Source organism: Dromiciops gliroides, chromosome 3 (genome assembly GCF_019393635.1).
Source record: "Dromiciops gliroides isolate mDroGli1 chromosome 3, mDroGli1.pri, whole genome shotgun sequence".
Lineage (NCBI taxonomy): Eukaryota > Metazoa > Chordata > Mammalia > Microbiotheria > Microbiotheriidae > Dromiciops > Dromiciops gliroides.
In genome coordinates this window covers 133,567,475-133,855,832 of record NC_057863.1, presented here as the reverse complement: position 1 = coordinate 133,855,832, position 288,358 = coordinate 133,567,475, and the positions used below count along the sequence as shown (strand labels likewise).

Sequence of the window (288,358 nt, the reverse complement as noted above, 5' to 3'; positions counted from 1 at the left end):
CACCCTGCAGGAAAGTAGGAGGGGGAGGGCATAAGGGGAGGGGTGATAAAAGGGAGGGCAGATTGGGGGAGGGGGCAGTCAGAAGCAAAACTATTTTGAGGAAGGACAGAGTGAAAGAAGACAGAAAATAGAATAGATGTTATAGGGAAGTAATAAGATGAAGGGAAATACAGTTAGCAACAGTAACTATGAAAAAAAAATTGAAGCAAATTTGTCTGACAGGCCTCATTTCTCAAACAGAAGGAGAACTGAGTCAAAATTGTTAAAATAACAGCCATTCCCCAATTGATAGATGATCAAAAGATAGGAAGTGTTCAGATGAAATAATTAAAGCTACATATAGCCATATGAACAAATGTTCTATCTCACTTGGAGAAATGCAGGTCAAAACAATTCTGGGTTACTACTTCATACTATTGGATTGGATAATAGGACAGCAGAGGAAAATGACAAATGTAGGGGATATGGGGGAAATGAGACATTAATGAACTCTTGGTGAAGTTGTAAAATGATTCCAACATTCTGTAGAGCAATGTGGAACTATCATCAAAGGGCTATAAATCTATTCGTACTCTTTGAGGTAGTAACTCCACTACTAGGTCACTATCCAAAAAGAGGAAAAAATCCCAAAATGTTGAATTTGAAACTGAGAGGATGCCTATCAACTGGGGAAGGGCTGAACTATGGTATATGATTATGATGCAACACTAGTACACTATAAAAAATGATGAACAGGATGCTCTCAGAAAAAAAAAAAACATTAAAAGGCTCATTTGAGCTGATGCAAAGTGAAATTACTGCATTCAAAGTAATAACAATATTGTAAGTTGCTCAGTTGTGAATGATTTGGCTATTCTCTACTACACTATGATCCAAGAAAACTCTGAGGGACTTATGAAAAATGCAATCCATCTCCAGAAAAAGAGTTAATGGTGTCTGAATACAGATTGAAGCACAATTTTAGTTCCTTTTTCTCAAGTTTTTCTTTGGCTGTTTTTTTTCATAGCCTGACTAATGTGGAAATATTTTGATGACAACCCATATATATGGAGTGTATATTGAATGGTTGAGTTCTTGGGGGTTGTGGGCAGGGAGGGAAGAAGAGAATTTGGAACACAAAGCTGTAAAAATTGATGTTAAAAATTGCTTTTACATGTAATTTGGGAAAAAGTAAAATTCTTTTAAAAAGGGAGGAAAAATATATACTTCAGTCTGCACTCAGTATTCACTAGTTCTTTCTCTGGAGGTATATAACATTTTTCATTCTCTCTCTCTCTTTCCCTCTCTTTCTCTCTCTCTCTCTCTCTCTCTCTCTCTCTCTCTCTCTCTCTCTCTCTCTCTCCATATATACAAATAGGTTATTTTAATTTTTCTTTTTGGATATTGGGAAACAAACCTAATATCAGTATTGTCAGGTCGCATAGAATGAAGTTTTGTAGGGGGTTTTTTGTTTTGTTTTGTTTGTTGGTGTGTGTGTGTGTGTGTGTGTGTATTTCCAAATTGTTCACCAAAATGATTAGGGCAGTTCACAGCTGTGCCAAAAGTACATTTCTTACCCTGTACCAGATGTTTTTCATGATTATCACTTTTTTTTATAAACTTTGAAACCTGGAACTTCTAGCCTATCAGCCTTTACATTTTCCCCACATTAATTCCCTTGATATTCTTGATCTTTTCTTCTTCCAAATTGATATTGTCATCTTCCTGGTTTTATTTATTAGTTCAACTTTTTTTAACTTTCAAATTAGTTACTCTATCCTTTAATTTTAGGTTGTAAATTTTGTGTTTAGCTGGGAATTTTTAGTTTGCCCTATGTTTTATTTTTTTAAGTTGCATGCACAATTCGTTTTCATTTTCACTTTGTTCTTTTTAAAAATAATAAACATTATTACATAAAATTTTGAGTTCCAAATTATATACCTCCTTAAATTCCTCTACTCCCTCCTTCCCAAGAGAATAAGCAATAAAAAATAGGTTACACAAGTTCAATTATTTAAAACATTGTCATATTAGTTATTTTCTATAAGAAAATGAATAATTTTGCTTTAGTCTGTATTGAATTGATATCTCTTCTTTCTTTGGAGGTGGAGAGTTTGATTTATAATTAGTCCTTTGGAATTGCCTTGGATCATTGTATTGCTAAGCCTAGTTAAGTTTTCACATTTCTTCATCAAACAATATTGTTGTGACTGTGTACAAAGTTCTCCTGGTTGTGCTCACATATATATATATATATATATATATATATATATATATATATATATATATCAGTTCATATGTCTTTGCTGGCTTTTTGAAATCATCTTGTTTGTCAGTTCTTATAATATAATAATATTGCATTATAATCATATATGACAAGTTGCTTAGCCATTTCCCATTTGATGAATATTCCTTTGATTCCAAATCTTAGCCACCAGAAAAAGAGCTTCTATAAATAATTTTGTATAAAGAGTTCTTTTTCTCTTTTTTTTTGGTATATCTTTGGGATATAAACTTAGCAGTGATATTACTGGATTAAAGTGTATGTAGAGTGTAATATTTGAGCATAATTGGAAATTGCACTACAGAATGGTTGGACCAGTTAACAACTCTACCTACAGTGGATTAGCAGCCCAATTATCCCACATCCCTACCAACATACAATATTTTCCTTTTTAGTTATATTTCCCACTCTGATATGTGTGAGGTGTATAACCCCAGAGTTGTTTTAATTTGTGTTTCTCTGACCAATAGCAATTTAGAGCAGTTCATGACTATAACTAACTTTAATTTTCCTTATCTCAAAACTGCTTGTTCATACCCTTTGACAATTTTTTAGTTGGGGAATGATGTAGTTTTATTAATTTGACTCCATTCTCTCCATGTTTGAGAAATGAAGCCTTTATATTTGCTTTCAAAATTCTTTCCCAGTTTTCTGCTTCCCTTATAATTTTGGTTGCATTAGTTTTGTTTGTGCAAAACCTTTTAATGTTATATAATCGAAATTATCTATTTTATATTTTGTATGGCTCTCTATCAGTTTTTGTCCTAAATTCTTCATTTTCCCCATAAATTTGACAGAAAAATTATTCCATCTTCTTAATTTGCTTATGGTATCACCATTTATGTATAAATTATTTACCCATTTTGACATTAGTTTAGTGTACAGTATGAGATATTGCCATACAGTTTTCTAGTTTTCAAGGTAGTTTTTTTTTTTATCAAATAATGTTCTTTTTCATCCAAAATCTTGCATTTTTGGTTTTCTCATATACTGGATTACCATAGGCCTTTACTATAGTGTAGTTTGTACCTATTCTATTCCACTAATCCACCTCCCTATTTATTAGCCAATACCCTAGCTGCACCCTGGTGCTATATTTTGTAAAAGACATAATACATCTTTTGAGATAATCAAATGATTTTTATTGGTTTTGTTATTGATATGGTCTTTTATGCTTATAGTTTTTCTAATATTCAACTAGCCCCACATTCCTGGTAGAAAACCCAACTGGTCATAATATATGACCTTTGTGATATATTGATATATTCTCTTTGTTGTATGTTACTTAAAATTTTGCATCAATATTCATTAGGGAAATTGGTCTTTATTTTTTCCTCTGTTTTGGCTCTTCCTCATTTGGTCATCAGCACCATATTGGTCTCATAAAAGGTCTTCAGTAGGACTCCTTCTTCACTTATTTTCCCAAATAGCTCCTGTAGTATTGGGATTAACCTTTTAAGTTTGACAAAATTCATATATGATGACATCTGCTCTTGGGGATTGTTTCTTAAGAATTTCATTGATAGCTTGATCAATTTTCCTTTTCTAAAATTGGTTTAAATATTTTATTTCTTCTATTAATCTGGAAAATTTAAATTTTTGTAAATATTCATTCTTTTCATTTATACTATCAAATTTATGGGCATATAATTGGGCAAAATAGTTCCTAATCATTTTTATAATTTCCTCTTCAAGGGTGTTGAGTTCACCTCTTTCATTTTTGATACTAGTAATTTTTTTTATTATCTTCTTTTTTTTTAATCAAGTTAACCAGTGCATTATCCATTTTATTGTATTTTTTTCATAAAACCAGCTTCTAGTTTTACTTATTAGGTCAATGATTTTCTTACTTTAAATTTTATTAATCTCTTCATTGATATTCAGGATTTTAAATTGTGTTTAATTTGGGATTTTTACTTAGCTCATTTTTTAATTTTTTTGATTTTTTTAGTTGCATGCCTACTTAATTGATCTGTTTTTGCTCTGTTTTATTGATGTCAGCAATTAGGGATATAAATTTTCTGCTAAGTACCATTTTGACTACATCTAATAAATTTGGATGTGTTGTTTCATCATTGTCCTTTTCTTCAGTGAAATCACCAATTGTTTCTATGATTTGTTCTTTGACCCACATTGTTTTTTGGGATCAGATTGTATAATTTACAATTAATTTTAATTACTCTTTCAATTGTCCATTATTCAATATAATTTTTATTTTATTATGATCTCAAAAGGTTGTGTTGCAAGTTTTGCTTTTCTGCATTTGGTTGTGAAGTTTTGATGTTTTAATATTTGGTAAATTTTTTTTGTAGGTCCCATTTACTGCTGAGAAGAAGATATATTCCTTTCTATACCCATTCAATTTTCTCAAGAGATCTGTCATATCTAACTTTAACATATTTTTTTTCATTTTCTTACCTTATTTCTTGTTTATTTTTTAGTTACATTTATCTGATTTTTTTAATTAATAAAGTATTTTATTTTATTTATATTTATTTTTCTTTTTTTCCTTTTTTTCCCGTTACATGTAAAGATAGTTCTCAACTTTTTTTTATACAAGCTTTACAATTTCAGATTTTTCTCCCTCCCTCCCCTCCCCTAGACAGCAGGTAATCTGATATAGGTTATATATATATATATATATATATATATATATATATATATATATATATATATATATATATATATATATATATATATAATAACATTAAACATATTTCTGCATTAGTCATGTTATAAGAGAAAAAATCAGAGCAATGATGAAAAACCTCAAAATAGAAAAAAAACAACAGCATCAAAAACAAAAGAAATAGTATGGTTCATTCAGCATCTATACTCCGCAGTTCTTTTTTTTTTTTTCTTGGATTTGGAGATCCTCTTCCATCACAAGTTCTCTGGAACTCTTCTGTGCCATTGCATTGGTGAGAAGAATATATTCCATCACAGTAAATCAACACTCAATGTTGATGATACTGTGTACAATATTCTTCTGGTTCTGCTCATCTCACTCATCATCAGCCCACACAAGACCCTCCAGGTTTCTCTGAACTCCTCCTGCTCATCATTTCTTACAGCACAATAGTATTCCATTGTATTCATATACCACAACTTGTCCAGCCATTCCCCAATTGATGGGCACCCCCTTAACTTCCAATTCCTTGCCAACACATAAAGAGCAGCTATAAATATTTTTGTACATGTGGGTCCCTCTCCCCTTTCCATGATCTCTTTGGGAAAAAGACCCAAAAGTGGTATTGCTGGGTCAAAGGGTATGCACAGCTTTATCGCACTTTGGGCATAATTTCAAAGTGCTCTCCAGAATGGTTGGATCAATTTACAGCTCCACCAACAATGCATTAGTATTCCAATTTTCCCACAGCTTCTCCAACATTTATTATTTTCCTTTTTTGTCACTTTAGCCAATCTGATAGGTGTCAGGTGGTACCTCAGAGTTGTTTTAATTTGCATCTCTCTAATCATTAGAGATTTAGAGCATTTTTTCATATGGGAATAGATAGCTTTGGTGTCTTCATCAGAAAACTGCCTGTTCATATCCTTTGACTATTTCTCAATTGGGGAATGACTTGGGTTCTTATAAATTTGATTTAGTTCCCTATATATTTTAGAGATGAGGCCTTTATCAGAAGTACTGGCCTCAACATTTATCTGCTTTTGAAAGGGAAACAATAAGGACCCCCACTAGCATAGTTTTATTATCTATTTCCTCCTTGAACTCACTCAACTTCTTACAAATTTAGATGATATAACATTTGGTGCATATGTGTTAAATATTAATATGACTTCCATGTCTATTGTTCCCCTGTTATGAGTGTGTATGCTCTTCCCTCTTTAAGCCAACTTTGATGAGAGTTAGGTTTAAGTTTTGCCTACCACCCCCGATTCTCCCCTCCATTATAAGAGTTCTTTCATGCCTCTTATTTGTGAGACAATTTAACTGATTCAATATACCCCTCCTTTTTCACCCATGCAATTCCTTTCTTGCCCCTTTATTTTGTTTTGTTTTGTTTTTTAGGGGAAGGGTATTGTCCCATCAATGTCACCTTATAACCACACCCTCTGCCCACATCTGCAACTTCTAATTGTTCTTAAAAGTAATAAGGATGTTACAAGTTACAAATCTTATCTTGCATATAGAAGTACAAACAGTTTAATTTTATTTAATTTCTTACATTTTTTTCTTGTTTCTATTTTACCTTTTAATCTTTACCCTGAGTCTTATATTTGGGTTCCCCTATTTTTTTATTCAGCTCTGGCCTTTTAATCAGAAATAATTGAATATCCTCAATTTTGCCTTCTTGTGTATCATGTAATGATTGGAATGATGCCACCTGCTGGAGACTTATTGTAGGAAAGTTCCACCATGAGGAGAAGGCCTCTGAGGGCAAGATCATACAGCTTTTCTTTGGCATTGGGAAATGACATTTGCTAGTGGGAGGAAGAGGGGCGAGGCTGGCTCTCTCGCTCTCTTTCCTCATGACTCGGGTAGAGAAGGAAGCTAGAAATGCATTCTCCCTTTAATAGATAGATGAATCTAGGCCTTTCTCTCTCTCTTTACCAATTTCTTATTCTCCTTAATAAATGCTTAAAAGTCTAAACTCTTGCTAAATCTTATAATTTATTGGCAACTACTCATTAGATATTTTAGACAGACTAGCTAGAATTTTTTTTTTTTTTTTTTGCAGGGCAATGACGGTTCAGTGACTTGCCCAGGGTCACACAATTTGTTAAGTGTCAAGTGTCTGAGGCTGGATTTGAACTCAGGTCCTCCTGAATCCAAGGCCAGTGCTTAATCCACTGTGCCACCTAGCTGCCCCCTGACTAGCTAGAATTTTAGCTCCTTACAATCATATTCCAAGCCCTTCAGTTCTTCAATGTGTGGAAGCTGCCAAATCCATGTAATTCTGACTGTAGTTCAATGATATTTGAATTGTTTCATTTTGCCTACTTGCAATGCTTTCTTATTATTTGAAGTGATTTGTCTCCATTTTATTATTTTATTTTAAATTTCTTTTTCCAAATACATGTAACGATTTTTTTGAGTTTCAATTTTTTTTTCTTCCTCTTCCATTCCCTCCTCACTCCTGAGGCCAGCAAGCAATCTGATATAGGTTATACCATAGAATCATCTTAAATATATTTCCACATTAATCATTTTTTAGAGAAAGATCAGAACAACAACAACAACAAACAACATAAGAAAGAATAAACAAGAACAATAACAAAAAAGCAACAACAAAAGTGAAAATAGTATGCTTTAAGCTGGATTCAGATCCCACAGTTCTTTTTCTGGATGTGGAGGAAATTTTTCATCTATGTCTTTTGGTATTATCTTGGATTGTGGTATTGCTGAGAAGAGTTAAGTCCATAATAGTTGAATCATCACACTATGTTGTTGAAACTGTTTACAATATTCTCTTGGTTCTACTCATTTCACTCAGCATCGATTCATGTAAATCTTACCAGGTGTTTCTGAAATCCATTCGCTTATCATTTTTATACCACAATAGTATTTCATTAGATTCATATAACAAAACTTATTTAGCCATTCATGGGCATCCCCTTGATGTTCATTTCATTGCCACCAGAAAAAGAACCACTAAAAATATTTTTTGTAATTGTGGGTCCTTTTCCTTTTTTATGATCTCTTTGGAATATACACCTACTAGTGGCATTGTTGGGTCAAAGGGTACAGTTTTAAAGCCTTTTGGGCATGGTTCCAAATTGCTCTCCTGAATGGTTTTATCAGTTCACAGCTCCAACAACTGTACCTCAGTGTTACAATTTTCCCAAATCTTCTCCAACATTTATCATTTTCCTTTTTTTGTCATATTAGCCAATTGGATAGGTTTGAAGTGATACCTCAGAGTAGTTATAATTTGCATTTCTCTAGCCATTAGTGATTGAGAACATTTTTTCATATGGTTGTAGAAAGGTTTAATTTCATCATACCTACATTTTCTGTCTGTGTGTACTCCTCCTATTTGCATTAATAAAGTGACATTTCTCAAGATTTACAAGTGTCATCTTCGACATAAGCATGCAAACATTTTAATCTTATTGAGTAACATTTTTTCCTTTTTCCCCCTTTTCATGAATCTCCTGGGTCTTGCATTTGTAGATTGAATTTTCTGTTCAGTTCTTGGCTTTTCATTCAGAAACTTTCAATGTCTCCTATTTCATTGAATGCCTATCTTTTCCCCCAAAAGATTACGATTAATTTTGCTGGGTAGTATATTCCTGGTTGTAATCCCTGTTCTATTGCCCTCTAGAATATCATATTCCAAGCCCTCTGATCCTTTAATTTTGAAGCTATCAAGACCTAAGTAGTTCCCATATTTGCTCCTTGATGTTTAAATTGTTTATTTTTGGCTTCTTGCAGTATTTTTTCCTTAACCTGATAATTTTATAATTTATCTATGATATTCTTTGGAGTTTTCCTTTTGGGGTCTCTTTCAGGAAGTGATAGGTATATTCTTTCAATGACTATTTTTTTTTCTTGTTATAAGACCTTGGGGGCACTTCTCCTTGATTATGTCCTGAAATATGCTGTCTAGGCTTTTTTTTTTTTCAGGGCAATGAGGGTTAAGTGACTTGCCTAGGGTCACAGAGCTAGTAAGTGTCAAGTGTCCAATTCTGGATTTGAACTCAGGACCTCCTGAATGCAGGGCTGGTGCTTTATCAACTGTTCCACCTAGCTGCGCCCTAGGCTCTTTCCTTGATCTTGGTCCCAGGTAGTCCAGTTATAAGTAAGTTGTCCTTCCTGGAACTGTTTTCCAGGTATGTTGTTTTTTTGAAGAGATATATTTTCTTGTCTTCTATTTATTGTGTTTTATTTCATCCTGTGGTCTCATTGAGTCATTAGTTTCCATCTGCCAAATTCTGCGTCTTATGGAATTATTTTCCCCAGTCAGCTTTTACATACCCTTTTCCATTTTTCCAATTGTATTTTTGAGGCATTATTTTATTTTTCCAAGTTATTGACTTCCTCTTGCATAACTCTCATTTTCTTTCCCTATTTTTCTTCTACCTCTCTTATTTGGTTTATAAAATCCTTTTTGAGCTTTTTGTCTCAAGACCAATTCTTCTTTCCCTCTAAAGCTTCACAGGTAGGCAATTTATCATCGTTGTCCTCCTCTGAGTTTGATTTGATCCTCCCTTTCATCAGATTAATTGTCAATGGTGAGGGTTCTTTTTTGATTTTTATTCTTTTTTTAGTTCATTTTGTGTCTTCTAAGGTTGAGCTCTGCTTCTGGTATACAGCATGCATTGTCCCAAGCTTCTTTTGCTGGAGGCCAGGGGGTGGTTCACCAGCTTTCTGCTCTGAGGCATCTGAAGCTTTTAACTTGCTCACTGCACTGGAGCGGCCCAGGTTAGTTGGGTCTGTTTGGTAGCTGATATCCCAGGTAGCAGATTGGCTACTGTGTTGGCACTAGAAGCCTCACAAGTGGCCTACTGTGCCACTAGCTTGCTGAGCTAGGACCTCTGGTTCTCAGCTGCTTATCTGCTGTGATTAAGAGCCTTTTGCTGGCTTGCTCAGACACTTAATTCACTGAGCTGTGCTCCCCTTTTACCAAGATAAAATAGACCTTTCCTGAAGATCTTTTAGGTTATCTTAAGTTGGAAGGTTGTTTCACTCTGTTTTGTTTGTTGTTGTTGTTGTTGTTGTTACAGGTTTAGCAGCTCCAGAATCTGTTGAGAGGCTTAATTTAATGTTATTTTTTAAGGAAATTTGGGAGAGCTCAGGCAGCTTCCTGGTTTCACTCCACCATCTTGGCTATGCCTCCAGAACTCCTACTTGTAAAACTTTCTCCTTGATCTATGAACTTTGATATTTGACTATGATATTCCTTGGAGTTATTGTTTTGGTATCTCTTTCAGTCAGTGATCAGCGGATTCTTTCAATTTCTATTTTGCCCTCTTCTTCTAATATATCAGGGCATATTTCTTTGATAATTTTTTGAAATACATTTTACAGGATTTTTTTGAAGATTGTTTTAAGGTCTTCTAATAATTCTTATACTATCTTTCCTGGATGTATTTTCTAGATTATTTGTTTTTCCAATTAGAAATTTCATATTTTCTTCTACTTATTATTTTTACTTTTTGGATTTTGTTTTATAGTATCTTGATATCTCATACAGTCATTGATTTCCATTTGTTCAATTCTAATTTTTAAGGAATTATTTTCTTTATTTACCTTTTGTACTTCCTTTTACATTTGGTTAATTCTGTTTTCAGGAAGTTATTTTCCTCAGGAAATTTCTGTATATCTTTCTTTATGCTATTGACTCTTTTTTCATGATTCTCTTGTATTACTCTAAGTTCTTATTTCTTTTACAAAATTTTCTTCTACTTCTCTAATTTGCTTTTTTTAAAAATGCATTTGGGGGTTAAATGACTTGCCGAGGGTCACACAGCTAGTAAGTCAAGTGCCTGAGGCTGAATTTGAACTCAGGTCCTTCTGACTCCAGGGCCAGTGCTCTATCTATTACACCACCTAGCTGCCCCTATCCACTGCACCACCTAGCTGTCCCTCTAATTTGCTTTTTAAAGTCCTTTTAATCTCTTCCAGGAATTCTTTTTGGTACTGAGACTAAACTATCTTTTTCTTTGAAGCTTCACCTGTAACAATTTTGTTGCTATTATCCTCTTTTAAGTTTATGCCTTGATCTTTTCTATCACCAAAGTAAGTTTTTATACTTGACTTATTTTTGTTCTTTTTCGCTTCTTTTTTGGTCTTTTTATGAGAAAGTTGAGCTCCATTACTGAACTGTACCAAATTTTCATGCTAAGGCTCTGGGTCTTACTGGTATCTTTCACTGAGCTGCAAGTCTCAGTTGCCATTGTAGGGGTCAGTCCCCTGTATTGTAAATTCAATAAAGATAAATTGAGGTATTTACTCCAAGCAAAATCAATTTATTAACAATTTATTAAAAATATTACACTTATTGTCCCCTTGGAAGGGACAAAATACCTCTTATTTGCATAAGGATAGGCAAAGGTAGACAACATATCTCTTGTGGGATGGCACCAGGTACACCAATAGATGGGCAGACAAATGGATAGGTAGAGAGATAGATAGATAGATAGATAGATAGATAGATAGATAGATAGATGGATGGATAGATAGATATGCACATATGTGTATATGTATATGTGTCTATACACACGCACACATATATATACATATATATGTATGTATAAAATACATGCATAGCTATGTATATAACACACATACAGTCCTCAACAAATAGGATATAATCTCCCTTTCATCCTGACACTATACACTGGGTAGAAAAAGGGGATTAGGTTCATAGTTTAGCTAAAATCCTATATATAATATCATTTTCAGTTCCACAGTCAAACCTCCATTTGGGTTCCCTGCAGTCTCCCTAGACATGCTGGATTATCAGATCTTTGCTACTGTGGTGTCTGAGGTGTTCACAGAGGACTAATACCTTTAAAGGGAGGAATTGCTGAATTATTTTCAGGGGTACTCACCCACCTTTAGTGTCTATTTATCACTTAATTCTCACCTGTTCCTGTAAGAAGTTGTAGCATAAACAGCAGCCACATGATGGTAAAACTAACTTAGCAGATGGGACATATCAGGCTAAAGGTAGCTAATGGGCCTTAAAGCCCTAGGTGAGCTGGCAGGGGGTGGTGCCTGCACAAGCATGTGACAACTTCTCCCAGTGGAATGGAATGATGGCAGCAACTTTGCTGCTATGTCCATGAAGGCAGTGAAGCAGGTGCAGTGCAGTGCTTGGAGCTTGCTCAGACAGAGAAGACACCAAGGTTATCCACTGTGAGATTTAAAATTGTATACTAGAGCATTAACCTCCCCTTTTTAACCTTTCCCTTATTTATCTCCCAGACTAGTAAATGGAAGAAGCCTCTGGTCTATAGTTAGAGCTTTTATTGTTTGGAAATTACAAGGTGATGTTCATTAGAGAGACAGGAAAGTAGAAATACAAAACAAATAGTCTTAAGTCTAATTTTAGTCTATATTCTGTATAAAACTCACCAAAAACCCAAGGCCACCTTTGAGGGGGAGAGCCGAGTCAAGCACATGCTGTTATGGTGAGCTGGGCCGAGTCCAACCTTCGTCAGCGTCTCTGTGTGCAGCGCCAGTCATCAGACAAGGAGAGCTGACCAAAGACCTCACTTCCGTTCTCTCCTTGCCTTTTAAGCTCGCACCCCGGAAGTGGAGTGCCTAATAGACGGAGGTGGAGTGCATACCATTTGTCATGTTCTCCTCCCAGAAAGAGTGGTCCTTCAAAAACCGGCGTACTTTTTACCACATCACTACATTCTGTGCCAATCTCCAGTCTTGCCACTGGATACTTATGACTCTGGGAGAGAGAATAAGGCTGATGACTGCAACTCTGCTTCACTTAAATAAAATTAATACATCATCCATTATTCACTATTTTAATCATCTTGAAGTCCTAGTTGAATGTCAAAGCAGCAAGTGCAGATATACTGGGGCCTGTAGCCCCATCTTTGTACATATGTGGCCCAGCACATTGGGTTGTATTCTCTTTGGATTGCAGAAGCAGTGGGATTTGGCAGCCCCCTGGGTATTAAGGATTACACTACTCAAATCTTGGTAATGTAAGGGGCTATAAAATGTAAAAAGAAAAGTCTGCTTTAACCAACCTTGGATGGCTTATCATGGCAGGTTTGTATACCACTCTGCAATCAAGACACATACACATACACATAAAATTGCAAATGTGATTTCACTCATCAATGGTGATGTGTGTATACTTATGTACAATGTGAAATCTAGTATACCTGAAGGATGAACAGCTCTTATTAAAAAAACTTAGCAGAGAGCAATATCCAAGTAATATCCCTGAGTAGGGAGAAAAAAGGCTAAAAAATAAATTCAGCTCACTGATGTTGGTGCTGTATACATGTTTTCTGGACTGTCTCCCAGGAATAAGAGCCATGAAGCTAGTGTGGGTTTCATTATCTTATCAAATATAGTGAGCAAAATTACATGCCTCCAAAAAGGAGTTAATGTTAGACTCATGATAAGGCATCTGACACTTATAGAAAAGCACTGCACTCCCATCAATAGTGAGTATGCCCCACATAATGAACTCTAATGGAGTTAAAGCAAAATTCCTTGAATTGCTTGGAGACCCTCATAATTAATGTGCCAAAAGACAACATGATTATAATTGAGAGTTGGAAGATATATCAACAACCATCTCATTCAGCTTACACTTGAAGATATACAAAAAAGGGGGCCCTACCACTTCTGAAGATTCCAGATTTTGAGAAATATAATCCCTATGAAGCTTTTCCTGTTAACATTTTTCTTTAAAATTTCTACTTATTGCTCCTATTCTTTTACTCTTGTTGGGTTCTAATACAGCAGGTCTAATGACTCTTCCACCTAATATCCTTTCAAATATTTTCTCAACCTATCACATTTTATCTAAATCTCTCTGCCAGTTTAAACATTGTAACTTACTTTATTGATCCTTATATGATCTGTATTTAAGGTCTGTCACTATGTTACCATTCTTAAGGCATACTTTATGTATCAAAGTGCTAAGTAGACTGTGGTGCCTACAAGTGAAGACAATATTGTATATGAGGTCAATCAGAGAGCATCAATCATTGGGCCAACCACATCCTTATTCATTAAAGCTATGTTCCTTTTAATTTAGTACAAATTGATATAAGATTCTTTTTTTTTTAGTTTTCAGGGGAAAACAATGACTTCTCAAATTGGACTTATGATCCATTAAAACACACACACACACACTTTATATTTCAGTATAGATCTCCTCTCACCTAACTTATTTGTCCAGGAATACTATAAACATAATTAAATAAAATGAGGTCAATTTGGCAGGCCCTCTTCTTTATGAAACTATATTGTATGTTTGTAATCACCAGTTTTCTTCCTATGTGTTTATCAGCCAAAGATATTTACTCTCCCAAGAATTGAAAATAAGTTCAGGGATTTAAAATTATCAAGCTGTCATTTTTCTTGAAAATTAGTCTAACATTTGTTCTCCAATCTTGTGATATCACCTCTTGTTTTCCCTATGATTTTGAAATCTTATTTTTTTATGAATTCTTTCAGTACATGAGAATGTAATTCTGGGCCAGATGCCTGTAATACAAGAACAGCTATGTGCTTTCTTCCTACCTTCTTACTTGACTTGGACATAAGCTCCTTTTTTGACATTTTTGTCAGAGCATTTGCAATGCTAAATTCATTCTTATAGGCAGAGAAAAAAGAAAGAAGAGTTAAGCAGCTTCATCTTTTGTTCTCTTGTCAAATAACCAAAGTAACCATCCAAAGCATTTGTTCCTTCATTATTTTCAAAAACAGGGTTTTTCCCCCTTAACTTCTTTTGAAAGTCACAGCTCATTATGAGCTTTAGCTTTCCTATTACTATTTTTCTTAAGGGGACCATAGCATGTTCTTCTATCTTTCCTCTGATATCTTGCCTTATTTTCAGCTTTTGTCTCTTTTTCACATCTAAGTTTGTTAGTCAGTTTCTTGGGCATTTGTTTGCCCATGTAAATATAAATTTCCCTTCTCATTTGAATACTTTTTTCTTTTGCTTTCAGAATTTATTGTTAAATATCCCCTATACCTCACATGCTGACTTCCATTAAAATATTTCTATTCATGGGATTCAACTTATCTTCCCATCTAATCCTTTCTAATCAACTTTCTAAAAATCTAGATTGCAAATCTGATTACGCAAGGATTAACCTCCTATAGCACATAGGATAAAATTCTAGAATTGGGGTCAAAACAAGAGAGTTAGCATCCCAGATCTTTCACTTAAAAGTTATGAGATTAAGATTGTTGACCCATGGGAGAACTGTTTCCTATATAAATATAGATAACAATGCTTAAACTATCTACCCCACATGATTGTTGTAAAAATAAAATTATATAATATACTATAAATTTAAGCCTTAATTACCTCTCCTCAGAATTATTTCAATATGTTTCTTGCCTCTGTTACCTGTCTTTTGCTTTTTTCATTAATTATACAAATTTGAGTTTTTTAGCTACAAAGATTGGAAAAGCCTAAGGGAAATCTGGCCTATTCTAAACACCAAGCTCAGTAACCCAGTATGGATTGACTCCTCAAAAAGACACCAGGTGTTAGAATGGTTTCCCTATTTTCAATTGTCCTTAGGATCACACAGTGTTGAATAACTAAACAAGTAGATGCTACTTAATATTAGCTAAAAAGCTTGAATCTTTACCATATACTAGATTACTATAGTAATTTACTAAAGTGTTGTTTCTATCTATGCTATTCCAGTGATTTACCTCTCTCTTTTTTAGCCAGTACTGGATTGTTTCAATAATTACCCATTTATAGTACTGTTTGAGATCTGCTACTGCAAGACCACCTTCTTTTGTACTTTTTTAAAAATACATTGATTCCCATGATATCCTTGAATGTTTTTTTCAGATAAACTTTGTTATTATTTTTCTGGCTCTATAAAATTGGTTTTGATAGTTTAATTTGTATGGCACTAAATAAATTAACAGCTAGGATTATCATTTTTATTATATTGACTATACCTACCCATGAGCAATTAATATGTTTCCAATTATTTAGATGTGATTTTATTTTTAGGCAAAGTGTTTTGTAGTTCTGGTCATATACTTGCTATGTTTGTCTTGGGAGATAGACTCCAAAGTATTTATATTTATTTATGTGCCATAGTTTTTTTAAACCGACTTTCTCTTTCTATATGTTGTTGCTGGACTTTATTAGTAATATATAGAAATAGTGATGATTTATGTGGATACATTCATTTATTTGTTTGTTTATCCATTCATTCATACATTCATTCATTTTTTGTTTGTTTTTGTTTTGTTGTGTTTTTAATTAATAAAGTATTTTTTTTCCGTTACATGTAAAGATAGTTCTCATCTTTTGTTTATACAAGCTTTACAATTTCAGATTTTTCTCCCTCCCTCCCCCCTCCACTAGACAGCGGTAATCTAATATAGGTTATATATATATATATATATATATATATATATATAACCTATATATATATATATATATATACACACACACACACACATAATAACATTAATCCTGTTTCTTATTCATGTTATAAGAGAAAAAAATCACAGCACTGATGAAAAGCCTCAAAATAGAAAAAAAACAACAGCACCAAAAACAAAAGAAATAGTATGGTTCATTCAGCATCTATACTCCGCAGTTCTTTTTTTTTTCCTTGGATTTGGAGATCCTCTTCCATCACAAGTTCCCTGGAACTCTTCTGTACCATTGCATTGGTGAGAAGAATATAGTCCATCACAGTAGATCAACACTCAATGTTGATGATACTGTGTACAATGTTCTTCTGGTTCCATTGTATTCATATACCACAACTTGTTCAGCCATTCCCCAATTGATGGGCACCCCCTCAACTTCCAATTCCTTGCCAACACATAAAGAGCAGCTATAAATATTTTTGTACATGTGGGTTCCTTTCCCCCTTCCATGATTTCTTTGGGAAAAAGACCCAAAAGTGGTATTGCTGGGTCAAGGGGTATGCACAGCTTTATCGCCCTTTGGGCATAATTCCAAATTGCTCTCCAGAATGGTTGGATCAGTTCACAGCTCCACCAACAATGGATTAGTGTTCCAATTTTCCCACAGCTTCTCCAACATTTATTATTTTCCTTTTTTTTTTTTGTCATTTTAGCCAATCTGAGAGGTGTACCTTAGAGTTGTTTTAATTTGCATCTCTCTAATCATTAGAGATTTAGAACATTTTTTCATATGGGAATAGATAGCTTTGGTTTCTTCATCAGAAAACTGCCTGTTCATATCCTTTGACCATTTCTCAATTGGGGAATGACTTGGATTCTTATAAATTTGATTTAGTTCCCTATATATTTTAGAGATGAGGCCTTTATCAGAAGTACTGGCCACAAAAATTGTTTCCCAACTTTCTGGCTCCCTTCTAATGTTGGATGCATTGCTTCTGTTTGTACAAACATTTTTTTAATTTAATGTGATCAAAATCATCCATTTTACATTTTTTAATATACTCTATCTCTTGTTTGGTCATAAACTTTTTTCCTTTCCAAAGATCTGATAGGTAGACTTTTCCTTTCTCTCCTAATTTACCTATGGTATCACCTCTTATGTCTAAAACGTGTATCCATTTTGATCTTATTTTAGTATAAGGTGTAAGATGTTGGCCTATGCCTAATTTCTGCCATACTATCTTCCAGTTTTCCCAGTAGGTTTTGTCAAATACTGATTTCCTATCCCAGAAGCTGGAGTATTTGGGTTTATCAAACACTACATTACTAGTGTCATTTACTACTGCATTTCCTGAGCCTAGCCTATTCCATTGATCTACCACTCTATTTTTTAGGCAGTACCAAATAGTTTTGATAACTGCCGCTTTATAGTAAAGCTCCAGGTTTGTTACCGCTAACCCACTTTCCTGTGAATTTTTTTTTTCATTATTTTCCTGGATATTCTTGATTTTTTGTTTTTCCAGATGAATTTTGTTATTATTTTTTCTAGCTGTATAAAATAATTTTTAGGTAGTCTGATTGGTATGGCACTGAATAAGTAAATTAATTTAGGCAGTATTGTCATTTTTACTATATTAGTTCTGCTTATACATGAGCAATTGATATCTTTCAAATTATTTAGATCTGATTTGATTTGTGTGAAGAGTGTTTGGTAGTTGTGTTCATAGAGTTCCTGGGTCTGTCTTGGCAAGTAGACTCCCAAGTATTTTATATTATCTACCGTTACTTTACATGGAATTTCTCTTTCTATCTCTTGCTGCTGGACTTTGTTGGTCATGTATAGAAATGCTGATGATTTATGTGAATTTATTTTATATCCTGCTACTTTGCTAAAGTTGTTAATTGTTTCAAGTAATTTTTGACTTGATTCTCCAGGATTCCTTAAGTATACCATCATATCATCTGCAAAGAGTGATAGTTGTTTCCTCCTGGCCTATTCTAATTCCTTTAATTCCTTTCTCTTCACTGATTGCTAAAGCTAACATTTCTAGGACGATATTAAATAATAGGGGTGATAATGGGCATCCCTGTTTCACCCCTGATCTTATTGGGAAGGCCTCTAATTTATCTCCATTGCATATAATACTTGCTGATGGCTTTAGGTAGATACTGTTTATTATTCTAAGGAAAGCTCCACCTATTCCTAAACTCTCTAGTGTTTTTATTAGGAATGGGTGTTGTACTTTGTCAAAAGCTTTCTCTGCATCTATTGAGATAATCATATGATTTTGGTTGGTTTTCTTATTGATGTGGTTGATTATGTTAATAGTTTTTGTAACCAGCCCAGCATTCCTGGTATAAATCCCACCTGGTCATAGTGTATTATCCTGGTGATCACTTGCTGTAATCTCCTTGCTAATATCTTATTTAAGATTTTAGCATCAATATTCATTAGGGAAATTGGTCTATAATTTTCTTTCTCTGTTTTTGCTTTGCCTGGTTTTGGTATCACCACCATATTTGTGTCATACAACAAATTTGATAGAACTACTCCTTCACCTATTTTTCCAAATAATTTGTATAATATTGGAATTAATTGTTCTTTAAATGTTTGGTAAAATTCACCCGTAAACCCATCTGGCCCTGGGGATTTTTTCTTAGGGAGTTCATTAATGGCTTGTTCAGTTTCTTTTTCTAATATGGGTTTATTTAAGGATGTTATTTCTTCTTCAGTTAACCTGGGCAGTTTGTATTTTTGTAAATATTCATCCATTTCATTTAGACTGTCCAATTTATTGGCATGAAGTTGGGCAAAATAATTCCTAATTATAGATTTAATTTCCACTTGATTGGTGGTAACATCACCTTTTTCATTTTTGATACAGGTTATTTGGTTTTCTTCTTTCTTTTTTTTAATCAAATTAACCAATATTTCATCTATTTTATTGTTTTTTTATAAAGCCAGCTCTTACTTTTATTGATTAATTCTATAGTTTTTTTTGCTTTCAATCTTATTAATTTCTCCTTTGATTTTCAGGATCTCTAATTCAGTATCTAATTGGGGATTTCTAATTTGTTCTTCTTCTAGCTTTTTAAGTTGCATGCCCAATTCATTAATCTCCTCTTTCTCTTTTTTATTCATATAAGCATTTAGAGCTATAAATTTTCCCCTAAGCACTGCTTTGGCTGCATCCCATAGATTTTGGTATGTTGTCTCATTATTGTCATTCTCTTGGATATAGTTATTGAGTGTTTCTATGATTTCTTATTTGGCCCATTCATTCTTTAGAATGAAATTATTTAGTTTCCAATTGATTTTCATTCTACTTTTCCCTGGCTCTTTCTTACATGTAATTTTTATTGCATCATGATCTGAAAAGGATGCATTTACTATTTCTGCCTTTCTACATTTAACTCTGATGTTTTTGTGCCCTAATACATGGTCAATTTTTGAAAATGTGCCATGTACGGCTGAGAAAAAGGTATATTCCTTCCTATCCCCATTCAATTTTCTCCAGACATCTATCATGTCTAACTTTTCTAGTAATCTATTCACCTCTTTCACTTCTTTCTTATTTATTTTTCGGCTAGATTTATTTAATTCTGAGAGGGGGAGATTCAAATCCCCCACTAGTATAGTATTAGTTTAATTCCTCTTGTAACTCATTTAACTTCTCCTCTAAGAACTTGGATGCTATACCACTTGGAGCATACATATTTAATATTAATATTACTTCATTATCTATAGTACCTTTAAGCAAGATATAATTTACTTCCTTATCTCTTTTAATGAGATCTATTTTTGCCTGCATTTTGTCTGAGATAAAGATTGCTACCCCTGCTTTTTTTACTTTAGCTGAGGCATAATATACTCTGCTCCAGCCTTTTACCTTTACTGTGTGTATCTCTCTGCTTCAAATGTGTTTCTTGTAAACAGCATATTGTAGGATTCTGGTTTTTAATCCACTCTTCAATTTGCTTCCGTTTTATAGCAGAGTTCATCCCATTCACATTCACAGTTATTATTACTGTCTGTCTATTCCCTTCCATTCTATTTACCCCCTTTGTACTTTTCCCCCTTTCTTTCACCCTATTCCTCCTCACCGATGTTTTACTTCTTACCCCTGCCTCCCCCAATCCGCCCTCCCTTTTTATCACCCCCCTCTCTTCTCTTTACCCTTTTCTCCCTTGCTTTTGTCCTCCCTTCTATCAGTCCCCCCTTTCCCTTCCCCTTTTGCTTCCTTAAAGAATGAGTTAAGTTTCTTTATCCCAATGAACGTATAAGTTATTCCCTCTTTGAATCAAATCTAATGAGAATAGGGTTGAAACAATGTTCCCCCCTCCTTTCTTTCCCTCTATTGTAATAGGTTTTCTTTTCACCTCTTCATATGATATAATTCATCCCATTCCACCTCCCCTTTCCTCTCCTCCCCATAGAGTCCCTTTTTAACCCCTTAATTCTTTTTTGTATCATCACGTAAAAGACAATTTATATTTATACCCTCTATGTAAAGTCCTTCTCTCTGCCCAAATATATTTACAGTTCTTAAGAGTTATGAGTATTATCTTCCTGTGTAGAGATATAAACAGTTTAACCCAATAGGGTAACCTGTTTTTTGTTCCCCCTCTGTTTACCTTTTTAAAATTCTCTTGAGTCTTGTATGTTAAGATCGAATTTTCTATTCAGTTCTGGTCTTTTCACCAGGAAAGATTGAAAGTCCCCAATGTCATTAAATGTCCATCTTTTCCCCTGAAAGAAAATGCACATTTTGGCTGGGTAATAGATTTTTGGCTGCAATCCAAGCTCCTTTGCCTTCCGGAATATCGTATTCCAAGCCTTGCGGTCCTTTAATGTTGAAGCTGCCAGGTCCTCAGCAATCCTGACTGTGGCTCCATGATATTTAAATTGCTTCTTTCTGGCTGCTTGGAGTATTTTCTCCTTCACCTGATAATTCTGGAATTTGGTTATAATATTCCTTGGAGTTTTCCTTTTGGGGTCTCTTTCAGGAGGTGATCGGTGGATTCTTTCAATGATGATTTTATCCTCTGATTCTATGATATCAGGGCAGTTCTCCTTAATAATTTCCTGGAATATGGTGTCTAGATTCTTTTTCTGATCATGGCTTTCAGGCAATCCAATGATTCTCAGATTATCTTTCCTCAATCTGTTTTCCAGATCAGTTGTCTTTCCAATGAAGTATTTCACATTTTCTTCTATTTTTTCATTTTTTTGATTCTGCTTGACTGATTCCCAGTGTCTCATGGATTCCTTATCTTCCAATTGTCCCATTTTAATTTTTAAGGCATTGTTTTCTTCAGTGAGATTATGCACCTTTTTCTCCATTTGGCCAAATGAATTTTTTAAGGCTTTGTTTTCTTCAATGAGATTATGTGCTTCCTTTTCCAAGGTGCTGATTCCTTTTTCATAGTTTTCTTGTTCTGCTTTCATTTCTCTCCCCATTTTTTCTTCTACCTCTTGCAATTGATTTTTAAAATCCTTTTTGAGCTCTTCCAGGAAGGCTTTTTGTTCTTGAGTCCAATTCACCTTCCCTCGTGAGGCTTCAGATGTAGGCAATTTGAGACTATTGTCCTCATCTGGGTTTGTTTTGGCTTCTCCCCTATTGATACAGAAGCTCTCAATGGAGAGGGCACTTTTTTGCTTCTTACTCATTATTGCAGCTTTTTTATTTATTTTTTAAGTTGAGGTCTGCTCTGGGGGCACCAGGGTCCCTGTTTTGGACTTCTTGTGCAGGGGTATAGGTGCTGTGTGACCGGCTTTTTACTCTGAGGCCTTTATGGTGTGTGGAGATCCCCCACCCTGCACTTCCTGTCTGATTGCTCTTGGCCAGCCAGGCTCCCTATCTCTGCGTCTGATCCGGCCTGACCCATTCGTGGCCCTCTCGGGTGGTGCAGGTAGGTTTTTCCACTGTCCTTCTTGGCCACCAGATTTTTGAACCAGGTTCCAGGGGCCTCAGTTGTTCGGCTGTGGCCCACAGCTCCTGCTGACTTGCCCTGACCCCTCAGCGCTGGGTTGCTGCCCTGTGCTGGGCCTCCCTTTTGCCTGAGTCAGACCGACCTTTTCCTGAAATCTTCTAAATTATCTCTGGTTGGAGGACTGTGTCTCTATGTCTCTATGTCTCTTTGTAGATTCTGTATTTTCAGAATCTGTCCAGAGGCTTGATTTAATGTTCTTTTTGAGGGAACCAAAGGAGAGCTCAGGCAGCTTGCTGCTTCCTCTCCGCCATCTTGGCTCCGCCTCTGGCTGTGGGGGGTTTTTCTTAGGGAGTTCATTAATGGCTTGTTCAATTTCTTTTTATAATATGGGTTTATTTAAGGATTTTATTTCCTCTTCAGTTAACCTGGGCAGTTTGTATTTTTGTAAATATTCATCCATTTCATTTAGACTGTCAAATTTATTGGCATACAGTTGGGCAAAATAATTCCTAATTATTGATTTAATTTCCACTTCATTGGTGGTAAGATCACCTTTTTCATTTTTGATACTGGTAACTTGGTTTTCTTCTTTCTTTTTTTTAATCAAATTAACCAATATTTTATCTATTTTATTGTTTATTTAATAAAGCTAGCTCTTAGTTTTATTGATTAATTCTATAGTTTTTTTGCTTTCAATCTTATTAATTTCTCCTTTGATTTTCAGGATCTCTAATTTAGTATCTAATTGGGGATTTCTAATTTGGTCTTGTACTAGCTTTTTAAGTTACATGCCCGATTCATTAATCTCCTCTTTCTCTTTTTTATTCATGTAATCATTTAGAGCTGTAAATTTTCTCCTAAGCACTGCTTTGGCTGCATCCCATAGATTTTGGTATGTTGTCTCATTATTGTCATTCTCTTGGATATAGTTATTGAGTGTTTCTATGATTTGTTGTTTGGCCCATTCATTCTTTAGAATGAAATTATTTAGTTTCCAATTGATTTTCATTCTACTTTTCCCTGGCTCTTTCTTACATGTAATTTTTATTGCATCATGATCTGAAAAGGAATTCATTCATTTGTAATTTTGTATTCTGTAACTCTGCAAAAGTTGCTAATAATTTCAGTTAGCTTTTTAGTTGATTCTCTAGAAATCTCTCAGTATAACATCATATCATCTGCAAAGAGTGATAATTTTGTTTACTCATTACCTATTCTAATTCCTTTCATTTATTTTTCTTCTCATTGCTATAGCAAACATTTCTAATACAATAATAAATAGAGATGATAATGGGCATTTTTTTTCAACCCTTTACTGTAAAGGCTTTTTAGGTTATCCCCATTATAGATAATGGTTGCTGATGGTCTTACATAAATATTACTTATCATTTTAAGGTAAGCCACTTTTATTCATATGGTCTCTATTGCTTTTCAAATACTTTTCTGCATCTATTGAGATAATCATATGATTTCTGTTGCTTTTGTTATGAGTATGCTAAATTATGCTAATAGTTTTGTTTTTTTTCCTAATACTGTCCTAGCCCTGCATTCCTGGTATAAATCCCACCTGGTCATGGTCTATGATCTTTGCAATATATGTCTGTAATCTATTTGCCAGTATGTAATTCAAAATCATTGCTTAAATATTCATTAGTAAAATTGGTCTATAATTTTCTTTCTCTGTTTTGGTTTTTCCTGGTTTGGGTATTAGCACCATATATGTCTCATAAAAGGAGTTTGGTAGGACTCCTTCACTTGCATTTTCAAATAGTTTATATAGTATTGGGATTAACTGTTCTTTAAATATTTGGTATTTAATTGGGTTATTTAAATATTTTATTTCTTCTGTTAGTCTGAGTAATTTATATTTTTGTAGATATTAAACCCTTTCATTTAGATTGTTAAATTAATTGACATATAATTGGGAAAATAATTCCTTATAATTGTCAATTTCCTTTTCATTGGTGGTAATTTCACTCTTTCATTTTTGATAAGAGTAATTAGGTTTCCGTCCTTTCTTTTATTGATCTAACTAATTTATCAATGTTTTATTTGATTTATCAATTTTATTATTTTTTTCATAAAACAAGCTTTTAGTTTTATTTATTAATTCAATTGTTATTTACTTTAAATTTTATTAATGCCCTTTGATTTTCAGGATTTCCCATTTGGTGTGTCTGTTTTTGTTTTTGTTTTTTGGCTCATTTGTTTATAAGTATTTTTTTTTTTTTACAGTTACATATAAGGATAGTTTTCATCATTTTTTTTCACAAGATTTTTAGGTCAAATTTTTTCTCCCACCCTACCTTCCTTCCCTCCTCCCCAACATGGAAAGTAGTCTAATGTAGGTTATATAAGCAAAATCACATTAAACATATTTCTGCATTGGTCATATTGTCAAAGAAGAATCAGAGCACAAGGGGATAACCTCACAAAAGAAGGAAAAAAAAACAGTCCAAAAGAAGACACAGTATGGTTCAATCTGCATTAATAATCCATTTATTTTTTCTGGATGTCAAGACCATTTTATATCATGAGTTCTTTGAAACAGTTTTGGAACATTGCACTGCTTTGAGGAGCCAAGTCTATCCCCATTGTTCATCACACAGCATTGCTGTTATTGTGTAGAATATTCTCCTGGTTTTGTTTCTCTCAGTCAGCATCAGTTCATGTAAGTCCTTTCAGATTTCATTGAAATCCTCCTGCTCGTCGTTTCTTACTACAAGGTAGTATTCCATTACATTCATACACCACAATTTGCTTAGCTATTCCCTTATTGATGGCCATTCTCTTTATTTCAAATTCTTTGCTACCACAAAGAGAGCTGCTATAAAAATTTTGTACATGTAGGTTCTTTTCCCTTCTCTGTGATCTCTTTGGGAAACAGATCTAGCAGTGGGACCACTGGGTCAAAGAGTATGAACAGTCCCTTAGCCCTTTGGGCATAGTTCCAAATTGCTCTCCAGAAAGGTTGGATTAGTTCACAGCTCCACCAACAATGTATTAGTGTTCCAATTTTTGCACAGCTTCAGCAACATTTATTATTTTCCTTTTTTTGTCATATTAGCCAATCTAATAGGTGTGAGGAGGTACATGTGTGACATGTACTGCTGAGAAGGTATATTCCTTTCTATCCTCATTCAGTTTTCTCCAGATGTTTCTCATATCTATCTTTTCTAACATTATATACACCTCTTTCAATTCTTTCTTATTTATTTTGCAGTTAGATTTATCTAATTCTGAGAGGGGAGGATTCAGATCCCCCACTAGTATAGTTTTGCTGTCTATTTCCTCTTGAAATTCATTTAACTTCTCCTCTAAGAATTTGGATGCTATACCACATGGTGCATACATGTTTAGTATTGATATTACTTCATTATCTATAGTACCTTTTAGCAAGATGTAGTTTCCTACTTTATCTCTTTTAATTAGATATATTTTTGCTTTTGCTTTGTCTGAGATAAGAATTGCTACCCCTGGTTTTTTTACCTCAGCTGAAGCATAATTTATTTTGCTCCAACCCTTTACCTTTATTCTGCGTGTATCTCTCCTCCAAATGTGTTTCTTGTAAACAACATATGGTAGGATTCTTAATTTTAATCCACTCTATTATTTGCTTCCCTTTTCTGGGAGAGTTCATCCCATTCCCATTCACAATTAAAATTAACTATTTATTTCCATCCATCTTCTTTTACCTATTGTTTGTACTCTTTTTCCCCCTTTTTCACCCAATTCCACTTGTTCAGTGTTTTGCTTCTGACCACTGCCTCCCTCAATGTGCCATCCCTTTGATGAGCTGCCCTTCCTTTTCTTGCACCTTTCTCCCCCTGCTTCTTACCTCCCTCTTATCAATACCACCCTTTTCCTCTTCCCTTTTTGTTTCTTTAAAGTATAACCTGAGTTTCTTTATAGAAATGGGAGTGTAATTTATTCCCTCCCTGAACCAAATCTTATGAGAATAAGATTGCAACAATATCCACACCTCCCTTCTTTCCCTCTATTATAATAGGTTTTTTTGTGTTTCTTTATATGATGTAATTAACCCCATTCCACCTGCCCCTTCCTCTCCTCCCCCTATTCTTCTTTTATTCTGCCCCTTTAGTTTCTTTTTATCATCACATCAAAGTTGATTAATAACAATATCTTAACAGAGCTACAGATCTCAAGAGTTGAAAGTATTATCCTCCCTCATAGGGAAGCAACAGTTTAACACCATTGAACAACATCCTGCCTCCTCCGCCCCCATATAACTATTTATATTTCTCTAGAGCCTTTTATTTGGAGATCAAATTTTCTGTTCAGTTCTGGTCTTTTCCTTGGGAAGCCTTGGAAGTCCCCATATTCTTTGAATGTCCATATTTTCCTTTGAAAGAGAATGATTAGTTTTGTTGGTAGTTGATCATGGGTTGTAAGGTCCTTTCATTTCCTGAATATCATATTCCAATCTCTGTGACCCTTTAATGTTGAAGCTGCCAGGTCCTGTGCAATCCTGACTGGTTCCATAATATTTAAATGGTTTCTTTCTGGCTGCTTGGAGTATTTTCTACTTCACCTGAAAATTCTGGAGTTTGGCTACAATATTCCTTGAAGTGTTCCTTTTGGGGTCTCTTTCAGGAGGGGATTGGTGGATTCTTTCGATAATGATTTTGTCCTTTGATTCTACAATTTCAGGGCAGTTCTCCTTAATAATTTCCTGGAATATGGTGTCTAGACTCTTTTCTAGATCATGTCTTTCAGGTAGTCCAATAATTCTCAGATTATCTCTCCTGTATCTATTTTCCAGGTCAGTTGTTTTTCTAATGAGGTATTTCACATTTTCTTCTATTTTTTTTATTCCACTCGACAAATTCTTGGTGTCTCATGGAGTTATCAGCTTCCATGTGCTCAATTTTAATTTTTAAGGCCTTATTTTCCTCAGTAAGCTTTTGCACTACTTTTTTTCCCCATTTGGCCATTTTTTTCTCCCATTTGGTCATTTTTTTCTTTCATTTGGCCAATCGTATTTTTTAAGGAATTGTTTTCCTCAGTAAATTTGTGTGCTTCTTTTTGCAGTGCAACTCTCATTTCTTTTTCCATTTTTTTCTTCTACCACTCCCATTTGGTTTTTAAAAGACTTTTTGAGCCCTTTAAAGAAGGCTTTTTGGTCTTGAGATAAGATCATCTTCCTACTTGAGTTTTAACTTTTAGGCATTTTGATGAACTCATCTGAGTTTGAGTTTTGGTTTTCCCTTTCACCATAGAAGTTGTCAATGGTAAGGGTCCTTTTTTGTTTCTTGCTCAAGTTGTGGGCTGTTTCTAAACATATAAAGTTGTAATGTGCTCCTAGGGCACCGAGTTCACTGTTGCAAACTTCTTATTGCTCTCAGCTACCCTGCTCTCAGCTGCCCAACTCTCATCTACCCCCCTCTCAGCTGTGTAGAGTTGTAGCAGTGTCCAACTGCCTGCTGAGCTGAAATGCTAGCTGGGATGAGTAGTGTTGAGCCACCCTCCCATTTCACCCCGGTAAGACAGACCTTTCCTGAACTCTTTTGAATAATCTCAAATAGCAGGATTTTGTCTTTTTATAGGTTCTGTAGTTCCAGAATCTGTTTAGATGCTTGATTTAATGTTGTTTTTGAGGGAAATATGGGAAAGCACAGGCAAATTCCTCGCTTTTCTCCACCATCTTGGCTCCACCCCTATGACCAAAACTAATTAAGAACAAATAATATATAACTAGGCATTTTTGTCTTAAGAATAGTTTACAGCAATTGTTCAAGTCAGAAATATATTTGCATATGTCAATACTAAAATTAATAACAATAAATCAAATTTACATAGTAATTAAAGATTTACTAAACATTCCTCTCACAATCTTTCTGAAGCAAGTAGTATAATCCTCATTATCCCTATTTCATAGTTGAAGAAGCTGATGCACACAAAATTTAAGTGATTTGTTCAGGATGATTTGTAGCCAGAATTCAGAATTTCTGATAGCAAGATAAGTGTTCTTTCTATGGTAGCAAACTGCCTGACACCAAAGATATATTGGTACAAATTAAGCATATTCTTATTTCATTGGAAGAGGGCAGGGTATCCTATTAAAAGAAAAAAAAAAACGATTGAGGGAATCTAGGTGATGCAGTGGATAAAGCAATGGCCCTGGATTCAGGAGGACCTGAGTTCAAATCCGACCTCAGACACTTGACACTTACTAGCTGTGTGATCATGGGCAAGTCACTCAACCCTCACTGCCCTGCAAATAAATAGATAAATAAATATTTGAAATTTAAAAATTCACAAAAAATTTAAAAACCTATCAATCATTTAATATGTCTCAGAGAAATATATTTTTAAAGTACATTAATATTAAAGAGAAACTGATTTATATTCTAGTAGGGAAAAATAGAAATATGATTTTTCCCTCAAGAGATGCTGACTTAAAGTGACTGACTCCATCATAGTGATATATATATATTTTTTAATTGGATTATTATTAAAATTTAAATAAAAGAGATGCAGAGAACATTCTCTTTTTAAACTCTATGAAATAAGAAATCCAATTATTAAACTATATTCTTTCATTTTCTTAAAATAATTCTTCTTAGGACCTTTACTCATATTTCAAAAATCATGAAATTCTTCAAAATATCAAATAATATGAAGAAGTTTTGATAATGATACACATACACACAAACACACACACACACACACACACATATATATATATATACATATATATATATTTATATTTAAGAGTTAGACTGATTTCCCCCTAGAATACACATTCATCAATTCATCTTCTAACTTTGAGAATCAGGGGTTAGTTTAGCTTAGCATGGCTTGTTTAACTTGACTATATAAATGACTAATTTTAATTTTATATGATTGCTCTTTCTAGAAGTGTTTTAGGTCAGATTTAAAATCTCCTCTACCATATTGGTTCGGAGGATTATAATAATTAAATCTATTAAAATTAATAGCCATTTAATAAAAGTACAATCTAAAAACATTAGATTCACTCCCTTATAAAATTATTCCAGTATTTTATTCAATTGGCAATTCCTTTTGATTTTGTCTATGAAAATTTTAAGGCATTAATTTGGCTATAAAATAGCAAGAGTTTTGAAAGGAATCAAAAGAAAAATGATATGAAAATGGACCATAAAACAAATGAATAGATTAAGAATTTTCATGAAAAGGGAGAGAGTTGAACTGAAGATGCCCATGTGAAGCTTTTATCTCCTTTTATGACAGTCAATCCTATCCCACTGTAAACTCAGTAAAATTATCTATTCTTTTCATATTCTGGCTTTTCAAAAAGAAAGAACAAGTAAATTTAAAGATAGAGAGTTGATAAAATTTGATCTCATAATTCCCTTCTTTCTTATTTATAATGTTTTCTGAGGGGCAATACAATGATCCAAGACAATTTCAAATGGTTAAGAGGATTTTCCATCATGAGTCCTTTGAAATTGTCTTGGATCATTGTATTGCTGAGAAGAGCTAAGTTGGTGTTACTATGTACAATGTTCTCCTGGTTCTGCTCACTCACTCAGCGTCAGTCCACTTAAGTCTTGGAATAATTTTCATGGGGTAATTTATGCTGTTCTCTTTTATTACTAAGGTCTCAACAAATCCCATTATGTACACCTATCCCATATATACATAGTGGTGAAAAAAAATCACACTGACTTTCTAGGACCTATCATAATGTAGAGAGTACATACTTTAGAATCTTCTTTTCTTATATGGATTTATGGGATGATCTATTTTTCAGTAATTATGTCTAATGGGGAATGGGCAAATCTAGGCATTAGAGGATATGCAATAGTCTCTGTCTGTTTTTGTTGTCAATCTATACAGTGACTATAAGAACCTACATCTAGAAGTCCCTGCTAGGGTTGAGGGATACTTGCCTCACTTATACAGAGTATGTAAATACTAACTTCATTGACCATTTTCTGTTCATTTACAGAGTCACATACATTTTAAATAGTGGTTGAGGTGGAAATGAGTGAGAATAAAAAGGTATTGAATTAAAAAATAAATAAAATTTATAGTTTCCTTGGTTGATTTTGAGTATGAAGATAAAAAAAAAAATGTGCTGCTAAGTCTTTGGATTAGAGGGGAGGTACCCTAAGGCAAAATAGTGGTCTGCTGCTGTCAATTACATATTCTCTTTACATGGTATTCAAGTGACTATGAATGCATAGGGCTATCTTTGTTACTATTTTCAGTTGTATTTAATTTTCCTGAATTTAGGTGAATGAGTATGAGACATACAATCCACTATGACCTTGTAAGCTTAAAAGAATCATCAGAGTTGAACAACTGAAGTCCATATAAGAGTCTTTTGATAGCCATACTAGCTGAGACTGGAAAAGAGGAAATCCTGAAGAGACAGACACTTGCCTGAGCTAATATAGGAGTGATTCAACCCAGTATTCAGCCATCCCTAACATAAATCCAATTCAGTGCAAGTCAGCACAACCCTGATGCTATAGTTATCTTTGAGAATGAAGGACAAACAACAGGAGAACAACAACAACCCAAGCACCAGGTCATTCAAAAAAAGGAACCATACCTAGGAGTGAAGCTAGAGGGGGGTGATAGGTAACAGATAGGTAGTCTAATCCTTCTGTTGTAATCCAATGTCCCTAGAGATTAATTTAGTGAATAAGAACGTGTTTCAGATTTCACAAGTTTTGTATTTATTGCATATAAATAGGAAGTGACTCAACATTTCATAGTTCTTTTTCCTTTTCAGTTGAAAGCCACATAAGTCTATACTGAGTTGATTCTGAGTTTTGTGGGTGAAGAATGTAAGCACTGTTTGCCACCCTGAAATGTCAGCTTGAAGTATATTGCTACCCTTGACACATCATGCTTTTGTTTTCTTGTTACTTTGTCAACATTCACAATGAAAATACTAAGGTGAGTTCAAGAAATACAGAGATGACCCCTTCCTTTTCTTCTACTGATGCTAAACCCTGGAGCAAATTTCATCAGCACTCCAGAAAGAAAGAAAATAAAAACACTCCCCTCAAAAAGGAAAACCTCCAAGGATGGAGTTAGGAGATATCATCCATTTGCTAAAGGTGCACTCTATACATACCTCACTTCCATTATAAATTAACTGAGTGCCCACTCTCCTCCCCATGAACCCAAAATGTTTTGGTGTTATGTTCAGACACTGAAGTGAATATTTTGCAAGAAATGTTTTTATTATAGATTCTCAGTATGTCTTTTCCTAAAACTTATTTTTTTTAAATTAAAAGTCATCCACTGTTGGCAAACTGGTCAGGGTTTAGTAGTGTACTACTACTATTACCCAAAGATATGCTGTTATATGTTTAATAACCAGCCCTCTGAAAGTGCATGAATCACTTTTAAGTTGAAGTGTGTTATTAAAAATTTTCTACCAGCTCCTTAAATATACATAAAATATTTAATCAAATATTGATTTAAAGTATTTGCCTGTTTTTATCGTGTAAATGACCATGCCAAAAATTTAACAGTCGACTTTTATGAGCCAGTATGAGCTGGTTCCAGCACTTCTTTGTTAGAATTCAAGTTTCTTGTGGCCAATTCCAAGACCCAGAGGTAATAAATTGCTACCATCTAGAAACCCTGTACTATGTATATATGTGAAGGCCAGATAGCAGAGTTGTAATGGAAGGGAGCTACAGAAATATTTTAAATATAATTTCTGCTAATTTCACCCATGTATATTTTCAAGTTGATGTGGCTTAGTTTAGTTACATGGTATGCTTATTTTTAATAGTTTTTTTTATGAATATCTTATTTTTATGTCACAAATATTTACTGATATAGCCCTTCCTTCTCCTCCTCTTATAAATATATCCCTTATGTTAAAGAAAACCAATGAAAAAGAAGAATAAAGTTAGCAAAAAAATTGGTATATCAAAAAAGTTTGATGTCATAAATAGTGTCTAAAGTCCACATGTCCTGCATCTGCATAGGGGAGTAGGTGGATTCTCATATATACATACATATATATATATATATATATATATATATATATATATATATATATATATATATATATATATATATATATATATATATATATATATATATTACATCAAACATAGTTTTGCATTAGTCATGTTATAAAGGAAGAATAAGAACAAAATGGAAAAAGCTCAAAAAACAAAAAGAGAAAAACAAAAAAGTAGGAACACTATGGTTCAAACAGTATCTAGATTCCACAGTTTTTTTTTTTTTTCTGGATGTAGGGAGCATTTTTCATCATAAGTCTTTTGGAATTATGTTGGATCATTGTATTGCTGAGAAGAGTTAAGTCTATCACAGTTGATCAGCACACAATGTTTTTGATGCTGTGCACAATTTTCTTTTGGTTCTGCTTATTTCACTTAGCATCAGTTTATGTAAGTCTTTCTGGGTTTTTCTGAAATCCATCTGCTTATCGTTTCTTATAGCACAATAGTATTCCATTATATTTATATACCACTGCTTGTTTAGCCATACCCCAATTGATGGGCATCCCTTCAGTTTCCAACTCTCTACCACCACAAAAAGAACAGCTATAAATATTTTTGTACATGTGGGTCCTTTCCCCTTTTTTATGATCTCTTTAGGATAAAGACCTAATAATGATATTGTTGGGCCAAGGGTATGCACAGTTTTATGGCACTTTGGGAATAATTACAAATTGTACTCCAGAATGGTTGGATTAGTTCACAGCTCCACCAACAATGCATTAGTGTTTCAATTTTTCTACAGATTCTCCAGCATTTATTATGTTCCTTTTTTGTCATATTAGCCAATCTAATAGGTGTGAGGTGCCACCTCAGAGTTGTTCTAATTTGCATTTCTTTAAACAGTAGTGATTTAGAGCATTTTTTCATATGAGAATAGATAGCTTTGATTTCTTCTTCTGAAAACTGCCTGTTCATATTCTTTGACCATTTCTCAATTGGGGAATGACTTACATTTTTATAAATAATGATTTAGTTCCCTATATATTTTAGAGATGAGGCCTTTATCAGAAATACTGGATGTAAAAATTATTTTCTAGCTTTCTGTGTCATCTCTAAAAACCTTTTGAATTTAATGTAATCAAAATCATTCATTTTGTTTTTCATAATATTCTCCATCTCTTGTTTAGTCATAAATTTTTCTCCTTTCAATAGATCTTATAGATAAACTATTCCTTCCTCTCCTAATTTCCCATGATATCACCCTTTATCTCTAAATCATGTACCCTTTTTGACCTCATTTTGGTATATGGTGTAAGATGTTGGTCTGTGCCTAGTTTCTGCCATAATATCTTCTAGTTTTCCCAGCAGATTTTGCAAATAGTGAATTTTTAGTCCAGAAGCTGGAGTCTTTGACTTTATCATATGTTTATTATTAGATGCAATGCTTGATGATTACAATTGCAGAGCACTTAGTTCCTATTGTTTTGCTTTATTGTTTCTATTTTCATTGTTGTAGTTATTGCATATATTGTTTGTCTGGTTCTGTTTACATTAATTTTATCAATTCTTTTAAGACTTTCCTTCCTTCTCTGAATTCTTCTTGCATCATTAACTATATCATAGTAATATTGCACTGCCTTCACCTGCTAGAACTTCTTCAGTCATTACTCAATTGACAGGCATCTAATTTATTTTCAATTCTTTGCTTGTTTAATCCATCTCTACCAATTAAAATGCTTATTGCTATTGTTCACTGACCTCCGAGTCATTTCTCTGTAAGTTCAGTACCTTTTTACAAGTTTTCTCTTCTTCTAACCTGCTGCCCTCTTACTAATTTACTTCAGCATACATTTAAACTTCCTTGAAATACCATAACCACTCAGTTACTCAATGGATTTATTTTCTATGATTTACTCCTCTACCCTACATCAACAACATACAAAGATGATCATATCCTTCATCTTTCCAGTACTCAAAAATGGACCATGCTCATGTTCAAGAATTCAGAGATCTTCTTATTATACCATAATATACTGGATTTCTATCCATTCCTCTGCCTTCTCATAACAAACATTACTCTTCAAACTGTGTTCTCAAATACCTCAAATCCTGAAATTTCTCACATATAATTAACTCTGTAATAGTCACTATCTTATATTCTATATCTTGGTCCTTTGATAAACCAGTTCAATTCTATACCATCCACTTGAGTGCCTGGCAATGTTATCATATTGTTGATTACAATTTGGCCAAATCTCACCTTTGGATCACTCCCACATCTGCTACCTTCACTCCTATACCCATGCTACTCAATAAATTTGGAGAAAATCATGCAATCATTCAGACTGGGTCTACTGAAAATTTACTGCTACTAAAATCTTTCTATACATTCCTAATACATGTCCTTATCACTCTTCCAAACCATTTTACCCTTCTTAAACCTCCTATGGCTCTCCTACTCCCATTCTCTCAGCTGAGACACCTCATATTTCACAGAAAAGAAAGAGGCAATTAATCATGAACTCCTTCTTCAACCCTTTTCCCTCATCTCAAAATTCTTGGATGGCTTCTGACATCATTGCTTCTTTCACTCCTATCTCCACACACAAAAAAGCCTCCACTTTCCCTCCTTTCATTCTTTTTCTCAATTCCTTACAATTCACATTCTGACCAGATCTTCACACCCAAACTACTCTTTCCAAATATACCAGTTATTATTATTATTATTTTAATTTGGTAAATCCAGTGCTCTTTTCTCAATTCTCACTCTTCTTTCATTTTAGTCCTTGATAATGTTGATAACTCTGTTCTCCTTTTGATCCTATTCTATTATTTTATTTTCTGGATATTTTCTTCTGGTTATCCCCATACTTATAAAACTCCTCAGACCCCTATATTTGTTCTTTTTATTTTTTTATTGAGGCAATTGGGGTTAAATGACTTCCCCAGGGTCACACAGCTAGTAAGTGTTAAGTGTCTGAGGCCAGATTTGAACTCAGGTACTGCTGACTCCAGGGCATGTGCTCTATCCAGTGCACCACCTAGCTGCCCAACTTTATTTGTTCTTTATCCAGATAATGATTTCTAACTTTTGGTGTCCCACAGAGCTGTCTACTGGTATCTTTTTTCTTCTTACTCCTTACCATTTTGTGATCTTATCAGTTTTCATGAATTTAGTTATCATTTTTAAAGTTATTTCAATGTCATTTTAAAACTTCTTTCATATAATTTAATTTGTGTAGGGAGCTCATCCATAACTACTTCTAAAAGTGGAGATATTTGCTTGCTCTATAAATTATAGTGTTGGGAAATTGCCTGGGGCATTTAGAGTTTCATGTCTTGTCTAGGTTCACATAGATATCATGTGTAAAAGGTGAACATTAAACGTGGTTTGTCCTGAATCTGAAACAACCTTTCTCCCTCTCTCTCTCTCTCTCTCTGAACTAGGCTATACTGATAGATAATATGAACTTCTCATATTTACTTCCAAAAATCTCTTTGTGACATACATATATAATCTACTATTAAAAAGGTACTATAAGACTGTGAGAAATGATGTGTTTTTTACATTCATAATCAAACAATAACACATCTTTCATATCTAATGTTCAAGCATTTTAATCAACTCTATATTCTATTTTTGATTTCACTTTGAATTTTTTTCAAATTTAAGACATTGCTAATAAATTATCTTAAAACAATAATACAATTTTTGGAATTCTTTTCTTTTCATATACGTTAGTTTTTCTTTTATAAATTTGGATGTTATGCTTCATAAAGTTTCTTAAATATTTCTTTTTAAAGGCTACTTGCTCCCAACATGTAAGGTGTACTTTCACATTGTGTATTGGGTAAGTACATAGAATATTTAGTACTTTCAGTCATATTTGGGAGTAAATTAATTTTGATATTTTCCCTTCCTTCAAGTTAATTTTATTAATTACTCACTCTATGCCCTCATAATTATATCACTTCAAGAATGCATCTCATTTTTGTATTCTTGGCCCATTCATCTGTTTTTCCCTTCTTTGATCTATTTAGTGGCATTTTTAACTTTTTCCATATGTATCTCGTAGAATAGGATGGAGCGGTCCAACTCTAGTTGCCCTGATCTTTTGATGGAGAAAAGAGTTTTTTTTTAAATTTTGGAAAACTTTTCCTTTTTTTGTCTGTAGTCATTTTTAAAAATACCTTTGGGATGGCTTTCCTTGGTTAAATATGTTGGCAACTTTTAAAAATATTATTTGTTTTATTGCATTTTTATTTTGTTAAATACTTCTAATTACATTTTTAAATAAAAGTATTTTATTATTTTCCAGTTACATGTAGAGATAGCTTTCAGCATTTGTTTGTTTTGTTTTTGTTTTTTGTTTTGGCATGGTAATGAGGGTTAAGTGACTTGCCCAGGGTCACACAGCTAGTAAGTTCAAGTATCTGAGGCTGGATTTGAACTTGGGTACTTCTGAATCCAGGGCCAGTGCTTTATTTACTGCTCCATCTACCTGCCCTCAGCATTTGTTTATAAGATTTCTAATTTCAAAGTTTTCTCCCCTCCCTTCCCTACCTCACCTGCCATAGGCAGCAGGAAATCCCATATAGTTTATATATATATATATATATATATACATATATATATATATATATATATATACATATATATATATATATATATACACATACATACATACACACATAACAAGATTAAACATATTTCTGCACCAGTCATGCTATAAGAAAAGAATCAGAACAATAAGGAAAAACCTCAAAAAAGAAAAACAACAGCACCAAAAACAAAAGAAATAGTATGGTTCTATCAGCATCCATATTCCACAGTTCTTTTTTGTTTTCTGAATTTGGAGAGCCTTTTCTACATTGAGTCCCCTGGACCTCTCTTGTACCATTTACTGGTGAGAAGAATGCAGTATATTACAGTTGATCAACACATAAGGTTGATGATACTGTGTATAATGTTCTTCTGGTTCAGCTCATCTCACTCATCATCAGTTCATGCAAGTCCTTCCAGGTTTCCAGCACAATAGAATTCCATTAAATTCATGTACCACAACTTGTTCAGCCATTCCCCAACTGATGGGCAACCCCTCAATTTCCAATTCCTTCTCACCACAAAAGGAGCAGCTATAAATAATTTTGAACATGTGGGTCCTTTTCCCTTTTCTATTATCTCCTTGGGAAAAAGACACAAAAGTGCAATTATAGCCCTTTGAGCATAATTCCAAATTGTTCTCCAGAATGGTTGGATCAGTTCAAAGCTCCACCAACAATGCATTAGTGTTGCAATTTTTCCACAGTTTCTCCAATATTTACTATTTTCCTTTTTTTGTCATATTAGCCAATCTGATTGGTGTCAGGTGGTACCTCAGAGTTCCTTTAATTTGTATCTCTCTAATCAATAGTGATTTAGAGCATTTTTTCATATGGAAATAGATAGCTTTGATTTCTTCATCAGAAAATTGCCTGTTCTTATCCTTTGACCATTTTTCAATTGGAGAATGACTTGGATTCATATAAATTTGATTTAGTCCCCTATATATTTTAGAAATGAAGCCTTTATCAGAAGTAATGCCCATAAAAATTGTTTCCCAGTTTTCTGGCTCCCTTTTAATTTTGGATGCATTGCTTCTTTTTTTACAAAAACTTTTTAATTCAATATAATCACAATCATCCATTTTGCATTTCATAATATTCTCTATCTCTTGTTTCGTCATAAACTGTTCTCCTTTTCAAAGATCTGAAAGGTAGACTATTCCTTCTTCTACTAATTAACCTATGGTATATCTTCTTTTGTCTAAATCATGTAACCATTTTGACCTTATTTAAGTATAAGGTCTAAGATGTTGGTCGATGCCTAATTTCTACTATACTATCTTCCAGTTTTCCCAGCAGTTTTTACCAAATAATGAGTTCCTATCCCAGAAGCTGGAATCTTTGGGTTTATTAAACACTACATTGCAAATGTTATTTACTACTGTCTCTCCTCTGCCTAGCCATTTCCATCAATCCTCCACTCTATTACTTAGCCAGTACCAGATAGTTTTGATGACTGCTGCTTTATATTAAAGCTCCAGATTTGGTACAGCTAACCCACCTTCCTGTGCATTTTTTTTCATTATTTCCCTTGATATTCTTGACTTCTTCTTTTTCCAGATGAATTTTGTTATTATTTTTTCTAGCTCTATAAAATAATTTTTAGGTAGATTGATTGGTATGGCACTGAATAAGTAAATTAATTTAGGTAGAATTGCCATTCTTACTATACTAGCTCTGCCTATCCATGAGCAATTGGTATCTTTCCAATTATTTAGATGTGATTTGATTTGTGTGAAAAGTGTTTGGTAATTGTGTTCATAGAGTTCATGGGTTTGTTTTGGCAAGTAGACTCCCAAGTATGTTATATTAACTACCATTATTTAAATGAAATTTCTCTTTCTATTTCATGCTGCTGAACTTAGTTGGTCATATATAGAAATGCTGATTATTTATGTGGATTTATTTTATATCCTGCTACTTTGCTAAAGTAGTTAGTTGTTTCAAGTATTTTTTGAGTTGATTCTCTAGGATTCTCTAAGTATACCATCATATCACCTGCAAAGAGTGATAGTTTTGTTTCCTCCTTGCCTATTTTAATAACTTTAATTCCTTTTTCTTCTCTGATTGCTAATGCTAACATTTCTAGTACAATATTAAATAAGAAATATGATAATGGACATCCCTGTTTCACCCCTGATCTTGTTAGGAAGGCCTCTAACTTATCTCCATTACATACAATGCTTGCTGATGGTTTTAGGTAGATACTGCTTATTATTTAAGGAAAGCTCCACCTATTCCTAAGCTCTCTAGGGTTTTTATTAGGAATAGATGCTGTATTTTGTCAAAAGATTTATCTGCATCTATTAAGATAATCATATTATTTTGGTTATTTTTTTTTATTGATGTGGTTGTGTTAATAGTTTTCCTAATGTTGAACCAGCCCTGCATTCCTGGTATAAATCCCACTTGTTCATAGTGTATTATCCTGGTGATCACTTACTGTAATCTCCTTACTGATATCTTAAATAAGACTTTAGCATCAATATTCCCTCTATTGTAATAAATTTCCCCCTCTTCATATGATGTAATCCACCCCATTCCATCTCTCCATATAAACTCCCTTTTTAACCCCTTAATTTCCTTTATATCATCACATCAAAGACTTTTTATATTTGTACCCTCTGTGTATAAGCCTTCTGTCTACCCAAATACATATAGAATTTTCAACAGTTATAAGTATTATATTCCTGTGTAAGGAATAAACAGTTTAACCTAATTAAGTAAAATTTTCCCCCTGTTTACCTTTTTAAACTTCTCTTGAGTCTTGCATATTAAGATTGAATTTTCTATTCTATTCTGCTGTTTTCATCAGGAAACCTAGAAAGTCCACAATGTCATTGAATGTACATCTTTTCCCCTGAAAGAAAAATGCACATTTTTGCTGGGTATTAGATTCTTGGCTGCAATCCAAGCTTCTTTGCCTTGCACAATATCATATTCCAAGCCTTGTGATCCTTTAATGTTGAAGCTGCTAGGTCCTGAGCAATCCTGACTGTGGCTCCATGATATTTAAATTGCTTCTTTCTGGCTGCTTGGAGTATTTTCTCATTTACCTGATAATTCTGGAATCTGGCTACAATATGCCTTGGAATTTTCATTTTGGGGTCTCTTTCAGGAGGTGATTGGTGGATTCTTTCAATGATAATTTTATCCTCTCATTGTGTAATATCAGGGTAGTTCTCCTTAATAATTTCCTGGAATATGGTGTCTAGATTCTTTTTCTGATCATGGCTTTCAGGCAGTCCAATGATTCTTAAATTCTCCGTCCTGGATCTGTTTTCCAGATTAGTTGAGCTATTTCACATTTTCTTCCATTTTTTTGCCACCATGGCGAGGTCAGGGACCAAAAGAGCCAGAACCTCTCCACCTGCATATGCTTCCTACTTCATGTCCTCCTCCCAGAAATGGGAGGCTCCTCAAATTGATTGGCTGGTAGCCTTGATAGACAGTACCCATGAGCAAACATCACTTCCTGACACCAAGGACCTTGAGCACATGGCTTGCCCTCAGAGGCCTTCTTCTCATGGCAGAGCTTTTTTACAGTAAGTCCCCAGCAGGTGGCATCATTCCCATCATTACAGTCCCCCCTTTGTTTCTTCAAGAAACATGGGGTGTTTCCTTGATGAAACAGTCAAAAATAACAGAATATGATAACCTAAGCTAAATAACAATATATTAATAACAATATAGAAAAGGGAGAGAGGAAAGTTTTGTCCAGATGGGCAGTCCCTCGTGAATGTGGCCCTTTGACACTGGCCTGCAGAGTGAGGGCCTCTGCAGAGATTACATGTTACAAATGGTGTATATAATAACAGAAGGGAAAAAGAAAAACAACAAAACCAAACTCTTCATTTAAAGTCTTTGAAAGTCTTTTCTCAGATGATTCTTGGGACGTTCTTGGTGTAGTCATGGAATGGAAGTCTTTTCAGTGGTTGATGTGTGGATGCTGGTAATCAGACAGGAAAATTTCCTGTAAAATTGAGCCTAACACAACTTTAAAATAGTTTTGTCAATAATCAAATTAAAACATTCCATTATATTCCCCTCCTTTATATAATATAGGGTTGAGGCAATTGTGCAATCTATAACACTTTTTACCACCATGTGTCTGGATCAAAGCCAAATTTAGTAATGTGTTCATGACACCTGAAATGTTATAGAAAGGTTATCATACCATATCTCATGGTTTTTGAGACAGCCAGTAATTGTGCTAGGTCACAGGTGGATGGATTCTGACCATGCCATCAGACTGAGTGAAAGAAAAAGAAAACAAGTTAAGTTAAACTAGGTTATTTTAAGAGGGAGAGAAGATGAAACTAGACTGTGTCTAGCAATTGTGCTCTACATAGTCACCATCCTAAGCAAACCATGGACTTACATGTACCCATCTCTCCTCTTGTTGCACATATATTCTCTGTAGGGCCTGTATCAAGCTTTCTGTAAGAGTCAGTTACGTCTCTGAAATGATAAGTTTCCATAATTCATAAATCTCATATTAATTTCACCAAAGACAGTATGATGGTAAAAATGCATGTTATGCTGCATAACTGAGAATATACTAGTAATATATACAATTCCAAACCATACCCAGAGTATCATGACATAAATGATAAATGAATGTAAATAGCTGATTATATTATGCATAATCTTCTTTTAGCAAGTAAGCCACATCATCTTGTACATGAATTCTCTATCTAGTATGACAATAACAGATACTTAAAGTGATAATCAATTTATCAAAAAGAAATGATACTATCTAAAATCTAATGAGTGGTCACCAGTAAATTATAAGCTTTAGCAAGAGTATTTAAGTGTTTATTTATTAAAGAGCATTAGGATCAGAGAGAAAGGTAAAATTCTATTTCTAAGAGACCCCATCATCCAACCCACCATGGAGAGGTCAGGAACCAAAAGAGAAAGAACCCCTATACCAGCGTCCACTTCCTACTTTGTGTCCTCCCCCAGAAATGGGAGTCTCCTCAAGTTGATGGGCTGGTAGCCTTGATAGACAGTACCCACGAGTAAACGTCACTTCCTGACACCAAGTACCTTTACTGCATGGCTTGCCCTCAGAGGTCTTCTCCTCATGGCAGAGCTTTTCTACAGTAAGTCTCCAGCACATGGCATCATTCCAATCATTACACCCCTTTGTACTCCTCCCCCTTCTTCCATGCTATTCCTCCTCATCAACATTTTGCTTCTTACCCCTGCCTCCCCCAATCTGCCCTCCCTTTGTATCACCCCCATCCCTTTTCTTTGCCCTTTTCTCCCTTGCTTTTGCCCTTAGTTGTATGTTGGCAACGTTTTAAGATTACTTTTATGCTCCACTCCTCCCCTATGCTTTATAAAATACTACTGCTCATGATTTCTGACCCTTCATTGCAAAATATTTCAGATGAGTATACTCTTGCCCAGTGATGTCCTTGGTTGCTACCTCTATTCCTTTGATATGAACAATTTTTTTTTAAATTTTTCAGGGCATTGAGGGTTAAGTAATTTACGCAGGGTCACATAGCTAGTGTCAAGTGTCTGAGACTGGATTTGAACTCAGGTCCTCCTGAATCCAGGGCCAGTGCTTTATACAATGCACCACTTAGCTGCCCCATATCTCTATTCCTTTGGCAATTAAGTCAAGCATTTGGTGACTAAAGCATTCTTAGGATTATTTTGGACAATCTAATATAGAATTATTGTCATAATTTTAAGAACAGAAAATGACATTATTTTAATTTCTGGATGAAAGTGTTATATTTGCACATAATGTCATTATCTTGTTTCCCATTTTTAAGATTTTGAAAATATATTACTATTGATTTTTGTGTCTTTTGTATTACTTCAATTTTCATCAGAAAGAAATAGAATCCTTCTTTTCCCAGAACTCTGACAATATTGAGGGTTTAAAAATAATCTTTGATGATTTCATAGCATGATTGCTTTAGATATTGAAGGCATTTTTAGAAGTGATTGAATATCATTCTCTCATTTTATATATGGGAAAACTGAAATTCATACAGATACTGAACTTGCTCAAGACAAAACATATTAAGTGTCTATATAAGTATTATATAGACTTCTCAGCATTTAAGCCCACTGCTATACTTGCTTCATCATATTGCCATGTGCAAGCTTTAAGCTGATACTGCAGAATTTTTTTAAATTGTATTTATCTGATCTTTAGTGATCCAATGATATTTTAAGTATTTGTTATAGCATATAATTTTTGCTGAGAAACACAATTGATACCCATTCACAACTAATGGAAAAGGATTTTGACTCATTTTCATATACATGTCATGGTTGCTTATATGTTGTCAATGATATGTATTAATGTATGATGCTTAAAGCAATATATATGTATGCACATATATATATATATATATACATATATTAATATATACATGCATTGCTTGTACATATGCATATGTGTACATATGTGTACATGTATCTAAACGCATATTTCTTTCACAGCCCATATCTCTTATTCTGGATACATTGCTTATTTGTGTAAAAGTTTTTTATTTGTAAATAATCAAAATAATTTATATTTGCCTCATATTTTCAGTCAATTTTTTCCTTTTTTCCCAAATATCAAAAACATAATGTTATACACTATTCTGTTTAAGTGGTATTTTAAAATATTTAGATAATTTATAAATTTAAAATTTAAGATGGTATACAATATAAAATATATGAAATAGTGGATAAAGAGAGAGCATTAGTAAGAATTGTTCATTTCAAGTCTCATCACATATGACTCAGATTCTCCCTGTGACTGTGGACAAGTCATTTAGTCTCACAATTACCCCTAAACAACTCCATAAAGCTAAGCCTTAGACAATAATTGCCGATCTTTATTGGTAGAGGATTTTATTTTGAGCATTTTACTAAATTAACAATTTTTAAAATCACAGTTCCTAACAAATAATAATAAATTGTATAAAATACCAGTCTAAACTATAGAATTTCCAATATTTTACTAATTAATTTTGGCCCACTTATGACATTTTCATAGTTACAGTATTGTTTTTAATCTTGAGATCTAGAGATTTCAATCTCCCTTCTTTCTAAGTTATTTTTTTCAAAATCCATTGACATTATTGATCATGTCTTCTTTTATTTGAATTCTGTAAACAAGTTTAAGTTGCTCATGTAATTTCATTTCTGTGCCAGCACAGAAGTAAATCAAAAGATTAACTTGGGCAACATTGTAGAAATAGTCACCGACTATTAAGAGCACAGACTATGTATGAACATTAACTACCTGTAGAATTAGATATTTCTTCTCATAATTAAAATATCCATAAAATATGTCATTATTAATTTTATTTCATATAACTATATTATGATATATTTATATTTTAAAAAATTATCTGTGTCTTAGAAGGTTTTAAAAAAGTTTTAAATTTATTTGTTTTTAATGGAAATGATATTTATCTTTCTAACCATAGTCAAGGTTTCATCAGTAAATAAAAATATATATGTATATATTATATACATTATATAAATATTACACACAGATATATATATACATATATATATATACATATATATATATATATATATATATATATATATATATATATATATATATATATATATATACAGATACACACATATATATAATTACTGATCTGAGGATATTATATATATCAGATCAATAATAATCAGTAAAATACATGTGTGTATGCATAATGCCTATGGTTTTATGGATTTATGAATCCAGGACTGTAATATGTAACCATCAAATTTATAAAGTTACAAATTCCAAAGTCTTATGTCATTATTTCCCTTACTGAGAGATCTTATGATTTTTAAACTAGAGTTTTTGATAAGATATTTTATTCTTTCTAGAACGTTATTATTTTCCCTTTTTTTCTAATTGTCTAGAGTTTGACTGCTACCTATCCAAGTATGCTAAATATGAATTTCCTCTGTGATGGTATCCTATGAATTTTATTTTCCTGTATTTTTTCAACTTCTACCAAATATTTAGTCTATTGATTTTACTATTTAGTTTTCAGATTTGTTCAGTTTTTTCTTCTAGGAAGATACTTCTCTTTCTCTTTCTCTTTCTCTCTCTCTCTCTCTCTCTCTCTCTCTCTCTCTCTCTCTCTCCCTCTCTCTTTCACAGAACACCATCCTCCAGGTTGTTTACCATACTTTATAGGGATCTCAAAGATCAATAGAATTTAGTCATTAAAAATACTTTCTAATTTGTTCTGTAACCTCTGAATTTTTGTTTTCAATTTGAGCAATTATGTTCCTCAGAAAATTTATGTAGATATAGATATATAGATATTTTGCACTGACTTTTCAAGCTAAGAAATTAATTTTCTGTTTATTCCCCATTGATTGTGTCTGTATATTCATATGTGCATGTCTATGTTTATGTATGTATATAAGTACACATATGCATACATTCATATATACATGAATACACGTGCACATATATATGTGTGTATATACATGTATACACACATATGAATATACATGTAGTTTGGGGAATTTGGGAACAGTGTTGTATTATTTTTTTTTCAACTTCCTACAGGTTGGCTCATCAGGTCATTAATTCTGACTTGGAAATGACATTATATTTTATCTCTTCTAACTCCATAAGGGATAGTTGTAAATATTTCACCTTGGAAAAGATCCACAATTTTCTTCATTATAAAGTTATCTGGGAGAACAGATATTTTAAGCTTTATGAATATCTAATATTTTCTGATGGAAGGTAACATAAAAGGAATAATTGATCTATAGTAAATTCTGCAGGGTCAATTTACAAACAATTCTGTAATGTGTCTCTTTTAGAGCCCTTTATGCAGTGGGAAACCAAGGAATAATAGCAACAATTCACAAAATATTTAGTTTTGGGTATGCCTAAAGTTGTTAACAGATTTTTCATTTTGTCTTTGTGTACCCAGAATCTTTATGTACCCAGTGTGGTGCTTTACAAATATCAGCTACATAATACATCTCTCTTGTTAGGGGTTGCAAAGTTATAATTAGAGCTTTCATCAAATATCAAGTCTATAGACAAAATAGATTAGGAGTCAGGAAAGCTTGGGTTCATATTATACCTCTACCAATATTAATTATGTTACCTTTGGTGAATCACTTGATTTTTCTCTGTCACCATTTTCTCATCTCCAAAGTGAGAAGGTTGAATTAATAATCTCTTGGATTCCTTCCAGCAATAAATCAGTGATGCTATAATGTTGAAGCCAAAAATAAAGATATACTACATCAGAGTGAGACAAAGGAAGATATGAGTTACAGAGATTAAGTGGAAACTTGGAGCAGAATCAAGTTAAAGTAAAGACATAGATACAAATTATAATTTTATGCTAGGAAAGCAATTCAGATATATAGGGCTGTAGTTGACAATAAAACTATGTAGATAGAATGCAATGTAAAATATTCAGAATAATGTTTCAGATGTGTTAGCAAGAAATAAAAAAGTGATAAATTACATTGATATACAGTGTCAATACTTGCTGTTGACAGTAGGCCATTTTGTGTTATTCAGATTGTCTCTTCTTTCTTAAAAGAACCATCTTTTAAAGGGTTGGGAAAAAAGTACTATCATAATTACAAGTTGATATGTCAATAATAACATTAGCAACCACAAAGGGGATGTTATAAAATGAAGTAATATTACATTACTTTTATTTATACATGTTTTCTCCCCATGAAAAAATCCATTTACTCAAAGAGATTAATTGCTATTGCCAAAGTATATGAATTTGTATTGCACAAAAAGTCATTTAGATTAAGGATTCTTTATACAATAATAATTGTTTTAAACAACTTAGTGAAATTTATTTTGATGAAAAACAAAAACAAAAATTTTACTAATTTCCTTAATGATTCCATCAACAATATTAATGAAAATAAATTCTATGCACATATCCAAATACAAACCATTCAATTTATAGTAAAACAAAACTATTTCACCAACAAGGAACATAACTCAAATCTGTTGCTGTCACAATTATTGCTACTGGGAGTTAACACATTGACTTTGTATCTAAATTTATATACTGACATCTAAATGACTGGAGAATATGATGAAGTCTGGAAACAATATTAAACTTAACAAAATGGACCAACATTTCAAATCAGTGATGAATACATAATGTACTCCAGGGTATGGGGTAATGAAAATTGTTTCCAATACAATCCTGGTATAAATGTAATGGATTTCCCATAAAATATAAATAGTATCACATCCTAGTATTGCCAGCCTCAAAAAGTTACAATTCTATTTAGCAAATGATCAGAGTACATATTTAGGGAAAAAAAACTAAGGCATTTTAAGAGACAAATTAGAATTCTCATGGAAGAGAAGTCAATGTCAAAGTCTTCATTATGTGAATTGAAGTTGGAAAATTTCCTAACTCTGTCCCAATTATCTTAGAAGAGGATACTGAATAAAGCAGAATTATTGAATTTAAATGAAAGGTACCTTGGCCTAATATATTAGCAACTGCCTTTCAAGGCAGAAACACCTGGATTTACATGTCAGCAATGGCAGACTGATTGCCAGAGACTGGACAATTTACTTAACCTTTCAGTGCTTTAGGAAACTCTTGGAGACAACAAAGTGCAGAAAAGGTACTATTTTGCTTTGGTAAGGGTGTTTCTTCATTCTGTTATTCCCTATATTAATGACATTACAAGTCTAGTTCTTATCACTTTCCATTCAGTTCTTCTTTATTTTCTTTTCCTTCTTTCTTGGTTTATAAAAGAAGTGTCCTTCCTTCAAGATAACATTAATATTATTACATAGGATCTTGAAACCATTTCCTTCAACTAATGGACATTATTCCAAATGTATTTCACCTTTCATATATCTTCAACCTGCCCTTTACATCATCTTCTCTGCCTTCTGCAAATGAGATTATGTCTCATCAGGCTTAAAAATAAGCAAAGGATATGAACAGAAAGTTTTCTGATGAAGAAACCAAAGCTATCTATTTCCATATGATAAAATGCTCTAAATCTCTAATGATTAAAGAAATGCAAATTAAAACAACTCTGAAGTACCACCTGACACCTATCAGATTGGCTAAAATGACAAAAAAGGAAAGTAATAAATGTTGGAGAAGCTGTGGAAAAATTGGAACACTAATGGATTGTTGGTAGAGCTGTGAACTGATCCAACCATTCTGGAGAGCAATTTGGAATTATGCCCAGAGGGCTATAAAGCTGTGCATACCCTTTGACCCAGCAATACCACTTTTAGGTTTTTTGCCCAAAGAGATCATGGAAAGGGGAGAGGGACCCACATGTACAAAAATATTTATAGCTGCTCTTTACATGGTGGCAAGGAATTGGAATTTGAGGGAATGCCCATCAATTGGGGAATGGCTGGACAAGTTGTGGTATATGAATGTATTGGAATACTATTGTGCTGTAAGAAATGATGAGCAGGCAGACTTCAGAGAAACCTGGAGGGTCTTGCGTGAGCTGATGATGAGTGAGATGACCAGAACCAGAAGAACATTGTATACAGTATCATCAACATTGAGTGTTGACCTACTGTGATGGACTATATTCTTCTCACCAATGCAATGGTACAGAAGAGTTCCAGGGAACTCATGATAGAAGAGGATCTCCAAATCCAAGAAAAAAAAAAGAAAGAACTGTGGAGTATAGATGCTGAATGAACCATACTATTTCTTTTGTCTTTGGTGCTGTTGTTTTTCTATTTTAAGTTTTTTTTGTCATTGCTCTGATCTTTCTCTTATAACATGACTAATGCAGAAATATGTTTAATGTTAGTGTGTGTGTGTGTGTGTGTGTGTGTGTGTGTGTGATATACATGTATCAGATTACCTGCTGTCTAGGAGAGGGGGGAGGGAGGGGAGGGAGGGAGAAAAATCTGAAATTGGAAAGCTTGTATAAACAAAGGTTGAGAACTATCTTTACATGTAACAGGGAAAAAATAAAATACTTTATTACAAAAAAAAATAAACAAAGAGCTTCCTCAAATATTTTAGCGCACAAACTCTTCCTCTATCTCACTCTACCTTCTTGATTGAGGGTCTTTCATTTCTCTCTTCAGCCCCTCATAACATTTTTTTAAATCTGGTCTATTCTTGGGCAGCTAGGTGGCACAGTGGAAAAACCCCCAGGCTTGAATTCAGGCGGACCTGAGTTCAAATCTGGTCTCAGATACTTCACTCTTACTGGCTGTGTGACACTGGGCAAGTCACTTAACCATCACTGCCTCACAAAAAAAAAGAAAGAAATTTAGCCTTTTCTATTAAAACTACTCATTGCAAAATGCAATGGCATTTTTCAAGTCCTCATCTTCTCTGACCTGTTACTGCTAACTGGGCCCTCTTTTTGGATATTTCTCCTTAATTTTTACATTTTATTTTCTTCATACTTTTTTCAGATATCTATCAGATCCTTCTTTAGGTCCTTCAGTTCTTCCTAATGTTTTACAATTGTTCTTTCCCAGGGATTTGTTATTAGTTTGTTTCTCTTTTCCTAGTTTCTTCTTGAAAATCTTTTTTATCACTTAAAAGGCTTCAAGTGTAAAAAATGATTGAGGACTCCCAAATCTTTGTCTCTATATGTAAGATCTCCTCAATTCTGGATCTTTTTAAAATTGTCAGCATAACATGTCCATCTACATTTTCCACTAGTTCCTCAAATTCAATGTGGACAATAAATTTATTATATTTTCCAAAAGTCTTTCCTTGACTATTCATCTAGTTTCCTGTGTTGAACAAAATGTTATTTATTCAACTTTTTCTTCTCCCTTACATCTCATACCAAATCAGCAGCAAAATTCCCTACATTCCATAGAAAAAACAATAACAAATTTCATCTGGAAGAACAAAATGTCAAGAACATTAAGGAAACTAATGAAAAAAATGTGGTGGCTAGCAGTACCAAATCTGAAGCTATACTATAAACTGGCATTCATCAAAGTTGTTACTGGCTAAGAAATAGAGTGGTAGAACAATGGAATAAGTTAGGCACAGGAGACACAGTAGTAAGTTGTCTTAGTAATCTGTTTGATAAATGCAAAGACTTCAGTTTCTGAATTAAAACCCACTATTTGACAAAAACTGATGGCATAACTGAAAGACAGTATGGCAGAAACTAAGCATATATCAATATTGTATACAATAAACCAAAATAAGGTCAAAATAAATACATGATTTAGACATAAATGGTTATATCATAGGTCAGTTAGGAGAAGAAGGAATATTTTGTCTCAGATATATGGAAAGGAGAAGAATTTTTGACCAAATGAGAATATTATGAAATGCAAAATGGATGATTTTGATTATATTAAATTAAAAAGGTTTTGTACATCCAAAATTAGAAGGGAAGCATAAAGCTGGGAAACAAATTTTATAGCCAGTAGTTGTTATAAATTCCTCATTTTAAAAATATATATGGAACTAAATCAAATTTAGAAGAATGCAAGGCATTCCCCAATTGAGAAATGGTTAAAGGTTATGAACAGGCATTTTTCTGATGAAGAATTCAAAGCTATCATCATATGAAAAAATGTTCTAAATCACTATTGGTCAGAGAAATGCAAATTAAAACAAGTCTAAGGTACCACCTCACACCTATCAGATTGGCTAATATGACAAAAAAGGAAAATAATAAATTTTGGAGAAGCTTTGAAAAAATTGGAATACTAATACATTGTTGGTGGAGCTGTGAACTGATCCAACAATTCTGGAGAGAAATTTGGAATTATCATTACAGTTTCCACTTAGTTTCTTCAAGAATTGGGGTGTTTCCTTGATGAAACAGTCAAAAATAACAGAATAAAATAACCTATGCTACCTAACAATGTTAATAACAATATAGAAAAGGGAGAGAGGAAAGTTTTGTCCAGAGGTGCAGTGCCTCATGAACCCACACTTTGACATTGTTCTTGCAAAGGGAGGGCCTCTGCAGAGAATACATGTTACAAATGGTGTATATAATAACAGAAGGGAAAATGAAAAACAACAAAACCAAACTGTTAATTTAAAGTATTTGAAAGTCTTTTCTCAGATGATTTTTGGGACGTCCTCTGGGTGTAGTCATGGAATGGAAGACTTTTCAGGGCTTGATGTGTGGATGGTGGTAATACGCCAGGAATCTTTCCTACAGTATACATTGTCTTTTCATTATTCTGTGAGCTCCTTGAGAGCAGGGATTATCTTTTGACTTTATTTATATCTCCAGTGCTCCGCACAGTGCTTGGCATACAGTAGGCACTTGGCTAAGTTTATTAACTAATGACTGAATAAGGCTGGACTATAGAGTTTGTGAAGGTAAATGACAAGCAAGGAATTAGAAAGATAGGAAGAGGCCAATTTGTGAAGACCTTTAACTGCCAAACAACATTTTATTTTTCATCCTAGAGGAAATAAGTAGCCAATTAAATTTAGTTAGGGGTAGTGATATCTTTGGTCATATTATTGTTTAGTAAACTCATTTTTATAGTTTGTGGAGGATGGTTTGCCATAAGGAGATGCTTGAGGTAGGGATTTGAAACAGGAGTATATTGTGTCAAGAAAAGTGATATGTGATTGTGATAAGGACCTGAACTGATGTCATAGGTATATGAGTAGAGGGATGATGATATGGGTAAGGCATGTTAGGAAGATAAAAGTCAAGATTTTATAACTAATTAGATATGCATGATGAGTTATTATGTTTGTAAATTCAAACATTCTCTTTTGGGGCCCAAACTATCTGGTTTTATTTATGATTTGCTAATACTATAAATTACTTAAATAATGGTTCATCCATAGAAATATAGATTTAGATTTTGTGGGAACCTTCCACTTTATTCAGATCTTTTGGACAGAGTGTCAGTAAAAAAAAAAAATCTCAAATGATAGTCATCAACACAATTTTCTTTCCTAAAATAATTTTATTCTTTTCCTAGGAAAGTTGTGTGGTTGGAAAGTAAGGTATTATCAATAAAGCATCTTGATATCTCAATTGTTGTGTATAACCTCTAATTCAAAAACTACCATAGGGATAGGTCAAACAAAAATAAACCAAAACTCAATGAGCCTAGAAGATTTGATTTTCCCCTTGGCTGTTTTCAAAATGCAAATTTAGAGGTGTAGTAACAATTGCACAAAACAACTCATTAACTTTCTTTAGCATTTAAAATACAGGTATTTTTTTTTCCCCTTGTAAACAGGTCTCCCCACTCATAGAAACATATTTTGTTAAATTCAACATATAATAAACAAAAGAAAATCCTACTTTGGGGACACCTATCATATGGTATCCATGTTTCATGTTAGGAGGATATATTCTCATTGAATAAATCTAATTTCCAGTTTCTAATCATTGTTATAAACACTGCTGACAAATGTATTTAGGTATACATATTCATTACCCAATTTTTGAGCTCTACACACCAAATTACTGCCTTGTCATATGCTTGGTTGCCTATTTCTCTAAATTAATTATTCCTCAGGCATACAATCCTCTGAGTACCTCTCAATTTCACCTTGTATTATTTTTCAATAAAACAGGAGGGGAGGATCTCACAAGCACTTATTCTTTATGAATATAAATTCCTGCCTTATGAATTCTATTTAGAGGCTAATATTTTCTTTCTTTCTTTCTTTCTTTCTTTCTTTCTTTCTTTCTTTCTTTCTTTCTTTCTTTCTTTCTTTCTTTCTTTCTTTCTTTCTTTCTTTCTTTCTTTCTTTCTTTCTTTCTTTCCTCATTACTATTGTGGGGTTTTTTTTGTTTGCTTTGTTTTTTTTTTTTTTTTTGTAGGACAATGAGGGTTAAGTGACTTGCCCAGGGTCACACAGCTAGTAAGTGTTAAGTGTCTGAGGCCAGATTTGAACTCAGGTCCTCCTGAATCCAGGGCTGGTGCTTTATCCACTGTGCCACCTACCTGCCCCTACTATCATTTTTTATTTTATTTTATTTTATTTTATTTTATTTTATTTTATTTTATTTTATTTTATTTTATTTTTTGGTGAGGCATTTGGGGTTAAGTGACTTGCCCAGGGTCACATAGCTAGTAAGTGTTAAGTGTCTAAGGCTGGATTTGAACTCAGGTACCTCCTGAATCCAGGGCCAGTGCGCTATCCACTGTGCTACCTAGCTGCCCCACTATCATTTTAATATACAGCTAAAGGCTTCATCACAGGGCATCTTCAACAGTAAAACCCCCCAAAACAATCCCCTGCTCCCCAGCCCTGCCAACGCACACACACAGAAAGACAAAGACCCAAGGGGAGAGGGGAGCCCGAGGGCAGCTTAGGCCACATAGGGGAACTTGAATAGCAACCCTTCTCCAGAGGCCATGGGCAGCTTGTGGAGGGTGCAGTAGGCTCCCGTCCTGGGAGCCCCTCTGGGTGCTGTGCATCAGAGCTGTCTTCTGAGGAGCTCCAGCTTCTGGCCAGTAGACACAGGCAATATCTTCAGCTCAACCTCATGGTTTGTGAGGCCCAGATTGAGCACCACAAGGAAGCATTTGTTCTGGTCCAAGTAGCTCGCATAGGCAAAGAGGTCATCTTTGGTGGGCAGCATTAGGAAGTCTCCATGCAGCAGGTACCTCTCCTTCCTCCAGCTGTCAATCAGTTTGCAGAACAGAGACATGAAGTATTGGGCATCTTCCTTCTGGCCCTTGACAGTTACACTAAGATTTAAGGACACAGAAGGCCCAAGGGTTTTTTCATCCCAAAACATGATGGGGTCTTCAGCCTGCTGTCAAGGAGGGTGACAATTTCATCAATTTCAAGGTTACAATTTCAAGGCAATTTCATCCCCATAACTGAAAATAGATGTCCCAGGAAGTGTGAATAGCAACAGGTGATAGAGGCTGAGAAGATGGGTAGGCACATAGGAGGTAAAGTGGCCAACCTGAAAATATATCCAGCTGCACCAGTGGTTCCCAGCAGTGCTCAGGTAGCTGATGACCAAGTCCTGGAACTCTTTCCCTGAGGAGCTTCTGCTGGAGAAGTCCTCCAGATAAGAGCTGCCTAGCAGGTCAGTATCATTCAGTAGACTCATGATGTCATGAAGGTCTGAGGCTTCTGTTCCCACACTCAGGACTCTGTCATCACTGATGCTGTGAGTGAGATTTTTCCACTCAGCCAGGACAAAAGCAGTATCTGTCAGGTTCTGGACATCATAGACCTGGATCCCATTCATACCGGCTGTCAGACAATAGTTCAGGGCTTCCTTCATCTTCTCGTTCATTATGTCATGTTGGCAAAAAACAGCTGTTCTGACTTTGGTAGTTGGGCATAAGATCTAGGATAATCTGGATATTCTTTTTCTTGACTGATTCCAAGAGTTGGGTGAAATCTTCTTGGAAGCCAACCTCGGCGTTGATCTGTACCAGGCTTGTCTTAGCAAGGTCATCTTTAAAGTCCTTGTGGATGGGCCCCAATACCAGCGCCTTCACCTTGATGTTGTTCAGGTGATCAAGATGTGCCTGCACCCCTGCCAGACTCCTGTCAGAGTCAGCAGTCAGGCCCTGGAAGGCCTTCAGGGTGCCAGTGTGGTACAGGGCCCCCTGGTGCCACCAGTGCTGGTCAGGCAGCTTGATGCAGCCAGTAGCCTGCAGGATGATGACCAGGGCACTGGCCAGCATGTCCAGCCAGCCCAGCCAGAAGAGCAGCAGCAGGACCCGGCAGGTGCACCCCCAGGTGGGCTCCCAGCCACCTTGAACAGCTCCTCCTTGGACAGGCCCATAAACATGGCAGTGGCTGAGGCCTCATTGTCATCAGCCACCTTGACCTTGACCACACTGTTTTTCTCTCCCCCCAGGGCGGCTGGCTGGCGTCGAGGTAGCCAGCGTTAATGTGCTGCTTCTGTGGCTCCTACTCATTGAGCACCACCTCCTTCATGTCCACCTCTGTGTCTTGGCTCATGGCGCTGTGGTGAATAAGGGTTTTGGTTTCTTCTAACACACTTCTCAGGAGACCAATGTGCTTCTTGGCTAATATATTTTTTCAAGCCCAAAGGAAAGTGTAGGCCTTATTCTTTATAATTCTTAGCTGAACTACTGAACTGCTTAGTTAGACCTATAGCAGAGGCAATCATGAGAGAAAGATCTCATGGGATAAGCATATATGGCTTTTAAATTGTCTTACTGGACTAATAATTTCTGATTAGGACTCATTTGCAAAGTAGTGTATGCTGAGCTTGGTGAATTGAGCATACTTCACTCTTTCAATATTGTGAAACTGTAAGTATATAAGAAAATTTTTCCTGATGTCCTCAGTAGCTGGTGCCAAAACATTGTATTTGATTTATTTTGTATATTCTTCTATTATCATCCATAATAGAAAGCAAATTCCTTGAAAGAGGGTAAAGGTTCATCTTAGCCTTTTAATCCCAGATGCTTAGAATTATTCTTGGCATTTATTTAGTGATTGAAAACTTGTTAAAAATAGAATTTGGGCTGAGATAGCCCTCAAGCAGCTCTTGTTGTACTTGGGAGCAAAGTATTCATAAATATAGCAATGTATCAGACGTGTATATTTATGTATGTGCATACATTATATTAAACTGATTGTTGTTCATTTGTAAGTTTGGCATTAGAAATGTAATTTTCTCTTAGATTTCACATATGTAGGTGTATATGCATATACATATTTGCATACATACATATATACATGTGTGTTTATATATATATGTGTGTGAATATATATAGATATATATATAAAATTGTTGACAGTACTATATATGGTTTTGTCGAACGAAAGCAATTTTCCATAGTTCTATTTTGAAATAAAATCACAGGATTTAAAAAAAATTCCTTAATATTATTTCTTCAATTACATGTAAAGATAGTTTTCAACATTAATTTTTGATTTTGAATTTCAAATTTTTCTATTTCCCTTCCGTTCCTCCTCATCAAGACAGCAAGCAATCTGACATGGATTATATGTGTACAATGATGTTAAATGTATTTCCACATTAGTCTTGTTGTGAAAGAGGAATAAGAACAAAAGTGGAAAAAAAACCCATAAGAATGAAAAAAAAAGCAAATAAAGTGAAAATCTTATGCTTCAGTAGGCACTCCATCTTGATAGTTCTTTTTCTGGATATGGAAAACATTTTCCTTCATTAGTCTTTTGGAATTTTCTTGGATCATTGTATTGCTGAGAAGAGCTAAGGCTATCACAGTTATCATCCAATGTTGCTGTTACTGTATACATTGTTCTCCTGGTTTTGCTCACTTCACGCAGGATCAGTTCATGTGAGTCTTTCCAGGTTTTTTTTCCCCTGAAATCTGACTTTCTCCTTTCTTAGAGCATAATAGTATTGCATTATATTTGTATAGCACTTTTTGTTCAGCTATCCCCAATAGCTAGATAGGCATCCCTTCAGTTTCCAATTCTTTGGCACCACATAAAAAAAATTTGCTATAGATATTTTTGTATATGTGTGTCCTTTTCACTTTTTTAATGATCTTTTTGGTATACAGACTTAGTAGTGGTATTGTTGGGTCAAAGGGTATGCACAGTTTTATAGCCCTTTGGGCATAGTTCCAAATTGCTCTCCATAAAGGTTGGATTCATTAGTATGTCAATTCCGCCCCTATCTTCAGCAATATTTATCATTTTCCGTTTCTGTCATATTGGTCTATCTGGTAGGTGTAAGGTGGCACTTCAGAGTTGTTTTAATTTGCATTTCTCCAATAAATAATGATTGAGAACAATTTTCTATGGCTACAGATAGCTTTAATTTCCTCATGTGAAAACTGCCTGTTCATATCCTTTGATCATTTCTCTACTGATTCAGTTCTCTATATATTTGAGAAATGAAGCCCTTATCAGAAACACTGTAAAAATCATTTTTCAGCTTTGTTTTTTCTACTAATCTTGGATACAATTGGTTGGTTTGGTTTTTTACAAAAATAAAAAAAAAACCCTTCTCAAGTTAATGTAATCAAAATGATCCATTTTGCATTTAATAATGTTCTCTGTCTCACCTTTGGTCATAAATTTTTCCCTTCTCCATAGCTCTGACAGGTTAACTATTCCTTCCTTTTCAAATTTGCCTATGGTATGATATGATATGCTTTCATGTCTAAACCATGTACCTATTTGTACCTTATTTTGGTATAAAGTATAAGATGGTGGTCTATGCCTAGTTTCCACATTACTGTTTTCCAGTTTTCCCAGCAGTTTTTGTCAAATAGTGAGTTCTTATCCCAAATCAAATTAGATTTCTATAGTCATTTATTTCCATGTTTTCTGTTCCTGACCTATTCCAATGATCTATTACTCTGTTTATTAGCCAGTACCAAATAGTTTTCATGGTTGGCACTCTATAATATAATTTTATATCTAGCTCGGCTGGGCTTACCTTGCATTTTTCTTTAATTCCATTTATATCCTTTTCTTTTCTTTTCTTTTATTTGTTTTTGGTTTTTTGCAGGGCAATGAGGATTAAGTGACTTGCCCAGGGTCACACAGCTAGTAAGTCAAGTGTCTGAGGCCAGATTTGAACTCAGGTACTCCTGAATACAGGGCAGGTGCTTTATCCACTGCACCACCTAGCTGCCCCCTCAATTTATATTCTTGACCTTGTATTCTTCCAAATGAAATTTTGTTATTATTTTTTCAAACTTTCTCTCTCTCTTTCTCTCTCTGTCTCTGTCTCTGTCTCTCTCTCTCTGTCTCTCTCTCTCTCTGTCTCTCTCTCTATATATATCTATATCTATATCTATATAGATATATATAGATATAGATATAGATATATGTATTTATGTATTGGTATGTCACACTGAATAAGTAAATCAATTTAGGTAGAATACTCATTTTTATTATATTAGCTCAGCTTATCCATGGGCAATTAATAGTTTGCCAACTGTTTAGATCTGATTTTATTTGTGTCTAAAGCATTTGGTAATTGTGTTCACATAATTCCTGGGTTCATATTGGCAAATACACTCCCAGACATTTTAAATTGTCTGCAGTTATTTTATATGCAATTGCTCTTTCTATCTGTTGCTGCTGGGCTTTCTTGGTTATATATAAAAATGCTGATGATTTCTGTGGGTTTATTTTATAACCCACAACTTTGCTAAAGTTGTTAATTTTGTCAAGTAGTTTGTTCTCTAGGATTCTTTAAAAATACAATCATATCATCTGCAAAAAGTGATAGTTATCTTTCCCCTTTCCCTATTCTCATTATTTCGATTTATTTTTATCACTGAAGCTAACACAATATTGAATAATAGTGAAAATCACAGAATTTTAAACATAGAATCTTAAAGCATGTTTATGGAATAACAAGTTCATTCTATTCAACAATCAAATAAAGTTTTATTATGTGTCTGTTAAGTGCAAAGTAGGAAGCCATTAATCATATTATAAGGAACTGTTTCAGTCGATTATTTGGAGTAGAAGTCAGAGTATATGAGAGTTTTGTGATGAGAAAATAGAAACATTTAGGTGTAGGCAAATTTTTCAAGATCTAATAAGAGTTAGAAAGGTAACTTAATTGGCTAGACATGCCAATGAAGACTTTTATAAAAAAAATCAGCATTTTGCAGTTAGGCTGTGAGTAATCATTTATAGAGGGAGATATTGAAGCTGCATTACAGACAAAGCATGATTGATAAGATAAAGTCTTAGGTGCAAAAGAATGAAATGAAATATTCAGAAAAAAAGGATTAGCCTTAGTGAGGAATAGGGAGATTCATACACGGATGAGAGATGGGTAGATTGATAAAGTTATGTAAATAAAGAGATGTATACAGATATAAATCAATGATATATAACATTATTATGGACTATATGATCTATTAGAAATATGGGGGACAAAGTAACATTGGGGGCTGAGTGAGAAAGTGTGAGTGGAAAAACCTTCCCCTTTTAACTCTCACAGTAATATACTTATTTACTATTAGTACATATGTGTATATAAAGATTCAGTGTATATAGATCTGTGCCATGAGGCAGGAAGACTTGAGCTCAAATCCAGCCTGAGACACGTACTATGTGTGTTACCACAAAAAAGTCATTTAACCTGTTTTCCTCGGTGTACTAAAAAAGGAAATGGCAAACCACTCCAGTATCTTTGCCAAGTAAACCCTACAAAAATCACTAGTGTGCAAGGGTCCACAACATCATAAAGAGTCAGACATGACTGAAGGACTGAACAACAACCTATGTGTATATATGTGTGTCAGTGTGTTGTCTGTGTATACTCATACCCATACCCATATGTACACACATATAGAGACTTACAATTCTTTTTTTATTGATTTTGTACTTAAAAAATTGTCATTCCTCCTCTCCCTCTCCCTCTGTATCTTCTATTCTCCCTTTGTATCTGTAAAGAAAATTTACCCCAATCTACACCTCTTCCTCTTCTTCTCAGTGCATTCTTCTTGCTCACTCTTAAATTTAATGTTTTTGAAATGATCTCATTATTGTGAACTCACACCTGTGTCTTCTGTCTGTAAATTCCTTCTGACCGACCTTATAATAAAAAGAAGTCTTGGGAATTATAATTATTGTCTTCCCATACAGAAATGGACACATTTCAACATTATTTTCCCATATGATTTCTCTTTCATCTTTAGCTTTTTATGCTTCTTTTTATTCTTTTATTTGAAAGTCAAATTTTCTATTCAGTTCTGATGTTTTCTTCAGGAATGTTTGAAATCCTACTATTTCACTAAATATCCAGTTGTTCCTCTGAAGGCTAACACTCAGATTTGCTATATAGTTTTTCTCTTGGTTATTATCTTAGCTTTTTTGCTTTCTGGAATGTCATATACCAAACTCTCTGCTCCTTTAAGGCAGGAGCTGCTAAATTTTGTCATACAGTATGTGACTCTACAATAATTGAATTATTTCTTTCTGACTTCTTACAATATTATTTTTTTTCTTGACTTAGGAGCAGTGGAATTTGGCTATAATATTCTTGGGAATTTTCATTTTGGCATCTTACAGGACATGATCACTGAATTGCTTCAATTTTTATGTTGCCCTCTGGTTCTATAATATCATGACACAGTTGATAATCTCTTAAAATATGATTTTTAGATTGCTAATTTGAACATGGCTTTTGGGTAGATAATTATTAAATTATTTCTCCTTACTGCATTTTCCATATCACTTTTTTTCCAAAGACATATTTCACATTTGTCTTCTACTAAATATATATGTATGTATATATATATACGTATGTGTGTGTGTGTGTGTGTGTGTGTGTGTGTGTGTGTGTGTGTATATATATATATATATATATATATATATATATATATATATATATATATATATATATATATAATTCTTGGTGTCTCAGAGAATCATTAGTTCCCACTTGCCCAATTCTAATTTTATGTAATCACTTTTTTTCAATGAGCTTTTCTACATCTTTTTCCATTTAAGAAATTTTGCTTTTGAAGTTACTCTTCTCTTCAGTGGATTTTTGTGCTTCTTTTACCATTTGGACAACTCTGTTTTCTAAAGGTATTATTTGCTTCAAGGTGTGTGTGTGTGTGTGTGTGTGTTTGTGTGTGTGTGTGTGTGTGTGTGTGTGTGTGTGTGTGTGTGTGTTTTACCAAGATATTGATTTTTTTCTTAATTTTCTTGTATCACACATTTATTTTATCCATTTTTCTTCTGCCACTCTTATTTGTTTTTTCAGAAGCCATTTTGAGGTCTTTCTGAAATTCTTATTGAATTTATATCCAATTCACATATTTTCCCTTTAAATTATATTTGTAGCTGTTTTGACATTGTTGTCTTCTGGGTATGTATCTTGAACTTAACTTTCACCATAGTGAATTGTTATAGTGAAGTTCTTTTTGTTTGTTAACTTTTCTAGCCTATTGTTTGACTTTTAGCTTAATGTTAAAATTGGGCACTGCTTTCACATCTCATGGGATGTTGTATTAAATTTCAGTCTCTTCATGCTGTTCTTTTCAGAGATAACTTGGGGTCCTGTAGGTTTTCTCTACTTCAAAGTTGGTATCATATAAAGATAGGTGTGGTGACTACTCTCTTGGCCTGTACAATGATCTTAACTTAGTAAGGGTCCTTTTTCCCGTGTAGTCACGAGCACCAGCACTGCTCTTGACTTGTTACTTGGTCTTCCTACTCACCTGTAGTGCTCCTCTCTGTATTGGAATAGAGACCTGGGGCCCTAACCCTCTCCCATGAACAAACAATAGCACTTTACTCAACCCTGAAAGCTACACTGTGCCACTTTTCCTATGTGGCCACAAGTGGTATTATTCTTTTTGGAGCTGCTTATGAGCAATACAGTAATGTCCTGAAACTTGCACCAGCCAAGCATATGGGGAAATTTCCTCCCATCATTTTTCTAACCTCTTTCCTCCACCCACAACTACTGTCCATGGGCTGAGAGCCTACTACCAAGGCCCACTGCTGGCATTATGTCCTTTGCTGCACTCCAGGCTTGACCACTACTCTGATGAGACAGACTGTTCTTGTTGCCCTCCTAAGATTCTGGGCCTAGAGAATTGTTTCACCTGGCCTTTTGTTGATTCTGCTACTCCAGAATTTGATATGTTATTTTAGAGTTGCTTGGGGGCGATTGTGGTTGAATTTGGTTGAGTGTTTTCTTGGTGGTTGAATTTGGTTGAGTGTTTTCTTGTTTTGTCATCTTGACTCAATTCAAGCCCAGTACTTTTTTGATAATCATGGTAACATTGTTTCCCAGTGGAAGAAATATATCACAAAATTTTTTTCATAGAATCAAATATGAACTATACAAACAAACAAGAGTACTAGTCTATAAGGGGTATATTTATATATTTTTTTACAGACAGCAGAAACAATATAGCTATATTCATAATAACTAAAGTACAAAAACTACTCCCAATTGTGTAAATTGCACAAAGGTAATTAAAAAAAGATAATTTATGTCATAAAAGCACTGATGTTGTTTTTTTCTTAAATTGCAAAGTATAAATCATACCCATATTTTAAAAAATTCTAATTCAAAGTAACTAATGAATTCCACTTTTCCTTTTCTTTTTTTTGTTTGTTTTGTTTTTTTTGCAGGCAATGGGGGTTAAGTGACTTGCCCAGGGTCACACAGCTAGTAAGTGTCAAGTGTCTGAGGCTGGATTTGAACTCAGGTACTCTTGAATCCAGGGCCAGTGCTTTAAACACTGTGCCATCTAGCTGCCCCACTTTTACTTTTCTTAAGAATGATTGTCATGATGAAGGGAAGAATTCACTATGGTGGTAAAATTGCAAGGTTAATTTTTTCTCTATTGTCTTCTCTAAAAATTATTTAAGGACACAAATGGACAGTATTACATGTTATAGAAACATTCCTCTTGAGATTGAATCTCTTTGTGGATTGCTTAAATAACATGGGGATGGACAAAAAAACAAAGTGAATAATCTGATTCCATTGAGTAGATAGGTGCATGTGCATGATTTACTCTATAGCACTGTACCAAGTCAAAACTATTGATATTCATTCAATCATCATATTCAAAACTGACATTATCTAAGATTTTTCCCTTTATTTCTTGTAATATCATACTGATATGTCTACGAAAACAGTTTTCCAGTAATTTTTAGTAGGTCACTACTATCTTCTTCACAGAGTTCCTTGGTGTTAGGCAGTCAGGCAACAAACATTTATTACATTTTTTACATAGGCATTCAATGAAATAGAGGACTTTCAGGCTTTCTTGATAAAAAGACATGAGTTGAATAGAAAACCTGACTTTCAAATAAAAGACTCTAGAGAAACATAAAAAGGAAAAGAGGAAAATAAATCATAAGGGTTATTAAAAGGTTAAACTGTTTACCTTCCTACATGGGAAGATTATATTTGTAACTCATAAGAACTTTCTCATTATTAGGGCAGCTGGATAGAGTATATTTACACAGAGGGCACAGATGTGAGTTGAATATGAAAGGATTATATGTTAGAAAAAATAAAAGTAAGGGGTGAGAGAGGAACATATTGAGAGAAAGGGAAAGGGAGAAGTGGAATGGGGTAAAGTATGTCACCTAAAATAAGCAAGAAAACGTGGAGGGGAAGATGGGGGAGATGCTGTGGAATTAGTAAACCTTACTCTTCTCAGAATTGGATCAAAGCGGGAATAAACTACACACTCAATTGGGTATAGTAATTTGTCTTACCCTGCAGAACGTAGGAGGAGAAAGGGATAAGGAGGAGAGAGGTGATAGAAAGTGGGGAAAATTGGGGCAGAGCACAGTCAGAAGCAAAACACCTTTAAAGAGGGAAAGGGTGGAAAGAGATAGAGAATAGAGTACATGACATGAGGAGGGAGTAGGATGGAGGGACATTCAGTTAGCAATAGTAACTGTCAAAAGATGAGCAGGATGCTCTCAGAAAAACCTGGAAAGACTTACATGAACTGATACAAAGTGAGAAGCACTATATAAAAAGTAACAGCAATATTTTAAGGTGATGAGTTGTGAATGACTTAGCTACTCTCAGAAAAGCAATGATCCAAGACAACTCTGAGGGACTTATGAAAAATGCAGCCCATCTCCAGAGAAAGAACTGAGGGTTTCTAAATAAAGATTGAAGCATATTATCTTCTTTTTCTTAAGTCATTTTTGGCTGTTTTTTCCCCACAATCTGACTAATGTGGAAATGTTTTTCATGACTACATATGTATAACTTATATTGAAATGTTTGTGTTCTTAACAGGAGAGAATGGATAGGGAGGGAGGAAGAGAATTTGGAATATAAAGTTTTTAAAATGGAAGTTAAAATAGTTTTATATGTAAATGGGGAAAATAAAATTCTAAATAAATGAAAAAAATAATTGAAACTATCAGAATCTATGTACTTAAGATTCATGGTAGAAGGCAGATATATATTTTTTTCATTTTAATTGTAATTCATTCATTCTTCTGTATGTATCTATGTAGTGTGTGTATATGTGTCTTTTCTTTATCCTCTTTATGACTAGTTTTACTCTGTCTCCGAATTTTGTACCCTGGAAGCATTGCTTAAAATAACTGGTTAAAAGTGCTACTTTTTCTTTCAAAGTATGGAATGACCTGTCAATAGTATACAGATCATTTATTAAATAGAGAGAGCTAGGTGACATAATGGATAGAGCACTGGGCTTAGAGTCAAGAATATTAATTTTCCTGAATTCAAATCTGACCTCAAAGACTATCTGTGTGACTCTGTTAATGCCATTTAATCCTTTATGACTCAGTTTCCTCATCTATAAAATGATCTGGAGAAAGAAATAGCAAACCACTCCAGTATGTTTGCCAACATATCTCCTAATGGGCCCACAGAGTCAAACATGACTGAAATGATTGAACAACATTTTTTATAAATATCAATTTGCTCAAAATTTTGATGTGAATTTAAAGAAAACATTCCACTTAAAATATGGTTATTCTTTATTATTTGATAAGTTCAAGTTTTTGTCTTAATATTACTGAAATTTAAGGGCTAAACTAAGTGTTATATTTGTAATTTCACTGGCACTTCACTGTCACTGACAGGGTAGAGATATCCCAATAGCTGTCAAAATCTGCGCTTAGAGCAAAATATGATTATTTACATGTAACAACTAATTGATCTTCCTTTCCCAAGCAACTTTTACTTATGTCATTAATATTCTCTCAAAATGGGCATGGGATTATAGTTAATTCATACAGGTAATATTAAGCTCAGTAACAGTGTAAGAAAAATTAGAGAATGGAAATTCAATTTTCTACTGTCTTGGAGCAGACTCTGGGATGTCACAAATCTATTGAAGGAAGACTTAGGTTAGCCATAAAGAACTGCAAATGAGAATTATATTTTATTAGAAGTATCAAAAGGTATATTGTTATATCTTTTAAATTGGAAATTAGTTGCATTACTTATTACAATATGTTATTCATTCATTCTTACTGTAGTAATTATAGAAAAATCATAAGAAGTTTAGTAAGTTAATTTTGGGATATTTTTAAAAAAGTAAACAACTCTCTAAGAGAAACAAAGCTAATTCATTAAAAATGAGCATCAATTTATAATTGAATCAAATTCTATATATCAATCAATAAATTTAGATTTCTTAAGGAGATTCTACTAGAATGATAAATATATCCTAGAATTTTGAGTACAGATGGATATGGATTTGAATGGGAGTAAAAGCAAAAAAGACTTCTAGCATAACTTAGACACAAGTAAAATAAAGCCAAATTTCACGGATCTGTGGGTTTTCATTTCAGAGTATTTTCATGGGGAAAATGGCTTCTTGAATTCTTGCTAAGCAAGAAAGGATGCTCTGTTTTAAATTTGCATGCTACACTGAATCTCTGCAATCAATTAAAGTTAATGTGACTAGCGAAAATTCTTACAGTTTCTTTGTGCCTCTGGAAACCCTGTGATTCACAAGGTTTAAATGTAAATTTGATTTTATTCCCTAACTACCTATTTTTCTTTTAGTTACTAAATATCAAAACCTCAGTCTTTCTTCTCTCTCTCTCTCTCTCACTCTCTCTCTCTCTCTCTCTCTCACTCTCTCTCTTTCTCTCTCTCTCATTTCCAAATTACTGTTTTCCTGATTATATGTCAAAAATCTCTCACAGACTTTTTTTTTCTTCACTTGTATAAACCGATACTAATAAATAGCTTCATTTCCTTTCACCTAGATTTTAAGTTTCCTGATTGATGTCATTCACTGTCTACAATAGTAACTGAAGTTCATAATCCATTCCACACAAAGGTGATAGGATACTAAAGTAATCTCAATGCACTTCACTAAGGCAATCTAAATGTACCATTTCTTTCCTGAAAATCCTCTGTTATTCCTCTATTATTCATGTATATGTTTATGTATATGTATGTATGTATGCATATATGTGTGTATATATATATGTATATATATGAATATAAAATTTTCCCTTTATCCTGGAATGAAAGACCTCTATACTTTGTTCCCAAACAACTTTTCTAGACTTATTTAACCTCACTAATTTACACAATTTATGAACCAGATATAGTTGACTTATATTTCCCTCACCATGACTATTCAAATTTTTTCTCCATGGCTTTATATATCTATCTTCCACCACCCGTCATTTCAACCTGAAATACACTTGTTCTTGACCACATAATAGAATTTTAATGTTTCTTAAAAGTTTATTTCAAGTATTACTACTTTCATGAAGCCTTCTTTAATCATTCCAGTAGTTAATGTTCTCTCTGCCTTCAGATTACACAGAAATGCACACACAAACTACATTTTCATATGCAAATATCCATATTATATATACATGTATGTACATGCATATTATTATATTATATACTTGTGTATACATATACACATATTACAGATACATATATACATACATATACACACCTGTGTATATCCAAGTACTTTCACCTTGTAGAATGTAAGTCCCTTGAGGCCCTTCTTTTTATATCCCTGTTTCTTATTTAAGTTAGAGTTGGGCTATAAGAAAAGCTGAGTGCTGCAGAATAGATACTTTTGAATTGTGGTGCTTCAGAAGACATTTGAGAGTCCTTTGAAGAGAAAAGAGATCAAAGCTGATTATATTTTTAAAAAATAATAATTTGGTCTATTCAGTGGAAGGTCAAATACTGAAGCTGAAATACTTTGACCATGTAATGAGAAGACAGGACTCATTGGAAAATATCTTGATGTAGGGAAAGATTAAAAGCAAAAAGAAAAAGAAACAGTAGAGGATAGGATGAATAGATAGCATCATGGAAAAAATGAGCATGAACTTGGTCAAACTTCAAGAGATAAGGGAAGATAAAGGAGCCTGGAATGCTATGAATCAGGGAGTCATGGAGAGTCAGATATGTCTGAGTGACTGAACAACAAAAAATGATTTTGAACTTTAGTGGGAGAGGAGGAAAGTTAAAATTTCTTCTCATTTTTTTTTTTCCTGTATGGTTGCAGAGAAAATTTTCTAATTCAAAAAATCATTGAACCTCAGAATTGGAACAGCTTTCAGAGGTTCTCTAGTACAATCTATATATGCAGCATGCTAACAAAGGATTTTCCATAAATTTTATGTTATTCATTAGTATGATTTGGGACTTGAATATAAATTTGAATTCATAGAGATATCATATACTTCCTTGTTTGTATATATTCATTGAGAAACAACCCACTTTCTCTTTAGTAATTCAATTCCATAAAATTGTTAAGAGGTTTTCTCTTATAACAATCTTAAAATTTCCCCTCTCCACCTACTCTTTCATTCTAGGCTGAATTCTCTTCAAAATGATAGTCCTTTAAATAGTTGAACACAGGTATCATATTCACTCTGTTGTCTCTTTTACATTCCTGATATAAAGTGTTCTTGACATTCTTTGGCATTTGAAGCCATGCCCCATCCACTGCTGGTTCATCCTGGCTCTTCCTTCAGTTTCTTCTCACACTGGAATATTCCAATACCCTCTCGTCGTTTCCTTCTTGGTTTAGCCCTCCAAAATTCCTATCTTTCTTCTACCATTTATGAGTTCATGGTGAAGCTTACATCTTGTGGATAGCCCTATCAAACACACACACACACACACACATACACACACACACAGATTTCATATCCCTTTTTTGTGTTGCCTTGCCCCACTAGAAAATAAGGTACTCAAGGAAAGGATCTGTGTGTTTTTTTTTTCACTTGTATTTTTATCCCCAAGGTCTTAGCCCAATTACTGGAAAGTATTAACTGTTTACCAAAACATTTGCTTGCTTGCTTGCTTGCTTGCTTGCTTCCTTCCTTCCTTCCTTCCTTCCTTCCTTCCTTCCTTCCTTCCTTCCTTCCTTCTTTCTTTCCTTCATTTCTTCCTGCCTGCCTCCCTCCTTCCTTTTTTTCCTTTTATTCTCCCTCCCTCACATCATTCCTTCCTCCCTCCCTCCATTCTTTTTTTCTTTATTTACTTTTTGTTATTTCTTTCATTATTCCTTATTTCTTCTACAGAATAAATATTTATAATTCTTTCAACCAGTCCTCATATGACAAGATTTCAAAGCCATTTAAAATAACAGTTGTTCTACTTTAGAGAATCTCAAAATTGCCAATGTTTTACCTAAAATGCAATGTCAAGAATTCAACACAATATTTTAAATATCATCTGACTGGGACAAGCACCTAAATATTACTGAAGATTTTACCTCCAATCTATGATAAGATTACATTGGCTTCATTGATTCATAGTGATTGCAATCCTCTAAAACTCCCACATATTTATCAGCAAGCTACTATATAGCCACACCTTCACAAATTGTAGTTATGAACCCCTTTTTTTCAGAAACTAAATGAAAAACTTTAACTTTAGTCTTGTTAAATTGAATTATACTAAATGTGCTCTCAATATTTGAGCCTATTAAGGAATATCTGCACCCTGACTGCAACCTAGAATTAGTGTCTTATACAAGCTTGACAAACAAGCCATATATGTCTTTAAGAAAATCTAGATGAAGTACTAAATAATATAAATATAAAGAGAAGTCACTGGGTCATTCCATATAGACATACTTCTAATTACATTTCACACCCTTAATAAATGATTTTGATACTTGCCATTAAACCAAGTCATAGGTCTACCAATATGTACTGTTTTCTAAGCCATATCTTTATTTTTTTCATTTTTTTCATATCTTTAGTTTTGACAAGACTACAATGAACATTTTTTTAATTATTTTGCTAAAATCTAAGTAACATATTTATAGGATCTAATAGTCTCACTGGAGCTGTAATTTTTTACACAATTACAATTATTATGTATTTCCCTGCATCCTATTCCCCCATTTATCCTACTTTCTATTACTCTTCACCTTGTCCATTCCCAAAACTTGTAACGATTGGAATGATGCCACCTGCTGGAGACTTACTGTAGAAAAGCTTCTCGATGAGGTGAAGGTCTTTGAGGACAAGACCATGCATCTTTTCTTTGGTGTCAGGAAGTGACATTTGCTTGTGCGAGGGAGAAGGCAGAGCCTGGCACTCTGACTCGCTCTCTTTCCTGTGGACTCTGGCAGAGAGTGGAGCTAGAAATACACTCTCCCTTTAATAGATAGATCAATGTAGGCCTTTCTCTCTCTCTTTACCAAATTCTTATTCTCCTTAATAAATGCTTAGAAGTCTAACTCTTGCTAAAGCTTATAATTTATTGGCAACCACTCATCAGATATTTTAGACAGTTTAGCTAGAATTTTACCTTTAACAAACTGTTTTGATTCTTATTTTTACCTCTTTCAATCCATCATCCCCTTATTTGATACCCATCCCATCCTACTTTCCTATATGGTAAGACATATTTCTATACCAAATAGAGTATATATTTTATTCCCTCTTTCAGTCAATTCTGATGAGTAAGGTTCACATGCCAACCCTCACTTTTCCACTGTAAAAAAAACTTTTTATCAGTGTTATTTCAGATAAATTTCCCCAATTTTACCCCTGCTTTTCCCACTCTCCCTGTGCAGTCCTCTTTCCCACCATTTACTTTTTAAAAATAATTATCCTATCATATTCAACATAAACCCATGTTCTTTGTTAATATGTACTTCTAACTATGCTAATAATGAGACATTTTTTAGGAGTTAAAAGTATTTTCCCATGTCTAGGGGAGGAAGCATTTTCCCAAGCTTTAGGTTTTTGGTGATGTTCTTTTCCAAGATAATTCTAAGCATCTGTGGGTTTTCAGTTCTTCCAAGATGGTATGATCTAAAGAGTGCTCTGGTCTGTAAGTTATCACAAGCACTCTTTTCTACCCTGGAATTGTTACCTGGGTCCCTGCTCCCCAATGGCTGCAAGTGTTGGTGTCTGAGTGCCCCTCCTGACCCTAGGACTAAGACCCAGGACTGTGACGCAGATCCTAGTATCTGTAATGTAACAGTGTCCTTCCTCCAGTGGCAGCAAAGGGACCCCTTTATCCTTTTGTTTTTTTGACCAGTTGTCTAACCCTTTTACCATCTGTAGGCTGAGAGGTCCAGCAACTGCCACTGTTGACACTTATATAGTTTTCCCCAAGGCATACTGTTGGTTTGCTGGGGCACAGCCTTCATTGGACTGTGATCCATCCTCACTTTGGTTCATTATACCTCTCCCAACAAAATTCTAAGTTGTTTTGGGCTGGAAAATTGCTTTACCTTATCCTTTTGTGGGTTCTGCAACTCCAGAATTTGTTTTGAGTCATTATTTACAGTTGTCTGGAGGGATATTCGGGACAGCTCAGGCCAGTTTCTATTTTTTCTACACCATCATGGCTATACTCTTCAAATGAAATTTAGAAAGAAAATGTCAACAAAGTAATAAAACTAGAAACCAAATGACATTTTGATTGGATTCATGTGTCAGCAACAGAAAGATATCCCAAATATAATGTAGCCATGTAGAGACATCTAGCTGGTACAGAGGAGTCTGGAAAATCTGAGTTCAAATCTGGCCCCAGACACTTACTCACTGTTGGATCATTGTCAAGTCAATTAACCCTGTTAGCCTTCATTTTCTCATCTGTAAAATTAGCTGGAGAAAGAAATGGCAAAATGTTCTAATATTTCTGCCAAGAAAATGTAAAATGGGGTCACAAAGACTCGGATATGACTGAAACAAATAACCAATAAATAATATAGTTAGACATATTTGTTATAATCTATAAATAGGTCAAATAAAAAAAAACAATTATAGCAAGTGGTTACTGTAATGATTGGAGTGACACCACCTGCTGAAGTGTTACTGTAGGAAAACTCTGCCATGGGGAGAAGGCAATTGAGGGCAAGCAACATGGTCAGTTCCTTGGCATCAGGAAGTGATGTTTGCTCATGGGTACTGTCTATCAAAGCTAGCAGCCAATTAGCTTGGAGCTGTATGTGCATGTGGATGGGATGTTCCCAGTTTGAGAACAGGCTTCTGTGAGGAAGGAGGAAGCATTGGTTGAGTCCTTTTTGTTGTTTGATAGGCTTTTCAACAAAATTGATGAGTTCCAAAAAATTATCTTAAGAAATGTAAAACTTGGCATAAGTTTTGAAATGTATGCACAAAGAAATAAAGAAAGTGTAAAGAAATTTGAATTACCTCAAAATCAGCAAATACTTATACTCCAAAGTGGAGATCTCTCTCTCTCTCTCTGTCTCTCTCTCTCTCCCCCTACACATAGATAGATACATGATAGATAGATATTACTTTTTATAATATATAATATTAATGCAAAGTCCTTTTATGATTCCCTGAAGGCTATTTATGCATCAAAGTCATATGGTACATCTCAACTACTCAGCACAAATGGAACCCCACTGATTAGTGATAAGAACATAATCCTGGAAAGACAGGATGAACAACTTTCATAGTGTTCTCAACAAGCCATCATCAAGGAATGCTTGAGCTACTGACTTTATACCTCAAACTGAAGTCAATATCTCCAGAGCTGAACTTCCAACTAAAGAAGAGATTTTGAATATCATTAGGCTCTTCTCATCTGTTAAAGTGCCTGGTGCTGATACTATTCCAGCTGAGATTTAGAAGAGAGGAGGTAGACTGCACATACAAAAGATGACAACATCCTGGGCTCTCACCAATCATCTTGACCTTTATCTTGCTACTGGACTCTCATTGTTCTGGAGGAAAGAGATGCTGATAACTTTGTGAGTTCTGCTTAATACAATTCTAATTTATATGGAAAACAAAACTTCATACTTGCAAAGTCATTGGTCCTCTTTGAGAATAAAGGATGAACAATAGCAACAACATGGGTTTTGCAGCAGGTCTCTACAAAGAGAGAAGGACTTCCAGAGTGGTCCAGCACTATTATAATGGTCTAAGTTTAAGTCTACTCTTTCCATGGATGTTGTGTGTATTTGTGGGAAGGAGTAAACCATTTTCCTAGAAGGGTATGTATTAATTGTCTTTACCATGATATCTGAGAATAAGTAGTAGCTGCCCCTTAGGGACACAAACTGCCATTTCCAATGGAAGGTGGGGAATACAGCTCTTACTGTTCTTTATTTTTCTTGTTTTATTCTCATTGTTTTCTTCTTCTACTTCTTTTCCTCCTTGTTATTATTATTATTAATAGTAATAATTTCCAAAAGCTGTGGTGATTTACTTTTCTCCTGGGCAGTATTCATTTAAAAAATAAATCTTGGAGGTAGGGGCAAGATGGTAGAGAAAAGGCAGGAAGTTCCCTGAGCTCTCCTGAGTTTTCCTGAGAAAAAACAATAATCCAAGCACATAAACATATTCAGGAGCTACAGAACAACAACAACAACAACAAAAAGACAAAGAGACACAATCTAAAACCTTGATATTATATAGAAGACTTCAGTAAAGGTCTGTCTCACTTGGGCAAAAAGGGAGAACTGTATCTCTATTTGGGCAGATAGAATGAGTATACTTAGAGGGTTTAGGTAGAAATTGACTTCGATATGATAATATTAAAAAAAACAAAAAAATAAGGGATTAAAAATGTATATGGGGAGAATAGGAAAAATGAGGTTGAATGGCATAAATTACATTACATGAAGAGCACAAAAATTATTACAATAGAAGAAAAGAAGAGTCTGGTGAGCATTGTTTCAACCTTACTCTCAATAATTTGGATAAAAGAGGGAGAAACATACACTCATTTAATTTGGATAAAGAAGTTTAGCTTACCCTTTAGGGAAGTAGAAGGGTAATGGGAAAAGGGGTGGGGGACACTTATAGAAGGGAGGGCAGAAGCAGGGGAGGAAAGGGGAAAGAAAACGGAGGGGGGCAGTTAAAGGGATACCATATTAAGGGAAGCAGTGATAAGAATCAAAGCACTGGTGAGGAGGAAAAGGGTGAAAGAAAAAAGAAAAGTATAAACAAAGGGTAAAATAGGATAGAGGGAAATACAGTCAGTAATGATAACTGTGGATGTGAGTGGGATGAATTCTTCCATAAAACAGAAGTGAATAGCAGAGTGGATTAAAAACCAGAATCCCATATGTTGTTTACAAGAAACACATCTCAAGCCGAGAAAAACACACAGAGTACAGGTAAAAGGTTGGAGCAGAATATATTATGCTTCAGTTGAAGTAAGAAAACAACAACAACAACAAAGAAACTGGGGTAGCAATCTATATCCTGGACAAAGCAAAAGCAAAAATAGATCTAATTAAAAGAGATAAAGGACGAGACTACATCTTGCTTAAAGGTACCATAAATAGTAAAGCAATATCAATACTAAACATACATGCACCAAGTAGTATAGAATCCACATTCTTAGGGGACAAGTTAAATGAGTTACAAGAGGAAATAGACAGCAGAACAGTACTAGTGCGGGATCTTAACCTTCCCCTCTCAGAACTAGATAAATCTAACTACAAATAAATAAGAAAGAAGTTAAAGAGGTAAATAGAATTTTAGAAAAGCTAGATATAATAGACCTCTGTATTAAGTTCAATTGAGATAGTAAGAAATGTAACTTTTTCTCAGTGGTACATGGCACATACACAAAAAGTGACCAGGTATTAGGACACAAAAAACTCACAGTCAAATGTAGAAAGGCAGAAATAGTAAATGCATTATTTTCATGTCATAATGCAATAAAATTACGTGTAAAAAAGAGCTATGGAAAGATAGACCAAAAATCAATTGGAAACTAAATAAGCTCATTCTAAAGAATGAGTGGGTCAAACAATAAATCATAGAAACAATCAACAATTTCATCAAAGAGTATGACAACAATGAGACAAAATACCAAAACTCATGGGATGCAACCAAAATAGGTATTAGAGAAAAGTTTATACCTCTAAAGGCTTTCATGAATGAAACAGAGAAAGAGATCAATGAAATGGGCATGGAACTAAAAAAGCTAGAAACAAAAAATTTAAAATTCCCAATTAAATACTAAATTAGAAATTCTGAAAAATCATAGGAAAGATTAATAAAGTTGAAAGTAAGAAAATTATAGAATTAATAAATAAAATTAAGAACTGGTTTTATGAAAAAGCAATAAGCTTTGGTGAATTTTATTTAAACAAAGAAGGAGGAAAACCAAATTACCAGTACCAAAAAAATAACGGGGGTGAATTCACCACCAATGAAGTAGAAATTAAAGCAATAATTAGGAGCTATTTTACTCAACTGTATGCAAATAAATTTGACAATCCAAATGAAAGCAATGAATTTAGAAACAAATATAAACTTCCAGGGGCAGCTAGGTGGCTCAGAGAATAAAGCACTGGCCTTAGATTCAGGAGATTTTAGAAAAAACAATATTGAACAAGCCAGCAATGAACTCCCTAAGAAAAAATCTCAAAGGTCAGGTGGGTTTACAAGTTAATTCTACCAAACATTCGAAGAACAATTATTTCCAATACTATACAAATTATTTGGAAAAATAGGTGGAGTTCTACCAAGTCCTTTTCATGACAAAAATAAAGTGTTGATACTTAAACAAGGCAGAGTCAAAACAGTGAAAGAAAATTATAGACCAAGTTCCATAATGAATATCAATGCAAAACTTTTAAATAAGATATTAGCAAGGATATTACAGCAATTTATCAGCAGGATAATATACTAGGACTAGGTGGGATTTTTACCAGGAATCCTCCTCTCAGCACCACAATGATCTAAGATTATTCCAAAGGACTCATGATGGAAAAGGCTCAAAAAAGAACTGTGGAAGCTGAATGCAGATTGAATCATACTATTTCTACTTCTTTTTTCTTTCTTGAGATTTTTCCCTTCTGTTCTAATTCTTCTTTCACAACATGACTAATGGAGAAATATGTTTAATGTGATATATAACCTATATGTTTTTTGTCTTGGGGAGAAGGGAGGTAAGGGAGGAAGGGGAAAACTTTGGAACAAAAAAAAATTTAAAAACAATTGCTGAAAACTATCTTTTCATGTAAGGAAAAAATTAAATACTATTAAGATTGGGGGAAAAAGAGCATTTCTTGAACTATAGCTCTGGGTAAAAAAAAAAAAAAAGCTTTAAAAAGGCTATTGAGCTTTAAATGAAGCTACTTGACTATGACTTTAAACCCAAATTATCTGGCTTTCATGGAGTGGCTAATGAGACACACAGCCCAAAATTCTGTGACTCATTGGTTAAGTTGTTTTCTTGTTTTGTTTTGTTTTGTTTTGCTTTGTTTTGTTTTTTAAAGTGAAGCAATTGGGGTTAAGTGACTTGCGCAGGGTCACACAGCTAGTAAGTGTTAAGTGTCTCAGGCTGGATTTGAACTCAGGTCCTCCTGACTCCAGGGCTGGTGCTCTATCCACTGTGCCACGTAGCTGCCCCCATTGGTTAGGTTTTAATGGCTTAAATTGAGTATAAATAACTATTGTTTTCTCTTCTGACCAGAAACACTGAGGGTCTTCCTGTCACAGACTGATGTCTTTGGAATTGTAAATAGGGCCATTTTTCCCTCATTTTTTAAAACCTAGTCCTTAATCATTGAATGGGAATGGTCTTAGACAAATTAAGACCTGGAAAAGGTAGGGGGCCAGTGGATAAAGCACTAGCCCTAGATTCAGGAGGACTTGAGCCTATATCCAGCCTCAAACACTTAACACTTACAAGCTGTGTGACCATGGGTAAGTCACTTAACTCTCAATACCCCCATGCCCTCTTTAAAAAAAAAGAATCTGTCTTAGGAGACAATATGTTCTTCATCATAGAAAAATACTTAGAAATAGAGCAAGGATGGTGGTGGGGAAAAAGCATCTACACAAATCAGCACTCCCTAAATCCCTCTGAACAGCTTTAAATGATGCAATAAAACAATTCCTGGAATAGCAGAACCTACTAAAGGATAGGGTCAAATAATTTTCCAGGAGAAAATAACTTAGAAGTTCACCAGGATAGGTCTGTTGTATTGGGAAGAAGGTGGAGTACAGTTTGGTACAGGGCTTTCCAGCACTGACTAGCTCCCAGCAAACCTAGAGCAGGCCTTCCCAAGGCAGTGGCAGTGGCAGAGCCTGAGTCTGGAGATGTTTGCTTACAGATGATCTAGGTTCCAGTCCTGGCTTGCAATCCCAAGGTGAGGAAAAACAATAACACACTAGTGCCACAAGGAGAAAGAATGCTTGTCAATGTTCCAGGGCAGTAAACAGTGCTTGTGGTCATTCACAGACCAGAGCATAACTTGGAAGAGCTGAAAACATATAGGTCCCTCAAAGTAAGTATGAAAACAGCTGTAGAAAACCCTGAATCTTGGGGCATTGTGCCCTTCACCCTGGAAGGAGAGTCACACGTTATCAAAAAGTTAAAAGTCAAGAAATATACTAGAAAGATGAGCAAACAACAACAAAAATTTCTGACTGGAGAAAATTACTATGGTGAAAAGGAACATCAAAACACACACTAACAAAATTGCAAAGTCAAATATCCTAAATCAAAAGCCTCCTTTGGACTGAGGCTATGTAAGGGCTGGAAAAGGATTTTCGAAATCTATAAAAGAGGTAGAGGAAAAGTTGGGAAGAGAAATGTGAGTTTGCAATGAAAAAAGAATCAACATCTTGGTAAAATAGACACACCCATGCACACACACACACACACACACACACACACACACTGAAGAAAATAACACCTTCAAATAACGAATAGGCCAAATGGTAAAAGAGGTACAAAAAAAAGAAAAAAATTGACTTGAAAAGCAGAATTAGCCAATGAAAAATGAGGTTACAAAAGCAAACTATAACATATAATTTTATAAAAAGGAGAATTGAGCAAATGGAGGTTAAAAACTTTATGAGAAATTAAGAAGCAATAAAAGAAAACCAAAAGTATGAGAAAAGAACAAAATAAAATAGAGAATAATGGACAGAAATCTCATTGGAGAAACAACTGACCTGGAAAATGCATAAAAAGATAATTTAGAAATTATTAGATTACATGAAAGCTATGAACAAAAAAGGAGCCTAGGCATCATCTTTTAAGAAATTATCAAGGAAAACTGCCCTTATATTATAGAACTAGAGGGTAAAATAGAAAATGAAAGAATCTACTATTCACTTCCTGAAAGAGATCCCCAAATGAAAACTCCCCAAAATTTTATAGACTAATTGCAGAGTTCCCATGTCAAGGAAAAATTACTTCAAGCAGCCAGAAATAAACAATTCATATATCATGGGATAACAGTCAGGATAACACATGATTTAACTGCTTCTACATTAAAGAATCGGAAGGATTGGAATATAATTTTCTGGAGAGCAAAGGAGCTAGGGTTAAAGTCAAGAATCACCTACCGAGCAAAACTGAGTGTAATCATTCAGGGGGGAAAATAGACATTCAATGAGATAAAGGACTTTCAAGCATTCTTGATGAAAAGATCAGAGCTGAATAGAAAATTTGAATTTCAAATGTAAGACTCAAAAGAACCATGAAAAAGCAAACCAAAAAGAGAAATCATAAGGAATAAATAAGTTTAAACATTTTACATTTCTACATGGGAAGATCATACCTCTAGCACCTAAGGACATTCACATTATTAGGGCATTTATAAGGAGTATATAAAGACAGAGGGCACAGGTATGAGTTGGCATGAAGGGATGGTATTTTTAAAAAATTAAATTAAGGTGTGAAAGAGGGATGCACTAGCAGAAAGCAAAAGGAAAAAAATAGAATGTGGCAAATTTTCTCACATAAAAGAGGCCAGAAATAGCTTTTAAAGTGGATAGGAAGATGGGGGAGGTAGGAAGGAGTGAGGGAATCTTACTCTCATCTGAATTGGCTCAAGAAGGGAATAACGTGCATGCTCAATTGTGTATAGAAAACTCTCCTTCCCTAGAAGAAAGTAGGAGTGAAATTGGATAAGAAAAGGGGTTGGTAGTGAAGAAGGGAGGGCAGTAGTCAGAAGCAAAACACTTTTTGAGGAGGGACATGGTAAAAGGAGAGAAAACAAAACAGAGGGGAAAATAAGATACAGGGAAATCTAGTTAGAAATCATGACTGTGAAACCAAGGGAGGAAATACAGTGAGCAATTATAACTGAAAAAAAAAAATAAAGCAAATTTCAAAAGACCTCATTTCTCAAACATATATAGAAATAAGTCAAATTTATAAAAGTGAGGGTAATTCTCCAATTGATAAATGACTAAAAGATGAACAGTTTTCAGATTAATTAATCAAATCTATCTATAGCCTTCTGATTGGAGAAATGCAAGTTAAAAACATTTTTGAGGTATTCACTAATAGGACAGAAAAGGAAAATGACAAATATTGGAGGGGATGTGGGAAAATATGACATTAATGCACTGTTCATAGATTTATAAACTGATTCAACCATTCTGGAGAGCAATTTGTAACAATTCCCAAAAGGCTATAAAACCACAGATACCCTTTAATGTAGCAATGCCACTATGAGGTCTGTATTCAAAAAGAGCTTTTTTTTTTTTTTTTTTTTTTTTTTTAAGGAAAAGGCCCTGTATGTACAAAAACATTCATAGTAGCTCCTTTCTGGTGGCAAGGAATTGGAAATGAAGGGGCTGTCCATCATTTAAGCAACAGCTTAATAAATGGTATGTGATTGTCATAAAATATTGTTGTGCTATAAGAAATGATGAGCTGGATAATCTCTGAAAAACCTGGAAAGACTTGCATAAGCTGATACAAAGTGAAATGTTAAGTGTACAAAATAAAATGAAAATGAAATTTCAATGAAAATGAAAATTTTAAAGTAAAAGTGTACAAAGTAACAGTAATATTATAAAATGATTAGATGTGAATGACTTAGATATTCTTAGAGATACATTGATCCAAGGCTGCTCTGAAGGACTTAAAATAAAAAAAAAAATGTTCTCCCATCCCCAGAGAAAGAACTGATGGTGTTTAAAAACAGATTGAAGCATACTTTCTTAAAACTTTATTTTACTTGAGAAATTTTTATTTATATTTTCTTTCACAACATGTCTAATATGGTAATATATTTTACATGACTACCCATGTATGACCTATATTAAATTGCTCTCCTTTTCAATGGGGGTTGGTAGAGAAATTGTTTTTGCATGTAGGAGGGGGAGAATAAAATACTAAACAATAAAAGATAATCAGTCTTTATTGAGAAATTGGACTATCCATATAGGGGTTATACGTTAAGTAATGTTGGCAGTCATCTTTTATTAAAGGTCTGTCTCATGAGCAAGATGTACAAGAGTTGCTGTAGATAGATTCCAAAGTGGAGGCTATGGAGTTCAGAGAAGCTTTATGGTAAAACAATGTGAATTATGTAAAATGCCAATATAAATTTTCTGTATTTAATTTAAAGTGCTTATTAACATTTTTAAATACGTTTAGTACTGGTGATATTTCTAGGTGTTTTTCCCCTACATGGTACAAAATGTTTTGAGACTATATGGGGTTTATCTGGTTGCAATAAGAACTAACATTGAAGTTTAATAAAAGTGTCTTGTATACCTAGAATGTCTACCAACAACAAGATAGATATTTTTGTATTTTCTTTAAGAGAAAAATCCCGCAAAGCAATGATTTTGGTTTGTGATGATTATATAATAATAACAGTCCATAGCCAGTGATTCTGTGATATTTTATACAACTTTATAATGAACCATTTGATAGTTTGGACAAGTTGCCATATAATTCATAGACTATTCACTAGGTAGAACATAATAGCTCCTTAGGAGCCAATTAGTCTAGCCTGTCAAGGCCAGATACAGCAATTTTGAGTTTATGTATTATAATCCAAAAGACTATAATTGTCACAAACACACAGAAGACTCAACATTCTAAAAATGATATCAATTTGACAATAAAAATTATTTCCCTTTCACAGTGATTCATTATTGAAAGAAATAATCATTACTTAGATTTTGATGTTATTCAGAAATAGCCATAGGAATAAGCACACATTAGGAACAAATGTATTGAGAATTTCCATTTTGAAAATGGAATCTTATGTTCAAGTGAGAACAATATTAAAGACAGCAAATGTAAGACATTTTGTTCCTTTCTATGTAATTCTTTATAACCATTGTTAGATTGCAACAATGTAGTCAAATTTTAAAATAAAATCTGCTTCTCCCTCTGATCTACTTATGTCAAGTGAAAGAAAGAATGAAACAAAAAGTAGATTCAGTCTAGTTGTTAATAAAGCACATATTTAAACAACTAATTTCACTAGCTTTCCCCCCCTAGTTAGCCGGTATATGATTCTTTATGTCCTCTTTGATAAGATACTATTCGAACTGAACTCCAGGAGTGGCCCTGGTTATTTGACAAGTACAGTTATTTATTTGTTGTGATTTTAGGAATGTGTCAGTACCTTACTTGGTCCCCTATCACTCCCCTCCACCAGCCAATCATTATATACATTCAATTCTAATGAAAAACTATAGATATTGGGTGATGTTCATCCTCGGGCTTTCTACAATCTACCTTTGAAAAATTTAAAAACAGCTTCCTAAACCCTTGGGTTTTAATAAGTACCTAAACAACTTCTGAGTTGGAGTAAGACCATTATATATTTTGAAAGTGTACATAGCTAAGAATGATGGATGGAAGAGGACTTTCCTCCCCTATTCCTGACCAGTCTAGTCTAGGTAAGTAACCAAACGGTTCTGTCCTGGGAAGTACTTGAAGCCAGATATAGATGGTTCAGTCAAATGTATATAGTTTGATTCCATCAGATCCTCTGCAACTCAAATTTTATGTTTACAATTCCAATTTTAAAATACTATATTTATAACTTGAAACTTTGATGTATGCTAATATTTAATTACACCCTCCTGACTTGTAGCATCCATGAAGATAGGAGATGTCTTATCTGAATTTTGTATTATTTGCATGAGTGGTATCAAACTCAAACAGAAAAAGGAAATAAAAACCAAACTTAAGAATCAGTATGAGTCTCATATTGAATTAATTTAAAATATTTCCTATGTTTTATTATATTTTTTTACATTTTTGGCTAAACATTTCCAAATTATATTTTAATCTGGCCATACTCTGGAATGTAGATTGCATGTGCCCTCTAAATTCTGTGCCTCTGTTTTACAATGTGGTGGTTTTTATTATTTAGTCATTTTCAGTTTTTTTTCCCAACAATTCATGACCCTATTTGTTGTTTTCTTGGTAAACATACTGGAGTGGTTTTCCTTTTCCTTCTCTAGCTCATTTTACAGACAAGAAAATTGAGGTAAACAGGGTAAAGTGACTTGTCCAGGGTCATACAGATATGAAGTGTGGCAGGACATATTTCAGCTTGGGAAGATGAATCTTCCTGACTCCAGGCAAGGCATTCTATCCAATGAATTACCTAGATGCCCCCTTCATTACTGCATAATCTCATTTGAACATCACAGACAACTAGGTGGAATAGTGGATAGAGCACTGACCGTGAAATTGGAGCACCTGAGTTCAAATCTGACATCAAATCCTTAATATTTGTGTGACCCTGGACATGTCAATTAAGCACAATTGTCTTTAACATCCAGGGTCATCTCCAGTCATCCTGATAATATATATTTGCCACTGGATCCAGATGCCTCCAGAGGAGAGAGTGAGGCTGGTGATTTTGCATAGCTCTTCCTCACTTAAATCCAATTCATTGCAAGGTATAATATCTGCCATGAACCTCTTTGAGAACAAAAGACAAACAACATTTGATCATTGATCATCATGACAGCTCCATGAAGTGGTCATGACCTTAGCAGGTTCTTAATTGATACAATAACTTAACCCATACACTTTCAATTCCTTTATTCTGGGAAAATTGGGATCACATTCCAGAGTAGTACTGAAGTACTATCAGGTAAGAAGGGAGTAATAGTGCAAGACACTGAAACAAACATTCCTGCAAACTGTGCACTATAATTGTAATGTCCATGTTGGCAGCAGGTTACTGAGTAGTTTAATATTTTCATCATGAAATAGAGAGAGATGGGGGGGGGAGTAGAAGAAGGAAGGGAGAGGAGGAGGAGGAGAAGGAAAAGGAGGAAGAGAAGAACAAGGACAAGGAGGAGGAGGAAGAAGAAAAGGTAGAAGTAATATTTACTATAGCCATAATGTAAATATAATTTGTTTTGGCTCCAAGGCCAGCTCTCTCTTCACTATATGATGATACATTTTTATTTCTGTATATTCACATATTTCATATTATAATTGTAAGAGCATATTTAGGTTTATCTTTAGAGCCAGACATTTGAACTCTATATATTCTGGTAAAGGATTTAGCTAATGACTTAATGTCAATGGCATAAATTAAATATATATTTTAAATACAGTTTTAAAAATTTAAATTCAGTTGGTATAAATAGACATATTTTAGGTATGATTTGTCATATGTCACATTATTTTAGAAATTATATAATCTAACCCCTTTCTTTCAGAGATAAAGGAACTGGCTGAGAGGACTTAATTGATGCTTCCAGTATAACATAACTGGTTAGTAGGAAAGTGAATCTTTTACATAATGTCTCCTTCTTTCCAGTCCACAGTTTAATATTGTTGCTTCTACTGCTATTGTTTCTTATGTTGTTTTCCCTCCCCCCCTCTTTTTTTGGTAACAGACTGCCAAATCACTTTATTTCAACCTCAATAAAAATAGTTTAAATTTTCTGAAGGTTTTTGAAAGTGTTATTTACATAATATTTTTGCCACTACATTCATGCATAAAAGGAGAGGGAAGATTATTCACTCCACCTATGAGAGTCTTCAAATTCACTCCTTTCTTAATGAAAATCTCTGATTATCAAGGAGTAAAAGTGAGAGCAAGAGGAGAGACTGCAGGTAGGAAATCACTTCTCAATATATCTGTATGAATATGGAGAATAGCCTTACATTTTCTCATTGGGTGGACAGTTATTTTGCCTCTAAAGATATGCTGGGAGGACATAGAAAACTGGCATCTTTCCAATCATTCAATCCACTCTCTTATGTTCCAAAATTTATTATAGTATGCTATACCACCAGCATCAATTATTCTTGGACTGGCAAACCCTGTTGTTAGTCTGGCATGGGTATACTCTACCTACAGTGCATCTAATTATTGATGCTTTTCCCCATTTTCAAAATGTCAGAGTGTTTTATTCATTTGTGATCAGCGGTTTTCCCACCTGCTGCTGCTCTATCAACAAGAGCTGATATGGACAATTACAACACCCTTTTCACTGCTTCATTTGAGACTGAATCCTATGAAGCCTCTAGACAAAAATGCAAGGCTTCTACAAGGTTTGAATTGTGTTTGCTAATTATCCAAATGAATTATGCATCTGGTTTTGATTACTAAGCCTAGGAGGAGGATGCTTGATTAGTGATTATGTGACAATTTTACATTTGTTTCCATTGATTATGCTAATTTCTCTTTATATTATATTTGATTATTATGATGAGTGAATAATTGCTAACACATGCTTCCAATACCAGTAAGGACATTTTATAAATACTGTTGGAACATACAAGCAATATATTGGTGCTTGATTTTAGATCAGATAAATTAATTTTAATGCAATTGTTTCACATCAGAATTACTTGTTTCTTTAGTATCCACTTTATTGAGGGTATCATGGGGCACAAAAATTTTAAAACCAGTAATTATATAACATGTTAAATTTGTGCAACCCCTCATATATTTATGCAAATGCATGGCTTTTCTAAACCCATACAGAAAGTCACATAGTACAACTTCATTTTTCTGTCTTCTACTCCCAAACCAAAGTCCTCAATTCATCTCATAAAAGTATATTCATCTAATCATTTTTGAATAATCATAACCCCCCACCAAAAAAAAGGATGGCACACTGTCCTCTACAATTACAAGGTATTCATCCAAACCATTCAGCTTTTGAATGATTTTAATTGTAAGGAAATGTTTCCTTATATTAATTTGAAGTCTCTTTTCTTTATATTGAACCAAAATCAATCTCTCTGCATTTCTCACTCATTGGATCTAGTTATGCTAACTGGGACCTAGCAGGAAAAGCTTATTCCCTTATTCATCTTAAAGCTTCTCAAATACTGAAAGACTTTTATCCTTCTGTTAGTCATCTAAGCTATATAATTTTAATCCATGTGATGATGCCAATATTAAATTATTTTTAGTCTCCTTATCAGCCCGGTCACTCTCTACAAACATATTCCTGCTATCCTTTCTAAAATGTTATTAAAAACTAAATACAAAAAAGATGGAGGGGCAGAGCCAAGATGGTGGAAGAAAGGCAGTGACTTACCTGACCTCTCCCCAAGACTGCTCCAAATACCTTCAAATAATGCCATAAGACAATTCCTGGAGCAGTAGAACCCACAAAGGGATAAGGTGAAATAATTTTCCAGCAAAAGACAACTTGAAAGGTTGGCAGGAAAGGGCTGTTACACCAGGGTGAGAGTGAAGCTCAGTCAAGCACAGATCAAGTCCCAGCAAATGAGGAGCAGGCCTTTGGAGCCACTGAATCAGCAGCAGCAGCAACTTTTTCTGGATCTCTTAGCTCACAGAGGGTAAAGGGGTCGAACAGATTGCCAGAAGGGGATTACAGGGATCTTTTTGCTAGCACTGTGGCAGGACTCTGTTGTTTTGCCAATACTCCTATTCTGGTCACAGACTTGGGTGGTGGTCCCAGGTGGGGGAGGAGCACAAGCACACTGGAGCTTGTGGACACAGTGGAGTGGGTTTCTCTTTAGAGTTCCAGGACAGAAAAACAGGCCTGTGGTTGCTTACAGAGCAGAGCACAGGCCAGGAGAGTAATAAACATACCTCTCCTTAAATCATACCTCCCAATTTAGAAGACTTACAAATCCCTATACGTATCTCTGAAAACAGCAGCACAAAATCCCTGAAGCTTGGGACAGTGCACCCTCCACCATGGAAACAGGATTTTCATCACATTGTGTATGCGTGTCACATTTGTATCTCTAGGGAAATGAGCATTAATTTCCAACTACTGAATCCATCATGCATTTTTGGAATGCACCTAATTTCTAAATTGAAGGATTTATGTATGTAATACAATCCCACATTCTTTGCTATTAGGAATTATGAATGTTTTACCTTGAAAGAATTTTAATGACTATCATTTTTTAACAGATGAGGAAAGGAATGTTCATAGTTTATAATAAGAGCCAGAAATAGCATTTGAAATCCAAAAGTAGTATATGGGCAGGGTATAGCACTCTGTTCTCTATATCTAACCAGAACTGAGTAGAATGATCAAGTTTTTGCATACAATTTACAATGGGAGTCAATGAATAGCTCCTAGAATAATCAACTCATTTTCAATCATGAATCTCAAAAATTAATGTAATACTATATTTATTTTGATTTTTGACCTCCCATTAACTTTCTCATTTCCTTTTCAATTCTTCCCTCCCCCCCCCACCTCTGGCTAATTATAAATCAGTTACCTGGAGAAATGAAATACATTTATGTATTATTATACATTTTAATAATATATGTGGATATAAGTAGTATACATGACACATTTTATTTTTTATGCAGAATATAATAGAATTTTACTTTGGAGTTCAGTCATCCTTGGGATCTGAACAATATTTATTTCTTATGTGTGGTATGAGACATGTATAACATTGCCAATTTTTAAAGATCTTTTACTGTGGTTGGTACACAATAGTTTCCTTTCTCATTGAATTTTCCTTTTAACATTTGGATTTAAGAACACTGAACAGTGAATGTAGGTCATGATTAAGTAGTACCTCTAAGTGAATTAGCAGGTGGCAACAATTAAGTAGCTTAAGTATCTTTAACTATCTTGTAGGAATGTTGATTCCCAAGTACAATTCTTTAATGAGGTCTCAGTAATTGCGCTAAATGTCTACCCCCAAAATCATTGTCTTTCATCTTGAACTAAGTTGTAGAAGTAAAACAAAGTTTATTATCTTTGAAAACTCACATATATTTAGTTTTAAATGTGTTTCTTTTTTCCAACATGAACAATTATTATTTATTGACTATATGGTAGTGTTTCAAAAATAATTTGACCAAATAATCATATATCAAAAAACAAAATTATTTTCTCCTCAATTTAACATGAGTTTTGGAGAAAATGGTTTTAATGGAATAGCACCTAAAAAGTAATCAAAAGAGGCCAACTCCACAACAAAGATGACTGAACAGTATTAAGTTTGAAACAGAGATTTTAAAATTTATTTGAGGATGAAGAAGTAAAAATTAAAAGAAATAATGAAAAATAATGATTTAGGGATATATGATTCACATAAATAATTATTGTTCTAATATTTCTAAATTAATATAAGTATGCAAGCTTTAGATGCTATAATCATTTACTAAATTTTCATATCTTATCCTTTATCTGAAATTGTTCATTAAATAAAAGAAGAAATCTATCATGGGAGAAGAAACATATTAATTAATTAAACATATTAATAGTCATGGCTTTTACCACCTTATTTATCATTCTAAGCCTCAGTTTACACATTTCTATAAGGATAATAATAATGTTCTTGCCAATCTGACAGGATTGACAGTTGTGAGGAAATGAGATGATGTGTGCAATTTTTTATAAAATGGAAAAGTAAAATAAATATAAGATTTTTTTCTATTTCTGCACATCAACACCAGAAGACAAATATTAAACACACTTGTGCATTTGACACTTCACTAGATATTTCATATAGTAACAGCCATGTTCTTTAAAACCTGGGATCATGCAATGCAAGACAGGCATCAAGGATGCCAATAGACATAATGAAAACAGAACCTGAGAAAGACTGAAAATATTGACCCTAATAAGTAAATAAATAATGTACTAAAATAAATTAATTAGGGCCTAGTTCAGGCCTTCAAGCCTCAAATACTTCTAATAATATTTCCTCCATCCTCTCCTTCTTCCTAAATGTCTCATTACTCCTGAGGGCACTGCCATCCTCCTTGCCTCACAAGCTCTCAATCTAGGTTTTGTCTCAATTCTTCACTCACTTTCACCAACAATAATAAATCTGTTGCCAAGTTCTACTGGGTCTACCTTCACAATATCTCTTATACACAACCCTTTCTTTCCACTGACACTACTCTGGTTCAGGTTATTATCATCTCACACCTAGACTATTACAATAGCCTTCTAGTTGGACTCAAACTCTCATATCTCTACTAAATCCAACACATCTTCCACTCTATTATCAAAGTGAACTTCCTAAAAAGCAAGTCTAACCTGTTGCTACCCTAATCAATAAATGTCAGTGGCCTCCTACTACTAGAATTCAATATAAAATTCTATGCATGGTATATAAAGACCTTGAAAATCTAGTCCATTCTTGCCTTCCCAATTTTCCCTCTATCATCTAGTGAACCTAACTTCTTTAATCATTCTTGAACACAAGAATCCTTATCTTAATTAAACACATTTTCACTGGTGGTCCTCTACATCTCAAATTCTCATCCTCATTGTCTCTCCATTGGCTTCCTTAGCTTCCTTTAAACTTCACCTCAATTCCCACCTTCTACAAGAATTCTCTCACAATCTTTCTTAATATTAGTGCTTTCAAATTGAGATTATTGCAATTTATATAGTATGTGTTATATATTTATATGATTGTTTGCATGTTTTTTCCTAACACTATAATGTGCTACTTGAATACACAGACTTTTTGGTGTGTTTATTATATCCTTCTTTGTATCTCCAATCTTGACGCAGTATTTGGACTACAATAAGAATTTAGCAAATGATTGTTGTCTTAACATGACTTATAGCAGTCCTACGTGGTCTATGTGACTCAAGTACCTGGCTGCTTTTATGTTGCTGAATTAATTTTTCTAAAATACCATTTTCACTGATCATCCCCATGGTCAAGAATGTTTAATATTTCTCCATTGCCTCCAAAATGAAGTCAATTTTCTCATCCTGGCATTCAAGGTCCTCCATAATTGAACTCTTGTCTATCTTTTCAGCTCCATGTTTAACAATGATAAAATTCACCTTTTAACTATATGTTCTATTCGTCATTTCCTAAATGATCTTTGTGCTTTCCTGCTTCCATACTCATATTCCTGCCCTACCATTCCTTTCTGTCTCTCATGTAAAAATCTCGAATCTCTATTGAGACTCATTTCAAATCTATACTTTTACATAAAACCTTCTTTAATAAACCCTGTCAGAAATACTCTCCTTTTACTTTTAATTTTTACAGCATATATGGCCCATAAAGTTCCTATTATATTTACCAAATGAACCAAAATATTGTGATTCTTTATATGCATGGCTTTTCTCTAATACTCATTGAATATAGAAGTCATCTTATTAATTTCTGTAACTCTAAATACACTTTTGTTGCTTCCTCACATTCCACTGTTATTAAATATATTTTTGTGTGAAAATAAAACACATAAGATTTTGGAAAGGCACAAAATGCTATCATACTTTCTGCCTAATATTGTGTACAAATATCAATTACAAGATGGCATCATAAGAATAGCATGGTTATTATGGGTCTGTTTAGCCTGGAGAAGAAAAATCTTCTTGGGAAAATAAAAGCTATTTGAAAGATTGTTATTTTGGAGGTGGGATCATCTAGATTTAACATCTTTGGCTCCAGAAGGAAGAACTAGATTTTCTGAGTGGGAGCTGCTAAGAAAACAACAGCATATAAAGAAAATCTTCATAACAATTATAACTGCCTGCCAGTAGACTAGGCTGCTTTAAAAGTAACTTAATTCCTATATCTTTGATGATAAATCTCAAAAATACTTACCCCATCCTACCTTCTCTGCTGACTTCCAATTTCATATCTCTAATTACTTTCCAGACATCTTGAATTGAATGTCTAATAGATATCTTAACATACCTAACCCTAAACTCATTATCTTTCCCCCAAGCTTTCTTTCCCCTCCTGCTTTCTCTATTACTATAGATGGCAAGTCATTCAGGTTAACAGCCTAGTTTTTCCTTGATTCCTCACTGTTGCTCAGCCTCCACATCCAATCTATTACCAAGGCCTATTGATTTCACCTTTGAAACATCTTTTCAGAGATTGGTATCTCAGAGTCACCTCTGTGCCATGCCTTTCTCACCATGAGAAGTCCAAGGATTTCTTTCATGGTTTCCCTTCTCATCCCTTCCTCAGCCCCCAAATAAACTACTATCTTATTCTAAAATACCTCTTCTTAAATAAATTAAGTGATTAAAAAGTGTTTTACAGAGAGAAGAGTTGTAAACCTAAGACACAGTTCTTGAGGACAACAGATAAAGATGGGGCATGAATGACAGACCTACAAAAACAGAAGAAATTCATAGATAAGGAGAAATAATATCATGAAAATCAAAGCAGGGGAAATATAAATGAGTACAAAGGTGTGGTTAAAAATGTTTCAGAGTGGGGCAGCTAGGTAATGCAGTGGATAAAGCACTGGCCCTGGATTCATGAGGACCTGAGTTCAAATCTGACCACCAACACTTAATACTTACTAGCTGTGTGGCCCTGGCCAAGTCACTTAACCCACATTGCCCCACAAAAACAAAAACAAACAAACACAACAGAAAACAAAAAAAAGTGTCCTTGTATCAATTTTTCTGACCACAATGTGAGTACTTACCTTATGTGAGTTCTCCATAAAACAGTCTTTTATGCAGGTGTACTTTTGGCATTTGAACAATGTGGACAGTCTATCAGAGTTGTGTTCTTTGAATAGAGTTTGAATGCTTAGTAGTTTACCTTGAGAAGGACCTCAGTGACTAGTATCTTATGCTGCCAGGGGATCTTCAGAATCTTACTAAGACAATTCAAATAGAAGTAAGTTAATTTCCTGGCACGATACTGATATACTGTCCAGATTTCACAAACATACAAGAATGAGGTCAGCACAATGTCTCTGTAGCCCTTTCTTTTGGAGACCCCCAAATGCTGAGTTAGCTCTGGCAATGTGTGGATCAACCTATTCATCAATGTGTAATTCATCAATGTTGTAGTGATTGGAATAATGCCACCTGCTGGAGACTTACTGTAGCAAAGCTCCACCATGAGGAGAAGTTTTCTGAGGGAAAGACATCTGGATCTTTGGCATCAGGAAGTGACGTTTGCTTGTGGGAGGAAGAGGGGTGGAGGCTGGCGCTCTTGCTTTTTTTCCTCAGGACTCGGGTGGAGAAGGGAGTGAGAAATGCTTTCTCCCTTTAATAGATCTATGAATCTAGGCCTTTCTCTCTCTCTTTACCAAATTCTTATTCTCCTTAATAAATGTTTAAAAGTCTAACTCTTGCTAAAGCTTATAATTTATTGGTGACCACTCATTAGATATTTTAGACAGACTAGCTAGAATTTTAGCCCCTTACATTGTGTACATGCCTAGAAAGTATACTACCAAGGTAAATGAACTAATCAGCAGTATTAAAAACTTTGCCATTTGCTGTAATTGATGGTTCCACATATGGATGTTGTGGTGCTAGCTGATGGAACACCTATATGTTTTTCGTATTTATTGTTAAGCTAAATTTATCACAAGGAGCAGGGAATTGGTCCATACTTTGTTGCATCTCAGCATTAGAGGCTGAATTGAGTGCACAATTATCTGCAAACAAAAAATCAAGCACGAATACTCACTCCACTTTAGTCTTGGCTTGTAGCCTTTCAATTTGAAGAATTTATGATCTCTTGTTACCCAACCTCATTGAAGGTGTCCTTATTGAAAATGTCGTGCTAAAAAACATGGGAACAAGCACACAGCCCTGTTTTACTCCACTGATGACTGGGAAAGCATGAGAGCAATGTCCAATAACCAGAACCTGGTCAAGCATGGTGCTGTGAAATTGACATACAGTACTGATTAACTTCTCTGGGGAACCAAATATTGACATAATTTTCCATAAGCCCTCATGACTGACAGTATCAAAGTCCTTAATCAGGCCTTTTTGAATGCTGTGTATAGAATTCTGATCTTCTGGCATTTCTCCTGGAGGTTGTGGCCTTCAAACAACATATCAACCATTCCTTATTCCTTTCTCAAGCCACAATGGCTCTCAGGTAGATCAGTACCTTCTAGAAGAAAGATCAGAACATAATATATAGGTCATGAGGTGATATAAAAACCAAAAGCACTATTTATTTTTTAAGGTAGAATAGTATAATATTTTAATTAAAGTATACTACCAAAGAAAGAGATAATTGGTCATCTTGGAAATAGTAATGTCCATTGAATGAAGAGGTTGTTATACAGACTATAAAGGGTTTAAAAGTGAATGAAAGGTGTTAAACTTATACTAGTTAGATATGTTAATTAATTATATTACAAATCACCTGATAGATTGCACAGAAAGATGAAATTCAAAATTGTGCTTAAGACTCTTTGTGTAGAGCATAATAATGTGGTTTGGTGGGGTTAAGTAGTCTAGGAATTGAAATAAAAACCCTTATATGATGCTAGGTGTCTTCCTTCTCAAAATATTTGTGGATACATCAGATCTAACAGCAAGTGGGGAGCTCTGTTAAATAAATTAGTTAATCATTTCAATTTAATATTTTTCCCCCCCAAAACTGACTTTATTAAGTTTGGGAAAGTTCATTACTCTGTATTCTGAATAGTTCTTTTATGAGTTGGGGAAGCTCTTGTATTATTCATTTCAAATGAATTTCCAAGACCCTTCTACTAACAAATAATATTTATGAATGTATGATACTATAATTTAACAGATAAATATAATTTTACAAAGTTTAATTGGATAATTCAGAGAGATAGCTGGCACAATGAATAGAATATTGGACCTGGATTCAGAGTTCAGATTTTTTCTCAGATTATTCTTAGTTGTATAAGCCTGGTCAAATCACTTAGCTGTCTACCTCATTTTTTTTTTTCAAATGCAAAGTGGGAAAAAATAATAGCATCTACCTTTCAGGGTTGTTCTGAATACAACATGAGATAATATTAATTAAGCACTTTTTAGACCTTAAAGAACTATGTGAATAAGAGTTATCATCATCACCACCACCACCAGGCTTGTTGCCTGACAATGGATATTCCTACCATCCCCACCCCCACCCCCCAAAGAAAAGAGAGAGAAGGAAGAAAAATCAATATAAATCTTCTTTATTGAAGGGAAATTCTAATACAAATCACAATATAATAAAGTCAAAAGAGAAGTCCAAAATAATATATGGAATTTCAGAAAATAGAGGCAGATTGGTCTCCATTTTTTCTTTTTATCTAATATGGGGGTGAGTACAGTGTTTCCAACATAACTTGCAATAGCAATACACTACCGCCAGCAGCAGCAGCAGCAGCAGCAGCACCAACACCACCACCATCTTTAACAAGATTCACAATAAATAGTTTGGGAATAGCAAAAGTAACTCACTGTGTAGAAAGTAATTACATTTCCATAAAGTCATTGCCACATATGAATCATTAGTTCTTTATTATAATTCATTTAGAAGTACTTATTTTAATTAGAAAACTAAAGTTAAGTGAACTAGACACTGATTTATAGTTATAATCTGCTTCATTTAAAATTGATAGTTGAAATAGACATCAAGACCCAAAATGTGATTTAAGAAAGGAAAAAAAAAAACACAAATACACAGCATTACAGAGATAATTACTTGTACCCCTAACCCCACCAATTTGCATATTCCAGGGGAACTCCGCGACTTTATTTTTCAGGAATAGCTAGATACTTCTTGGGAGTTGTGATAAATATATTTAGATGCTATCTCACCAGACAATCTGTTCTAATTCTATTGCAAAAATTATGAAAAGTTAATTATTTAAGGAGCCAGATTAACAGGGAGAAAGGATGAGTAAGCAGTTTTCTTTGATAAATAGAATAATTTTGTCTGGAGACACTTCACACTTCAAAGGGAGAACAGCTAAAAAGCTAATGGTGATTGCTTGATTGTAGTTTTATTTAATTTCCCCATTACTGGCAAAGAGACACCTATGTTATTGCAAAAGGACCCTTCTAAAAAACACTATTTCTTCTAATAGCTACTTAACTTTTTTCACATTGGACTCGATTTGGTTAATGAGTTTATGCTGCATATTTTTCAAAAATAATTCTCTCCAACTATTAGAAAACCAATTACATTATAAAAATGCATCTATTTCCCTTTTAATGATTCATTAATTATTTAAGTATTTTAAAAGGTTTATAACCTTTTAAAAACTCTTTTTTACTAATAACCTGAATTTGCATCATTTTTATGGGGGAGTGGGGTATGCACAAAATGATTTATTTTGAAAACATGTTATTATAAATGCGTAACTAAACATAGTGGCAAAAGTGCATACATTTTCTTTAGATTTTTCATTTTAATATTATCAATTGATTATAGATGGTGAACAATAGCAACTAATACTCATTGAACTACATCCATAAACCTGAGCTATTCCTGATAGTTTTGTTATCTTAGACACAAAATATACTTTTTCTTCCTGGTTATCATCATCATTGGCAATAAAAGGACATGTGAAAACTAGCACAAGGCCATACATTTCTTTTTTAATCAATATGTGCAAATATAAATATAATCAAAATACATATAAAGTAAAAGGGAATTTCAGGTGAGAGGTGCCAGCAGCTAGGGGGAAACAGGAAATTCTTCACCTGGGATGTGACATTTCAAATGATCTTTAAAGGAAATAAAGATTGTAATGAAAATGTGGTTAATACAGAGTGGATAGCATGAAAATGCAAATAGAAATAAGAGGCAATGTGTTTTTCTTTTTCCTAAGGAACAACAAATAGGTCACTTTGGCTGGACCATAAATGTGTGAAGAAAAATGATGTATAATAGGGATAAAAGAGAGGGCTGTAGTTTATTTATGAATGATTTTAAATGATAACTAGGGTTGTTGTTTTTTGTTTTATTCTAGAAGTAATAGGAAGCTATTGTGTTTGTTAAACAGAAAAAAAAGAATGTAATTAGACCTGTGCTTTGGGACTAGCAATTTTGAAGTTAGGTGAAGGATGCATTAAAGAGGTAAAAGTGTGGAGACAAGAATAGCATCTAGAAAACTATTATAATAATTTAAGTGAAAGAGTTTGAAATAGAGTAGTGTCTATTAGAAGAGAGAAGGGGACAGAGCAATGTTGTAGAAATAGAATGAACAAGACTGGTAGTGACTGGACATCACTTTAGATGAAAAGAGATTCAGTTCTATTCTTATTGTCCAAAAGGCAAGTAGTTATGTAGAACTGGACCTCAGTGAGAGAATAGGTTTGGATATACAAATATGGGGATGACTTTCATAAAAATGATAACTGAACTCATGTGAGCTGAGGAAATCATTAGATGAGAGAGTACATAGAGAGAAGTACCCCAAGTTAGTGAAAGGAATAATAATCCAGTAAAGGAGATTAATGAGTTGTAAGAAAAAATCCAAAAAAGAGTACTATAATGAAAACCCCTAGGGTAGAGAATACAAATTAGGAAAAAGTGGTCAAGAAAATCAAAAGATGCAAATAAGTTTTAAAAAAAGAGATAAGGATTTCAGAAAAGGCTATTAGATCTGGGAATGGAAATAAATTATTTATATTTTTGGAGAGAACAATTTAAATTGATGAGGTTTGTAGGAGATGAGAGGAAATGAAGGCAATAAATATAGCCAACATTTTTATGTGTTTTATTGTGAAAGGGAAGAGAGAGATAGGGAAGTAGCTTGATAACTTGGTAACAGAAGTGAAGATTTTGTTTTTTGTTTTAGAACTGGGGAGATCTGAAAATATTTGTAGGAATCAAGACATGGGCCAATATATAGAATCACATTGAAGATGCAGAGTGATATTGTGGAAGTAACTCACTGCAGGGGAAATGTCATGGAGGAGATGGAAAATGATGATATCAGGGGTCCAAGTAGAGATTTAATCCTAATATGTCTAATCCTGATTGGTCTGGGCAAGAAAGACAATCTCTTTATCAGAGACTGGAGTAAAGTAAAGATTGAGGAATGATAGCAAAGAACTTTATGATGAGGAATAATAATAGCTGGCATATTTATGGTGTTTTAAGGTTTACATAGCATTTCATAAATATTGTCTCATCATAGCTTCACTTCAAACCTAGGAGTTAGGTAAAATTATTATCCCCATTTTATAGACAGAGGTTAAGTGACTTCACCAATGTCACACAACTGCGAAGTGTATGAGGGAGGATTTAGACATAGTTTTTCTTTCCTCCAAGTCCAGTGCTCTCTTCATTACACCAATTAGCTACTACCATATGAGAGTATGAAAGTAAGACAAATATTGTTGCCAACTAGACTTTGTCCGGAACCAGTCTCTAATCTATGTTTGGCTGGAGCCACACAGAAGAGGCCTGAGAAAGGTGAGTCAGGAATTAGAGAGAAAGTTTATTTTCTAAATGAGGAAAAAGGCTTGTAAGCAAGGTGGAGCTATAAACAAATGTGCTTGTGTCTCACCCCTAGTGGGGGGGGGGGGGGGCGAGCCCCAGGCACTGTGGGAAGATCTCAATACTTATACTAGTGACTGCTCAGTGAGTTGTAGCCCTAACAATGAGGGAGCAGCCAGCATGACATGTTTGATTCACTGCAGGACTTTCCAAATTTGTCCAGTGTTTGTCTTTGACCAGAGAACACATGATGAATTGTGTGACTAGCCCAGAACATGAGATCATCTAGAGAGTGTTCTCAAAGGATTGTTTTCATGCCAAGCTCAGGGTGCAGCTTGCTTGCTGAGCATTATCCCTGGAAACAGGGGATCTAAATTTTACTTTGTCACTTTCTTTCAACTTTGAATAGTACTTTCACAAAAAATGATCATGTGCTAGGCAATGAGTATATTTTGTAGGCATAAAATTTGCCTCAGGCTCCCTAACACTTCAGCTGCTGGGAGCCTCTGAGTCAGGCTATGCTGCAAGGACCAAAAACCCTGAGCCACGGGTGTGGCACGGAAAGGCCCATGAAAACCCTCAGGGACTCCAGGCTTTGTTTCACCTAGCCCTCTATGTACACTTGGTACGGCCAGTCTGGGGGCAGCCAGCCCCAAGTTTCACCTGAGAGAGAAAGTTAATAAAAAGGGATGCTAGAGACACTGAGGGGGCAGACAGACAGAGAAAGAATGGTATGGAAAAAGGGTTTATTTTTTTTTTTCAGTGATTTAGAAGGGAGGCTGCTACAAGGACACTGAAGAGACAGGCTACATAAAGAGAGGGGCTGACAGAGATGAAAAAAAAGCTAAGGAGAAGGTAAAGACGCAGATAGGTCAGTGAGAGAAGAAAAGAGACACAGGGGTTCAGCAACAGTGCAGAGAGGGAAGTTAGATTGTAAGGGGGGGTCGACAAAGTGAAAGGGGCTTAGAGTTAGGAGAGGAGCAGAGCAATGAAAGCAAAGGGGAGCTTGAGTCAAACTGGTCCAAGAAGCATACCCACAGGCAAGAGGCAGCAACAGCCCTTATGATATTAAAAGTAGACAGGTAGTATAATTTGCATTTCTTTACCCTTATCTTTTATATTGATTTTTATAAATAAACTCTGCTTTGATTATTTAATTAAGAGGCTTCTTAATCCTTTGCTTATCAATTTGGGAGTGGAGCAGTGTGGAGGAATTTTTAAAAGGGCCCATTTTATATTAATAGTACTCAGATAGCCAGCCAGTCAAACATCCACAGATTAGGCCATCCAGCTAGATTAGGCCCAGCTAGTTAAGTTTAAAATAATTCTTACAATTTTAAAGAAATATATAACAGATACTAAACACATCTTATTAATCAAAAATGCAACTTTAAAAAAAACAAATTAATAAAGCTAAAAACCTGTACTACTTTTTGCTCTATTACTTCTATCTGTTAGCATTAGTAGATCTGTGGAAGAATGCACAGATTTACCAGTTTCACATCCCCCACCCTTCTCCCCTAACTCCTGGATAATGTAATCAATATTTCTTTTCATATATGCATGTGTTGGGGTAGGAAATTGAAGGCTGGTTCTGAGCTCATCTCTACTCTTGAAAGGGGGCTGGGTTTAATTGATCAAACTGATCGTGAGGCAACCCAGAGAATTACAAGACTCAGCGACTCTGTTTCCTAAGTTTTATTAGAAGAATGGTCGCCACAGGGAGAGTAGCCAAAGGAGGAAATGGTTATATTTATAGTGAGAAAAGTAGGTTATTTCCACATTATCTTAATCTCCTCATTGTGGGAGTTTCATATCCTATTTTGGACTTCCTGGGGTCCTAAGACATTCTCCAAAGGAGGGTACCTTTTTTTCCCCAAGGGTGTGTTTTTGTAGTTTAAATGTCATAAGGTGGACCTAAGGACACATTTGGTCCTTCTGTTCATGTTCCTAAAGACATGTATAAACTAGTCAGAGCCAGAGGGTTTATGATATCCCTTTACTTTAAGATCTGGTTTCTAGATGCAGTTTCTGTTTCCTGTTATCTAGGAATATTAATGGTTATTAATGGTTATTGGTTGCTGAGTACTGTCTCCTTATGCTTCTGTTGATAGTGTTGGTTGATGGGGACTGGTACCCTCTGGGTTACAGTTGATAAGAACTCATACCTTAGTTTCTCTATTTACCATTTTTAGCTACTGTTGATCAAATTTTAGGTTATCTGTTAACCCCTTTTGGGAATCACTGTGATTCAGTTCTTTTTCTAATCTTAATGGTCAGCTCTGGTTCTCTCCTGTACCACCAAAGTTTCATTTTCCCTCTTTAATAAAACTGAATTTGAGGGTTCATATCAAATCTACACTATTTTGACATAATCCAGTCATTGCTAAGATCCCTGACTCAGTCATCAGCTATGATATATCCATGGAGAGTTCCACTCCTTCCACTAGAAGAGGGAAACTGTCCTCATGGAGCTGAAATTAGCTGGAGACAATTAGGAAGGAATGATAATTTCTGAACTAAGCCTTCTAAGGAAAAAAAAAAGTGAAATTCCACTTTTGCTCTTGAGCCAAGACTCTTAATGTGAAGAGGAAAAACTAAGCACTTTGAATAACTAATAAAGCAACTGCAGGGAACATGAGAGTTGATGTGTCAGATCAACCTGTGCTTCTTCTACCACAATTGTGAACTACTTGTATTCAGTGAATTCAATGTCAAGCTTACCCGATAAAGTACTCAATACATTCCCCTTCTGGAGAAATATCAGTCCTAGGGTATCAGTATAATTATGCAAATTTATATAAGAAATTCCTAGGGGAATTCCAGTTTATAATAGATTTCATGTATTTGCCCAAATTTAGAGGAATTTCAAATACAATGTGCTTCTATAAACCTGAAGGAACACACAAATCCCTGCAGGCTTAGGTTTTGGTCATGGAAATATCTGGGTGGATAAGGGGATACTTCTCTAACAAATATAAGTATCTTACATGTCTAGAGTAATTTCAACCAGAATTTAGTGTGTAGCCTTGCTTAGTTGGGGAAGATCATGGAAATAAGGTAGATAAAATTAGCGCCTCTTACATGAGACAGTAGATACAGTGCTAGGCCTTAATTCAGGAAGACTCCTCGTCCAGATTTCAAATCCAGTCCTGGGCAAGTCACTGAACTCTGTTTGCCTTGATTTTTTAATATGTAAAATGATCTGGAGAAGGAAATGGTAAACCACTTCAGTATCTTTGTCAAGAAAATCCCAAATAGGGTCATAAAAAGATGGACATTACTAAAAAGACTGAATAACAACAAGAGATAAGATTAATCCGAATTGAAGCAGAAGAGGCTTTGTTGCTTATTGACTCTCCTGAGTTATTTATAATTTTCTGGAGTGGGGAGTTTTCAGGGGAAAAAATATGCCACTGTTTACCCAATTTATGATATTTGCTTTAGTACTTAAAGTACTTTAGTACTTACTCTCTTCAACCCTCCCTATGAAATCAAGCAATTCAATATGTCATACTTGTGCAGTTATGCAGAACATCTTTACCTTCCTCAAAAGTATTTTGCTTTTTACTGCTCTCTCCCCCAATCTGTCTTTCCCTCCTTCCCCTCCCCCCCCCTTATCTCCCTTCCCTCCCTCAGGGCAAAAATATATTACTATACCCACTTGAGTATGTATGTTAGTCCTTCTTTGAGTCAATTCTGATGATATTAATGTTCACTCACTCCTCATTTCCTTCCCCCTCTTCCCCTCCCCTCCATAAGCTTTTTTCTTGTTTCCTTCATGTGAACAACCTCTCCCCAGACCATCTTTCCACTTCCCCCTCCCCCAGTCTATTTCTCCTGCACCTCAACCCTATTTTAAGGATGTCATTATGGGTTAGTTAGGTGGCACAGTGGACAAGTCACCAGCCAAGAACCCAGGTGGCCCCAAGCCCAAATCTGGCCCCAGACATAAGACACCCCACAAAGAACAAAACATAACATCCCTTCGTATTCAGTTCAGACCTGTGTCCTCTGTTAAAACCTTACTGAGATGGTTCTTATGAGTTGGAAGTATTATCTTCCCATGTAGGAATATAAATAGTTTGATCTTTTAATATACCTCATGAAGTCTTTTTTCCTGTTTATCTTTTTATGCTTCTCCAGGGTCTTGTATTTGAAAGTCAAATTTTCTATTCAGTTCAGGTCTTTTCATAACAAATGCCTGAAAGTCTTCTTTCTCCTTGAAGTTCCATGTTTGCCTCTGAAAGATGATGCTTAGTTTTTCTGGGTATGTGATTTTTGGCTGTAGTCCCAGCTCCTTTGCCCTCTGGAATATCATATTCCATGCCCGCCGGTCCTTTAATGTAGAAGCTGCTAGGTCTTGCTTTATCCTTATTGGAGCTCCACAGTATTTAAATTCCTTTTTTCTAGGTGTTTGCAATATTTTCTCCTTGATGTGGGTGTTCTGGAATTCGGCTATAATATTCCTGGAGGTTTTCCTTTTGGGATCTCTTTCAGGAGGTGATCGGTGGATTCTTTCAATTTCTATTTTAGCTTCTGCTTCTAGAATATCCGGGCAATTTTCCCACACAATCTCTTGGAGGATGGTGTCTAAGCTCTTGTTTTGGTCATGGTTTTCAGGTAGTCCAGTGATTTTCAAATTATCTCTCCTAGATTTATTTTCTAGGTCAGCTGTTTTTCCAAGGAGATATTTCACATTGCCCTCTATTTTTTCATTCAATTGGATTTGCTTTACTGTGTCTTGGTTTCTCATAAATTCACTAGCTTCCATTTGTTCAATCCTAATTCTTAGGCAATTATTTTCAGCAGACCGTTTTTTAATCTCCTTTTCCATTTGGCTTTTCAAACTGTTGACTTTTTTCTCATGACTCTCCTGCATCACTCTCATTTCTCTTTCCATTCCTTCCTCTCTTTCTCTACATCTTCATTCTATCTCTCCTACTTTCTCTTCAAAGTCCCTTTTGAGAGCTTCCATGGCCTGAGACCAGTTCATATTTTTCTTGGAAACTTTGGATGTTGGAGCTTTGACCCTATTCTAATCTTCTTCTTCTCAGGATGTGTTGTGGTCTACCTTTCTCCCAAAGAAGTTTTCAATGGTCTTCTGCTTACTCTGCCTACTCATCCTGGCTTACTATTTCTTGGATTTTTACTCCTTCTTAAAGTGTAGCGCTGCTTCCAGGAGACACTGTTCATGCTACAGCATGGCCCAGGGGGTGATTGGGCTTCTTCTCAGCCTGCCTGGCTTGTGAGTAATCACAGCCGCTTTCTCTTTGACCTGGAAACAGAAGTCTGATTGAACTCTGATATTCTGTGGTGGGAAGCTTGACGTGCTTTTACCCCTCCCCCACTGGGCCACCACCACTCAATTCAGCCCGCTGGTTTAGACCCAAGGCGCTTTGCCCCAACTCCAGTAGATACTGCCTCCACTTCACCCCAGCCTACCGCCAAACCCCCTCACCAGTCCGTGATCGGAGCCTCAGAAGCTGCGGGTGCTGAAGACTCTGATATGTGCTGGAAGCTGTGTCCTTGGCTGGGTCAGGGCCGCGTGCTTAGCTGTTCAGCCTGATCAGTAGGTGATAAAAATTGCCCTCTTTTGCAGAGAAATGGTCTCACTCTGTTCTTATGTGCATTAGGCTGTTCTGGGTTTTGATTTTTACCGCATTATTTGGGTGTGAATGGGCGGGTTTATTGGGAGCTTCTGGGTGTCACAGCCTCTTCTCTGCCATCTTGGCTCCAATATAGTCTTCCTTCTCTCACCCCAGTGACTGAGCATGGATGTATATTTTTAAAATTCTATGTTAGAACTTTTTTGAAAATTGGACCCTTTTTCCTCTATTGCTATTGTATTTTTTTCCTCCACCATCTATAAAAGGTCACTTACACATTTGATTTTTTGTTTGTTTGTTTCTTTTTGCATTACTTTGAAATATAGTTCATCTCAGCAAAGGAATCAACTATTTTTGTGCAGTTAGTTTTTATATTTGTTTTTAACTGTCTCCCTATTTAAACTGCATGTTACTTGCATATTACTCTTTTTTTTCCTTCTTTATATCCACTTGGAAAATTATTTTCCTTCAAAAAGAAAACAAATAAAATTAAAAAAAAATGAGCATCTCTGCCTACTCAGTTGTTCTATCTACCCTAAGCAAATGTCTTAAACCCTCTTTGATCATCCTTTCCACCCAATTTAGCTAAAATGAGTCTTTTTTTAGCCTTAGGTTTTCCTAACACTTTGAGCTCAATTGGAGTTTTTAGCACTCACTCTCCATCCATATGCATGCTTTTTTCTATAGAAGAAAATACACCATTTGCACTTTTTTTCTTTTGGCCAAGAACCATTATTGCTTTGTTAGAATACTTGGCATTTATGAGTAAGAAGTCATATTTACAAATAGAGCTTTTAACTCATAAACTGATAAAGTAAATCATGCAGTTATGAGACAGCAGTGACTCCAGGTTTTAAGTTGTCTGGGAATTATGTTATTATATATAAAACACATTTAAAAAATTTTCCCTTTAAGTTTTAAAATATAATTGTCTTACAATGTCTATGTATTAGAATTTGATATATGTCTATACAATTAGCCAACTGATATTTGTCATAGTTTTTTTGTGTTTTATTATTTTCCAGTTACATATAAAGAAGGTTTTCAACATTTGTTTTCACAAGATTTTTAGTTCCATTTTTTTTCTCCCACCCTCCCTTCCCTCCCTCCTCCCCAAGATGGAAAGCAGTCTGATATAGGATATATGTGTACAAATGCATTAAACACATTTCTACATTAGTCATCTTTTGAAAGAAGAATCAGAGTAAATGGGAAAAACTTCAAAAAAGAAGGAAAAAAAAAACAGTCCAAAGGTAGAAATGGTATGGTTCAATCTGCATTCATAATTCACAGTTCTTTTTTTCTGGATGTTGAGAACATTTTCTACCACGAGTTCTTTGAAACTGTTTTGGATCATTGCACTGCTGAGAAGAGCCAAATCTATCCCAACAGTCCATCACACAATGTTGCTGTTACTAAGTACAACATTCTCCTGGTTCTGTTCCTGTCACACAGCATCAGTCATTCCAGGTTTCTCTGAACTCCTCCTGCTCATCGTTTCTTACAGCACAATAGAATTCCATTACATTCATATACTACAACTTGTTTAGCCATTCCCCTTTTGATGGGCATTCCCTCAATTTCCAATTCTTTGCCACCATGAAGAGAGCAGCTATAAATATTTTTGTATACGTGGAAGCTTTTCCCTTCTCTATGGTGTTTTTGGGAAACAGACCTAGCAGTGGTACCACTGAGTTAAAGAGTATAAACAGATCCTTACCCCTTTGGGGATAGTTCCAAATTGCTTTCCAGAAGAGGTTGGATTGCTTCACAGCTCCACCAACAATGCATTAGTGTTCCAATTTTTCCACAGCTTCTCCAACATTTATTATTTTCCTTTTTTGTCATATTATCCAATCTGATAGGGGTGAGGTGGTACCTCAGAGGTTTGTTTTTTTTTTTTAATTTTTGATCAACAGTGATTTAGAGCATTTTTTCATATGGCAATAGATAGCAGACTTCTTCATCTGAAAACTGCCTGTTCATATCCTTTGACCATTTCTCAATAAGGGAATGACTTACATTCTCATAAATGTTATTTAGTTCCCTATATATTTTAGAAATGAGGCCTTCATCAGAAATGCTGACTAAAAATTGTTTCCCAGTTTTCTGCCCCCATTAAAATTTAGGCTGCGCTGATTCTGTTTGTACAAAAGCTTTTTAATTTAATGTAATCAAAGTCTTCCATCTTACATTTCATAATATTCTTTTTCTTTTTCTTTTTTTTTTTTAGTGAGGCAGTTGGGGTTAAGTGACTTGCCCAAGGTCACACAGCTAGTAAGTGTTAAGTGTCTGAGGCCAGATTTGATCTCAGGTACTCCTGAATCCAGGGCCGGTGCTCTATCCACTGAGCCACCTAGCTGCCCCCCATAATAGTCTCTATCTCTTTTTTGGACATAAATTATTTTCCTCTCAGTAGATCAGAAAGGTAAACTTTCCTTCCTCTCCTAATTTATCTATGATATCACCTTTTGTGTCTAATTCTTTCTTTTGTTTTGTTTTGTTTTGTTTTGTTTTTGTTTTCTTGGGGCAATGGGGGTTAAGCGACTTGCCCAGGGTTACACAGCTAGTAAGTGTCAAGTGTCTGAGGCCGGATTTGAATTCAGGTACTCCTGAATCCCGAGCCGGTGCTTCATCCACTGCGCCACTGTAATGACTGGAATGACACCACCTGCTGGAGACTTACTGTAGAAGAGTTCTGCCCATGAAGCGAAGGTCTTTGAGGGCAAGACCAGGAGTCAGGAAGTGACGCGGGCTAGTGGGAGGAGGAAGGAAGAGACTGGCGCTCAGTCTGGCTCTCTTTCCTCTGGACTCTGGCGGAGAAGGGAGCTAGAAATGTGCTCTCCCTTTAATAGATAGGAATCTAGGCCTTTTTCTCTCTCTTTACCAAATTCTTATTCTCCTTAATAAATGCTTAAAAGTCTAACTCTTGCTAAAGCTTATAATTTATTGGCGACTACTCATTAGATATTTTAGACAGTTTAGCTAGAATTTTAGCCCTTAACAGATGGCTGACCACGAAGAGGAAAGCTGAACCTCAGTCTTCTTCTGATCTTCTGGTTGGGTAAGAAATTTCCCCTCCCTCTCCCTTTAACTGCTAAGTACTGGTGTACTGGCTGTGTTTTCCTTTAAATTTTTTCGAATGGACCTTTTAAACTCCCTAATTACCCTATTTTTGATTTTAGTCTGTTTAACCAGACAAATGGGAGATAAGATCATGTTAATGCTTTGTTTTTGTGGATTTTCTATTTTTCTTTTTATTTTTGTTAAAAGAGCCAGCAACTTACTCACACAAGGAAATATCTCTCCCTCTCCCAACCATGCTTTTTCAGAGAAACCTGAAGAGATTCCCGCAGCTTTTCCCAGTTCTAACACTAATTGTTGCTCTAATTTTGCATGCCTGGAGGCAATGACCCACCCTCTAGAAGCTTTTAATCCCCTAGCACCTGAAGGCAAAGTGGGGGAAGAGGAATCCAGGCCTGAGTTCAAAATCAAGTCTGATTCAAATTGCTCTGGTCCCTCCCCTCCTCTCCAGACCCCACCCTCTACTCCTCCTATGGCCAAGCCCATAGCTTCCCCTGCCTGGGAAGTCCAGAGATCTGGTGCATGCTCAACTTTTTCTACCTGCATTTGCAGCTTCAGACTCAGCCCTTCCCCGGCCTGGCTGTGCTTTTGAGACAATCTTAGAAAACTCTTTAAATTCCAGATATGCTCGTTTTGTTCATAATTTTGCTAACCTGTTTTTGTCTTTAATTAGTAATCTTATAAAGCATTTGTATGGTGAAAAGCCCGACAGACAATATAGAGGGGTTAAAGAAGAAAAACTTAAGCTGAATAAGAATGACAATCAACATAGTTCAAGACTCTGCTTCTTTTGCCATGGAAGGGTATATATTTTATAGAAATGTAGAAGTAAGCAGCAAGGTATTGATATGAGTATTGGGGATTTTAGATATCGGAATCAAGAGTGTTCTGAATTCACTCAGATTATTAATGTCAGTTCAGAGGTTACATAGGATTTCTATGCTATTACATATACATTTTGGAATTAATGGTATAGGTTTATTTTCATAGAGATTTTAATGCTTTTGAGATTGTGTCTTATACTTAGTTTCTAAAACAAGGAGAATATTTGTAAAAGCTTTTTATAGTCATGCGATCAAGTTTATATTTTGTAATACTCTTATTAATATTAAGTTCATATTCATTTAGATTTCCCTAGTTTGAATTTCATTGTCTTTTATTATTCCACGTGTATTTTCTTCTATTCATTCATCTATCTAATTTTGAAACATGGTTTTGATTTCATAATACAATGTTAATTCTAGGAGTATTGTGCTCCCATATTCTGAGTTATTTGTTTTTGCTATTTTTTCTCAACTGATTATTTGATCAAACTCTTTAAAGCATTTCCCTGGCAAATTGTTTGCCATGGCAAGTGTAAATTGATTCTAGAAGTATTATTTTTGATAAGCATATTCCAAAAAAAAAAAAAGAGAGGAACATTTGTAAAAGTTGTCTTTGAGATTGTGTTGTGCTTTAACTTGTATTTAAATATGTTCAGATTTTTCAAAAAAGTAATTTTATACTAAGTAAAAAAAAGGGGTATTATTTGAAATTGTTGCATAATTATATATTGTGTTCTGAGTCAAGATGTATTCACATTTTTTGCAATCATTTATTATCCTCAATTTTTAAATCCATATGAGACTTGGATTATGGGAACTTATCATTTAAGACATTAATTGCCTTTATTCTGAGTTATCAGATGCCAGTTGGCCAAGGTGCCATCCAATCACAAGAGGAATACATGCAAGAGCAGACACTGAACTGTCACATCAGGGAGACATGCATGAAGTCAAGGTATGGCCGAGAGAACGGCTTTTGACAAATGTTGAGGTTGGATTCTCTTGGTTTAATATTTTATTTTATTTTTCCCCACAATATTGTACAGATGGCTGGAAGTATTCATCCCACCCATCTCACTCCTACACTTGGCTTCTATGCTCCCTCCTATATGCCTGATGCCATGGACATCTCAATCCCATGCATCTGATTAAGTCTGACTCAGTTTCCTCCAATATGTTCGGTGGCATGGACATATATTCCATCCACCTATTTTAAGCCTGGCATACTGCATGGACAGTACATATTGCTCAAGTGTGGGAATGCTCATATCCCATCATTTCTCTGTTCTTTTATGGTAACCCCCATAATTATCTCAGGTGTCATGATAAATAACAGTGTTGAATTTGGCCTTGACACCTGTTACCAATTATATTAGATTTTCTAATTTCTCATAATGGCATGAGGATAATTAGGCAGATGATGCAAAAAGTGATGAAACAAAGATAAAAATTATTTTTAAAAATTAATATCGCAGCAATTGTCTTCTCAATTACTCTCCATAAGGGGGGACTATAATAATAATGTAATTTTAAAGAATGGTTCAATTTTTGTTTTATTGTATGTTTCACGTGTTAACAACTAAGATTCTGTATTCCCTTAGACATGTTTTTGAGAACTTTCATTGTTTGATTTGATTATTGACAAAGCTATTTTAAAGTTGTATTAAGCTCAATTTTGTAGGAAATTTCCTGGCTGATTACCAGCATCCACACATCAACCCCTGAAAAGACTTCCATTCCACGACTACACCTAGAGGACATCTGAGAAAAGACTTTCAGAGACTTTAAATGAACAGTTTTGATTTGTTGTTTTTGTTGTTTTTTTCTCTTTCTGTTATAATATACACCATCTGTAACATGTATTCTCTGCAGAGGCCCTCCCTTTGCAAGACTAATGTCAAAGCGTCGGTTCATGAGGACAAAAAAAAATCGCCCCTCTGGACAAAACTTTCCTCTCTTCCTTTTCTATATTGTTGTTCACATATTATTAGTTAGCAATAGTTATTATATTGTTTTTACTGTTCCGTCAAGGAAACATTTTGTTTCTTGAGGAACAACAGGGGGGACTGTAATGATTGGAATGACACCACCTGCTGGAGACTTACTGTAGAAGAGTTCTGCCCATGAAGCGAAGGTCTTTGAGGGCAAGACCAGGAGTCAGGAAGTGACGCGGGCTAGTGGGAGGAGGAAGGAAGAGACTGGCGCTCAGTCTGGCTCTCTTTCCTCTGGACTCTGGCGGAGAAGGGAGCTAGAAATGTGCTCTCCCTTTAATAGATAGGAATCTAGGCCTTTTTCTCTCTCTTTACCAAATTCTTATTCTCCTTAATAAATGCTTAAAAGTCTAACTCTTGCTAAAGCTTATAATTTATTGGCGACTACTCATTAGATATTTTAGACAGTTTAGCTAGAATTTTAGCCCTTAACACCACCTAGCCGCCCCCGTGTCTAATTCTTGAACCCATTTTGACCTTATTTTTATATAAGGTCTAAGAAGTTGGCCTATGACTAGTTTCTGCCACACTATCTTCCAGTTTTCTCAGAAGTTTTTGTCAAATATTGAATTCCTATCCCAGAGGCTGGAGTCTTTGGGTTTATCAAACAGCAGATTATTATAGTTATTTACTACTATGTCTCCTGTGACTAACCTATTCCCTTGATCCACCACTCTATTTCTTAGCAAGTACCACATAGTTTTGATGACTGACACTTTATAGTCTATCTTCAATTTTGGTATGGCTAGTCCACCTTCCTGTGCATTTTTTTTTCATTAGTTCCCTTGATATTCTTGACTTTTTGTTTTTCCAGGTGAATTTTGTTTTTAGTTTTTGTAACTCTATAAAATGATTTTTAGGTAGTCTGATTGGTATGGCACTGAATAGGTAAATTAATTTAGTTAGAGTTGTCATTTTTTATTATATTAGCTAGGCCTATTTGTGAGCAATTGATACTTTTCTAATTATGTAGATCTGATGTTATTTGCGGGAAAAGTGTTTTGTAATTGTGTTCATAGACTTTCTGGGTTTGTCTTGGGAGGTAGAGTCCCAAGTATTTTATATTGTCTACTGTTACTTTAAGTGGAATTTCTTTTTCTTTCTATTGCTGCTGAGCTGTGTTAGTCATGTATAGAAATGCTGATGATTTATGTGAATTTATTTTATATCCTGCAACTTTGCTCAAGTTGTTAATTATTTCAAGCACTTTTTAAGTTGATTCTTTGGGATTCTCTAAGTATACCATCATATCATCTACAAAGAGTGAAAGTTTTGTTTCCCCCTTGCCTAATCTAATTCCTTTAATTCCTTTTTCTTCTCTCATTGCTATAGCTAAAATTTCTAGGGGGCAGCTAGGTGGCACAGTGGATAGAACACCGGCCCTGGAGTCAGGAGTACCTGAGTTCAAATCCAGCCTCAGACACTTAACACTTACTAGCTATGTGACCCTGGGCAAGTCACTTAACCCCAATTGCCTCACTAAAAAAAATAAAAAATAAATAAATAAAATAAATAAAATAAATAAAATTTCTAGTACAATATTCAATAATAGATGTGATCATGGACATTCCTGTTTCATGCCTTATCTTATTGGGAATGTCTCTAACATATCCCCATTACATATAATGTTTGCTAACAGTTTTAGGTAGATACTGATAATTATTTTAAAGAATGCTCCACCTATTCCAATGCTGTCTATTGTTTGTTATAGGAATGAGTGTTGTATTTTGTCAAATGCTTTCTCTGCCTCTATCCACATAATCATATCATTTTGGTTAGTTTTTTTTATTGATGTTGTTGATTACATTAATAGTTTTTCTAAAGTTGAATCAACCTTGCATTCCTGGTATAAATCCCACCTGGTCATAGTGTATTATCCTGTTGATCACTTGCTGTAATCTCCTTGCTAATGTTTTAAGATTTTTTCATCGATCTTTATTAGGGAAATTCTGTAATTTTATTTCTCTGTTTTGGCTCTGCCTGGTTTAGGTATCGACACCATATTTGTGTCAAAAAAGAAATTTGGTAGTACTCCTTCTTCACCTATTTCTCCAAAGAGTTTGTATAGTATTGGAAATAATTGTTCTTTAATGTTTCATAGAAATCACTTGTAAACCCATCTGGCACTGGAGAGGTTTTCTTAGGGAGTTCATTGATGACTTGTTCAATTTCTTTTTCTAAAATGGACCTATAAAAGGATTTCATTTCCTCTTCAGTTAGCCTGGGCAATTTGTATTTTTGAAAATATTCATCCATTTCATTTAGATTGTCAAACTTATTGGCATACGGTTGGGTAAAATAGCTCCTAATTATTTTTTTTAATTTCCACTTCATTGGTGGTAACATCACCTTTTTCATTTTTGATTCTGGTATTTTTTTTCTTTCTCTTTTTTAATCAAATTAACCAAAATTTATCTATTTTATTGGTTTTTTTTTCATAAAATCAGTTCTTAGTTTTATTGCTTAATGCTACAGTTTTCTTGCTTTCAATTTTATTAATTTTTCCTGTGATTTTCAGGATTTCTAAATTAGTATTTATTTGGGGATTTTTATTTGTTCTTTTTCTAGATTTTTTAGTTGCATGCCTAATTCATTGATCTCTTCTTTCTGTTTTTTATTCGTGTAAGCATTTAGAGATATAAAATTTCCCCTAAGCACTGCTTTGGCTGCATCACATAGGTTTTGGTATGTTGTCTCATTATTGTCTTTATTTTGGGTAAAGTTATTGTTTCTGTGATTTGTTGTTTGACCCACTCATTCTTGAAGGATGAGATTGTTTAGTTTCCAATTAATTTTCTGTCTCCCTTTCCATGGCTCTTTACTACATGTAATTTTTGTTGTATCATGATATGAGAAGGATGCATTTCCTACTTCTGCCCTTCTACATTTGACTATTAGGTTTTTGTGCCCTAATATATAGTCATTTTTTTAGTATGTACCATGTCCCACTGAGAAAAAGATATATTCCTTTCTATCTCCATTAAGTTTTCTCCAGATAGTTTTCATATCTAAATTTTCTGATATTTTATTCACCTCTTTAACTTCTTTCTTACTTATTTTGTGGCTAGATTTATCTAATTCTGAAAGGGGAAGATTCATATCCCCCACTAGTATAGTTTTGCTGTCTTTTTCCTTTTGAAACTTCTCCTCTAAGAATTTGAATGCTATACCATGTGGTGCATACATGTTTAGTATTGATATTACTTTGTTATCTATAGTAACTTTTAGCAAGATGTCGTTTCCTTTCATATCTCTTTTAATTAGATCTATTTTTGCTTTTACTTTGTTTGAGATAAAAATTGCTGCCCCTCCTTTTTTGAAGTCAGCTGATGCATAATATATTCTGTTCCAAGCTTTTACCTTTACTCTGTGTGTATCTCTCTTCTTCAAATGTGTTTCTTGTAAACAACATATTGTAGAATTCTGATTTTAACCCACTCTGCTATTTACTTCTGTTTTATGGAAGAGTTCATGCCATTCACATTCACAATTAAGATCATTAACTATTTATTTCCCTCCATCCTCTTTCCCCCTTTGTTTGTACTCTTTTTTCATTCTTTCACCCTATTCTTATTGACCAGTGTTTTGCTTCTGACCACTGCTTCCATCAATTTGCCCTCCCTTTTATCAGCTGCCCTTCTTTTTCTTGCTCCTTTGTTCCTTGCTTCTTCCCTTCCCTCCTATGAATACCACCCTTTTCCCCTTACCTTATTGTGTCCTTTAAGAGTAAGCCAATTTTCTTTCTATAAATGGGAGTATATTTTATTCTCTCCCTGAACCAAATCTGATGAGAGTAAGGTTGAAACAATGCTCACCCCTCCCTTCTTTCCCTCTACTGTAATGGATTCTTTTTGTGCCTCTTCATATGATGTAATTGACCCCATTCCACCTCCTCCTTCTTCTTGTCCCCCAGTCTTCTTTTATTCTGCTGCTTAAGATTTTTTATATCATAACATCAAAGTCAATTTAATAACAATACCTTAACAGAGATGCATATCCTAAGACTTAAAAGCAGTATCCTCCCTCATAGGGATGCAAGCAGTTTTACCTCATTGAACAACCTTCGTTCCCCCCTTGTTTACCTCTTTATATGTCTCTTGAATTTTGTATTTGGAGATCAAATTTTCTGTTCAGTTCTGGTCTTTTTCTCAGGAAGCCTTGGAAGTCCCCCATTTCATTGAATGTTCATCTTTTCCCTCTGAAAGAGAATGATCAGTTTTGCTGGGTGGTTGATTATGGATTGTAATCCAAGCTCCTTTGCTTCCCTGAATATCATATTCCAATCCCTGCAATCCTTTAATGTTGAAGCTGCCAAGTCCTGTGCAATCCTGACTGTGACTCAATGATATTTAAATGGTTTCTCTCTTGATGCTTGGAGTATTTTCTCCTTCATCTGATAATTTTGGAGTTTGGCTACAATATTCCTTGAAATTTTCTTTTTGGGGTCTCTTTCAGGAGGTTGTCTGTGTATTCTTTCAATGATGTTTTTATACTCTGATTCTGCAATTTCAGGGAAGTTATCCTTGATAATTTGCTGGAATATTATTTGTCATGGTTTGATCACAAAACTAGAGGCAGTATAGTGATTTTTTTAAAAAAGCATTGAATTTTTTATTTAAAGAGCATAGATAAGTTTGAATTTTTGCTCTGCTATTTTCTAGGTACACAATCCTGCTCAGTCTGCTTTTACACCTATAAAATGAAGTTGAACAAGGTGATCTGTATGGTCTTTTCCAGTTTTAGATCTTATGAATCATTCTTTGATTGACTTTTGTAATTACATTATTTCTGCAATAGAACAGAAAAAAAGTCACATTTTTATGCTCCTAATTTGGATCTGGCCCCCTCTTATGTAAATGAAGGGGTTTTTTTTGTTATTATTATTGTTATTTTTTTTCTTTCCCACCTGCCTCACTCATACTATAAAATAACACCATCTCTCTTACCCTTATCTATGACCTTGATATTGCAGAGCAATGAACAATAGCTGTCATGTGCCAATAATTTCAGGGAGTATGTTCCTTTGGGAAAAATAAAGCCATGAACTCAACCATTAACAGGAATACTGTTGCTGCTGGGTTGTGAGATGTCTAACCCTTTATGTGTGCACTATAATGTTACTTGGAGTTTTATTACTTGGTCTTGTAATCCTTATATTATGATCTTGCTAGGAAGAATATAATGCTACTATACTTGTATATACTTGTATAACGTTAATGAGCTTCTGGACCATTTGAAATGGGAGGTAATAATCTAATAGAAATAAGCCATAAATTGCTTTGTTTTACATTTTCCTAGCCTTCTGAGTAGGAGCAAAATGAATCAAATTTGTTTCATATTTTCATTTAAAATATTAGCTTAAGAAGTAATCTGGGAGGCAGCTAGGTGGTACAGTGGATAAAGCACTGGCCCTGGATTCAGGAGTACCTGAGTTCAAATCCGGCCTCAGACACTTGGTACTTACTAGCTGTGTGACCCTGGGAAAGTCACTTAACCCCCAATGCCCACAAAAAAAAAAAAAAGAAGAAGAAGAAGTAATCTGCACCAAGGTTGGTTAGGAGGAGGAGAGTGGCACATGCTTGTGCATGTAAGAAATCTAACATACTGAGAGAGAGAGCATTACTAATTTGATAGGGAGTTGGCTTTGGATTCAAAAAAATCTGAGTTCTAGTTCTAGTTCTGATTCAAACTGGCTTTAAGGCCATGGGTACCTCATTTAACCTTTCATATTTAATGGCAATTCTCTAATTCCATACAATGCAGAGAACTTACTGGCATGCAGTGGCAGAGAAAATTTTCCCATCCTAACATGGAATTACTTAATCACAGATCCAACCACTTTACCTATTTCTGTCCTTATCCACACATGGAAAGTATTTGTTAAGTAATTACTATGTGTCAGGCATTGTACTAAGGGTAAGAAATACATATATAAGCAAACTAGGCAGTGCCTCTCCTCCAGAATCTTAAATTCTAATGGGGGCAGGGAGAGACAGAATAGGTCAACTTCAGAGAGAGAGTGGGAAAAAGAAGGCAATGCTGTTGACAAGGAGATCAAAGAGTGAATCAATCTAGGAATGAACTGAGCATAGCTGGAGCATCTTATGAGATTGCAGTTTGGGGCATGGACTCATCAACTGAGAGAGCAGGATTCAGGTATGGGGTAAATTTAAGGCAGGGAGATTGCTTACAAGTATATGGTCAATCCTGGAAATTGAGATATACTGGACATGAAGTGAGCATAGTTACAGGAACTGACTTTTAAATTATAGAGCCATTAGACAAGTGTAGACTAGGATACACCTTGGGGTTACCTCATTGTATTTTAAAGAAAAGTTTATTTCAGCAGTAACAGGATAGGTAATAAAGAAATTTAAGTTTATTCTTAGTAAGAACACTTTTAGATTACATGAGAAAATTGATTGACTGTCACGTGTAGGAACACCAAAACGATTCCTACTTCTCTCTGAGATGAGGAGACAATGTTAGCAAGTATATCTTCTGACAATTACATGTAAAAACAATTTTAACACATGTTTTTAAAACCTTTATTTTCAAATTAACTTCATCCCCCCTGCATTATGAAGACAAGCAATCCCATATAGGTTTTACATATGTAATTCAAAATATTTCCATATGTGTCATGTTTGGAAAAAAAGAGACCAAAAAACTCTCAAGAAAAATGAAATTAAAATATGCTTCAATCTGTATTCAGACATCATAAGTTCTTTCTTTGGGAATGGATAGCATTCTTCATCAAACTTACTTCAGAGTTCTCTTGGATCATTATATTGCTGGGAATAGCTAAGATATTCATCCCTGATCATCCCACAACATTGCTATTATTTTCTACACAGTACATTTCTCTGTGAAGTTACTCATATGATTCTTTCCATTTTTTTTTTCTGAGAGCTTCCTGCTCATCATTTCCTAAAGTACAATGGCGTTCCATCATAATCACATACCATAATTTGTCCAGCCATTCCTCAATTGATGGTCAGCCTCTCCATTTCCAATAACTTGCCACTGGTAATGAAATGTTATAAATATATATATATATATATATATATATATATATATGTTCTTTTCCTTTTCATTTTAATCTGGTTTTTGGTTACAGACCTAGTAGTCTTATTACTGGGTCAAAAAGTGTGCATGATTTTTTTTGCCCTTTGGTCATAGTTCTAAATTGCTCTCAAGAATGGTTGTATCAGTCTATCCACCAACTGTGCATTAATGTCTTATTTTCCTACATCACCTCCAGTATTTTCCATTTTTCTCTTGTTTTATTAGCTAAGAAGTATGAGGTATCCTTGAATTGTTTTGATTTGCATCTCTTCAAACAATAGTGAGAGTATTTTTTTTTCATATGGCTACACATAGTTTTGCTTACTTAATCTGAAAAACTGTTCACATGAATTATCAATTCCCCAATTATCAATTGAGTAATGACTCATATTTTAAAAGTTTGACTCTCTTTGTTTGAGAAATGAGGCTTCATCAGAGAAACTTGCTTCAAATTTTTTTTCACAGTTACTATTGCTAATTGTATTTGCCTCCATCAGCATCTATTCTATTCTTTCTCTCCTTTCACCCTGTTCTTCCTCAAAAGTGTTTTTCTTCTTAATACCCACTCTCCAAATCTGCCTTCCCTTTTATTGCCCACCCCACACTCTCTTATCCCTCTGGCCTCCTACTTTCTTTCAGGGCAAGTTAGATTTTTATACCCAGTTGAGCCATTAATGTTGAGAGTAAGGTTCACTCACTCCCCCTCAATTCCCTCATCTGCCCCTCTCCTGTAAAAGTTTTTTCTTGCTTCTTTTATGTGAGATAATTTACCCCATTCCACCTCTTACTTTCCCTTTGTCCCAGTGCATTCTTTTTTTTTTTTAGATAACATCCCTTCAAATTCAACTCACAACTCTGCCCTCTCTCTAGATATATGTGTATGTACTCCTTCCAATGGCCTTAATAATGAGAAAGTTCTTATAGATATGTGCATCATCCAATATGATTTCCTTTTCTTGTTTTTCTTTTTAGGCTTCTCTTGAGTTTTGTATTTGAAAGTCATACTTTCTATTCAGTTCAGGTCTTTTCATCAAGGATGACTGAAAGTCCTCTTCTTCATTGAATATGCTTTTTCCCCCTGAAGAGAGAGTAAGGCTCCTGACTTTGTAAAGACCTCCCTCATTTAAATCTAATTCACTGTAAGTCATGACATCACCCTATTGTAATGATTCTCTTCATGAAAGGAGAAAAAAAAACTTTTATGTGTATATTGTTCCTCCCCCTACCACTGGCTTAGGAGAAACATAACCATTAAATATAAGGCCTTGAGATCAGAGCCTATTTTGTTTTCACTGTTGCCATTGTTTGTTTCCCCAGTACAATTTCTGCCTATTAATTTAGTGAAACATAGATTAAGGAATGGACTTTGGGGGGATACTTAATGAAAACATTGGTTGTTTGAAATTGTTTCTGCATGTAATGATACTTAGAAATTGATTCTGTATGTAGAAATATATACCTCAAATTGTTCTGTTAAATTTGTTCTAAATTTTTATAGACCATTAATATTTTGGGGAAAAATGCATTATTCATTAAGGCTGTTTTATTTTTAGTCACTGCTTTTATTTAGATACAAGGATGAGTTTTATATTGGTAAAATGGATTCCAATCTGAGGGGTTATCATAGTAATATAATGGAAGAACAATCTTTAGTGAGAGGTTCTATGATTTCTTTTTCCCCATTTAAAGATTTAACACTGAAAAAAATCAATATGCAGAGCCTCAGGATGGTAATTCAAATGTTTAAAACCTGCATGTGGTAATTGACAACTCTTGGGCCATTTAGGATTGTGCCAATGTCTCCTACAGTTAGATCTGTTTTCCCAATTTGTTATTTCTTTTTAATGGCATGTCGCATGAAATTTACAAATATAAATTATTTAAAATTTAAGCAAAATACAACCAACTATACATATAGATAAATATTGCTAATTGAAGCATGTAAATGTTATCTATATTTGTACACATACATATAAGTGATTATATCTTTTATATACATATACAGAATACACACATGCACATATATACATACATACATACATACATACATACATACATACATACATACACATACATGTATAACGATTGGAATGACGCCACCTGCTGGAGACTTACTGTAGAAGAATTCTGCCCATGAAGTGAAGGTCTTTGAGGGCAAGACCAGGAGTCAGGAAGTGACGCGGGCTAGTGGGAGGAGGAAGGAAGAGACTGGCGCTCAGACGGAAGGCTCTTTCCTGAGGACGCTGGCGGAGAAGGGAGCTAGAAATGTGCTCTCCCTTTAATAGATAGGAATCTAGGCCTTTCTCTCTCTCTTTACCAAATTCTTATTCTCCTCAATAAATGCTTAAAAGTTTAACTCTTGCTAAAGCTTATAATTTATTGGCTACCACTCATTAGATATTTTAGACAGTTTAGCTAGAATTTTAACCCTTAACAGATGGCTGACCACGAAGAGGAAAGCTGAACCTCAGTCTTCTTCTGATCTTCTGGTTGGGTAAGAAATTTCCCCTCCCTCTCCCTTTAACTGCTAAGTACTGGTGTACTGGCTGTGTTTTCCTTTAAATTTTTTCGAATGGACCTTTTAAACTCCCTAATTATCCTATTTTTGATTTTAGTCTGTTTAACCGGACAAATGGGAGATAAGATCATGTTAATGCTTTGTTTTTGTGGATTTTCTATTTTTCTTTTTATTTTTGTTAAAAGAGCCAGCAACTTACTCACACAAGGAAATATCTCTCCCTCTCCCAACCATGCTTTTTCAGAGAAACCTGAAGAGATTCCCGCAGCTTTTCCCAGTTCTAACACTAATTGTTGCTCTAATTTTGCATGCCTGGAGGCAATGACCCACCCTCTAGAAACTTTTAATCCCCTAGCACCTGGAGGCAAAGTGGGGGAAGAGGAATCCAGGCCTGAGTTCAAAATCCAGTCTGATTCAAATTGCTCTGGTCCCTCCCCTCCTCTCCAGACCCCACCCTCTACTCCTATGGCCAAGCCCATAGCTTCCCCTGCCTGGGAAGTCCAGAGATCTGATGCGCATGCTCAACTTTCTCTAACTACATTTGCAGCTTCAGGCTCAGCCCTTTCCCAGCCTGGCTGTGCTTCTGAGGCAACCTTAGAAAACCCTTTAAATTCCAGATATGCTTGTTTTGTTCATAATTTTGCTAACCTGCTTTTGTCTTTCATTAGTAATCTTATAAAGCATTTGTATGGTGAAAAGACTGACAGACAATATAGAGGGGTTAAAGAAGAAAAACTTAAGCTGAATAAGAATGACAATCATCAACATAGTTCAAGACTCTGCTTCTTTTGCCATGGAAGGGTATATATTGTACAGAAATGTAGAAGTAAGCAGCAAGGTATTGATATGAGTATTGGGGATTTTAGATATCGGAATCAAAAGTGTTCTGAATTCACTCAGAGTAATAGTATCAGTTCAGAGGTTACATAGGATTTCTGTGCTATTATATATACATTTTGAAATTAATAGTATGGGTTTATTTTCATAGAGATTTTCATGCTTTTGAGATTGTCTTATACTTAGTTTCTAAAACAAGGAGAATATTTGTAAAAGCTTTTTATAGTCATGTGATCAAGTTTATATTTTATAATACTCTTATTGATATTAAGTTCATATTCATTTAGATTTCCTTAGTTTGAATTTCACTGTATTTTATTGTTCCATGTGTATTTTCTTCTTTTCATTTGTCTATCTAATTTTGAAACATTGCAAGATGGTTTTGATTTTATTATACAATGTTAATTCTAGGAGTATTGTGCTCCCATATTCTGAGTTGTTTGTTTTTGTTATTTTTTCTCAACTGATTATTTGATCAAACTCTTTAGAGCATTTCCCTGGCAAATTGGTTGCCATGGCAAGTGTAAATTGATTCTAGAAGTATTATTTTTGATAAGCATATTCCAAAAAAAAAAAAAGAGGGGAACATTTGTAAAAGTTTTCTCTTTTCAAAAAAAAAGTTTTCTCTGAGATTCTGTTGTGCTTTAACTTATATTTAAATATGTTCTGATTTTTCAAAAAAGTGATTGTATACTAAGTAAAAAAAGAAGGGGTATTATTTGAAATTGTTGCATAAATATATATTGTGTCAAGTCAAGTCAAGATGTGTCAAGTCAAGATGTATTCACATTTTTTGCAATCATTTATTATCCTCAATTTTTAAATACATATGAGACTTGGATTATGGGAACTTATCATTTGAGACATTAATTGCCTTTATTCTGAGTTATCAGATGCCAGTTGGCCAAGATGCCATCCAATCACAAGAGGAATACATGCAAAAGCAGACACTGAACTGTCACATGAGGGGAGACATGCATGAAGTCAAGGTATGGCCGAGGGAATGGCTTTTGACTAATGTTGAGGTTGGATTCTCTTGGTTTAATATTTTATTTTATTTTTCCCCACAATATTGTACAGATGGCTGGAAGTATTCATCCCACCCATCTCACTTCTACACCTGGCTTCTATGCTCCCTCCTATATGCCTGATGCCATGGACATCTCAATCCCATGCATCTGATTAAGTCTGACTCAGTTTCCTCCAATATGTTCGGTGGCATGGACATATATTCCATCCACCTATTTTAAGCCTGGCATACTGCATGGACAGTACATATTGCTCAAGTGTGGGAATGCTCATATCCCATCATTTCTCTGTTCTTTTATGGTAACCACCATAATTATCTCAGGTGTCATGATAAATAACAGTGTTGAATTTGGCCTTGATACCTGTTACCAATTATATTAGATTTTCTAATTTCTCATAATGGCATGAGGATAATTAGGCAGATGATGCAAAAAGTGATGAAACAAAGATAAAAATTATTTTTAAAAATTAATATCGCAGCAATTGTCTTCTCAATTACCCTCCATAAGGGGGGGACTATAGTAATATTATAATTTTAAAGAATGGTTCAATTTTTGTTTTATTATATGTTTCATGTGTAACAACTAAGATTCTGAATTCCCTTAGAAATGTTTTTGAGAACTTTCATTGTTTGATTTGATTATTGACAAAGCTATTTTAAAGTAGTGTTAAGTTCAATTTTGTAGGAAATTTTCCTGGCTGATTACCAGCATCCACACATCAACCCCTGAAAAGACTTCCATTCCACGACTACACCTAGAGGACATCTGAGAAAAGACTTTCAGAGACTTTAAATGAACAGTTTTGCTTTGTTGTTTTTGTTGTTTTTTTCTCTTTCTGTTATAATATACACCATCTGTAACATGTATTCTCTGCAGAGGCCCTCCCTTTGCAAGACTAATGTCAAAGCGTCGGTTCATGAGGACAAAAAAAAAAAAATCGCCCCTCTGGACAAAACTTTCCTCTCTTCCTTTTCTATATTGTTGTTCACATATTATTAGTTAGCAATAGTTATTATATTCTTTTTACTGTTCCGTCAAGGAAACATTTTGTTTCTTGAGGAACAACAGGGGGGACTGTAACGATTGGAATGACGCCACCTGCTGGAGACTTACTGTAGAAGAATTCTGCCCATGAAGCGAAGGTCTTTGAGGGCAAGACCAGGAGTCAGGAAGTGACGCGGGCTAGTGGGAGGAGGAAGGAAGAGACTGGCGCTCAGACGGAAGGCTCTTTCCTGAGGACGCTGGCGGAGAAGGGAGCTAGAAATGTGCTCTCCCTTTAATAGATAGGAATCTAGGCCTTTCTCTCTCTCTTTACCAAATTCTTATTCTCCTTAATAAATGCTTAAAAGTTTAACTCTTGCTAAAGCTTATAATTTATTGGCGACCACTCATTAGATATTTTAGACAGTTTAGCTAGAATTTTAACCCTTAACACATGTCTGTATATATGAGTGTATTTGTGTGTGTTTATATGTGTATGTTTGTGTGCCTGTGTGTGGGTGTAGGAGAAATCCTATGACTTAACATGGAGGTCAGAAAACACAATACAAGGACACCCTTAATGCCCCCTTTTTCCCCTTTTTTTTCCGGGCAATGAGAATTAAGTGACTTGCCCAGGGTCACACAGCTAGTAAGTGTCAAGTGTCTGAGGCAGGATTTGACCTCAGGTCCTCCTGAATCCAAGACTGGTGCTGTATCCACTTTGCCACCTAGCTGCCCCCTTATTCTCCTTTTGAAGAACATTGGAATAAATCATGAGATGCTGTAAAAGCTGTCATGCTGCAGCAAAAAGTCACTATGCTCTATGAACAAAGCAGAATTGCAGTAGCTCAAAAAAATGTATATATGTAAAGAGTAGAGACATCTCTACTCCAAATGTTCATATGGAATATGTTAGTGTGATCTGTGTAGAAACATCTGAGCTCATAATGGTCTGGTCAGCCACAACTGGGCACACTGTACCTTGACACTGGCATGGTTGTATCATTTTGGTCCTCTTTATGCATGATCTATATATCAACCAACATATCCTTGTTTCTTTTGCCTTCCCTTATTGAAGAAATCATTTAGCTTTGTAGCAGTTATTTTCCATCCAAAACCACACTTCACAGTTTGTTGAAGAAATTTGACTGCAGCTCACTGTTTAAGATGGTAGATATTTCTGAGATATTTAATCTTAAAAGCTAAGTCATATAAGAAATTGCCTCAATATTCTGAATGGCATTTTTTTAACCACATCTGGTTCTCCCTTTTCAATTTCTGAATTCAGAAGTTGTATTGTCAAAAAAAAAATCACTTCAGTCATCCATTCTGTTCTCGCTTTTATTAGGAACCAATGATATGTAGATGGTCAAATTTGTTCTCTGAATTCTGCTATATTCTTGCCAAATAGACTGCATGAAGATAAGAATACAAAAAATATATTGCCTTGGTAAAGTTTTGGATAGAATCTAATAATGTACATTTCTTTTGTTTATAGTGGTTTATTTTTTCTAATTATATGCAAAAATAGTTTTCAACATTCACTTTTATAAAATTTTGAGTTGCAAAATTTTCTCCTCTTCTCTCCCTTGCCTCTCCCCAAGACAGCAAGCAATCTGATAAATATTATGTTTTTTTTAAATTAATTACCATTGTTAGAGATATAAATTTTGGCAATGTGCATATTATTAATTTATTGATATTATATCAATAAGGGATTGACCATGTGTCTCCCTAACTCCTCATGATCTCAGACCACATGATAGAGAAAGCAATGAGAGAGCTTCAGCATATTCAAGCAGGAGAAAAGCCCCAAAAGACCCAAAGTGTCATAAAAGAGAGTGGGAGAGCCTCATGGTAGCTTCCAGGGCTTTTTATCCTCTTTTGATAGAGGCGGGTGTGGTAAAATGTTTTTTAACAGTCTGTTAGTGAATACTGAAAGACGCCAGTATTTAAAGGACCACCCTTTTGGGGAGGAGACCGATGGCCATGCATGGGCTACGCACGCCAGTCTGGCTGCTAAGCACTTCACTTCCGGGGTGCGAGCTTAAAAGGTAAGGAGATAATGGAAATGAGAACTCTTTTCGGCTCTCCTTGTAAGCTGGCTGCACTGCACAGACAGACACTGACTGGAGTTCCACTCGGCATGGCTTGCTGTAACAGCATGTGCTTGTTGTGACTCTCCCCCCAAAGGTGGCCTTGGGCTTTTGGTGACTTTTATATGGAATATAGACTAAGCTTAGACTTAAGACTATTTGTTTTGTATTTCTACTTTCCTATCCCTCTAATCAACATCACCTTGTAATTTCCAAACAATAAAAGCTCTAACTAGAGACCAGAGGCTTCTTCCATTTACTAATCTGGGAGATAAATAAGGGAAAGGTTTCAAAGGGGAGGTTAATGCTCTAGTATCCAATTTTAAATCTCACACAGGTCATTTTACATTGATCAAAGCTAACTGGTTAGCATCATTTAATTCCATTGGTAGACATGATTTGAAGATGCTCTACATTAAAATGAAATCTAGAAATGGCATCAGTGAAAAGAATGCAAAATAACCTTATTTAAGTTGCTTAAGGTAAAGATGATTATCTAGGGGTTATTTACTCCCATCATTCCTTCACTGATCTAGACCAAAGAATCTATTTCCATTGTTTTTTTTTTTTCCCCTCAGTTGTGTCCCAGATGGAATATGATAAAGTTTCTCACGGAAACCTGGACTTTTTGGAGGGGGGTGGGGTGGGGAGGGAGAACTGAAGAAAACACTGGGTCCCCTAAGAAATCCATTATTAATAATTATTTTCTCACATAATATATGTACAATCACATTAAACATATTTCCACATTAGTCAGATTATGAAAGAAGAATCAGAACAAAAGGGGAAAACCACAAGAAATTTTTTAAAAAGTGAAAATAACATTCTTCAATCTCCATAGTCCTTTTCTGTATGTAGAGAGCACTTTCCATAATGAGTTTTTTGGAATTGTCTTGGAACATTGTATTGCTGAGAGTTAAGTCTATCATAGTTGATCATCACACAATGTTGCTGTTACTGTGTTGAATGTTCTCTTGGTTCTGCTCACTTCTCTCAGCATCAGTTCATGTAAGTCTCTTCAAGTTTTTCTGAAATCCACCTCTTCATAGTTTCTTATAGCACAATTACATTCATTTGCCAGCAGTTGTTTAGCCATTCCCCAATTGATGGGCATCCCCTCAATTTCCAATTTTTTGCTGCCTCAAAAAAGTGCAGTTATACATATTTTTTACATGTATCCTTTTTCCTTTTTTATGATCACTTTGGCATATATACGTAGTAGAGGTATGGCTGGATCAAAGTGTATGCACAATTTTTAAAATGTGAATTTCAGTTGGGAAAAATGTAATGTCATATATTTAGGCTCAAATAATCAGATCCACAAATATAGGATGCGGACTGCTTGGTTAGATAAATCTAATTGGAAAAAATCTAGAATTTTCATCAGAATTTGAAAGCTCAATATCCATGAGTTGACTTTCAACATGTTTCAAAAGCCAAAAACAAAGAAAAAAAATTTAATGATATCTTGAACCTCATTAAGAGAAGCAAAACTTCCAGGAAAAAAAATTAATTCCAGTGAAGTTTACCCTTATAAGAGCATATTTGGAATTTTGTTTTTTTTAAATTTGGGAATCACAGTCTATAAATCACATTGATGAATTGTGTAGCATTCAGAAGAGAGCAATTAACATGTGGAAGAATTGCCAGTTGATAGTATGACAATCAGTTGAAATTGGTGATGGCCAGTCAGGTACAGAGATGACTGAGGATAGGGAGATATAGGAGTTGATAGTTGATTCAATTATGTGGAAGGTCACTATGTAGAAAAGGCTTTTTGTTTGTTCAGAACACAGAATAGTAGTTTGGAATTTCAAAGAGGAAATTTAGGCCAGATATTAAGGAAAACAAACTAACCTTTAGAGTTATTAAAAAGTGGAATGTTAAGATCATAGATACAGAACATGAAAGGTGTTTGAGAGAACATATAAGGATCCTGGAAAGCCAGTCACAAACCCCACATCAGAAACCAGGGGTAGATTCTGAGTCCTAGTGCCACAGAGCAGGCAAACACTAGCACTAGGGTCCCTCATATGCCTCACCTAAGCCAAGGGAACCAGTAGAACCCAGCTTTGAGAACCAACATACACTTACACAATTGGACAAACACAATTTATTAAGAATTGACTGATCTTGACTTGGTCTCCATTCCCAGGCCAATGAATTGCCTGGGACTGACCATACTTTGATAAATTCCAGCCTCCACTACTTTGTAGATCTCCTAACATTTATCTTATTACTCTCAATTTATTATGCAAAATATCTTAAAGGCCAACCAAAAGGTAATCAACCCCAAAGGCAGCCTTTTGACATGCTATGTTTAGTTGTTGTTACTGTTGTTGTTTACAACCCCACCCTTTGGGTACTCCTATTTTGCTATGACAGCATCACCAGTTAAAATGCCTCTGTCTTAATTAAAGGCCTTAATTTTTTTTTATGTTGATTGTTTTATTAATTCTCAGGTCAATAAGGCAACCTCTAGCAACCACACCATATGATACAGTGTGTGGTAAAAAAAATATGAAAGTTTTTTAACAGTCAGTTAGGATAACTGAAAGACGCCAGTTTTTTTTTTAAGGACCACTCTTTTGAGGAGGAGACCAATGACGTGAGCTACGCACGCCAGTCCGCCTGCTGTGCACGTCAGACTGCCTGCTAGCAGTCCACTTCCGGGGTGCGAGCTTAAAAGGCAAGGAGAGAACGGAAGTGGGACTTTTTTCCTGCTCTGCTGGTCTCCTGACTGTGCTGCACAGGCTGATGCTGACGAGAGTTCGACTGGGTCCGGCTCGCGGTTACCAGCAGCACGCGCTTGACATGGCCTCTCTCTCTCCCCAAAGGTGGCCTTCGGCTTTTGGTGAGTTTTATACAGAATATAGACTAAGCTTAGACTTAAGACAATTTGTATTATATTTCTACTTTCCTATCCTTCTAATCAACATCACCTTGTGATTACCATACAATAAAAGCTCTAACTAGAAAACCAGAAACTTCTTCCATTTACTAGTCTGGGAGATAAATTAAGGGAAAGGTTAAAGAGGGGAGATTTATGATCTAATATCCAATTTTAAATCTCACAAGTGCATCCCTAGGGAAATCCAGAAACAACCTGCCAGCCTCGGCACACGCCAGACAAAGGCACTAGGTCCCTGGCTCAGCACCAGGTAAGTTGTCAGAGACCTATAGCATCTAGGAGGACCAGCCACCAGCAACTTCACCCCTTTAGGGAAGAAGCAGATAGAACCAAACAAAACATTCTGTCCATAGGATGTTGTTATGGTTACAGGGAAGACCAAGACAAAATTAGAAGATGACAACAATGTCAAAACACCTCTTTGGGAAAAATTCCAAAGGAAGAGGGGAAGTTGTCTCAAGACGAGAAAGAAGTCATAGAAGAGCTCAAAAAGAGCTTAAAAATCATATAAGAGAGGCCAAAGAAAGATGAGGAAAAGAAAGAAAATGATTTAAGAGAATTGTGAAGAAAGAGTCAACAACTTGGAAAAAGAAAACATCTACTTAAAAAATACAATTGGTTAAATGGAAAAGAAAGTACAAAGTATGATTGAGGAAAAAAGCTCCTTAAAACGTGGTGTTGGGCAAATGGAAGCTAAAGACTGTATGAGATATAAGGAATCAATCAAAAAATGAAAAACATATAGAAGAAAGTTTAAAATATCTGATGGGGAAAAAACAAACAAACAACTGACCTAGAAAACAGATACAGGAGAGAAAAGTTAAGGACCATTGGAATATCTTAAAGCTATAATCAAAAGGAGGAACTGGACAATATTTTAAAATAAATTATCACGGAAAATTGCCCTGATATCCTGGAACCAGAGAGCGAAATAGGCTTTGAAAGAAGTTCACCACTCATCTCAGGAAAGAGATCCAAAAATCAATACTCCAATGAACATTAATAACCAAATTTCTGAACTATTTGGTTAAAGAAAAACTACTAGAAGTAGCCAGAAAGGAATAATACAAATAATTCAAAGTCAAAATCAGGATAAGACAGGACTTAGCAACTGCAACAATAAAAGAGATCATAGGACAAGATATTCCAGAAGTTAAAGGAGCTAGGACTATAAGAATCACTGCCCCAGCAAAATTAAGCATAATATATCAAGGAAAAAATTGTCATTCAAAGAAATAGATGAATTTCAGCATTTGACAAGGAGAAGACCAGAATTAAATTAAAAATTTTTTCCCCAATATTAAGAACTAAGAAAAGCATAAATGGGTAAAAGGAAAAATAAAACATAAGGGATTCAATAGAGCTAAACTGTTTACATCCTTACATGGGAAGATGATATTTTAATGCTTAAAATTTTTTTCCACTAATAGTACAGCCAGAAGGAATATAAATAGAGAGAGATTACAGGCATAAGGTGAATTTGAGAGAATGACATAAAAATAACTTAGGCATGAGAAAGAAAGAGTACTTTGGTTACAGAAGGAAGGAAAAGGTAGAATGGGGTAAATTATTTCACATAAAGAGATATGAAAGAGCTATATAGTAGTGGGAAAGATGGTAGGGTGGGCAGTGCATACTGCTTGAACCTTACTCTCATCAATATTGGCTTAAAGAGCAAATAGCATATACAGTCAGTTGAACATAGAAATCTATCTTACCCAACAGGGAAGTAGGAAGAGAAGAGATTAAGTAATTAATTAAATAATCATTGTTTTGATTTTGTTTGTTTGGTTTTTGATGTCTCATAGAGTCATTAGCTTCTAGTTGCCTAATTATAAATTTTAAGGAATAATTTTCATCAATTAGCTTTTGTACCTCCTTTTCCATTAGGCCAATTTGACTTTTTTATGGAGTTTTTTTTTTTTTTTCCAAGCAGCTGACTCTTTTTCATTATTCTCTTGCATCATTCTCATTTTTTTCCCAATTTTTCTTCTACCTCATTTATTTGATACTTTGCTCTTTTTTAGTTCTTCCATGAATTCTTTCTGGGCTTGAGACCAATTCCTATTTTTCTTTGGGGCTTTGCCCATAGGTGTTTTAACATTTCTGTCCTCTTCTGAATCTGTGTCTTGATCTTACCTGTGACCTTAATAACTTTCTACAGTCAGATTCTTTGCTATTTATTGCTCATCTTTTCTATCCTTTTTTCATTACTTCTAAATTTGATCCCTGTCCCTAGGGTGAAAGGGGCACTGTCTCAAGCTTCTTGTGTTTAGGGCCTATGGGCCTTGGTTGTTTACCTGGTCCTGCACTGATGCTGCTCTCAGGCCCATAGGGGACTCTGGTGCCTGGTGCTTCATTGAGGGCTTGAGGTAAGATGTGTCTGGTTTTCCGGGGGATATTACCTGGTGCTGAGCCAAGCTACATCACGGGTCCCAATGCTGGAATATGTTTGTGCACTGAGGCCTGTGGAAGGGGTGGTATTCCACTGCTGTCATCTCCCCATGTTCTGAGGCCCTTGGGCGGGTTGGTGAGATCCTGGTGCTGGTGTCTGCCCGTGTGGTTGCTTGTTTGCTTGGGCTACACTGAAGCTCATGGTGAGTATGAGTGTCAACCTCTGCCTGTTTAATTGGCTATGCTGAATTATATAGGGGTGTCCCAGCACTGGTATCTGGCCATTGCCTGAATGAACGGAGGCAGCTGGGAAGGGGTTCCAAGTGTTGGAATTTGCTTGCTCTGCTGAGGCAGGGATTGTTACTGTTGTTATTGTAGATAAAATAAAATAGTTGGGAGTCAGCCTGCCAAGGCAAACCCAGGAATAATATGTACACAATTACAAATCATTTTTCACACAAATAAAATAAGATCCAAAGAAATGGAAAAAATATCAATTGCTCATGGAAGGCCATGCTGATATAATTTCTAAAAAAATTCTACCTAAATTAATTTACTTATTCAATGGCATTCCAATCAAACTACCAAAAAAATATCTTATGGAGTTAGAAAAAAAAAACTGATAAGTAGTTCCATAAGGGAAGAATACAATTTTGAAAAATAACAAGGGAATTAATGAAAAAAAATTCCAAAGTTAGATGGCCTATCTGTACCAGATGTAACACTTATGTTATAAAGCAACAATCATCAAAACTATTTTGTACTGGCTAAGAAATAGAGTTGTGGATAAGTGGAATAACTTAACCCACAAAATATAGGAGTAAATGGATATAGTAATCTACTGTTTAGTAAACCCAAAGATTCCACATTCTGGGATAAGAACTCACTATTTGACAAGAACTGCTGGGAGAACTGAAAAATACTATGGCAGAAACTAGGCATACACTAACATCTTATACCATACACCAAAGTAAAAATTGGTACAAGATCTAGACATAAAGGGTGACAACATAGGCAAATTAGAAAACAAAGGTATAGTTTACTTGGCAGATCTATGGAGAGGAGAAGAATGTATCACCAAATATGAGATAGAGAACATTATGAAGTGTAAAGCAGATCATTTTGACTACATTAAGTTGAAAAGTTTTTGCACAAATAAAACCAATGCAAACAAGATTAGAAGGAAATCACAGAGCTGGGAAACAATTTTTAAAGACAGTGTTTCTGTAAAAGGACTCATATCTAAAATATAAAGTGAACTGGATCAAGTACATAATAATACAAGTCATTTCCCAGTTGAGGAAAGGTCAAAGGATATGAACAGGCAGGTTCTCAGGTTCCAGGTGTCTCAGAGGACAAATTTAAAGCTGTTTACAGACATATGAAAAAAATGTCCTCAATCACTACTGATTAGATAAAAGCCAATTAAAATTACTCTTAGGTACCACCTCACACTTATTAATTGGCTAATATGATAAAAAAGGGAAATGATAAATGTTAGAGATGTGGGAAAATTAGAACACTAATGCACTGCTATTGGAACTGTGAACTGATCCAACAACTGTGGAGAACAATTTGTAACCATACACAAAAGACTATAAAACTGTGCATAGCTTTTGGCCCAGCAAGACCACTACTAGCTCTATATTCCAAAGAAATCATTAAAAAAGGGAAAGGACCCATATGTTTGAAAATATTTATATCTGCTATTTCTATGGCAGCAAAGAATTAGAAATTGAGACATTGCCCATCAATTGGGGAATGGCTAAACAAGTTGTGGTATATGAATGTAATGGAATAGTTTTGTGCTGTTAAGAAATAATAAGCAGATGCATTTCAGAAAAACCTGGAAAGACTTACATGAATCGGTGCTGAGTGAAAAAAGCAGACACAAGAGCATATTGTACACAGTATCAAGAACAGTGTGGGATGATCAACTGTGAAATACTTAACTGTTTTCAGCAATGCAATGATTCAAGACAATGCCAAAAGGCTTATGGTTGAAAATGATCTCCACATTCAGAAAAAGAACTATGGAGTCTGAATGCAGATTGAACCATACAATTTTCACTTTTGTTGTAACTTTTTTGTTTTTATTATTGTTTGTTATTTCTTGGATTTCTTTTTCCTTTTGTTCTGATTCTTCTTTTGCAACATGACTAATGTAGAAATATGTTTAAGATGATTGCAATGTATAACCTATATCAAATTGTTTGGTGTCCTTGGGAGGGGAGAAGGAAGGGAAAGTTGGAGAAAAATCTGGAACTAAAAAATATTTTTACATATAATTGGAAAAATAATAAATATGATTAAATTTTAAAAAACAAAATGTAAATAAAACAAAATCCTAAAAAAAATAAAAGGAAAGACAGAGTTTTTAAAAGAAAACAAAAATATATTAATGGGGCACCTTAACTTCTTAGAACTGCATGAATCTAAACAAAAAATAAACAAGAACAAAGTTAAGGAAATGAATACAATTTTGGAAAAGTTATATACAAAAGATATCGGGAGAAAATTGAATGGGAAGAGAAAGGAATATACCGTCTTCTTAACAATATATGGGACATATAAAAAATTGACCATGTGTTAGGACATAAAAATCTCACATACAAATGTGTAAAAAATTGAAATAGTAAACACATCCTTTACTGATCCTAATGCAGTAAAAATTATAGACAATAATGGACATTTGACAGAGTAATTAAAAATTTATCTGGAAGAACAAAAGCTCAAGGTTATCGAGTCAGTCAATGAAAAGAAATGTGAAAGAAAGTGGTCTTGCAGTTTCAGATCTCAAAATGTATTATAAAGTGGTAATTAATTTGAAAAAAAAGGCTGATAATGGCTAAGAAATATAGAGGTGGATCATTGGAATACAATAGTTGAATATTACACTAGAGTAAATGGGTATATTAATCTAGTATATCCTAAACTCAAAGATCCAAGATTTTGGAACAGAAACTCATTATTTTATGAAAAATTACAGTGAAAACTGGATAGCGGTATAGTAGCAGGTAGGTATACACCAACATCTCACAGCATATACTAAAATGAGTTCAAAGTGAGTACCTGATTTATATGTAAAGGATGATACCATAAGAAAATTAGGAAAGCACAGAATAGTTTCTCTTTCAGGTTTATGCACAGAGAAAGTATTTAGGACCAATGAAGATGTAGAGAACAATTCAAATTATAAAATAGATAATTTAGATCATATGAAATTAAAAAGCTTCTGCACAAACAATACTAATGTAACCAAGATTATAAGGATAGCAGAATGATGAGAAATAATTTTTGAAACAAGTGTCCTGAGAAAGGCCTCATTTCTCCAATGTATAGAGAACAGAGTCAAATTTATAAAAATATAGGTCATTCCCAAATTGTTAAATTGTTAAATGATATGAATAGACATTTTTCAAACAGAGAAATCAAAGCTATCCATAGTCATATGAAAAAGTGCTCTAAATCATTATTGATCAGATAATTACAAATTAAAACAACTCTAAGGTATTACCTCACACCTATCATAGTGGCAAATATAACCACAAAAAACAATATTGGATGTTGGAAAACTGGGAAACTAATCCACTGTTGGTCAAGTTGTGAAAAGATCCAACCATTCTGGAGAGCATTTTGGAATTATGCCCAAAGGGCTGTAACACTGTGCATACCCTTTAATCCAGCAATATCACACTAGTTTTATATTCCCAAGACCTCACAAAAAAAGATAAAAGGACCTATTTGTACAAAAATATTTAAAGCAGTTCTTTTTTGGTGTTTAAGAATTGGAAATCAAAGCATTGACCATCAATTATGAAATCACTAAATAAACTATATATATAATTGTGATGAAATACTATTGTGCTATAAGAAATGACAATCAGGGTGATTTTAGAAGAGCCAGGAAATATTTATATGAAGTGATGTGAAGTGAAGTTAGCAGAACCAGGACAATGGTGTGCACTGTGATAGTAATATTCTATGAGGAAGATCTCTGAATGACTTACCTATTCTCAGTAATACAATGATCCCAGAAAATCCCAAAGAACTAAAGATAAATCATACTATCCTCCAAAGAAAGAACTTCTATTGATTGAACACAGACTGAAGCATGCTATTTTTTACTTTCTTTCATTTTTTCCTTGTATTCATGTTGTCCTATACAAAATGTCTAATGTGGTGATATTTTACATAACTGCACATATATTACCTATATCTAATTGCTTACCACTTTAGGGAGGGAACAGTGGAGTGGGCAAAGGAGGGATCAAATTTGGAACACAAAACTTTAAATAAAAATGTTTATTAATATTTAAAAAATAAAATAATGTGTTAACTTTTAAATGCTGGTAGGAAGTCCAGGGAACAACTAAAAATGTTGGTCTGGAATTGTGGAAAGAAATTAGATATAGAATTATAAATATTGGATTCAAATAGAAATAATTTTAAATTCATGGAGATGTATGAGATTACTCAGAGACAGTAGAGAAATAAAAAAAAGTATTAATAATATCCCTGTCAATGTCCAAATGTGTTCTGTGGAAAGAGGAGGAAATAGTGAAGGAGATTAAGGGTTTAAAAGAGTTATAAAGGGCAGTTCATTTAAATCCAAGAAAGGAGACAATGTTCCAAAGTAAAATTTGTCCAACTACTTTATTGTGGACTCAAAGGGTTGGATTTAAGCACTGAGTTACCGAGTCAAAGCTAAACATCTTGTGCCTTTTATACTGTGCCTGAACTGCAGCCACATAAGCATATGAAGGGGGTGAAAGTAAGAGCAATAAAAAAGGCTACTAAAAAAGCATTTCTCCCCCTTACACACACACACACACACACACACACACACACACACACACAGAGGCAGCAAAACAGATACCTCAGATTTGAGCATCACACTGACTCCTGGAACAGGAACTAATACCACAAAAATCATAAATGAGGAAGCCTAAGGAAATGATAAAAACATTGATATTAGTAATAAAGTTTGAGTACAATGGTATTTAGAAAATAAAAATTGGTTTACAAAAGTCTTTCAAGAAGCTATTTCCAGGACTTGATGCATGTCTATAACAATGTCTCTCTGAGACTCTTGGCTCATATCTCACTCTATTGTAAGGTTTCTCTGGAGCTGTGGCTGCCTAGGTATTTCAAATGTATTAAGAAAGAGGAATTTATTATGCACTTACGAAATGCTGCTCATTTTGCTAGTTTTAGTGTATCCTTGGGTACTTCTGGTTGGTTTTAAATCCTGAGGACTCAAACAGGTATTTGGCAATGAGGATCCTAAAACTTTCTGAAAATAGGAATGAATAGAGAAAAGAAAGAGTACTAGATGAAAAGGAGGAGTAGCACAGAATTAGTTTATTGGATAAGGAAAGATTAGATATCAAAAAAAAAGTATTGTTTTTTACTATAACACAAATAAAAAAAAAGCCATGAAGGACAGGAAGGATTAATTAAAATACCATGAAATTTTGTGATTGAAATGGAGTGACATCAGAAGTCAGAATGTAAAAGGAAATGGAGTCAAGGCATAGTAAAGAAGAGAATACAAACTATTCTTTTCTATAAGATCTGTGGTGAAAGGTAAGTGTTACTGGAATAAAAGTCCAAGGCATAGAAGATTAGAAAGAATGTCTTTTTTATGATGAGGCAGACTTGAAAATATTGAGAATCAAAAGGGAAGCATCCAAAGGCATTGAAGATGCAAAAGTGATGGAATGTTACTATTCTGGCTACAGAGGTATACTTGAAAACATTGTCATTATTGATTCATAATTCCTTACTTTTCTAGATCTTGGGGTTGTGGATATAGTACTCAGATCTAGCTAGGAAAGTGGTGGGTCATATGACTGAATTGAGGGAGTTAATTTCTGTTTCTAAAAGGGCAGAACACTCTTCATTTGAGAATATTCATCCCCTTAAAAGGGAGAAAAATAAATCCAATTACCTTTGGAAGATCAGTTTCAAGTAAAGGCAAGTATTCAATCCCTTGATTGATTTTTTAAATGAAATTATTTTATTATTTTCCAGTTACATGTAGAGATAGTTTTCAACATTTTTTTAATAAGATTTCCAATTTCCAATTTTTCTCCCTCCCTCCCTCCCCTAGACAGCAGGTAATCTGATATAGGTAATATATGTATGTATGTATGTATATGTGTATATGTATGTATATATATGTATATATATAATAACATTAAACATATTTATGCATTAGTCATGTTATAAGAGAAGAATCAGAGCAAAAAGGAAAAACCTCAAAAAAAGAAAAACAACAGCACCAGAAACAAAAGAAATAGTATGGTTCAATCAGCATCCATATTCCACAGTTCTTTTTTTTAAATTTTTTCTGCATTTGGAGAACCTTTTCCATCATGTGTCCTTTGGGACTTTCTTGTACTGTTGTATTGGTGAGAAGAATATAGTCTATCACAGTTGATCAACACATAATGTTGATGATACTGTGTATAATGTTCTTTTAGTTCTCTTCATCTAGCTCATCATCAGTTCATATTGAGTGATTTTTGAGGTATAGTGAGTATGAATATTAATTAATAGAAAATATGACATTATATCAATTGATATATTTTAGTAGATCAAAAATTTACAGATGCTAAATTCCCATTTTAGAAGGCTAATATCCACAGGGAAATACAAAAAAAAATCTCTTATTCTTCTTTAATTGTGTTTCACCATTTAAGAGCATCTCTGGAAGAAAGTGTCAAAAAGGAAAATATTAAACCAATCAATATAATTTTTGATAGAAAACCTCATAAAAGTTCAGTAATATAGTATATTTTAATTAGAAAAAAATTTTGAGTTCTAACTCAGGCTCATTTTCTTATATTAATGAGAAGAAAAAAATCAAATGAATCAGAAATTTTAAGGCAAATCAATGTATGCTATGCTTCATCCACTCCAGAAACCTCAACAATGATCCTATATATTCATTGGTTGCTTGACTTAAATCTCACAAGTTGGTTCTCAAATATATATCAATATTATCATATCAATTTGTTTTTTTCTTCCCTCCCTCTGCCACCTGCCCTAAAGATGGCTACAGTTAAACACAAATAAGTGCATAAAGAAAAGTGTGTGTATATATGTGTGTGTGTATACATATACATAAATACACATCTATGCACACACATATATGTATGTACACAAATGTGTACATTATATATATATGGGAAATTATTATATACATACCTCTATTTAACAGTTCTTTCAATGCAGATAGCTTCTTTCTTCATATGTACTTTATATTTAAAAGGGTATTTTTAATAGTCAAAAAAATTATTTGCTCAAAGTTGTTCTTAAAACAATATTACTGTTACTCTATACAATGTTCTCTTTGTTCTCATTTCACTCGAATATTTTGTGTAAGGCTTTTCATGTTTTTTCTAAAATCATTGAGCTTATCAATTCTTATAGGACAGTCATATTAATTACAATCATATACTACACCTTGTTCAGCCATTCCCCAATTGACAAATACTGAAAAACCTTCCTCCTTTCCACCCATTTTCATTATTTCCTTCGTTATTCTTCGCTTTTTATTTTTAACTTTAATTTTGTTTTTCTCTTATTTTTATTACTGGATTTGGAGTCAGAAGACCTAGGTTCAAATCACAGATATGTTTCTTTCTCCCTATCTAACTTAAAGCAAGGTTTTTACTTCTCAAGAATCTTTTTTCTCAATTTATTTAGAAATTAATTTTCCCAAGTTACATGTAAAATTGTTTTTTTACATATAAATATTTTATTATTTTCCAGTTACATTTAGAGACAGTTTTGAACATTTGTTTTTATAAGATTTCTGGTTTCAAATTCTTCTCCCTTCTTCCCTTCCCTCCATCTTCCTCAAGATAGCAAGTAATCTGATATAGGTTATGTATGTATAATCACATCAAACATATTTCTGCATTAGCCATGTTATGAGAGAAGAATCAGAGAAAAAAGGAAAAACCTCAAAAAAGAAAAACAACAACAACAACAACAAAACCAAATAGAAATAGTATGGTTTGATCTGCATCTAGATTCCACAGTTCTTTTTTTATTCTTTTTCTGGATTTGGAGAACATTTTCTATCATGAGTAATTTGGAACTATCTTGGACCCTTGTATAGCTGAGATGAATCAGGTCTATCACAATTGATCAACACATAATGTTGATACTGTGTATAATGTTCTCCTGGTTCTGCTCATCTCACTCATTATCAGTTCATGCAAGTCCTTCCAGGTTTCTCTGAAGTCTGCCTGTTTATTGTTTCTTACAGCACAATAGTATTACATTACATTCATATACCACAAGTTGTTCAGCCATTCCACTATTGATGGGCATCCCCTCAATTTCCAATTCCTTGCCACCAAAAAAGAGCAGCTATCTATATTTTTGTACATGTGGGTCCTTTTCCCTTTTCCATGATCTCTCTGGGAAAAAAGACCTAATAGTGGCATTGATAGGTCAAATGGTATGCACCGCTTTATAGCCCTTTGGGAATAGTTCCAAACTGCTCTCCAGAATGGTTCGATCAGTTCACAGCTCCACCAACAATGCATTAGTGTTCCAATTTTTCTACAACTTCTCCAACATTTATTATTTTCCTTTTGTGTCATATTAGCTAATCTTATAGGTATTAGGTGGTACTTCAGAGTTTTTTTTAATTTGCATTTCTATAATAAGTAGTGATTTAGAGGATTTTTTCATATGGTAATACTTAACTTTGATTTCTTCATCAGAAATCTGCCTGTTCAAATCCTTTGACAATTTCTCAATTGGAGAATGATTTGGATTCTTATAAATTTGATTTAGTTCCTGATATATTTTAGAAATGGGGCCTTTATCAGAAGTACTTGCCATAAAAATTGTTTCCCAGTTTTCTGTTTCCCTTTTAATTTTAGATGCATTGCTTCTGTTTGTACAAAAACTTTTTAATTTAATGTAGTCAAAATCATCCATTTTGCATTTCATAATATTCTCTGTCTCTTGTTTGATCATAATCTGTTCTCCTTTCCAAAGATCTGAGAAGTAAACTATTCCTTCCTTTTCTATGGTATCACCTTTTATGTCTAAATCATGTACCCATTTTGACCTTGTTTTAGTATAAGGTGTAAGATGTTGGTTTTTGCCTAGGTTTTCCCAGCAGGAAAGTTAAATACTTAGTTCCTAGTAAAATTGATATTTAATTTCAATTTAAAAAACTTTATGTTAAAAATTCTTTTTCTCCCTCCCTCCCCATAAGAACTCAAGCAATTTGGTATGTTATACATGTTTAGTCATGGGAAAAATTTCCATATTAATCAGGTTGTGAAAGAAAATAGAAAAAGATAAAGAAAAATAAATTTAAAAATTTCTTGAATTTGTATTCAGCCACCATAAAATCTTTCTCTAGAGATGGATCCATTTTTCATAAGTCATTCAGAGTTGTATTGGATGAATGTTTTACTAAGAATAGCTCTCATTCACAGCTGATCATCTTAAAATATTGCTGTTACATTGTGTACAATGCATTTCATTTTGCATCTGCTCATTTAAGTGTTTCCAGGTTTTTCTGAGAGTATACTCATCATCATTCCTTGCAGCACAAGTGTTCCATCATAATATCATCCCACAATTTTTTCATCCATTCCTCAATTGATGGACATCTCCTCTATTTCATATTCTTTGAACCAGAAGTGGGATACCATAAATATTTTTTGTATATATAGGCCCTTTAATATTTTGATTTTTAACTTTTTTTGGATAGTGACCAGGTAGTACTATTACTAGATCAAAGAGTATGAATAGTTTTATATCCCTTTGGCAATAGTTCCAAATTGCTCTACAAAATGTTTGAATTAATTTATAACCCCACCAACAATTCATTAATGTTTCATTTTTTCCCATATTCCCTATAACATTTCTCATTTTCCTCTGCTGTTCTATTATCTAATCTAATAGGTATGAGGCAGTACTCCAGAATTGTTTTGCATCTTTCTAATCAATAGTGACTTACAGGATTTTTTTCATATTGTTATAGATTGCTTTGATTATTTCATTGGAAAACTGTTCATATCATTTTATCATTTATCAATTGGTGAATGGCTCTTATTTTAATAAATTTGACTCAGTTGTCTATGTGTTTGAGAAATGAGGCCTTTGTCAGACAAACTTGTTTTAAATTTTTTTCACAGTTACTGTTGAAAATTATATTTCCCTACATCTTATTACCACTCCATGCCATTTATAATATTCTCTATCTCCTTTCACCCTGTGCCTCCTCAAAATTGCTTTGCTTCTGACAGCTCCATCACCCAATCTGCCCTCCTTTCTATCATGCACCCCATTTTTGCCTTCCCTACTAATTTTCTGCAGGGTAAGATAGATTACTATGCCCAATTATGTGCGTATGTTCTTCCCTCTTTGAGCCAATTTTGATGAGAGTAATGTTCACTCACTCCCCGGCACCTCCCAAATCTTCCCCTCCACTGTATAAGCTTTTTCTTGCTTCTTTTATTGGAGATACTTTACCCCATTCCACCTCTTCCCTTCCCTTTCTCCAAGTTCATTCCTCTATCAAACCTTAATTTTAATTTTTTAAATATACCATAACTTCATATTCAACTCACACCCGTGCCCTATGTCTAAATATACTCCATCCAGCTGCCCTAATAAGGAGCAAGTTTTTATGAATTACAAGTATCAACTTCTCATGTAGGAATGTAAACAGTTTAACCTTTTAATATCCCTTATGGTTTCTTTTTCCTGCTTCAATTTTAAGGCCTCTCTTGAGTCTTGTATTTGAAAGTCAAATTTTCTATTCAGCTCAGCTCTTTTCTTCAAGAATGTCAGAAAGTCCTCTATTTCATTAAATATCCATTTTGCTCCTGAAGGATTATACTCGGTTTTGCTGGTAGGTTATTCTTGGCTGTAATCTCAGTTTCTTTACACTCCAGAATATCATATTCCATGTCCTCTGATCTTTTAATGTAGAAGCTGGAAATCTCATGTCATCCTAACTGTGGCTCCACAGTACTCAAATTGTTTCTTTCTGGCTGCTTGCAATATTTTCTCCTTGACCTGGGAGCTCTGGAATTTAGCTATAATATTTCTGGAAGTTTTCATTTTGGGATCTCTTTCAGGATGTAATTGGTGGATTCTCTATTTTACCTTCTGGATAATTTTGATCATGGTTTTCAGGTAGTCCAATAATTTTCAAATCATCTCTTCTGGATCTATGTTCCAAGTCAGTGGTTTTCCCAATGGGATATTTCATGTTGCTTTATATATTTATTTTTTTCATTCTTTTGGTTTTGGTTTATTGTTTATTAATTTTTTCATAATGTGTTTAGCTTCAATTTTCTCCATCCTAATTTTTAAAGACTTGTCTTCCTCAGAGAGCATTTGTCCCTCCTTTTCCATTTGGTCAGTTTAGTTGTTCAAGGCTTTCTTTTCCTCATTGGCTTTTTGGACAAATTTTGCCATTTTTCCTAGTCTTTTTTAAGGTATTTTCTTCAGTATTGTGTGTGTGTGTGTGTCTATTACCAAACTGTTGATTTTTTCATGATTTTCTTGCATAACTCTTAATTCTCTTTCCGTTTTTTCCTCTACCTCTCTTACTTTATTTTTTAACATTATTTTTGAGTGCTTCTTTGGCCTGAGACCAACTCATATTTTTGGAAGCTTTGGCTGTAGGAGCTTTTACTTTGTTTTCTTCTGAGGTTGTATTTTGATTTTCCTTGTCATCATAGAAGCTTACTATGGTCAGCATTTTTTAATGTTTGCTCATTTTCCAAGCCTACTTCTTGAATTTTAACTCTGTTAAAGTGTGGCACTGCTTCCAAAGTGAAGGGCTCATTTTTTCAAGTTTCAGGGTGTTTGTGTAGCTGTTTTCAGATATACGAATTTGTAAGTTTTTAGTTCTTCCAAGTTGGTATGATTTGAAGTGACATATTTTTACTAGTTTCCTGTCTTGTGCTCTGCTTTACCTGCATTCAAGTATAGAAAAAACAACAGAGTATTGCCTTACCTTTGCCATCTTAGCTCTGCTCTCTTTCCATGAGTCTTGATGAGAAATGACCTTTGAGATCTTCCCTTTTAGCTCTATGCCTAGAATACCTTTTTTAGTTATAAAGGGAAGTAAAAGTTGAACATTTTTAATAAAATTCTCCAATCTGAGTCATATTTCCAACAGATAAATTATTTAAGCTATTAGTGTAGAAAACTGAACCTCCACAGTATCAGCATGGGAGCTCAGTATTTTAGACAGCTTGGACAGGTGCCTAGAGTAAAAAGCTGAAAGAATATACAAGGGGAATGGAGAAGTACAATTTTAAAAGTATATTTAATTTAGGAAGTTGTTTTTGTTTCAATATCTTTGCACATTTGTAAATATTACCCACAATTTAATAAATTCACATTCAACAGCAAGTGTTGAACCCTGATTGAGAGGATGCTGAGTATAAGAGAGAAAGAAAAAACTCACTAAGTTATCTTAATGCTTCCAAATGTCCAGATGTTTGTCATTACAGATACAAGAGCTAAAAGTGATTTACTATATTTTTAAACTCCTAAATCAGATGTTTCACTGTCCAGTTTGCCCAGATTGAGATTTTTGTTTTAGGGCAGAGGAAGTTAAAACTAACAGATTAGTAATGAAATTCACTTTTATATTGTGAACACTGTAGGAAACAGGTTTTCTACTGTGTACTCTTGGTTAAAGCTAAATGCTTGTATACATAGGAAAGGATTTTAAAGAGTAAAAAGTAAATTTTAAATACTGCATCTTTAAAACATTGGCTAACAAAAATATATTTGAGTATAAACTCAAACCATTCAGCAAAATATAATTTCATATAAATTAATAAAAACTAAATTGTTAAGAGGAATTTTTTTGAGAATCATGAAAATCAAAGTTTTGTGTGTAACTTTAAGTACAGACATGGTTTACTTCAAAGCTTCTTAAACTTTGGGTTACATCCCGATCTGGGGTTCACATAACTGAATGTGGGGCTTGCAGAAAATTTGGCAACAGTAAAATCTTATCTTTGCCTATTTTATATACCTGTATACCCAGGTTAGCATAAAAATTTCTTGGGTGAAAAGGGGTCATGAAAATTTTTTCAGAAGCCCTGGTTTAGTTTATACATTTTGCTTTAAATTCAGATAGAAAATATTGTAGACAAATATGATCCAAAAGGGAATTCTGTAGCATATAAAGGTGAGTATTCATTCCTAAGCTATATTTCCTTTATTTACCACAAAAGAAGAACTGTAACATATAGAATAAAATTACAAAACCAAAATGAAGTGAGGAGAAATAAATTTTATGGCAAAATTATCAAAAAAGCAGTCAAAATGAGGAAAGAAATGAGGCAAAACACAAGGAAAATATACCTTCATTAAATTAATTAATGCCATAGAGAACAAAGAAGGGAAGTGAAATATACAACATTACTGATTACTGATATAACTAAATTTCTAACTTCCTCTGAAAACACTCAATACTAACTTCTAGAATTTAACATAAGAGTTCATTAAAAAGAACATATAATGCAACTCAACAACTTTGACAGGCATGGCATGGAGTGTATCTCCTCTCCGTGTCCATGTATAAAAGTGTTAATTTTATTCACAGAAAATAATCATAAACTAGAAATGAAATGAAATTGAAAGCAGAAAACTATAGAATTAATCAATAAAACTAAGAGCTATTTTTATGAAAAAAATAAAATAGATAAACCTCTGGTTCATTTGATTTTTCTCTGAAGGGCCATGAGGGTTAAGTGACTTGCCCAGGATCACACAGCAAGTAAGTTTCAAGTGTCCGAGGCTGGATTTGAACTCAGGTCCTCCTGAATTCAGGGCTGGTGCTTTATCCACCATGCCACCTAGATGCCCCCATTTGATTTTAAAAAAGAAAAAGAAATCCAAATTACCAGGATCAAAAATGAAAGGGGTGAATTCACCACCAATGAAGTTGAAATTAAAGCAATAATTTGCCCAAATGTGTGCCAATAAATTTGACAATCTAAATGAAATGCATAAATATTTACAAAAATACAAATTGCCCAGCTTAACCGAAAAAGAAATAAAATCCTTTAATAAGCCCTTGTTGGAAAAAGAAATTGAAGAAGTTTTTAGTGAACTCACTTTAATAAAAATCTCCAGGGCCAGATGGATTTAGAAGTGAATTCTACCAACATTCAAAGACAAACTAATTCTAATACTTTATAAAAAATAAAAAAAAATAGGTAAAAAGGAGTTCTACCAAATTCCTTTTATACCATAAATATGGTGTTTATACCTAAACCAGGAAGAGCCAAAACAGAGAAAGAAAATTACAGAACAATTTCCATAATGAATATCAATGCAAAAACTTAAATAATATGTTAGCAAGGAGATTACATCACTTCATCACCAGGATAATACCCTATGACCTGGTGGGATTTATACCAGGAATGCAAGGCTGGTTCAACATTAGGAAAAGTATCAATATAACCACATCAATAACAATACTAACCCGAAATCATATGATTATCTCCATAGATGCAGAGAAAGCATTTGAAAAAATACAACACTCATTCCTATTAAAAACACTAGATACCATAGGAAAAGGTGGAAGTTTTCCTTAAAATAATAAGCAGTATATGCCTAAAGCCATCAGCAAACATTATATGTAATAGTAATAAGTTAGAGGTATTCCCAATAAGATGAGGGGGTGAAACAGGGAAGTCCATTATTACCTCTATTATTTAATATTGTACTAGATATGTTAGCTTCAGGAGACATCTAGGTGGTCCAGTGAAATCATTCCTGGAATCAGGAGGACGCAAGTCCAAATCAACCCTCAGACACTTGGCACTCACTAGCTTCATGATCCTGGTCAAGTTATTTAATCCTCATTGGCATGAAAAGAAAGTTAGATTTAGTACTAAGAAGAAAAAAAGGAATTAAGGAATTAGAATAGGCCAGGAGGAAAGAAAACTTTCCCTCTTTGAAGATGATATGATGGTATACTTAGAGAATCCTAAAGAATCAACTAAAAAACTACTAGAAAAAATTAACAACTTTAGGAATGTTGCAGGATATAAATTAAATCCACATAAATCATCAGCATTCCTATACATGGCCAACAAAGTCTAGCAGCAAGGGATAGAAAGAGAAATTTCATTTAAGGTAATGGTAGACAATATAAAATACTTGGTGGTCTACCTGCCAAGACAAACACAGGAACTCTATGAACACAATTACAAAACATTTTTCAAACAAATTAAATCGTATCTATGTAATTGGAAAAATAGCAATTGCTCATGAATAGGCCAAGCTAATATAATAAAAATGAAAATCCTACCTAAATTAATTTCCCTATTCAGTGCCACACTTATCAGACTACCTAAAATATTTTATAGAGTTAAAAAAAATAATAACAAAATCCATCTGGAAGAACAAAATGTCAAGAATATCAAGAGAAATAATGAAAAAAAATGCACAGAAAGGTCAGCTAGCCATACCAAATCTGATGCTATACTCTAAAGGGACAGTCATCAAAACTATTTACTACTGCTTAAGAAATAGAGTGGTGCATCAATGGAATAGGTTAGGTACACAGACGCAGTAGTAAATAACTATAGTAATCTACTGTTTGATAAACCCAAAGACTCTAGTTTCTGGAAGAGGGACTCAGTATGTGACAAAATCTGCTAGAAAAACTGGAAGATAGTATGGCAGAAACTAGGCATAGGCCAACATCTTATAACATATACCAAAAAAGGTCAAAATGGGTACATGAATTAGACATAAAGTGTGATAACATAGGTAAATTAGGAGAGGTAGGCGTAGTTTAACCTGTCTGATATATGGAGAGGGAAACAATTTATTCCAAAAAAAAGTGATAGAGATTATTATGAAATGCAAGATGGATAATTTTGATTACATTCAATTAAAAAGCTTTTGTATAAACAGAAGTAATGCAGCCAAAATTACACAGGAAGCAGAAATCTGGAAAACAATTTTTACAGTAAGTTTTTCTTATAAAGATCTCACTCCTAAAATAAATAGGGAAGTAAATCAAATATATAAGAATGCAAGTCATTGCCCAATGGAGAAATGGTCAAAGGATATGAACAGGCAGTTTTCAGATGAAGAAATCAAAGCTATATATTGCCATATGAAAAAAAAAATGTTCTAAAGTACTATTGATTAGAAAAATGGAAATTAAAAAAACTCTGAGGGACCACCTCACACCTATAAGATTATTTAATATGACAAAAAATGTAAATAATAAATGTTGGAGAAGCTGTGGGAAAATTGGAATACTAATGCATTGTTGGTGGAGCTATGAACTGATCTAACCATTCTGTAGAGCAATTTGGAACTATGTCTGTATCCCAAAGAGATCATCGAGGATGGGGAAGGACCTACTTGGACAAAAATATTTATAGCTGCTCTCTTTGTGGAGGCAAAGAATTGGAAATCAAGGGCATGCCCATCAAATGGGGAATGGCTAAAAAGTTGTGGTATATGAATGTAATGGAATACTATTGTGCTGTAAGAAATGGGGAGCATGGGGCAGCTAGGTGGCACAGTGGATAGAGCACCGGCCTTGGAGTCAGGAGTATCTGAGTTCAAATCCTGCCTCAGACACTTAACACTTACTATCTGTGTGACCCTGGGCAAGTCACTTAACCCCAACTGCCTCACTAAAAAAAAAAAAAAAAAAAGAAATGGGGAGCAGCACGATTTCGGAGAAACCTGGAAGGACTTACATGAACTGATGCTGAGTTAGAGGAGCAGAACCAGGAGAACATTGTACACAGTAAGAAGAACATTGTGTGATGATCAGCTGTGGTAGATTTGGAATTTTCTCAGCACTGTAATGATCCAAAACAATTTCAAGATAGTGATTATAGAAAATGTTCTCCACATACAGCAAAGAAACTGTGTATTCTGAATGCAGATTGAATTATATGGTTTCTACTTTTTTGCTGTATATTTTTCCTTTTTTGAGGTTTTTTTCCTTGTGTTCTGATTCTTCTTTTACAATATGACCAATGAAGAAATATGTTTACTATGATTGTACATATATTACCCATATCAGATTGCTTTTTTCTTGGAGAGCGGGGAGGGAATTGAGGATGGGAGAAAATTTTGTAACAAAACATCCTATGAAAACAAATGTTGAAAACTATCTTTACTGGAAAATAATAAAATATTTTAAAAAGAAAAGAAAAGAAACATAGTCCAAGTTTTGAATGACTTTGGTAAGATTGGAAACCCAAATAATAGATATATTGTATATGATATACTGGACTTCGTTATTACATCTGGGAAATTGTAATTTAAAATTTGTTTACTTTCTTAGCAAATTTCTCCAAATTTCCAGTTTGCACATTGATCATTTTAATTATCCTATACCCAGAAATTCTTACTCTTCTTATGCATTTTTATCTTTCAAAAGGGATATTTTACAAATATATACCGTTTATGTATATTATACCACTTTTTCTAATTATACAATGACTAAAATAATTAGCATTGTATCATTTAAACCTTTGTGTATCACAATTTGAAAATATAAATGTTTCATACTAGAATATAAAACCATTAAAATAATTTTGTGATAATAAATATTAGATTAACTTAGAAAATAATTATATCATAAAAATATTGGTGCATCTGATAGACACAACTAGTAATTCTCAAAGCCAGGAGTCAGTCACCTATACATAAATGAGCAAAGGAAATGAATAAACTATTTTAAGAGAAAGAAATTCAAATTGTTCACAGCTGTACAAACTAATGTTCCTTGTAACTATTAAGAGAAATGTGAATTAAAACAATTAAAAGTGTTTTCTTCACACTCATCAAAATGGTAAATGTAAATTTTTTTTTAAATCTATATTAAAGCAGTACATTGCTCTAGTACAGTATCGGTGATATTGTAAACTGGTCCATACTTTTGGAAAGAAATTTGAAATTATGTGGGCAAAGTTGCAAATGTATTCATAATCTTTGCCTCAATGAACTGTCACATGGATATATACTGTAAACAATTCAAAGGCTAAAAAAGTCTCATTGTTTCTCTGTCTTTGTGTCTCTCTCTACCTCTCTGCCTCTCTGTCTCATTTATGATAGCAAATATTCAGAAAAGAAATAGATGACTAAAATCTAAGAACTGGAAAACACCTACATTAAAAGTGGCATGTAAATATAATGTAATATCAATATACTATAAAAACAGGAATCTGAAGAATTCAGAGAAATTAAAGGTGTGATACGATGTTTTGAAGATTGAAGAAAAAATAAGAGAACAGAATATAGGATGACTATAACATTGCAAATCATAAGATTAAAAGGCAAACATGGGGGCAGCTAGGTGGCACAGTGGATAGAGCACTGGCCCTGGAGTCAGGAGTACCTGAGTTCAAATCTGGCCTCAGACACTTAACACTTACTAGCTGTGTGACCCTGGGCAAGTCACTTAACCCCAATTGCCTCACTAAAAAAAAAAAAAAAAAGGCAAACATGAATTTTTATGAACAATATAATTCTTGAAGAACTTATGGGAAAACATACTTTTGTCCCATAATTAGAGAGACAAGGACTAGGTATGTGGAAATCAACATTTTGAAACATTTACAATGGTGGGTGATTTTGTTTCAGTGTATTTTTCTTTGTAATGGAAAGTTTGTGTGTGTTTGTATGTGTTTATGTGTGTTTGTGTGATATTGGGGAGATGGTTAAAGGGAAATAGCCAAGGAAAAATGAAATACAAACACAAGACTTTATTTTATTTATTTATTTTATTTTAGTGGAGCAATTGGGGTTGTGACTTGCCCAGGGCCACATAGCTAATAAGTTTTAAGTGTCTGAGGCCGGATTTGAACTCAGGTCCCCTTGATTCCAGGGCTGGTGCTCTATCCATTGTGCCACCTAGCTGCCCCAAAACATAAGACTTTAAAGAAAATAATAAATCTAAGGAAGCTGAATATTTATGGATAGAAATATAATTTATGAAATTGATCCAATTTTTATAAGTTTATTCTAGTAAAAAATGTTGAAATTTGGTAGCAAAGTAATGACAGTTAATAAAAAGAAATAATATTAATGATTGTAAGATAACCTGATCTCACATTAGCATTCATTTTTTTATCCATAATATAATCTAGATATATCAGCTAAAGGAGAATTGTAAACTAGTACTTAGTAAAAACCATCCTTCTGTTCAGATAAAAAATTTCTGTATATGAAAACTGAAAATCTAAAACAAATATCAGAGACACTCAAAGATGTGACAAGTACTCCACAAGAAGAAAAACTGACTTTAAAAAACATCTCTTTGAGAAAGGAGGAATCTATGTGCTTGAAACTCTATGGATTTTCTTGGTGTTAGTCAGATAGCCCTGAAAGTTCATAGAGCTGTCTTCTTATTATTATTATCTTTTGGGGGAGGGCAATGGAGAGTTAAGTGATTTGCCCAGGGTCACACAACTAGTAATTCTCAAGTGTCTGAAGCCAGGTTTGAACTCAGGTCCTCCTGAATCCAGGGCCAGTGCTTTATCCACTGGGCCACCTAGCTGTCCCATATTCATAGAGTTGTAAGGGATATAGGGATTAATGGGTTACAACCCTTCACTATAGAGATAAGGAAATACAAATCAAACAGTTTAGATTACTTGTCAAGAAGATCTGCATCTAAGATTCTGTCTACTACTCTAAACATTCTTTCCAAACTAGTAAATGTGATAGTGATAACATTCAGTTACTTCATGCATATGACTTCATTTGACAATCATAAAAAAAACCTCTAAGAAGAACAAAGGCAAGAATCTTTCCATGTGTTAAAGATGAGGACACAGCCTCAAAGATCAGGCAAAAGAGGCAGTCTTAAAATACTAGAAATGGAACTAGTACTCAGAACTGCAGATTTTTTTGTTAGAACATTGTCCCTCACACCATGTTTCCTCCTCTGCAAGAGATTATTATGATTTTTTCCATAGGGGAAGGCCCTTTTCTCATATAGTAGTGAAGTTTATAATTTTTATTAGGTTTATAGCATATATAGTATTATCACAATTCCCAAGCAATCAATGAAATTATCAATTCCAAAAGGAGCAGGATTTGATAAATAATTTCCTTCATTGTCTTACAGGTAGCTAAGGCTTATGTAGACAAGCCCCAAAGAGATTTTTCATCATTAATTTTAGAGAAATGGATAAACTTCCTCCCCAACTCAATTCAGATTAGATCAAGCAATCCAACCTATAGCAAAAGCTCATTAAAATTTTTATGTCATTGATATTAAAGAGAAACTTGTTGCATATAATTGGTTTTAATTTTTTGCATATAATTTTAAACAGAAAAGATTCTAGTTTTACCATTGGATTTCTTATGTCATCCAAATGTTTGGTTCTGAGTGTTCATTTTAATAACGAAATTATTTAGAATTAACAATAAAGTTGCATTGCAGAAAAATTCATTTACTTGAGATAATGGTTTAGGGTTCTAAACATTTTTCTTAAAAATTCAACTCCAGGGAAATAGGTAAAGTTAAAAGCTATCAAAAAATATGTGTAGGGGATAGCTACATGGAAAAGTAATAAAGAACCATCCCTGGAGTCAGTAGCAAAACTTTCTGAGATCACATAGATTTTTCTCTTTACTGAAAATATTCATCTATGCAAAGAAAAAATATTTTTCATATAAGTTGGAACAAAGATAGAATGTGATGATGAAAAACTTCAAACCAAGGGAATAGGTTTATAATCAGAAGTGGAATTTCATTTGGTGGGACTCTATACATTGGAATAGTGGAAAGAAGACAGAACATGGAATCAGGAGATAATTGATTGTAAATCTAACACTAGTTCCATGACTATGGGCTAGTCACTTACCTTCTCTGAGACTCAGTTTCTTCATTTGTAAAGTGGGAATGTTGATTCTTTAGTACTTATACAACTCTTAGAAGAAATGAGATAGTGTATCTGAAGTGTTTCACAAATTTTCATTATAAAAATGTTGTGTATTGTTAAAAGTGAATGATTTATATTTTATTCTTTAAGAAAATTCATTTATTCCCTTATCTATTTAAAGTCCTATATGGCTATATGTTTAGCTAGAATGTTAAAGTTATTTCTTAGACCTGTGGTATAATATATGACATTTCATCTTGTTTATTGATGTAGCAGTCCTCAGTTTATTCTCTCAACATTCACTGGTAATTGAAAGTTGAGTCCTTAAGGGGTGAACATTTCCTCTTTCCTCAAGATTCTAAGATTGGTCTTGAGTGGTTATGGATTCTAATTCTTCTGTTCACAAAATTGCATCTAGTGCCTCCTCTACTTGTAATATCAATCAAATACTCAGTTTGATTAGATTCTAGACAAAGTAATTTGCTGAGAAAATAAATTAAGAACATTAGTAGAAAATCTCCCCAAACTGTTAGGAAAAAAATTACCCCTTTCACACACAAGATCCTAGGGAAATTAATGTACTCAAACTAGCAAAATGGAAGTTACATATCAATTCCTGAGTCACAGAAGAATCTTTCAATGTCTACCAAGTGAAGTCCTTTTCTCTTTTTGAGGGGTCATTATATAGTTTTCCTTCAGTGTAGCATTTTCTGTATTCTAAATATTAATACCTTTAAGCTTTAGCAAGCATTTCTTTCCATCACAAGGAGTAATTTTAAAGTATTGGGTACCTTTTTCTGCAACTTACTCTTTAAAAGAAGTTCCCCCAGTGTCAGGAAACCAAGTGTCTTGCCCATCTTCATAAAACCATTATCTGTCAAAGAGAGGATTTGAATTGAAGTTTTCCTGACTGGAGATGCAGAGCTGCAGAGCTCTGTTACAGGAGGAAGAATAGGATGAGTGTTTTTGATTTTTATAGAATTTTATTTATTTAAATACACTCTTAAATCCTCAAAACAACAATGAAGGAATATTTGTTGGATTGTAAATTAATAAATGGACAATAAAGAAATTTCATGGAATCTTCTATCCATTTCCATATATGTGAATGTATAAACCTACTAGAAGAGATTGGCTCCATGGGGGAAAAAAGATTTCCCACATTCCATCAGTAACTATTTTGAATAGATAGCTAATTTATAACTAGGAAATTATTTGTTAATTAAGTCAATGTTTTAGTGACCTACTAATGCTCTCACAACATTTCTTTTATCCCATTATGAAAACTATTTTTAATAGCTAGTTTTAAAAGAAAGAAAAAAAGAAATGTGTTCTTTCCAACTCTCTACTCCCTAATTTCTTTTGATTCTTCCAGGAGTAATAAGTAGATTATGTCAAATTTTTTATCTCCCAACTGTTCCATGGGACTTGATCAAATATTCAAATTATCTATGAGCTATCCAAATACTATCTATACTCTTTCCAGAACAAAAGTAAATATTCCAGAGAATGTTTCTGCTGGTTAAAACGTGGTATCTAAATTGTGAGATTGCAAATAGATCATTCCTCAGGACACAAAGGTTGAAGGTATCCATGAAAATACTTTCTTAACAAAATATTTAAAATATGTATGCTTTTGAAAACTGTGTGATAATTCCCTTCTGTTTCACTCACAAAAAGCATAGAAATTTACAAGACAATGAAAACTTTCTTTAGGAGATCCAAGTATCCTCCATTCTTTTTGTAGTCACTGAATTTAATTTTCAATTGGAGATTTCTCCCTCCTTAAAATTATTTGAGGGCAGTCACATGACTATCACATAGCCTATGAACTGAATGAAAAATTCACTTGTAGAGGTCTCCAGACCAAGAAATTAAAGGACTGAATGATCTATATGACAAAAATCTGATAATATCTTTAGAGTGAGAGGGGACTCCTTTCTATAACTGAAGTTAACTTTACAGAAGAAAAAACTATTGCCTCCATATAATTAATTAACACAACTGAAAATGAGCTATAGATTTGAATGTTTGTACATGTGTTGAAAATACTTTAGAATGATATAATCATAATTGCAATAAGAAAGATGAAAGTCAATATAGAATTTAAAGAAGAAACCAACTGGAGAATATCAAGTTGATTTTCTTTCACCAAACCTTGTGGAGAGAGTATGTTCTGTTTCTAAAGAAGTAAACTGAATTTTTTGTAGAGATATTCATTGGGTAAATAAAGTCAAGTACATCTGATAACATCCTTAATCACTACTCCAAAATCTTAACTTTTTTTTCTCTATGTCTCTGTCCCTCTCACACATACAAATATACATTACATATATATGCATAATGGCATATGATATTTTAGTAGTGTAGTTGAAAAGGGACCACTTGTAGTAACTGATGGCATTGGACATGGGATCAAGTCCTTTCTCTGTCCCTTATTCCTTTTCTTATTTTAGGTGAGAAACAACCTTCCTAGGTCTCAGATTCCTCATGAGTGTGAAGAATATGGCTTGTAAGGTACATTGTAGTTCTAAATCTATAATTTTATAATATTATCTCTCATCTTTATAAAGATTTTACCCTCTTCTATTCAAATTAGTTCTTGATATATTTTCTGCCACTTTTTATTTGCACTCTTTTTTGGTAATATAAACTAATACAGGCATTATGCTTCTTTTTAGATCCTCTTTGGATCAGTGACAACTTTGACTCATATGAGATCATAATGCCCCTTGAGGGAACATTCACTGGGAAAATATTGATATAAAAATGTTGGGTTATTTTGACAGCTAATCACTTGCAATCATTGAACAGATTACACAATTTTCTAAATTTGACCCAGAGTCATCTCCCATTTTTATTCAATTCTGGGTCTAGATCATTGTCTAATCTTTGCAGGTTCTAAACTATTTTGTATTATTTTAATAAATAATCTAAGAAAGGTATTGCATAAAAATTGTGAGTTTGGGAGGTTGTTGGGAAAGTTGAAATGGAAAAAAGACAATTCTGAAAGAACAAAACTGTGAGTTACTTTGACAATTAGCTATCTGTGATATAGGCAAGTTTTACCCTTTGATCACCTGACAAATTCATGAGAGGAAGTAAAAGAAGAAATTTATATCAATGATTAAAATGAAGGAAAAGAATGGTAAAGAAATGATTCAATGAATGTGAGAACATTATTCTAAGTATTTAAAAGCTGAACTTTATTCAATGTATGTGAAGAAATCAAAGCCCTTTAAAGGCAGTTTATATCAGAAATTGGAGTATAACACTTTTAGAATCTTCTTAAAACACAATGGTGAAGGGCAGCCAGATGGCTCAGTGGATAAAGTAATGGCCCTGGATTCAGGAGGACCCGAGTTTAAATCCAGCCTCAGACACTTGATACTTACTAGCTGTGTGACCCTGGGCAAGTCACTTAATCCTAGTTGCCCCACAAAAAGAAAAAAAAAGTAATAAAAAAAACAAAAAACAAAAAAACCACAATGGTGATAATGATGACGTCAAAATTTGGTTTCTATAGCACTTTATGGTGAAATAGAAGCTTACAAAGTGTAGTATACACACGCACACTATGATAATGTCCATATTTACCTGTTCTCATATATATATATATATATATATATATATATATATATATATATATATATATATATATATATATATATATACACACACACACACACACACACTGAGGTAAGAAGGATTAAGTGACTTGTCTAGGGTCACACAGTTAGAACATGGCTGAGGCCAGATTTGAATTCAAGGAAGATGGGTCTTCTTGACTCAGACCCAGTACTCTTTTCACTGCACCACTTAGGTGTGCAGAGCATACAGGAGAAATGTGTAAACCTACAAATTTTATATGTGAATGTGTGTATTTATATGTGGATGGAAAGATAGATAGATAGACAGATATATGAGAGATATGCATATATATGCTTATATGCATGTATATTTATAGATATGTGTACAATGCATATACATATATGTGAATGTGCAACATAGGTTAAATGGATGTGCATATACATGCATGGAGATAAACACATGTGCATGTGTAGACATGTAGATATATGGGTACATATACTATATGTGCATACACATAAATAAAGGCAGTATAGCACACACGCACATACATATGCAGATGCACGTGCAAATAGATAAGCATACGCATAAGCATAAACTTACACAAACACATGTACATATGCATATATAAGAATTGTGTATGTCATAATAGAAAATATACAGTCCTATAAATAAGAATATTGATTAGGGTTCTGGATTTCATTGTCACTAAGAGACTATATATCTGCACCTCAATTTCTTTAGTTATAACATGAGGGAAACGAACTAGACCTTTTTTGTTTGTTTGTTTTAATCTCCATTATTTATTGTCCCTCAGTGTCTATAAAGCTGCATGAATGAAGTGCACACTTAAACCTGGTGCAGTATACTGGTTTTTTGTTTGTTTGGTTGGTTTTGTTGTTTTCCTTTTACAAAGAGATATTTAATGAAAATATTTAATGAGACCTAAAGCACAAAAACATCCCCCCATACAGGAAAAGGCAGGTCTAAAGTTAAAAAAACAAAATGTTCTAATGTGTTTGAATCCCCTTCTCCTCAAGTTCATTTCTGAACTTGTCATAGTTGCAGGATGAGTCAACCATTCTCCTGTTGCAACACTTTATCTCACACATCTCAACCATATCTCAGGCATATTGAGTTGATCTATTTTTGCTTTGTGTCAAGCAGGTTACTCTTCAAGTCTTTGATGGTGCTCTCCAGTGGTTGATTAGTGAACCACCACCACCTTTCCTTCTCTACTTTCTTTTTTTTTTCTTTTGAAATATTATTTATTTTAACATTCATTTTTTGAAAAAAAATTTCAAAATGATCTTTCTCCCTTCACCCTTCTATTGAGAACACAAGACATATATTATGAATTATGCATATGCAATCATGTGAAAGATATTTTCTTTCACTGTTAATCATCATCAAAATATTGCTGCTGTTATATAGCATATTCTCCTAGTTCTGCTTACTTCACTTTGCATCAGTTCATGTAAGTCTTCCCATGTTTTTTTTCTGAAATTATTCTACTTATCATTTCTTATAGCTTTATTCCTATTTTTTGAAATATCATGAGATCATTTCTTCCTTCCTTTTTCTTTTAATAAGGGGATGCAGCTGAATCCACCATTACTTAGGATAATACAAAAAGCAGGGGTGTGTCATGTACTTTTAGGTAAATATAATACTATGGTTCTAGAAGAAATTTAATTTATATTGCAAGTGGAGTAGAAAGGAGGATTTTTAAAATAGTTTAGGGTGAGAAAAAGGTACCTTTTATATCTACCTTTTTTATTTTTAAAACTTATTCTTAATTGATCATCAATTTATATACACTATTTCATATGATCTATTTAAAGACTGGTCCCAGGGCCAATATCTTATAACTTCTCATCTGACTTCTTACCTGGACTTCATCATTATTATGAGAAATGCATCTTCATGATCCAATCAAATCTGAAATTCACACCCTCACCATTCCCTGCCACATCAGGCCCACTCTCCTTCCCTTTCCCTGAACAGAAAGGTTGGAGTATAGACATCAGACAACTGCTTTCAGATCCTCTGAATGTAGGAATAGATCATACCCCCATGCTGGCTTCCCTCTTTCTATTCCCACTTCCACCCGTTACAGCTACTATGGTTCTAGGAAAGAGAAATTAAATTTATATTGAAAGTGGAGTAGAAAAGAATAACTAGTATTTAAAAAATATTTTAGGGTGAGAAAAAGGTGGAAAGTATGATTCATCAATAGTCCTTTGGGATTGCCTTGTATCATTGTTTTGTTGAGAATAGTCAAGTCATTCATAGTTCTTCATCAAAAATATTGCTATCTCTGTGTACAATGTTCTCTTAGTTCTGCTCATTTCACAATACATCATTTCATATATATCTTTCCAGGCCTTTCTGAAGTCATCCTGCTTGTCATTTGTTATAGCACAATAATATTCCATCACCCTCATAAAACACAGTTTGTTTAGCTATTCCCCAATTGATGGGATTCCTTTGATTTCCAATTCATAGCTACCCACAAAGAGGTGCTAAAATAGTTTTGTATGAAAAGGTTTTCTCTTTTTGAGGATGTCATTGGAATATAAACCTAGCAGTGATATCGCTGGATCAAAGTGTATGCACAGTTCTTTAACCTTCTGATATAGTTCCAAATTGCTTTACAGAATGGTTGGATCTTTTCACAATTCCACCAAAAGTGGATTAGCTTCCCAGTTTTCCCATATCCCCTCCAACATCCAATATTTTCTGTTTTTGTTATATATTCCACTCTGATAGGTGTGAGGTAATACCTCAGAGTTGTTTTAATTTTCATTTCTCAGATCAATAGTAATCTGAAACATTTTTTCATAAGATTATAGATAGCTTTGATTTTTGTCTGTTTATATCCTTTTACTATTTATCAATTGGGGAATGACTTGTATTTCTATAAATTTTACTCAGTTCTCCATATAATTGAGAAATGATGCCTTTATCAGAGATATTTGTTTCAAAAATTCTTTCCCAGTTTTATACTTCCCTCTTATTATTGGTTACATTAGATTTGTTTGTGCAAAATCTTTTGAATTTTATGTATTTGAGCCCTTGCCCTCTACTTGCCCAATTCTAATCTTCAAGGAATTATTTTCTTCAGTGAGGATTTGTACATATTTTTCCATTTGTCCAATTCAAGTTTTTAAGGACTTATTTTTTTCTCCTTTTTTTTTTTTTTTTTTGGTGAGGCAATTGGGGTTACGTCACTTGTCCAAAGTCACTCAGCTAGTAAGTGTTAAGTGTCTGAGGCTGGATTTGAGCTCAGGTTCTCCTGACTCCAGGGCCAGTGCTCTATCCACTGTGCCACCTAGCTGCTCCCGGGCTTCTTTTGTTAAGTGGATTTTTCACCTTCTTTTTGTATTTGTCCAATTCTGCTTCTTTTGGAATTCTCTTTAGTGAAGTTTTTACCTTTTTATCTTGATAACTTTTGGCAAACATTTGGAAAACTGTCATGTGAAGTAGAGTAATACTTGTTCTGTTTGGCACCAAAGGGCAGAGCCAAGATTTAAAGACAAATGCTGTAAAATGGCAAATTCAATGTCATTCTCTGGAAATATAAAACAAACATTATACTGAAATATAACATAATTTCCTAATAATTTTAGAATGTTCTAGAGTGGGAAGGGCTGCTTTGAGTTTCTGTGTGTCTTCCTTGAATGTCTATAGAAATATGTGTAATGATTACAGATGGGGAATGTTACAGTGGGTATAACTTATGTGTGGGTCTCTTGATGGCTTCTTGAGTTGCTTTTAACTTTAAAATGCCCATGATTCTGGAAATGTGTTTCAAATATTAACTAGTAGTGGCACTGGCACAGATATATTTATTTGGTTATTAATATAATTCCTTTTGATTATATTGATAATGATATCTCATACATAATTTTATTGATATTTTATAGTAAAATAAATTTCTAAAGTAAATTAAAGAAGAAATAGGTGTTAAGGCATATACATTATAATTAAGCTTTGTAAAATGTATAAAAAGATGACTTTGGTACCATAAGATTTATGAAAAATTAATGCTTCAGGTAGATTTGACCCTGACTAAGCAGATTAGCCTCTTGGTGCTGCAGGCTTTTTCTAAGCCTATAAATTATACAACTCTTCCAAAGTTTTTTTTTTTTTTCCTTAGGAGGACTTTCTATTGTAATATCATCAAAGATCTGACCAAAGTGGTGGGAGGTTTAAAAACAGGCATTATGATAAAAATCATGAAGGGGGAAAAAAATAAAAGCTATTATCCATGCCCTCAAAGAGTTTACAATCCAGTTAGCAACTTCAAATACAGTGAAATATAACTTAAAAAACAGTAATAAAGAAACACTAACTTAGTAAAACAGACAATAAATTGTATACCAATTTAGAGAAAGAAGACAAGATCATATGTTGAAATGTGAAGTTCAGTTATACAGTTATTACCATATTTTTATTTGTTTGTTTTGCCAAAGTCATATAAATATATTTCTAGCACCACTTCACCCACTGCTAACTTAACCTAATTTTCTAAATAATGCTTAAGAACAAAAGAAAAATAGCCTAAGAACACTTTTCATACAAAAAGGGAAATGTTATAGTAAAAAAAAAATAAACCTGCACAATTATTACAGATGTCAGACTAACTAAAAAAAGTACTAGCTAATTTTCTGGAATCCTAAATGCATATGCAGGCATACAATACCTTATATTTTATATGACTTTATCATCTTACTTTATGTCATCATTTCTGTGAAGACAGGGAAATGGGCCCAGTGATTTTTTCCAAAAATATTCTAGTTATTAATATTAATATTTCTTAAGTTATTGCTGCATATGGAAATTCTGTATTTACATATTTCCAATTCAGCCTTGATTTTCAAGTACATGTCTGAGCATAATGGAAGTAAAATAGCTTTTCAACTACAAATGTAAACTAAGTAGTTGACCTGTATGCTGAATCAAAAATTGCAGAGGTACATCAAATGTTTCTGACCAGATGAATCAGGTCAAAAGTGATAGTGTTCAACTGGGCACTTTTAAATATGATGAAAGTACAGGAAATAGGAGATCATTGGCTTCTTATAAATTATTTACGCACTATTTTTTCTTATTTGTTATTTCTAGCTATGTATAATTTACTTCTGCCATTATCTCTTCTTCAGCTTGAATCAATTCCTTAGCCTACAACTTTGTATACTCACCATTATCATCTGGAGATTTGCCTACTCATTATTTATGCAGTTGTGGTAGAAATATCCGTATAAAACCTTCATTTTACAAAAAATGATGAACAGGACTGTAAGCAGATTTGCTTGGAAAACCACATCTGAAAATCAAACAATCTTGGCATTATTTAGAAAACTTCTTTAGAGGCACTACTAAGCATACTTGCATCTTACCCCTTTATGACTTTTTGGACAACACAGTTTTTCTCTCCTTGGAACTTCCTTTTGGACCTGGTGACTAATGACCCTGGAATATAGATTTTTCTTTATATCCCTTTTGCCCCCATTTTTCCATCAGTGAGTCCTTCCTGTGGCTCCTATTTTGAAAAGGAGCCCATGCTGGCCAATACTAATTCCCTTTTCTGCTATGCTTCTGACTTTCCATGCTTCAACAAGCAATTCCCTCCCCCAAAAACACATACATATTTTATCTCCCTTAACTCCTCCTTCTCCCCTTTAGTAGACTTGTCTTTCTCCATTTGAATATGAGCTTCTAGAAGGCACAAGCTGTCTTTTTTTCCCTTGCATTTATATCTCTAAGATTTTATCACAACATAATAGCTGGCACACAGAAAGAGGTTTAAAATTGCTTTTTGCCCACTTGTCTTAATACAAATATGATACATGATTTTTTCAATTTTTTTCAAATTTGTTGAGTCCCTTTTCTTGTAAATTTTTTGGTGTCATCTGTTGCTATGCTACAACCCCCTTGTTATGGATGGACTTGCCAAGAAAGTCACAAAATATTCTGAGGAAAGGAAGATTTTTATTCTTGGTAGGGACAGGGAGGACATCAGGAATAGAGACCTTGGAAGAGAGGATATCGAAAGCAGCATATTTAGTGTTTCATATTGACAACAATGTAGTGTTGTGGAAAGAACTACAGACTTGGGATCATAAGACTTGACTTTGATTTTCATCTCTACCATTTACTATATGTATGAAACTCCTCAAGTACTTAATTTCTCAGTTTCTGTTTCCTTACCTACAAAATAGAAACAATCATGGAAAAACCTCACAGAATTCTTATGATGAAAGCCCTATCTAAATGATACTCCTAATTATCATGGAGTTCATTTAAAAGCAAAAAGAGTAAATCCTTGAAAGTGAGAGAGTCTAACATATTTGGAGAACAAAAATATTCATCTATATGAGCAATATAAAAATGCTGAAGGGGCAGATTGAAGCTAGATTTTGGACAGAAAGGATCTAGGTTGTCATAAATTGCTAAACAAGTCTCTGAGTAGAAGACTAGCAATTATATAATACCTTGAAAACCACATAAGTGACATTAAAAGGCCACATAGACTACTTTTCATGGGACTTCAATATTACATAATAACTATTTGAAATTTCTCAGAAAATGTAAACATTCAGAATTGAAAGTAGAAATAATTAGGTGTATGAGGAATCAGAGACAGACCTGCTTCAAAAACTCCATACCCAGTTTTCCTTACTGCTTTGAAGAGGGAAGGCAACAGCTTGATCAGAATGCTAGACTGACAGTGGAGTGACAGTGTCACTAATTTTTAGCCAGAATTGGTTTTGTCCTGGGATTCTTAGTTCTAGTAGGATAAAGAAATAAGTGAACCATACAGGTTACACAATAGGGAAGAGTTAGCAACATATCAACATCACAGGCTGTATTTGAAATGAATAATTGGTTTCATTAATTTCTGCAGATTTATTCAAAAAGTTTTAAGCATTATTAAATTCAAAGAGTTAACTCTGAAAACTACTTACCTTTATAGTTTTCTTCAAATGACTTCAAGGTGACTTTCTAATGGGAGTTTGGAGATAAGCTTTGGATTTTCTCCTAGTGATATATTTCTGGAAATACCAACAGAAGGCTGGACTTACTGTAACTCAGAAATGAGAAAAAATTTGGATTTAAATCAAACTTTGAACATCTTAGATTTGCCAATAATCTAAAAATATATAATTCTTCATGCATAGAAGCCATTAATGCATTATGCAAGCAGTAGTGTAGAATGTGCATTGGGAAAGAAAATATAAATTAAATATGACATATTGCAGTTAATTTTAAAAATGGAATATAAATGAACAATTTTTTCAGAAAAATTAATTTTACTAGTTGAGAATATAAGTTATACATTCATCTGAAAATAGTGAGAATACAATTAAAGCAACTCATGATTACAGAATATATGCCACCATGCTCTTAATACTACTACTGGGAACTATTAAAATTTTCATCCTAGCCTGTGCTAGCTAGTCACAACCTAGTTATATTATTTGATACCTTTTCCTTAGTTTAATATGCTGCAGAAAAATTCACTGGTTGATGAAGCCATTTGACTAAGTTCTAGGGTGTTAGTCTCCTTGGGACAATTCTCTATATTTCCCCTTCAGTTTATTTTGTGATGACCCCAGACAGTATGGTGAAAATAGATTGCTGGACTTAGATTCCATATTCTCTGGCTCTTAACCATGTCTCAAGTACTTACCAGCTTTGTTACATTGAGGATGTCATAGTCTCTAAGGGCTTCTGTTTCCTAATTTGTAAAATGAGGTGGTAGGCCACAGTAACCTCTCATGTCCCTTTCAGCTCTAAAGCCATGGACCTATGATCTTTTGCGAAATACTCTGCTAAAAGAATAATTGCTTACTCAATGTTCTTCTCTGCCCACCACCCTGTCCCTCAACAGCCATGCAGTCGTCCCCAGAAACAAATTAATCAATACTACAGTAAAAATTAATTGAGGGTAATTTTTGCTTGGCCTCTGAGAGGATAAAAATGGCTAACTAGGTCTTTGATTTTGCAAGTGTAGCAAATCTCGCTGTGAATAAAAACTGTAATGAGTAAATTTTAGTCACTTTTTTGGATCTCTTCAGACTTGTGAATTTATTTGTTAGGCATTCCTTCTTACTATACAAAAATATTGTCTATACAATGGAGAAAATAGGGGATGTAAAGAAAATATATTTCAGTATATAAAGAACATTAATAAATAAGCTATCCAGAATTCAGTAATAATAATAACCATGATGTCAATTAACATTTATAGGGCACCTACTGTGTGTCTGGCACTGTATTAAGGGCTTTCCAAACTCAAGTGATCCTCACAACAACCATGAAAGAGAGGTACTGTTATCATTTGCATTTCACAAATTACAAAATTGAGTTATAGATAGGTTAAGTGACTTTCCCAGGGTCACACAAATAGTATATTTTTGAGGCTGGATTTATATTGAGGACTTCCTGACTCATGACTTCCTTACTTCCAGAACTCTATCCACTTTGCTACTCAGATGGCTCTAATACATGGTATTAAAGGCAGAGAGAGGTATTTATATTCATAATCCATAGTGCTATTTTAAGTATTTGCTTAAAAATTCCAGAATAATCTAAGTAAAGGGGAGTTAAGTGATATTTTTTGACTAGAAAATTAAGTAGCATTTATTTAGTTTTCATTTCACAGCACTATTATTTTGGCAAATTAGATATATCTAATGCTATCTATCAAAATATTGCAACATTGCTTAATCATCACTTTTCATTCATTTAAGTAACACCTTTATGCATTTCAAGAAAAAAAGAACACTATGTGAAATTCTTTTGGTAATTTAAATAATTCGTAAAACCCTCTATTTCTTTACCTATTCAGTTTGAACTTTATTTTCATTTTTTTCATAATTTCTTGATATCATAGCAAATTCATTATAGGACAAAATGAAGATTTTTTGTGCAATGAGAGTTAAGTGACTTGCCCACAGTAACATAGTAAATGTCAAGTTTCTAAGGCCAGATTGGAACTCAGGTCCTCCTGAATCCAGGGCCTGTGCTCTATCAACTATGCCATCCAGCTGCCCTGAGAATTGACTTCTAATCCTAAGCATTAAGAACAACTCATCAAAGTACTGTCTGAAAACTGCCCTGTAAGTTGATTACTTGTTGAATTATTACTTTCCCTATCTTCTACATGAAGAAACTAAATCTGAAGGGAAGAGATTTGCCTAGGTTAGACTAAACATCAGAAGCAGGATTGATACACAGATTTTCTTGACTCCAAATTTAGTGCTTTTTCCAGTTTGTGAAATGTTTTATTATTTATAGGAGATTTTAGTGCTTTTGATTTTCTTGCCCCACCTCCTCTCTAACACTAAGGATGTCTTAGATGTGATTATACTTATAATAATATTTATTTAAAATGTGTTCTAGAGGGTGGAGCCAAGATAGTAGAGGAGAGGCTATGACTCCCACAAGCTCCAGATAAACCCATCCTTTCAGGCCCAAATAATGTGGTAAAAAATCAAAACCCAGAACAGCCTAATCCACATAAGAACAGAGTGAGACCATTTCTCTGCAAAGGAGGGCAATTCTGATCACCTACTTATCAGGTTGAACAGCTCAGCACACAGTCCGGACTCAGCCAGGGACACAGCTTCCAGTGCATGTCAGAGTCTTCAGCACCCGCAGCTTCTGAGGCTCCGATCACGGACTGGTGAGGGGGTTTGGCGGTAGGCTGGGGTGAAGTGGAGGCAGTATCTACTGGAGTTGGGGCAAAGCACCTTGGGTCTAAACCAGTGGGCTGAATTGAGTGGTGGTGGCCCAGTTGGGGAGGTGTAAAAGCACACCAAGCTTCAGACCACAGAATATCAGAGTTCAATCAGACTTCTGTTTCCAGGTCAAAGAGAAAGCGGCTGTGATTACTCACAAGCCAGGCAGGCTGAGAAGAAGCCCAATCACCCCCTGGGCCATGCTGTAGCATGAACAGTGTCTCCTGGAAGCAGCGCTACACTTTAAGAAGGAGTAAAAATCCAAGAAATAGTAAGCCAGGATGAGTAGGCAGAGTAAGCAGAAGACCATTGAAAACTTCTTTGGGAGAAAGGTAGACCACAACACATCCTGAGAAGAAGAAGATTAGAATAGGGTCAAAGCTCCAACATCCAAAGTTTCCAAGAAAAATATGAACTGGTCTCAGGCCATGGAAGCTCTCAAAAGGGACTTTGAAGAGAAAGTAGGAGAGATAGAATGAAGATGTAGAGAAAGAGAGGAAGGAATGGAAAGAGAAATGAGAGTGATGCAGGAGAGTCATGAGAAAAAAGTCAACAGTTTGAAAAGCCAAATGGAAAAGGAGATTAAAAAACGGTCTGCTGAAAATAATTGCCTAAGAATTAGGATTGAACAAATGGAAGCTAGTGAATTTATGAGAAACCAAGACACAGTAAAGCAAATCCAATTGAATGAAAAAATAGAGGGCAATGTGAAATATCTCCTTGGAAAAACAGCTGACCTAGAAAATAAATCTAGGAGAGATAATTTGAAAATCACTGGACTACCTGAAAACCATGACCAAAACAAGAGCTTAGACACCATCCTCCAAGAGATTGTGAGGGAAAATTGCCCGGATATTCTAGAAGCAGAAGCTAAAATAGAAATTGAAAGAATCCACCGATCACCTCCTGAAAGAGATCCCAAAAGGAAAACCTCCAGGAATATTATAGCCGAATTCCAGAACACCCACATCAAGGAGAAAATATTGCAAGCACCTAGAAAAAAGGAATTTAAATACTGTGGAGCTCCAATAAGGATAAAGCAAGACCTAGCAGCTTCTACATTAAAGGACCAGAGGGCATGGAATGGAATATGATATTCCAGAGGGCAAAGGAACAGGAACTACAGCCAAAAATCATGGACCCAGCAAAACTAAACATCATCTTTCTTTTTTTTTTTTTTTTTTTTTTTTTTTTTTTAGTGAGGCAATTGGGGTTAAGTGACTTGCCTAGGGTCACACAGCTAGTAAGTGTTAAGTGTCTGAGGCCGGATTTGAACTCAGGGACTCCTGACTCCAGGGCCGGTGCTCTATGCACTTTGCCATCTAGCTGCCCCAAACATCATCTTTCAAAGGAAAAAATGGAATTTCAATGAGAAAGAAGACTTTCAAATATTTGTTATGAAAAGACCTGAACTGAATAGAAAATTTGACTTTCAAATACAAGACCCTGGAGAAGCATAAAAAGATAAACAGGAAAAAGACTTCATGAGGGATGTTAAAAGATCAAAATTTTTATATTCCTATATTTGAAGATAATACTTCAAACTCATAAGAACTGTCTCAGTAAGGAATTCACCGAGGACACAGGTCTGAACTGAATACAAAGGGATGATATCTGTAAAGCATTTATGTTTTGTTCTTTGTGGGGGCAGACAGTGTGGGGTGTCTTATGTCTGGGGCCAGATTTGGGCTTGGGACCTCCTGGGTCCAGGGCTGGTGCATTGTGCACTGTGCCACCTAACTAACCCAGAATGACATCTTTAAAATAGGCTTGAGGTATAAGAGAAATAGACTGGGGGAGGAGGCAGGGGAGAGATGGTCTGGGGAGAGGTTGTTCACATTAAGGAAACAAGAAAAAAGCTTATGGAAGGGAGGGGAAGAGGGGGAAGGAAATGAGGAGTAAGGGAACCTTAATATCTTCAGAATTGACTCAAAGAAGGACTAACATACATACTCAAGTGGGTATGGTAATATATTGTTGCCCTGAGGGAGGGGAGGGAAATAAGGGGGCGGGGAGAGGGGAAGGAAGGAAGGACAGATTGGGGAAGAGAGCAGTAAAAAGCAAAACACTTTCAAGGAAGGTAAAGATGTTCTGCATAACTGCAGAAGTATGACATATTGAATTGCTTGATTTCATAGGGAGGGTTGAAGAGAGAGGGAGGAAGAAAATTTGGAACATAGAATTAGCTCAAAGACCTTAAACTCATCAGACTTAGCTCATGGAGGGAATAACATTCACACCCAGTTGGGAGGAGTAATCTACTTAACCCTACCGGAAAGTATGAGGGGAAGAGGATAGGAAGCAAGGGTGATAAAAAAAAAAAGGGAGTGCAGAGTAGGGGAGGTGACAGAAATAAAACACTTTTGAAGAGGAATAGGTTAAAAGAAGATAGAAAATAAAGAAAATATCATCAGAAGGGAATATGATGGAAGGAAATAGTTATGATGATTGAATATAATAGTAAAATGTATGGTACCTACTTTGCTGGGCTAATATGAAGAAAATTCTTTGTCAAGTTTAAGGTACTTTATTCAGGTTATGATGAACAGGATACTATGAGAAAAACCTGAAAAGACCTAAATGAACTGAAGCAGAGTGAAATGTACTGTATACAAAATAACAGCAATACTGTAAGATGATCTGCTGGGAAGCATGTGGTTATTTTCAGCAAGGAAATGATCCAATATAACCCTGAAGGACTTATGAAAATGGCAACCCATCTACAGAGAAAGTAGTGATAGTATCTGAAAATAGATGGAAACACATTTTTAATTTTTTTTTTCCTCTGACAATTCCTCAATCTGAAGTTTGTTTGTTTGTTTTTTTGGGGGGGGTTTACTATTTTCTCTCACAACCTAGCTAATGTAGGAATGATTTCCATGACTACTCATGTATAACTTGTTTTGAAATGCTTGAGTTCTAGTGGGTGGGGGGTTGGAATGGAGGAGGAAGAGAAGTTGGAACACTTTTTTTTTTTTCTGAGGCAATTGAGGTTAAGTGACTTGCCCAGGGTCACACAGGTAGTAAGTGTTAAGTGTCTGAGGCCCGATTTGAACTCAGGTACTCCTGAAACCATGGCCGGTGCTTTATCCACTGTGCCATCTAGCTGTCCTGGAACACAATTTTTTAAAAAAAAATTGATGTTAAAATTTGTTTTCACATATATTTTGGAAAATAAAATTCTATTCAATAAAAAATAAATAGCTTATCTCATAGGGTTGTGTAAGCATCAAATGAACTAATAAAAGAATGTGAGGTCTAAAAAAAAATGTGTTCTAGTTTTAAAGAACTTTGATATGCATATTTGTATTTTATTCTCAAAGTAGCCCTATCCAGTATCCCTATTTCACAGATGAGGAAACTGAAGTCAGAGGAGCTAAGTGAATTACTGAATTGTTTTCCTCTTCTAAGTTTGTGTTTTGGTCTTCCCTGTTGCCATAGTAGGACTCCTATGGTGAGGGAGAGTTCTTTTTTGTTTCTTACTCAAATTTTAACCTACTTCATGATTTTTTTGGGGGGGTGGGAGGCAGGGCAATGAGGGTTAAGTGACTTGCCCAGGGTCACACAGCTAGTAAGTGTCAAGTGTCTGAGGCTAGATTTTAACTCAGGTCATTCTCAATCCAATGCCAGTGCTTTATCCACTATATCACCTAGCTGCCCCCTACTTCATTATTTTTTAAAGTTGAGGTCTACTCTTAAGGAACAGGGGCCATTGTCCCACGCATCTTATGCTGGGGGCCAAAGGCCTGAGTCTCTGCAATGAGGCCTCAGGGGCTCACATCTTAATCATTGCATAGGGGTGGTCCAGCCTAGTTGTGCCTATTTTGTAAGGAGTATCCCATCGGGCAATTTTAATTATGAGTTGTGGCTAGAGGCCTCACAACTAACCTGCTGGAAACTAGTCTGTTGAGCTGAGATGTGCTATGGCTAAAAGCTTCCCTATTGCTTGTCCAGACACCCTATGCATTGTGCTGTGTTCCCCTTTTACCTAAGTGCTTTTACCTAAATGCCTTTCTTCATTTAGTTGTGAGATTTTTATAACCTAAAAGTGGGTTATTTTTTGTGTAGGTGCCATATACTGGTGAGGAAAGTATACATTCATTTCTATTGCCATTCCAATTTTGCTTTTTAAGTAGTCCTGCTCAGTTGAATTTTGTTCCTCTTTTACTATTAGATCAATTTTGGTTTTTTAAGGTTTTATTTTCTCTAATATTTTTGTCTTTTTTACCAAGGTATTGATTCTGTCTTTAAATAAAAGTCTTTTATTATTTTCCAGTTACATGTAGAGATAGTTTTCAACATTTGTTTTTATAAGATTTCCAATTTTAAATTTTTCTCCTTCCCCTCCTTCCTCCCCTTCCCTAGACAGCAGGTAATCCGATATAGTTATATAGTTATACATATATATAATTATATATATAGTTATATATACTAATACATCATTATATATATAGTTATGTATACTAATATATAGTTATATATATAGTTATATATAGTAATATATAGTGTTATATATAGTTATGTATGTATAAAATCAAACATATTTCTGCATTAGTCATGTTATAAGAGAAGAATCAGAGCAAAAAGGAAAAATTTCAAAACAGAAAACCAACAGCACCAGAAACAAAAGAAATAGTATGGTCCAATCAGCATCCATATTCTACAGTTCCTTTTTTTCTGGATTTGGAGTACTTTCTTATCATGATTCCTTTGGAACTTTCTTGTACCATTGGATTGGTGAGAAGAATCTAGTCTATCACAGTTGATCAACACATAATGTTGATGATACTGTGTACAATGTTATCCTGGTTCTGCTCATCTCACTCTTGATCTTTTTTTTGGGGCGGGGGGAGGTGAGGCATTACACAGCTTGTAATTGTTAAGTGTCTGAGGCCAGATTTGAACTCAGGTCCTCCTGAATCCAGGGCCAGTGCTCTATCCACTGTGCCACCTAGCTGCCCCTCTCTTGATTCTTTTTTGATAATTTTCTTGAATCACACTCATTTATTTTCCCAGTTTTTCCTCCATAGTAAATTCCTTTCTTTAAGTCTTCCAGGAATTATTCTTGAGTTTTCATTTTATTAGCATTGGCCCTGAATTCAGGAGGATCTGAATTCAAATCCAACCTCAGACACTTGACACTTACTAGCTGTATGACCTTGGGCAAGTCACTTAACCCCCATTGCCCCACAAAAACAAACAAAAAAACCACAAAGTTTTCTTGTTTCAAATTTTTCTCCCTCCCTCTCCTTTCTCCTCCCTCCCCAAGAAAGCAAATAATCTGATATAGGTTTACATGTATAACATTAAATGTATTTCTGCATTAGTCATGTTATAAGAGAAGAATCAGAGCAAAAAGGAAAAACATCAAAAAAGAAAAACAACTGCACCAATGGTTCAATCTGCATCCATATTACATAGTTCTTTTTTTTTTCTTTCTGGATTTGGAAAGCATTTTCCATCCTGAATCCTTTGGAACTATCTTGGACCATTGTATTGCTGAGAAGAATCAAGTCTATCACAGTCTATCAACACATAATGTTGATTATACTGTGTACAATGTTATCTTGGATCTGCTAATCTCACTCAGCATAAGTTCATGCAAGTCCTTCCAGGTTTCTCTTAAAGCTGCCTTCTCATCAACTCTTATAGCACAATAGTATCCCATTACATTCATATACCACAACTTGTTTGGCCATTCCCCAATTTATGGGCATCCCCTCAATTTCCAAATCCTTTTCACTACAAAAAGAGCAGCTATAAATATTTTTGTACATGTGAGTCCTTTTCCCTTTTTTATGATCTCTTTGGGAACAAGTCCTAACAGTGGTATATCTGGGTCAAGGCATATGCACAGCTTTATAGCCATTTAGGCATAGCTCCAAACTGCTGTCCAGAATGGTTGGATCAGTTCACAGCTCCACCAAAAATGCATTAGTGTTCCACTTTTCCCACAGCTTCTCCAACATTTGTTATTTTCCTTTTTTGTCATATTAGCAAACTGATAGGTATCAGGTGGTACCTCAGAGTTGTTTTAATTTGTGTCACTATAATCAATAGTGATTTAGAGCATTTTTTCATATGGCAATAGATAGCTTTGATTTCTTCATCAGAAAACTGCCTGTTCATATCCTTTGACCATTTCTCAATTGGGGAATGACTTGGATTCTCATAAATTTGATTTATTTCCCAATATATTTTAGAAATGAGACCTTTACCGAGAGTATTGGCTATAAAAATTGTTTCCCAGTTTTCTGTCTCCCTTTTAATTTAATTTTTTTTTCAGTTAGAATAAGGTGGAGCAAGGGAAGGGAAGGGTGGGGGGAGGGAAACCATGACAGAAATCCTTGGACTTCTCATGGGGATTTAGTTACAAAGCATGTGGTTCAGAGGTACCAATCTCCTACAACAGGAGAATGGCAGGTACTTTTATAGGACTGATGTGGGGGGAGGGGTGACCATTTGACTGTGGAAAGTTCCTTTAGTGAGGGAGGACTATCCCCCACTGATGATAGCTGGGGGTATTGGGTGAAGAGTGGAGGACCATCCCCCACTGGTAGTGACTAGAGGAATTGGGTGAGGGGTGGCTGCAGATCTCTCTTCAGGACACAGAGGCTGCAGCCACACCCAACTTTATCTCCCCAGGGTAAGGGAGACCAGACTGAAGGGTGGGAATCTGAAGCTAGATCAGTCTGATTTGGTTCTGATTATCTCTCTAGGCATTATCTGTCCTCTGGTTTAGTTTCTCAAGGAGAAGGTTCCTTGATGTGCCCCAGAGAACTTCTGGGGTGCTCTGCACCCTATGACATTTCCCCATTTCTCTCTATATATAAGGAAAGGGGACGAAGATTCTCCTGAAACTGCTTCATGCTGACTGGGGTCAAAGAAATCATGTCACAAGTGAGGGGGAAGGGAGAGAAGTGGAGAAGACCTGGAATGCAGGGAGCTGTGAGGGGCCCAGGGAATCCAGAGGGTGGGAGGCAACACATAGGAACAATAGTTATCTGTTGTGAATCCTTGAGCCTAGATGGAACAGACTTAAACAAAAACAATTGACACTGAACAGAGCAAAAACAAAAAGGGACTATATCAGATCAGGAGTAAAGTGTAACCAGTTTTTTTTTTCCCCAGTGGAAGCTGGAAAGGCTGAATGCAGCGCAGTGTGTGGCCTGCTTTACCGGAGTTAAGTAATCAAATCAAGCCTAATTCTGTGATACGCAGTGTCTATCTACATTTAGGGTCCTTTTATCCCATCCCCACTTTGTGCCTTGATTGCATGCTAGGACCTGAACCAGAGAGTAAGACAGAGGTTGCCCCAAAAGCGTTCCTAGCCTTGCCTCCTGTGTCCAACTTGGCCATGGGCCTGACAAGGTGCTAGTCAGGACAGCAAGCTGCAGAGCGCTGAATTTTCGCTAAGCTGATCTCTTGGGTACTGCACTGGGGACAAAGAGGTAGGAGAGATGGCTTCACCTTCGTGTGGCGTCCCCCACTTCTGTGTCCTGGTTTATTGCAGCTGCCAGACTCTCGGCCAGCAGGAGTTCTGCTGGTAGCAGATGTGGTGATGCCTACTGCTATTATAGAAGCTTGGTCTATGGAGCAGCCATGAGTCTTCTTTTCTCTCTCTTTGGCTACTGTAAGGTCCCTGTTATTAAAAATCTTAAAAGCAATATCAAGGAGTTGTGAGGATGGGATCTGGGGACCCCAGTCTAACTTCTGGAGTTCTCTCCTAATGTCAGGAGCAGACTGGCTGATAAAATGAATATTAAGGACAGTTATTCCTACATCTCTTTGGGGGTCTAGGTTGGTATATTTCTTCAGAGAGTCCGCTCAGTGGCTCATGAAGACAGCAGGATTTTTATCAGACCCCTGTGTTATTTCCCTCACCTTTCCATAATTGACTTGTTTCTTAACCCCCCTTCTCATACCCTCAGTCAGGCAGGTGGCCATGTGATTTCTACGAGCCCTGTCTTCCCTGTTATTATAGTTCCTTCTCGGTTCTACAACTGGGACAGCTGTAAATCCAGGGACCCCAACCCAATTTCTAACCTGTGAGTGTTCATCCCCAACTTGTACTGCCAGGTCCCAAATCTGTTTTTTCTCATCAGGGGTACAATAGCTGGCAAGAATAATTTGCAAATCGGTCCAGGAAAGGTCAAACTCCAGTGTCACAGACTTAAAGCCATCTATGAACTTTGTGGGGTTCTCTGAGTAACTCCCCAATTTCTCTTTAATCTGAGATAACCTGCTTATGGAAAAAGGGACATGCCTTAATGTTGTGCCCTTCCCAATGGGAAATTCCCTTAATGGAAGCAGGGAAGTAGTGGGAGATGCTGGTAAGGACCTGGGTGAAGCCGATTGGGGAGATAGGTCAGGTGGCGTCAGAGGATTGGGTGGAGGGCCCAGTGGGGGAGGAGTGACAGTCTTTGGCTGTAGTGTGGGTGGGGGAGGGGAAAAGGAGATGGCCGTAGGTGACTGCAGATTAGGTAAAGCAGATGTGATCAGCTGCTGAATGGAAAAAACAGGAGAAATGGGAATGTATTGGAGTTCCCCAAGATTGTGTAAATGGGGTAGAGCAGGATAGAAGGATAATGACATCCACTCCCTGTGTGTCTGGACCTCAGCTGTGGAGGGCACATAGAGTTGGTTCTGAGATCAGCCGGTGGGCAAGAAGAGGTCTCAGTCATAGAGTGATATGACTGGTTGACACAAAGGTACGGAAGCAGGCGGGGAAGAAGGAATGAAATGAGAAACAGGTAGGGAATGAGTTTGGGGGTGGGGCGCTGGGGTCTTAGAGGAGGTGCCCGAAGAGTTAGCTAATTGTTTGGACTTGCGATGATTCTCAATGGGCAAGGGGACCTCATCCTTTCCCTTTGACTTCTGGCTTAAAGTCATAAAAGCCGATATGTATGGAATCTCTGTCCACCTCCCTTCACACTTTCAAAACTTGTCCAATTGCAAAATGGTATTATAATTAAGGGTGCTGTGCACAGGCCAGTTTCCTTCAGTTCCTAGCAGATAATGTGGCCATAAATTGTTTCTAAAATGTATTATGCATCTCTTTTTCAGGTTTTTAAGTTCTAGTTTAGTCCAATCTCTTAGAATGCACCCCAGAGGTGAATTTTTTGGAATGCTCCCTTTCTGTCCCATAACTACTGTCTAAGGAGAATGGTCTGAACCAAGAGCAGAGAGCTGGTAAGGGATAGACACATAAGCGTAAATGTTCTTACCCAGAAACCTGTAGTCTGAGGGTCCAAGCATGGTTCGGACATCTAGAAGTCCCAGGCTGCTCTCTGCTGTCATGCAGACGCCGACTGTCTCTACCTCTCTGTGACTCAAATGGGAGGTTGAGTCTGTGGGAGAGGGAGAAGAGAAAGCCAGAAGGTAGTTCCCTACCCCCAGGTTTTGTGTGCCAAGCATGATCCAGACATCTGTTTGAGCTTTCGGTGAGGGAGGGAGACTCAGGCTGCCCTCCACTGTTGCGTAGAAGCTGACCCTCTCTCTACCTTTCTGTGACTCAAACGGGAGGTTGAGTCAGGCGGGAGAGGGAGAAAGGAAACCCAGAAGGGAGGTTCCCACACCCCAGTTTTGTGTGCCAAGAGGAAAGAGGTAATTCCTGTGTCCCTGTCTAGGTGCCAAAATGTAATGGGGGGAAATGGGGTATGGGTTTGGTTAGGGATTGGGGTTCTTAGGATTTCCTCTTTAAAGAATTACACCCTCTTGCACACAAAAGTAGTTAGAATAAGGTGGTAGTTTATTTAGGAGCAAGGGAAGGGAAGGGTGGGGGGAGGGAAACCATGACAGAAATCCTTGGACTTCTAATGGGGAGATAGGTACAAAGCATGTGGCTCAGAGGTACCAATCTCCTCCCTTTTAATTTTAGATGCATTGCTTCTGTTTGTACAAAACCTTTTTAATTTTATGTAATCAAAATCATCCTTTTTTCATTTCATAATATTGTCTATCTCTTGTTCGGTCATAAACTTTTTTACTTTCCAAGGATCTGAGAGGTAAACTTTTACTTCCTCTCCTAATTTACCTATGGTATCACTTTTTACGTCTAAATCATGTACCAATTTTGATCCTTATTTTAGCATAAGGTCTAAGATGTTGGTCTATGCCTAATTTCTCCTATACTATCTTCTGGTTTTTTGAATATGTGCCATGTACTGCTGAGTAAAAGGTATATTCCTTTCTATCCACTTTCAGTTTTCTCCAGACCTCTATCATATCTAACTTTTCTCACATTCTATTCATATCTTTAACTTCTTTTTTATTTATTTTGTGGCTAGCTTTATCTAATTCTTAGAGGGGAAGATTCACATCACCCACCAGTATAGTTTTGATGTCTATTTCCTCTTATAACTTATTTAACTTCTCCTCTAAGAATTTGGATGCTATACCACTTTGCACATACATGTTTAGTATTGATATTTCTTCATTTTCTATAGTAACTTTTAGCAAGATGTAGGATCCATCCTTATCTCTTTTAATTACATTTATTTTTGCCTTTGTTTTGTCTGAGGTAAGGATTGCTACCCCCTACTTTTTTTTTTACTTCAGCTGAAGCATAATATATTCTTCTCCAACCTTTTCCCTTTACTCTGTGTGTATGTCTCTGCTTCAAATGTATTTCTTATAAACAACATGTTGTAGGATTCTTTTTTTTTAATCCACTCTGCTATTTGCTTCCATTTTATGGCAGAGTTCATCCCATTCACATTCATAGTTTTTAATACTAGCTGTCTATTTCCTTCTTTTCTATTTCCCTCCTTTGTACTTTTCCCTCTTCTTTCACCCTATTCCCCCTCACCAACATTTTGCTTCTTACCCCTGCCTCCACCAATGTGCGTTCCCTTTTATCAACCACCCTCCCTTTTTGTTACCCTTTTCTCCCCTGATTTTGACCTCCCTTCTATTAGCCCCCCTTTTCTCCTTTCCCTTTTACTTACCTGAAGAATAAACTAAGTTTCTTTATCCAAATATATGTCTATGTTATTCCCTCTTTGAATCAAATGTAGTGAGAGTTGGGTTGAAACAATGTTCACCCCTCCCTTATTTCCCCCTGTTGTAATAGGTTTTGTGCACCTCTTCATATGATATAATTCACCCTATTCCACCTCCCCTTTCCTCTTCTCTGCATAAACTATTTTTAACCCCTTAATTTTCTTTATATCATCACATCAAAGACAATTTATATTTATACTCTCTGTGTATAATCCTTCTGTCTATCCAAATATAAATGTATACACAGTTCTCATGAGTTATAGGTATTATTTGCCATAAACAGTTTAACCTTATTGAATAACTTTTTTCCCCCTTGTTTACCTTTTTAAACTTCTCTTGAATCTTATATGTTAAGATTGAATTTTCTATGCAGTTCTGGTCTTTTCATCAGGAAACCTTGAATGTCCACAATGTCATTGAATGTCCTTCTTTTCCCCTGAAAGTGAATGCACATTTTTGCTGGGTAATAGATTCTTGGCTGCAATCCAAGCTCCTTTGCCTTTCTGAATATCGTATTTCATGCCTTGCAATCCTTTAATGTTGAAGCTGCCAGGTCCTGTGCAATCCTGACGGTGGCACCATGATATTTAAATTGCTTCTTTCTGCCTGCTTGGAGTGTTTTCTTCCCTCACGTGGTAATTCTGGAATTTGGCTACAATATTCCTTGGAGTTTTCCTTTTGGTGTCTCTTTCAAATGGTGATTGGTGGATTCTTTCAATGATGATTTTATGTTCTGATTCTATGATATCGGGGCAGTATTCCTTAATAATTTCCTGTAATATTCTGCCTAGACTCTTGTTCTAATCATGGTTTTCGGGCAGTCCAATGATTCTCAAATTGTTTCTCCTGGATCTGTTGTCTTTCCCAAAAGGTATTTCACATTTTCTTCTATCTTTTCATTCTTTTGATTTTGTTTGACTGATTCCTGGTGTCTCATAGAGTCCTTATTTTCCAACTGTTCAATTCGAATTTTTAAGGCACAATTTTCTTCATTCAGATTATTTACCTCCTTTTCTATTAGGCCAAATGAATTTTTTAAGGAATTGTTTTCTTCAATCAATCTTTGTGCTTCCTTTTCCAAGCAGCTTTTTCTTTGTGCTTCCGTTTCCAAGATGCTGCTTCTTTGTGCTTTCTTTTCTAAGCTACTGATTCTTTTTTCATAATTTTATTGTTTTGCTTTAATTTCTCTCCCCATTTCTCTCAATTGATTTTTTTTTGCATGTCAGTGGGGGTTAAGTGACTTGCCCAGAGTCACACAGCTAGTAAGTGTCAAGTGTCTGAGGCCGGATTTGAACTCAGATACTCCTGAATCCAGGGCTGGTGCTTTATCCACTGCACCACCTAGCTGCCCTTCAATTGATTTTTAAAATCCTTTTTGAGCTCTTCCAAGAAGGCTTTTTGTTCTTGAGATCAATTTATCTTCCCTCTTGAGGCTTCACATGTAGGCAATTTGAGAGTATTGTCCTCATCTGAGTTTGTGTTTGTCTCTTCCCTGTCGATACAGAAGCTCTCAATGGTGAGAGCTCTTTTTTGGTTCTTGCTCATATTGAAGCTTATTATTATTATTATTTTAAGTTGAGGTCCACTCCTCAGCCACCAGGGTCACTGTTTCAAGGTTCTTGTGCTGGGAAATAGGTTCTATGGCTTGCAGATTTCTCACTATCCTGGGTTTGCTTCTGGGTGTGCACTGGGATGGTCAGGCCAAGTCACACCCATCCTGTCGGTGGCCCACATAGCTGGAAGCCTGCCCTCTCAGCTGGTGCTGGTGGATCTCACCATTGGCATGCTGTGCCACTAGTCTGCCGAGCCAGGAACAATGGGCCTCAGTTGCTTCCTACCAACTTGTCCCAACCCCCACCACACTTAGCTGTTCTGAGGTGTACTGTGCTTCCCCGCCCCCACACCAGCCCCCATTGAGACTGACCTTTCCTGACATCTTTTAAATTATCTCCATTTGGAAGATTGTGATCCTATTTCTTTTTGGAGGTACTATATTCTTAGAATCTGTTTAGAGGCTTGATTTAATGTTGTTTTTAAGGGAAATTTGGGAGAGCTCACTTAGCTTACTGGCTTCTCTCCACCATCTTGGCTCCATCTCCGAGGTGTATTCTTATATATTAAAAAAAACAAGCACAGATAGCAAGAGGGAAAAGAATTTATAAAAAATAACCCATAAAATTAATCGAAAACTATTGGAGATACTTTGTGGAAGAACAGACTTTATTTAGGTTCTTAATAAATGCTAGTTCACTCATTTACATGCTATAGTAGTCCTTGATGACCTCACTTCTTTCCAATACAGTATAATAGTTAATATTCCTAATTGAAATGCTAAGTAATTAAGAAAAAATTTAATTGTTACATTCTGTATGATGTACATTAAAAATATACATATATGCATACATATATATGTACATATTTATGTGTGTGTGTGTATATATATATATATATATATATATATATATATATATTTGGGGGGGAGGGGCAATGACGGTTAAGTGACATGCCCAGGGTCACACAGCTAGTAAGTGTCAAGTGTCTGAGGCCAGATTTGAACTAAGGTCCTCCTGAATTCAGGGCTGTTTTTTTTTTTTAATCCACTTTGCCATGTATCTGCCCATATATCGAATTTTTAAAAATAAATAATCATACTTAAACGATAGCCTTCAGCTATGTGGAGAATTTGCTTATATGAAAAATGATAATGATGTCATATAAATGATGTATCATATAAAGTGCTCCTAAACTAGAGAACACTGTAAATAGTGACAGTAACACTGTTTGATGATCCAATATGACTGAGTTAACTCTTCTCTGTAATACAATCTTCCAATACAATTCCAAAGGACTCATGAGGGAAACTTATCCACATTCAGAGAAAGAACTATGGAGTCTGAAAATGGAATGAAATGCATTATGTTCACTTTTTTGTTTGTTTTCTTTTCCCCTTTTGTTCTGTTTCTTCTCTCACATGGCTATTGTCAAAATGTTTTACATGATTGTACATCTATAATCTTTAACAGATTGTTTGCCACATTGGAGAAGGTGAAGAGAAGGTAGGAGGGAGAAAACCGTGAAAAGCAAAATCTTTCAAAAATAAATGTTGGAAGTCGTCTTTACATGTAATTAGAAAAAAAGTTGACTATTAGAAAAATTGCCCGTTTTAATATCTCCCTTACAACACATAAGTTTATAGGTAGAATGAAAACAAATAATATAATTGTCTAATTTGATTTTTAAGTAAAAGCTATTGTGAGAAAATAATGGGGTTCTATGAGACCCAGAGAGCATGGCCAGACTTTTCTTAAGGCCAGCCCAGAGTCAGGAAAATTTCAAAGGAAATGTGGTTGGACCTTGGACTGTGAATAGGGATCAAAACCACACCCACCTGAAATTTTTTTGTCCCCTTTGAGGGCTCCATAATCTGAAATCAGCACACACTATGCAGAACCACCCTCAAATGCAGTAAATTAATAGATTTGAATGATGCTAGCCAATTATCTTTGAGCAATGTGTAAGGGTGGGCTTTCCTTCCAGCCTGGAGGAGGCTTACACAGTCACATGTGCTCTCTTGGCCCTGGAATTTGGAGGGAGCAGATGCAGCCCACTATGGTTCTCCACTATCTCTCATTCTTAACTTTCTGAGTTTTCTGAGTTAAATATTACTAATATTTAGTATGCTTTAATAAATATTTAATGCCCCAAACTGGTGTTTAGCCTCTAATTTCCAGGTAGTACACATTAGCACCCTAGCTAAGTTTCCCTAAAACTTGGGACAGTAATAGGGCAATCCCATATAATTTTAATCTCCACAGTACTTTAGGCATTCTTAAAATAATATAAAATATTAAATGGTTTTGGGACAAAATAAGTATTTATCAATCTAACTGTAAAAATTATTAAGAATTTTGAATCTACATACATATCTCATATCAGTGATCCCATAAACTTTATTTGAAAAGTTATTCTCTGGTTATCTTAAGGACAGATGCCATGTTGGGTTTATGGTTTAATTCTCATAATAGTTCTGAGATGTCACCCTTTATTAGGTGTGTCAATATTAGGAAGACATGATTCAACACTTCACTTAAGTCTGTCAATTTTTTTTAATAAAAATGAGAACATTAAACATTGGAACTCTATGTATCTGAGAAAATATAAAACATAATAAAGCTAAGTAAATATTTGAAGAATTGAGTGATTATAAAGTCAGTTGGGAAAAAAATTCTGGTTATTTTGTGTTGTTTGGGCTCCAGTATTTTCAAAGATGAACATTCTTATTAGCTATTTCATGATATTTTCTCAAGTTAAACATGTGTCTGGCTTATTAGGTCATCTGTGATTGGAGAAATGTAATCTTGCATTTAAAAAGAGTAGCCAAGTTCTTATTATCTTCGGATTATCCATATGGTAGATTTGTATTCCCTGGGTTACCTCCCTGGTTCTTTGCTATCCAGATGCTTTTGGGCTTTCATCCAACTACTATTTGGCTAGGAAACTTACCAGACGGAACAGATTTGCCAGTTTATTGGTACTGTGTACTAAGATCGTGTCTCTGAATGACTTTATTGGATTATCTGTAGTTTTTCATTATCTACACATGTTGCTAAAGCAAATTGACATAATTTTCATCATTGTCACCATCATTTGCACACATAATAGAGAGATACAAGTATCACATATTAAAACAAACTCTCAAGGTCTTTCAATAAGTACATTTTCATATTTAGAATTATTGAATTTCATTTTCAAGGCTACATAGGAAGTTCTGTTAGCAAAAAGATTTTTCAAATTTGATGGAAGATTTACAGAAGAAGGGAAGAAGAGCCACTCTGAGTCCTGTCAAAATGAATTTCTGGTAGATATAACAATATGGGATAGCAATAGTTCAAGCCAACTACTCCCTCATCTTTCCACCCAACCCATTTCACTTACAGTGTACTTAATACTCTCCATCACAACACACATTTAGAAAAAAAAAAAGATACTATATAGTTGCTAAGGTGAAATGAAATTGTAATCTTTCTTGGTAGAAAGATCACCACCAACAGATGAGATGGTGCTTACTTAAAAATTTAAACTGTAGGGGCAGCTAGATGGCTCAGTAGATAAAGCACTGGCCCTGGAGGCATACCTGAGTTCAAATCCAGCCTCAGACAATTGACACTTACTAGCTGTATGATCCTGGGCAAGTCACTTAACCCTCATTGTCCCACCAAAAAAGAAAATTAAACTGTAGCACTGGTTTAATTGTCTGTATGTACACAAACACCATCCAGAATTTGTTGATTTTTTTTAATGTCCATAATAGGCCATAAGATAATATATTTAGAAATGGAAGGGCCCATAGAAGCCCCCAAGTATAAAACCTTCAGTTTACAAATGAGCAAACTGGGACCCAAAATGCTTCAGCAATTTGCTTAAGGTCACACAATTAGTAACTGACCAGAATTTGAACATTATGTCCTATATCATGAAATCTAAAATTATTTCCAGCACACAGTTATGACTTTCCATGTCTTTCTAGTTTCTCTCAGATTATAAAATAATAGATGGCAAACAGTGTTCCTACATTAGAAGTATACTGAAATAGTTTATTTGAAAATGATTATGAGGTAAATAGCATAGTAATAGAAAACTAAGGGTAATTGAAAGAGAATTGATCTGGGAGGTAGGAGGGCTATGCTTGAATACTGGTTCTGATATTTATTAGATAGATTAGTCATAACCACTGGCAATGTCATTTCTTTCAGATAAAGGAAAAACATTTAAAAATCAGTATGACATGTTTCAAGCAATATGGTGATGATTAGAATGATGATCTATTTCAGTGTTTCCTGCATAAAATCTAAGTCACACCACAGGCAAGTCACAGCCTCAATAAAGTTTAGTTCCCATCTGCCAAACAAGAATAATAACTTTACTTTATTTATTTATTTATTTATTTATTTATTTATTTATTTATTTATTTATTTATTTATTTATTTATTTATTCATTTATTCATTTATTCATTTATTCATTTATTTATTTATTTATTTATTTATTTATTTATTTATTTTTATTTTTTTATTTTTTTGTTTTGTTTTTGTAGGGCAATGAGGGTTAAGTGACTTGCCCAGGGTCACACAGCTAGTTAAGTGTCAAGTGTCTGAGGCTGGATTTGAACTCAGGTCCTCCTGAATCCAGGGCCAGTGCTTTATCCACTGCACCACCTAGCTGCCCCTACTTTTTTTTTTTTTTTAATAAAGTACATTATAAGCCAAAAATGACTTACAAAAGTGCAATTTGGCCATCTGTAAGGGCCAAATTATGTATGGGGAGAGTTAATTGGCTGGCTCACCATAATATTGAGACCTCTAGGTCCAGAATTAACTGCCTTTTGTTTAGTTATTTCTCTCAGACTTTTAAGAAAGGAGATTAATAACCTCTTTTCCATAAACAAATCAGGATATATTAATGTGAACAAAATTTACAACAGACGTGCAGTTAATAAAGCCAGGGACCATGAGAAAGGGGATAAACAAACTCACTACCACCTGGAATCTGTAGTTCTAAGGAGAATCAGCTGTGCAGTGTCTCTTGGATCAGTCTGAAAATCCAGCACCATCTCCTCTACCTCTCTCTCCTGGGGTGAAAAAAGATATTATTGGGGAGGCTAGGTGGCGCAGTGGATAAAGCACTGGCTCTGGATTCAGGAGTTCCTGAGTTCAAATCCGGCCTCAGACACGTGACACTTACTAGCTGTGTGACCTTGGGCAAGTCACTTAAGCCCCACTGCCCTGCCAAAAAAAAAAGATATTATTGGGAAAAAAAACATATTTCTCTTCATGTTTATATAATCTGGAAGGAGCTGTAATATTGAGGGGGAAAATCTGCATGGTAGAGGAAAATAACAAGAATGTAAAATATATAAAGTGAGAGAAAACAATGAAGTGACCATGAAAAATGGAAATCTCTTTTTCTGAAGGATGGAATGATATTTGGAAGTCTGCTGAGAATCTTGGTTTTTTGGGGGACCAGAGAGTGAAGGGATGTTTAGCAACTTGGTATACATTTTGTTTTCCAAAATCTTCATGGGTATAATTTCATGAGTTCTTAGTAATTTTCCTAAATAGAAACACCTCATTATTGACTGGAAAGCAGAAAATAAAAATAAGGCAGTTTACAAATACTTATTAAGTGTCTAATATGCCAAGAATAGTGCTAGGCACTTGAGAAATATTATTTCACTTCATCCTTATATTTTTGGAAGCAGGTGCCATTATTACCTATTTTACACTTGAGGAAATTGAACAAAGTTTAAGGTATGTACCTTGGGAAAATAATATATTCACATAGTATGCATTTAACAAATGTGGAATTTAAGAAAATTAAGGACAAAAAATAATATGTATCCAGAGACTTGTTGCCACAATACCTAAACCAGTCCCTCAAGTAATTTTTATGACAGGTACCTTTAAGATCAGCACAGTTGATATAATGAATTCTTTTTTTCTGCATTAGTCATATTGTGATATAAAAATCGGTACACAAGAGAAAAACCTCAAAAAATAAAAAATAAAACATCAACCAAAAAGTAGAAGCAGTATGGTTTAATCTACAGTCAGAACCCACATTTTTTTTTCTGAATGTGGAGAACATTTTCTATCATGAGTTCTTTGAAATTGTGTTGGATCATTGCACTGTTGAGAAGAAGCAAGTCTATCACAGTTTATCATCACATAATGTTGTTGTTACTGTGTGTACAATGTTCTCCTGGTTCTGCTCATCTAACTCAGCATCAGTCCACTTATGTCTTATCAAGTTTTTCTGAAATCTGTCTGCTCATCATTTCTTACAGCACAATAGTTTTCCATTACATTCAAATACCACAACTTGTTCAGCCATTTCCCAATTGATGGGCATCCCCATAATTTCCAATTCCTTGTGAACACAAAAAGAGCAGCTATAAATATTTTTGTACATGTGGGTCTTTTTTCCCTTTTTATGATCTCTTTGAGAAAAAGACCCAATAGTGTTATTGCTGGGTCAAAGGGTATGCACAGCTCTATAGCATTTTAGGCATAGTTCCAAATTGCTCTCCAGAAAAGTTAGATCACTTCACAGCTGCACCAACAAAACCTTAGTATTCCAATTTTCCCCAGCATCTCCAACATTTATTATTTTCCATTTTTGTCATATTGGCCAATCTGATAGGTGTGATTTGGTACCTCAGAGTCGTTTTAATTTGCATTTCTCTAATCAATAGTGATTTAGAGCATTTTTTTTTCATATGGCAGTAGATAACTTTGATTTCTTCACCAGAAACTGCCTGTTCATATCCTTTGACCATTTCTCAATCAGGGAATGACTTGCATTCTTATAAATATGATTTGTTAACTTATATATTTTAGAAATAAGGACTTTATCAGAAACACTGGCTTTAAAAATGATTTCACATCTTTGTGCCTCCCTTTTAATTTTGGCTGCATTGCTTCTGTTTGTACAAAAAGTTTTTTTAATTTAATGTAATCAAAGTCTTCCATCTTATATTTAATAATATTCTCTATCCCTTGTTTGGACATAAATTTTTCTCCTCTCCATATATCTGAGTGGCAAATTATTCCTTCAACTCCTAATTTCCATATGGTATCATCCTTTATGTCTAAATCCTATACCCATTTTGACCAAATTTTGGTATATGGTGTAAGATGTTGGTCTATGCCTTGTTTCTGTCATACTATCCCCATTCAATTTTATGGAAACATCTATCATATCTAACTTTTCTATCATTCTATTCACCTCTTTAACTCCTTTCTTATTTATTTTGTGGTTAGATTTATCTAATTATTATTTTTTTTTGGTGAGGCAATTGGTGTTAAGTGACTTACCCAGGGTCACACAGCTAGTAAGTGTTAAGTGTCTGAGGCCAGATTTGAACTCAGGTCTTCCTGAATCTAGGGCCAGTGCTCTATCCACTGTGCTACCTAGCAGCTGCAGATTTATCTAATTCTGAGAGGTGAAGGCTCAGATCCCCCAGTAATATAGTTATGTTGTCTTTTTCCTCTTGTAACTCATTTTACTACTATTCTAAGAATTTGGCACATATATGCTTAATATTGATATTACTTCATTATTTATCGTACCCTTTAAGAAGATGTCATTTCATTCCCTTTTTCTTTTCATTAGATCTATTTTTTTTTGTTTTTGCTTTGTCTGAGATAAGGATTGTTACCCCTGATTTTTTTACTTCAGCTAAAGCATAATATATTCTGCTCCAACCTTTTACCCTTACTCTGTGTATAACTCTCTGCATCAAATGTGTTTCTTGTAAACAACATATTGCAGGATTCTGATTTTTAATCCACTCTACTATTTGCTTCCATTTTATCGGAGAGTTCATTCCTTTCACATTCAAAGTTAAGATTATTGTTTATTTCTCTCCATCCTCTTTTCCCTTCTGTTTGTACTTTTTCTTCTTTCACCCCATTCCTCCTCACCAGTGTTTTGCTTCTGAACACTGCTTCCATCAATCTGCCCTCCCTTTTATTAGCCACCCTTCCTTTCCTTTCTCCTTTCCTTTCCCCTTTCTTCCCTTTTCTTCTGCCCTCCCTTCTATCACTACCACCCTTTTCTCCTTATCCTTTTAGTTCATTAAAGAGTAAGCTAAGTTTCTCTATACAAATGAGCATATGTGTTATTCCCCCCTTGAACCAAATCTTATGAAAGTTTTGTTGAAATAATGCACACCCCATTCCTTATTTCACCCTATTGTAATAGGTTTTATTGTGCCTCTTCATATGATGTAATTAACCCCTTTACATTGACCCCTCCTTCTCCCCATTATCCTTTTATTCTGCCCCTTAAGTTTCTTTAGATAATCACATCAAAGTCAATTTAATAATAATACCCTAATAGAGATGCAGATCTCTCCTAGGTATATAAATAGTTTATCATCATTGAACAACCTTTCCCCCCCTTTTTACCTCTTTATACTTCTCTTTTGTCTTGTATTTGAAGATAAAATTTTCTGTTTCATTCTGATCTTTTCTTCCAGAAACCTTGGAAGTCCCCTATTTCATTGAATTTCTATCTTTTCCCCTGAATGATAATGCACAATTTTTCTGGGTAGTTGATTCTTGCTTGTAATCCAAGCTCTTTTGCCTTGAAAATATCATATTCCAAACCCTGTGATCCCTTATTGGTGAAGTGCCAGGTCCTGTGTAAACCTGACTATGGTTCCATAATATTTAAATTGTTTCTTTCTGCCTTCTTGAAGTATTTTCTCCTTCACCCAATAATTCTGGAATTTGACTACAATATTCCTTGGAGCTTTCCTTTCAGGAGGTGACCAGTGGTTTCTTTCAATGATTTTATCCTCTGATTCTACAATGTCAGGGCAATCTCCTTGATAATTTCCTGGAATATCGTGTCTAGACTCTTTGCTTTATCATAGGTTTCAGGTAATCCAATAATTCTTAGATTATCTCTCCTGGACCTAATTTCTTGGACACTTGTCTTTACAATGAAGTATTTCACATTTTCTTTTTTTTTTTTTGTCTTTTGATTCTGATTGACAGATTCCTGTTGTCTCATGGACTCATTAGCTTCCATCTGCCCAATTTTACTTTTTACGGCATTATTTTCATCAGTAAGCTTTTGTATCTCCTTTTCAGCTTGGCCATTTTTTTTCTCCCATTTAGCCAATTGTATTTTTTTAAGTAATTGTTTTCCTCAGTCAATTTTTGTGCTTCTTTTTCCAGCATAACTCTCGTTTCTCTCTACCTCTCTCATTTGATTTTTGAAAGCCTTTTTGAGCTCTTCCAAGAAGGCTTTTTGGTTTTGAGACCAGATCATCTTCCCATTTGAGGCTTCACTTGTAGGTATTTTGATAAATTCATATGAGTTTGTGTTTAGTTTTCACTTTCATCATAGAAGCTTTCAATGTGAAGGGTCCTTTTTTGTTTCTTACTCATATGGTAGCCCATTTTTAAACTTCTAAAATTGAGGTCTGCTTCTGGGGGACAGGGGTCACTCTCACAAGCTTCTTGTCCTGGGGGATAGGGCTTTCTGTTCTGAGGCCTCTGTGGCTTTTGGATTCCTCACTGCCCTGTGCTTGCTCCCAGGGTTGGGATGGCTTGGCTAAGTTGTGCCTGTCCTTTGGGTGATTCTCTAGCTGGCAGTTTGCCCTCCCAGTCAGGGAAGGTAGTTCACACAAGTGATCTGTTGTGCAATCACCCTGTTGAGCCAGGACCAAGAGCCTCAGAAACTCATTTATGCTGTGCCCAGGAGCCTCCTGATGTCCAGCCCAGACCCCCTTCATGTAGTGCTAAACTCAGTTGAGCTGAATTGCCCTGTGATGAACTGTGCTTTTCTGAGTTGCATTGTGCTGAACTGTGCCGAGCCCCCTCCCCTTTTGCCCAAATGAAACAGATATATCCTGAAGTCTTCTAAATTATCTGAAGGAAGAAGAGTGTGTTCCTCTGTCTTTTTGTATATTCTGTAGTTGTAGAATCCATTTAGAGACTTGATTTAATGTTGTTTTTGAGAGAAACTCAGGGGAACTCAGTCAACTTCCTGTCTACTCTCTGCCATCTTGGCTCCATCTCCTCTAGTAAATGTAATGTATTCTTAATTGCATTGAAGATTTTAAAAATAAGTTGCTTCATAAGGTTAGTTCATGTGATCTATTGGCATTATAAAGTAAACTATATTCGCTCCTGGGTTTCAGCAAGGGAAAAAAAAATGTATTGGGGCAGCTAGGTGGTGCAGTGGATAAAGCACCAGCTATGAATTCAGGAGGAACTGAGTTCAAACCTGGCTTCAGACACTTGACACTTACTAGCTATGTGACCTTGGGCAAGTTACTTAACCCACCTTGCCTGGCCAAAAACAAAAACAAAAACAAAACAAAACAAAACAAAACAAAACAAAACAAGTAAACTACACTAGGGAATAAATGATACTACTACCACCACCACTACCATCACTACCACTACTGTTGCTGTTGCAGCTGCTGTAACTGCTGCTTCTACTACTATTAATACTACACTAAAAATTATATTGTCCCTTAAGGTTTCAAAGTACTTTATATGTATCAGGTAAAATTCTAACCCATGTCTTCTTGATTTCAAGTCCTATAAACTATCCACTATGCCATCTAGTGGCCTTATTAGAGCAACCAAATTTAATATAGTAAATTTTTTATTTGCCCAACAGTATATAGGTAGAAAAAGTAATACAGTGTACAAGCTGAAGATATTATAGATATTCTTTTAACATCTTTGTGTTTATCAGCAATAAGGACAGAGCATATTAATGCTATAAATTTCCATAATGTTTTAACAAATAATATGTATTTAAATTTGAATGATTTTTAAATACATCCAAAATAAGCTTTTTAATATAGTTCTTAGTACTCATTTTCTTTATGGCTACTTTGCAAGTATTGCATATTTATGGATGTACTTCTACATATATAGACAGACCATTGTATATGTGCATATAGGAATACACATCCATGTGTGGTATGCATATATGGATATGGAGATCCAGATCTTCATATTCATGAACTCTATATAATTCAATATATACAACATATAGAACAATATATGAATAAATATACACATATAGATTGTAAGTATATGTATCTATGGCTATATCACTTTATTTACATTTATACATGTATCTACACACACACATATATATGTACATTTATATGTGTATATACATATATATGTATATACACATATAAACTCAGAAGATTCAATATTTGCAAGATACCTATAAAGAAATTAAAAAGCAGAATCTTAACAAAGTTTACTATGCATGTGAATGGTAATGAAAGTTACTTCTTAATTGCATGTTATTGCTCTAGGAATTAATGGTTTCTTGGAAGGTACTTATCGTAAATAAATCACTCTATAGGCAAATTATCAGTCGCATTTGAAAAAGTAGAATTTCTGCACTAAAGGAAGCCCAAGAACCAGAAGGAAAAATGTAGTTCTTATAAAAAGCCTTTCAATTTCATTTCCGTTAAGAATTCTTTTTTTTTTTTTTTTTGGTAAAGCAATTGGGGTCAAGTGACTTGCCCAGGGTCACACAGCTAGTAAGTGTTAAGTGTCTGAGGTCGGATTTGAACTCAGTTCCTCCCAATTCCAGGACCCATGCTCTATTCACTGCACCACCTAGCTGCCCCTCCTTTCAGAATTCTATAGACCAAAAGGAAAAAGGTGAAGTGATTCATTTGTTGAATTATATTTGTTTTCTTAAACTCTTCTATGAGAAATCATTCACAATTCCTTAAAAGGCATTTTTAAAGTGTTACTCCTTCTGGTAAAAACAACAACATCAACAACTTTAAAAAATAATATTTATTTTCTATGACAAACCATGACCTAACTTGTCAAGTCCAAATGCCTCATGCTAGAAGTATGATATGGGCTTATCTTACCCATCTGATTTTATCTCCCAAATCTCACTAATTCTGGCATTATCTTCATCCTAATTCTCATCCTCACACTCCTCCTTATCATAATCATAATTCCCATGACATTTGTTGAGCATCATTATGTGACCTAATGTATTGTAGTAGATATAGAGTCCAGGAAACTGAATCCTAGTTCCAATAATACTTGGTATTATTTTTACCTATAAAAAGTAGATAACAATAATAACACTAGGATTCAGGATTCATGACCTATAATTTTAAAGCAAAGGAAGGCAGCTACATTAAGAAAAATGGAAAAGTCTGAAATTTTTTTTTTAAATGACAGAAAACTGCATAATCCCAGTATTAGCTATTGGCGACCCTCAAAGATAATGGAGAATAAAAAGTATTTTGTGAACCTCAAAATACCATGTAAATGTGATTTATCATTATTAGATATGTAAAACAAAAAAAATAAGCCAAAGTACTTAATCTCCCAGTCATCCAAGAAAGGTGTTAATTTGGATTTTCACTTTATTTCTCCTCCTCCTCCTCCTCCTCCTCCTCCTCCTCTTCTTCACTCTCTGCATATATGTATGTGGATGTATGTATACATTCTATATGCATACATACATACATGCACACACACATATACACATGCCAAGGCCCATTGCTTTTACCTTCATATGCTCTCTGGGAATATTTCTTCTCTCTCCTGATACCTTATCCTGAGGTAAATCCTCAAAGTCTCACTCCTGAAATAATACAATGGCTTGCTACTTCCTATCAAGACCCTACCCACTCCATTATGTCCTCTAGGATCAAATATACAACCCTCAGCATAGTCAAAGCCTTTCATAACCCGTCTCGCCTTCCCTCATTTTATGAGTCTTAATATATCTCACAATCTCCTCACTTCCACATATTATGCAAGCCAGTGACACTGACCCCATTAATGTTCCTAAAATAATATACTACATCTTCTAAATCTGGGAGTTCAGAGGAAATTTTTAAAAATAAAGCAGGTAGGATCCATCCCATAGTTTGAAATATAGCAGGGGATGACAGCCGAAAAGGCATATAAAAGTTTAAAGAAAACATAATAACAAAGAAATCTGAGCAATTGCTTGGTGGTAACTAAATAGGGAGATAGCTAAAATGATTGATATCAATTACAAGGATGACATTTACCAATGTAAAATGACTTTTGTAGAGGACAATAGCAAGGGCAAGTAAAAACAGGTTGAAAACTAGTGTGGCAAGTCCAATAAGAATATCATCAAAATTGCTAAGGTCCCAAAGAAGCTAATTTTTTTTTGTTTTTGTTTTTTCTGGATGCAAAACATGGCCAAATTAATTTTTTTAATTCTTTCTTACAAACCAGAAGAAAAAAGATCCCATGAAAATTCTGAAAATTGTAGACAAGGCAAATTTAATCATAACAGGAAAAAAAACAGAATTATTTCACTAATGTTTTACTTTTGTTTTCTCTCCCAATACAAATGATATTTGGACTGGGAAAAATAGGTCAAAAATGTTAACAAGGAGTAAAAAACAAAAATAAATAAGGAGATAGTAAGGAAACATTTGGCAGTGTTTGAATACTTCAAATCACCAAGCCTAGATAAACTACATTCCTGAGTGCTAAAAGATAAAAAGGATATGTTTGCTGTTGCTATCAGTGGTCACTGGAAAACCATGTAGATAAGGTGAATTGCCACAGGACTGAAAAAGGGCAAATTTATTCATTTGTTAAAAAATAAATAAATAAAGAGGGATATGGAATTCAAATTGGTAGATGAGCAGGACTTCAAACCCCAGAAAAGTGCATTAATATGGCAATGGTTTTTACCTTGCTTAACTAATTATCATTTTGTTTTGTTTTGTTTTGTTTTGTTTTTGGTGAGGCAATTGGGGTTAAATGACTTGCCCAGGTTCACACAGCTAGTAAGTGTTAAGTGTCTGAGGCTGGATTTGAACTCAGCTCCTCCTGACTCCAGGGCTGGTGCTCTATCCACTGTGCTACCTAGCTGCCCCTAATTAACACATTTTTAAATGTGTCTTATCATTAAAACTAAATTATAAACCTTTTAAAGGCTAGGCTATTATGCTTTCATTGTCTTTCTCTAGCATGCTGCTGGGCACATATTAATCATTTGAGAAATATTTGTTGAATAATTTTTAATTGAACTGATTCATGTGCCCAGAATATATACATTGACTTGACAAATGAAAAATCTCACATCATTTATCTATATTATACAATTATATTAGGAAAAAATTTCCTATTTTATCCAGAAAGAAATAATAGATTATCATTAATATCCTTTCTAGTACTCAAACATTTGAAACACTTAAACTCAATTTTATCTAGACTCTCAAAGTCTCCTCAATTCCCCTCACATATCTAAGGCATAAAAGAAGATAAGGTGGTAAAAGTATGATACCTCTTTCCTTCTTATATGAACATGAAGTGTTTCCTTTCATCTGCTATTTCATGCGTATAGAGAAGCTGGTTGTCTTCTCTTTTTCATCTCTAGATCCTAAATACAGGGACTATGGATTTTGGAATATACTTGTTTAACAGTGCATCCATTTTAGATAAAATAAGTCCAGCTTCAACTAAGCCCAGCTCTTCTCTCACTGCTGGAAATAAAAGTAACATGAAATCAAGATTTTTTGGCACTTGATGGGATAATAAAAGAAGTGCATAAAGCCAGTAAATCAATTTGGTCCTCCCATGTAGCTTCTAGAAATGGATTTTTCTTTTAGTTAGGATCAAGATTTGATCAATTTTTAATACTTTCCTTTGTTCCTGATGTATTTATTTCTTTGGATAACAGGAAGTATGCATATCTTAACATTCATATTCCTTCACTTTAATTATCAAAAATATAAATAAATGCCTTTTAAGCAGGGGGAGAAGAGATTTAAAACCATCATGAAATTGAGGTTGGTTCATTTTTTCCCTTTCAGAATAAATTTGGGCCTGGATTAAAAATGCTTCAAGTAATTTATCAATAGTATTATAATTTTGTATTTCCCACTTTGCATCTGGAAGAAGACTAGCAACATACTAGGGTGTAGAGTAGAGCAAAGTTTGTTTTTTTTTTTTTTTTTTTTGCCCCACTTTTTCGGCCAAAGTAAATAGCTTTGTGAAAGGAACTAAATGTTGAAGATTGCTATTAGAAGAGTTTCCTTGTCCTAATTTAAGCACTATTACATAGATGGTAGAATGACCAAGTATATAGGATTACTGCTGTGTTCCGATGTTTTCTGGCCATTTTCAATGTTCAGTGTTTAATGACCAAAGCCATTCTTGGTTAATCCAAATATCTATAAAATAGATACTCTAATCTCTAATTAATAAGTACCATATGCATTTTCTGCAAAATGGCTTAAATTAGATAAATCCATTACAATTTATGTAGTTTACCTATTTATATCTTCATAATATGATACCATGTTTCACTTATTGAATTTTGTCTTTCTTTCTACACCTATCTGATTTGCTAACATATCAGAAGGAAAGAATGATAGCAGGTGGAAGTGGGATGGAAGTATGGAACAAACAGACTAATAATGCTGTGACTCTGGTGAACCCTTCTAGAAATATAGCTGGGAATATAATTTCCTCTTGGCAGGCTATTGTTATAATCACAGTTTTGAAAGATAACTGATGTTTTTGCTAGCCTTCAGCAAACAATTTAATTAACTGTAGTTTGTACATCTTCATCTGTTCATATCAAGCCTTTAGAGATTCAGAGGTCCTGCTAGTAACAAATGAAGCTTACCAAAGGGAACATTACTTTAAAAATTAAATAAAACAACAGCATACTTTAGTTGCCTGCTGAGTGCTTTGAATGATAGTTACTATCTGCCTCTTTATTCCACTCCTTATCTCTATTATCTAAACTCAAATCCATATTTTAATTATTTTCTTGAACAAAAATTTGAAAATAAAAAGACTGATTAAGTGAGAATTTTGGACACATAACTGTGGGGAGAACTTGACTCAAAATCAAGATTAACCTGGCTGTTTTTTCTATGTACCTAGTCGACTTGTTTGAATACCAAACCCTGTTTAATCTGACCTTTTTTTTTTTTTACTGATTTTCACAATCCCTGATGTTTCATAATCTTTGTTTACTTCCCTAATCTTCTGGTTCCATATCATGTGCCTTAGATTATAATCCAGAACTAGATTTTTATACCTCTGAGTATTTACTGAACAAGGGGACACTCAAATGTAGTAGTGAGAGAATATTGGAAGAATAAAATATTAAAGTATATATAGCATTTAGTAGAGTAAGATTTCAAAGTTCATTTCTAACATTTCCACTCTGAACAATGATAAAAATTATTACAGGAATGCTCTCACTCACTTTTCATGTGTTACCCTTCTATTTTGTGTATAAATACCCTTGACATGATTTTCATTAAATGGCTGTCATATTAAACTTTTTAATTATTTATTTTTCTAATGCTCCAATTCTTTGAGGTTTTTTTCTTTTGTACAGGTTATATTGTTTACATGATCCTACTGTCACATTACATATGAATTTTTATTATGAATCAATTTAGGTTTTTGTTTCTATTTCTCTCTGCTTAGCCAAACTCTATACAAAGTGAATAGCAATATGGTGTAATGCTGTGTAACGATTGGAATAACGCCACCTGCTGGATACTTACTGTAGAGGAGTTCTGCCCATGAAGGGAAGGTCTTTGAGGGCAAGACCAGGAGTCAGGAAGTGACGCGGGCTAGTGGGAGGAGGAAGGAAGAGACTGGCGCTCAGTCTCGGTCTCTTTCCTCTGGACTCTGGCGGAGACGGGAGCTAAAAATGTGCTCTCCCTTTAATAGATAGGAATCTAGGCCTTTTTCTCTCTCTTTACCAAATTCTTATTCTCCTTAATAAATGCTTAAAAGTCTAACTCTTGCTAAAGCTTATAATTTATTGGCGACCACTCATTAGATATTTTAGACAGACTAGCTAAGAAATTTCCCCTTAACAGATGGCTGACCACGAAGAGGAAAGCTAACCCTCAGTCTTCTTCTGATCTGCTGGTTGGGTAAGAAATTTCCCCTCCCTCTCCCTTTAACTGCTAAGTACTGGCGCACTGGCTGTGTTTTCCTTTAAATTTTTTCGAATCGACCTTTTAAACTCCCTAATTACCCTATTTTTGATTTTAGTCTGTTTAACCAGACAAATGGGAGATAAGATCATGTTAATGCTTTGTTTTTGTGGATTTTCTATTTTTCCTTTTATTTTTGTTAAAAGAGCCAGCAACTTACTCACACAAGGAAATATCTCTCCCTCTCCCAACCATGCTTTTTCAGAGAAGCCTGAAGAGATTCCTGCAGCTTTTCCCAGTTCTAACACTAATTGTTGCTTTAATTTTGCATGCCTGGAGGCAATGACCCACCCTCTAGAAGCTTTTAATCCCCTAGCACCTAGAGGCAAAGTGGGAGAAGAGGAATCCAGGCCTGAGTTCAAAATCAAGTCTGATTCAAATTGCTCTGGTCCCTCCCCTCCTCCCCAGACCCCACCCTCTACTCCTCCCATGGCCAAGCCCATTACTTCCCCTGCCTGGGAAGTCCAGAGATCTGATGCGCATGCTCAACTTTCTGTAACTACATTTGCAGCTTCAGGCTCAGCCCTTCTCCAGCCTGGCTGTGCTTTTGAGACAATCTTAGAAAACTCTTTAAATTCCAGATATGCTCGTTTTGTTCATAATTTTGCTAACCTGCTTTTGTCTTTCATTAGTAATCTTATAAAGCATTTGTATGGTGAAAAGCCCGACAGACAATATAGAGGGGTTAAAGAAGAAAAACTTAAGCTGAATAAGAATGACAATCATCAACATAGTTCAAGACTCTGCTTCTTTTGGCATGGAAGGGTATATATTGTACAGGAATGTAGAAGTAAGCAGCAAGGTATTGATATGAGTATTGGGGATTTTAGATATCGGAATCAAAAGTGTTCTGAATTCACTCAGAGTAATTGTATCAGTTCAGAGGTTACATAGGATTTCTATGCTATTACATCTACATTTTGAAATTAATGGTAATGGGTTTATTTTCATAGAGATTTTCATGCTTTTGAGATTGTGTCTTATACTTAGTTTTTAAAACAAGGAGAATATTTGTAAAAGCTTTTTATAGTCATGTGATCAAGTTTATATTTTATAATACTCTTATTAATATTAAGTTCACATTCATTTAGTCCTAGTTTGAATTTCATTGTTTTTTATTGTTCCATGTGTATTTTCTTCTATTCGTTTATCTATCTAATTTTGAAAAATTGCAAGATGGTTTTGATTTCATAATACAATGTTAATTCTAGGAGTATTGTGCTCCCATATTCTGAGTTGTTTTTGTTTTTCTCAACTGATTATTTGATCAAACTCTTTAAAGCATTTCCCTGGCAAATTGGTTGCCATGGCAAGTGTAAATTGATTCTAGAAGTATTATTTTTGATAAGCATATTCCAAAAAAAAAAAAAAGAGGGGAACATTTGTAAAAGTTGTCTTTGAGATTGTGTTGTGCTTTAACTTGTATTTAAATATGTTCAGATTTTTCAAAAAAGTAATTGTATGCTAAGTAAAAAAAAAGGTATTATTTGAAATTGTTGCATAATTATATATTATATTCTGAGTCAAGATGTATTCACATTTTTTGCAATCATTTATTATCCTCAATTTTTAAATCCATATGAGACTTGGATTATGGGAACTTATCATTTAAGACATTAATTGCCTTTATTCTGAGTTATCAGATGCCAGTTGGCCAAGATGCCATCCAATCACAAGAGGAATACATGCAAGAGCAGACACTGAACTGTCACATGAGGGGAGACATGCATGAAGTCAAGGTATGCCCGAGGGAACGGCTTTTGACAAATGTTGAGGTTGGATTCTCTTGGTTTAATATTTTATTCTCTTTTTCCCCACAATATTGTACAGATGGCTGGAAGTATTCATCCCACCCATCTCACTTCTACACCTGGCTTCTATGCTCCCTCCTATATGCCTGATGCCATGGACATCTCAATCCCATGCATCTGATTAAGTCTGACTCAGTTTCTTCCAATATGTTTGGTGGCATGGACATATATTCCATCCACCTATTTTAAGCCTGGCATACTGTATGGGCAGTACATATTGCTCAAGTGTGGGAATGCTCATATCCCATCATTTCTCTTCTTTTATGGTAACCCCCATAATTATCTCAGGTGTCATGATAAATACAGTGTTGAATTTGGCCTTGACACCTGTTACCAATTATATTAGATTTTTTAATTTCTCATAATGGCATGAGGATAATTAGGCAGATGATGCAAAAAGTGATGAAACAAAGATAAAAAATTATTTTTAATAATTAATATCGCAGCAATTGTCTTCTCAAATACCCTCCATAAGGGGGGACTATAGTAATATTATAATTTTAAAGAATGGTTCAATTTTTGTTTTATTATATGTTTCATGTGTAACAACTAAGATTCTGAATTCCCTTAGACATGTTTTTGAGAACTTTCATTGTTTGATTTGATTATTGACAAAGCTATTTTAAAGTTGTGTTAAGCTCAATTTTGTAGGAAATTTTCCTGGCTGATTACCAGCATCCACACATCAACCCCTGAAAAGACTTCCATTCCACGACTACACCTAGAGGACATCTGAGAAAAGACTTTCAGAGACTTTAAATGAACAGTTTTGATTTGTTCTTTTTGTTGGTTTTTTTCTCTTTCTGTTATAATATACACCATCTGTAACATGTATTCTCTGCAGAGGCCCTCCCTTTGCAAGACTAATGTCAAAGCGTCGGTTCATGAGGACAAAAAAAAAAATTGCCCCTCTGGACAAAACTTTCCTCTCTTCCTTTTCTATATTGTTGTTCACATATTATTAGTTAGCAATAGTTATCATATTGTTTTTACTGTTCCGTCAAGGAAACATTTTGTTTCTTGAGGAACAACAGGGGGGACTGTAACGATTGGAATAACGCCACCTGCTGGATACTTACTGTAGAGGAGTTCTGCCCATGAAGGGAAGGTCTTTGAGGGCAAGACCAGGAGTCAGGAAGTGACGCGGGCTAGTGGGAGGAGGAAGGAAGAGACTGGCGCTCAGTCTCGGTCTCTTTCCTCTGGACTCTGGCGGAGACGGGAGCTAAAAATGTGCTCTCCCTTTAATAGATAGGAATCTAGGCCTTTTTCTCTCTCTTTACCAAATTCTTATTCTCCTTAATAAATGCTTAAAAGTCTAACTCTTGCTAAAGCTTATAATTTATTGGCGACCACTCATTAGATATTTTAGACAGACTAGCTAGAATTTTAACCCTTAACAGCTGAGACTAGGCCTTCAAGTCAAGCTACATGATTCCAAATCTAAATTTGATCTTTGAATAATATTAGATTTTTTATTTTAAGCAAGTTATATCATCATCATCATTATCTCATTCTTCCTCTCCTCCTCTACCTCTTCCTCCTCCTCTGTCTTCTTCTTCTTGTTTTTTTGTTCTTCTTCTTGGTTTTTTTTGTTCTTCTCCTCCTTTTCCTCTTCCCCTTCCTATTCTGCCTCATCTTCCTATACATCTTTCTCCTCTTTCTCCTCTCTAATTTTGACTTCAGACAAAGCTATAACTAATAATTGCAAGATTATTTCTGATCTGTATTGGTACAGGTAGTATCTTTAATGACAGTTCCTATAGTAAAAGTCAGCCAGTCAGTCAACAAATGTATATTAAGTACCTACTACATGTGTGACCCAGAACTCAAAACAGGGAATACAAATTAAAACAATAGTTTGAATAAAGTAACAATATATTAGAAACCCCAGATAAGTTACTCTAAAATCTAGAACAGGGACAGAACCCCCGTCCCTTATCTAATTTAAAAATGATACATTATGTGAACATGGACACTGCTTAATACACTCACCTGAGGTATTTTCTTATTGATATCTCCCTCATATCCAAATATAGAATAAAAAGTATTGTAAGATACTTCATTGTGATCTAGATAAGCTCTAGTGTCATTGAATGAGAAAATAATGAGTTCATATAATTATGAATATTAATGTTATGTATTTGTTGCTTTGACATTGTAATTACCATCTAGAATGTAATAGTATGTCTAAAAATTGGAAGCACTATATAGCTAAACATTAAAAATATACATTTATGATGAGATTTAAAGAACTCTGGGATAAATGCTTCAAGTTTTATTATTGTGAATTAAACATACCTTTGTACTATATGGCCATTCATATCAGGAGATTTTTAAAAATTATTCTTTTGATGTGGATTTAAATGAAATTTATGCTATTTAATTAAAACAATAAGGATACCATTCCTCAAGTTAAATAACTCTAAATGAAAAACACATAAAAGGAATTTTCAGGACTTTTTTTTGCATTCCGTGTAAGCAATGCATGCTCAAATTCTTTAGGTTAGAATCAATATTATCTGTGATAAATTTATAGGAAATAGATTTTTATTGCCAAGGAAATATGTTAATTATATCCATTTCTAACTGACATAAACAATTACAGCTACTTGAGGAATTCCTTACTCATTTTTTGAAATTAACGATTCTATAAGACCTTCCTAGAACAATGAATACCATTGTGATTGAGATTTTCCCTAACCCTTAGAAATAAGTGATTTAACTATGGTAATAATTAATATTTATACTACAAACTGTGATTTAACATGTTCATATCTTCTTTAGTGTCATTCTTTAGGAGCTTAAGCAAATGATAATAGAATAGGTAAGACATATTCATAGAGTTTATGTACATGCTATATGGTAGAGTGATGCAGAAATCACATAATTGAAAGCATTAGCTTAATTCACTGTGGTTGAATATCCACCAATCAGCTTAAAGATCAAATACTAAAAGTAGTTACTCTGGACCAATCAGAACTTGAGGAATGTCATCATCAAATGGAAATTAGTAGTTTCCAACAGCTGAGCTCAAAAGAAATTATATTGGATTTAAGCAGTTAATACTTTTGCACTGTGGTGGATCCACCAGTTGGATTACATAACTTTTCATAAGACTGAATTTCCAACATTTTATGTGGACTTGTTTCACATATACTCCTTGGACTGTGTAGTGTAAATGGTGCTTGTGGGAGGAGTCTGTCAAAAAATAGTATTGTATAAATACTATTAAGCCTTGTATGGGGTATAAATATCAGCTTCTGGCTCTGCTAAGGGTCTTTGGTTCCTAGACCTGAGGCCACCTTTATTGTCATTTTTGTTTTTTGCGGGGCAATGAGGGTTAAGTGACTTGCCCAGGGTCACACAGCTAGTAAGTTTCAAGTGTCTTAGGCTGGATTTGAACTCATGTCCTCCTGAATCCAAGGCCAGTGCTTTGTCCACTGCGCCACCTAGCTGCCTCAAGACCACCTTTATTGTGAGACTGGATCCTTCTCTCAATAAATCTATTTCCCTACAGCTTGGAGACTTTGTTGTTTCTTTTTCTTCATCATACTTAGAAATTTTCACACCACCATTACAACTCTTTTTTCCCTTTATTTTCTTACTTTGTCTCCTCTTGCTTTAACTCATTATATTTATATAATGCTAATGACAAAGTATTAGTGAATAAATATGTATTTTAGGGAACAAAATGTGTCTTTTGATTATCAATGTAACAAAGTGAGTTTATAACAGTTTAGAGGTGAGAAAAATAACAACCTATGGTAAATTGGTCTTTTGAGTATTCTCAAGCATTTTACAAGAATGCATTTTTGACTAATCCCATTGTCTTCATTTACTTTATTAATGGTGAAAGATTTAAATTTCTATGTACTCTTTAAATCAAGCAACAAGATATACAATTCATCCACTGAATCAAGCTATAAACAAGCATTTGTTAAGGACTTACTCTGTGTCAGACAATAGTCTATACACAGATGTTCATATATATACATGTATATATGACTGAAAAAGCAACTAGATAGCTTAGTGGATACAGCACTGGGCCTAGAGTCAGGTAGACCTGAGTTCAAATCCAGCCTCAGTCACTTAGAAGAAGTGTTACCTTAAATTAGTGACAGCTTCCATTTGCCTTAATACACTAGAGAAGGAAATTGCAAACCATTCCATGGATAATATGGTCCCTGAGGTCATGTATAGTCAGAAAGGACTGAACAACTGAAAAACAAAGAAAAATATGATCTGAAATACCTTTATAAAGATACTTATTTATATATGTATAATAAATGGATATAAAGATAATTTTATTCTAAGTAGATAGTCTTTCTAAGAGCTGTTTGGTATTTTTAGCTTATAACCTTTCTGGGAAGATTGAATAAAAAGTTGATTATGAAAGCTTTATGTCACCATACCACAAATGAGTGAAGAAGGGCTCTTCAATAGACATGAACTTCTTTGGTACCTTATTATATTTGAGTAATGTAAGGATATCAGCCTATATCTTATTCAATGAAAGTCTTTTCCAAAGATTTTTACCTTGTTCCTTTTGCATTTTTTTATGATTCTTGATAAATAAATCAATTTTCCATCTCTCCTTACATAAAGGGTAGGTGCATTATCACTACCTTGTCCCTGCAATAAAAGGAAATGGGACTTTTACCACCTGCATCTCTTTATAATGGTTAGTTATTTGAGTTATGTTTCACAGCTGGGAATCAAATATAAGTGAAACCTCTGGAATTGTCAGAGTTTTTGACCTTGAATGTGCAGATTTCTAGTACCTGCTTTCAGAAAACCCTTTTGGGAGATGGCTTTAACAGCAGAATGATACACATACTTTATTGTTTCTTTATTAAATAAGATGTAAACACTCATTGTCTCTCTAATGAACTCTTTCCCCACTGCCAGAACATACAAGCTTCATTTTGAATTTGAAATTAGAACAGAAACAAAATTCTTTGTGAAATGCCTCTATTATATTTATAACATAAATTCACAACATAAATATTATCAGAATTCATAGGTAGTTTCATCAGTCTTACAGATCACAAGGAAACAGATACTGAGGAAAACTCAGCTTATTTCTATGATTAAATATGATCAATAGTGAAAGTCTCCTACATTTTTTTTTTCTTTCATTTATCCTTAATATTATAGCCACTCACTGTGAGACTATACCAGGTCTTAAGCCTTCTTATCTTTCCTCATGTCATTTTCTGATTTAGTAAAGTAATATTAGATTCCAAGTATTCAATTCAGAAGTATGCTAATTAAAATCTAACAACTAGCTTTCTGAGGGAAAAATACACACAACACTTTTTTATATTTAATTTGCATTATTAAAATTTTCTCCATTACTTTCTTAAGTCTAGAAAATCAACAAAATAATAAAACCCCCGATTCATAACATTTTCCAATTCCTGTGAAATAAACACCTACATTGAGAAATTAATTATTAATAACCTATTAAATCTTGTTCCAGAAAATCCCTGCCTCTATCCCTAATTCACTTTACTCTTGAGCACCAATCTTGTATCCAAAAAAGAAAAAGTCTACTAGTATTTTAAACTGGATGTCCTACAGGTATCTTAATCATATACAACATAAAACTTGTTATTTTTCTTCCCAGATTGATCTCACTTCTAAATATCCCTATTGACCTAGCTTTAATCACTAAATGAACTTTGCCTCAGGCAAACTGAGACCTGTAAAAGGCCTTAACTTAAAAGGTCAAGGACTCCCATTACAATCTGGGCCATTTCCAGTTGTCCTTTTAGCATATTTTCCCACTGGACCCAGGTGGCATTGGAGGAGAGAGTGAGGCTAGTGACTGAGCACAGTCCTTTCTCACTTAAATCCAATTCATTGCAAGTCATGACATATTTTATGGTACTGTTTGAGAACTAAAGACAAACAACTGATGAGGGTACCACCACCCTCTGTCTCCTAAGTTCATAAACTCAGGTTCATTTTCTATTCTTCACTTTCTCTTTAAGTCCATATCCCATCAGTGGCTAAATCTTGTTGCTTCTATATTTACATCTGTCATGAATATCATCCCCTTATGACTTACACAGTAATGTTCTTTTTTTTTTTTAAGTGAGGCAGTTGGGGTTAAGTGACTTGCCCAGGGTCACACAGCTAGTAAGTGTTAAGTGTCTGAGGCCGGATTTGAACTCAGGTACTCCTGACTCCAGGGCCGGTGATCTATCCACTGGGCCACCTAACTGCCCCCACAGCAATGTTCTTAATGCCATTATTTATCCTTTCTCAACTCAATGATTTGGCAGCTATTTGTCATAGTGGATAAAGCACTGATCCTGAAGTTGGAAGGACCTGAGTTCAAATCTCATCGCAGATACAGACTAAGTGTGTGACCATGGGTAAGTCACTTAATTCATTCTGATATATATCTTGCCACTGGACTCAGATGTCTCTTGGGGAGAGAGTAAGGTTGGTAACTTAGCAGAACCTTCTCTCACTTCTATTCAATGCAAACCATGACCACCCCAATGTCAAGTTCCCTTTGATAATGAAGGACAAACTACGGTAGCCTTAATTGTTCTTCCAACCTTAAACTTCTCCCTGTCATTCAGTCCTCCACATAACTAACAAAGTAATTTAACTAGGGTGTAGGTATAGATTTGCTGCCCCCATCCCCAGTGAACTTGGCTCTATTTTTCCAGTGTCAAACATCAATTTGATTTAATATTTAAATCTCCGCACAAAATGGGCATTTCTTAAATTTCTAGTCTTCTTATAGATGTTTTCCCTCTACACCCTATGGAATCCATTCACACTACCCTTACTTGCTGTCCCACAAACATGGCTATCCATCTCCCATCATGGTGCCTTTACACTGACTTTCATGTGTGGAATGACTCCCTAATCTCTGTCAAAATCTATTTTATCTTTCAATAGTTAGTTCAAGCACATTTTTTTGCATAAAGTCATTCTTGGTTTTGCATATCTACATAATGTCTTATTCATTAGACTGTTCACATTTCTGTTTTTATACTCAGAGATTAGAATAACAAAAGACACCCAGGCCCATAAAGAGACCTAAAATGAAACAGAGTTGGGTCACAGATTACAAAGTGCTAATTCTCTAGGAAAAAGCTTACAAGTGAGAGAAAATCCTATAAGGGAGTAGAAAGGAAAAGAGAGTTCTCAGCTGCTCAAACGTGAGTAGGAAAAGGGTGAGATAATAGAATTTTAGAGGCTTTTCAGCCAGGAGCTGGGGTTAAGGAAAGCAGGGCTTTCATAGACAAAATGAGCCAGAATATTTTGAAAGTCCCTAGCAAGACATTGAGTCTACAGCTGCTGCTTAAGGTTGCCCTTGAGATGTTTGGTTTCTGAAGACTACAGGCACCCCCAGATTTGACTAAGATTCATTCACAAAGGATCACTGGTATGTCAAGCTGCTCTTAGTCTCAGAAATCCTTCTAATTGGATGGTTGTTATGTAACTCCTTTGTCCCCTGTGAGAAGGGAAAAAACTAATATGGTATAGTCATAACATAGACTATATTCACAATAAAGGTACATATAAACACACACATGTGCATACACATACACATACACACACACTTCCAGCTTATGAAGACAACCATTTGCTAAAAGGGAAAAAAAAAGAATCACAGAGAATCCTTTCCTACTATAATTGTTTAAGAAACAAAAAACACATCACATTTGATATTCGTGTTGTCAAGATTCCTATTTTTCACCAGTTTCTAAGTCTCTTCCTACAGTGTGCCAAGTAATTCTGAAATATTCCACCCATTGAAAAATATTTCCTCACATTTCCTCATTCTCTATTAGAAAGTGTTTCTTACCTACCATGATATGAAAGTGACATTCAGTCATTAAAACTTATGTCAGTAATGTACAAAATTTGGCAGTTCTTAGAAAATGGAAAGTCTTTGGTATAGGACAAGAAACATATTGAATGTCTGTTTTTGAGGGAGTAGCCTAAATCAAAGCTTCTTAAACTGTGGGTTTTGTCCCCACATGGGCTCACATAACTGACTGGGGATATCATTAGAATTTTGGCAGTATTAGATTTGTATATCTATCTTATATACCTATATACCCAGAGTCATGTAAAATTTTCTTGAAAATTTCTTGAGTGGAAAAAGTGTAAGAAGCCCTGCCTAGAAAACTGTTTAAAATGGGTCATCAGCAAGTTGACAATAGGGTGATAAATTTGGACACCTCAGCAACTCCCAGAAATCAAAGAGACATTACAATTTAAATGACTAAAGAGAATACCAAAATCACATTCTCATAATATATGTCATTCATGTCAGAATTTATTCAGATATCAAGGGAGCTTGGGAGTTCAGCCCTAAAGGATGAAAAAGAAAAAGACAAACCTAATACTAGGAACAAGTTCTTGTTTCTTCAAGAATTCATCAATGAGTATTATCTCTGCATTAATGATATCTACCAGGTATGATCTGGGAACTGGAATTTGTATTTAGATTTTTCTCTTTGGACTCATCCCTTTGCCTTTTTGATTAGACTCTGATTCTGTTCTCTTCTATGATGTGGAAAGCTCCCTTCCATCAGTTTGTCTGTCTTTGTTCAGTCTTTCTAAATTGCATTCCATGCTATACAAAAAGACCTTTCTGTGCACTGGTTCCCAGTTTACAAACCAATAAAGGCTCCCTCCTGCCTATCAAGTTAATTTGTAACTCCTTAGGTTGATGGTCACTATCATTTAACTTCTGTCCTTGTTCTATCTGTTTATGAACTGTATTTTGCTATTTCATCATTCCAGTATTGTCAAAATAAAATGAGCACACCAGCACCCACTCTTTCATTAGGAGGTGTTTGTTTTTTGGTGTTGGTTTTACCCTTGTTAACTATCCATCCTGGGATTTTTCAGCTTACATTGTTCTAAAGCAATTCTTTCTTCTAAGACAACCAATAGAGACTGCTTCAAAGAGAAATAGATATTTACTAAGGAAAAGTTAGAAAAAATCATACATGTGCAGTTCCACCATGTTGGGTCATATTTGCAGGGCTGTTCCTTAAATTGAGCCTGAGGTTAGACATTGGGGTTCAAACCAATTGAGGGAAGTCATATTAGGTATAGAGCTATGCATGGAATATATTAGATTCTTCCTCATCCTTTCTGAATAGAGTAAGCCCACAATTGCAGATTTCAGATCTCTAAGTGCAGCATAATTCTGAGCCATTTCATAAGAACAGAATCATTATAAATCTTGACCCTTTGCATAAACTTAATTCATAGAACATGACAAAAGTTTCATTAATAAATGAGCCAATGAGGTCACAGCTAGTGACATACAGGTGGGGAGGAGTCAGCAGGTGGAAGAGTAAAGATCTAAACATTGCAACAATTCCCTATCAGAATTTAAGCCACCACCCAGCAAGGAGGACACTAAAAGGATATTTTTCAGTATTTCACTGAACTACATAGAAGACTCAAGGGTAATGCCACATATCTCAGTATTCTGTCAGATGATAGGTGGGACATGCAACAGCTAGTATAAACACTTGCTATGTTAAAAAGAGTTTTATCTACAACATTCTCTGATGTTACAGACATGGTCTTATTCCTTTACATATTCAAATAATATATGGTTTAGCTAAAATGAAGTGTGGATCTTGTGATCACCAAATCTGGCAGTATGGGGGGTTGTAGCTTTATAAAATGTATGACCAAGCCCTGTGCCTGACTCCCCACTCTGGGAGCAAAGGAATTCTATTGCAAGAATAATTGTAAAAAGTTACCTGACTTAATATTTGTTTAAGTTTCAAAGTTTCCTTATCTCTAGAGTGTTATTTTTGTAATTAAATTTTATATTTTCAAATAAAAATAAAATTTATCTCCTTATTTCGGAAAATAAAGAAAAAGGAAAAGAAGGGAAAATAAAGAAAATACAAAACATTTGCAAAAATATGCATAGCCAAAAAATAATTCTCACCTTGGTCTTGTGCAGAAATGTATATGTCATTCTGCATACTGAATCCATCACCTTTCTGTCTGAATGTGTGTAACATTCTTTGTCATTGGTATTCTGAAGTCATTGTTAGTGATAACATTAATCACTGATCTTCCCTTTAAATTTTGTTCCCTTTTACAATATTGTTTTTACATAACTTGTTCTTTTTAAGAATTGTTTCACTAAAATCTTACAAGTTTCCTCTCAAACTCACCTTTGTCATTTCTTACAGAAAAATAGTATTCCATTTCATTCATATGATATAATTTGTAAATACATTCCCTGATTACGGGACACTGCTTAATTTCCAGTTCTTGCCATTCCAAAAAGAATTACTGTAAACATTTAAATTAGGCTCTTTTTCTCATTTTTTTTTGGTTCTCCAGTGTGTTGTGTCCACACATCTTAATTTAACACATTACTTCTTTTTATTCTCTATCTTCTGCATAATCCTTTACTTTGTATGATTTCCTTGGTCTGAACTCCTTCTTTCATACATATCTCTAAATTTAATTCATTGATCTTGACCTTTTCTTGGCATGTCATGAATTCTATTCCATATATTCTCTTTGACATTCCTGACTTGCCACTTTGATTTCATCAGCCATCATTGACAAGTCAGTCAAGATGCCACAAAAATGAGACTATGTGTCCATTGTTCAAATGTCCTCTTCACTTTCAACAAAAATTTTCCAATGATAAAAGGAATTTCAGGTATATAGAATCACAGAGCAATAGTGGATAATACATCAACTGAAGCAAAACAAATAAGAGAGAAGGAAATGGGGTAACTGGGCTCAAAACAAACCCTAAATTCTAGCTGTGTATCCTTGGTGATGTGATGTCTCTATACCTCAATTTCTTCATTCATAACATGGGGATCCAAATAGCATCTCAATCATGCAATTGGTGTGAGGAACAAAGGTTATCCACACAGATGTGTGTGTGTGTGTGTGTGTGTGTGTGTGTGTGTGTGAGAGAGAGAGAGAGAGAGAGAGAGAGAGAGAGAGAGAGAGAGAAAGAGAGAGAGAGAGAGAGAGAGAGAGAGAGAGAGAGTGCTCACCAAATTTTTAAAAAATCCTACACTATATAAATGTCAGTTATTAGGCAGGTGCAAATGTAGGTGTCTTCTATGAAAGCTGTAGGTGATCTGTGGAAATGTATGATTCTTTATTCTGAATTAATTTATATTTTCTTGTCTTTCTCTTAGTTGGTTAAGGGCATGTTGGTTGAGTAACCCTAAACTATCTATGTAATGAAGAAGTTACTAATTGAGAATTAGCCTAGAATCACAGATTAATAAAGAAGCAAGGAAATTCCAAATTTCCTCCAAAGTTGGGTGTTTGGAATATTAAGCACTCTTCTCTATAAAGACCACAAAGAGAATAGATACCCCATGATCATAGGGAATAAGTTACCAAGATAGACATGAAAATTGATTCTAGATAAAATATTAATGTTTATATAGATTGAATAGTTTTATTTTTTCCACACCTCAAACTAATTCTTTCCTGAGGAATTAATTATAAAATCTATACATTTTATTTTTGCCTAGTAAATCAATCGTAGAAAACATTTTTCTCATCTGGAATCGTAAGTTAAAGATGGATGTATTCATCAGAGATCGGTAATATACAGTGTAGGTCATAAAAAATGTAGATAGGGGGCTATCTAAAGAGTAAAATGCAATATTAGATAACAATCACATCTTAGAGTTAGAAGTAAGTTCAAATTCTCCATCAGACAAGTGATATGGTACTAGCTAAATCCCAGAAAATCTCAACCTCAGTTTTTTCATCTGTAAAGTGAGAGGTTTTGAAGTGAGAATAAATTTCTGTCTAGCTTTAAATGTATCACTCTATGAGAACAGTAATTATGATCCAGTTTGACAGATTAAATAATCCTAAGAACAAGGAAAGTTCTGGAGACTTGTTGGTTATCAATGTTTTCAGGATGAAGAATCAGTGAAAGGTTAAAAAATATATAGAATAAAATGTCTGGGCCCAAAGACAAAGTCCCTTAAACTATTTTAAAGAATATTTGTTGCCCTCAGAAGCTGCCTGAAATCAGCAAGGGCAGTTTAAGGGTCAGCATTGTCTCTAGCATCTTATTAGGTGGGAATAATTAAAAAAAAACTATTTGAAGAGTGATCCTTGGACCACATTATGCACAGGTACTATTGAACTGCTTGGAAAAGAATATATGTTCTACTTTGTTCATATTCACTAAAAGCCTGAATTTTAAGAGACAGAAGCTTGAATCTTGTTTGGGTTAGACATCTCCTTAAGCAAAATGTAATTATACTGGTCTATGATGGAAATATCCTGATTCAGGGGGACAGTTAGGTGGCATAGTGGATAAAGCACCAGTCCTGTATTCAGGAGGACCTGAGTTCAAATCTGACCTCATATACTTGACATTTGCTAGCTGTGTGACTCTAGGTATGTCACTTAACTCTCATTGACCCGCAAAAAAATAAACAAAAAAACAACAAAACAAAACAAAACCAAAAAGAAGAAATACCCTGAATCAATGGCCTGATTTCAGCATAGACGTCCAGGTTACATTTTGTTCATTAATTTCCAGAATATTTGCCTAGTTTCCAGTCCCGTAGTATGACTAACTTTTCACAGTTTTGATCACTAACCGTACTCTATAAATCAAACTCTCCTCATAGGCCAGAATATATATATGATGTTACGATGATATATCTAAAGGCACTTTGCAAAGCTTAAATGCTATATAAAATTATAAACAACAAGAATTTTAACAACAAGAAAAATAATAATACATTTACTATTGTGTTAGACTTTCAAGTAAAAATACTTTGATTCAAGTCATACTTCTACTCTATATTAATTGTATGACCATAAAGAAGTCATTTAATTTTCTGGTGTCAAAGACAACTTTTACACTTATAAATCATAAATGGATTGTCAGTCATCATCAGTGGAGGGAATCGCCATTCAAAGGAATGTTCCATACATATTTAAACACAGGTTTATAAAAATATATTTAAATAGATATAAGTATTAAGGTTTTAAAATTTGGAGCATGTTGGTTACATTATTCAGTAGAAGAATTTCTAAATAGCAGTGCCTAGATGGAAAAAAATAAACAACACTGTATATATGTTTATCTATAATATACATACAAGTTAATTCCTCATCTCTTGAGAAAATCATGAAATAGTTATAAACACATTTATGAATATTGAGTTCATTAAAGTATATAATAGAATTTAGAATAGAAGCTATGAGGGATAAAAAGAACTATGTAAATATATTTATGAAAGAATTCAAAGTAAAAAAAGAATATGAAGGATAAGGCACATGCTAATTATGATAAAATCAGAAAAATGACTAAGAATGCCTCAATGACAGGTAATGTTGGATGATACAACTTTTGGGGATGATGACAAATTAACTTGTAACTTTTAAATTTACTCAGAAGAGATGCATTCTTGAGTTTAACTCAGGGATGGAGCAATGTGCCTTGAACAATTATAAAAAACAGGGCAGTAACAGAGAATAGTGTCAATTACAGAATAGAATCAATTATTAAATGTAACAGAGTAATTGCAATTTCCTCAATACTAATTTTTCATAATAAAAGTTTAGAATGCTCATGCTATTTTAAAATCTAAACTTAATTTCTTCACCTAATAAATAATTCATATTATATTTAGATGGTCTTAGAAGGGGTTGCCAAGAGAATTACAGAATGGGAAAACTATATCACTTTCTTGATGATGACTTAGACATTGCTTAATCATTTTCTTTTCCACTGAAAAGAAAACTTAAACTTCTTACACATTTTTATGTTTGAACTACTCTTTCAAACTGGGCTTGTATAGAAAGCTGCCCTCAAATTGTAATTATACATCATTTTGAAGATCATGGAGAATTTTGTCTTATTTGAGAGAAGAAAGTAATACCTTTATGTGTAAGAAAAAGGAAAATTATATTAAGTAATGTGTAATTTAAGACCATTTTAAATGATAGACTAGTGCATTTTTTGAAAACCCAAGGAGAATTGACACTTTAAAAATTGGAGTAGATTTGAAGGTACTTCTTCCACACATTTTTCACTGACATTAAAGAAAGTTACATTATCACAATTGATATGGGGATATATCACATCAGAACAGATAACAGAAAGAAATGCATTTAAATGTTTCTATTCAAAGGTGAACATTAATAGCACTGTGCCTGTGTTTAGGAAATGCAACTAATGATTTCCATCCATGCAAAGACCCTTTCAGTATAAAAAAATAAAATGGTAAACAGAAAAAAAATCTGAACAGATACTATTACAAGCCTCCCTTGAAGGAAATGACAGGTGAAAGAAAGTAGTTCATTCATCACAATGACATTTTCTAGAATCATAAAGTGGAGCCACATGACGGAGTTGTAATAAAGAATTCAAAGCAAAGTGAATAAGGCATGGACTGATATAAGGAAAAGTAAAAAATCAATTTCTAGGAAATATGCTAAACTGAAATTAAGACAAGTCCTTCATTATTCCTAATACTTAAAACATACATTACACATATTTCATTCATGGAAGTACCTGTTAATATAACATAAATAGAGAACCCTATAAAATGTTATAAATGTTTCTTATTTTCTGAATTCAGTGGCATGTCAGAAAATATCAATAACATTTATCTCATTACTAAGTAGTTTGTGAGTCAAAGACTATCTGCCAAAAGTTATGATTTGATGAGTATCAGAGGTATTATTTTTGATAATGCATTAGGAACACAATATTGTCAAGAGCAATTAATAAAATACGGAAATTTTCAGGAATATTATTAAATTATTTTAATTCTACCTATCATTGATCAGTGATCATCTCTAAAAGAATCAAAATAAGTATTACTTCCAATAGAAAAAAATAATTGGAGGCAGGCCAAAATATTGCATTTATCAGTTTCAGTTCATGGAGGACAAAAATTTATATGACCCACCATAAGTATATTAAACAGCTTCTTCATCTCATGGAAACTTTCTACAGTGAAAACACAGTGGCAAGTATTAAAAGTATTAAATATAAAAATTGTGATATATATCATGGGCTATTAGATAATGAATGCATTGTGCTTAAAATATGTGATCAAAGAGAAATCAATGAATATAATAATTACCAAATATATCTTTGAATTTCCTACACGAGAAACACAGATTTTAAGTTACCAATGGGAAAAACTGTGGCTGTATATATCAGGTGTCTTATTGGAAACCTAACATCAAAATCCAATTGAATGGATGTGTTTTTAGCCATTAATGCCTTCTCAAAGCCATGCTCAATATTTGTGTTTGCAACAGTTACATGGAAAACATGGATTTGGGAAGCAAACAAAAAGCTTCAGAATATCAAAAACAAATAACTAAAAAAATCACATAATCCCAAGGTGGCTATAGAAAGAATAGTAGTTTCTTGTAAAAAGAATAAAGTAAATTGATAGATATTAGGTTGCATGTATAAAGTTTACAAACATATTGAATTACTTCAGAAATTAATATTTACCACTTCATAAATCATTAATATATGGGATATACACATATACGTGTATGTATGTGCATATATGTATATGTATGTGTATATATGTATATGTATGTGCATATATGTATATGTATGTGTATATATGTATATGTATGTATATATATATCACTGCTTTAAACAAATGTAACTGAGGAGTTATTTCTTGAATGAAATGATGATATGGCTAAATTTAAGATAGAAATTTAAAAAAGGCTTTCCATAAGCAATATCCCCAAGAAGTCACTCAAAAATGTGTTGACAAAGAAGTATCTTCAAAAGATTGGATCATAAAGAATTTTTACACAAAATAAATAATTTTTACAATAAGACAGGGTCATTGTTATCAGAAATAACAGAAATGTCATCCTTTATGAACTAGGGAATATTGATCAGTGCAAAACTTATCAAGAAAAAATAATTTACCAAGAAGTATTAGAAACACTATAACATAAAATTATAGGTAACACAAATTTAGGATCTGATCAAGTGACAAGAATTGTACAGCAGAAGTTTGGTGTTCTTCCTAAACTAACTGCTGATCAATTGCCATTCTACTAATTTGTAACCAAAATATTCTTCAGATATCTCCAAATAAATGCTCCTGGTTCTAGAGCATTATAATAACTGGATTTTGATCTATAGGAAGTGAAATCATTGACATTTTTTTGTTTTCTGGAACCAAAACTGATGCCATAAAAACTCTTAAAATACACACACACACACACATATATATATATATATATATAATACAAACATGCATACATACATGCTCCTGTACATATATATATATATATGTATAAATGGACACACATGCATGCATCTATATAGACACATATATGTATACATACACACAAACATACATATGCAGATATCTACACTGATACATATAAGTGTATATGTATATGGGGTACAGAGAAGGGGGGGCTTTCAAAATTCAAGGTCATACATGTGATCTTGTCTTTTTCTTGAGTTGTCCTGAAGATGTTTTCTTTGAGCTAATAGAAGATGAGGTAATATTCCACTGTCTTCATCCAATTTTAAAAAATAGAGTAATTTAAAATTCTTGTACAATAGCCTGCCAAACCATAATCAAAAAGGAGAAGGAGAAGGAAAAGAAGGAGGAGAAGGAGGAGAAGGAAGATGAGATGGAGGATGAGGATGAGGATGAGGAGGACAAGGAGGACAAGGAGGACGAGGAAGACAAGGAAAAGAAAAAGGAGTAACATGGCAACTTTCCTCCCAGGCACATTTTTATAGAAATACCATCATTAATTAATTGGGAAGGGGGCAGCTAAGTGGCACAGTGGATAAAGCACCGGCCCTGGATTCAAGAGTACCTGAGTTCAAATCTGGCCTCAGACACTTTACACTTACTAGCTGTGTGATCCTGGACAAGTCACTTAACCCCCATTGCCCCGCAAAAAAAATAAAATAAAATAAAATAAAAACAAATAAATAAATAAATAAATTGGAAAGAAAACCAAGAACAAAACAATATTAATCTATATTACACAACTATCTTTCTTGGCTTCCTTGGTTATATTGTCAGGTCATATTAGGCATACAAAACAATAAATTCCCTAATTCTCTCCCACAGAAACACTTTTTTAGCTAGTTCCCTCAATCTTGTATTTTATAAATTTTTTCATTGCAAATGCAGGACTGTCACTTATCTTTTTTATTTCTAATTATAAGATATAGCCAATTATAGCGCATTTTAATCTGTAGATTCTGTTTGACAGGCAGTGTATTAACTATTGCTCCCTCTTACTGTTGCAGTGGTTGAATTCCAAGACTGAAGTGAAATGCAACAATTGTAAACTATCTGTTATTTAAGGTGGGAAAAAAGAAATTTACTTCATAGCAGAAGATCAATCATTTTAGTAATGTTATAAATTAGGTTCCGGTAAACACGATACAAAAATGTATCTCATCATAAGGACATATTTCTCAAATAGCAGTGTGACATTTGTTAAGTCTGAGGGGTCCCAAATACACATTGTCTTTTTATACCTTAATTTACCTGACAATTTCTTCTAAGGGATTCTTGCCAGATGGCTCTATGGGAGAGAATAAAGCTGGTGACCTTGCGCAGCCCTCCTTCAATTAAATCCAATTCACTGAAAGTCATGGCATCACTTCTGGTCCTCTACAAGAAGAAATCCCAAACAACAACCTAATCTTAATCACTGAATGAGCATTACCTCAGGTAAACTGAGGCCTGGGGAAGGCATTAACTTAAAAAGGCCAAGATCTCTCCCACTGAATCCAGGGCCATTTCCATTTATCCTGATGTACATATGAACTGGACCTAGATGGTTCTGGACAAGAGTCAGGCTAGTGACTTTGCACAGCCCTTCCTCACTTAAATACAATTCACTGCAGGGCATGACATCACTTCCTGATGCCATGGTCACCTTTGAGAATGAAGGACAAACAACAAACCCATGTGAGTGGCTGAAATTGGCCTGGGGCACTGCAAACAGGCCATGACTCTCCCCCAGCACTACAGCTCTCCCAAACCAACCCAGACACATAAAACTCACGCACCACGTGCAGCCCACCCACTGCTCAGCGGGGAGGTGTAGGGGAGGCCTCAGGGATGCCAAAACTTCCTTCGCCCATCCCCCAGCTCCCAGAACTCTAGGCACAGGGCTCTTTGCGGCCTGGGGCAGCCAGCGAATTAGTTTGGCATGCACGCGCAGTAGCTCTCATAGTCAATAAAAGAGTTTTTAAAAAGCAATACTTGAATATAATCTCAAAAAAAAACAATTACTGAATGATATCATTTGAATCCAAAACAAACCATTTACCATCACCTTAACAACTGATTCTGAAGAGGCCAAAGTTGATCTTCTAAAATTAACACACAAATACACACACACTCACACTGACATACAAGATGTCATATTCATATTAATTGATTAGAAGGGTAAAGTAGTAAGAAATCAAAGAATATTTGGAATAACAGGCTAGTTTCTCTTTGTAATAAAAAGTGAAGCAGGGCAGAGACTACTAGATTTTAGATAATTCATTGGTCATAACAAACACTTTTTCAACGACTGAAAAAGAAACTCTACATGGGAAAATCACAAGATGGCCAGTATAGAAATCAGATTGATTATATACTTTGCAGCCAAAAATGGAGAAGTTCTATAAAGTTAGTTAAAACAAGTCCTGGAGCTAACTATGGCTCAGATCATGAGTTTCTTATTGCAACATTCAGACAAATTGAAGAAAGTAGTACAAACCATCAGACCATGTAGGTATGACCTAAATAACATTGCTTATGAATATGAAGTGCAGATGATGAATAGATTTAAGGTATTGAATCTAGTTGATAGAGTGCCTGAAGGACTATGGACAGAGGTTCATTATTTTAAACAGAAGGCAGAAAGAAAAAAAATGTTCCAAAGGAGAAAAAGCAAGAAAACAAAATGGGTGTGTGATGAGGCTTTAAAAATAGCTGAGGAAATGGGGGAGCAACTAGGTGGCACAGTGGATAAAGCACCCACCCTGGATGCAGGAGTATCTGAGTTCAAATCCAGCCTCAGACTCTTGACACTTACTAGCTCTGTGACCCTGAGCAAGTCACTTAACCTTCAGTGCTCCACAAAAAAACAAAACCAAAACAAAGCAAACAAAAAAGAAATCTCTTGGAGGCAGCTGGGGGTGCAATGGATAAAGCACTGGCCCTGGATTCAGGAGGACCTCAGACACTTGACACATCCTAGCTGTGTGACCCTGGGCAAGTCACTTAACCCTCATTGCCCCACCCCCAAGAAAATTTTAAAAAGCTGCTGAAAGCAATAAAGTGAAAGGGAAAGGAGAAAGGGAAAGATACACCACACTGAATACAGAATTCCAAAGAATAGCAAGGAGAGATAAGAAAATTTTCTTAAATGACCAGTGCAAAGAAATAGAAGAAAACAGTAGAATCAGAAAGACAACAAATCTCTTCAAGAAAATTAGAGCTATCAAAGCAAAGTTTCATTCAAAAATGGTCATGATAAAAAATAAGGATTTATTAGAAACAGAAGAAATTAAAAAGAGGTGTCAAGTATGCAGAAAAGAAATATATATGATAGATCTTAACATCACCAATAACCACAATTCTGTAGTTACTGACATCCTGGTGAAAGAAGTCGTGGGCCTTTGAAAGCATTGCTTAGAATAAGTCTAGTGGAGATGATGGGATTCCAGCTGATCTATCTAGAATCCTAAAATATAATGCTGTTGAAGTGTTGTACTCAATATGCCAGCAAATTTAGAAAACACAACATGGGCCAATGGATTCTAAAAGATCAGTTTTTGTCCTAGTCCTAAAGAACATTTGAGGAAAGTTTAAATTACAGAACATTTCTGCTCATTTCACTCACCAGTAAGGTTGTGCTTAAGATTCTGCAATCTAGGCTTCAGCAATATGTGAACCAAGAATTACCAGAAAAGCAAACTGGCTTTGGTAGAGTCAGAGGAACTAAAAAACAAAGTGCCAACATTCACTGGATTATGAAGAAAGCAAGGGAGTTCCAGAAAATAATATACTTCTGCTTTATTAACTACATACTAAAGCTTTTGACCATGTGAATCACACAAAAAATGTGGCAGGTCCTTAAAAGATGGAAGTACCAGATCACCTTACATTTTTTCCTGAGGAATCTGTATTTGGGTCAAGACGCAACCATTAGAATTTTTTTATGGAACTTATGGGTTTAAGATTGGAAAAGAAGAATTACAAGGCTGTATATTATCACCTTATTTATTTAATCTTTATGCCAAGGATAATAGGCAAAATGCCAGGCTGGATGAATCAAAAAGCTGGAATTAACGTTGCCAGGAGAAATAGTCACAATCTTAGATATGAAGATACTATCACTCTGGTGGCAGAAAATGAAGAGTGATTAAGAAGTTTCTTGATGAGGATGAAAGAGAAAACTTTTAAGCTTAAACTGTAACATCAAAACCCCAAACCAAAATCAAAACCAAAACAAAACAAAAACCCAAGATTATTTTTTTTTATGTTAGCAATAAGATTTATTTTTTTTTAAATCTAAGAAAAATGGAGGAATCCCTCATTAATTAACAAAATATAATTCAGACAACCTGTCTCTCTCCAGGGAGACAACGCTTCTGGAAGCAGGGGTGTAGAGGGCAGGCTGCTCATGTCCCTGCAGAATGCTATGCAGAGTTGACCCTGCCTGCATGAGCTCCCAAGAGAACACAGGACACTCAACTTTGGCACAGGAAGTTGTTCTTGGACAGGCTGGCCAAAGAAGAACAGTTCTCAGCCAAAGCCAACTAAGGCAATAGATATGAGCTCTCTAGGAATGCAGGAGGCTTTCTCATCTCCCTTGTCTCTTCCCTTTTCACAGCCACTGTCTCCATAAGGAATTGAGAAGGAGGGAGAAAGAAAGGACTTAGGATTCCTGATGTGTATAGAAACTCTTCCTTCCTTCCTTCTTTCCTTCCTTCCTTCCTTCCTTCCTTCCTTCCTTCCTTCCTTCCTTCCTTCCTTCCTTCCTTCCTTCCTTCCTTCCTCTCTCTCTCTCTCTCTCTCTCTCTCTCTCTCTCTCTCTCTCTCTCTCTCTCTCTCTTTCTCTCTTTCTTTCTTTCTTTCTTTTTCTGTCTAGAATTTTAGCTTCCAAATTACATGTAAAATAAAATGTTGACATAAATTTTAAAAAACTGTGTTCTAACTTCTCTTCCTCCCTCCATCTCCACCACCACCCCCAGGAACTCAAGCAATACAATATAAGTTATACATGAGTGGCCATGCAAAACATCTCCACATTAGCCAAGTTCTGAAAGAAAACAGACAAAAACAAAACTTCTGATTAAGTAACTATTTTTAAAAATTGCTTCAATTTGTTTTCAGATGCCATCAGTTCTTTCTCTGTAGATAGATTGAAATTTTCATAAGACCTTCAGAGTTATATTATTTCATTGCATTACTGAAAATAACCACATCCTTTACATATGATCATATTATACTATTGTTGTTATTTTGTATAGAGTACATTTCACTCTGCTTCAGTTCATGTAGATCTTTCCATGTTTTTCTGGTAGCATCCTGTTCATCTTAAGTTTGACAAAGAATTTTCTTCACAAATGCCCAGCAAAGTAGGTACCATGCATTTTGTCATTATAATCAATCATCATAACTGTTTCCCTCAATACTATTCCCTTTCCATGATATTTACTCTATTTTCTATCATCTTTGATCCCTCTCCCACTCTGCCCTCCCTTCTTTCACCCTTCCCTCCTTATTCCCTTTCCCTTCTACTTTCCTGCAGGGTTAAATACATTACTCCACCCAATTGGGTGTGCATGTTATTACCTCCTTGAGCCAACTCTGATGTGATTAAGGTCTTTGAGTTAATTGTGACGAGTATAAGACTCTTTCCCTTTCTCACACCTCCCCAATCTCCCTCCCAACTCCAAATGCCCTTTCCTGCTTCTTTCATGTGAGATTTCACCCCATTTGGCCACTTTCCTATCACATCCCCCAGTGTATTCCTCTACCCCCTCAATTTTACCCCAAAGATGTCATCATCGGGCACTTAGTTGACACAGTTCACAAAGCACCAGCCCTGGACCCAGGATAACCAGAGCCCAAATCGGCCTCAGACACAAGACACACATCAACCCCAACTACACCCCTGATAAGAAAAGAGAAACAAAAAAAAATGCTTTACATGTATCATCCCTTCATAATCAATTCCTTCATGTGCCCTCTGTCTAAATTTATTCCTATCATCTACCCTAATACTCAGAAGGCTCTTATGATTTAGACATATCAACTTCCCCTATAGGAATATAAACAGTTTCACCTTTTAACATCCCTCATTATTTATTTTTCCTGTTTATCTTTTTATGCTTCTCTAGGGTCTTGCATTCAAAAGTCAAATTGTCTATTCAGTTCAGTTCTTTTCATCATGGATAGCTAAAAGTTCTCTTTTTCATTGAAGTCCCATTTTTCCCCTGAAAGATCATACACAGTTTTGCTGGGTAGGTGATTCTTGGTTGTAATCCAAATTCTTTGCCCTCTGGAATATCATAGAATATGCCCACCAATCCTTTAACATAGAAGCTGCTAGATCCTGTGCTATCCTTACCATGGCTCCAGAGTATTTGATTTGTTTCTTTCTGGCCACTTGCAATATCTTCTCCTTGCCCTGGGAGCTCAGAAATTTGAATATAATACCCCTGGGAGTTCTCCTTTTGGAATCTCTTTCAGAAGGTGATCAGTGGATTCTTTGAATTTCTATTTTACCTTTTGCTTCTAGAATATCAGGGCAATTTTCCCTGATAATTTCTTGGAAGATGATGTCTAGGCTCTTTTTTTTGATCATGACTTTTAGGTAGTCCAGTGATTTTCAAATTATCTCTTCTGGATCTATTTTGCAGGCAAGCTGTTCTTCCAAGGACATATTTCATAGTGCCCTCAATTTTTTTTATTCAGTTGGATTTATTTTACTGTGTCTTGGTTCCTCGTAAAGTCACTAGCTTCCATTTGTTTAATCCTAATTCTTAGGCAATTATTTTCATCAGAGAACTTTTGTAACTCCTTTTCCATTTGGCTTTTCAAGCTGTTAACTTTTTTCTCACATCTTTCCTGCATCGCCCTCAATTCTCTTTCCAATTTTTCCTCTATGTCTCTAATTTTATCTTTAAAGTCCCTTTTGAGTACCTCTATGCCCTGAAATCAATTCATATTTTTCTTGCAAGCTTTGGGTATAGTGGCCCTGATGTTGCTATCCTCTTCTGAGGGTGCACCTCAATCTCCTTTGTCTTTTTTTTTTTTTTAGGGCAATGGGAGTTAAGTGACTTGCCTGAGGTCACACAGCTAATGAGTGTTGTGTTTGAAGCTGCATTTGAACTCAGGTCCTCCTGAATCCAGGGCTGGAGCTTTATACACTGTGGCACCTCACTGCTTCAATCTTCCTTGTCACTAAAGAAGCTTTCTATGGTTCACAACTTTCCCTGTCTGCTCATCCTGCCTGTCTTTGACTTGACTTTTAACTCCTTCTTAGTGTGAGGTCCTGCTTCCAAATATCCTCTCCCACGTTTCAGGGGGTACCAGGTGTTATGATTTAATGAGGGGAAGTTTCTTCAGTTATTTGGCCCTTTCTCTAGTCTGTAGATAACCCTAGGCCAACTTGCCAATCAACCAGGCAGCACAACTTTATGTGCTGTGGTTGCTAGCTCCAATGAGCCTGCACCCCTCCCTTACCTGGGCCAACACCACTCAAGGTTTCTTCTTGGTTTGCTGCTAGGGTAGGACATCCAAATCCCCTGTTAACTCCTGCATATGCCCCAAACCCCCCACCCCGAGCCAGCCATTCAACACTCTCACCAGGCTTAATTCCAGAAGACACTAACACTGCAACTGATATGGAGGCTAGGGGTAAGTTTTTCTGGTGCCGTCTGCTTGGCACTGTATCTGTATTGTTGTGATAGTGGTGCTGGACTCTATTCTCAGCCTGGCTCCCCCTTCTGCTGAACTTTCAAGGTGTCTTTGGCCTTAAAATAATCTCAACCAGCTTCTTGTGGATTCTGCTGCTCAAGTAGTTGTTTTCTGGCTCTGTTTGGAGTATTTTTTGAATAATTGTGTCAGGAAGCCTGAGTGTTTACAGCTTTTCCTCTGCCAGCTTGGCTTCAAAAAAAAACAAAGATCTTAACAACTGGCCCCATCAATTCTGGACAAATAGAGGAATACATGGAAGCAATGTCTCCTTGGAGAGGAAGGAGATCAAATCATTCAATAGTTAAATAAATTAATTCAGGCTATTCACTGAAAAGTATAATACGATAGCTGAAACTTGGATACTTTTACCCATATAATAAAAATATGAAACTCATTGGAAAAGATTCTCATGTTGGGGAAGATTGAAGGCAAAAAGAAAAGAGGATGGCAGAGGATGAGATGTGTGAAGTTTAAAATGTATTGATTCAATCAGTTTACATTAATCTCCAGGTGGGTCTTTGAGTATCTGCTAAATCCCATTTTTTTTTTTATCACAGATCATTAGATGGACAGATAGTATCATGGAACCAATGAACATGAACTTGGACAGACTTTGATAAAACAATTTATCATTCTTTACAGATTAGATGATTGTTGTATTTAGAGAACCCTGGAGAATTTGCTAAAAAATAGTTGTAATAATTAATAATTTTAGCAAAGAAATAGGACATAAAACAAAATCTAATAAATATGAGCATTTCTATACATTACAAACAAAACAGAAGGAAGAGATAGAAAGTTCATTTAAAATACCTATAGACAATATAAAATACTTGAGAGACTACTTTCCAAGAAAACACCTAGGAATTTATATATGTAATGTCAAAAATGTTTTCATAGGAATAAGAATAGATATAAAATTTTGAGAAATATTCATTATTTTTTTGGTAGGCCAACCAAATAAAATAAGAATAATAATTGTACCTAAATTAATTTATTCATTGGTATACCAATGAAGCTAACAGATAATTATTTTATTGAGCTAGAAAAAAATGACAAAATTGATCTGGAATACAAAAACTCATGAATATCATGGAAATAAATGCAAAAAAATGAAGCTGTTCTAGCAGAACAAAATTTCAATATGTCTATAAAACTGGTAATCACACACACATAGATATAGACATAGACTAAGAAACAGACACAGAAACAGACACATACACACAGATACACATACACATGCACATGTATATATACATGTACCTTTAAACACATGTACACATTTGTATGTATACATATAATACATATATACACATGCATACCTGTATATACTTTTATATTTATGTGTGTGTATCTATATCTAGATACACACATATGTATATCATATATGATATATGATCCTGAAAAAGAAGTAGAGTGTTAGATCTGTGGAGTCCTTTGGATATATAATGCAAATTAGCATTTGAATTTAGAAATCTAGTGTTTTATAAGCCCCTAAATCCAAATTTGGGGAGCAAGAACTCACCCTTTCACAAAAATTTCTTGGAAAATTGAAAAGTTCTTTGGAAGAAACTTTGGTAAAATAATGGAATTTGGCAGATGCCAGCTAGGGATAATTGGAAATGGACCCCAACTGGCCTGCCCTGAATGATATAAGCTGCTGATATCAGCAGAGGAACCACTCTTCACAGGCAGTTTGAAGGACCTCCCTTTTGAGGGAGCTCTGTCTCTTTCTAGTTGGTGAGCTGCTGGGAGTGGATGAGAGAGATTTTTCCTGGGTTCTCCTGTGGGCTTTGGCTGCATAATTGTTTCCCATTGAAATTATGGACCCCCAGGTGGTGAGTTAATAAAATGAGCTAGCTCTTTGAATTAGATGAGCTGGAAGCAAGTTAGCAGGTTGTATAGGCTTTGGTTAGAATTAGGGGGATTATCCATTTTCCTTTTTCTCTATTCTCTTGTCTTTGACTTTATTATTTTCAGTTTTGCTGTGTATTTTATTCCCATTAATAAACCATGATTCTTTTGTGGAAAAGAGGCTGTTAAGCTCCTTTTTGATTGGTCTGGGAGAAATATCTAAAAAGGCAGTTTGGAGGAGAGGAAGTTATGGACCTAGAGGTCCCTCATTATTTTCCAAAACCCAATATTACAGCGAGCTACTCAATTAACTCTCCACTTATTAAATTTGGCCCCTAGAAAAATAAACATTGACCAACATCTCATAACATATACTAATTTACTATAATAAAAATTTTGTACAAATAATTCAAACACATCCAAATTTAGAAAGTAAGCAGAATACTGGGGGAAATAAAATTATTCTCATTAAGTCCATATTTATTAAATATATAAAGAATAAATAGAAATTTGTAAAAATAATAGTCATTTCCAAATGATAAATGGACAAGGGATATGAACAGTTTTCAGAAGTCAAATCCATCAATAATCACACGAAGGAATGCTCTAAATCACTATTGAGGAGAAAAAGGCAAATTAAAGCAACTCTGAATGACCACATCATATCTATAAATTGACAAATAGGACAGAAAAGAAAAATGTCAAATGCTGTATCATATGTGGAAAAATACATACACTAAGGCAATGTTCTATATCCTAAAATGATGAATGAAAAAAGAGAAAGGCATATATGTGCAAAAATATTTATCATAGATCTTTTTTGTGGTGGCAAATAACTGGTAATTGAGGGGATTCCTATCAAGTAGGAAACAGCTTAATAAAGTGTGCTATATTGTTCTGACATACTGGCATTGTGCTTTAATAAATGATTAGAGTATGGTTTCAGAAGTCTACAAAGGCTTATATGAAAAGTGAAGTGAAGGGACCAGAACCAGAAAATTGCACATAGTAGTAGTAATATTATTAAAGTCATAAATACTCTGATCAATAGCATTATTCAAAATGTTTCCAAAAGACTCATGATGGAAACTACTATCCATCTCCATAAAGAGAGGGCAACTAGGTGATGCAGTGGATGTAACACTGTGTCTGAAATCAATAAGACCTAGCTCATATCTGGCCTCAGATGCTTACTAACTTTGTAACAGTGAGCAATCCATTTAGCATTGTTTGCCTCAATTCCTCATCTATAAAGTGAGCTGGAGTAGCCAATGTCAAAAAAGTGAACTATCTTTACCCAGAAGGGCAAAGGTTCATCAAATGGGTTCATGACATAACTGAAATACTAACTCAGACCTATTATCTTTATTTTTTTTTCAATGAAACAAACATTTATTTTATTTTTTTCCAATTACACTAAAGAGTAATTTTCAACACTAATTTTTATAAGATTTAGAGTTCCATATTCCCCCCCCTTCACAAGACAACATCCAATCTGATATAGGTTATATATGTATAATCCACAAGTGCTCTTTTTATCAGTTCTTTCTATGGAAGTGTGTAGTATGCTTCATCATTAGTTCCTTGGGATTATCTTGGATCATTGTATTGCTGAGATTAGTTAAGTCATTCACAATTAATCATCAAACAATATTGCTTTCATTATGCACAATGTCCTCTGCAGCTGATTCATAGGCTCTGGGCATCTGTTTCTCTGGCTAGGCCTTCCTGGGACTGGATCTGTGTCAGGGTGACTGTGGGGTTGGGCTCCACTCCTGTGTCAGCCCAGAAGCTCCCTCCTTCCAACCTTCCAAGCCGACCTTGGTTGGAAAATTATTTCAGCACATTCTTCTGTGGATTTTGCTGCTCCAGGAATTGTCTTATGGCATCATTAGGATTTTTTTTGGATTGATTGCATAGTGAGTTCAAGAGCTCAATGGTTTTCCTCCACCATCTTGGCTCCTCCCCAGAAGTCTGCACTCATGTGATTTTGAAGGGAACTGGAGGAAACCATGAAGGCATGTGGATAATGCTTTTATAACACTGTAACTGATCATCTCACTTGCCTGACATATTATCTTTAGGAAGACAACCTTCCTCAGTCTGTTTCCTCAACTGTAAAGTGTAAATTAAAATAACACCTAATTTACAAAGTTGTTGTAAGGATCAAATAAAATATGCATTTTAGCAAATCTCTAAGTACTTAAAAATTCTAGCTACTTTTATTGAATTAATGTAGATATATACTTCAAATGAGTAGACTTTAATAAAAGTACTTCCCCAATAAATGTATAAAAAGATTAATGAAGCAAACATCTGACAAACAGAAATTCCAATAGCTCAATGTGTGTCAAAATAAATAAACGGTCAAACAGATGTTTGAGGCATCTATTAAGGAGAAACAACATGCCAGTGATAATGAAGCCAAATGTTGAAGTCAACATGGTCAAAGATTCTACAAAATGAAATCAATTGAAAAATGTCCATAGATTAGAGCCTGAATTAACAACAATAAGAAAACATTTCCACTTGAAATACAGATTCAACTTCATCCTCAAAGTCACAAAAAAACAGGAAGTAAAAACTCACATGGTGGTTGTTTTTAAAGTTGACATGGGCTTTTTGGGTGTAGCCAAGATGGCAGAGAGAAGTCAACAATTTGTCGAGTTCTCCTGCGCTTCCCTTAGAAAGAACATTAAAGAAATCCTCTAAATGCATTCTGAAACTGAAAAACAAACAAAAAGTCAAAGAGACACAATCTTACAACTTGAGATAATTTAGAAGACTTCAGGAAAGGTTGGTAAAAGTGTTATTAAAAAAATTCAGATCAGAATTAAATAGAAAATTCAATCTTAACATACAAGACTCAAGAGAAGTTTAAAAAGGTAAACATGGGGGGAAAAGTTACTCAATAAGGTTAAACTGTTTATATCCCTACACGGGAAAATAATACTCATAACTCTTGAGAACTGTTTATGTAATTGGGCAAACAGAAGTATTATACACAGAGGGTATAAATATAAATTATCTTTGATTGATGATATCAAGAAAATTAAGGGGTTAAAAAGGGAGTTTATGGGGAGAAGAAGAAAGGGGAAGTGGAATGGGGTGAATTACAACATATGAAGAGGTGCAATAAACCTCTTACAATAGAGGGAAAGAATGGAGGGGTAAACATTGTTTCAACCTTACTCTCATAGGTCAGTGTCATTGTCTTAAAAGAGCACTTGGGCTGTTTTTCCTCAGTGTGCACACTGTGACATCAGAATACTTCTTACCTCCATATGCAAATACTAGAACCCCCTCAACTTGATGAGGGATTCTACTTTAGCACTCTGATGCATCTTTCAAACACATAAAGTAGGGGCATCTAGGTGGCACAGCGGATAAAGCACCGGCCCTGGATTCAGGAGGACTTGAGTTCAAATCCAGGCTCAGACACTTGACACTTAACTAGCTGTGTGACCCTGAGTAAGTCACTTAACCCTCATTGCCCTGAAAAAACAAACAAACACATAAAGTTGCCTATGTGCGTGAGAAGTTTGGGAGAGAGAAATATTTTCAGAGTGAGTATTTGAACCCTTGGCTTCCTGATCAGCTATCTCTCTATCATGCCAGATTGTGTGAAATCTGTGTATGTATGCATGAATTCGTGTATATATTTATGTATGTGATTTATACATATATTCTTTATATAATTATGGATGTACACATGCCTTGTAGAATACACATTATGAAGTTTATTTGTTTCTTTATATTAAAAAAATGAAAATGATTTATGTATATGATGGAAGAAGCATTAATGAATAATCAGATTTTTATTGCAATTATTAGTAGGTTCATGAGATTTCTAATTTCAAATTACAAGTAGATTTTAAAATTCCCTCTCTACCACTAGTATGCATGCATGCATGTATGTGTTTACATATGTATGCATGTATGTATTATGTATGTAGTTAGATATATAAATATATGAAAAACCAAAAGACAAAGTACATTGGGGAAAGTGTACAGTGTAACCCAAAAATCTTATGGGAAATTAAGCTTGTTAAGTTTTTAAAAGAAGGTTAATAACATTATATAAATATTGTCAAGTATAATTACTTGGCATATCATATACATATGTGAACATATTCTAATTAATTGTAGTGTATATATAATTACAATGGTAGTCAGTCACAATTATTAATTTAATTGAATTAACATTTAATATTAAATATGTTTATATTACTAAGCTTTAACAAGCTTAAAACTCCACTAACAGTTTTCGGGACAAATCTGCAGACATATATTGACATTTGATTACTCAAATAACAGTATGTCTTTTACTGATTTTACTGATTTATTTATACAAATGGCCAGTCATCTTTACATAGTCATGTCATATTCATACTAAGAAACTCCTCTCTTCTGTGAAACATGAACCTAATTAGTGTCTCAACAGATTAGAACTCTAATAACACAAATGAAGATAATTTTATCAAAAATATTTAAAATTCCCAAGAATATATTAAGCTGTGAGTAATGTCATTAGTATTGCAAATAAAGATAATAATAAAAAACCCAATAACAATACTGCATTATGTAGAACTTCGAGGTTTGCTAGCTTGATTGTGTCTTTGTGTGTGCATGTGTATGAGAGAGAGTGTGTATTCATGCACAAGCATCTATGTGGTGCATTGGATAGTTCCAGGCCTCAAGCAAGGAAGCCTTATCTCCTTGAAATCAAATCTGGTCTCAGATACTTACTAGTTGTTTAACCTTGGGCAAATCCCTTTACCCTGTTTACTAGAGTTTTCTGATTTGTAAAATGATCTGGAGAAGGAAATGGTAAACCACTGCAGTATCTTTCTCAGGAGGACCCCGTATATGATAGTAAAGAGTCAGACATGACTGAAATGACTGAACAACAATATATTCAGGTTCATATATGTATATATCTCTATATAAATGTACATATGTGTAGGTACATGTATAAACACACACTGTATGTGTATGTGTATATATGTATATATTCACATATAGATATACATATTATGCCACACTACTATACTATACTACACTATGATTATACTTGAATGTACTTTGTGATTACATGGACAAACACATCATATAAATGTGTGTGTGTGTGTGTGTGTAATAGGCATAATAATAATAGTGTTCTCCTTGGGATATATGTGTCTGTGTGTATATGTCTGTGTATGTATTTATGTATGCATGTACACACATTTATGTGTATGTATGTATGTATATATGTATATATTAATAGCTATCTATCTTTATATACCAAGGAGATAGCTGTTATTATTATCCCTATTTTATATACAAATAGTTACAGAAGGTTGAAGTGACTTTTCAGCATTATTTGCAAAAAAGAGCTCTGGGCTGTTCATCTGAAGACTAAGTATCAATTAAGCAGCTATGACACTTTTTGTAGTTGCTCTGTGCAGTATGATTTGAGTAGATGATTTATAAGGTTATTCCTAGTTCCAAACTACTATTAATATTATTTATTCACATTATTTATTGCACATACATTTTGTGATGTTTTCATTCTACTTTGTGCAGTATTTCTTTTAAGAGGCTCTTTTTAAATATAATCTCCTTTATAGAAACATTCTATGAAAGAAGCAGAACAGGATTGCACTTGCTTAGAGTACATGAGGAAATAGACAAGATTTCTATCTTTTGATGTACTAGGAAAGTGTTTTAGATAAAAACTGATGAAGTTGCTTTTGCATCACCTTTTTCTTCCCCCTAGATTCCATGCTTCAGTAATCATAAACTTAATTTCACTCATGCCTAGGCAGAAGAATATTATATTAAATCCTTCAAAAAGTAGCTTTAACAACTTACATATTTACTCTCTCATGTGATGGCCCTATAATATAGCAGAGATAGGGACTAAACTTACAAGTTACCTACTCCATTCTAAATTTTACTTCTTTAATAAAACTTATTTAAAACCTCAAAATTGGCTAAAATGGACTACTTACATCTTTCTGTCAGGGGGTTGACATGTCCTCATATTGTAAGATTATAACAAAAATTGGGCATTTTGACTTGGAAGTAAAAATCTCATTTAATTGTGTACTCCGTGGGGCAGCTAGATGGCGCAGTGGATAAGCACCAGCCCTGGATTCAGGAGTACCTGAGTTCAAATCCGGCCTCAGACACTTACTAGCTGTGTGACCCTAGTCAAGTCACTTAACCCCAATCGCCTCACCAAAAAAATAAATAAATAAACAAACAAACAAACAAATAAATAAATAAATAAATAAAATTGTGTACTCTGTAGGAATGACTGAAAACTTTTAAAATATAACCAATATGCAGTGTTTCAGAGTGAATGTATTGCTAATTTTAATGCCATTATTAGGAAATAGAAACCACCACAAAATTGGGTCTACATGGTGTTAGATACTGTTAGAATTATGGGTAAATTCATGATCTCCTTGCCAACAAGGTAAATTTAATAGAGAAGTTATGAAAAAACATGGAAAACATAATTTAATTAAATCAAAATCATATGTTTGAAGACTTATGTGGTCATAAATTCATAATTTAAGAGCTAAAGGTAATAACATAGACATGTAGGCCAGTCCTTTTTTTACACAGATGAACAAGACACCCACTGTCCCACAGAAATATAAGTAATAAAGGTGAAATTTTAGGGCAGGTATATCCATTCTAACCATTCTTCTTTTTACAATATCATGATACTAAACCTCTCAGCTTAACGAAGAAATATATTGAGTCTCTGAGAGGTTAAATGATTGGCCTGAGGTCAAAAAGTTAGTAATTGTGCCAACAATTTAAATCTAAGCTCTCTGATTTTTCTCTAACAAACACCATCTCTCAGTCTTTTTTTCCCTATGTTCCCTTTATTACAAGGAGTCATCAACAGTATAACCTGTTTCTTGCATACATTGAGACTTGGTTGCCTCCTGCTAAGAGATTCCTTGATTAGTCTTGCTAGTAATGATTACACTTTCTCTCATAACCCAAGTCTTTGTCATTGGAAGGCATCAGACCATTTCCTTCCCCTCCCTCTAATCATAACTCAGTAACTCTACATCTTTGAAGTTCATGTAATTTATTTTTATCATGAAATCAAAACTTTGGTAGTTGTCAAATACCTACCTTTCTACTGATGAATTGAATGACCACCTACCTACCTAATTAATTATAGAGGATGCTATCTTTCCTTCCTCATTATGTTGTGACTGAGTGACTTGCACTCAAAATGAAAGGCTTGAAAATACAAATGGATACTCCCTTAAGTTAGCATTTCAGTTTCCCAACTTACTCATATTCCATAGTATATATTCTCAACTCAGAGAAGCCTGATTATTTAATGTATTTGTTCCCTTAAATGTAAGTTGAAAATAGAGAATACTTAATAGTGTTTAAAAAGAAAAGGGAATGATCATTTATTTATGTTGAAAAATAACCAGCAGTTTGACTATGTGTTGATTTGTTTTTTCTTTCAAGCTTCCCTGTTTCCCCTCTATCTTTTTCTAACAATAGACATGATCTTCATGCAAGACATTTTTTTTTGAGGCAATTGGGGTTAAGTGACTTGCCCAGGGCCACACAGCTAGTAAGTGTTAAGTTTCTGAGGCCGGATTTGAACTCAGGTCCTCCTGAATCCAGAGCCAGTGCTCTATCCACTGTTCTACCTAGTTGCCCCCAAGACATTTGATTAATGCTTTAAACTTTATTCTTTTGACATAAGATGTGATAACTTTACAGAAAAAATCTTGAGATTCTTGACACTATAAAATATTTTTTTTGACTCTGATATTCTGGGCAAGTACTGTTTCTGTTCAACTTCCTGATGGAGAAATGACTTCCTTATTTAAGTAACTGATTGAATTTATTATTTTCTCCATGAAATTTTGAGTATGATAATTTTCAAAGCCTTGCATTAATATGCAATTATTATCTCTGTAACTAGAATACACATATACATACATACATACATACATATATATATGTTTGTGTCTACATATGTATACACACATGAATTGTCACTTAGAATTGTTTCTTATATTTATATAAATTTTATTGTGATAATTATTATGAAATTCTTACTTTTACTGACCCGTATTTAAGTACTTTTTATTTATAGCAGAAATTGTGAATATAGGAACTTATGCTTTTTTACCTTTTGATTTTTATGTATTATATTTTAATATAATGGTTTTCTTTTGTATTTCTATGCATTTTATTTAATTTATGTCTTTAAAAACCTCGTTCAAATAAAAAGTTCATAGGGTCTACTAGACTACCAAAGGAGTCTATTAGAAAAAAAGATTAAGAAATCCTGATCTTAATGTTTCTATGTATCTTTTATCTCAGCATTGCTGAATAATAAAACATATACTGGAAAGGCTGTCCAGGTTCTGCAAGCAGAATTTTTCTTTTAAGTCATTACATTTTATTGTTCTCTCTTATATATCAGTTTTCTCCTCATTTCTGCATATATTAAGACTAAATTTACTGCCTTCCACAATGGTGCTGTCAGTGGCTCTCCATAAGCTCAAGGGAATATAACATCATATTCATTATTAAAGACAAATGCATGGTATGTGAGTTGGATTATTAATATAAGTCCAGATATTTATTTGATTCCTGTGTGTATATTTTTGTATGTATTTAAGTCCACTGAGAAATGTGAGTTTTGTTGAAATATTCATTTACATTTTTCATAACTTCATGAAATTATCAATAGATTATTATTTTTTAATCCCATTTTTTCATTAATATAGTGAACTCTTGGTGAGAAATCCTCTCTAAAAATGCAAATCAGCAACTGTTCTGCAACTTATTATTTAAGAGAAACATCTTGGGCAGTGAAATGATAAGTGATTTTCCCATAGTTAAATAATCACTATGTGTCAAAGGTAGAATGATAGAATTTCATAAATCATAGAAACTGAAGATAATTAAACATAATGGTGAAGTTCCATTTGAAACATGTTTATATACACAATTAAATTTCAGTATTTTAATAATCAAAAAGATAATTGCTACTTATGTGTAATTAAAAATGAAAGCTAACTATAATTATTGATAATACTATTTTCATATCAAAATAAATTTTCATATACTTAAGAACTGTCCTTTTCTAATATATTTTACTATTTTATGAAAACACTGAAACTAGAGAGGGACAGAGAGAGAGAGAGAGAGAGAAAGAGAGAGAGAGAGAGAGATTAAGTTAGTACATTCAGGGTTTGAGATCTAAGATGTTTGTCCTAATATGTGGGTAGTTAAAGTTAGGGATGGAAAAAGTGGTTGAGCATACTGGTAAGGTCTTGAGAAAGATTTTGGAATAGCAGTTATTATTAGCCATATAATTATGAATTATTTAATTCCTGAAAAATTCCTATTGCCTGGGTAACCCTGGGAAAGTAATGTAAACTTTTGATGTCAGATGTTTCTTGTTGTTGAGTTGTTTCAGTTTTATCAGACTCTGTGACCCTCTTTGAGGTTTTCTTGGCAAAGATACCAGAGTGGTTTGCTATTTCTATCTTCAACTCAATTTACAGATGAAGAAGTGAGGCAAACAGGGTTCAGTGACTTCCCCATGGTAGTAACTATTTGAGGCCTGATTTGAACTCAGAAAGGAGTCTTCCAGATTTCAATCCCAATGTTCTATTGGTATTCTCCATTTCATATCATTATTAATATTAATAATATAAATATTTGAGTGAGGGAAATTTGTTTGAATATATACATATATACATATATGTATATATGTATTGTTACATTCTTAGATTTCTGTATCATTGTCAACTTCAGCTATCATGAGCTTTGCACTTTAACTTTCATGCTCCTTGAAATCATCTCCATGTTCTATAGCCTCTTACCTACTCAGTTCCATTAATTAATAACTGCTCTTTTTCACAGGTATCACCACTTCCAGCCAAGTCCTCAACTAAACCAATCCTGTTCTTGCTCCAGTCCCCACACTCACACCCAAAGCTTAGGTGGTCCATGTACTCAGTCTAGATGTTTCTCAGCTCACCCAGGGCCACTGAATAATAAACAGATTTCTGCTATCCTCAGAATTTTTCTCATTTTTTTTTAGGTAAGTTGGACCTTTAAGAAAAAATAGATTTCATGTTCTTGCTCACACTCCAATCTTTTCCAGGTGAATAAAATCTGTTATTAACTTTGCCCTCCATTGCATGAAGAAATAACATCAAGAGGCCAAGTTAAGCTATACACCATTTTGAGATTTTGTTGAAGAGAATTAGAAGGATAATAAAATGTTGCTTTGTTGGGGAAAACTTTAAATAAAAGGTTTTTCTTGCTCTTTTAGGCAATAACATATATTTCTTTGTTGTAGAATGGTTGGTCTCTTGGTAGAATTTATATGTTGTAAAGTATAATACTTACATGCAGTTATTTTCAAGAGATACCACAAGCATCTTTTTTAATAGAATTTTATTTTCCAAAATATATGTAAAAACAAAATTTTAACATCAATTTTTAAAAAACTTTGTGTTCCAATTTCTCTTCCCCCATCCATTTGCCCCCACCCACAAGAACTCAAGCAATTCAACATCTTAAAAACTAAACATATCATTAATATTACACACAGCATAATGTTCATACTTATAAAGTAGAAGAGAATGATGAAAAACATTGGTAACCACAAGGAAATATATACATTGCAATTGAGACACTCTGTTAAATATACACCCTAATGGGAGCAGGTTGTGTTGGGCAAGAAAGAAACTTTAACTCTTAAATGATTTAGATCACATATTTTCTGAGAGAAGACTTGGGGTACTGAGGAGTGAAAACAGTAACTTCTGTTGCTAACTCAGAGAATTAGAATTTGATCATGAGAGATAATGAAACCAAATGTTGGGAAATATAGTACAATGTCTCTTTTACCTCCACCTTATTTTTATAATTGTTAAATGAAAAAAAATCAATATTCTTAGTACAATTTGATAAAGATTTTAAATGTGATATTTATATATTTTTATGTAACCTACAGTTCCCCATGTATTCTTGTTCTTCCCCCTCACAGAGAGCCATAACTTATAACACATCATTTAAAAAGTGGTAAAACATTTATGAAACTATGGAGAAAAAGTCAACAATTTGGAAAAGGAAACACAAAAATTGACTGAAGAAAATAATGCTCTAGAAATATAATTGGCAGGCAGCTAGTTGGCACAGTAGATTAAGCACCAACCCTGGATTCAGGAGGACCTGAGTTCATAATCCAGCCTCAGACACTTGAAACTTGATAGCTAGGTGACACTAGGCAAGTCACTTAACCTGCATTGCCCTGCCCCCACAAAAAAGACAATTGGCCACATGGGGGGAAAATGGCCAAATGGAAAAGGAGGTATAAAAAATTACTGAAGAAAATAATACTTTTTTTTTTGTTTGTTTATTTTTTTTTTAGTGAGGCAATTGGGGTTAAGTGACTTGCCCAGGGTCACACAGCTGGTAAGTGTTAAGTGTCTGAGGTCGGATTTGAACTCAGGTCCTCCTGAATCCAGGGCTGGTGCTCTATCCACTGCACCACCGAGCTGCCCCAAGAAAATAATACTTTAAAATTATAATAGGGCAGATGTAAGCTAATGATTCCATAAGACACTAGAAATCAATCAAATGGATTCACAAGAATGAAAAAAACTAGATGAAAATGTGAAATACCTGATCTGAAAGACAACTGACCTGGAAAATAGATCCAGGAGAAATAATTTGAAAATTATTGAACTACATGAAAGCCATGATGAGAAAAACAGTCTAGACACCATATTGCAGGAAATTATCAAGGAGAATTGCCCTGATACTGTAGAACCATAAGATAAAATAATCATTGAAAGAATCCATTGGTCACATCCTGAAAGAAACCCCAAAATGAAAATCCCAAGGAATATTGTAGCCAATTTCCAAAATTACCAGGTAAAGGAGAAAACACTGCAAGCAGTCAGAAATAAACAATTTAAATATTATGTAGCCACAGTAAGGATTATATAGAACCTGAAAGCTTCAACATTACACAATCAGAAGACTTTGAATATGATAATATAGAAGACAAAAGAGCTTGGATTGCAACCAAGAATCAACTATCCATCAAAAGTGAGCATTATCTTTCAGGGGAAAGATAGACATTCAATTGTGGTAAAAACTATTTGTGGTAAAGATTAATATCAGAAGTTTTAGCTGAATCATTTGAGAGATTGTGCATGCTACTGAAGCAGCTTTTGAAGAACCTCCCCTTTTGGGAGGAGAATGTGAGGAACTTCTGGGACGCAAACTTAAAAATGAGGGCAGGAAGGGAAGTTCGTGTTCTCTGGCTGTTAAACTTAGCTGTGGTGGTGCACGGGTGAGAGGATTTCAGAAACACGTGGTTGGTGTTTGGCTTTGGGTGTGCTGGTTCACAGACAGGCAGGCAGTTTGTGATTCGGTGAGTTTTATAAAAGAAAATAGACTAAGCTTAGAGCTAAGACCATCCATCTGTATTTCTACTTCCCTATTTCCCTAATTGGTTTCAGTTTTTGTTGCCTAATTAATTCCCAAGCAATAAAAATTAATCACTCACAGATTAAAGCTCCAAGGCTCCTTTTTCTTATTAGTCTGGGATATATATATATAAAAGGGAAAAGTTGAAAGGGGAGATTAATGCTCTGTATATCCAATTTTGAATCTCACACAGTGAAAGAGGGGATTTTCAAGATTTCTTATGATAAGACCAGAACTGAACAGAAAATTTGATCTTTAAATACAAGATTCAAGAGAACTACAAAAAGGTAAACAGGAGAAAAAAGTTATCTAATAAAGTTAAACTATTTGTATCCCTACATTGGGAAATAATTCTTATAACCCTTGAGAACTGTATCTCTATTTGGACAGATAGAAGGAGTTTATATATAGAGGTTATAGTTATAGCTTTTCTTTGATATGATGAAATAAAGAATATTAAGGGGTAAAAAAAGAGGATACAGAGAAATGAGGAAAGGGGAGGTGGAGTGGAGTTAATTAAATCATATGAAGAGGTACAAAAATCCATTATAATGTAGAAAAAAGGGATTGGTGAGCATTTTTTCAACCTTACTTTTATCAGATTTATTTCAAAGGTGGAATAATATACACACTCATTTGGATAAAGAGATTTAACTTACAGTTTCAGGAAGTAAAAGGGTAAGAGAAAGGGGGTCACTGATAGAAGAGAGGGCAGAAGAAGGGGAGAAAATTGTAAAGAAAAGGGAGTTGGGATGATAAAAGCAAGGGCAGATTGGGGGAAGTAGAGGTCAAAAGGAAAATAATGGTTAGAGGGAATATGGTGAAAGAAGATAAAAGTACAAAAAAGGGGGAAATAGGATGGAGGGAAATATACAGTTAATAATCATAACTGATGGGATGAACTCTCCCATAAAATGGAAGCCTATAAAGGACTGGATTAAAAACCAGAAACCTACAATATTTTGTTTACAAGAAACACCTTTGACAGAGAAAGATACACACAGAATAAATGTAAAAGGTTGGAACCTAATATATTATTTTTCAGCTAAAGTAAAAAAAAATAAAAAGCACAGGTAGCAGTCCTTATCTTGGGCAAAGCAAAAGCAAAAATAGATCTAAATAAAAGGGAAAAAGAAGCAAACTACATCTTTTTTATTTTTTTTTGTGAGGCAATTGGGGTTGTGAGTTGACCAGGGTCACACAACTAGTAAGTGTCAAGTGTCCTGATTTAATCTCAGTTACTCCTGATTCCAGGGCCGGTGCTCTATCCACTGCACCAACTAGCTGCCCCACCTTTTTTTTTTTCTTTGTAAGGTGATGTGGGTTAAGTGACTTGCCCAGAGTCTCAAAGCTAATAAGTGTCAAGTGTCTGAGGCTGTATTTGAACTCAGGTACTCCTGAATCCAGGGCCGGTGCTTTATCCACTGTGCTACCAAGGTAACATAGACAATGCAGTAATATTAATACTAAACATAGATGCACCAGAGGATAAGTTAAATGAGTTAAAAGAGGAAATATCCAGGAAAACTATCCTAATGGGCATCTTAACATTCCCCTCTCAAAGCTAGATAAATCTAACCACAAAATAAATAAGAAAGAAGTTAAAGAGGTGAATAGAATTGTAGAAAAGTTAGATATGATAGACCTCTGGAGAAAATTGAATGGGGATAGAAAATAATTTATCTTTTTCTCAGCAGTACATGGCACCTACCTAAAAATTGAACATGTACCAGGCAAATAATATGTAATAAAGAGCCATGGAAAGATATCTTAAAATTATTTGGATACTAAATTATCTCATCTTAAAAAAATGAGTGGCTCACACAAAAAATCATAGAAATAATCAATAGCTTCATCCAACAGAATGAGACAACATGCCATAACTTATGTGATGCAGCCAAAGCAGTTCTTTAGGGGAAATTTTATACATCAAAATGCATACATGACTAAAATTGAGAAAGAGATGATTAATGAATTAGGCATGCAACTAAAAAAATTAGGAAAGAACAAATTAAAAATCTTTAATTAGATACCAAATTAGAAATTCTGAAAAATTAAAGGAGAGATTAATTAAATGGAAAGTAAGAAAACTATGAAATTAATAAATAAACTAAGTGCTGGTTATATGAAAAAATCAATAAAATTGATAAACATTAGGTTAATTTGATTTTTAATAAAGAAGAAAACCAAATTATCAGTATCAAAAATGAAAAGGTTGAATTAACCTCTAATGTAGTGGAAATTAAAGCAATAATTAGGAGCACATACACATACATGTTCATGTGTATAATATATAACTACACATATTTGCACATGTATGGCCATATACAGACACAGACCCATATGCAATTGGTAATAGAAATTTATCTTATCCATGGAAGTAGAAGGAGAAGGAGTTAAAAGGAAGGGTGGATGATAAAAGAGAGGGCAGATAAAAGAAAGCTGTTGTCAGAAATAAAAACAGACTTTGAAGAAAGACAGGATGAAAGAGAAAGACTGAAAAACAAGTAATCAGAATGGAGAAAAACACAGTAATCATAACTGTGAATGTGCATGGGATCAACTGACCTACAAGACAAGTGAATAGCAGAATAAAATAGAAACCAGAATTTAAAAATATATTGTTACATTGTACACAGTAGAAGCAATGTTCTTTTTTTCAGGAAGGTATGCATTATTTAGCTATTCTCAGCAAAGAAAATTCCAAAAGAGTAATGATGAAGCACACTATCTGCCTCCAGAGAAAACTGACATTGATTGAACACAGAAAGAAGCATGCTATTTTTCATTTTCTTTCACTGTTTTCTTTTATTAGAGCTTTTTTTATATAAAATGACAAGTACAGAAATGTTATTCGTAGTTGTACATGTATAACCTATATCTAATTGTTTCCTGCCTTGGGGAAAATGTGGGGAGAGAGAGGGATAGAAGTTGAAACCCAAAATTTGAAATAAATATGTTAAATGTTAAAAATAATCTGTTGTTTATAAGAATCATACTTTAAAAAAAGAGATATAAAATGACTTAAAATAAGTGTCTGTAGTAGAATCTACTATGCTTCAGCCAAGGTAAAAAAGGCAGAGGTTGCAATCATTGTATGAGAAGAAGCAAAAGCAAAAATGACTTAATGAAAAGGGATAAGACTGGTAACTACATTGTGATGAATTGAACCATAGAAAATGAAGCAATATCAATCCTAAAAATATTTGGAATAAATGGCATAGCATCCAAAGTCTTAAAGGAAAAGTTAAATGAGTTATAGGAGGAAATAAGCAGTAAAATTATAGTAGTAGTTAACCTCAACCTTTCCTTATCAGTGCTAGATAAATCTAACTATAATATGAATAAGAAATCAAGGACATAAAAAAAGTCTTTAAAAAATAGATATCATAGACATCTGGAGAAAATTGAAAGGGAATAGAAAATTGTTTAACTTTTTCTCAGCTAGTATATAGCACTTTTACAAAAATTGACCATGAAAAAGGCATAAAAACATGACAACCAAAGGCTAGAATATTAAAAGTAACCTTTTTAGACCATGCTGCAATATGATTTACATTTAATACGGGGCCAAGGAAATACAGGTTAAAATTTAATTGGGTGGGTGGGAGCAGCTAGGTGGCCCAGTGGATAAAGCACCAGCCCTGGATGCAGGAGGACTTGAGTTCATATCCAGCCTCAGACACTTGAGAAGTACTAGCTGTGAGACCTTGGGCAAGTGACTTAACCCTCATTGCCCCACCCAAAAAACAAACAAAAAACCAATACCAAAAAACAACAAAAAAGTTCATTGGAAACTCAATAATATAATGCTAATAAATCAATGGGCCAAAGAACTATGGTATAAACAACTCATAATTTTGTTTACAACAATGAAACAACATTCAAAAATCTGTGAGATGTAGCTCAAGTAGTACTTAGGGGCAAAGTTATATCTCCAAATGCATACATCAAGAAAAGAGAGAAAGAGCATTTCAATGAATTGGGCATATAACTAATTAAACTAGAAAAAAGAACAAATTAATAATCCCCAATTAAGCATAAAAGTGGAAATCCTGAAAATCAAAGGAGAGATGAATAAAACTGAAAGTAAAAAATTCATTGAAGTGTAAGGAATTATTTGTGATTTGGGGTTTCCATGACCACATCTTTGCTTCATTATAGTCAGACTGAAAAGATGTAATATTGAAAAGCCTAAGAGAAGATGGGTGTATACTTGAAAGGATTGTAGAAAAGAACATTTATTCAGTCAAAGTATCAAACTAAATATTTAAGCCTCCCCTAGTAGTTCCCCTATGCCTACATGGGCCTGGCCAAATTATTATGGGGAAAGCCCAGGGGGTATGTTGAAACAATTGGAGACTCAGCATGGCTAAGAACCTCCCCTTCCCTTGGGAGAGGCAGGTATGGAGAAGAGAGAACTCTGGGAGGAAGGAGAAAAAAAAAGGAGAGAGGAGCTGGGTGGTGGTTGACCTTTGGACCCAACCAGGAGACACTGCATAGCTGACTCTCATTGTAAGTATGGATTCCAGGTGGGGGTAAGTTTGTATTGTAGAAGCAAGACCAGCTCTTTGGGCTAGCTGAGCTGGAAGCAAGTTTTGTGTTTGAGTCAGTTTTTGCTAGAGCCAGGGAGATGATACAAAGTATGTGGGGCCCTTTTTACACTATAGATTTAGATTCTAATAATCTGGAAAGCAGGTAATATTTTTCTCTTCCCCTATTCCCATTCTCATTGTCCCTGGCTTTATTTACTTCACCTGTGTTGTAAATTTTGTTCCCATTAATAAAGCCTTGTTTTTGGAAAAGAGGCTCTTAATCTCCTTTCTTATTAGTCTAGGAGAAATAACTAAAAATGCAGTTTGGAAGGGAGGAAACTTTGGATCTAGAGGCCTATCATTATTTTCTGAATCCCAATATTACAGTGAACTGCCAAATTAACTCTCCCTATACTTAATTTGGCCCTTACAGAAATAATAAATAAAGCTAAAAATTGGTTTTATTTTTAATGCAATAGAATTGTGAATTTGATTAAAAATAAGGAAGAAAGCCACATTTGCCATATTAAATGCCGTTAAATCTGAGGTTGGGTGTGGTCTTGAAAGACTATTACCTCTGGTGTGAGATCTGTAGAACCCTTTTCTGAGATGCTTTCCATCTTTGGTGTCTACCTGATCTAACTAATTCTCCCCTGTGACTTCAAGAAGATGTAGCACGTGCAACAGCCACATTGTAGTTAATCATTTGGGAAGATAGGCTAAACTAGATTGAGGGTAACCAAAGGGTCTCACACCCATTAGAGAGTTTGGGGGTGTCTAACCCAAGCATATGAATATTTCCCCTGGGAGAATGGATGTTTAAGAATAATTTGTTCCAATGTCCATGGAGGCATGTGAAGCAGGCATTGTGGAGTGCTTAGAACTTGGTCAGGAATCAAAGAAACCCAAGGTCATACACTGCATCTTGAGTCATCTCCAGTAGCCTTGGCTCTCTCCTGCCACTGGACTGTGATGATTCTGGAAGAGAGAATGAAGCTGATGATTTTGTGTAGCTCTGCTTCAATTAAATATAATTTAGGCAAGAGTCAAAAGACATTACATATCCCATTTTACCATTTTACCTATCTCAAAGTCCTATGTTGATAGGAAAGAGATGAAGCTGTAGTCACAACCCTGCATACAGGTGGCCCAAACTATAAGGTTATCTTTTCACTGAAACAACAGTGGTATTTGGTGGTCCCTTGGGTGTCTAAGCAGTCTTGTAAGGACCCTACTGATCACATCCTGGTTTAAGAAAGGAGTTACAATAGGTGCCCTAAAAATTCTCTGTTTATTCAATCCTAGTCTGATCACCATGGCAGGTGGGGATCCCACCATGCAGTCAAAACACACAAAAATGTAGAAAAATTTCTACAAAGATAATTCTGCTCACCATTGGTACATGGAATATATGCACACTTATAGAAAACACAAAATCCAATAGACCTAAAAGATGAACTGCTGATGTCATGAGAGAACTGAGCAGGTATTGCATCCAAATAACAGCACCCATTGAAACAAGGTTGGCAAATGAAGGCCACAGTATTGAAGTCAGGGATGGATACTTGGTTTTCTGGGGTGGCCACAGTGAAGGGGAATACCATGAATCCTGTGTAGGTTTTCCAATCAAAACTAATCTAGCTAACAAATTTGTAAGTCTTCTGAAAGGAGTAAATGACAGTCTCATGACAATGATATAGACTACAGCAAAATTCCATGCCACCATCATAAATGCCTATATTTCTACCATGACAAATCCTAAAGAAGTAAAAAAGGTTTTATGAAGACCTGGGTACCTGTATCATCAATATGCCAAAAGAGGACAAGCATATAATTCTGGGTGACTTCAATGTTAGAGTAGGCTTGGACTACCAGATATTTCCGGGTGTCCTTGGGAGGAATGGAGGTAAAAATAGAAACAACAATGGTCACTTGCTACTAAAGACTTCTGTATCTCATGACCTTTTCATCAAGAACACTGTCTTCTATTTACCCAAACATATTAAAACTTCCTGGGTGTACCATTGCAGCAAACATTGGCATTTAATAGACTATGTCACTGTAAGAAGAAGAGACAGACAGGATATGAGAGTGATGGAGGCAATGTTTGGTACAGACTGTGCGATTGATCATAGGCTGTTTATGGGCCAAAGCTATAGGGTGCATTTCAACTACTCAGGGAGCCATATTGATTAGTGATAAAGACATGATTATGGAGAGATGGGACAAACACCTCCATAGTGTTCCCACCAGACAATCATCAATCAATGTTGAAACCATTGACCATTTACTTCAGCGTGAAATCAAATCCTTTCTACACAAATTTCAAAATGAAAAAGAGATTTCAATGACATTAGCCTTCTCTACTGTGGTAAAGGACCTGGTACTGATTCTATTACAGATGAGACTTACAAGATTGGGGTCCATTGCTCATACAAAAAATGACTAGAATTTTTAGCTTATATGGTAAGAGAAGGTTATCTCCCAGGAATTCAAGGTCACCTCCATTGTTCATCTCTGTAAAGTAAAGGAAATAGATTACCCTGTGAAAATCACATGGGGGTTCTCTCTTTCTTAGTCACTGCTGGTAAGATTCTTGCTAGCGATCTCTTTATTTGTTTTTGGTTTTTTGGTTTTTTTGGTGAGGCAATTGGGGTTAAGTGACTTGCCCAGGGTCACACAGCTGGTAAGTGTGTAAAGTGTCTGAGGACAGATTTGAACTCAGGTCCTCCTGAATCCACTGCCGGTGCTCTATCCACTGTGCCACCTAGCTGCCCCCTAGAGATCTCTTTAAAAGGCTGTTCCTTTACATAGAAAATGGTAATCTACCTGAGAGCCAGTGTGGCTTCAGAAAGGGCCAATGAATGGTTGATATGGTGTTTGCTGCCCAACAACTCCAGGAGAAATTGAAGTCAGATAGTAAAGTGCTAGTAAATTCTGCAACTGGAAAAGACTACAAGCCAAGAATAAAGTGGAAGCAATGTTTATGTTTGATTTTTTGTTTGTAGCTGATTGTGCACTCAACGAAGCCTCTGCTGGTGAGACACAACAAAGTATAGACTGCTTGTGATGATTTTGACTTAGCAATTAATACCAAGAAAACACAGGTGCTCCATCAGCCAGTATCACACCATCCATACATGGAACCATCAATTATAGCAAATTCCAAAGTTTTGATTACTGTGAATAAGTTTACTTACCTTGGCAGTATACTTTACAGGGATGTACATACTTATAAAGAGGTTGATGCATGCATTGTCAGAACTGACTCATCATTTGGGAGGTTCTGAAGGAAAGTGTGGGGAAGATGATTTATTAGACTGACTATCAAACTCAAGGTCTACACAGCTGTTGTGCTCACCCCATTGTTATATGCCTGTGAAACCTGGACAGTATACCAGTGCCATGCCAGGAAGCTACCTCACTTCTGTGTGAATTGTCTTAGGAAAATTTTAAAGATCAGCTGGCAATACAAGACACCAGACACTGTGGTCCTCTCTCAAGGTAAACTGGCAAGCATTCAGACTCTATTGTAGAGAGTTCAACTCTGAGGGGCAAATACAAAAATGTTCAAATGCAAAATGTACACTTGCTAAAAGATTATTTTATGGAGAATTCACAGAAGGCAAGTACTCACATGGTAGTCAGAAAAAGTGATACAAGAACACTCTTGAGGTCTTTCTTGAGAAATTTGGAATTGATTGCATGATATGGGAAACACTGTTCCTAGACTGCCTAGAATGGTATGCTCTCATCAGGGAAGGTGCTGTGCTCTATGAGCAAAGGAAAATTAAAGTAACTCAAACGAAATGTGAGATGCTCAAATTTAGAAAATCCAATCCAAATGCTCACATGGACTATTCGTCTGTGACCTGTAGCAGTGCATATGGAGCTCATGTTGGTCTGATCAGACACAGTCAGACACGATAGTTTGACTTTAACATAGTGATCTTATTTTGGTCCTCTTCAATTGTGAAGGATAACAACCAACCAAATCTGACAAAATAACTGAAATGGTTGTATATTTAAATAAACATAAATTACCCATATAATAAAAAGAGAAAATAGAATACTTAATTCTATCCTGGAAAAAGAAATGGAACAAACAATCAATGTCCTGCCAAAGGGGAAAAAAAACACACCAAGACCAAAATTTCAATTAAAAAAACATTCTGGGACTACTAGAAAGCAGTTAAAAAAAAAAAAAAAAACAAACAGGCACAGACTGATACCTCACACCAGATACCAAGATAAGGTTAAAATAAATAACTTATTTGGTCATAGAAGGTAATATTATAAGAAAATCAGGGAAACATGGAAAAAATGTACAGCCCAGATATGTGGATAAGGGAAGTAAAATAAATAATTTTGACTACATCAACTTAAAAAGCTTTTTAATAAACAAACTAATATAGCAAAAATTAGGAGAAAAAGAACAAAAACCCCTTCAAAATAGTTAAATGGGTAGGATTTTCCTTTATATAGGCCTCATTTCTCAAATATACAGAATATGGAGGAAAATTTCTAAAAATAAGAGATTTTTTTCAGGTTGATAAATGGTCACATGATACAAACAGGAAGTTTTCCAAAGAAGTCAAAGTTATTCATAGTCACTTCAAAAATGCTTTAAATAGTTTTTAATTAGCTAAGATGACCGAGAAGGAAAATTACGCATGCTGGATGGAATGTGTAAAAATTGTGACAGGATTTCACTTTGTGGGTTTTGAACTGTTCCAACCATTCTGCAGAGCAATTTAGAACTATTCCCAAAGAGCTTAAAAACCTTTCAACCAGACATAACACTACTAAGTTTATGTTCCAAAGATATAAAAGAAAACTGAAAAGGACCTATTTGTACAAAAAAATATATATTTAGAACAGCTCCCTTTGTGGTGGCAAAAAAAAGAAATTGGAAATGGAAGATGCCATCAGTTGAGGAATAACTGATCAAGTTGTTTATGATTATGATGAAATTCCATTGTGCTATAATGAATTACAAGCTGGAAGGTTTCAGAAAAACCTGGAAAGACTTATATGAACTGATATAAAATGAACTGACCCCAGCCAAGTGATCATTTACACAGTAGCAGCAATATTGTAGAATAATCAATTGTCAATGATTTACCTGCTTTTTGTTTTTGTTTGTTTGTTGTTTTTGTTGTTTGTTTTGTTTTGTTTTATTTTTGTTGTTGAGCAATGAGGATTAAGTGATTTGCAAAGGATCACACAGCTATTAAGTGTCAAGTGTCTGAGGCCCGACTTGAACTCAGGTCATTCTGAATCCAGGGCTGTTGCTTTATCCACTGCACCACCTAGCTGCCCCCACCTAGATGCCCCCTACCTGTTCTTTCAATAAAATGATACGAGACAATTTACAAGGACTTAGTGTATAAAATACCACCTCCAGAGAAAGAACTTGTGAACTCCAAATGCAGATTGAAGCTTACTGTTTCTTATGTTCTTAATTTTTTACTATTTTATTTTATTTGTGTTTTTTATACAATGTAGCATAACTTCAAATGTATAATATGAAATTGCTTGCTTTCTCAAGGAGACATAAGAGGTGGGAGGGAGGTAGAATATTTGAAACTCAAAATTGAAAAAAAAAGATTGTTAAAAATGTACATATAAATGGGAAATATATACTGAAATTAAAAAAAATTAAACCAATTGTTATAGCTGGAATTAATAACTCATTCATTCTACCTTTGCTACATGCTTACTACGTAGTAGGCATTCTGTAAGCAATCTGGGAGATCATCTTGTCCATACACAAACAATGAAGTATATAAAAGCCATGCTGGTTTTCTTGATTAGTCAGTACTATATTTTGAAGAAGCTACATCAAAACCTATACTCTCTAGCTACAGATTTAGTGATGTTGTATATTGTATTATTGTATATACAGAATGTTGCTTTTCTTAATGGAGGTATGATGCCAAAAATCTACCAATTTTAGGTTTAATACAACAAATGCATATCAACTGTCACTGTGTGTCTGGAAGCAGTAAATATATATTTAATTTGGACTCCAGTGACAATTTCTTGTCTTTATTGATTGGAAGGTATTAAATACAACTTTTAGTTTCAAAACCTTTGGTAAATCATTTCATATTCTATGAATTTCACAAGTGCTACTTTCCTTATATCTTCAAGAGATATATCAATTATTTTTAATTAATGCAAAACAACTTGACATTTTCCAAGGCTGTTGGTATTACCATCCATATGTGTAAGACATTTTAATTTTTAATCCCTACACTCCCTTTAAGCAGTTAATATCAGAGAGCCATTTTAAAACATGTACTATTTAAAATTGAATTGATCAAGATTGTGTGTACTGCATGTATAATTAATACAATTTGTTAATACAGGACATTATTCAAACGATGGTTTTATGAGTTTTCTATTTACAATTTAAAAATTAAATATAGAACCTTAACCTTGCATTTTGCTGAATGTCAGATAAGTAGAATTTTTTATAAATGTCATTCTTTTGAAGGAGTAGCAGGAAATATGGAAATGTTTACCTTTTATACCTATGAAATTGGTGTCTTTGTAGGTTAATCAGAATTAAACAAATATCTTCAAAAGACCTATAGAAATATGTGAATATATACACATATAAACATACATACATATACATGTATGCACATACATGTATACCACTACATATCTCTACAAGATGCTAAATGATTGGTTTTCTAGAATCCTTTCAGTCCATAGTACAACTCTCATTATTATTTTAAAATAATTGTTCTTTTTACATTTGTGTCACATTAATATTTCAATATTTTCTTCTTACCTCTTACTCAGTGAGAATTTACTTGTAATAATTTTTGAAGAAAAAAGGGGAAAATCAAATTTTCAAAACCAACCACTTTTATGAGTGACAGAATATGCAATATTCCATTATTTTATGCCAAAAGTGTTCTAAAGAAAAGAAGGTGCTCTACTCTACTTTAGGCCCATGCATAATTCAGTTTCTTTTTTTCCTTCTTTTCTTTTTCTTCCTTCCTTCCTTCATTTCTTTTCTTCCTTCCATCTTTCCTTTGCTCATTTTTGGTTTTGTTCTATACATTTATTTACTTGGTCATGTAGAGTTTTTATGGATCTTTTTCCTCAGCCTACAGTAGTTCAAATAATTATTTCTATACTTCTCTGCATTCATATCTATTTCTTCTTCTGAAACACATATTCTCTTATACATTCTATTTGCTTACCTCTTTCACAATTGATGGGTGTTGTAGGATTGATTCAACTTAGTGTTTTTGAATTCCTTTTTTTTTCTGAAACCTTATCAAGTTCTTGGACATAACGTGAGATGTTCTAGTATGTCTCTCAAAATAAATTTTCAATTTTTTTTTATATTAGAATAAAGGAACAAGTTTTTTTCTTTTCAAGGAAGTATAAAGAATCACAGGAATTTAGAAAACAAAAAGGTGGTAGCTGAGGAATTTCACTGCTTCTTCTCAAATTGCTAACTACTTTCCCTCAGTAGGAACATTCTTTTTTAAAATTATTTTTTGTTTTTGTTTCTTTTTAGTGAGGCAATTGGGGTTAAGTGACTTGCCCAGGGTCACACAGCTAGTTAGTGTTACATGTATGAGGCCGGATTTGAACTCAGGTACTCCTGACTCCAGGGCCAGTACTCTATCCACTGTGCTACCTAGCTGCCCCTTAAAATTAATTTTTGATAGCATTCTTAATGGTGATGGAAAGTATATGCTTTTAATCCTGAAGATTCATCTTCAGACAATGAGAAAACAATTCATGTTTAAAAGACCTGGAGTTTAAATGTAATAATAGTAATAAGAAACTATCTATACAGAATACTACAATTTTGCTATGCTCTGTTTTGGTTAGGCTCTATTTCTTCTATTGTATTCAATTGTTGGAATCTTTTTTTTTTTTTGAAATGGATTACAGAATTGTATTGTCTATGTATGCACTACTGCTGACCCCTTTCCCCACCTTGACCCTACACAAAAACAAATCAGGATGACAAAAATATTGTTTACCATGTAAAATGAACATTTGAGTTTCTTTAACCAGAGGCAACCTTTAAGGATATTCTGACTTTATTCAAATAATTTAAAGTTTGGTGGGTGGAAGAGTAAGCATTTATTGAGCTTTATCACTTTTGTCAAAATTTATTTAAATTTTGGGTGTGTTTTGGAAGATTGCTTCTCAGATATTTTATGTGTTTTGAAGGTATTTTGAATGATACTTCACTTTCAATTATTATGTTGGGCATTTTTACTATTGATATATGTATATAGAAAAATGATGTTGATATGAAGAGCTTATTTTCTAACATGTATCTTCATTGAAATGATTCATTACCTTGCTAAAATAAGAAAATTTGGTAATTGCTTAGACTTTTCTATGTAAATAACTATGCTATTAGAAATACTGTCATAGATAGAATTATTGAACACTTTATAAATAAATGAAGAATAATTTTTACAAAATAATATTCTGTGCTTATGGCTGTACTGTCATCATAAAAATGATAATATTTCTGAAATTAATTTATTTACAGATTTTTTACTACATCAATCTATCAAAGTGTCTCTTTACAAAACTAAGGAGTATAATAACATAATTCATTTAATTGAACAAAAGATGTAGCTTTTCATGAGAAATAATAAAAAAGCAATAAAAGAGATTGAATAGTATATTCATACATACAAATATCTAAAAGAGTGATCATCAGAATAATATACTTGAGAAAGGCAAACATCTCACCCCATTTCTTTGCAGAGATGACGGACAACATGTTTAGAACACTATATATTACATCAAATTTGTTTTAATGTGTTGATTAGTTCATTATTCTTGAAGAACTTTCTGTCTCTCTCCATCTGTCTCTCTCAGTCTCTGTCTCTGTCTCTCTGTCTTTCTCCATTTATTTTTCTTTCTATCACTCTCTTTCTCTATCTCTTTCTCTTTATCTGTCTCTGTGTGTGTGTATATATATATATATATATATATTTATATATATATTTATATATGAAATTATGAAATTGCTCTTTGAGAGAGGCTGGAGGAAGGATTTCAATGCAAAATAGATGTGAAAGAAAAATAGGTTATATTAACACAACTTATTCTTTAAAAGTTTTGGGGGCTGAGCCAAGATGGCAGCAAGAAGCCAGGAAGTTGCCTGAGTGATCCAAAATTTCCCTCTGAAACAACATCACATTGAGACTCTAAAGGGTTTCTGGAGCTATGAAACACAAAAAAGATAGAGTGAAACAATCTTAAGCTTAAGACTGCCATGGGGCAGCTAGGTGGCGAAGTAGATAGAGCACTGGCCCTGGAGTCAGGAGTACCTGAGTTCAAATCCTGCCTCAGACACTTAACACTTACCAGCTGTGTGACCCTGGGCAAGTCACTTAACCCCAATTTCCCCAATTAAAAAAAAAAAGACTGCCTAGAAGGATTTCTGGAAAGGTATGTCTCACCTGGGTTAAAGGGAAGCACAGAGGGTGTTTGGGCAAGCCAGCAGAAGACTCTTAGTCACAGCAGAGACCCTCAGTCCTAGCTCAGCAAGCTAGTGGCACAGCAATCTAGGTGTGAGGCCCCCAGCTTCAACAGAGAAGGCAATTTGCTAAATGGGGTATCTGCTACACAATACGTTCAATTATACTGGACCACCTCGGTACAATGAACAAGGCAGAAGATGCTGAGGCCTCAGAGCAGACAGCCAGTGATTAGGCCTCTGGTCCCCAGCAAAAGAATATTGGAACAGTGAATTACCCCATGGGCAGAACTCTATTTTAAAAGGCACAAAATAGACTAAAATATGAATAAGGAACAGAAAAGAACTATAACTATATAAAACTACTTTGGAGACAGGGGAGACCAAAACTAAAACTCAGAAAGGGACAACAATGTCGAAATGCCTACATATGAAACCTGTTGGGAAAATTTCTCTAAGTCCGATGGAGGAACAGAAACAATAGTCTCCAAGCCAAAGAAAATAGGTTTATTGAGAGAAGGACTTATCTCACAATAAAGCTGGCCTCCAGCAGGGGTGAACCTGCTGAAAGACTCTGAGTTACAAAATCAATGAGTTTATATCCCATTCCAGAAGTTGTACTTATATAACATATTAATCTTAATTAGTGATTTCTTATACTAAATCATATCCTTAGGAAATAAAGGAACTACCTACATGACCAGTGTCAGCATTTTCTATTACTCAAATCAGCCTTATAATGATGACAGGGTGGGTCATAATTATGCTGCATGATGCTCTTCTATTAGTCAAGCATGCCACTGGTGAGCTGCGTGACCCCCTTGAGTAAAGCATATCATTGGTGATTTCTAAAATACAATATTGCTGACTACTGTATCTTCTAATATTACTTAATGCTTGACATTGGAAACTTAGTCAGAGGAGAGACAACCTATTTTCTTTTTATTCTGAATAAAATTTTATTTTCCAAAATATATATAAAAACAAAATTTTAACATCAATTTTTTTAAAACTTTGTGTTCCAACTTCTCTTCTCCCTCTCCATTCACGCCCCCCACCCACAAGGACTCAAGCAATTCAAAATAAATTATCCATGAGTAGTCATGGAAAAATTCCCATATTAGCTAGTTGTGAGAGAAAACAGTCAAAAAACCCAAAACTTCAGATTAAGGAATTGACAAAGAGGAAATAAAAAAAAATTAAATGTGTATTCATCTGTTTTCAGATAATATCAGTTCTTTCTCTGCAGATGGACAGCAATCTTCATAAGTCTTTCTGGGTTATATTGGATCATTGCCTTGCTGAAAATAATTTCTTAAGAATCTAAATTGGGAAGATGGAAGCTAATGACCCAATGAGACATTAGGAAGTAGTAAAGCATGGTCAAAAGGATGTAAAAGAAGAAGAAAACGTAAAATACCTTTTCAGCAAAAAAAAGAAAAAAGAAACAGACTTTGAAAATAGATCCAGGAGAGATAATTTAAGATTTTTTGGACAATGTGAGGGTCATAATAAGAGAAAAAGAACCTGTACAGCATATTTCACATTACCAAGGAGAATTGCTATGATGTCTTAGAACCAGAGGAAAAAAAATATTCATTGAAAGAATCCACTGATCACCTACAGAAAGATATCCCAAAAAGAATATGCCAGGAATATTGTGGCCAAAGTCCAGAAATAACAGGTGACAGAGAAAATGCTGTAAGTAGCCAGAAAGAAACAATTTAAATTTTAAAGAACATAACTTGGGATTACTCAGGACCTGGCAGCTTCAACATAAAGGATTAGAAGGCTTGGAATATGATATTCTGGAAGACAAAAGAACTGGCATTACAACCAAGAATGTACTATCTAGTAAAATTAAGCATAATAAAATGTTTAGGGGGAAATATGAGCATTCAGTGAAGCAGAGGACTTTAAAACTTTCCTGATGAAAAGTTCAGAACTGAACAGAAAATTCAATCTACAAATACAAGACTCAAGAAACATGAAAAGGTAAAATGGGAAAAACAAAACAAAACAAGTTATCCAATAACATTTAAATGTTTACATCCCTACATGGGAAGAAGATACTTATAACTCTTGAGTACTGTATCTCTATTAAGAGTAGAAGAACTACACATAAATAAAGGTTCTGGGTACAAGGTGATTTTGATGTAATGGTAAAGAAACAAACTTAAGGGATGACAAAAAGGATTATACTGGGAGAAGAGGGAAGAAGAGGCAGAGTACAGTAAATCTCATAATATGAGAGGCACAAAAAACTTATTACAATAAAGGAAATAAGGGAGGGGTGAGGATTGTTTCAACCTTACTCTCATCAGATTTGGCTGAATAAGGAAATATAATACACACTTAGCCCAGTATAGGCATTTATCTTATCCTGTAGGGGAAAGGGGAAATGAAAAGGGAGGTGGGACTGATAGAAAGAAGATTGAGAGAGGTAGTGGTCAGAAGAAAATGGTGAATATGTGATATAGGACTGGAACTCAGGTAAGAGACTGGAACTAGATAGAAAAATCGGGGATTCATCTGCATAGGAGCAAAATTGAATATGGATATTGATCCAGAAAAGAAGACTTAGAAGGAACAGCCAGAAATGTAAGACAAGTTCCATGAGAGAGTGGTGTCATAAAAACCCATGGAGAAAAGACTAGTCAAATAGTTCAAACACCAGAGAATCTGAGAAAGATAAAAAGTAGAAAATTGAATCAGATTTAGTAATTGAGATCACTCATAACCTTCAAGAAAGTAGTTTCAGTTAGAAAATCAAACGTCAAGGGTTGAGAAATGAGTGAGAAGTGGAAACAATAAGCATAAATCAGTTTTTTTTAAGAACAGTTTGGCTGTAAAAGGGAAAGGAGATAAAGGATGACGTTTTGAGGGGATGTGGCTTCAAGTAAAGGCATTTTTTAATGACGGGGGAGATGTGGGCATGTTTGTAAGTAGCAACATAGCAGAGAATCTAGTAGAAAGATTAAAAACAAGATTCAGGAGAATAGGGTAGGGGTGAAATCAAATCCAAAAACAAAGGGATTGGTCTTGGTCTAGAAAAGTGTCACTTCTTGATTAAAGAAAGGAGCAAAGGAGGAAAGGATTACAGAAGGTATCAAAGGAGTATAAGATGTGGAATAGGGGAGAACAGGGAGACATCCATAAATGATATCATATTTGTCTTCTGTAGTGAGGCTATATGCTCCAGAGGACTGAAACTATAAACCAGAATGTAATATATGTCTGTATAATTTAAATTCTTTTCCTAAATTTTACTTTTCAAAGACACAACCTTATTCATTTCTTAAACCACCTTGTGCCACCAAGGGCTTAGCACAGTGCTGTGAAAATTGATGGTTTAATAAATTTGTTTTAAATGGATGGTTTTACCCAAAGAGAGATTTTAAAAGGGAAAAAAAAACCTCTTTGTAGAATAATATTTATAGTAGCTTTTCTTGCGTTGGCTAAGAACTGGAAATCAAAGGGATGCCCATTAATTGGGGAATAGTCTGGATAAAAAACTTTTAATATCAATTTTTAAAACTTTGCTTTTCAAATTATCTTCCTCCCTCCCTCCCTACCACCTCTTAAGAACTCAAGCAATTCAATGTAAGTTATACATGTGTAGTGATGCAAAACATTTCCATTTTATTCAGGTTATGAAAGAAAACAGATGAAATAATTTAGAAAAAGGAACTAAAATTATGCTTCAATTATATTCAGATAGCATCTATTCTTTTTCTGTAGATGGATTCCATTTTTCATAAGTCCTTCAGAGCTGTATTGGATGATTTCATTGCTGACAATAACTAAGTCATCCACAGCAGATCATCTTACAATATTGTTGTTATTTTGTATACAGTTCATTTCACTTTGTATCAGCTCATATAAATCTTTCCAGGTTTTTCTCTTAGCATCCTGATCATCATTTCTTATAGCACAACTGTGTTCCATCATAATCTCATCCCACAAATTGTTTAGGGATTCCCTAATTGATGGGCATCCCCTCAATTTCAAATTCAACTTTTGGGGGTTTTATCTCTTTTTGTATAACAACCTAGTAGTGATATTACTGGGTCAAAGATTGTATGCATATTTTTGTAGCCCTTTGGCCATAGTTTCAAATTCCTATACATAATGTTTGAAACAGTTTATAACTTTACCAAGAGTGTATTAATGTCTCATTTTCCCCATATTCCCTACAACATTTGTCATTTTCCTCTGCTCTTATTATCTAATACAATAGATAAGAGGTAGTACCCCAGAATTGTTTTCACCTACATCTTTCCAATTTATAGTGAATTAGAGCATTTTTTTTCTCATACGGCTATAGGTAACTTTGATTATTTCATCTGAAAATTTCATATCTATCAATTGGGGAATGTCTCTTATTTAATAAATTTGACTAAGTTCTCTATGCATTTGAGAACTGAGTCCTGTCAGACAAACTTGCTTCAATTTTTTTTCATATTTACTATTGCTATTTCTCTCCATGCTAATCCCTCCCCATGATATTTACTATATTTTATAGCTTTTCTTACTCTAAACCTCCTCAAGTGTTTTGCTTCTGACTGCCCCCTCCCCCAATCTGCCCTTCTTTCTTTCACCCCCTCCCTTATCCCTTTTCCTCCTACTATCCAGCAGGGTAAGATGGATTACTATACCCAATTGAGTGTGTATGTTATTCCCCCTTTGAGCCAATTCTGCTGAGAGTAAGGTACACTCACTCCCCAGTACCTCGCCCATCTTCCCCTTCACTGTATAAGCTTTTTTTGGTTTCTTTTATGTGAGATACTTTACCCCATTTCATCTCTCCCTTTTCCTTTCTCCCAGTTCATTCCTGTAACCCCTTAATTTCATTTTTTAAAGATTTCATCCCTTCATATTCAACTCATACCTGTGCCCTCTGTCTTCCTATACTGCACCCAACTGCCCTAATAATGAGAAAGTTCTTATGAGAACTCACTTTTTCTTCTCAACACAAACATATTGATTTTCTTGGGGGGTTATCTCTTTACTATTATTTTTGGGTCTTTAATTTAGACACAGCTTCATATCACCTGAAACCTAGACAATTGCTATGACCTCCTAATTGGTATCAGAACCCCAAGTATCTTTCCTCTCCAATATTTTCTCTACTTAATCCCAAAGTGATATTCCAAAACTTCAGGTCTGATCACTCTCTTCCCCACTCAATAAATTGTAATGGATTTTAATTCTAAGATCAGATATAGTGGGCAGCTAGGTGGCGCAGTAGGTAAAGCAACAGCCTTGGATTAAGGAGGACCTGAGTTGAAATCGGGCCTCAGACACTTGGCACTTACTTAGCTGTGCGACTCTAGGAAAGTCACTTAACCCTCATTGCCACACACACAAAAAAGATAAATATAAAACTTTCTTCTTTTTAATTTTTTTTTTATTTAAAGTCCTATGTAATCTGGCACATTACTGCTATTCAGTGTAGTTGAAGATAGGTCAATGAGTTCAGGCTCTAAGTGTACCTAGTAGCACTGATATAGTTTTCCACTTTCAAGAGTCTTGAAAGCATCCTTCCATGATGCATGTAATGTAAAAAGCTTTGAAGAAATTAAAAAAAAAACATAATTAGACATTGTAAATGATTCTGTTTGGCTAACAGAACAGACACATCATTCTTCCTCATTGTCTGCAATTGTGGGATTGAGGGCATATTCAACATAGTCTTGGCTTTGTTGACTGCATTAGATCTAGTTATTTTATTCCTATATTATTAGCATATGGTAAGAAACAATGCTGAGGAGAGGCCTTGGCCTTTCTTCTTGTGAGGAACACTTTTATATTGTGAATAAAGGCTCTAATCCTTTGCCTTGTCATTTTTTCTTTTGTTTTAGCTGAAGGAAGGAGGAAGTTGTGACCTTGTACATTTTGAAAGGTAAGAAGAAAGTGAGCAAACCATAAGGTTCAGAGTCCAGAATTTCAAGAAGCAAAGAGCTTGGTAAAATATATAGTGTCCTTTTGATCCCAATCCAGCAGTAACTAAAAAGAAGACTTACCTTGAAATAAGGTCAGATCGATGGGACCAACACCATGTCTTTATAAAGAAACTATGCTACGGGGGGCAGCTAGGTGGCACAGTGGACAAAACATTGGCCTTGTACTCAGGAGAACCTGAGTTCATAATGGCCTCAGACAATTGACACTTTTTACTTGTGTGACCATGGGAAAGTCACTTAACCCTCATTGCCCCATCAAAAAAAAAAAAGCTAACGGTAACTAGTTATATTGGAAAAGGTACTATATAAGTGGCTTACATTGTTTGGAGAGGGAGCACATAATAAATAGCTGCTTGAGTTAATGGTATTAAAAAATAGAGTAAAAGCTGGAAGTATAGGTCAAAAAAGAAAGTATAGGTCAATATTACAAATGGACAACCCTACGAAAGCTTTGAATAAAATTGGAAAGGCAAGGGGAGTAAAGGGAAATGAAGAGTAAAGGGGGAGCCTTTATACAGAGAATTTTACATGTCAGGCACAGCCCTAAGCATTTTCCTTAGTAATAGTATCCCATTTGATCTTCACAATAACTCAGCAAAATAGGTACTATTCTCATCTGCATTTTTTTCCAGTTGGGGATAGTGAGGAAAACAAAGGTTAAATGACTTGCCTAAGGACACCAAAGTAGTTTTTGAGGCAATATTTGAAATTGGGTTTTACTGATTCTAGGTTTGCTACTCTATTGACTGCACTGCTATTTTTAAATTTAAAAAACATTAAGTAATTTATTATTTTCCAGTTGTGTATAAGCATAGCTTTCAACATTTGATTTCGCAGGATTTTTAGTTCCTAATTTTTTTCTACCAACCTTCCTTCCTTCCCTACTCTCCAAGACAGAAAACAGTCTGATATAGGTTGTATGTGTACTATCACATTAAACATATTTCTACATTAGTCATCTTGTGAAAGAAGAATCAGAGCACAAGGGAAAAACCTGAAAAGTGAAAGGAAAAAACAGTCCAAAAGTAGAGACAGTATGGTTCAATATTCATTCATAATTCATAGTTCTTTTTTTCTGAATGTTGAGAATACTTCCTATCATGAGTTCTTTGAAACTCTTTTGGATCGTTGCACTGCTGAGAAGAGCCAAGTCTTTCACCATTTTTCATCATACAATATTGCTGTTACTTTGTACAATGCTCTCCTGGTTCTGAACCTCTCAGTCAGCATTAGTTAAAGTAAGTCCTTCCAGGTTTCTCTGAACTCCTCCTGCTCATCATTTCTTATCAAACAACTTGTTCAGCCATTCCCCAATTGATGGGCATTCCCTCAATCTCCAATTCTTTACCACCACAAAGAAAGCTGCTATAAATATTTTTGTACATGTGGGTCCCTTTCCCTGTTCTATGGTCTCTTTGGGATATAGACCTAGCAGTGGTACTACTGGGTCAGAGGGTATAAACATTGGACATAGTTCCAAATTGCTCTCCAGAATGGATGGATCAGTTCACAGCTCAACCAACAATGTGTCAGTGTTTTGATTTTTCCACAGCTTCTCCAACATTTATAATTTTCTTTTTTTGTCCTGGTAGATGTGTAGTGGCACCTCAGAGATTTTTAAATTTGCATTTCTCTGATCAATAGTGATTTAGAGCATTTTTTCATATGGCAATAGATAGCTTTGACTTCTTCAGAAAACTACCTGTTCATATTGTTTGATCATTTGTCAATTGTAGAATGACTTGGATTCTTATAAATTTGAATTAGTTCCCTATATATTTTAGAAATGAGGCCTTTATGAGAAATGTTGGCTGTAAAAATTGCTTCCCAGTTTTCTGCCTCCCTTCTAATTTTGGATGCATTGCTTCTGTTTGTACAAAACCTTTTTAAGTCTTCCATCTTGCATTTCATAAAATTCTCTATCTCTTGTTTGGGCATAATTGTTTTCCACTCCATAGATCTAAGAGGTAAACTATCCCTTCCTCTACTAATTTATACATGGTATCATGCTTTATGTCTAAATCTTGAAAAGATTTTGACATTATTTTTGTATAAATTGTAATATGTTGGACTATGCCTAATTTCTACCATAATATCTTTCAGTTTTCTAAGCAGTTTTTGTCAAATACTGAGTTCCTATCCCAGAAGCGGGAGTCTTTGGGTTTATCAAACAGTAGATTACTATAGTCATTTACTACTGTGTCTCCTGTGCTTAAACTATTCCATTGATCCACCAATCTATTTCATAGCCAGTATGAAATAGTTTTGATGACTGCCGCTATACAGTATAGCTGAAAATTTGGTATGGCTAGCCCAGCTTCCTGTGCATTTTTTTTTTTCATGAGTTCCCTGGATATTCTCGACCTTTTGGTTTTCCAGATGAATTTTGTTATTATTTTTTCTAACTCTGTAAAATAATTTTAGGTAGTCTGATTGGTATGGCACTAAATAGGTAAATTAATTTGGGTAGGATTATCATTATTATTATATTATCTCAGCCTATCCATGAGCAACTGATATTTTTCCAATTACATAGATCTGATTTTATTTGTGTGAAAAAATGTTTTATAATTGTGTTCATAGAGTTCCTGGGTTTGCCTTGGCAGGTAGACTACCAAGTATTTTATGTTGTCTATTGTTACTTTATGGTTAGATGTATCTAATTCTGAAAGAGGAAGCTTCAATTCCCCCACTAGTATAGTTTTATTGTCTCTTTCCTCTTCTAACTCATTTAACTTCTCCACTAAGAAATTGGATGTTATACCACTTGGCACATACATGTTTAGTATTGATATTAATTCATTATCTATCATACCTTTTAGCAAGATGTAGTTTCCTTCCATATGTCTTTTAATTAGATCTATTTTTGCTTTTGCTTTGTCTGAGATAATAATTGCTACCCCTCCTTTTTTGATGCCTGTTGAAGCATAATATATTCTGCTTCAACCTTTTACTTTTACTCTCTATGTATCTTTCTGCTTAAAATGTGTTTCTTATAAACAACATATTGTAGAATTCTTATTTTTAATGCACTCTGCTATTAGGTTCCATTTTATGGGAGAGTTCATCCCATTCCAATTCACAGTTAAATGGCAGCTAGGTGGTACAGTGGATAAATCACTGGTCCTTTATTCGGGAGGACCTGAGTTTAAATGTGACCTCAGATACTAGAAACTTACTAGCTGTTTGACCATGGGCAATACATTTAACCCTTGTTGCCTTACCAAAAAAAAATCACAGTTAATATTATTAACTGTTTATTTCCCTCCATCTTATTTTCCACTTTGTACTCTTTTTTCCCTTCTTTCACCCCATTCTTCTTGATCAGTGCTTTGCTTCTGACCACTGCCTCCCTCAATGTGCCCTCCCTTTTATCAGTTGCCCTTCTTTTTCTTGCCTCTTTTTCCCCTGCTTCTGCACCCCCATTCTATCCATCTCACCCCTTTCCCCTTCCCCTTTTGTTTCCTTAAAAAGTAAGCTAAGTTCCTTTATACAAATGGGAGTGTATTTTATTCCCTCCCTGAACCAAATCTGATGAGAGTAATGTTGAAAAAATGCTCACCACTTCCTGTCAATACCATCCTTTTCCTCTTCTCTTTTTGTTTCCTTAAAGAATAAGCTGAGTTTCTTTATACAAAGGGGAGTATAATTTATTCCCTCCCTGAAACGAATCTGACGAGAATAAGATTGCAACAATGCCCACCCCTCTGTTCTTTCCCTCTATTGTAATGGGTTCTTTTTTTGCCTCTTCACAAGATGTTATTATCCCCATTCTATCTTCTCCTTTCTCTACTCTCCCTAGTATTCTTTTATTCCTCCCCTTAAGTTTCTTTATATCATCACATCAAAGTCAATTTAATAACAATACCTAAACAGAGATTCAGATCCTAACAGTTAAAAGTATTATCCTCTCTTATAGGGATGCAAACAGTTTAACTTCATCCACAACCTCCCCCCGCCCTTGTTTACCTCTTTATATTTCTCTACATTCTTGTATTTGGAGATCAATTTTTCTGTTCAGTTCTGATCTTTGTCTCAGAAAACCTTGGAAGTTGCCTATTTCATTGAATGTTCATCTTTTCCTCTGAAAGAGAATGATCAGTTTTGCTTGGTAGTTGATCATGGGTTGTAATCCAAGCTCCTTTGCCTTCCTAAATATCATATTCCAAGCCCTGTGATCCTTTAAAGTTGAAGCTGCTGGGTCCTGTGCAATCCTGACTGTGGCTCCATGATATTTAAATTGTTTCTTTCTGGCTTCTTGGAGTATTTTCTCCTTCAGCTGATAATTCTGGAATTTGCCTACAATATTACTTGAAGTGTTTCATTTGGGGTCTCTTTCAGGATTCTTTCAATGATGATTTTATCCTCTGATTCTACAATTTCAGGGCAAGTCTCCTTGATAATTTCCTGGAATATGGTATATAAACTCTTTTCTTGATAACAGCTTTCAGGTAGTCCAATAATTCTCTTTTCCAGGTAAGTTGTTTTTTCCAATAAGTTATTTCACATTTTCTTCTATTTTTTCAGTCTTTTGATTCTGCTTAATGGATTCTTAGTGTCTCATTGAGTTGTTAACTTCTATCTGCCCAATTTTAATTTTTAAGGCATTATCTTCCTCAGTAAGCTTTTGCACATCTTTTTCCACTTGGCCAATTTTTTCTCCCATGTAGCCTTTTTTATCTCATTTGGCCAGTTATATTTTTTAAAGGTTTTGTTTTCCTCAGTCAAATTTTGTGCTTCTTTTTGCAGCATAACTCTCATTTCACTCAGTTCTTTCTCCATTTTTCTTCTACCTCTCTCATTTGTTTTTTAAAAAGTCTTTTTGAGCTCTTAAAAGAAGGTTTTTTGGTCTTGAGACAAGATCATCTTTCCACTTGAGTCCTCAATTGTAGGCATTTTGACAAACTCATCTGAGTTTGAGTTTGAGTCTTCCCTTTCACCACAGAAGCTGTCAATAGTAAGGGACAATTTTCTTTTTGTTTCTTGCTCATGTTGTAGCCTATTTTAAAACTTATAAAGTTGAAGTCTCTTCTGTGGCATAGGGTTCACTTTTGCAAACTTCTTACTGCTCTTGGCTGCACCACTCTCAGCTGCCTCACTCTCAACTGCCTCACTCTCAGCTGTCTTGAGTTGCAGCGGTGTCAAGCTGCCCACTGAGCTGAGCTGTGATGACCTGCCAGCTGACATGAGCAGTGCTAAGCCACCCTCCCTCTTCACCCAAGTGAGACAGACCTTTCCTGAAGTTTTCTAAATTATCTCAAGTAGAAGGGTTGTGTCTCTCTTTTTGTAGGTTCTGTATTTCCAGAATCTGTTTAGAGGCTTGATTTAATGTTGTTTTTGAGGGAAACATGGGAATGCTCAGGCAGCATCCTGGCTTCTCTCCTCCATCTTGAATAGGTCCCCAGAACACAACTGCACTGGTATTAAAAAGAAAGCTAATACTACATAGCTCATTATGACCAGTTTAGATATATACCAGAAATTGAACATTGACTTAATGGTAGGAAAATTATAAACTTAATTAACTATATTAATGAAGTTATATGATTACATCAAGAGACAAGCAAATGATTTTTTAAAAAATAAAATACATATTCATTTTTATTTAAAATACTAGAAAATAAAGGAATAAACAACTTTTCTTTAAAATGTTAAATAGCATATATCTAGAATGAATAAAATACATTATATATATGTGTATATATGTGTGTTTATATATATATGTGTATATACACACACACACACACACACACACATATATATATATATATGGACAAAATAGAAACATTTTCATTAAAATGTTTATAATGTTCAAAAGAACTAGAGATTGCAGGCATAATACAAAAAGAATTTGAAGAAATAAGCAGAGGAAAAGAAAAAAAAGCATTTTTAAAAGTTAAAAATTGGTGGTTTACCTGAAAACCTCTTGAGAGTCAATTAAAATTTAGTTAGAATAATCAATACCATCAGTAAGTTTGAATAATATAAAATAAATTCATACAAATTATCAATATATTTGTATATCAATAAAATCTACCAGGAGAAGATAGAAAAAACACTTCATTAAAATAACTGCAAAACATTTGGCAGTCTACTTAGAAGTATAGAAATATGACACCTTATACCTATTAGAGTGACAAATATAACAAATCAGAAAATATTGGATCTTGGAGGGCATATGGGAAAGCTTGGACACTAATCAACTGTTGGTGGAGTTGTGAAAAGATCCAACCATTCTGGAGAGCAATTTCGAACTATGCCTAAGGGCTATAGAACTATGGATATCCTTTGATCCAGCAATACCACTGATAAGTAATCCCAAAGACATCCTCAAAAAGAGAAAAAGATCCATTTGTATAAAAATATTCCTATCACTTATTGTGGTGGCTATACATTGGAAATCAAGGAATACCCACTAATTGGGGAATAGCTAAACAAGCTATGGTATATGATGGTGATGGAGTATTATTGTGCTATAAGAAATGGCAAGTATGTAGACTTCAGAAATCCCTAGAAAGATACATATGAAATGACATATAGTGAAGTGCACAGAACCAAGGGAACATTGTGTACCAAGATAGCAATATTGTTTGATGAAGAACTGTGAATGACTCAACTATTCTCAACATTACAATGGTACAAGATAACCTCAAAGGACTATTGATGAAATGTACTATTCACCTCCAAAGAAAGAACTGATATTGATGGAACAGACTGAAGCATGTTATTTTTCACTCTTTCATTTTTTTCCTTTTAATCAAGTTTTCTTGTACAAAATGACAAATATGGCAATGTTTTATATAATCATACATGTATAACACATAACTGATAGTTTGTTGACTCAGGGAGGGGTAGGGAAGGGAGACAAAGAGGGATAAAAATTGGAAGCCAAAACTATAAATAAAAATGTTTATCACATTAAAAAATAAATAGAACTATAAATGACTTTATAAAAAACAAAACAGACTTAAACCACTGGAGAAATATTAATTTCAATCTTATTCAAAAATTATAAACCACTATTTATATGATAAAAAGATATAGCTAGATAATCAGAGACATAATAATTGCTGATGAGTAGTGTGTCTCTATAATGAAAATAAAAATATTAGTTAAATAAAATGAAAAATTCAGTGCCATTCAAATCAAAGGAGTACTTTTTTTTTAAATAGAAGAAAAATCCTTTGACCATTTTTCAATACATTCTTATAAATTTGGTTTACTTCCTATATATTTTAGAAATGAAGTGTTTATCAGAAACACTGGCTGTAAAAAAATGTTTCCCAGCTTTCTGCTTCCCTTCTAATTTTGGTTGCTTTGCTTCTGTTTGTACAAAAGCTTTTTTAATTTAATGGAATCAAAATCATACATTTTGCATTTCATAATATTCTGTCTCTTTTCTGGTTATAAATTGTTCTCCTCTCCATAGATCTGAGAGGTAAACTATTCCTTCCTCTCCTAATTTACCTATGGTATCACCCTTTATGCCTAAATTATGTACCCATTGTAACCTTAATTTTAATACAGTGTAAGATGTTTCTGCCATACTGTCTTCAAATTTTCCTAGCAGTTTTTGTCAAATAATAAGTTCCTATATCATAAGCTTGAGTCTTTGGGTTTATCAAACAGGAAATTACTATAGTCATTTGATTCTTTTTCTACTGTGCCTAACCTATTCCTTTGATCCAGCACACTATTTCTTAGCTAGTACCCGATAGTTGTGACGACTGCTGCTTTATAATAAAGCTTTAGATTTGGGATGACTAGACCACCTTCATGTGCATTTCTTTTCATTAGTTCCCTTCATATTCTTGACCTTTTTATTTTCCAGATGAATTTTGTTATTATTTTTTCTAGATCCATAAAATACATTTTAGGTAGTCTGAATGGTATGGCACTGAAAAAGTAATTTTTGTAGAATTGTAATTTTTATTATATTGGCTCGGCCTATCCATGAACACTTGATATTTTCCCAATTACATAGATCTCATTTTTATTTGTGTGAAAAGTGTTTTGTAATTGTCTTCCTAGTGTTCTTGGGTTTGTCTTGTCAGGCAGACTCCTAAGTATTTTATATTGTCTACTGATACTTTAAATGGAATTTCTCTTTCTATCTCTTACTGCTGAGGTTTTTTGGTCATGTATAGAAATGCTCATGATTTATATGGGTTTATTTTATATCCTGAAATTTTGATTAAAGCTGTTAATTGGAACACTAATTCACAGTTGATGGAGTTGTGAACTGATCCAACCATTCTAGAGAGCAATTTGGAACTATGCTCAAAGGCTACGGGATTGTGCATACCCTTTAACCCAGTAATACCACTACTAGGTCCCTGTCCCATAGTTTATAGAAAAAGGAAAAGGACTCACATGTACCAAAAAAAAAAATTATAGCAGCTCTCTTTGTGGTGGGATAGAATTGGAAATTGAGGGAATGCCCATCAAATGGGGAACAGATGAACATGTTGTGGTATATGGATGTAATGGAATACTATTGTGCTGTAAGAAATGATGAGCAGGTAGTTTTCAGAAAAACTTGGTAAGACATAAGTAGACTGACACTGAGTGAAGTACACAGAACAAGGAAAACATTGTACACAGTAACAGGAACATTGTGTGATGATTAACTGTGATACACTTGACTTTTCTCAGGAGTGCAATGATCCAAAACAGTATTAAAAAACTCATGATAGAAAATGTTCTCCACATCAAGAAAAAAGGACTGTGGCATCTGAATGCACCTTGAACCATACTCTTTCTACTTTTTGGCTTTTTTCATTCTTTTTTTTGATCTTTGGCCCTTATGTTATAATTCTCCTTTCACAATATTACTAAAGCAGATATATTTTTAATGTGATTGTACATTTATAACCTGTAGCAGATTGCTTTCTGTCTTGGGTGATGGGAGGGAGGAGGGAAGGAAAAAAATTGGAACTAAAAACCTTATGAAAACAAATATTGTAAACTACCTTTACATGTTAGTGGAAAATAATAAAATACTTTTATGATAAAAATAGAAAAGAATAAAAAAATTATGGAGTCAAAAATCATTAAGGATCTCTAGATAAATAATGAAAAAGTGAGAAACAAAGGCAGCCAGCCACAATAGAGTTCAAATTTAACTTCAAAACAATAATTCTTAAAAAAGAGCAATCCATTACTAGTTAAAAATATAATTGTTACTGGAATTGATTAGGTAACTTAAAGAAAGATATAATACTATAGGGGTAGTATTCAACAATCATGAGACATTCTCCTACTGGAGAAAGGACACACTATTTGGTAAAAATTGGCCAGAAAATTGAACAGCAGTAGGGAAAAATAGACCTAGACAACCATCTCACATCTTACACTGACGTAAGTTTTAAATGGAAAATAACCCAGATATAAAATGTTATATCATAGACAAACAAAACATTTCAAATATATGGGTATAAGAAAGGTCCAGGACTAAATAAATAGAAAAGATCATGGAACATAAAATTAATTTTGATTTCATACATTTTAAAGTATTTTGTCAAACATAAATCCCATGAAACTAAGTAAAAAGGAATCCATTAACTGAGGGAAAATATTTAGAGCAAGATTCTTTAATAAGAATGGTCTCATTTCATACATCTAAATCTATCTCACTTATCATCTATCTATCTATCTAACTATGATATGAACATTAATTCTTCTGGTATAGAAACTAACCACAACATATAGCAATAGGAACAAATTCTCTAAATCACTAATAATTAGAGGAATTAATATAAATGCTATTCTGAATCTGCAGCTCACAAGTAGCAGATTAGAAAATGAGAGAGAGATAGAGAGAGAGGAGAGAGAGGGGGCAACAGAAGGGAAGGAAGAAAGGAAGGAAGCAATGAATGAAGGAAGGGAAGCAGGACTTTTGTTAGTCATTTTTTATTATATAAGAAATATTTTCCTTTGTCCCATTTATGCATGAGGACAAGTGTATTTCCCCCAAACCATGCTAACCCCTAATCCAGACTGAGCAAATTGATTAATAGTCTAAAATATCATAGCAATATAGAACTTTTACACATACCTTATTTCCCTTTATTTTTTCCAGGAACTGATATCTAACTTTGTGGTAATTTGCCAATTATTATTAGTTCTATTAAATTTATCTTGTAGAAAAGAGATATAATATGAACTATTCTCAAGAAAATATTATTTTAAATTGAAGCCATATTCCAATAGGTTGAAAAAAACACCAGTACTCTCATCATCTTATTTTTAAATCAGTCATTCTGTAAACATTTATTAAATATTTATTATGTGTCTGGCACTGTGCATAAACAATCTGTTCTTTCTGATTAATTTTGTGAGCCCATATGATATGCATAGGCAAAATCCTACTGGTGGTGCAGGTGACAATATGCCTCTGCTAACTTTGCCATGGTTTCTTGTTGGATGGCAGCACATATAAAGCATATTTTGCTTTTAGCTAGGAATAGGGTGCTAAAATGATTACAGAGACTTCCTGTGCCAAGATGGTCAAGTGAGGAAGCAAGCCACTGAAGTTCTTCCAGATTTCACCTCCACACTGACATAAAACTTGCTCTGAATCATCCCAGGAGCAGGGAAAAAGTCTAGAACCCAGCAGGAAACTTTGGTCTTACCTGGGTGGGAGGGAAGTGAGGTCCAGGAGCAGCAACAGCAGCAATTTCTGGGCTCACAGCAGGGAGCCTGAAGCAGGTCTCTGAGCCACCAGTGAGGCTCCAACCAATTGCAAACCAGCAGCTCCCTGGGCAGGTGGGCAGTTTGGGCCTCACAATATGTACCCTTACCAGGTACCCCAAAGCTACCACATACTATCAGGGAAGCTTTGACCCCACTGCAAACCAGTAGTGAAGCCCTACCCAAGACTGGTCAACAGCAAGTTCCCACCCCTGCAACTTCCCTGCAGAGAGACTGTTTCCAGGGCAAACAAGCCCGAGAAACTCAGCAGATAACAACAAAATTACCCTTCCAGGGCCTGCAAGTAGAATGACTGGTTACCATAGCAACCCAGAAGCAGGACCCCACCTCCCCTTCCCCCCACACACACACACTTGGGCAGATTGGAAACAAAATTACCCCTCCAAGGTCAGCTAACAGAGTAACCCAGCAGCAAGACACCATCCCTGGGGCAGAACAACCACAGCATTATTCCTCTGGGGCTGGACAGCAGAAAGACTTTGTTAACTTTAACAAACCAGCAAAATCAAGCTGCTAAGCCATTGAGTATAGTGAAAATCACTAAAAAACAAAAAAAAAAAAAAACAAAAAAAAAACAAAACAAAAAACAAAAAACCCAGAGCCTCAACAGAAACTTTAGGACAGTTTAGGAGTAGAGTCCAACTCAGGGGGGGAAAAAATCAATACACAAAAAAGGCACAAAAAAGAGCAAAACAACAACAAAAACTTCCCTATTGACAGTTACTACAGTGATAGGGAAAATCAAGGCATAAACATAGAGGAAGACAATAGTAGCAAAATGGCTACAGGTAAGGTTTCAAAGAAAAATGTGAATTTATCTCAGTCCCAAGAAGGATTCCTGAAAGAGCTTAAAAAGGACTTTAGAAATCAGATGAGAGAAGTAAAAGAAATATTGGGGAAAGAAATAAAAGTAATGCAAGAGAATCATGAAAATGAAATACAAAAATTTACTGAGGAAAATATCTCCCTAAAAACAGATTTAGCCAAATGGAAATGGAAGTACAAAAGGTCACTGAATAAAATAATTCATTAAAAATTAAAATTGAAGAAATAGGAATTAATGACTCTATGAGACACAAAGATACAATATAACAAAAAGAAGTTTTTTAAAAAATAGAAGAAAATGTGAAATTTCTCATTGGAAAAACAAAGGACGTAGAGAATAGATCCAGGAGAGATAATAGAAAAATTATTGGGGGGCAGCTAGGTGGCACAGTAGATAGAGGACCAGTCCTGGAGACAGGAGGACCTGAGTTCAAATTCAGCCTCAGACACTTGACACTTACTAGCTGTGTGACCCTGGGCAAGTCACTTAACCCCAATTTCTTACCACAAAATGAAACAAAAACAAAAACAAAACCAGTTTGGGCAATATCTTTCAAGAAATTATCAAAGAAAACTGCCCTGAAATTTTACAATCAGAGGGCAAAATAGAAATTGAAAGAATCCACCAATCTGAGATTGCAATATGAAAACTTCCTGCAACAACATAGCCAAATTTCAAAGCTCACAGATCAAAGAAAAAGTATTGCAAAAAGCCAAAAAGAAAATTCAAATACTGAGAAGCTGCTGTCAGAATTACAACAGGATTTGGTAGCTTCCACGTAAAAGAATCATAGGGCTTAGAATATAATATACCAGAAGGGATGTTAGGTTTACAACCAAGAATCAACTACCCAGTAAAATTGAATATATTCTTTCAGGTGGAAAAATTGGACATTTAATGAAATAGAAGACTGTCAAGTATTTCTGATTAAAAGTCAGAGTTGAATACAAAAATTTGACCTCCAAATATAAGACTAAAGGAAAACATAAAAACATTTAAAAGAAAGAAAGAAAGAAAAATTGTAAGAAATTCAATAAGGTTAAACTGTTTCTAGTTATATATAAGAAAATATTTGTAAGTCTTTACTTATAAGAGCAATTAGGAGTACATGTATAGAGGATGTGATCATAAGATAATAGTGAAGGGATGAAAATATTTGTAAGTCTTAACAACTTTACTACAAGAATCATTAGAAGGAGTATATGTAGACAGAGGATGTGGTCAAAATGTGACATTGATGGAAGTAAATACCAGAAAACAAAATAAAGGGGTAAAAAGAAATTGCATAGAAGAAAAAGGGGGGAGGGATTGAATGGGATGAATTGCCCCCAACACACACGCACAAAGAGACATAAAAGAACTATCATAATGGAGGAGAAGATGGGGGGGGATGGGAAAAGATTAAAACTTACTCTAATCAAAGTTGGCTCAAAGAGGGAATAACAAACTCAGTTGGATATAGGAATCTATCTTACGTTATAAGGAAGCTTAAAAAGTTATAGTGATAATAGAAGGGGGAGGGAGAACTGAAACAGGGGAGAGGATATTGGGGAAGGCAGTGATCATAATTAAAACACTTGTGAGAAGGGAGAGTGTGGGGATCAAAGTGGGAGGGATAAACAGGTGAAAAATATCATGGAGAGAAATAAAAAGTTATTCATCATAACTATAAATGTGAACAGGATGTACTCACCCATTAAATGGAATCATATAGCAGAAGGGATTTAAAAAACAAATCCTACAATATGTTGTTTCAAGAAACACATTTAAAACAGAGAGATACACACAGGGTATACATAAGCAGCTGGAGCAAGATGTATTTTGCTTCAGCTGAAGCAAAGACATCAGGGTAGCAATCATGATTTCAGAAAAAGCAAAAGCAAAAATAAATCTAGTTCAAAGAGATAAAGAATCAAACTATATCTTCCTGAAAGGTTCCATAGACAATGAAGTCTTATCAATACTTAACATATATGTACCAAATGGTATAGCATCTAAATGTGTGAAGGTGAATGAGATACAAGAGGAGATAGATAATAAAACTCTCCTAGTGGGGGAACTTAAACTTCTCCTCTCAGAACTGGATACAACTAACCAAAAAATATACCAGAAAGAAGTTAATGAAATGCATAAAATTTTCAAAAAGTTAGATATGATAGATCTCTGGAGAAAACTGAATGGAAATAGAGAGGATTTTACATTCTTCTCAGAAGTACTTGGGACTTACATGAATTGAACATGTTTTGGAGCATAAAAACCTTACAATCAGATGCAGAAAAGCAGAAATATTAAACACATTCTTTTCAGATAATAATGCAATTAAAATTACATGCAATAATGGACAATTGAAAGAGATTAAAAACGAGTTGAAAATTAAATAATTTGATCCTGTGAAAGCAAGTGGGTCAAAGAACAAATGATAAAAACAATCCATTATTTCAATAAAAAAAATGCCAATGATGAGACAACATATCAAAATTTATGAGATGCAGCCAAAGCAGTTCTTAGAAGAAAATTTATATGCCTAACTGCTTCTATCAATAAAATAGAGAAAAAGCAGATCAATGATTTGGGCATACAATTAAAAAAAAAAACTAGAAAATGAATAAATTAAAATTCCCCAACTAAACACCAACTTGGAAATCCGGAAAATCAAAGGAGAGATTAATAAAATTGCAAGTAAGAAAAGCATGAATTAATAAATAAAACTAGAAGTTGGTTTTATTAAAAAAACAATAAAATAGATAAATGATTGGTTAATTTGATTTACAAAAAAAAGAAGAAAACCAAATTACTAGCATCCAAAATGAAAGGGGTGAACTCACCACCAATGAAGAGGATATTAAGAGAATTATTAAGACCCATTTTGCCCAATTATATGCCAATAAATTTGACAATTTAAATTAAATGGATGAGTATCTACAAAAATATAAATTACCCAAATTAGAAGAAGAAATAAAATATGTATATAACCCAATTTTAGAGAAAAAAATTGAACAAGCCAGCAATGAACTTCTGAAGAAAAATTTCCAGGATCAGAATGATTCACAAGTGAATTTTACCAGAAATTTAAAGAATAATTAACCCCAATACTATTTACATTATTTGAAAAAAATAAGTTGAGTCTTACCAAATTCCTTTGATGAGACAAATATGGTGCTAATACCCAAACTAGGAAAAGCCAAAACTGAGAAAGAAAATGATAGACCAATATCCCTATTGCATATTGATGCAAAAATTTCAAATTAAAAAAAAAAAAAAACTAACAAAAAGATTACTGCAAAACATCACAAGGGTTGTAGACTATGACCAGGTGGGATTTATACCAGGAATTCAGGGCTGGTTCAATAATAGGAAAACTGTGCGCATAATTGACCATATCAATAGGAAAAACAACAGAAATCATGATTATGTCAATAGATGCAGAAAAAGGCCTTTGACAAGATACAGCATCAATTCCTATTAAAAACACTAGAGAGGGGGGCGGAGCCAAGATGGCAGAGAGGAAGCAGCAAGCTGCCTGAGCTCTCCTTCTGTTCCCTCAAAACGAACATTAAATCAAGCCTCTGGACAGATTCTGAAACTACAGAACCTGCAAATAGACAGAGAGACACAGTCCTCCAACCAGAGATAATTTAGAAGACTTCAGGAAAAGGTCGGTCTGACTCGGGCAAAAGGGAGGCCCAGCGCAGGGCAGCAACCCAGCGCCGAAGGTTCGGGGCAAGTCAGCAGGAGCTGCGGGCCACAGCCGAACAACTGAGGCTCCCGGAACCTGGTTCAAAAATCTGGTGGCCAAGAAGGACAGTGGAAAAACTTACCTGCACCGGCCGAGAGGGCCACGAACGGCGGGATCAGACGCCGGGTTCTGGCGCCTGGCTGGCCGAGCACAATCATACAGGAAGTGCAGGGCGGGGCATCTCCACACACCATAAAGGCCTCAGAGTAAAAGCCCAGTCACACAGCACCTATACACCTGCACAAGAAGCCCAAAACAGGGACCCTGGTGCCCCCAGAGCAGACCTCAACTTAAAGAATAAATAAATAGGCTGCAATAATGAGTAAGAAGCAAAAAAGAGCCCTCTCCATTGAGAGCTTCTGTATCAGTAGGGAAGAAGCCAACACAAACTCAGATGAGGACAATAGCCTCAAATTGTCTACATCTGAAGCCTCACAAGGGAAGGTGAATTGGTCGCAAGAACAAAAAGCCTTCCTGGAAGAGCTCAAAAAGGATTTTAAAAATCAATTGCAAGAGGTAGAAGAAAAAATGGGGAGAGAAATGAAAGCAAAACAAAAAAACTATGAAAAAAGAATCAGCAGCTTAGAAAAGGAAGCTGAAGAAAACAAAGCCTTAAAAAATTCATTTGGCCAAATGGAAAAAAAGTTGCATAATCTCACTGAAGAAAACAATACCTTAAAAAATTCACTTAGCCAAATGGAAAAAAAGGTGCATAATCTCACTGAAGAAAACAGTACCTTAAAAAATTCACTTAGCCAAATGGAAAAAAAGGTGCATAATCTCACTGAAGAAAACAGTACCTTAAAAAATTCACTTAGCCAAATGGAAAAAAAGGTGCATAATCTCACTGAAGAAAACAATGCCTTAAAAATTAAAGTGGGACAGTTGGAAGATAAGGAATCCGTGAGACACCAAGAATCAGTCAAGCAGAATAAAAAAAATGAAAAGATAGAAGAAAATGTGAAATACCTCATTGGAAAGACAACTGATCTGGAAAACAGATCAAGGAGAGACAATCTGAGAATCATTGGACTGCCTGAAAGCCATGACCAGAAAAAGAATCTAGATACCATATTCCAGGAAATTATTAAGGAGAACTGCCCTGATATCATAGAATCAGAGGATAAAATCATCATTGAAAGAATCCATCGATCACCTCCTGAAAGAGACCCCAAAAGGAAAACTCCAAGGAATATTGTAGCCAAATTCCAGAATTATCAGGTGAAGGAGAAAATACTCCAAGCAGCCAGAAAGAAGCAATTTAAATATCATGGAGCCACAGACAGGATTGCTCAGGACCTGGCAGCTTCAACATTAAAGGACCGCAAGGCTTGGAATATGATATTCCGGAAGGCAAAGGAGATTGGATTGCAGCCGAGAATCTATTACCCAGCAAAAATGTGCATTTTCTTTCAGGGGAAACGATGGACATTTAATGACATTGGCGACTTTCAATCTTTCCTGGTGAAAAGACCAGAACTGAATAGAAAATTTGATCTCAACATACAAGACTCAAGAGAAGTTTAAAAAGGTAAACAGAGGGGAAAAAAAAAGTTACCCTATTAGGTTAAACTGTTTATATCCCTACACAGGAAGATAATACTCATAACTCTTAAGAACTGTAAATGTATTTGGGCAGAGAGAAGGACTTTATATAGAGGGTATAAATATAAATTGTCTTTGATGTGATGATACAAAAGAATTAAGGGGAAAAAAAGGGAGTCTATGGGGAGGAGAGGAAAGGGGAGGTGGAATGGGATGAATTATATCATATGAAGAGGTGGAAAAAAACCTATTATAATAGAGGGAAAGAAAGGAGGGGGGAACATGGTTTCAACCCTATTCTCATTAGATTTGACTCAAAGAGGGAATAACATATACGTTCATTGGGATAAAGAAACTTAACTCATTCTTTAGGGAAACAAAAGGGGAAGGGAAAGGGGGGGGCTGATAGAAGGGAGGACAAAAGCAAGGGAGAAAAGGGTAACGAAAAGGGAGGGGGGTGATAAAAAGGGAGGGCAGATTGGGGGAGGCAGGGGTAAGAAGTAAAACGTCGGTGAGGAGGAATAGGGTGAAAGAAGGGGGGAAAAGTACAAAGGGGGTAAATAGAATGGAGGGGAATAGACAGTCAGTAATAATAACTGTGAATGTGAATGGGATGAACTCTGCTATAAAACGGAAGCGAATTGCAGAGTGGATTAAAAACCAGAACCCTACAATATGCTGTTTACAAGAAACACATTTGAAGCAGAGAGATACACACAGAGTAAAGGTAAAAGGCTGGAGCAGAATATATTATGCCTCAGTTAAAGTAAAAAAGGCAGGGGTAGCAATCCTTATCTCAGACAAAGTGCAGGCAAAAATAGATCTCATTAAAAGAGATAAGGAAGGAAATTACATCTTACTTAAAGGTACTATAGATAATGAAGTAATATCAATATTGAATATGTATGCGCCAAGTGGTATAGCATCCAAGTTCTTAGAGGAGAAGTTAAATGAGTTACAAGAGGAATTAGATACTAATACTATACTAGTGGGGGATCTGAATCTCCCCCTCTCAGAATTAGATAAATCTAGCCAAAAAATAAATAAGAAAGAAGTGAAAGAGGTGAATAGATTACTAGAAAAGTTAGACATGATAGATGTCTGGAGAAAATTGAATGGGGATAGAAAGGAATATACCTTTTTCTCAGCAGTACATGGCACATTTTCAAAAATTGACCATGTATTAGGGCACAAAAACATCATAGTCAAATGTAGAAAGGCAGAAATAGTAAATGCATCCTTCTCAGATCATGATGCAATAAAAATTACATGTAAGAAAGAGCCAGGGAAAAGTAGAATGAAAATCAATTGGAAACTAAATAATTTCATTCTAAAGAATGAATGGGCCAAACAAGAAATCATAGAAACAATCAATAACTTTATCCAAGAGAATGACAATAATGAGACAACATACCAAAATCTATGGGATGCAGCCAAAGCAGTGCTTAGGGGAAAATTTATAGCTCTAAATGCTTACATGAATAAGAAAGAGAAAGAGGAGATTAATGAATTGGGCATGCAACTTAAAAAGCTAGAAAAAGAACAAATTAGAAATCCCCAATTAGACACTAAATTAGAGATCCTGAAAATTAAAGGAGAAATCAATAAGATTGAAAGCAAAAAAACTACAGAATTAATCAATAAAACTAAGAGCTGGTTTTATGAAAAAACCAATAAAATAGATAAAATATTGGTTAATTTGATTAAAAAAAAGAAAGAAGAAAACCAAATTACCAGTATCAAAAATGAAAAGGGTGATGTTACCACCAATGAAGTGGAAATTAAAGCAATAATTAGGAAATATTTTGCCCAACTGTATGCCAATAAATTTGACAATCTAAATGAAATGGATGAATATTTACAAAAATACAAACTGCCCAGGTTAACTGAAGAGGAAATAAAATCCTTAAATAAACCCATATTAGAAAAAGAAATTGAACAAGCTATTAATGAACTCCCTAAGAAAAAATCCCCAGGGCCAGATGGGTTTACGGGTGAATTTTACCAAACATTTAAAGAACAATTAATTCCAATATTATACAAATTATTTGGAAAAATAGGTGAAGAAGGAGTTCTACCAAATTCGTTTTATGACACAAATATGGTGGTGATACCAAAACCAGGCAAAGCAAAAACAGAGAAAGAAAATTATAGACCAATTTCACTAATGAATATTGATGCTAAAATCTTAAATAAGATATTAGCAAGGAGATTACAGCAAGTGATCACCAGGATAATACACTATGACCAGGTGGGATTTATACCAGGAATGCAGGGCTGGTTCAACATTAGGAAAACTATTAACATAATCAACCACATCAATAAGAATACCAACCAAAACCATATGATTATCTCAATAGATGCAGAGAAAGCTTTTGACAAAGTACAGCACCCATTCCTAATAAAAACACTAGAGAGTTTAGGAATAGGGGGACCTTTCCTTAGAATAATAAACAGTATCTACCTAAAGCCATAAGCAAGTATTATATGCAATGGAGATAAATTAGAGGCCTTCCCAATAAGATCAGGGGTGAAACAGGGATGTCCATTATCACCCCTATTATTTAATATTGTTCTAGAAATGTTAGCTTTAGCAATCAGAGAAGAGAAAGGAATTAAAGGAATTAGAATAGGCAAGGAGGAAACAAAACTATCACTCTTTGCAGATGATATGATGGTATACTTAAGGAATCCTCAAGAATCAAGTCAAAAATTACTTGAAACAATTAGCAACTTTAGCAAAGTAGCAGGATATAAAATAAATCCACATAAATCATCAGCATTTCTATACATGACCAACAAAGTCCAGCAGCAAGAGATAGAAAGAGAAATTCCATTTAAAGTAACAGTAGGTAATATAAAATACTTGGGAGCCTACTTGCCAAGACAAACCCAGGAACTCTATGAACACAACTACCAAACACTCTTCACACAAATCAAATCAGATCTAAATAATTGGAAAGATATCAATTGCTCATGGATAGGCAGAGCTAATATAGTAAAAATGACAATACTGCCTAAATTAATTTACTTATTCAGTGCCATACCAATCAGGCTACCTAAAAATTATTTTATACAGCTAGAAAAAATAATAACAAAATTCATCTGGAAAAACAAAAACTCAAGAATATCCAGGGAAATAATGAAAAAAAAATTCACAGGAAGGTGGGTTAGCGGTACCAAACCTGGAGCTTTACTATAAAGCGGCAGTCATCAAAACTATCTGGTACTGGCTAAAAAATAGAGTGGTAGATCAATGGAATAGGCTAGGCTCAGGAAATGCAGTAGTAAATGACACTAGTAATGTAGTGTTTGATAAACCCAAAGACTCCAGCTTCTGGGATAGGAACTCAGTATTTGACAAAAACTGCTGGGAAAACTGGAAGATAGTATGGCAGAAATTAGGCATAGACCAACATCTTACACCTTATACTAAAATAAGGTCAAAATGGATACATGATTTAGACATAAGAGGTGATACCATAGGTAAATTAGGAGAGAAAGGAATAGTGTACCTATCAGATCTTTGGAAAGGAGAACAGTTTTTGACCAAACATGAGATAGAGTATATTATAAAATGCAAAGTGGATGATTTTGATTATATTAAATTAAAAAATTTTTGTACAAACAGAAGCAATGCACCCAAAATTGGAAGGGAGGCAGAAAGCTGGGAAACAATTTTTGAGGCCAGTGCTTCTGATAAAGGCCTCATCTCTAAAATATATAGGGAATTAAATCAAATTTATAAGAATCCAAGTCATTCCCCAATTGAGAAATGGTCAAAGGATATGAACAGGCAGTTTTCTGATGAAGAAACCAAAGCTATCTATTCCCATATGAAAAAATGCTCTAAATCTCTAATGATTAGAGAGATGCAAATTAAAACAACTCTGAGGTACCACCTGACACCTATCAGATTGGCTAAAATGACAAAAAAGGAAGATAATAAATGTTGGAGAGGCTGTGGGAAAATTGGAACACTAATGCATTGTTGGTGGAGCTGTGAGCTGATCCAACCATTCTGGAGAGCAATTTGGAATTATGCCCAAAGGGTGATAAAGCTGTGCATACCCTTTGACCCAGCAATCCCACTTTTAGGTCTTTTGCCCAAAGAAATCATGGAAGGGGGAAAGGGACCCACATGTACAAAAATATTTATAGCTGCTCTTTACGTGGTAGCAAGGAATTGGAAGTTGAGGGGGTGCCCATCAATTGGGGAATGGCTGGACAAGTTGTGGTATATGAATACAATGGAATACTATTGTGCTGTAAGAAATGATGAGCAGGAAGAGTTCAGAGAAACCTGGAGGGTCTTGCGTGAGCTGATGATGAGTGAGATGAGCAGAACCAGAAGAACATTGTACACAGTATCATCAACATTGAGTGTTGACCTACTGTGATGGACTATATTCTTCTCACCAATGCAATGGTACAGAAGAGTTCCAGGGAACTCATGATAGAAGAGGATCTCCAAATCCAAGAAAAAAAAAAGAAAGAAAGAACTGTGGAGTATAGATGCTGATTGAACCATATTATTTCTTTTGTTTTGGGTGCTGTTGTGTTTTTTTTTCTATTTTGAGGTTTTGCATCACTGCTCTGATTCTTTCTCTTGTAACAGGATTAATGCAGAAATAGGATTAATGTTATTATGTGTATATATATGTGTGTGTGTATATATATATCTATATGTATATGTATAGAGATATATAGATATAACCTATATCAGATTACCTGCTGTCTAGGGGAGGGGGGAGGGAGGGGAGGGAGGGAGAAAAATCTGAAATTGTAAAGCATGTATAAACAAAAGTTGAGAACTATCTTTACATGTAACAGAAAAAATAAAATATCTCATAAGAAAAAAAAAAAAACACTAGAGAGCAGGGGCAGCTAGGTGCTGCAATGGATAAAGCACCAGCTCTGGATTCAAGAGTACCTGAGTTTATATCCAGGATCAGACAATTGACACTTACTATCTGTGAGACCCTGGGCAAGTCACTTAACCCTCATTGCCCCACCAAAATCAAAACAAAAAAACCCACTAGAGAACATAGGAATAAAAAGCAGCTTAAAATGATAAGTTCTATTTATCTACAACCATCAGCAAGCATTATCTGTAATGGGGATAAGATAAAAGCCTTCCCAATACAAGCAGGAATGAAGCAAGGATGCCTATTATCACCTCTATTATTTAGTATTAGACAAGATATGTTGATTATAGCAATAAGAGAAGCAAAAGAAATTACAGGAATTAGAATAGGTAATGAGGAAACAAAATTATCAGTCTTTGCAGATGATATGATATTATACTTAGAAATTCCTAGAGAATCAACTAAAAAGCTACTTGAAATTATTAATAACTTCAGCAGTTTCAGGACACATAAATAATCAGCATTTCTATACATTTTCAATAAAGTCCAGCAACAACAGATAGAAAGAGAAACTCCATTTAAAATAATTGGCCAATATAAAATACTTGGGAGTCTAGCTCTCAAGACACACACAACAACTAACTATATGACCACAACTACAAAACACTTTACACAGAAATAAAGTCATATATAAACAATTGGAAAAATGTTAATTGCTTATGGGTAGGCAAACCTAATAAAAATGAAAATCCTACCTGAGCTTATTTGTTTAGTGCTATACCAATCAAACTATCAAAATGTATTTTATAGAGCTAGGAAAAATACTAACAAAATTCATCTGGAAAAACAAAATTCAAGGCTATCATGGGAATCAATGCTATGTGGTCTAGAAATACCACATCTCAAACAGTATTTTTTTTAAGTGAGGCAATTGGGGTTAAGTGACTTGCCCAGGGTCACACAGCTAGTAAGTGTTAAGTGTCCGAGGCTGGATTTAAACTCAGGTACTCCTGATTCCAGGGCTGGTGCTCTATCCACTGCACCACCTAGCTGCCCCTCAAACAGTATTATAAAACAGTGATTATCAAAACAATCTAAAATAGAGAGGTAGATCAGTGGAATAGAATATATAGAAATTACACTATACTAAATGACTATAGTAATGTAGTATAAGCTAAACCCAAAGATCCAAGCTTTTGGAAGAAAGACTCATTATTTTTCAAAAAACTGCTTGAAAAACTGGAAAACTGTATGAGAGAAACTAGGTATAGATCAACATCTGATACCATATAATGAAATAAGGACAAAATGGATACATGATTTAGACATAAAGGATGATACCATAAGCCAATTAAGAGTGTATGGAGGAGTAGCTAGGTGGCATAGTTGATAAGAGAGAGTATGGAATCATTTTGATTATAAAAATTTTTTAAAAAAGGTTTTGCACAAACAGAACTAATTTAACCAAGATTTCAAGGGAAGTAGAAGACTGGGAACTAATTTTTGAAATAAATATTTCTGATAAAGACCTCACTTATCAAAAATATAGCAAATTGATTCAAATTTATAAAAACACAAGCCATTTCAAAATTGATAAATGGTCAAAGGATATTTATGGGAAGTTTTCAAAGACATCAAAGTTATTTATAATCAAATGATAAAATGTTCTAGACCACTATTGATCAGAGAAAAGCAAATTAAAACAACTCTGAGGTATCACTTCACACCTATCAGAGTGGCAAATATAACAAAGATGTAAAATGATGGATGTTAGAGAGGATTTGGTAAAGCCGGGACTGTTGGTGGAGTTGGGAAAAGATCCAACCATTCTGGACAGCAATTTGGAATTATGCCCAAAAGGGCATTGTACACAGAGATAGCAATATTGTTTGATGAAGAACTGTGGATGACTTGACTATTCTCAACAATATAATGATGCAAGACCATCCAAAAGCACTATTGCTGAAACATACTTTTCATCTCCAAGCAAAGAACTGATTGATGGCACAGACTGAAGCATACTATTTTCTCATTTTCTTTCATTTTTCTTTTAATAAAGTTTTCTTGTACAAAATGACAAATATGGTAAATTTTTGGCTTTTTTTTTGCATGGCAATGAGGGTTAATTGACTTGCCCAGGGTCACTAGTAAGAGTCAAGTGTCAAAGACTGGATTTGAACTCAGGGCCTCCTGAATCCAGGGCCACTACTTTATCCACTGTGCCACCTAACTGCCCCCAAATATGATAATATTTTACACAATCATACATGTGTAACCCATATCTGATTGTTTGCTGCTTCAGGGAGTGAGGAGGAAAGGGAGGCAAGGAGGGATAAAAATTGGAACCCAAAAGTATAAGTAGAAATGTTTATTATTTATAAAATGATTATTGACTCACCTTCTCATGAAAAGCAACTCTCACCCAGTGTTTGTCCCAAAGTTGAGTGAATGATCACCCCTGGGATATAGAATCAGTTTCTCTACCTAAACCTTTCAGAGTGAAAACAATTTCCAATTTATTAATTCAACTCATCATTTCAAATTGTATATTATCTTCCAAGCATTATGTTAAACATTTACTATGTGATAAACCCTGTGCTAAGTGCTGAGATAATAAAAAAAGACACAAGACATCCCCTGTCCTTGAAGAGCTCACAAATTAATGAAGTAGACTACATATAAACAAACATAGAGATATAGTGATATAGATAAATATCAATGGAATAATATCACTTGAACAAATAGAGAGTTTAGCCTGCATAAGGTGTAAGGAACCTTAAAGATGTAACTTCATAACATGGAAGAAAGAGAAAAGGACAGAAGGCATCTGTGGGATAGAAGGTGAGGAAGAAGGAAGAGGATGGAGTTTATGGGGATTGTCCTCATTTTTCTTTTGTAAAATATCAGGCAGAGTTAACAGCTGAGAATGGGGAAGTGGAGCCATAGGGAGGGTAGAGAAGGGATGAAAAATTTTAAAAGAGCTGAAGGGGAGAGTGAGATTGTGCATTGATCAGAGAGGTATATTAAGATTACCCAGCATCAGTGAGTGCCCGGTTGAGATTATGTGATATAAATTTGTAGTAGACTCTGTCGGAATGTTTGCATGATTTTCTTGACCTTCAATCAGCAATTGGAGTAATGTGTTGGAGTAATGAGGACAAATGCTCGAAGTCACCCAAGGATGAGACTTTTCTGGGAGTAACTGTTGACTTGATAAAGGCAGTAGAGATTCAAGGGAAAATTAAAAAGAGGAAAGTAGAGAATTGAATTATTCCTCAAAAGAGTAAAGAGTTCATTCTTTCTGTTCATGTGATCCAACCGTAAGTCCTTACATTGAATTGGATAATTCTGAGTCTTTTGATAATTATTCATTGAATGTGTTATAATACTACTTTTTGTTTTATTGATATAACAGCCTGAAATAGTCACAAAGAAGTTCTTAAGTAAAAAGAGAGACCATTCTATTTTTCCCACTATCTACATAAGACCTGAAGAGAGGCTTCTTAATTTTTCAGTAAAGAATCAGTGACTTCACTAAATCTTCTAGTAGTGTAGGGAATAGAATAACATTAGTGAGAAATATGACACTTCAAAACAACTTGACATTTACCAAAGCTCTCTACCCCCTTAGCTTCATTTTAATTCAAAGTCCCTACTCTTGCTTTAAGTATGTAATATCAAGAAGTACTGTAAGAGCAAGTACTTTAATTTAAAGAAATAAAAAGATGATAAGCTTAATTATAATTAATACTGCTTCCTAACAAACACTGTAATGCCATCGTACCTCAGAAAGAAATCCTGATTAAAATAAAAATGAAGTGAAGTTGGCCATAAACTTTGAATATTAATTGTCATATGGAAATGTATTTGAAAATATTTAAGAAAACAGAAATGAAATAAAAAACAGTGAAAAAGGCCTTAAATGTTACATCATTTTTCTTCAGCATGTTTTTTTCTTTTTTTTTTTCTTTTTTTTTTTTTTGGTGAGGCAATTGGGGTTAAGTGACTTGCCCAGGGTCACACAGCTAGTAAGTGTTAGGTGTCTGAGGGGAGATTTGAACTCAGGTACTCCTGAATCCAGGACAGGTGCTCTATACACTGCACCACCTAGCTACCCCTAGCATATTTTTTTCTGATTGAAAAGAATGAATACAATACCATGATAATCTTAAAACATGACCACTTGATGTAGAAAAGTTTTTCATAGTTGTACTTTTTAATAAACAGTCTTAGATCTATGTAGATAAAGGATACAAAATGCCAATACTTTTATTTTCATTCCTTTAACCAAAATTTTAGTAACTATATTAGATTAAAAACTGTTAAGATCATTAGAAAATATTTCAGAAAAAAATAGTTATAACAAAGAGCTTCACTGATCCATCTTTTGTGTGTCTTATCTCTCACATGTAGATGAAATATATAGATATTGAATATTCACTAAACATATGGACACAACTTCCCTCTTACTTTCTGCACTACCAATTTAAAAATATTTTTCAGCAAAACTGCTCTTTTTCTACATTTATTTACAATACATCTTTTATTGGTTCTTTTCTTCCTTAGCCTGTTTTTTCAAACAAACATGTAAATAACCAACATGATATGAACATTGGTTAAAAAAATAAAAGGAAAGAGTCAGTGACTTGACTCAGTCTCCAGACTGGCTATATGGTTGAGTTATGGACTGGGAGACAGTAGAGTGCAGTGAAATAAGATGATACCTGAAGTGAAAGGACTGAGTTTAAAAACTGTATTCGCTTCTTATCAATTGTCTCATTTTGTATATGATGTTTAAACTCTTTCAACCTCAGTTTTCTAATTTACAAAATGAAAGAAACTTCAAGAATCCATAAAGATCTAAACCTATTAAAACTATTTTCTTTAATAAGAGAAGAAATTGACGTACTTTTTATTATCAAGTGCTGTGTGATCATTTAAGTTTCCTGACCTCTCCTTCCCATTTTCCTAACTCATTAGTGGTTTCCTTATATCATACTATAACCTCATTCCTTGCTTTCTTTCTAGCACTGTGCAATCATTAAACACTTCAAGTATCTAAGTTAGTCACCATTACCAAGTGATAGTAAGTTCCTATAACAAGGACAAAAAATCTTATGGAGAATTCCCACAAGGCAAGTGCTCACATGAAGGTCCACAGATGCTGGCACAGGAATGCCCAGCATGCAGTGTCTCCCTCATCTCATAATCAATTTCAAAGCTCTTCAAAGAGACCTTGAGTGTGTCCTTGTATTCCTTCTTTGAACCTCCATGTGAATGCTTGTTTTGTGGGAGTTTTCTGTAAAATAGTCTTTTAGGTAAATCTATATGTGGCATTTGAACAAAGTGGCCAGCCCATTGGAGTTACACTCTCTGTACTTGAGTTTGAATGCTTGATGGTTCAGCTTGAGAAAAGACTTTAGTGTCTGGTAACGTATCTTGACAGGTGATTGTCAGAATGTTCATAAGGCAATTCAAATGAAAAAAAAAAAACTGTGGACTTATACAACATTAGTATACTGTCCAAGTTTCAAAGACATAAGACAATGAGGTTAACACCATGGCTTTTTTAGACTTTGAGTTTGGTAGGCAAACTAATACATTTTCTACCCCACGATTTCTTTTATACCCTCTCAAACACTCTAACTCTGGCAATGGATATTTCAATTTATCATCTATGTAGATATTCCTGGAAATTATACTGCCAAGGTAAGGAAACTTATCCATAGAATTCAAAATTTCTCCATTTTCAATAACATATGGTTCTACATGTGGACATTGAAACACTGGCTGATTTTCTTGCTATTAATTATCAGGACAAAATTAACACAAATGGCAGAGAAACAATCCATACTCTGTTGCATCGCAGATTCAGAGCCTGAATTGAGTGTTCAAACATCTGATGACAAAAAAAAATCACACTTGAGAGAGCATAGGAATAAATGGAGCTTTCCTTAAGATGGTAAACAGTATCTCTCTTAAATCATCAGCAAGCATTATATGAAATGGGGATAACGTAAAGGTATTCCCAGTAAGATCAGGGCTGACATAAGGATGTCCATTATCACCACAATTATTCAATATTGTACTAGAAATATTATCCTTAGAAATAAGAGAAGAAAAATAAATGGAAGGAATTAGAATAGGCAAGGAAGAATCAAAACTATCACTCTTTGCGGATGATATGATTTCCTAAAGAAACAATTAAACAATTACTACAAACTACTACGAACAACTACTAGAGGGGCAGCTAGGTGGTGCAGTGGATAGAGAACCGGCCCTGGAGTCAGGAGGACCTGAGTTCAAATCTGGCCTCAGAACTATGGAGTCTGAATACATACGAAGCATATTATTTTCACTTTTGTTGTTGCTTTTTTGTTATTGTTCTTGTTTATTCTTTCTTGTATTTTGTCTTTTGTTCTGATTAATGTGAAAATATGTTTATAATGATTGTGATGTATAACCTATATCAAATTGCTTGCTGGCCTAGAAAGGGAGCAAAGAAAAGAGGGTGGGAGAAAAATTTGGAACTCAAAAAATACCTTTACATGTAATTGAGAAAAATTAAGAATAAAAATAATTTTTAAAACTCACACTTGTAGCTTTTTCAACTGAATAATTTACCATCAAGCTGACCTTCATTCTATATATGTCTTCATTGTTTACATCTGACAACATTGAAAGCAAAACATTAAAATGTGTGGTATAAAACACATAGCCCTGCTTCTCTCTACTGGTGATGGAGAAGACATGAGAACATTATCCACTGTCCAGAACCCATGGAAGTATATCATCATGAAATTGATTTAAAATAAAGCAACCATATTTTGGTATGATTTTCTACAAGCCCTCATGACTAACAGTATCAAAAATCTTGCTCAGACTGACAAGCATTATATACAGATCTTTATTCTGGTGTTGACATTTCCGCTGCAGTTGTTGAGCAGGAAATATCATATTGTCCATACCTTGGCCCTTTCTGAAGACACATTGACTTGGGTATATAATCATCTTCCAAGTAAAGGATTTGTGTATTAAGGAGGATTCTGGTAAAAATCTTGTCAACAATAGCTAAGAGAGAGAGAGAGAGAGAGAGAGAGAGAGAGAGAGAGAGAGAGACAACCTATCTCATTTTCCTTTATAGAGATGAACAATTGGAGGCATACATAAACTCCCATAGGATAACCTCCTTTACTCATATAATTTGGAATATTTCATCCATCATTTGTATGAGCAGTTCTTCAGTAGGAATGCATTATTGCTGTTTCTATTTCTAACTCCATTCTTCCCAAGGACTCCCTATCCTGTCTAATAGTCTGAGTCTAGAGTCTACTCTGGCATTAGAAACACAGAATTATAATTGTGTCCTCTTTTTACACACTGACAATGAGAGTATCTAGGCCTTCATAACATTTTTTCTTTGACCATATTATGACTAGTTATGGTTGGAATATATGCACTAATGATGGTGAAGTGGTGAATTCCTGCAAAAAGCAAATGCATTGTCATGATTTTGTCATTTATTCCTTTTGGGAGGTTTACAAGCTTATTGACTACATTGGGTTTGATTACAAAACCTACAGTAGCTTTGCTGCCTTCACCAACATGATGTTCACTCCATAAAGAAAGTACCCAGCCCAGACTTTAGTAAGGTGACCTATATTTGCTAGCATTGTTTCACTCAGGGCTGCTATTCGCATGAGATACCTAGTGAGTTCTCTCACAATAATAGCTGTTCATCTTTCAGGTTTACTGGATTTTGTGTTGGCTATAAATGTGCACACATTCCATGTACCAATGGTAAGTGGAATCATCTTTGCAAAATTTTCAATATAGTGTGTTTGTGTGTGTGTTGACCATAGGGAAGTATCACCACTTGATGGTAAGCAAGCCAGATTTAGAATAGTTGAAGCAAAAATTTTAGGACACCTTTGTTAATCTGTTCTTCATGTCAGGAGGTTAGTATTATGGTCCTTTAAACAAAGGCTGCTAAAGGGGAGTGGAGCCAAGAAGCCAAAGAAAAAGAAGAGAGACTTGCCTGAGTGCTCCCTAATTTCTCTCCAAACAACTTTAAACAAAACCGCAAAATAAATTCTGGATTGGAAGACCCCAAAACAGGACTGTGTGAAACAATTTCCCTGCCCAAGACAACTTAGCAGGATAGCAAGAGTGGTCAGTTCCACCAGGAAGAGAGAAGTTCAGCAGAAACTTTGCCAATTCAGGCCATACCTTGTGATACTAGCAACAGGCATTGGGGGTGACTGAATAAGCTATCATAATGGCTCCTTCCAGACCTCTCAGCCAACAGATGGTAAGGGGTTCAGACAACTTGTCAGAAAGAGACTATAGACTTATGTTTTGTTTTTGTTTTTGTTTTTTGTTTTTTCTGGCACTATGTGCAGGACTCTGCTGGATTACCCATATGTGGATCATCGGTACCATCCTGGGTAAGAGTCTCAGAGTGAGGAGGGACCCTGGCCATAGTTACAAGGTAGAAAAGAATGCATATAGTTGAACACAGACCAATGTACAAGGCAGGACAGTAATGCATGCATCTCTCCTTAGATCATATCACCTTAAACTAACTGAAAACTTACAAATCCACAGAACTAGCTCTGAAAATAACTGCATAAGCAACCTGAAGCTTGGGACAAAACAAACTCCATCCAGGGAGCAGAACCTAACTTTAACATATAAAGTTATGTGAAGAAATAGATTGGGAAAAAATGAACAAACAACAAGGAACCTAACCAGAGAAATGTATTATGGTGATATAGAAGAACAAAACACAAACACAGAAAAAGATAATAAAGTCAAAACTTTTATATCTAAGTCCTCAAAGAAAAAAATCACAGAAAATAGGAATGTCTTAAAAAGTAGAATTATCTATATGGGGGAAAGAGTACAACAGTTCACTAAAGAATACAACGCCTTAAAATTTATAATTGACTAAATGGGAAAGGACGTACATAAGCTCACTGGATAAAAGAATTCCTTAAAAATCAAGATTGGCCAAGTGGAAACTATTGATTGCATGAAATTTCAAGAAACTGTAAAACAAAATGCAGAGAATGAAAAAGAAAAAATATGAAACATCTCAATGAAAAACAACTGAACTGGAGACTAGATTAAGAAGAGATAATTCAAGAATTGCTGTATTACCTGGAAGCAATGATTAAAAAAAGCCTAAATCTTGTATCAAGAATTTATGATGGGAAACTAACTAAGATTAGAAAAAAGAGGGCAAAATAGAAACTGAAAGAATCCAAAAATCACTTCCTAAAAAAATAATCCCAAGATGAAAACTCTCAGAAATATTTTAGCTAAAATTCAGAGCTCCTGGGAAAAGTAGAAAGGACTGCAAGCAGCCAGAAAAAAACAATTTAAAGATCAGCTACAGTCAGGATAAAAATATTAATGAGCTCCTTTATTAAAGAATTAGATAACTTGGAATATGATATTTTAGAGGGAAAAGGTTCTTAGAGCATAAAAATTAAGACTCACCTACCCAGCAAAAGTGAGTATAATCCTTCAGGATAATAAATGAATGAAAATAAATTAAATAAAGAACTTTCAAGAATTCCTGATGAAAAGGCTAAAGCAGAACAGAAAAGTTGTCTTTCATATACAAGACTCAATAGAAGCATAACAAGCATGATTCTCTGCTAAAGACTTCTTTCCTCAAATATATCAGAACTGAGTCAAAATTTTAAAAAAAAAAATTAAAAGCCATGGGGGCAACTAGGTGGTGCAGTGCATAGAGCACTTGCCCTGGATTCAGGAGGACCTGAGTTCAAATCTGGCCTCAGACCCTTGACACTTACTAGCTGTGTGACCCTGGGCATGTCATGTAACCCCAATTGCCTCACCAAAAAAAAAAAAAAAAGGTAAGAGCAATTCCCTAAATGAAAAATGGTCAAGGAATATAAACAGTCAGATTTCAGATGAAGAAATCAAATCTATATATAGTCATATGAAAAAATACTTTAAATCACTACTGATTTGAGAACTACAAATTAAAACAACTGTGATATCATCCTACATTTGGCATATTGGCTAATATGATAAAAAAGGAAAATGGCAAATATTGGAGTGTATATGGGAAAATTGCAACACTAATGTACTATTGGTGAAGCTGTGAACTGATTCAACCATTTTGGAGATCAATTTGGAACTAGGCCTAATGGGCTATAGAATTACCTTGCATACCCTTTGACCCATCAATATCACTAATGTCTTTATCCCTAAAATATAAAAAACCCAGTTCCTATATTTTATTTTATTTTTTCCTATATTTTAAAAACTGCTTATAACAGCTCTCTTTTTGTGGTGGCAAAGAATTAGAAATTGGGGTATGCCCATCAATTAAAGGCTCGTTGAACAAGTTGTATAATATTATGATGAAATTTGATTGTCCTATAAGAAATGACAAGTAGAATAGCTTAAGAAAAACAAACCTGGAAAGACTTACATCAATTGATGCAGAGTGAACTAAGCAGAAATGGGAGGACTTTGGGAACAGAGACAGCAGTATTGTAGGTAGGTACAATTTCAGCAATGCAATGATCCAAGACAATTCCAATGGACTTATCATGAAAGAAGCTATCCATTTCCAGAAAAAGAATTGATGGAGTCTGAATGTAGATTGTATCATACCTCTCTCTCTCTCTCTCTCTCTCTCTCTCTCTCTCTCTCTCTCTCTTGCTCTCTCTCTCTCTCTCACACTCTCTCTCTCTCTCTCTCCCTTTTTCTCTTGTCTGTGATTTCTTTCACAACATGGCTAATATGGAAATATGTTTCGTATGACTGTATATGTATAATATATCAAATTGCTTGCTTGCCTTCTTAATGAGGGAGAAGGGGAATAAGGACAAGAAAGTATTTAGAACTCAATTTCTTAAAAATGAATGTAATTTTTATAGGTAATTGGTGAAAAATTTAAAAGGTAGGGGCAGCTAGGTGGTGCACTGGCCCTGGATACAGGAGGACCTGAGTTCAAATCTAGCTTCAGCCACTTGAGACTTACTAGCTGTGTGACCCTGGGCAAGTCACTTAACCCCCATTGCCCCGCCAAAAAAAAATAAATTAATTAAAAGGGAGAAAAAAGGCTGCTCAGACACCCATATGTCTACCAAATCCTACTTCTGCTTCAATCTACTGAGAAGACAACCTGGGTCAATTGTTTTTAAGGTTATGATTACAGCTCCCAGTATATGCACATCTGCTGCTTTTTCACTTGCCTGTTGTCACAGGGTTATGAGGTTGGTAAAAATGGTAAAATGGTGTGCATGGTGAGGTGGCACAGTGTATAGAGGACTGGGCTTGGAATCAAGAAGACTAATTTCATGAGTTCAAATCCTGAAACAAACAGTTATTATTTATTATTTATTATTTATTAGTTATTAGTTATTAGGTCCCATAGGACCCTGGGTGAGTCGCTTAACCTTGTTTGCCACAGTTCCTCATCTGTAAAATATCCTGGTGAAGGAAATGGGAAACAACTCCAATAGAGTCAAAAATAATATAAAATTACTGAATTTTAAGGGTAGGGAAAGGAATAATAATTTATTTGGAAGCTGGGTCATGTAGTGTATGGAGTACTGTACCTAAAGTCAGGAAGACTCATCTTTGGGAGTTCAAATATTATTTCAGACCAGCTGTGTAACCTTGAACAAGTCACTTTATTCTGTTTGCCTTATTTTCTCATCTGTCAAATGTCCTGGAGAAGGAAATGGCTAATGATTCCATTATCTGTACTAAGTAAATGTCAAAAAGGATCATAAAGAATAAGGCATGATTGAAACAAGACTCAGCAAAAATGTCTTTTGATTCATGCATGAATTGAATTTAAGTGAGGCAGAATTGCCCAATATTGTTAGCTTCATCCTATCTTCCAGAGTAATTGACATTCAGAAGCAAGACAAAATGTAAGGACAACTGGCCAAGGTTCAGAGTACAGTGGATGACATTGACATCTTAGAAATCTGACAAGTTTTAATCCCTCTATAATGCTTGCTTGTTTCACTGTCAAGGCATTGGAACACATTTTTCACATTTGCCCATTCTGCTTTGGGAAGTATCCATATGCTTGGGATGATAGACACATCTCTAACTCGTTGATTGGTTTGAGATCCATGAGTTGCCCTCAACCTGGTTTAGCCCATTTGCTGAAATAGTTTACTGTGTTGTGGCCACTGTACGTGCTATAGCTTTTTAATGGGATATGGATGGAAGATGGAAGCCAGAGGTAAAAATCATCTCTGAAAGGGGGCTTGACAGTCCTCACAGAAGATGTACTCATTTTCTCCAAACACCCATAAACAACCACAATAAAAATGAATGCAATTTAAAAGTTTATGAATGTTGATATTTTTAAAACATTTTCAATGAAGATGGCTGATTCAGTTATTCTTCTTAATTACTGGGTCCATAAGGGAGTATGTTGTACAAGAGGGCTATTGATTTCAAATAGGTATGCAAGCACTAGACCATATTTAAGAATTGCTGTGGGATTCATATTATTAACTTAGAAGACCACATATTAATATTATTTTCTATAGTATTATTATTTTGTTAATTTCTCAAATTTTAATATGGTTTGGGCCACACTTTGGAGTGTTGCAGGTTACAATTTATATATTTGATATGTGTATTATACAGTGTGCATGGGTTGTAATAAATATATCAAAAAACACCATAACATAACTGATCACACACTTAATGAAATTCTCTGTCAGTGTACCCTCCAAGTCCATTTTTTTGTGTGTGAGGCAATTGGGGTTAAGTGACTTGCCTAGGGTCACACAGCTAGTAAGTGTTAAGTGTCTGAGGCTGGATTTGAACTCAGGTCCTCCTGACTCCAGTGCTGGTGCTCTATCCATTGTACCACCTAGCTGCCTCTTCCAAGTCCAGTTTTAATAAATATTATGTGTTTCATTATTTTTACAAATTACATTTTTAAAATTTGAGTTCCAAATTAGTTCTACCCCATTCATATCCCTTCTTTGAGAAGTTAGTGAATTTGATATTGATTATACATATAAAGTCATGGAAAACATTTCCATATGATCCATGTTGCAAAAGAAAACACAAAGAAAATAAAATATTAAAAAATTATGGCATTAAAAATGTATTATTTGATATTCATTTAGAGTTCATCAGTTCTCTCTCTGGATGCGGTATTTTTCGCCATTAAAAAAAAAAATTCTTGGGCCACTGTCTTTATCAAAGTAGCTAAGTCTTTCACAGTTGATCATCCTTACAATATTGTTCTTACTGTACAAAATGCTTCCCTGCTTCTTCACAGTTCACTTTGCATTTGTTTAAATAAATATTTACAGGTTTTTCGGAAACCACCCAACCTGCCTTTTGCTCTAGCATAATTGAATTGCATCAAGATAATATATTACAATACATTGAATCATTTCCCTATTGATAGGGATCCCCTCAATTTCCAATTATTTGTCCCCAAATAGAGTTGCTTTACATATTTTTGTACAAATAGTTCCTTTTCCCATTTCTTTGACCTCTACGAGATATTGACCTACTATTGTTATTCCTGGGTCAATGGAAATGCAAAGCTTTATAGAATGTTGAGCATTGTTCCACATTGTTCTCCAGAATGATAAACTTGGTTTATGACACAAACAATAGTTCATTATTTTCTTTTTTTGGCATATAAAAACATTTATTAAGTGTTAAAAAGCAGTTTAAGATGCCAACAGTGACAATTAAAAAAAAGTTAGCCATTTAAAACTTGACAGTCCAAAGTTATAAAGGCAATGTAAAAATAAATAACTGAATGAATGAATAAGCAAACAAGCCAATAAATAAATAAGTGAATAGATAAGCAAATAAATGAATGAATGAATAAAAATAAATGAAGAGAGATAGATAAACAAATAAATTGATAAATAAATCAATGAATGAATGAAAAAATAAATAGACAAATAACTAACTAACTAACTAAATAAATGAATGAATAAATACATAAATAAAGCCATTAAACCTTATTTCTGCTGGTTCTTCACCTGGCAGCTTTCCCCTTTTAGAGATTAGTGGTTCTTTGGCAGCTTATGGTTGAATCCTGAATTCTTCAGTTCTATCATCTTTATTTATCATTCATGGGAAAAGACCAATGCGGGGTAAATTTCTGAAGAAGAAATTTCACCTCAGACAGAACTGGACCTGAGGCCCACTTTGATCTTTTAATAAGTCAATTATTAAATCACTTGCCTGCAACCCATTCTGTTTAAAATCAATTTTGTCCTGACAGTTGGCCATGGCCAACTGTCTCTGGAAGTTTTCACATGGGACCACATAAAGAGCATTATATTTGCAGTTAGCCATTTCTTTTGCCTTTTTTTCATAGTGCCAGGTGGTACTGCCTTCAATTTTCTGATATGAAATGGTTTGGGTATTAAGGCCACTGTACTATGCCATCTGGATCCCTGATACCTATTTTTTTTTTTTGGTGAGGCAATTGGGGTTAAATGGCTTGCCCAGGGTCACACAGCCAGTAAGTGTTAAGTGTCTGAGGCCGGATTTGAACTCAGGTCTTCCTGATTCCAGGGCTGATGCTCTATCCACTGTGCCACCTAGCTGTCCCCTGTTACCTAATTCTTGAAGTAGTCTGCCTTTGCTGTCAAGAATTCAAGGGGAAGGGTCACTCAGTGATTAAAACCCCTTCTTAAACAAAAGAGGATAATTTCATTGCATGCTTTCCACTTCCTCAGTGCATTAGTTTCTTAAATATTTTTCCAAATTCCTAGTATTTGTCATTTTGCTTTTTTATCATCTTAGGTAATCTGATATATGTGAGGTGGTATTTCAGACTAGTTTTCATTTGTATTTATTAAATCAGTAGTAATTTAGAGCATTTTTCAAATAACTATTGAGAGCTTTGATTTCTTCTGAAAACTGCTTGTTCACATTATTTTATCAACTGGGGAATGTTTCAGTTTTCTGTACTTTTGAGAAAGTAAGACTTTATTAGAGCAACTTTTTATGTTTTTTTTCCCTTAATTTTCTGTTTTCCATCTAATTTTTGCTACATTCCTTTCATATGTGCAGAAACTTCTTAATTTCATGTAATTGATATTACCCATTTTAAATGCTGATATATTCTCTCTCTTGCTTGTTAATAACTTCCTTTATCTATAGGTTCGACAGGTACTTTTTTACATGATGCACCAATTTCCATTTAGGTCTAAATAATTTATTCACTTTGATCTTATCTTGTTATAGAGTGTAAAATACTGGTCTAGGCCTAATTTTTGCCAAACTGATTTCTAACTTTCCAAGTAATTTTGTCAATTTTTGTCAGATGCCTAGCCCCCCAAAACTTAAATCTTTGGATTTATCAAATTCTAGATAGCTATGGTCATTTGCTACTGTGTATTGAATCTATTCCATTGATACACAACTCTATTTCTTTGCTACTACTAGAATTTTTGATGAACAACCCTTTGCAATATAGTTTGAAATGTGGGGGCACTTATCATTTCCTTTTGTTCTACCAGATTAATTTTTCTGCTATTTTTAGTTCTATAAAATCATTCCTTGGTAGATTGATTGGTATGGCACTGAATAATAAATCAATTAAGGTAGAATTTTCATTTCCATTATATTGGCTTGACTTACCCCATGAGCCATTACTATTTCTCTGATTGTTTATATCTCTCTTTGTGTGAAAAGTATTATGCAATTGTGTTCTTATAATCAGGAGGTTTGTCTTAGAATATAGACTCTCTAGTATTTTATATTGTCCATCATTATTTTAAATGGAATTTCTTGTTCTATCCTTTGCAGCTGGGTTTTATTTGTATTTTGTGGAAATGTTGACAAAAATGTTTTTATTTTATATCTTGCAACTTTGCTGAAGATAATTGTTGCAAATAGTTTTATAGTTGACTCCCTGAGGTTCTAAAAATATGCTATCTTATCACCTGAAAAGTGTGATACTTTTGTTTCTCATTGCCTATTTTTATTCTTTCAATTTATTTTTATTGTCGTATTGCTATAGCTAGCCTTTATAGTGCAATTTTCTATAATATTTGTGATAATTGCCAATGTAGCTTCACTATTGATCTTATTAGGTATTTTCAAGTTTATCACCATTAAAGCTAATGTTTGTTCTTGGTATTAGATAGATCAAACTGTTTTGAGAAACACTCCATTTATTCTTATCCTTTTCAATATTTTAACAGTAATGAGGGTTTTATTTTGTCAAAGCATTTTTTTGGAATTTATCTTCTGTTAACTTGGGCTATGCATACACACATATATGCATATATACATACACACATATACATACACACACACACATACATACATACATACATACATACATACATATATACATATATATATATTATATACATATAAATGTCCTACCACTTCACTTAGAATTTTAGTTTTACTGCCATATAATTTTGCAGAAAAAACTCATAATCATT

The 288,358-nt window shown here is 34.6% G+C and overlaps 1 pseudogene; it reads right to left on the bottom strand.

The window, feature by feature from the left end:
• Window positions 1-53,050: 53,050 nt before the first annotated feature.
• Window positions 53,051-169,826, bottom strand: LOC122747230 (annotated as a pseudogene).
• Window positions 169,827-288,358: the final 118,532 nt, after the last annotated feature.